Consider the following 288,358-nt stretch of genomic DNA (forward strand, 5'->3'; position numbering starts at 1 on the left):
GCTCATTATTACTCAAACAAACTGTAACAGCTGCATGCCTGTGTGTGCGTGAGCTTGTGTGGGTTTTCCTGTCGACATAGTCTTAATGAGCCAGTATAGTAATTATCAGTCATTCTGTCTGCACTTAATTAATGAAAGTGCAGTATTAAAACGTTTACAATACAGTTTGTACTCTTTTGTCAGTGTGTCTCCACAAACTGATGGTCAGTCATTTTAAAATAGATAGTCTATCTATCTATCTATCTATCTATCTATCTATCTATCTATCTATCTATCTATCTATCTATCTATCTATCTATCTATCTATCTATCTATCTATCTATCTATCTATCTATCTATCTATCTATCTATCTATCTATCGTTCTATCTATCGTTCTATCGTTCTATCAATCATTCTATCGTTCTTTATTTTTTTCTATCTATCATTCTATTGTCTATCTATCTATCTATCTATCTATCTATCTATCTATCTATCTATCTATCTATCTATCTATCTATCTATCTATCTATCTATCTATCTATCTATCTATCTGTCTATCTATCTATCTATCTATCTATCTATCTATCTATCTATCTATCTATCTTTTGTTCTATCTATATCTATCATTCTGTCATCTATCGTTCTATCGATCTATAGTTCTATCATTCAGTCTATCATTCTATCTATTGTTCTTTCCATTATATATATATATATATATATCACATGAGTAGCCTAGCGATATGGCTGTATATCAGCACGCTGTGATTCATCCGTAGGTAATCACAGATATTGCGTTTATACAACAGTTCGACGGCGCGAGTGTGTAAATAAATAAGAACAACAACGGAGTGTCTTTAAAACCCTCTTTTGTGCAGCACTACTTCCTACCGCCACGGATTCAAATCTCAAGTTGTCCGTTGGACCAAGCCTCCGTTACTAATTCTAAAATGTCACTTTAGAACTAGTAACAAAGGAACGTTGAGTCGCTTCATTGAAACACATTGAATTTTCTACAGTATTAGAGAGAGAGAGCAAGAGAGTAGGCTATTACCTGTGTCTAATATATTGCATTACATTCATTCTTCAAGTCGATCTCCATAATATTATATCCATTTGAATGTCCGCTGAGGAAAGCAGTCTTTGTATTTGTCCTTTTTTACAGCTTTGGGAATTTTCCATAGCATCCATTAGATTTCACCACAGCGCTAAAACAACTTCCTTTTGCAAAAGTTCCTTTCAATTTAAAAGTTTCTTGTGACTCACTGACTAATTCACTTGCCGTCATCTAATGGCGTATTAATGTAACTTTCACTCAATCCAACTTACATATTTATATAAATTTATATATATATTTATATATTTATATAATATATATATATATATATATATATATATATATATATATATATATATTATATATTTATATAAAATAATATTTATTGAACAACAAATAAGCACAATTGTACAGTTCAGTCAAACATAAAGCACTAGTTATTTAAAATAATAATGATAATAATAATAAAACGGTCACCATTCAAGCTTGTATGTGGGTTTTACAAATATTTAACGAATGAAAAGGATTTTAAAGAGCGCGTGACAAAACCTCCTAACTCCGTTGGATCCTAAAGCGTTTTCTTTACTCAAAAAAAACATATGTTTATAAAGTTTAATGTTTTACATATTTGAAGCGGAGAAGAGTCTGATATGTCCCGTCTAGTTGTAGCCAATATGCTATATAAGGATGTAACGTAAAGTTTATTATTATCAGATTTAACATAGCACAATTCGACTTGCTCTGGAACAAATAATAGATTAATAAGACCAAAGATTGCCCGTTCTATGTACTCAAATTGAATTATGTCTCATGTTTAACCACTATAAGAGCCAGCGGCAAATCCCTGAGGCACTGGCCGAGATGAAGCTGTTCTCGGCGGTTACAGAAGCACTGAATGGCCGCTGACGCCCTGGAGCTCACATCTCAGAAAACGTCAAAACAAATTGTAAAATAGGCGCTATTGTTAAATATGAGTCACATAATTCAGGTCTAAACAACTACATTCTCACCTAAAAAACTATTAAAACTACAGTTCGTGGTACAAGTAGTATTTGTAAAAATTACGGTTGATTTGATTTGCCGCCATGAATATATATATATATATATATATATATATATATATATATATATATATATATATATATATATATATATATATATTATAGTTCTATAATTCTATCTATTGTTCTATTGTTCTTTCATTTTTTCTATCATCATATCGTTCTTTTGTCTATCTATGCTTCTATCTGTCTATCAATCATTCTATTGTTACTTCTATCTATTGTTCTTTCGTTGTTTCTTTTTTTCTATCTATCGTTCTGTCTGTCTATCATTCTATCTATTTTTTCTATTTATCGTTCTATCTATCATTCTATTGTTCTTTCTATCTATCTATCAGCCATTATATCTATCTTTCATTCTATTGTTCTTTCTATTCTGTCGTTCTTTCTATTGTTCTGTCGTTCTTTTTATCTATCCATCTTCTACCCTTCTTTCTATCATTCTATCGTTCTATCATTCTGTCTATATTTTCTGTCATTCCATTGTCTCTCTTTCATTCTGTCTTTCCTCTATGTCTGTTCTCCTTTCATACATGTTCCAGTATGTGTGTAGATCCCAAAGCCCCTCTTCTCTAGTTGGGGAATCTCTTACAATCTTCTCTTTCTCTCTTGGGAAGGTGATTTCAGACATGAGATTGATGTGTAGTTGGGGAAACGACACCTTGAACAGGATTTGCCATTTTAAACCTCTCCAAACCCATGTGATCTCCCCTATTTGCCCTCTGAGGGATCAGTGTGGAATGCAGTTTCAAAAGCCGATGAAGAAAATTGAAAGAAAAGCCCTGTTCCCACCAGAGGAACAATGAATATCTTCACAAATGCTAAAACGCTAGGTAGGTGGAATATCATCTTGTATTTTGTTATTGAAAAAAAGTGTAGCCGAGCCACGCTTGCCTTGGGACATCTCGCAAGCGTTTTTTTGAAACAAAGTATCCTTGTTTCACTTAGAAATCGTTAACTACATCAAATCGTTTTCATGCCTTGTCAGTGCGTAGATTTGTTTTACAGAGATGGGCATCGTTTTGCTGAGACGGGGAAAGCAATTGCTTCACGGATCCTCGGTTCTTTTTATATCTACGGACTACAGATGGTACAAGCTGTACTCTTGTTCTGTTTGTTAACACGTCTTTCTCCTGTAGAGGGGCATCAGGCCTAACCTTCTGTCGCTTTAGGTCATGTCATAGCACTTCGCCATGGCTTATTCATCTAGCGAATGACACTGATGGTGTAATATGACTTTGCAGCTCTGGAACAAGATGTAAGGGAAAAATAAAACACCCTACTCTCATTCAGTCAGACCATTCTGTCCCCCTTTTTTTTGACAACTTTGGGTTTTATCTGATGCTTGTTCCTGTGAAAAAGGAGAAAGAGAGTGAGAGGCACCGAGCGAGAGAGGTACGTAACGGGTGTGAAAGGGCCACCTCTACATTCCTCATTGAGCACGGCTACTTAGGGAGCTGTGAGCCCTTGAGATGTGAAGTTCTTTTGAGTCCGCACCAGGAGCTGTGGGCTCCTAATTGTATCTAATAGATAGGGAGGTGTCGAAGCTTATTCTGCCAGCCTGGAAAGAGAGAAAGAGGGCGAGAGGGAGGAGAAGGGAGGGAGAATGAGGTATTAAGAGCATAAAAGAGGATGGGTGAGAGCGGTTGCAGGCCTTGATTTGTAATGACTCATTAAGTTTTCCTGGTTTTGTGCTGGCTGGCTCATTATAGCCCATAGAGTGGAGGGAAATAGAGGAGTGGAGGTGGGAGGTGAGTTTAAATAGCCTGAGCCCAACACTAGGCCACAAAGCATGGACAAATAGTTGAATAGAAGGATGAACAGATGCAATAAAGGTGGCAGATGCAACCTTGCCAGGCAAATTGCCAAGTGAATTCAGATATATGCCATTTCTTTATTCGGAAAGACTGAAAAGGCAGCACCTTATGGCAAGTTTAGTGCAATGACTCAGTACGAATATAAAAAGTACTTTTATAGAGGTTACTTGCATATAATGAGTGCTCAATAAATGATAATTGCAAATAGGATAAAAAAGGTAATAACATCCATTAAATGCATGACTGTAGATGGCCTACATTTTCTATACAGTCAGTTTTGAAAAATATCCAGCCTCAATTTTCCCTTGCTATTTCTTAAATATTCTGGGTTCAATACAAGTTAAGCTCAATCTACAGTATTTGTGGTACCTACAATGAAAGTAAATGGGGCATTTTTTTTTTTTTTTAGCAGAAATAAATTTTTGTGATAATCGGCGTTTTGCCACACACCCCGAACTGAACCCAGAATATTCCTTTTAAAGTGCGTAACTAAACTTATATTTAAGTATACATGATAGTCAAGCCCATTCTTGCCGTATCACACTTTTAATACCTCCAACTTGAATATCCACGACGGGAAAGTGAGTGAGAGAGAGAGAGAGAGAGAGAGAGAGAGAGAGAGAGAGAGAGAGAGAGAGAGAGAGAGTGAAAAATAGATGTGTAGAGAGAGGGGTACAATGGCCCTGGCTTGGCTGATCCATAACAGTCATTGGCTGTTACATACATTTCAAGATCCATTCAGGCTCTGGAGATAATCGAGCCAGTCGACAGTTTCCCCCCCGCAGCCCAATGGATTTATGATAGCACTGTCAAGAAAATGAGCCAGAATGACACAGTAGCTGACTTTAGCTGCAAATAATGTGATAGGCCGTACAGTGGCTGTGCAGCAGCTGCTGTCATCGCAGGTAATAGGCTATAAAGAAGCCTGATAGCAATACCTGTCATTGCTTAATGGCTGACTTCACTGAAGAGCTTTTGTGGCCTTTAACATGGAGATAATAGAAGATACAACAAATTTTATAGCTTCCCGCCTTGCATTCATAATTTATCGGAAGCAGGATACCGCACAACAAGGACAACAGTTCAGAAATGGGATGAGACTGAAGTTTGACGGGTTGGCTTAGACAGACAGGAACTGCTGGGTGGAGGACAAAACAGTTCTTCTCCACAACTTACTTGAAGGAATTGAATTGAAAGATGAGGAGCTAGACGCATATAAATCCAACCTTGCATGTGTAAATGTAACTCACAAAAGTAACAAAGTGTGAGTTAATGCTTTTAACTTTGTTCTAATGTTACAGTTAAGAGCACTTATGCATGTACTGCAGATATCCGATGCATTTGATCTGATATTTGATGCATTTGATGTTTTTTGTTGTTTACACGATGTACACTTTTTAGCTCCCAAAATGGTTTTCATTGGAAATCAAGCCTGGACTTTGTTATTTTATTATTAAGTTGATGAAGAATATTCAATTATGTGGTTGTGTATTAGTGTTTAGTTAGTTTATTTGATATAGTTAGGAGTCTTGTGAATCCAGTGGTGTACAGTATATACCTGGCTATGTGGTAGTGAACTGCGCATATTCTGTCATTTGAAATAACTGTACACCAAGTTTGTGGATAGCCCTCCTCTTTATCACTCACTGCGCTACTGTTACCTGTCCACCACACTGTGAGTAGAGAGTTGCCAACATTATTTTAAGTTGCCATGTTATTTTAAGGACAGTAGACCGTTGCTGAGACAACCATTAAGCGGCAATATCGACACTGACATTTTTTTTCCCCAGTAAAAAAACACACACCAGAGAATAGTGCTGAGACTGATGCAAAATAAAACTACAGTACCAGTCAAATTGTCCTAAAAAGAATGGGGAGACATAGAAAATGTTAAGAAATACTCATTCATTTGCTCATCAAACAAGTCATTATGCTACTATAAACCATAAAGGGGAACAAAAAAAATGGTATTAAATTGTAAAAAATGCTAAATATAAGCATTTTCATTAGTGGTCCCACATTGTTGGATGTAAAAAATAAAAAAATAAAAAAATAAAATCAGCAGAAAAATGGATGTCCAGGCAGAAGTTGACATTTCCATCAACCATAAAACACAACACAATGCAATACACAATTTCAAAATGGGTAAAACACCTGAGTAAAGTTAATACAGAAAGTTGTGTATTGATTTTTTATGGTCCATTAATGAATGAGTGATTCAGATACAGTATAATATAATATAATATAATATAATATAATATAATATAATATAATATAATATAATATAATATAATATAATATAATATAATATAATATAATATAATAATGTATTGATTCAAAGGATTAGTTCACTTTCAAATGAAAATTACCCCAAGCTTTACTCAAGAAAGTGCTTCCATCCACATCCATCCATCATAAAAGTACTCCACACGGGTCCAGGGGGTTAATAAATTATTTCTGAAGGGAAGCGATGCGTTTGTGTAAAATAAATAAATGAATAAATCTAACAAGTAATGAAGTAAAATATTTATCTTCCACCAGACCACCTTCCATATTCGAAGAAAGTGTAAAATGGTGTTGCGTCAGTTACACTTTTTCCGTAAGTTGAATAAGGAAGGTGTAGGATGTAGTGTAAACTTTTTGAACAGCAAGAGTTTTACACTTTCTTTGTACGCTGAATACGGAAGGCGGTCTGGTGGTCAAAGCTATATTTTATACCCTTGGGCTAATTTTCATTTGAAAGTAAACTAATCCTTTATTTAAGATACACTATTGATTGTTTGAATACATTTACACAAACTTTTTTTTTTTTTTTTGTCCACGTACATTAAACCTTGTTTGAAACTTAAGCACATTCACACACACTCTCAATGTGAGTGTAATCAGACAGCTCCATATGTCACCATCCTTCATTACGAGCCCTTACACCCACAGTGTGGCTACATAAACACTGAGGTCTAGGCCATGCTCTCTCTTTCACCTCTCACTAGAGGACTTCAAAGTCACTCCGGCACACCGGTTTCTGATGAATGCTTCCATCTGCCCATCTGACGTATGTCTCCATCCCCACCCCGGCTCCATTCCGCTCTGGAAAAAAGCCCCAACCTTTCCACAACCTCCTTTGAGTGTGGCCATTTGTTAGCACTTAGCGTTAGCCTGCATCTGGGAGACCCAGCTCTAATTTGGTTCGCTGGCCCATCAATCCTTTTAATACAACGCTCCAGCGAAGTCACTCAGGCTATGTAACTAATGCTGGCTATTACTATCCTTATTAAAAGTGTAATGTTGTATTAAGTAGACCAATAAAAGTGGATTGTTTGGTGCAGCGATTCTATTCAAATGGAGCATGAATTTATGATGGGGATCTTTCAGTGCCAAAATAATCCCTGTTTTAGTAGGGGAGAGCTAGGACAATTGTAATACTTCTTGGTTTTTGCTAAATTATTCTGGAAAACCTTTGGCTAAACCTTAGAAATTTTGCCCAAATATCTTTGACATATTAGCAGTCATTACATATGTTTCAATTAGATGTATAACTCAATCAGGTTGGCTACAATTAAACTAGAAGTAAACATAACACCTTGTTGTGAGTAGGCATAACTATATTTCATGTGTAGATTCTAATATTGCAAAGACTAAACAAACCATCAGATTTTACAATTACAATGATGTCCCATCACAACTGTGCACCTATACACACAGATGCACACTGATCATGCAACAGCAGTCGTCATCGGTTAACGGAAAGAACAACACAAGGGCAAGTCTAATCATCATCTGCTGGAGAGAAGGGTAGAATGTGGCAAGAAGAAAAGTGAAGATAAAATGAGTGAGAGAGAGAGAAACAGAGAGAGATAAATGATAAAAGAGAGCCAAGAGTCACTGAAGCAGGACACACGTAGAAATTAATTCCCTCCTTTCAGAACAAAAGAATATGTCTAATTCTGACAAGAAGGTATGAAGAGAGACTATTAAGGGCCCCTAGAAAAAATTGAGAGAAAAATACTCTTAAGGACGCAAAAGAGTAATGATGAATCAGTGAAGAGAATAAGATGTGCAAAAGAGAGGCAAAGGGGGAAAAAAGAACAAAAGGAGAGAGAGAGGCAAGATAAACAGTATTTATTTATATTGAGTCCAGCAGGTAGAAATGATAGTTAAAGGAATAGTTTCCTCAAAAAAATGAAGAATGTACTGGTTGATTTTTTACATGCATATTTTGGGTCTTTAATTTTGTAATGTATTTATTTATTTATTTATTTATGTTTAGATGCTCTCAAAGGTTGCATTTATTTGTTAAAAATACAGTAAAAAATAATGATACTGTGAAATATTATTAGATTTCAAAATAACTGTTTTCTATTTGAATGTCTTCTTAAAAGTAATTTATTCCTGTGAATGCAAAGCTGAATATTCAGCAGCCATTGCATTACAGTCTTCTGTGTCACATGAAATCATTCTAAAATGCTGATTTGGTTGAGAAACATTTGCTCAAGAAACATTTCTCATTAATATCAATATTGAAAACATTTGTATTGCTACCTAATATTTTTGTGAAAACCATGATACATTTTTTGACGAATTGAAATGTTCAAAACAACAGATTTAATGATTAATAAAAATTAATTTAATGAATCCTTGAAGACCCCCCCGTATATATGAAAAATGTTAACTTCATTTGGATCGGAATTAGAGACAAACCCAATAATCACATGTCCACTAAAAAAGTAATGCACCTTGGCTGTTGTCTTTGCCACATTTATTCATCCTACTTCACCCCCATACAGTCAGTCATAATTAACTCTGTCATCACAGCTGGTAGCTTAGCAGGCCATTACTTGGCCCTGTAGTTGCTTGTCCCGGCCCTTTGCTCTAATGCTTTATCAGGCTGAGGTACATCACCTCAGGATTGCTTTGTCAATAAGCTGACCGGGCCTGACCTGGCTTGGGCATCTCTAACCAGACAGCCTGAGTGACAGGTCGAAGATGGCTGATAATTCACAGAAATTGGAAGTGTGAAATCTTTAAGGGCCACTTCTCACGGCTGCCAAATGCCAGGGTATCTCTCCATCAGTGTACTGTTCTCACAATCCCAGGCATTGTTAATGGTGGCCTGTCTGTCCATCAAGACCCTGCTTCTGCTGGGATTTATCCCCTGTTTGCTTCCTTATCTCAGTTGGCTGGTTGCACTATCCTGGCCTAACGGGGCTGCTGCGTATGTTTGTGTATGTTTGTGTGTGTGTGTGTGTGTGTGTGCGGTTCTACTTAAAGGAAATAAGCTACAGCACAAGTGTGACCTCGCCTTCTTTTTCTCACTTTCCTACACAGTCGAGGTATAGTAGTTCTACTTTAAAGCCGAGGACACACTTAATGATTGTAAGGCCGATTATGAATGTATATTGATACTTATGACTGATCGCGCTCAAACGCGTCCAGTCAGAGCCAGTTGCGTTCAGTCAGCGATTACAGCCGGTGTTCAAATCCCGTGTGTAAGTATTTAAATCTGCTTCAGTCGCAGGAAACAATCGCTGTATGTTGAGCACAGTCTTAGAATGTTTTAGCTAGTTGTTAAATGTGTGTCTCTGGCTTAACACCTTCTCCCTTAAAGGGATAGTTCACCCAAAAAAGAAAACTTTTGTCATCATTTAAGCCAGAGACACACGTTTAACAACTAGCTAAAACATTCTAAGACTGTGCTTAACATACAGCGATTGTTTCCTGCGACTGAAGCAGATTTATATACTTACACATGGGATTTGAACACCGACTGTAATCGTCTGACTGTACGTGTTTGAGCGTGATCAGTCATAAGTATCAATTTACATTCATAACCGGCCTTATAATCATTAAGTGTGTGCGTGGCTTTACTCACCCTCATGTCATTTCAAGTGTGTATAAGAAGATATTTGGAAGAATATTTCACTTTTTTTTCCCCCTATACAGTGAAAAGCAATAAGGTCCAAAACAGCAAATTGTCATGAATTGATTTTTATTATTATTATTATTTATTTATTTTATGGGTTATGATGGTCTGCATGTTACGCTGGTATATGAATTGAAACCCATTTTGGCCTAAAAGTAATAATTAAAGCAAAAAAAGCAAAAAAAAAAAAAAAAAAAAAATTGTGAAATAAAGTTTAAGATAAGAAATATTCACATTGTATATAGATAGTTGTGAGACAGGATTATTTGTTAACTAAAGCAAAAACTATTAACTCTAAAAAATAATTTTCATTTAGTTGAACTTGGATGTACTAAAATAACTAAACTGAAATAAAAATTGAATTAAGAACTATAAAGTAATTTAAAGAAAATATAAAAAAAAAACTAAGGCAAATGACAAAAACACAATAAAGTCACTAAAATGAAAATGAAGAGTGCAAAAATAAAAATAGTTCAAAATATTAACACGGTAAAAACTACAATAGTATCTCAATAATACTAAAATAACATGAGAAATAGTGTCACAGGTGTAACATACTGTATAAAGTTTCAATGTCAGAAACAAAATCAGTTGAGATATGAAGTTGCAATTATGAGACAAAGTTTGCAAATGTGAGATATAAACTAACTCTGAAATATAAATTCACAAATACAAGAAGCAATGCTGCAATCACCTATTTTAAACTGAGACAGAAACATGCTTCTAGAAAGTATTTTAAACATTTTGCTTGACATTGCTAGGAATGAACTCCTTTCTATCTTCAATGAACTGTTCAGTACCAAATAAAGATCTAGGCCATATTATTACTTTTATAATTAGATTCAGACAAATTTAAACAGCCTAAAAATTAAACCAAATTTGCGGTTAATTATTAGGATGATAATTAGCTTTATGATTAAGAAGATAAGAAAAGAAACAATATTTTACTTTTTAGATTGTGCCTTTTTGTATTCTGACCAATCTCCTGTGGTTCCAGGCTGGAATGGAATCAAACATTTATGTCAGTTTGATATACTACTGTTAATATCATAGTCAGTTTGACTGGCAGCACCAATTAACATGAATTTATCTCTATACAAGTGAACATGCTAGTGTGTTAATTAGCATGATTAGCACATACAATTAGTTTTTAACATCACTATCTATTGTGATGAAGATAGAAATGCTTCTTTAAAAGTTTCACCAGCTCTTTGTCGTGCTTGCGTCATGGATGGTGGACAATTTGAATATTTTATAGGATGAGGTATAACAAAAGTATATTGTGCAGTCTGTATGTAAAATATATATAACTGCAAAGCTCTGTCCTAATTATAATGCGGAACGAGATCACTTCATAGTATGTTTGGAACCAGAAATTTTACAACAAGATCCGTTTTGTTTTTGAACATGCGTTTTGTTTGTATAACAAATGAAGCTGAACAATATGACTTGCTCCATACAGCAGAAATAATGAGCAGCACGCTGAAAAGCGACTGTCAGCTGCTTATAGCCGAGGAAGCGGCTCCCTCAATCTGACACGAGCACTCAGAGATGTGAACTGTATGTTGAATTGCAGTGAACAAACCCAGTCTCTTCCGAACCTCATGCTGTCACTCATTCTACTTAACCACATGCAAACCAGAGAGTTCCCACTCGCTCTCTCCAACGGAAACCAACTCTCTCCGCTGGAACTAAAGGAGGTGAGAGAGATGGAGCAAAAACAAATGGTAGAGAGGGAGTGGGTGATGGGAAGAAGAAACAGGAAGTGAGGGGGAGAGATTGAGAGAGAAAGACACTCCACATCTGTTAATCCAAAGAAGCTTAGTTAGGCTGAGAGTTTGTCCTGTATTTGTTTGTAGGAAGGAAAGCCATGGGAAGAGGGAGACGGAGAATTTGAGAGAGAGACACTTCCATATTTAGCTACAGAGAGGTTTAAAATCTCAGCCAGCCTTTACTGTCACAGGAAAGTGAGTTCCCAGGCCGACACATCTCAAGCTGTTCAAATACCCATTAGGATGTTTTGTTTCCCATGCGCACTGACAAAAACGAAAAGAAAAAAAAGAAACGTGAGCGAGGGGGAGTCGATGGAAATTTATCAACAAACTTATGTGATATTTAATGATCCTTGTATGCGGAGGGAAAGACCACAGCCTGATTCGCCTCTGCCAAATACCGATCCCCTAACTTAATTTCCTGCCCAATTGCTGTTTTATAGTGCATAGTACAGTGATACCAGCTAGTAATATAGAAAACAGATTGCCTGTGCAGCCATGTGGATCAGACTGTTACAGGGCTAGGGAGAACCTGTAGTCTCTAGGGGGGGTCTGTCGGTGGGCTTCACTAAACCAACAAACCCAGGCGCTTCCCTCATCCCTGACTGGCAGCAGCTGGCTGGATTGGGAAGAGATTGAGATTCCAGAGCTGGAACTGTGTCAGATCTTTACTTTGAGATTTAACTTAGTGCCGTGTAGACAGTTATGTTTATCATTAGAGAATATTCATATACATAATTGCTTCTTGAATGACGTATTTGGTCATTTTATTAGAACATTTATAATGGTTTGATAAGCGTGAGCTGCCACAGGTACAGTGTTGAAGAGTAACTAACTGAAGTAGCAACTTCACTGCATTTTTCAATAGTGTGATAGTTGTTGAGCTGTTTTAAAGTATAGCTTTACTGGTACATTTTTGTTGAAATGCTACATCACTTTATATTTATTTTATTAATTTATTATTATTAATTTTTGTAAGTCCTGTTTTAAGTTCATATGATGGATGGTTACTTCAAAAGAAAGTTGCATATGCTGTTGTGCAGTAATTTAACAAGAAAAATGTTATATTAATGTATATGAATTTAGTTGTTTAAATGCTGTTTGAAGGATTAGTCCACTTTTAAACAAACCGATTTGAAAATGACAGATCGTTCGCTAGATAAGACCCTTATTCCTCGTCTGGTATCATTTAAAGCCCTTTGAAGCTGCACTGAAACTGTAATTTTGACCTTCAACCATTTGAAGGCCATTGAAGTTCACTATAAGTAGAATAATCCTGGAATGTTTTCATCAAACACCTTCTTTTCGACTGACGAAATAAAGAGATGAACATCTTGGATGATATGGGGATGAGTAAATTATCAGGGAAAGTTTATTTAAAAGTAGACTAATCCTTTAATAACTAAAAAGCACCAATTAAACCTCTGCGTGTACTGAGGTTCCCTCTAGGTTCATGCATGGTGATCCGTATGAATGCTATGTACAAAGTTTATGCTGTAGAACAGTGGTATTCATTTAAAGAGGTCCTGTCTCTACATTTCCTTCCCAGCGGAGGTCCGGACAATACTTTTTTGGAGCAGTTAAACGAGCCATAGTACTTTTTAAAAGAAAGAAAAAAATCCTAAAGAATAAAAATAGCCAACAAAGATGAGAATCTTGGGCCCCGAGAGCCAAACCAGTGATTTTTTACCAATATTTACCCAAAAATGCAAATATTTTACCCAACTGGATATGAATATAAAATGTTTGGATCAGATGTTTTATTAGGCCATTATTTATTTATTTATTTATTTTACATTTAGACACCTACATGTATGCCACATAGAAGGCCTTGGGACTGAGGAAACATACTGAGGGTGCAGGGTTTACCTCTTAAGAAAAGTACAATGAATGTCTTTTATTTTAAATATATACAAATGCCATTTATATATTTTAGTTTTTCAAGAGATATAAAGCACCGTTTTTGAAGAGTGTGCATGTGTGTACATCAGAACAAGCATTTGATTGAATCTGGAAATAAAGCAAAATAACTGAGGAAAATGAGAACTAGTCCTCTAATGCCATGTCCGTAATTTATAGCATAAATTCTAGCATTTATTTGATCTCAAACGGGTTCATTTAAAGAAGTTATTACTCACCACCTGTGTGAAATCATTCACCAACGTGGATGAATGACAAGTTTGCGACAATACAGTTTCGGGAAACAGTCGTGACTAGCTAGTTGATTTGTTCAACAATGCATTGTACTATGGTAGTTTAGCAGTGAGTTACATCGTTGTTCGGGAAACGCACCCCAGTACAGTTATTTAAAGGTGCCATCGAATGGAAAATTGAATTTACCCTTGGCCTAAGCTTGGCCACCCCTTTGGCCACCCCGCTCACAGCTGCTGTTTCTGTCTACTTTTTTTGTTGACAAGAATTGCGTTTATTTAAACACAGAACCGTCTCTTTAAGACCAAAAAACGTGAGACTTTTCAAACGCGCACTCCAACTTCGCCTCAGCGCGTCAAACGTGCGCGGAAATGATACAGGTGCCGAATGAGCTTCAGCAGAACAAGTGAACGGCGAACATTATATATAGCTTACGTAAATGTTTCTCAACTGGTGGGTTGCAAGACTGCGCACTTTTCAATCACGCGCAAATACGGCGCGCTGTATAGGCCTATTACTCACTATAAATAAAGCACAAAAGAAACTACGAGCATGCAACGTAATAGTTCTGTCGTCTATTTAGTCATGATATAACCAAAAAGGCGATTAAAGCTGCGTTAAAACTTCATGCATGTAGGCCTGTTTGAGGTATACAGTATATAGGCCTATGCGTCACATGAAATATTCTAAGATTCTGCTATGTGAGATCACAGTATGGCACAAAATATGTAATTTTTTAATGCATAAATAAATGTGAGAACTGTGCATTTGTACTAGAATTGTCCTAGTTTTGCAAACAAACAAAAATGTATCACATTTACATTCTGGCATTCATGTGCTGTTGACTTCTGCATCAGCAATATGGGAATTCAAAAGAGAATATTTTTTCCCCCTTTGTACTGAGTTTAGGTATGACAGAACTGTTGCAATTATTTATTTTGACAATATAGAAAGTTAAACATTTAGTGTTTACTTTTTTGGTTAGTTTTTGAAACAGACAAACTCAGAATTGTTGAAGTTCATTGATTATTCATAAAATTCAATGACGGTTGAATAATCTTTGAACTACAGTATGTAGTTAGGCCTATCTGTCTCATCCATGAAGATGCAACAATGGAAAACAAGCTATTGGGGGTTTTGAGAACCTGAACTGACAGAACAAGGTAACATTTAGCTATAGTGTGAGCCCCTTTATTAACATGCCTGCAGGTGAGGAATGATTAAAAAAAAAAAAAAAAGGTCAAATTCACTCGGCATTCCATGATCTAATTCACTATCTCAATTACAATTAAGTACAAATTAACTGTATTCAATTGTGTAGGCACAGTCCAGTACATTATATTCAGACAAATTTTTATGTTGAAATAATGAAGATTTCTGTGCCACCCCGGACTCGTTGCTGGCCCCTGCCTGGCCACCCCTGTGAAAAAATCCTGGCTCCGCCACTGGTGTGTGGTTTCACTTTTGGTAACTTACAGTGATGGAGATATGAGCTGTGCGTCATCTGAAAGTTTTAGATCCAGTCACGGTTTTCCACCGGAGCAGCTCCCGTCAGTTTTGTGTTCTATGCGTGACTCAAATGCTGTGTCATGCGCGAGACACTGCAGGACTTGAGATGCGAGTGCAACAGTTAAATCCGTCCGGCTGGCACGTGTTACATCGAAGCTTCTGACGGTTAATGAAGATTTGACGGATGAACTCGTGGCCAAAGAATATACGCTGCGTCCCAATTCGCATACTATGCGTCCTAAATAGTATTCGAAAAAAGAATTAGTATGTCCCAAATCGTAGTATGTTGAAATGAGTATAGAGCTTGGCAAACTACGTCACTGCGCGTTGCATTCTGGGTAGTCGCCACCATGTTTTAGGTCACGCTCAGGAGCGTACAATGACAATAAATACAACTCACCAGATGAAAAAACGACTGTAATTACGTTAATTTTTTTTAAAGAGCTGCTTGTACTTGCTGAGAATAAAGGACTAATATTTGAATCCCTTGTGTTCATTCGATCGCTCAGTCGTGTGGCCAGGACACGATACACACACATAGAAATCTATCGGACCACACACAGGTGTTACAGATCCCTTGTTTCCCTGGACTCCATTTCCCAGAATCCTCCTGTTCTCCACACCTGCACTCACTTCCCTCGTCAGCTCCTCATCGTCACTCATCACCTGCACCTGGACTCTATTGTCAGCACTCCCTATATAATGCACTCACTCCCTGCACTCCTCGTCCGTTCTCTGTTTTGTTAAGGTGTCTGTCTGTTGTTCATTGCCATTGTTTGAAGTAAAGTCTCTATTATCGTGGAAATCCGTATCTGCCTCATCTCTCTACCAGCCACCCGTAACAGAAGAACGGACCTAAACCGACCGGATTTTCCACGAACAAAAAAATGGAGACTTTCCCCAGCTCCCTGGATCCAGCTCCTCCATCGCCTCTCACCCTAACAGCCAGCGAACGCATTATCGGGCTCCTGCAGGTAGGACGTTCGCTGGAGAGGTATGTGGAGGAGTTCGTTGAGCTTGCTTACTTGTCTAACTGGCCCGACGCTCAGTTGATCTCCCTGTTTTTGGATGGATTGGATGACGACACTATCCGTTTAGATGAACCTGTTTTTTGTTTCTCCTTAAGCGAAACTATCAATTTAATTTTGTGGTTGAATGGCTCCAAATTCTTAGTGAAAGAGGTTCAGGATCAGTGTTGTCGTCCGGTCCATCCAGAAACACGGTTGGCCGGGCCAGTCAGTCAACCTCCGGCTTCCTCCGCATACCGCTCCAGCGAACTCCCTGCCTGCCCCAGGCTGGACCCATATTCCGCTACTGGGCCCAGTAAGCGGAGGAGGAGGAAGAAAGCGGCCCCAATGTCTCCAGAGCCCGCTCCAGTATCTCCAGAGCCCGCTCCAGTATCTCCAGAGCCCGCTCCAGTATCTCCAGAGCCCGCTCCAGTATCTCCAGAGCCCGCTCCAGTATCTCCAGAGCTCGCTCCAGTATCTCCAGAGCCCGCTCCAGTGTCTCCAGAGCCCGCTCCAGTGTCTCCAGAGCCCGCTCCAGTATCTCCAGAGCCAGCTCCAGTATCTCCAGAGCCAGCTCCAGTATCTCCAGAGCCAGCTCCAGTATCTCCAGAGCCAGCTCCAGTATCTCCAGAGCCAGCTCCAGTCCCCACAGAGCCAGCTCCAGTGCCTGTGGGGATTTTAATTGTATTTGAGGGGATGAAATGGCCCTCAACCCCAGTCGCCGCCGAGCAAAGTTCTCCAGTCTCCGCCGCCGAGCAAAGTTCTCCAGTCTCCGCCGCCGAGCAAAGTTCTCCAGTCTCCGCCGCCGAGCAAAGTTCTCCAGTCTCCGCCTCCGAGCAAAGTTCTCCAGTCTCCGCCGCCGAGCAAAGTTCTCCAGTCTCCGCCGCCGAGCAAAGTTCTCCAGTCTCCGCCGCCGAGCAAAGTTCTCCAGTCTCCGCCGCCGAGCAAAGTTCTCCAGTCTCCGCCGCCGAGCAAAGTTCTCCAGTCTCCGCCGCCGAGCAAAGTTCTCCAGTCTCCGCCGCCGAGCAAAGTTCTCCAGTCTCCGCCGCCGAGCAAAGTTCTCCAGTCTCCGCCGCCGAGCAAAGTTCTCCAGTCTCCGCCGCCGAGCAAAGTTCTCCAGTCTCCGACGCCTACGAGCCCTCAGCTCCAGCCGCCGCCTACGAGCCCTCAGCTCCAGCCGCCGCCGCCGAGCCCTCAGCTCCAGCCGCCGCCGCCGAGCCCTCAGCTCCAGCCGCCGCCGCCGAGCCCTCAGCTCCAGCCGCCGCCGCCGAGCCTGCCGCTCCAGCCGCCGCCGCCGAGCCTGCCGCTCCTAGTATGGTCTCTGTGATTGAACTCTCCAACCCAAGGACTGTTTTCCCTCCCTGCCTCCCTCTCCCGCCTCCTCCAAGTCATGTCTATACTGCACCTCCACCTCAAGCCCCCTCGCCCAGATCTCCACCTCGGACCTCTGGGCGATTACCTTCACCCCGGCTCCAACCTCCCTCTGCTCCACCGTTGCCCATCAGTCCTCCAGCTTCACCAGTCTCCATCCTGCCTCCACTCACACCTTGGTCATTCATCAGCCTGCCCTCCCCTCTGGACTTCACTCCTCCGTCTCCGCTCCGTCACTCCGTCCCTCGGATTCAGTTGGCCTCCTCACTCCCCCCGGTGTTCGTTTTGTTGGCTGTCCTTCTGCTTTCACTGCGGCCTTCTGGAGCCCCGGCTGCGCTTCGGTCGGCGGAGCCTTCGGTTCCGCCATCACCCGCCAGTCCTTCAGCGACGCCTGGGCTCAACGCCTCGAAGGCTTCGGCTCCTGACCCGCCATGGCTGCCCGCTGCACCTGACCCGCCATGGCTGCCCGCTGCACCTGACCCGCCATGTATGCCCGCTGCATGTCTGCCCGCTGCACCTGACCCGCCATGGCTGCCCGCTGCACCTGACCTGCCATGGCTGCCTTCGGCTCCTGACCCGCCATGGCTGCCCACGGCTCCTGACCCGCCATGGTTTTTGGACCTGCCCTGGAGACCTCCACTCCAGTTTACTCCTTCCCCTGCTCCGGTTTGAGGTCTCCAGGGCGCCCGCCCCCCTCCCGGTTGTTACATCTACGGCGCGAGGACGCGCCTACCGGGAGGGGGAGGTACTGTTACAGATCCCTTGTTTCCCTGGACTCCATTTCCCAGAATCCTCCTGTTCTCCACACCTGCACTCACTTCCCTCGTCAGCTCCTCATCGTCACTCATCACCTGCACCTGGACTCTATTGTCAGCACTCCCTATATAATGCACTCACTCCCTGCACTCCTCGTCCGTTCTCTGTTTTGTTAAGGTGTCTGTCTGTTGTTCATTGCCATTGTTTGAAGTAAAGTCTCTATTATCGTGGAAATCCGTATCTGCCTCATCTCTCTACCAGCCACCCGTAACAACAGGACCAAAGTGATTTCTCTATTTCAGTTTTTAATAACTAAGTGGCACCGATATATCTGCCAGATAAAATAATAAACATAATATAGATTGATCTCAGCCAGCATATCATTATATCGCCCTGATTTCTTCATGTTAAAGCATTAGGGGATAACATAACAGCATGACCATCTGTATTGCAGCTCTGAAATGAATTATATTGTGGAGTCGCTACACCAAGTAAGTCTTACTGGACCTAAATGGAATAAATACATGATTTCTTACAGAGAGCTTAACCAAGCTTAACCATGAATCAAAGATGTGCTGCTTTATGAACACGGAGAGTGATCGCAATGAGCTATTTCACAAATAACATTTCTTAAACGTGTTTTCGTACATTATCAATGGCGTGAGCACGTACATATTCAAACAGATCAGAAGTTATGAATCTGTAATAAATACAAATTACAAAGCCACATTTTGGTCAAGTTTATTTTCATTGAGTTTCACTTTCACCATTGTGTCGTTTCTAAGCTGGAAGGCAGAAAATGAGGGACATTATAGCATGCTTAACGTGGCTTAATTTACCAAGACAAACAAAACTTAGTATGCTTTATTAGTTTGGTGTTTACTACAGAAAAGCAGATGAGCCCAAAATATGAATGCAGCACATTTAACACAAGCATTTTCCTCTCATAAAGAAAACACTTAATGGACAGTGACTTAACGTGTAATAAGACGGGTTCTGTTCACTCTGGGCTCATCTGCTTAGTTTCTAGGGGAGGAGAACGTTTAACGTGAAATTAAACGCGTTGCGTTCAAATTCTGGGCTATTAGTATGATGTTTACTTACATTACGCCAGCATTACGCCACGTTAAGCTTTTTATAATGTCCCGAAAATGGGACAAAATGGCGCTTCATTTCACATCCGTTTTCCACGCTGGTCAGTATATGCAGATAGTTAATAACACAGCCAGCGTTCACCATTCTAATATGTTTTTAACTGTATAATATAAATTTTAACATCTCCCTCCACTATTTCCCAGTCTTTACTGTACTGTCCGTGACCTAAAGTCCCAGAATGCAATGCGTTGCTGACGTCACGTTCCCAGACTCTATTCCAAAGATACCCGGATGGTGTACTTTTTCCGGTTAGAATTCGAAGTGCAGATCCGTGCACACTTCTAACGGCTAATATTGCCCATAACACATTGCGCTGTGGACGAGGATTCGATTAGAACTACAAATACGAATAAAAAGTGTTATAAAACTACAAACATGACGGACGTGTGAGATACGACGGTTAAGATAAAGGGGCTTGAATGATTAATAAGCAGTGTCTAACCTGACAAAAAGATATTTATTAAATGTTATCCACATTATATTTCATCTGCAACAGCATTGTGAACTTTTATAACGATGTGTTTGGTCATTAACTTTTAAATGCATCATTATGCAAAGATGAGGAGAGTTCTCTGCATGAAAGACCCATGACTGGCAGATCAACGTGCGACTACATTTCTCTCCGACACAGTAGGAAAATAAATTTTATTCAATGTGGAGGATTTTAACTGTGACAAGATGATTGACAGGGTAGTTTAAACAGTTACAGGTTGAGTAACTAAGCAACAGAACTTCCGTTAAAGACGCAGTTATGACGAGGTAGTATGTCCCAAAACTTGCATACTCTTCTACTACACACTCAAAAGTATGTACTTTTTCTTTACAAAAACAGTACATACTTTTAGGACGTAGTATAAGTAGGCGAATTGGGACGCAGCAATAGACTAACAAGAAGCTAAACTCAACGTTCCATTGCAACACCGGCGCCCTGCGTTTCTGCCATTTTGGCGTGAAAGCGACTCGTCGGTCCACTAGTTTCTATGGCAATATCAGCTGCTTTGTTTTTTAAAAAAAAAAGTACATTAAAGCTAAAATCCAACCTGAATGATGACAACACAGAATAAAATACTGTCACTAGTTATCATCAAGTCCTTTTAACAGTTTATTTTACACACTTTGTATTTAAGTCTTCCACTTTTTTCACAAAATCTTTGATCTAGAAACCCAGTCAGTTTGGGTTAAAATTCTTTGAAGTTCAAGTATTAACATTATAAACACTGAATTAATACCAACATATGAAATTAAATTAAGGACATGCATCAGAAAAATTGTGAATGTTGGACAATACATACACTGTGTTCCAAATTATTATGCAATTGACATATCAGTAAGATTTCAGTACAATAAACATTCAGATTTTAGTTTTTCTAAGAAAATGTTTGTTTGTTTATTTATCCATGTCTTTTAGATAACTGGTATCAATCTCAGACAAAATAATTTGCCAGATCTATGGAAATCCTACTTAGAGGTTGTTCCACATTATTAAGCAAGTCACAGTTCTCATGCAATATGGGGAGGAAGAAAGATCTTTCTGAAGATGAAAAGCATGAAATGGTGTAATGTTGTGCAAAAGGCATGAAAACAACTAATACTGTGTGAAACTGAATGGAGATTATCGAATTATGATAAGCTTTGTGAGTGATTTAGAGCACAGCAGAACTCAGTTAGATAAAGGCTTATTATTGAAAGTTCCTGTCAAAAAAATGTATTGTATTAAAAGGGCAGCTATAAAAAAAGCCAGTGTTGAGCATCAAACAGGCATTTGAAGCTTCTGGTGTCTCTGGATTCTTGAGAACCTCACCATGCAGGCTGGCAGTTGTGTGTAAAGATGCATTTCAGCCACTCCAAACCAAACCTCACAAAGAGAAACATTTACAGTGGGTGTAGAAATACATTTTCAAACAGTTTTATTGCTGTGGTGTTTTTTTTGCAGCATGCGATAGTTCATAGTGCATTGTACTATGCACTATCTTCCTTTTTATACTACAGCTGTTAATGGCCAGTTATGAACTCCACATATCTTGCAAAAGTCATTTTAATACCCTCCATCTCACTTCCCAATAATCCAGCACAAATCATCACCCGCCAGCTCCTTGCTGACGTCACAGTCTTGTTGGAATGTGGTGGCCATTCACCAACCATCCAGAAATCCATCCATTTAGACCATCCATTGTAGTACGGCATTAGTCAGTGAATAATGTATTTAGTCAGTCTTCTTGTATTTCTAAACCCACTGTAAATGTTTCTCTTTGTGAGGTTTGGTTTGGAGTGGCTAAAGTGCATCTTTACAAACAACTGCCAGCCTGCATGGAGAGCTTCTTGAGACTCCAGAGACACCAGCAGCTTCAAATACCTGTTTGCTGCTCAACACTGACTTTTTTTATAGCTGCCCTTTTAATACAATAATTTTTTCTTGACAGGAACTTTCATTAATAAGCCTTTATCTGACCGAGTTCTGCTGTGCTCTAATCACTCACAAATCTTATGATAATTCGATAATCTCCAGGGTTCTAAAGGTTCTATACTCTTTGTGGTGGCTCAATTGGACTCTTGCTGCATCAAAAAGTGATAAGACTTTTCAGTTTTATAACTGACATGATCCATGATATCATGATATTTTTAGTGATATTTTTGAATTGTCTTTCTAAATGTTTTGTTACTGTTAAATGTGGTTAAAGTTACCATTGTTTCTTACTGTATTCACGGAGACAAGAGAGACGTTGCTATTTTCATTATTAAACACTTAATAATTCATAAACACAACTTAATTTTTTATAAATCTCACCAACAGTGTGTAATGTTAACTTTAGCCCAGCCTCAAACTCATTCAGAATCAAATGTAAACATCCAAATAAATACAATACTCACAGGAATCGATGCATGCATGCAGCATGAATGACGATCTTTGTAAAGATCCATTTTGAGGGTTATATTAGCTGTGTGAACTTTGTTTATGCTGTTTAAGGCAGTCGAGAGCTTGGGAGGCGGGGGAGCCACGCACTGAATAGGTGCATATATAATTATGGCTCAAAATAAGAGGTTAAAAAAATGTATAAAAAAAAAAAAAAATTGAGCTGAAACTTCACAGACACGTTCAGGGGACACCTTAGACTTATATTACATCTAGTTAAAACTGGTTCTAGGGTACCTTTAACAGCAGGAAACAATAAGTTTATACAACAAATTGCATGTTTATGTTTGCTAGTCAGTAATATATCTTGGATCAAAGATAGAAATGGATGAAAAAGGTACATTTGTGTAATAGTGAGAAAGAGGAAATGGTCTGTCCCTACGGGCAGAGCTAGGATGTAAAACGATCTCCCTTCAAACCACATCGCAAGGGCTTCTGCCAAGAGCTGCCAGAACTGACCCTTGAGGCACTGCCAGTGTTTCTCATAACCATTCCACAGAATTAATCTTCCAATCTTTGCATTATCACCTCTTCCTTTATAAATTTTCTTGGATTTTTTCCTCTACTCCCCCTCACAGGGCAGTGGGAATTATCTTTTGCTTCCTACATTCCTCAGATGTTTGATGATATTTATATCTATTTTGGCAAGAGCTGGGCTTAGTTCACTAGTTTGTTTCATTTTTATATATTCCACCTAAAATTCCTAAAATGAAATATTCATCTCTTTTTTTATGATCAGTACAGTATTTTAAGCTGAATTACATTTTGAACTGCTCTCTGCTTCTTTAAGAGTTCTTCACTCTGTTTACTGCGCAGACATACAGCGTGTGCTATATTTCCCCATCACCTTTTGCTGGTTTATCACTCTGGCATGAAATGGAGGCCAATATATCATATTTGTTCTCTCAGAGGTACATAAATTGACATATGAGCTCATAAATTGTGGATTTACTGCTTAAGATAAGTGGGGAAAATTGGTTGTGTGTTTTGAGCCAATCACTGAGCCATTTTATTTGATTTTCCAGGTCCTTAAAAACATTGCCTCTCTTACAGCCATAATTTGATATTGCTGTATAACTCCAGGCCATCATTTAAGAGGTCCATTTGTAAATGTTTAAAATGAAAACACTAGTGCTGTCCATGTTTGCACGTCCATATCCACAGACAGAACCCTGCTATGCTGTGCTAACTTCTTTTGCAGCACCCCGCTCCTCTTTAAACACGTTTTTTTTTTCTCTCTCTCTCCTCATATTCTACTTTTTCCCCTCGCTGGATTTGAGCACAGAGGGCGATTCGAAAATCAGTCCTGAACTTCAAGCAAAGGTTAATGCTATTCACTGTTTTTCTTTTTCTCCTCCTCTCTTTCTGTCCGTATTTTCTTGTGGGCCGAACCACCCACTTAGCTTAAGGTCACAAGCTGAGGCAAATACTGCATGGAAGGGGCTGCCCGCAAAGTTGGTATGCCTATGATTAGATGTCCTTCTGGCTTACAACACACCAGCTCACTTGCCAATTCAAATAACACATTGAGTGAATTGGAAATAAGATTTAAGTGGCCCGGGACAATGCTGCCAACCCTCTCATATTTTTTTTTTTTTTTTTTTTTTTTTTTTTTGCTGCTGCTCTTGTTCACAGTTATGAGTTAATCTTCTTTTCTTTTCTTTTTTTTTCTCTCTCTCTCTCTTGATTATTTGGAAACAGGTGAATTGAGAGAGGGCTAAAAAACCCTTTTGACTAAAAGGAGAGAAAAGGTGCAGTTATGCACTACATTACTTTTGTTTCTTCCATCTGCCCCCTTTCTTTACTCACACTTTTGTCTTTCTTTGGCTCTTTCACTTTCTCTCTTTTTATTTGTGAATAAGAACCACCTGAGGAATTCTCTGGCCAAGTATGAGCCCCTGAAATGTGGATATTTGATTCAGAGACCCCTATTTTCTTCTTCCTCTTTCTTTCCATTAGTTTGAATAAAACAGCACATATACTTGATATACATATACTATATCAAAAATTTAGTGAATTACAAATATTTAAAAAAAAAAAAAAAAAGTTTTGAAATCTTTTATGCTCACAGCTGTTACAGATCCCTTGTTTCCCTGGACTCCATTTCCCAGAATCCTCCTGTTCTCCACACCTGCACTCACTTCCCTCGTCAGTTCCTCATCATCACTCATCACCTGCACCTGGACTCTATTGTTAGCACTCCCTTTATATTGCACTCACTCCCTTCACTCCTTGTCCGTTCTCTGTTGTGTTAAGCGTATGTTTGATGTCTCCTTGCCTATGTTCATTAAAGTATTGTCTATTTGTGGAAATCCGTGATCTGCCTCATCTCTACACCAGCATACCGTAACAGAAGAACGGACCTAAAAAAACGTTGGATTTTCACAGAAAAAAAAAAAATGGAGACTTTCCCCAGCTCCCTGGATCCAGCTCCTCCAACGCCTCTCACCCTGACAGCCAGCGATCGCCTTATCGGGCTCCTGCAGGTAGGACGTTCGCTGGAGAGGTATGTGGAGGAGTTCGTTGAGCTTGCTTATTTGTCTGACTGGCCTGAAGCAGTTTTGATCTCCCTGTTTTTGGATGGATTGGATGACGACACTATCCGTTTTGATGAACCTGTTTTTTGTTTCTCCTTAAGCGAAACTATCAATTTAATTTTGTGGTTAAATGGCTCCAAATTCTTTGTGGAAGAGGTTCAGGATCAGTGTTGTCGTCCGGTCCATCCAGAAACACGGTTGGCCGGGCCAGTCAGTCAACCTCCGGCTTCCTCCGCACACCTTTCCAGCGAACTCCCTGCCTGCCCCAGGCTGGACCCTTATTCCTCTACTGGGCCCAGTAAGCGGAGGAGGAGGAAGAAAGTGGCCCCAGTATCTCCAGAGCCCGCTCCAGTATCTCCAGAGCCCGCTCCAGTATCTCCAGAGCCCGCTCCAGTATCTCCAGAGCCCGCTCCAGTATCTCCAGAGCCCGCTCCAGTATCTCCAGAGCCCGCTCCAGTATCTCCAGAGCCCGCTCCAGTATCTCCAGAGCCCGCTCCAGTATCTCCAGAGCCCGCTCCAGTATCTCCAGAGCCCGCTCCAGTATCTCCAGAGCCCGCTCCAGTATCTCCAGAGCCCGCTCCAGTATCTCCAGAGCCAGCTCCAGTCCCCACAGAGCCAGCTCCAGTGCCTGTGGGGATTTTAATTGTATTTGAGGGGATGAAATGGCCCTCAACCCCAGTCTCCTCCGAGCCAAGTTCTCCAGTCTCCGCCGAGCCAAGTTCTCCAGTCTCCGCCGAGCCAAGTTCTCCAGTCTCCGCCGAGCCAAGTTCTCCAGTCTCCGCCGAGCCAAGTTCTCCAGTCTCCGCCGAGCCAAGTTCTCCAGTCTCCTCCGAGCAAGCAGCGCCAGTCTCCGCCTCCGAGCAAGCAGCGCCAGTCTCCGCCTCCGAGCAAGCAGCGCCAGTCTCCGCCTCCGAGCAAGCAGCGCCAGTCTCCGCCGCCTCCGAGCAAGCAGCAGCGCCAGTCTCCGCCGCCTCCGAGCAAGCAGCAGCGCCAGTCTCCGCCGCCTCCGAGCAAGCAGCAGCGCCAGTCTCCGCCGCCTCCGAGCAAGCAGCAGCGCCAGTCTCCGCCGCCTCCGAGCAAGCAGCAGCGCCAGTCTCCGCCGCCTCCGAGCAAGCAGCAGCGCCAGTCTCCGCCGCCTCCGAGCAAGCAGCAGCGCCAGTCTCCGCCGCCTCCGAGCAAGCAGCAGCGCCAGTCTCAGCCGCCTCCGAGCAAGCAGCAGCGCCAGTCTCAGCCGCCTCCGAGCAAGCAGCAGCGCCAGTCTCAGCCGCCTCCGAGCAAGCAGCAGCGCCAGTCTCAGCCGCCTCCGAGCAAGCAGCAGCGCCAGTCTCAGCCGCCTCCGAGCAAGCAGCAGCGCCAGTCTCAGCCGCCTCCGAGCAAGCAGCAGCGCCAGTCTCAGCCGCCTCCGAGCAAGCAGCAGCGCCAGTCTCAGCCGCCTCCGAGCAAGCAGCAGCGCCAGTCTCAGCCGCCTCCGAGCAAGCAGCAGCGCCAGTCTCAGCCGCCTCCGAGCAAGCAGCAGCGCCAGTCTCAGCCGCCTCCGAGCAAGCAGCAGCGCCAGTCTCAGCCGCCTCCGAGCAAGCAGCAGCGCCAGTCTCAGCCGCCTCCGAGCAAGCAGCAGCGCCAGTCTCAGCCGCCTCCGAGCAAGCAGCAGCGCCAGTCTCAGCCGCCTCCGAGCAAGCAGCAGCGCCAGTCTCAGCCGCCTCCGAGCAAGCAGCAGCGCCAGTCTCAGCCGCCTCCGAGCAAGCAGCAGCGCCAGTCTCAGCCGCCTCCGAGCAAGCAGCAGCGCCAGTCTCAGCCGCCTCCGAGCAAGCAGCAGCGCCAGTCTCAGCCGCCTCCGAGCAAGCAGCAGCGCCAGTCTCAGCCGCCTCCGAGCAAGCAGCAGCGCCAGTCTCAGCCGCCTCCGAGCAAGCAGCAGCGCCAGTCTCAGCCGCCTCCGAGCAAGCAGCAGCGCCAGTCTCAGCCGCCTCCGAGCAAGCAGCAGCGCCAGTCTCAGCCGCCTCCGAGCAAGCAGCAGCGCCAGTCTCAGCCGCCTCCGAGCAAGCAGCAGCGCCAGTCTCAGCCGCCTCCGAGCAAGCAGCAGCGCCAGTCTCAGCCGCCTCCGAGCAAGCAGCAGCGCCAGTCTCAGCCGCCTCCGAGCAAGCAGCAGCGCCAGTCTCAGCCGCCTCCGAGCAAGCAGCAGCGCCAGTCTCAGCCGCCTCCGAGCAAGCAGCAGCGCCAGTCTCAGCCGCCTCCGAGCAAGCAGCAGCGCCAGTCTCAGCCGCCGAGCCAGCCCCTATTATGAACTTTGTGGTTGAAACAACATACAGCCCTAAGACTGTTTACCCTCCCTGCCTCCCTCTCCCACCTCCATCCATTTATGTATGTACTGCACCTCCTCCTCAAGCCCCCTCGCCCAGATCTCCACCTCGGACCTCTGGGCGATTACCTACACCCTGGCTCCAACCTCCCTCTGCTCCACCGTTGCCCATCAGTCCTCCAGCCTCACAAGTCTCCATCCTGCCCCCGTTCACACCTTGGTCCCTCGTCAGCCTGCCCTCCCCTCTGGACTGCACTCCTCCGTCTCCGCTCCGTCCCTCCATCCCTCGTTTCCAGTTGGCTTCCTCACTCCCCCTGGTGTTCACTTTGTTGTCTGTCGTCTGTGTTCAACTGCGGCCTTCTGGAGCCCCGGCTGCGCTTCGGTCGGCGGAGCCATGGATTCCGCCATCTCCCGCCGGTCCTTCTGCGCCGACTGGGCTTGACGGCGTGAGGACGTCAGCTCCTGACCCGCCATGGCGGCCCGCTGCACCTGACCCGCCATGTCTGCCCGCTGCACCTGACCCGCCATGTCTGCCCGCTGCATGTCTGCCCGCTGCACCTGACCCGCCATGTCTGCCCGCTGCACCTGACCCGCCATGTCTGCCCGCTGCATGTCTGCCCGCTGCACCTGACCCGCCATGGCTGCCCACGGCTCCTGACCCTCCATGGCTGCCCACGGCTCCTGACCCGCCATGGTCACCTTCGGTCCCTGAACCGTCATGGCCGCCTTCGGCTCCTGATCCACCATGGCTGCCCACGGCTCCTGACCCGCCATGGTTTTTGGACCTGCCCTGGAGACCTCCACTCCAGTCTACTCCTCCCCCTGCTCCGGTTTGAGGTCTCCAGGGCGCCCGCCCCCCTCCCGGTTGTTACATCTACGGCGCGAGGACGCGCCTACCGGGAGGGGGAGGTACTGTTACAGATCCCTTGTTTCCCTGGACTCCATTTCCCAGAATCCTCCTGTTCTCCACACCTGCACTCACTTCCCTCGTCAGTTCCTCATCATCACTCATCACCTGCACCTGGACTCTATTGTTAGCACTCCCTTTATATTGCACTCACTCCCTTCACTCCTTGTCCGTTCTCTGTTGTGTTAAGCGTATGTTTGATGTCTCCTTGCCTATGTTCATTAAAGTATTGTCTATTTGTGGAAATCCGTGATCTGCCTCATCTCTACACCAGCATACCGTAACAACAGCAGCTCCATTTATTTTAAACAAAATGCAGTGATGACAGTTATATTGTGAAATATTATTAGAATTTAAAATAACTTTTCTTTTCTTAATATATCTTAATGTAATTTATTCATGTGATGCTAGAGCTGAATTTTCAGAATCGTTACTGCAGTCTTTATTGTCACATGATCCTTCAGAAATCATTTTAGAGAAATATTTGAAATATTATCAATAATGAATCAGTTTTTTAAGGATTTTTTGTTAAATAAAGTGTCACCTTTGATTTAATACATCCTAAATATTATTATAATAATAATTATTATTATTAATTTGGAAAAATACAGAAATATTAGTTGAGTGCACTACCCGTAAATGGATTACGCATTTAATCTTCCTTAGCTCTCATTTGATCGATGTACTAAAAATAGTAGTTCTGTCCTTTGAAACAATGCTTTGGAGGCCGTGCTAAAATTATGCTTGCTGCTTCAGTGCAATCAGCACAGTGCTACGTGTTTGCTAAGCATTATGTAAGAGACATCAGCAGCACCCGTGCACTATGTGACGGGCATCTAATGAGAGTCTAATTAATCTTCGTGCTTTTGATGACATAAGCATGTCTGGATCAGGAGTGTTTGGTGAGCAGCTTGTTTTTGCACTTACCTCAGTGACAAGTGCCTAATGAATCAGCTTTGGCAGGTTTGTTATATATTACAGATACTGTATGTATGTGTACGTAAAGTGGCAATGATAAGATACATGCTAATAGAATATAAATGTAATTCTGATGACACTGATAAATTGAATAAAATATCATACAGTATTTGTCGTACAGTATCAGGTAGAAAATTAAGTTACACTGTAAATATGAATTTTTGAAGTTGTTAAAAAAAATCATTGATTACTGGAGTATGTTTTACACTGAAATACTATTTCAAAATTTCACATTTAATTCACTGTTCCTTGCTGTGAAATTTACTAGCAAATTTTGAGTGAAAATTCTACACTTTTTTTTCCTTCAGTATAGAAATGTATCAGCTCTTTTTATTTATTTATTTATTTATTTAAAAAAAAAATTGGGTTACCTGGTAATACTGACTTACTTTTACAATACAGGACAATGCTTTTTAATTTTGCATTGGAAAAAAAAAGGTGATAATTAGAGAGAAAAGCGTATTGTTTCTGTGCCACTAGTATCACACAAATATTGATTGTTGCAAAGCAAAAATATATTTTCCTGACCCAATCTCACACCATTGGTTGAGGCAAAGTTGCAAAGTTTAAGTGGGTCAGATACTCAAAATAATATTTTGATATCAACGCAAGGTCACAGTATTACACCTTTCCTGGGGTGGAAAATCAAACCCCAAATGGCTTAGTTAGCTCTGTATATTAAACTGGGAGAGTTTTTTTTTTTAACAAAAACACTTCGTCAATACAGTGTGTCATTCATCAAAAACAAGAAAATATAAAACAGACTACTACTGAAGCACCAAAATAGCAAATTATGATGAAAGTGCATTATGTTAAGGCAAGAGATTGGCCTCCATTTCCATATAAAATTCATGTGATATTATTCTGAAAGTGTTCTGAGCCTGGAGGAAGTATAGAAACCCCTGTAAAAATCTTTTTGAACTAGCAGTTGAAAATGAAGCCATTGGAGCAGGAAGTTCCTGCCGCCAGTAAGCTGCATGAAGTGGGGTCAAAACTATGCTGGAAGAACCACAAGCTAACTTTCGTCTGGAGTCCCCATAGCGCTGTACTGTGGCATCAGTTCAACAGCTAATTTGTGGTGCACTTGCAAGAGTGAAGCTGAGAGAGTGGCTGTGTGTTGGCTGGCGGTTAGAGGCAGCTCAGATCAGGGTGCTGCTTGCAGGGACCAGCTGGTTTGGAGCACCCTGGACAGGGTCCAGGCCACCCTCCACCTCCCTCCCCTCCCCTCCCTCACTCTGCATTTGATCTAGCTTTGATTTTGTTATGTTTCTGAGGGCTAGAGAAGACAGGGAGGGTCAGAAGAAGGGGAAAAAAAGTTTGTTTAGGGAAGTTAAGATGAGTAGAATGGATGTAGCATAGAGGACATGAAAGGAATTATCCTTTAGTAAAGATTTTTGAGTAATGTACACATGAAGTGTATACATTCTATTTTTTTTTTGGGGGGGGGGGATCTTACTGCATTTAATTGCTTTACATTTTTACAGTCTTTTATACATTTTGATATTTTGACATGAGGTTTTGCAGACTACACCCACTTCAATGACATGAAGTGGAATAAAACTAATACTTCATTATTAATTTGTTTGCACCACAAGTCTGTTCTTACTACTTCCCACAATAGTGCATCAAAAATTGTAATGAGAAAATTGACAGATTAAGCTGTGATCATTATCAAGAGCATTGTATAGGCCCTAATATAATTGAAGGCCGTTGTTAGGCACGACGTGAAGCAGTTACCACACAATACAAATATTAAAGCCAAAAATATGTATCCGTGCAACTTTTATGAAGTAAAATTTCCATAAAAGCCTTCCTTCCACCGGAAAAAAATAGTGCCTGACTGTGAACAGCAACAGAAGTTACATTATCACGGCATTAGGTGGCGGTAAAGACTGTCTTTATGAGTGTGTCAGTCAGTAGCGAATGCTGACAAATGCTTTGACTAGTGCTGTCAGTCACAGGAAAACCCCTTAACTGCCAAAAGGACAGGATCCTCAGGATCCTTTATTACCTTTTCCTAAGAACTATTATTTCATTGCAAAATAGAGTAAATACTGACAGTACTGTGTTTAAAATGTACATTTTATTTTTTGACCTGTTGTATAAGGTCACGTTTGCAGTCATGTGGATATTTGGGAACAATTGCATTCTTGCTCGTTATTATCATTAAGAACTCATACAAGAACTCACACAAGGTATGTTTTGTATCGGAGAAAGTTTGAATCTTAAATCGAAATTAATCCATTATCTGTATCTATATTTATCTTCATGCGACTAAGTGCTAAATCCCCACTTTTACAAAGGTGCATTGTCGAGAACGTCAAGACATTTTGGCAGTTAGAAATACATGCTCGATTTTAATATATTTTAAGCTAGAATTAAATGAACTACTCAGCATTTGTTCGTATAACCCCTTTTGTCACCTCATGTACCCCCAGGGGTACGTTTACCCCAGTTTGGGAACCACTGGTTTAGGGCAATAAACTAAGCCTTATCAGATGGTTAGTCTTCCCGGGGGATGAGTCTACAGACCCCAGAGTGAGTTTTAAACATTATTTGTTAAATCCTTATTTGTTAAATATAACAAATAATTGTGTCTGATTTGTCTCAGTCGTTACAATCATCAGGAACCCTTTAGTCTCCAGCGCCACCATTTTCCATAACCGCAACCTACCGGGAGTGTCCAGAAGTGCAAGTTGTCAGAATCTCAGAGACTAAAGAATCCTAAAAAATGAGCCCCACTTAATAAGAATCACAAGCTGAAGTGTTGAAATACCTGAATAATGTTTTTTATAAGCTTTATAGACAGACAGATTGACAGTTACTCTTGAAGGACCAGCACCACATCCTTTTGTACCACCAGAATCTGGCAGTAGGTTTTGGAAGATATTTTTTTATTCCATATCTAAAAGACAGACTTTCAGGATGGACTAAAAATGAGCTCCCAAAACTTTTGAACAAGAATTGCACAAACACTGTAGACAAAGTAACTTAGCATGGAATAGCCTTCCCCAACTTGCAGACAGGTTTTTACATGAAGAAGTGTCAATGTTGTTCCACTCAGGGTTAATGGCTTCAAACAGTAGTTGAAAAATGCCTCCCAGCTAGTTTGAGTTTAATGTGAGACCAAATATTCACTATAGGTTTAAAATCTGGACTCTGGCCAATGCCAAAACATGAGCCTGATGGACTTGTTCTCAAGCCACTTCTTGATTCTCTTTGCGGTTTGGACAGGAGCATTGACTTGTTGAAAAATATCATCTGATCATTCCTCTTTAGAAAACAACTTTTCATTTGTGGGAAGTAAGCCATTCTGCAATATTCTCCTGTGCTCCAAAGCAGTAAATGACTTTTAACAGTGAAGTAGCTCACCAATACCAGCAGCTACAAAAGCTCCCCACACAATGACACCTCTTCCTCCATGCGTCACTGTGGTAGAGATGCATTTATTTTTATATTTCCAGGAGCATCACCATGCAACTCGTGTTTCATTGTGATTCATCACTCCACACAACTTCCCATATTCTGCCAAAAACTTGCAATGGTTTTTAAAGTAGAGAATTTGCTTAAATTTTGCTAATTTCATGACCAATAATATGTGTATAAGACCATTAAAAGCGTAGAGTTTTGCCTTTATCTTTTTTTTTTTTTTTTTGCTCAGGAGTGTGTGTGTGTGTGTGTGTGTGTGTGTGTGTGTACATTACATTGATGAAAAAACATTTGTCAAAAATATAAACATAAAATATAGATTTGCATACATGGATACATCATGGGTAAAGAATATTTTGGTTCTTTATGTTAACAGCAGCATGCATGCATGCATTCCCGTGACATCGCATAAGCTAATGAGATTACATTTTGCTAATTAACTGTTAACAAAAAAGTCAGCAAATCATTGTGACACAAGCATATAACATCTTCGGTTGCCTGTAAGATGGCAGATTAGGAAACTATAGGAAAACCTTTGTCCAGTTAATGGTTGTTGCTATCTTGCGTCATGTATTAATTAAGCTGTCCATTATGCTTATATACAAGCAAATATTTGAAGAGCATCACAGTAAATCACCATATATTTTTTTTTTTTTTTTTTTTTTTTTTGCTGATGCAATAAATAAATACATATATCTTTTTTAATTCAGCACTGACAGAATGAGGTGATAACTGATCTGTAAACGGCTGAATTTAAAACGATTAATTCTGCTAAACATGGAATAAACATGACAAGGAAACACTGGTAAGCTGGGCTACTTTCACATCAAATTTATTTTAAACCTGTAAAGCAATGACAGATACTGCTACACTCTGTCTGAATTACAGCTGAAGAGCTGTTCGCTACGGTTATATAGTGAATATAGACACATTGTTTTCTGTTTATAGTTGTTCTCTCAGTTCTGAAACCAAGTTGGTGCCATTCGTTTGCCATTATAATAATGCCCATAATAAACCTTGATCTCCTTCTGTTGGCCTTTTCAGCTTGAGAGATAATTTTTTCGCAGCCCATTAACAGAGCATGGCCAGCATGGCTGGTGTTAATAGTTGTTCAGTGACCGTGGCACTCAGCTTTATAACTGTCTGTTTATCAAGAGAGAGGTTACACCCCAATCCATAATGGCCTGCATTCAGTGACTGCTGCCACATTAATTGAATTCATGCCAGTGCAAAAGTTATTTTGCATGAGCGCGTAAAGTTGGCACATTTATGGAACAATATTTATTTATTTATTCAGGAATTCCTCCTGTTGTTATATGGATATTTTTTTTTTTTTTTTTTTTTTTTTTTTTCCCAAACAGAAAAATGTTCTCAGTCACAGCTCTAAATATTGTTATGTAGCTTGAGGCTTGTATTTAAAACCACTGAATAATTTCAATCAAATTATTTTAATTGAGTGCTGGATCGGTAATTACAGGTTGGAGCTATTTAAACTGCCCTGGAAGTCATGTGATCGTGGGCATATTAAAAGTTTATGTCCAAGATAAAATTAATGAAGAGGATTGTAATCTTTGGACTGCCTGAAAGAATATAGCAATGCAACTTGAGCTACGTCTAGAATGCATCATATCCGATAGTCAAATGTGCGGATAGAAATAAAAAATGGGATCGTAGCCGTTCACCAGAACCTCCGGCTGATGCCCTCATTTGCACCTGGGTCTGTGCCGTATGCCAAGGCAAATGGTAGGTAACTTTAAATGCCACCAAGCCTGTCAGGAACGCATGCGAATTATGAGATGTGTGTGACAGCAGAACCGTAGCTATAATCCTGTTTACCCACATCCACATCTTCTTGTCACGAAACAAACGCAGGAAGAGCGGTTCGAGGGGCGTTCGGGGAGGAAATAAACTCGCACGTGTGCGCGAGTCGAATGCGGGGACATCTTCGCAACGCATAATTCAATATGACTAATCATGGTGGCCGCTGCCAACTCAGGAGCTCCTCTGACAATCTCAACCCAGCGGTGTTTCGATAAAGCCAAAAAACTGTGAGAGGGGGAAACGGGGCCAGATGTAGTTGGGGCACGTACCTGGGAAGCGCTGCATCTCGGCTGGGCACCTGTCCATGCTCGGCTCCCTGAGCTTAATCCTCCATTCACAGCTCTGGAGAAAGCTGGCTCCCAGGCCCGGCTCCTCTCTCTCCTCATCACGCGGCTCTCGCCCTGCTAATCGGCATGCCAGGAAGCAGCCTACAAAAGGCAGCAGGAATTTACAGTAATAATCGGCCAGGAAATAAGCAGCACCTATGCGTTATTGAACACACAGGGGCTTACGAAAATTGATCGTAATGGCTTTCATCACCATTACTGATGCTTCATGCCTCACTTGCAGGTATTGTGAGAAAAGCAGGTCATGTCTTAATCTCTTTGCCGTACCCGTATAAGGGCATAATCCCATATGCACTGGTATTGAGGTGAATTTGCATATCTTGGGAGGATTGGAGTGTGTGATATATCATTGAACAGGCATATTTTCAACTACTTAGCATTACTTAGCATGGTTGCGTGTTTTTTTTTTTTTTTTTTCCTCAGTCTAACGCCCAGTAAATTGCTATTAAGAATAATATATTCAAGTTTGTGGCAGTCTTCCCGCTCACATTTTATATGTACAATTTTAACTTGGCTTAATTGCTCCTCTTTGATTTGCAGTATAGCCTAACCTGAAATGATTTTTAATGCAGTATGGTATAGATTACAGAACATTTGTTTTGATTGCTTTAACAAAAACTACCAATTATATATTTAAAGGATTAGTTCACTTTCAAATTAAAATTTCCTGATAATTTACTCACCCCCATGCCATCCAAGATGTTCATGTCTTTCTTTCTGCAGTCGAAAATAAATTAATGTTTTTGATGTAAACATTCTAGGATTTTTCTCCTTATAGTGGACTTCAGTGGAGCACAAACGGTTGAAGGTCAAAATTACAGTTTCAAAGCATTTTACGCGAACCCAGACAAGAAATAAGGGTCTTATCTAGAGAAACCATCACTCATTTCCTAAAAAACCATAAATGCTCATCTCGAACTAGCTCTCTTCTTTATTTGAATTCCAGCAGTGTAGACACTGCTAAGTGTATTACTGCCCTCCACAGTTCAAAGTTTGAACTAAATTGTCATATACAATATTCTAGTGCAAGTATATAACAATTAGTTCAAACTTTGACCTTTGGAGGGCAATAATACGCTTAGCAGTGTCTACACTGCGGGAATTCTAATAGAGAAGAAGAAGAGAGCTAATTCAAGATGAGCATTCATGGTTAAAACGTATATAATTTTTATTTTTATTTTTTTTTAGAAAATGAGTGATGGTTTCTCTAGATAAGACCCTTATTCTTCGTCTGGGATTGTGTAGAATGCTTTGAAGCTGCAGTGAAACTAATTTTGACCTTCAAATTTGGATGCCATTGAAGTCCACTATATGGAGAAAAATCCTGGAATGTTTTCATCAAAAACCTTAATTTCTTTTGGACTGAACAGAGAAGGACATTGACATCTTGGATGACATGGGGGTGAGTAAATTATCAGGAAATTTTAATTTGAAAGTGAACTATTCCTTTAAGAATCATTTAACCCTTTAGAAAAAGTAGCTTGTTATGCTCCAAATAGCAACAACTTGTTGATACAAAGTTAAAATTGTTCAAAAATCCTCTACATCGCTGACAAATGAATGGGTGCAGTTTAATTTGATTTGATTGTAAGTGAATATTTCACTTCATTCAACACTCTGTATGTTGTGTCTTCTAAAGTGTCCTGTTACTGTTTTATGGAGTGAGAAAACACTCCAAATGACTCCAAATAAAGTTAGGCTAGTAAAATGGTTTGAATTCTTCAGTGATTCATTCTTCATTCAACTGTTTGACAAATTTATTAAAAAGACCCAACTCAAAACAGTGTTATACTCAAATCAGACTTTACTAGTTACAAGGACAGTTCACTCAAACATTTTTTCATCGTTTATTCACCTTCATGACATTACAAACCTGTATTGATTTTCTTTTTTTCTGTGGAACACAAAAGAAGATTCTTTGAGAAATGTCTCAGTGTTTTTTGTCCGTTCAGTGGAAGCCAGTGGTTACCAAAACCATTCTTAAAATATCTTCTTTTGTGTGAGGGTGACAGACTTTTCATTTTGGAGGGAACTAGAGAGAAAATACAAGGCACATGATGATGTGAAATATTGTCAGGGAAAATGGAACGTAGCATGAAATTGTGCCAAATGGTTTATGTTACCCTGTAGTAAGATGGTAACAGCATTATTTTTAATAGTCAACTGGCTAGTACTGATATTAATATGGTATAAAAATTTGGTTATTAGCAGCCCTCCTGTCAGCACAAAATTATTGTGTAGACTCTGTCGTAATGCTCTTTTAGTACGTCACATGACCTTAGGTGAGTGCTCGGCATAGTAATCTCTCTCTAATATTAAACATCACCAAGTTTCAGGCTGTGGATAAAGTTCCTAAAATGTTAATCATCCCAAACTTAATCGTTGGCCATTGTCAGAGAGGTCAACAGAAGCGCATTAGCTAATTGGAGATTGGCATTTTCTAATTAGTTTTAAGGATGACAAGAACAAAGAACACAGGTTTTCTGCACTCTATTCATTGCCTACTGCTTTGTGTGCTTGGACTGAGGGAAAGTGTGCTTTGAATGTAATTACTTCTTATAAAGAAATCCACCTTAATGCATCTTTGCGGAAATAACTAAAGAATTTCCGTCAGGACATTGTGCCCTATCTGCACTATATCCTCACTTTCTAAAAGGGAGGATAATGGTGTATCCTCAGAGTCATTAAGACTTTATCTTTGCTGTTGCTTAGGAGCTGAAGTCAGTAAACTTGATCAGTGGTTAGTATAGAAACAGGTTATCATTATTTAATAATTCACTGTGTTCTGACAATAAGAAGCTATGTATAATACAAAATATTTTACTTGTCGTTAATAAAGGAGGATTTTTTTTTATTCCATAATTTGTTCTGCATATACACTTATGCTCATCAAAGCTGCATTTTTTTTTAATCAAAAATACAGTAAAACATCAATATTGTGAACTATTACTACAGTAAAACAACTGTTTTATTTGACTTTATTTTCAAATGTAATTTATTCCTGTGATGGCAAAGCTGAATTTTCAGCATCACTACTCCAGTCTTAAACATCACATGATCCTTCACAAATCATTCTAATATGCTGATTTGCTGCTCAAGAAACATTTCTTGCTTAATATTTTCATGGAAACCATGATTTTCAGTATTATTTGATAAATAGAAAATTTAAAAAAGCAATAAATAAATTAATCTCAAATAGAAATGTAACATTATAAATGTCTTTACTGTCACTTTTGATTAATTGTTTGCAAATACCATATATATATATATATATATATATATATATATATATATATATATATATATATATATATATATATATATATATATATATATATATATATATATATATATCATATTTTATGAAAATACACTACTGTTCAAAGGTTTGGGGTCATTACTTTTTTTTTTTTTTTTTTTAAAAATGGCACAGGATAGCATGGCCAACTAGTAGTTGTAATCTAGAACTGGCCAATAGTCTCTCAACTTGTCAAAAAAGGAAAGACATCCTTGAAAGAAAAAGATGGGTCTTTGAAACTTGTAAGGCTTTGAGATAAAGCTGGCAGGTTATTACACTTTTCAATTCCAGAGTCAAATATAAAAATTTCTATTATATGGACAATTAATTACCTTGCAAAATGGCAAATGTGCATCCTTGTCAGGTGGAGTGTACTCTGATGGCCTTTCCTCAAACAGTGGACGGGCAGATTTGATCTCTGCTAATGGTTCTTCTGGAAAGGGTAATTACGCCATGGTCAAAGCTAATTTGCTCTCTGCCAGATGAACTGTTGTATTTTATTGTAGGCTGACATTTGAAAGTAATTATGGTACTGTTGACCCTGGACCATTCCGGTTTGTAGCACTGTCTTTGGTGGCCTGACTCTCTCTTTCTCTCTGTCTCTCTCTCACTCTAGTTCCTTGGCTGGTAGTCAGAATTGTAACAAGCCAATGACACGGACCAGGAACACCATATGGGGCTCCGGTGAGCAGCCCAAATGCACTTGCTCCGGCTTCATCAACACCCGCCATTGAACACGGAGCAAGTGGCGCGTGATTTCCGTCCATGTCTCATCTCTCTATTCGCTATTCTGTGTAGATCCATGTATCGGTAAGTGTGCCATTATGTGCATCAGTGATCACCTCCATGTGGCCTTATTGCTGGGGAATTAAAATAAGCAAAAGGTCACAACGGGCTTCCCTCCCAGTATTGCTCGCTCCAAATGAAGTGCCGATGAGAGCAATTATGGATATTTTCCATCAGCTCTCACTTTTCACTCGGTGAATACAGCAACAAATAGAAATCAATGTGCATGGCTTTACTGTAAGCAATATATATTTATACAAAAACAGAAGTCTTTTCCACATACTGTAGTGCTGGTATTCCAAGTTTACTTGCACTGAAAGTAGCAGTCAAACAGTCGTTGATCTCTTCTACTGGAAAATTACTATGCATAATGTAATATTGCTTTCTTAAAGGGATAGTTCACCCTGAAATAAAAATTCTCTCAACATTTACAACCCCTCCATTTCATGTATTTCCTAGAACACACAAAAAAAGCTATTTTGAAAAATGTCTTTGTTTGTCCATACCTTGAAAGTCAGTGGGGTCCAATGCTGTTTTGGATGTAAATTTAAAAATAACTGTAAATGTATTCCTGTGATGAAAAAAATGAATTTTCAGCATAATTTCTCCAGTCTTCGGTGTCACATGATCCTTCAGAAATCATTCTAATATGATGATTTGTTGCTCAAGAAAATGGTTATGCTTATTAATATTTTTGGTAACACTTTACAAAAAGGTTCATTAGTTAAACATTAGTTGCATTAACTAACATGAACTAACCATGATAAATACATTTGTTCCTGTATTTACTAATCTACGCTAACGTTAGTTAATGACAATACAGTTGTTCATTGTTTGTTCATGTTAGTTCAGAGTGCATTAACTAATGTTAACAAGATTTTAATAATGTATTAGTAAATGTTGAAATTAACATAAACTAAGATTAATAAATGCTGTATAAGTTCAGTTCATTATTAGTTCATGTTAACTAATGAACCTTATTGTAAAGTGTTACCATATTTTTTTTCTGGAAATTTCTTTCTAAATTATTTGATGAATAGAAAGTTCAATAGAACATTTATTTGAAATGCAAATTGTGTGTAACATTATAAATGTCATTACTGACAATTTAATCAATTTAATGGGGTTCTTGCTGCTTAAAAGTATTATTATTATATATAATATGGTGTGGTCAGAGCTACAGTGCACTGTTTCTTGTCTACACATATTAATATCCCAGCTCTGTTAGTTGGTGGATTAATCCATCCTGTGTCATTGTTAAATTACAAGACATTTTAATCAGCGGCAGGAATTATGTTAGTCCATTGGTAATGATCGCTGACAAATGGTGCCACAATTGAGCCTCAAAGTCGGCATTAGCTAGCGTGACAACCTCCAGCACTGAAATCGCCGGAACATCACAATCCCAGGTAGCCTTGCCAAGTTTTCTTAATTCGTGACACATTAGGTTCCTTAGGCTGGAGCGGGGCTATTATTATTTGCCTTTATTTCTCTCATGCTCCGTAATTCTCGCTATCTCTCATTGGCCATCCTCACACCAAATGTAATAAAGACTGACACTTGTGACACTTCAAACATGTAGCCACCAACAGCTCTGTGACAACAAAAGGAGTTCTCGGAGCAACACAAATTAATAGTGGGGGAGAAAGAGGGCTTGCTTGGGCCAGCTCAGCAGGTGTGCTCCCACATCTTTGCACCTCTTAACACCCCCTCTCATTCTGCCTGACACGTCAGACAATGGCACAAAAAGTCCTTTACTGACGTCCGCACAATGAGCCAGGCACAGAGACAGACCAATCTTTTTTTGTGCCGCTGCTGTTTGCGGGAATACGTCGGGGTAAACACTCTCCATTGTGAGCCAGCTGCACTCGAGAACATGATGAAAGTAGAATTTTGAAAGGCCTGGGATTGAGACCATAGCTGGATTTGACAGTTCTTACCTGAGAGACCGATAACCACTTTAGCGTGCGCTGATCTCTGTTTGGATTTTGCATTTTGAATGCGTTTCTCTAATCAAGATCATTAGCATAATTTATTTTGTTAGAGTTGTCCTAGCATGCATTTGTAATTGATAACATGTACGCCCACATTTTTCCTCCCAAAATGAAGTCTTGTTTGAGCTTATTCAGATAAACAATCCACTAGCCACTTATTTGATTTGTGCAACACTAAACAATTAGATTTGGGGATCAAAGCCCCGTTCAATTCTATAAGCAATGGGGGGTGTAAGTGAATACGAAGGCCCACTGAGCATTGAATAGCTCTCAATTCCCCCTGTGTTTGTCCTTCCATACAGCCACATGCTAACAGAGCCAGGACAGAGCTCATCATATGGTATGGAGCGACACCAACAATGCAGCCACGTGATCCCGAGGTGTGCTGTATGTTGCGCTTTAGATCCCTCTTAATCGCGACAGTTAATTCGTATGCAATGCATGCAATTAATGCATCTAAAATCCACAATGGAGCGCTCAGGCATTCCATTATGCTACTCATATGTGGCTTAGCCTCATCCATTAAAGCCAATATTAAGTTAAAAAGAGCGTATTTGTAATTGGTTACGTTAATACTATGAAGTATTTGCTAGTGCCTGTGTGCCTTCAAGTAAATGTGTAAGTGCGCTTCTCTAAATCCACCTAAACGGATGACTAATTTTACCAAAATGATTTTCTGGTGAGCTCCACACTTCTTAATCACCTTATGATATTTAAAAATACCCCTTTTATGACTGGATTTTCCTTTTTTGGAAATCAGCTAACAAAGACTGTCCCCCAGTGTACTACAAATCTGCATTAAATTCAATTAAAACTATGCCAGTCTTGTGCTACAGAGTATCACTTGTCCACAAGATATCCTCGATAGATTGCGAGTGGATCTGTTGAGCATCTACACGTTCTCAATTTTTTTATTTTTTTGTTAATGACTGCTGCTTAACCTTTATATGGACTTGCTCTATGACTCCGGTAAGATGCATCTCTTTCCTTACGGCTTTCTCTGTTTCGAGGTCTAATCCATATTTGGCTTGGATGAGGCTCGTCGAAAAACGGTTCTCTAATTCATCTCGCAATCAACCAACCATATAATTTAAACACTTCTTTGGGAATTAGTGTAATGTTATGATAATTATGCTATGATTTGGTGTAATAATTTCGCTCTGCTTAAAAAAAAAAAAAGACTGCATAAAAGAGTGCGTAATAGGAGAATTTTAATTGCTTAATAAATTGTTGGAAAATAAAATGAAGAGGGATCGGAAATGGTGCTCGGAGCTGCCGCTTCATTTGACCTGCTACATCTAGCGTCAATCATAAAATGAGTAAACAGACAGTTGTTCTTTTTCCTTTTTATTTTTATGTCCTAGCGGATTGAGGAGAGGAGATGGGGTGAATAGGGACTAGGGGAACAGTGTACAGCAGAAGAATAGAATAGCTTGCTGAGTCAATGGAAGAGGCCAAGGCAAGTCAAAGGTTGGAGGGATTAAGCTTTCATTTCCTGTTCTCCACGCTGGGTCTGTTTTGCATCCAGGGAACCTCCCTGGCGTCCTGCTGCTGTTTGAGTTTGTACAGTAGACCTTGCAAGGGCCTTGGTCCGTTTTTTGATGTCGACTGCAAATGCAGTGCTACAAACATAAACAGCTCTTATTTGAAGTCAGTCTCAGAGGTCTGTCTTAGTAAAACTGATAAGTTATTAAATAAAGTCGAAGATTTATCTTCACATTTTTTTATGTTTTTGAAATGGAAGGCTGCTTTTTTTTATAAAATACAGTAAAATATAATATAAATATTATTACATTTTAAAATAACTGTTTTCTATTGAAATATATTTTAAAATGTAATTTATGCCTGTGATTGCAAAGCTGAATTTTTTGCAGGTTTTTTGCATATCCAGATTTTATCCAGATGGGTTTTTAAAAGTCTGGATGGCAAAAAAAAAAAAAAAGAAAAAAAAAAAGTGCAATTCCTTCCAATTAGATTTTTACAGATGCATTTCAGTCAAATTATTGTTTGCATCACTCTTAAAGGGTTAGTTCACCCAAAAATGAAAATTCTGTCTTTAATTACTCACCCTCATGTCGTTCCACACTCTACCTTCGTTAATATTTGTAACACAAGTTAAGATATGTTTGATGAAATCCGAGTTGTATTTGACTCGTCCATAGACAGCAATATACAGGTGCTGGTCATATAATTAAAATATCATCAAAAAGTTGATTTATTTCACTATTTCCATTCAAAAAGTGAAACTTGTATATTATATTCATTCATTACACACAGACCGATATATTTCAAATCTTTATTTCTTTTAATTTTGATGATTATAACTGACAACTAAGGAAAATCACAAATTCAGTATCTCAGAAAATTAGAATATTACTTAAGACAAATACAAAGAAAGGATTTTTAGAAATCTTAGCTAACTGAAAAGTATGTACAGCATTCAATACTTAGTTGGGGCTCCTTTTGCCTGAATTACTGCATCAATGCGGCGTGGCATGGAGACGATCAGTCTGTGGCACTGCTCAGGTGTTATGAGAGCCCAGGTTGCTCTGATAGTGGCCTTCAGCTCTTCTGCATTGTTGGGTCTGGCATATCGTATCATCCTCTTCACAATACCCCATATATTTTCTATGGGGTTAAGGTCAGGCGAGTTTGCTGGCCAATTAAGAACAGGGATACCATGGTCCTTAAACCAGGTACTGGTAGCTTTGGCAATGTGTGCAGGTGCCAAGTCCTGTTGGAAAAGGAAATCTGCATCTCCATAAAGTTTGTCAGCAGCAAGAAGCTTGAAGTGCTCTAAAACTTCCTGGTATACGGCTGCATTGACCTTGGACCTCAGAAAACACAGTGGACCAACACCAGCAGATGACATGGCACCCCAAACCATCAGTGACTGTGGAAACTTTACACTGGACCTCAAACAACGTGGACTGTGTGCCTCTCCTCTCTTCCTCCAGACTCTGGGACCCTGATTTCCAAAGGAAATGCAAAATTTACTTTCATCAGAGAACATAACTTTGGACCACTCAGCAGCAGTCCAGTCCTTTTTGTCTTAGACCCTTCTGACGCTGTCTGTTGTTCAAGAGTGGCTTGACACAAGGAAGGCGACAGACGAAACCCATGTCTTGTATACGTCTGTGCGTAGTGGTTCTTGAAGCACTGACTCCAGCTGCAGTCCACTCTTTGTGAATCTCCCCCACGTTTTTGAATGGGTTTTGTTTCACAATCCTCTCCAGGGTGTGGTTATCCCTATTGTTTGTACACTTTTTTCTACCACATCTTTTCCTTCCCTTCGCCTCTCTATTAATGTGCTTGGACACAGCTCTGTGAACAGCCAGCCTCTTTTGCAATGACCTTTTGTGTCTTGCCCTCCTTGTGCAAGGTGTCAATGGTCGTCTTTTGGACAACTGTCAAGTCAGCAGTCTTCCCCATGATTGTGTAGCCTACAGAACTAGACTGAGAGACCATTTAAAGGCCTTTGCAGGTGTTTTGAGTTAATTAGCTGATTAGAGTGTGACACCAGGTGTCTTCAATATTGAACCTTTTCACAATACTGAGATACTGAATTTGGGATTTTATAATCATCAAAATTAAAATAAATAAACATTTGAAATATATCAGTCTGTGTGTAATAAACGGATATAATATACAAGTTTCACTTTTTGAATGGAATTAGGGAAATAAATCAACTTTTTGATGATATTCTAATTATATGACCAGCACCTGTAATCAACACTTTCAAGATCCAGATAGGTACTAACGTCATCGTTAAAACAGTTAACGTGACTGCAGTGGTTCAACTTTTATTTTATGAAGTGACGAGAATACTTTTTGTGCATAAAAAAATAAATCAATAAATAAATTATTGATTTATTTTTTTTTGCGCACAAAAAGTATCCTCGTCACTACAGAAAATTTAGGTTTAACCACTATAGTCACGTCAACTGTTTTAATGATGTCTTTAGTCCATTTCTGGACCTTGGAATTGTTGATTATATTGCTGTCTATGGGAGAGTCATATACTCGGACTTCATCAAAAATATCTTAATTTATGTTCTGAAGATGAACGAAGGTCTTACAGGTTTGAAACAACATGAGAGTGAGTAATTAAAGACAGGATTTTCATTTTTGGGTGAACTAACCCTTTAATGCGACACACAACAATAATGTCAAAACCGTAGACGGAAATGCCGAAAGTATTCATACGGTATTCAAATGGTATGTCCAAAGATTTTGGCCATGACTACAGCACGGAGCATCACAATATATACCATTCTCCTCCGTTGTTGAGCTTTTCTTGTGCGATGGAGGAGTTCTGCACCGCAACTCGGCAAGGCATTTGTTTGGAGAATGAGATGATGTACCTCCATTTTTCCTGCATCCGTTTTGAAAGCCTCGTCACATACGTAGGTACGCTACGCTGTTACCAAATCATCCCATGCGGATTACTGTATGTCTGGACACACAAATCTTATTTTATCACTTGCAAATAATAGTGCAGACAGTCTGCCTGAAAATATTTGAGAAAAAAAAAAAAAACAAAAAAAAAAGATTTGCCTGCAGTCTGAACATAGCCTAATATGCTGCTTTTGTGCACAAGAAAGATTTCTTATTATTGTCACAGTGTGTACTGTGGTTAGTACACACAGTACGTTATGGAGTGATAATGCCTGTTAAGTTTTGTGCTAACCACCCAGGACACTGTCCATGTTTCACCGCATAATCCATCAGATCTGAGTGAAGGTGGTTAGAAATGGCAGACGATTTGTACTGACACTATAGTGTAAATTAAAAACACACGAACGCACACACTTTCTGGCTTCAAACTATAGTCAGTCCTGCCAAGCTATAGCAGTGCATGTTGGTCTAACTGTAACTTCAAGTATTCATGTTGCAGTTCAAGTATTCAGTACACTGACAACGTCTTTATTTTCAGCATTGTCAATATGTCTGAATGAAGTTTGGTTCAAGGTTGTTGAGCCCTACTTGTTCATCACAAGGGGTGAGTGCGTTTAATGCGAGCATGTTCTACGGCTCGCATATGACTTTAATTTCCAGTCTGGGATCACAAAAGAAGATGTGGAAATTGCATTTCTGTACACATACTACACACTACCATATTTCCTTGTCTCGTCTGCTCAACTACTAACCCCTTGGAGACAGAAAATCCATTACAAAGGAGCGACACTCATGGTAAAATGCTCCCAAAGCTTGGGATGTGTTGTTGAGGTCTCTATCCTGCTATCAGCAGGAACACTGGCAGACTTTTTCACCTGCCTAAATCCCATTGCATTACACCCTCAACATCCGGGTCCCTCTGCCGCTGACCTGAATAGACAATGCAGTGTGCTTAGAAAGAGAATCACAGAAACTACACCTCCTGCTTACCTATGCACAAAGTACTAGTTTTGCTCAAATTATGTCTGGACGTCAACATTTAATGAGAATTTCAGGTGTTCTGGAATATTATATTATATTATATTATATTATATTATATTATATTATATTATATTAGATTAGATTAGATTAGATTAGATTATTATTCATTGATTAGCCTCAATAGACCTTAAAAATGGTGGAAAATGAAACTGACAATTAAGTCATTGCCCTTATTTTCAGAACAAACACACCTCTTTTCTTGTAAATAAGGCTTATTATTGATTGTGATTTATTCACAAGGTTAATTATATATTGCAATATTAATTATTAGTGAATTTGTTTGTCAGGTGTGTGCATACAAGAAAAAAATAATAATAATAATAAATAAATAAATACATATAAATTATATATATATATATATATATATATATATATATATATATATATATATATATATATATATATATATATAAGACTTTTATATAGTTTAAAAACATTTATATTTCAATTATAAACTTCAAAGAATCTTAAAAAATGTATCACGGTTATGACAGAAATATTAAACAGCACAACTGTTTTCAACTGTGACAATAAGGAATGCTTCTTAAGCCCCAAATCAGCATATTAGAATGATTTCTGAAGGATCATGTGACACTGAAAATGGAAGTAATGGCTGTTTTTTCATCACATGAATAAATTACATTTTATCATATATATCAAAATAGAAACATCCAGTTTTATAGCTTAAAAAATTCCCCTTCTTATAAAAAAAAAAAAAAAAAAAAAAAAAAACATTATAAAAAATGCAAATGACATTTTAAGCTATGAAACTGGATGAAACTTTTCTATTTTGATATATATATATATATATATATATATATATATATATATATATATATATATATATATATATATATATATATATATATATATATAATGTAATTTATGTAATCAAGCTCCAAAAATGACTTGTCTTGATATTGTCTGTAATGTCACATTGGCAAATATATTTGCATATGACTGCCTCTAGAGCAAGACATCGATGAATGGTTTTACATCATCACGGTAGGCCCTGCCCACTGGCTCTCAGTTGCTTAACGGCTGACACTTATGTACACCAGATCCGAATGTTGCATTGCAGACAGGGGGTCTGAATGAGGGTTGAAAAAATACACACACACACAATATATTGCCAAAAGTTTTGGGATGCCTGCCTTTCACAAGTTTCCACAAGGTTTAGAAATGTGTTTATGGGAAGTTTTGACCATTCTTCTAGAAGTGCATTTGTGAGATCAGGCAGTGATGTTGGCGAGAAGGCCTGGCTCACAGTCTCCACTCTAATTCATCCCAAAGGTGTTCTATCAGGTTGAGGTCAGGACTCTGTGCATGCCAGTCAAGTTCCTCCACACCAAACTCGCTCATCCATGTCTTTATGGACCTTGCTTTGTGCACTGGTGCGCAGTCATGTTGGAACAGGAAGGGGCCATCTCCAAACTGTTCCCACAAAGTTGGGAGCATGAAATTGTCCAAAATGGCTTGGAATGCTGAAGCATTAAGAGTTCCTTTCACTGGAACTAAGGGGCCAAGCCCAAATCCTGAAAAACAACCCCACACCATAATCCCCCTCCACCAAACTTTACACTTGGCACAATGCATTAAGGCAAGTACTGTTCTCCTGGCAACCGCCAAACCCAGACTCCTCCATCGGATTGCCAGACAGAGGAGTGTGATTCATCACTCCACTGCTCTAGAGTCCAGTGGCGGCATACTTTACACCACTGCATCCGACGCTTTGCATTGCACTTCGTGATGTAAGGCTTTGATGCCGCTGCTCGGCCATGGAAACCCCTTACATGAAGCTCTCTATGCACTGTTCTTGAGCTAATCTGAAGGCCACATGAAGTTTGGAGGTCTGTAGCTATTGACTCTGCAGAAAGTTGACAACTTCAGTGCACTGTGTGCGTCAGCATGCGCTGACCCCGCTCTGTGATTATACATGGCCTACCACTTCAAATTGCTGTTGTTCCCAATTGCTCTCACTTTGTTATGATGCAGTTGACCATGGAATATTTAGTAGTGAGGAAATTTCACGAATGGACTTATTGCACAGGTGGCAACCTAACACTGTATCACGCTTGAATTCACTGAGCTCCTGAGAGCGACCCATTCTTTCTCAAATGTTTGTAGAAGCAGTCTGCATGCCTAGGTGCATGATTGTATACACCTGTGGCCATGGAAGTGATTGGAACACTTGAATTCAATGATTTGGAGGGGTGTCCCAATACTTTAGGCAATATAGTGTGCATGCATATCTTTGAAAGAAAGATAATAATGCCGAAGCCATATTTGGCATGGTTCTTGCATCCATCGTTAAACATAAAATATTTTGGGGAAACACATTTTCTGAGTATACTTATCAATTCACTCTAAAATACGATAAATGTGGGCTGCATGGCTGAATGGTGACGGGGGTTACATTTTAAGGCTTGATTGACAAGTGTTTTATACAAGTACAATGTTCTCATTGAAGCACCCAACATCGAGTGGCCAGGCTGAGTAGAGTATGAAGTGACTGAAGGTACACAGCTCAATTTTAAACTGATTAATCGGCTCCCCTCTGAGACAGAGCCACACAAAGGTAAGGAAAGCCAAACCTGACCGCAAGCTATTTTTTAGAATCCCTTGATTTAAAAAAGAGAAAATATTTAAAATCTATAGGTTATATGATTATTAGTGACATGATTAATGGCCTGCTTACTTTCTAACGCAAGTTATAGCGTAAAAAGACTCATATCAAACTAACCATCCTACCAGACCAATAAAAGCCAAACATTTACGCAGTACTAAAGAGACGTACATTTTCACGGATGACTTAATTTGGTGTGAGAAAGCTGGCGACTCCTCTGAAGTGCTGCCTCTCCCCCTGCTCCTCTGAGCTGCGGTGTGACCTTCATCGCCACTCCACCTGCAGGAAGCCATGTTTGATTCTCTGTCCACCGAGACGCCTGCTTGACAGCAGAATGGTATCATAGGACCCGAGTGGAGGAATTTCTCTTTCTCTGTCATCATTAAGGGGCGTCCCCCCACAGTGAGGGGAATGAAAAGTACGATTTAATGTTCTCACGAGAGTGGCAGGAGAAGAAAGGCTCAAAGCCTCGCACGCTGCTTTCTGAGTGGGTCACTCTAGCCCTTGCAGCGAATGGGATGTCCCTGTGGAATTTGCCATAGACTTGCCTGAAAAGAAAGGGATTAAGGCCCTTTTAAGGATGGAAATGTAACAAAAGAGCACTTTTATGATGTAGCAGCATAAAATGAGGGCCTCCATTGTGGCGCTGATTGCAAAAGATCTTTGAAATGAGGCGGCCCGTGATGTGTTCCCCGTCCCCCGCGGGCGTTAGTGGTTTCTACAAAATGACTTGTCTACATTAGAGGCACTGTGGCTCGCCTTCAAGAGGCAAAGTACAAGATTATTGGTTTGTTTCTGTTTTCCAGCTTTGCCGTTCTCTCTCGCGCTCTTCATCTCACCTCTCCGCCCTTTCTCCGAGCACGTCGGATGGAGGCTGGGTCCCAGTGAAAGTTGGTTAATTTAGAGAGAGTGCATAATTAGCTTCCCCCGCAGGCAAGCGCCCCTCTCTCCCTCTGCTTGTGTCCATCACTTTAAAGCACTCTACCACTACAGCTGTAAGAAAGGACATTGGAAGCTGTCAGATTATCATTTTTAATGATCGCTTGAATATGAATATTGAATTGAATAGAGGATTGAAATGATCATTCAGGAATAATTCTAATATGCTGATTTGGTGCTCAAGAATTCTTATTATTATTATCATGGTTGTGCTGCTTAATATTTTTGTGGAAACTGTGAAACATTTCTTTCTGGATTCTTTGATGAATAGAGGGTTGAAAAGAACAGTATTTATTTATTCTATATGTACATTTTTGTAGATATTTTTACATTATTTACTTAAAGCCACAATTCTACTGTCTAAATCACTAAGACATTATGTGAAAAATCAGGTCACTTAAAGGTACAGGTTGTAGGACCTGCCACTAGAGGGCGCACTACCAGAACAATAACAATCGCGTGGTTTGATGGCGCTAAGAAGGTGCGTGGGATGGGATTTGTTGTCTTATGATGTAAAATTATGATAACTACCCTGTAGCTGCTACAGTAACTAACAAAATACTGGATTTCGTAAGTGTCTGAAAAAGACAATTTTTACATGCCACCATTACATATTGCGTCATGCTATATTGCAATACAATACAGCAAATATAGTTTGACAGTAAATTATCAAATTAATTGATTACTGTTTAGTCAGATGTGAAAACGATTACCACTTGTTCAACAAATATATACACTCGTGTACATTCAAACACAATAATTGGGCATACATAGCAAATGCGAGTTCAACGATTTGTGCGAGTAGATTACATACAAAGTCAATGCAAAGACGCGATCAGACTATGGATCAGACGCGTCCTCGCGCAGGTCTAGAGACGCGATGCCCCGCGTTTGGCGTGTATGCCCCATAATACTAATCATGTTAATCGTTATAATGGCATACGTTTTCTGTAAAGATACGAATCAAAACAACTCACCTGTCGAGTAAAACACAAGCGAGATCGGCATCTCTTTCTAGGTGAAGTTTGTCGCGAAGCTCTCTCCATATAGAAAATGCAATGCCGATACTGATCCTCGCTCTTTCTCTCCTCTTGTCCCACACTCTTCTTGGGTCGTTTGGTTGGCCCGTACGCTTACGTTTACGGGAGCTGTCCTTGTCGACAGAACCAGCGGCAGATGGTAAACAGTAATTATGTTCCATAAATAAGTAACACAATCCACCATAAAACGTGCAAGAAGAAAATAAGGAACTGCTTGAAGCAAGCTAGTGGTTTGCTGGACGCTAGACACTACTTCCGCATTTGTCCACGACACTGTTGTCATGTGGTTTCTACGTCAGTAAAGGCGGTAACAAAGGGTAACTGACATCATTGACAGGCGACTGCACTGCCCCATGTCACTGTTTAGAATGGGAATTTTCTCATGATTTACAAGTAGTTGAAAACATTAGAGATATTGTAAGTAATCAGCTGGACAAAATATATAACACTAGCCTAGTGGTTTTTGGATATTTTACTGCGAATATCTTACAAATTGTACCTTTAAGGCACTGGAAGAATTGGCTAATGTAGAAAAATGCTAAAATAATGTTAAAATCTGCAAAAATGCTGTTCTGTGTTGCATTCAACATGAAACCAACATGAAAACTCAGGTCAGAAATTTACAGGCTGCTGCTTTTGTTGCTTAGAGGAATACAGACATGTGAACACTAGAGGGGGAGCTTAGCCATGGTGGAAGCAGAAACACTCAGGGGTCTTCCTTCTAGTCTCCCATCTACTCGACCCCGAGCAGGAGTGACTGAGGGGGTCAAAGGTCACAAGAGCATGAGGAGCACAGGGCCGGTTTTATTGTTGTTCGCTCTGAGACCGGTGAATGATGCGTTTGCTGAGATTGTGTGGGCTGGTGAACTTTTTTTCATTAATTCTAGAATGACTTTCTAGTATCGGAGTAGAAATGAGAGTGTGTGCACATTTGTGTGTGTGAGGGCCCCTCGTATTGAGCAGTAGAGAGAGTAGGGAGGGATTTACGCTGTTTTGTGAGAAGGAGTGAAGTTTTAGTCCTTTCCACACAGAGATACAGAGCTTTTAAAACCCCTCTGGAGGCTCGCTAATATCAGGAGAGGGATTATTGCTATGGCCCTCCCCTTCGCTCACTCCACACTTGTCTATTCCTCTGCTATCATTTAAATGTCTGAGGAATAATTGAATGAATTATCATAAAATTTTGACAAATTCATTGACTAGGCCCTTGCCGCGAGTGAGCGAGAGCATTTTCTTTCATTTTAGCCGTGCAAGACATGACATTTGAAATTCGTTTATATGCGGCCAAGACCTTTCGCTGTTTCGCCAGTGGTCTGAAGAACAAAAAGAGGTAAGGGCAGAGAAGTAACCTTGTGGGGAGATCTGAATATGGCAAACCAAACTGGATATTTAGTGGTGTTTGTGTTAAAATATGCAGGCTTTCTGTGGAACATGGGTTCAGAAAGCAGGGCAGAACTTAAAAGAGAGGAACTGATGTGGGGGGAGGAATTGCCTGCTGCACCGAGTGCTCTCTCTGACCTCAGCGTTCCCACATTAAAATGCTTCCCTTGCCCATTTCTCACATTGAGCTTGTATAGATTCTTTTCTGTTTTAATTAAGTAAATTAAGTTGACATTTAAGTGGGTTTATATTTTAGAACTCTAAATTATGCAAGTACACAGCGATTTTTAATGAGACTAGTTTGTGTGTGATTTTTGTTTGTGAATGTAGAAGTGAAGCACTTTTAAATCTGTATCGAATAAAGCTGTCCCTTCTGTCTAAATTTGGCTGACTCCACCTCTTCCCCCATAAACCTCATTGTCCCTTCAAAATACTTTTCTTTTTTTTTTTCTTTCATAGCCCACTACTGATGCTTCCAGTTTCCACTGGTACAGAAGTTCATACGCTGCTTTTATTTACAGAAATCACTGTGTTTAGCTTACCGGTCACAGCTGCTCCTCTGCAGGCTTTGATCATGATGACCAACGTTAAGTCGACAAAGTGGCAAGGGTCACATGTGCGGAGGGCCAGCTGTCGCCTCGCTCTCCCTAGGACACCATAATGATTCTTGTTAGGGGCGCTCGGCTCCCCTGGAGGAATGTTGTTTGTTGGTAACTCAGGCTTAGGGTTCAGGCTCAAGGAGGAAAGGGTGGTGGAAAAGGAGGTAGTGGTTGAGATGAAACAGGTCACTTTTGTCCTTTACTTTCTCTACTTTTGCTATGATATACTCTCAAAACCTAAAAAATAGGATGCACAAATTCTGATATCCGATTTTTCAGAATCACATTTGTCGATGCCAATACCAGATTAGTGGGAAAGTCTCAAGCTTTTTGTTTCTCAGTCGAATGCATGCCTAGACGGTACGTTAAAAGTTTCTGAAAATATCACCGTATATAATATTACAAAATTCGATTCAAATTTAATTAATGTTCAATATTTGAGCTTGGTGTTAACCTTTATTTAAACATACATAAATAATTAACAGTAAACAAGTTCATCTCTAGTGTTTTTATCGCTTAATTATACTGATGTCTTTCCTTGACTGAAACACTGACTGGGTGATTACATGAGAGATGATATATTTTAGTAAGTTATACTGTATCTTTTAACATACCTTCTGCTGTTCATGTTTATTTCATGCTATAACTTGTAGTAAATTGAAAGAGATGTCTCACGTTCTGTGCTAAAGCAATCTGTCAAAACACATTCGGAGGTACACTTTAGGCACTTTAGCAGTTAAAAATACAAAACTGCATGCATTTTTTCGGGAAAAATATTGCTTTGGTTGTGCTTCGGCTCTGCGTTACTGTGCAGATGAATACATCATTGCATTTATGCTGTGAAGATGGAAGAAGGTAATCCAGCATTCAGTACCGAGTATGACAAACAAATATGTCTAGTTTAATTAAAAATGATTATTTTGGCTAATATTTGTGTGTGCTGTGTATGTAAATGCTTGTACAGTATCACAACACACTAAATACTATATTTGCTAGTTAGAGTGCATCAAATATGTCACAATTGTATATTTCATTTCAGTTAGGATGCTGCCAGAAGACAGCAGCCAACTATTAATTTGTGCTCTAAATGTAATCTTGAATAAAACAATCACTAACCATCTGCGTAGTATGATTAGCATTATCTTTTCAATTGCATTTATATTGTTTTACAACTAAGTTCCTTTATTAGACCTTCACCAGCTGTTATCAGTCACCTGTCACACTTCTAGCACTTACTGTAGTAGTATAGTTAATATAGTTAATGTCTGAGAACAATTACGGTCTAACAAGAAGTTTTCTCATGCTGGAAGAATACAGAAAATACAATACTGAGTGAGACAAATCTGCTTGGATGCAGACCATATTTATAGATTCATTTGTATAGGTCCAATTAGTTTCATATTTGTTCATATTTATAGTGCCACATCTCCATTTTTCTGGCATTAATATTCAGGAACTACTTAAATGATAGAGCAGCTAAACAGATGCAGACCAAGTGCAGCTTCAAAGCATTTATCTTTTTGTTCTTCGATTTTAATAAATTCTCTCAATCTATTGCTGTGTAGCTCTATCATCAGTCTAGTAATGTATAGCCTAATCAGTCATCTTCTTGTTACATTATTGGATAAAAGACTTTTGCTGAATGAGCTCCAAGGAGCATTGTAACATTCATGATCTCCTAATACTGATTACAAAATAAAATGGGATTTAAAAGTCTTTTAATGGTAAATCCAAACACATGAGATAACTTGGCAACAACATAGCACAACCACTTCAACAAAAACGATACAGAACAAAAAACTAAGGAGAACTCAGGGCTTGTAAGGTAATCAATGTAGAAACAGAAAAGTTGTGGGGAACTAAACCACAGGAGAAAAAAAAAAAAAGCAATGGTGGGAAAATGAGAACAAAGGAAGCAGGAACTAGTTTGTGCTAACATTTGTAATTAAGACTAAAGTATAAATATTACATATGTCTTTTCTGAAATGAAGAGAATTTTATCTCATATACACTGCAGACAGCAGTCAGACTGCATCAAGAGACTAATTTCTTTCTCTCCCTAAGCAGATGATCATATTTACTTGGTTGATGCCCCAAAATAAGTTTAATAAACAAATTTGTTAATAATATGAAGGGAACCATGAACACTGGGGTTCATCAATCAGCAGGATTAGTTAGGCAAACAGTATATAATCCATGCAGAGGCGTTTACATGCTGCCGATTATTCCACCTTTTTAAAAAGCTTCCATTTTGATGAAATTCAGAGCAATAATGCAAGATGCTTGTTTCCCTGACAAACACTTTGCACCTGAAGGCACCAAAGTGTCAGAGTTTGACTGGTTAGTTAGCCCCTGCTGGTAGATTCCATAACTGCAACATTCTGTGGGCAGAAGCAACCAGGAGAGACAAATACATGTTTATTTGTATTGAAATCAGGTTTATGGAATAAAATTTGGATATTTGAAGTCACAGCAATAAGGTTTGGAAAAGTGCTTTGAATTTTCTCTCACATACAGTGGATGGCTTAAGTCACTATTGTCTCTTGTGGCACACACACTGCGTTCTGTCTCTCCTCACATTCCATAGCTCGTAATCTGCTAATAGAACCTCTGGATTATAAAAGAGAAACGCATATTAAGCAGATCTCTCTTTTTACCTCCCATCTTGCAACTGGCATGTCCCTTTTAAACACTTTTCAAAGCCTGTGGCTGTCACAAGAAAGAAATGTGTGGAAATAGAGGGAAGGGGGAAAATGTGTAGAAATAGAGGTATTCCATTTCTTTGACAGGTATATTCCAAACTATTTATTTTATTTTATTTTATTTTATTTTATTTTATTTTATTTTATTTTATTTTATTTTATTTTATTTTATTTTATTTTATTTTATTTTATTTTATTTTATTTTATTTTATTTTATTTATCACTTTATTCACATCCTAGATGTAAGAATATTTCATATGTATTTTTCTAGGTTGCACTATTTTTCTTTAAACATTTTGTAAGATTTTTTTTTTTTTTTAAGTTAAATGAATATGGTTCTAGTCATGTGGTGTATTGATGCTGTATTGATACTGTAGAGCTCCAGGTGGGATGTATACTTTTGTGTACATGTTCTTTCACATGCAGCAGCTTTATACAGTTTATGAAGTAAAATGTTGTACTTTCTTATATTGAGCAAGCAAGTTGGAAAAACATTGCTACTAAAAGCCATTGTCTCATGTTGCATGATGGTTCCATGTGCTACTAGCCCTGTTAAAGTTTATTACATATAATTTCCTATCTTATTCAGCGGAGTAATCCAAAGCTTCCACCAGAAATCTTCAATGTTCTATTTCAATTAGTCTGATTGAGTAAAACCTTATAGATCTTGGGTATTATATCTGGCATTTTAGCTGATTCCTCCAAATCCCATATGTCATGGACTAATTCTCTAATTTGAAAGTATTCTGCATTGGGGAAGTCTGGACCCATCACTGTTATGAGCAGTAATAACGTAAGACAGATGACGCACCACAATGCCAAACCATTCATGATCCATTCAAGTTTTATCAATTTCATCGGTTTTAAAAGATGTTTCTGGTTTTCTGTTAAATATATGGAGCTCTTAGTGTAATCATGGGACTCATATATGTCACAATTACTCATGAAACACAGTACATTTACAGGTCTGTTCTTCCTGTGCTCAAGACCTTGTTAGGAAATTATCTCTGTAGTACTCTCAGTGTAATGACTTTGTTCTAAGTTTCTGCTTTATTCTGTTCATTTTGGCCTTTGCTACTAGATGAACACTACAAAAATAATCCCTTTCATATTAGCATTTACCCGTGCGACCACAAAAAAAAAAAAAAATCTGCGTAAGGCTTACAAAACAAACTACAGGCAAAAAGTACCAAAACATGCTTTTTGGTGGTGTAAAATTGATTGCATTCTAAATTTTTCCATCCATCTCTTACAGTCATAACCAGCACTCACACTGAGATTGTTATTTACAGATCGTAGCAGAGACAAATATAGATAGTAACCTCTTGAAGATCATTTCATAATCCTGCATATACCCACGCTTCCTCTCCACTAGCCATCATTCCCATTTACAGAAAGCCCATCCCACCATAGTTGTCGCTAAATTAATATTCAAGGGTTAAGAGGTCTGTGCCTAGCATGTAATGAGGAAACAGACTAGTTAGTTAGAGCAGGTTCATTGAGCTCTTTCATTGCACATGGATAATTTATGATTTTCATTGTCCCTCCTTCTGCAGGAATAAATTTTGAATTATTTATGCCCTCTTCATGCTTGTGGAAACGGAACATTTTAGTCTGTGTCGGCCATTCACTCATAATCAAGCACTGAAACATTCGTTGTAGCTGGGGGAATAATGTTCATCTCTAGTTATTAAGTTCCACCATCTATTTCTCAATGCCTCCAGGGACCCAATACCCCAGCTGGAAAAAAACGAATGGTGGGTTAAAAAAAAGAGTTGTGAACTTGTCGCCACTGTGAACCAGAATTTATTGCATGCAGTGGTTATTTATATGTATTGCTATTTGTTTTGTTATTTTTTAGACCTCTTAGTGTTGGTGTGGTTGTCCTAAATGGGACAGCATGTGCTGTGTTTTGATGTATCACCGTGAGAACCAGGGAGCTGACCCTCGTCTATTAGACACGGAAAGCAAAGTGGTTTTATTTGTGAAATCTGTGTCAAATGTCAAATCTTTTAATCATGTTTTTGTTTTTGCACAAATGAAAATGGATGGACGTTGTGAACCTGGCAAACGAAAGGTGCTGCAGGTTAATAGCGGCTTCTATTTTGCACAATTTGTACAGTTACTCTTTTCTAATATCATTAGGGAAATTAGCTGTGAGGTGATTTATTCACTTATTTATTAAATAAATCATTTAAACACATACTGAATCTTAAGTATGCGAGAGGAAGACAAATTGGCAAGACAACTCTGCCCCTCTTAAGTAGAACAAAGATAAATCAAGTAATACACGTAAGGCCGTGTTTTGCATAGCATTAATTAGAGCTGCTTTAATTTGCCTAGAACATGCATGGATCCGTTTAAATGTGTCTTACATATTTAAAGGGTGGAGATAAATTATGATAGAAGGGAAATTAGCTCTCTGTTGTGTTCATTTCATAATCTTGGTGTATACCTGACCGCTTGTTTGTTACCTTATTTCTCCTGTGTTTTCATAGAAACTCCAGTTTGCAAAGTTTACCAGAAATTATACTGTCAAAATTACACTAACCAAAATTACCAAACTTAACTTCTTTAGAAAACTAATATGTATTGTGCCAGGGGGTAAAGGGTTGGTTAACAGTGGTGGTTAGCCCCTGCTGATAGAAGCCATATGCATCATTATGTGTGCAAAATCAAAGACTGCAGGGACTGCATGCATATTGACTTTACCAACCGATATACACTTTACCGACCTTTATAATTCTCAATTATAAAGATGACTAGCTAATATTACCATGTCGTTCTCGACATATTATATGATGTCGTTCTCGCTCACATGCAAAAAATGGGGTTGAGACTGAATGCCAGGAAGAGTGTGCTTTCTCCATTACAGAGGACCACCTTTCTTGGTGCGGTGTGAGATTCAGTGACGATGTGAGCTGTATTTTCGCCTGCTCATGTTGCTATTATTCTCACAACCATAAAAAGATAAAGCTGGGCATGTCACTCACTGTGAAATGGTTTAAGAGTCTGTTTGGTCTGATGGCATCTGTGTCCAACGTGATATCTTTTGGCCTGCTGTACATGAGACGATTGCTGTGGTGGCTCAGGACCAAGGGGCAACCCACGATGACGATCACTCTGCGGTCTCTCCGCACCTTGATTATATGATTAAACCTTTGTTCCTGTCCCAGGGTCCTGTGTTAGGATCTCAGTGTCATCAAGTTACTCTCACGACAGATGCCTCTCTCACAGACTGGGGAGCAGTAATGGAAGGCTGCTCAGCTCAAGGTCTGTGGAGAAGTCATCATCTTTCTTGGCACATAAAATGCCTGGAGATGATGGCAGTCTTCAGGAGTTCTGGAGAAGGTCCACTTGGATGGAAGTCTACTGCTACTGTAGTAGCGCTGTACTGGCCAAACTGAATATGGTTCTCGGACCTAGTGTCCCTCTTCGACGGCTCTCCCTTGGAGAATACAATCAGCAGGGACCTTCTGTCTCAGGTAGGAGGCACCATCTTTCACCCTCGCCCAGAGATATGAAATCTGTGGGTTTGGCCTCTGAGGGGGCCCAACTTATAGACTCTGGTCTCTCAACTGAGGTTCACTCCAGAGCTCCATCCACAAGGAAACTTTATGCCCTGAAGTGTAGGTTTTCAATTCTTGGTGCAACATGCAACAGTTGGATCCAGTAAACTGCCCAGTTGGTTCAGTACTGGAGTTCCATCTTTCAGCAGGGATATTCCCTTCTACGTTGAAGGTCTATGTGGTGGCCATTGCAGCTTACCATGTCACTTTGTGTGGTGTATCTTTTGGGGAGGAACCCTCTAATAACTTGTTTCCTACATGGCACTCTGAGGCTGAGGCCTGAAACTCGTACTAAAGTCCCTGCATGAGACCTGGCTACCATTCTAGAAGGCTTATCTATGGCTCCCTTCGAGCCCATTGAATCAGTTAAAAGCAGTCTACATTCTAACTATTTCTTCTCTAAAGAGAGTAGGAGATCTTCAGGCCCTTTTGGTATCACCTGCGTGCCTTGAATTTGCACCAGGGATGATTAAGGCAATCCTTTACCCTAAGCCGGGTAGGGTCCCGAAGGTGCCGACCAATGTACAGAGGCCTATCATATTGCAAGCCTTCTATCCTCCTCCCTTCAAGGATCAGGGCCAGGAAAAGTTGAATCTTCTCTGTCCAGTTAGAGTGCTGGATACATATGTCCACAGACCTGCCATGTGGAGAAGATACGATCAACTGTTTGTCTGTTATGGATCGCCTAAGAAAGGTCTTTCTTCTTCTAAGCAGACTGTTAGCAAGTGGATAGTCAAGGCTATCTCTGTTGCTTATGAGGTCTCTGGTCAGCCTTCACCTTTGGCTGTCAGAGCTCATTCTACCAGGAGGATGGTGGCATCCAAGGCCTTAATTTCGGGTGTATCACTTCAAGAGGTTTGTGATGTGGCGGGCTGGTATTCTCCGCTCACATTTGTACGCTTTTATAGCCTGGACCTGGACACTTCACTTCTCAGCTATTGTCTTAGTTGTGCCACAGTTTCACAAAGACAGTGTAACGATCACCGTCTGTTCCTGTTACTCCCCGGACTACGCTTCCCACAATTCTCTCTGTCAGTCACATGTTCACTCCACACCAATCACCTGTCGCCACATACAGCCATGCACACACTCCTCACTAATCACCACACCCAGCTGCAGCTTGTTAACAGGACTATAAAGGACTTTCACTCACACCACCTCACCGCGAAGTCTTGTTTTCACTCGTGTTACAATTCTGAGCATTACCTTGTATCCTGTTTGTCTATCTGTGATTGATCTTGCCTGATTCCTGTTTTACGACCCATTGCTGCCTGCCTCGATCCTTGCCTGTACCCTGACTACGACTCTGCCTGTTCCTTATTGCTCCTGTTTGTTCCTGTTTGACCCTGCCAGTACGACAACGCTCACTTCTAATAAAACGCTGCATTTGGATCCCCTGCCTGAGTCTCCCATTCGTAACAGACAGGCACTTGTAAGTATGGAGTTTGGGATTTTCACTCCTAAAGCGTCATTGATATAGCGCAAGTTCCTAGTTCCCTGAGAAGAGAAGGAGACACTGCGTCGCCCTGCCATACTTCCTTCATCCATGTGATTGACTTGCTTTGGCTAACTGAAGCTAACGCAGGTCATTCTGGATGTGCTATTATGCTTTTCTGGTCATGAAATCACCCATTACGTTCCATCTCACCATTGGACTAGTATCAACAAGTGCTTCAGACGCATTCACGCGGGAGGGTTCCCAAAGTGTCATTAACACAGCATCGCGTTCCCTTTCTCAGGGAACTGTGGTTACAGTAGTAACCTGCCAAGGGCCCTATAGGTCTACACTACATGACTTCACCAAAGTGTGGACTCTGAGGAAGTCCACAAGTCCGGAGTGTGCCATTTGGGACAGGTCCTTCCTTGAAACTTACTCAAAAAATAAATAAATAAATTATTGTAGTCTTGTATTCTCATAAAATAGATGTTTCTGCAAGCAACATATATCATAACATAAATCACAACATTTTAATTATAATAGATATATTACAATTTTTTAATTCTAGATTGGCTAAAAAAAATAAAATAAAAAAAAAATTACATGTAGCCTGGTGTGTAGTGCATGTGCTTTGACATATTGCAAGCAACGCAAGTTTGATTCCTCCTCAGGTCATTTCCCACCCCTCCTCTCTTGTCCCCATTATTTCCTGTTGTTGCTTCACTGTCCTGTATGATTAAAGGCCAAAAACATAGAAACAACTTCTTTGAAAAGCTTGAAACAGAGAAAAATCTTTTCCTAACAGCACCCAGCTATTTGCTCAGTGCAGTGATGCGATAGTTTTTGTTGTGTGGCTGAATTAGCTATTAGATCAATGTGACTTTTGTGCATAAATGGTCTCTTCCCTCCTGCCCAACAATGTCTAATAAATCTGAGGGGCGAATATTGATGCCGCCAGTGACGGTGACACAAAAGGGGGGTATTTAGAACAAGGCTGCGAGGGTCATGAACAGTATTTTAAGCTGGCAGTTTAACCCTGCATCCTGTCAGCACTGACCTTTCGCCAACCCCAACGAGTGGCTCGTTTCTCTCTGCTCGAGTTCTCTTCTTTACATGGAGAGAGAGAGAAAGAGAGAGTGTGAGGGAAGCAGAAAAAAGGGATGTATGAGAGGTGTCAGACAGAGCTGTTTACATGAAAAGGAGTTAGGACTTGAAAGCTAGTGCTATTTTGCAGTCAACCCATACGTTTTTTTTTTTGTTTGTTTTTTTTTATTCAATTCATCTCCGGTACACCTGCTTTTTTCTTTTATTACTGTTTCACAAGCTGGCAAAGTGATGTGTGGCCTAGGCACCGCCCGTGTGCGGATGCTGATCCGGGGGCGTTATTGACCCGCCTAGAAGCTTGAACGACCTCCGTTTGACCCGGTGTTCACCTGCAGTTGACCTTGAATGGAGCCCTCTCACTCTCAGACACACACACTCGCTTGCTCTCTCTCTCTCTCTCTCTCTCTCTCACACACAGCCACACACATGCACAAAGGGTAAATTATGGGTAAGAACCTCTCACCTCTCTGTGAGCTCTTGATTATTAGCGCTGACGTGAATGGGGCTGAGAATGAAGGTGGGTAGTGATAACATTGAGCAATGTTTTCTTTACATTTAAAAATGATTAATATCAATCTCACATTGAAAAAAAAAAAAAAAAAAAAATCTTTTTACCATAGTTTTATAGTTATGACAGTTGGAAATGTCAAAACGAGTAAAGTGTATGTGTGCAATGTTGAAAAGTCAAAGACATGCTATGATGTATTGTATTGTATTGTATTGTATTGTATTGTATTGTATTGTATTGTATTGTATTGTATTGTATTGTATTGTATTGTATTGTATTGTATTATATTATATTATATTATATTATATTATATTATATTATATTATATTATATTATATTATATTATATTATATTATATTATATTATATTATATTAATTATATTATATTATAAAAAAAAGGATTTGGATTTAAGTTTGGATTTAAATAGGCAAATACTTAGGAGTGTATGACTGGATCATGATTGCTGTGATTATTATGTTTCTAGCATGTTATATGTTTGGATACAGTTCTTTTAGCCCTAATTGAAGGAGTGTGTAGCTTTTCATTTCTTAAATAACCATGTAGGAAGACACATCATGGCCATATTCCAAGATGACAAAGCCAAGATTCACCAGGCTCAAATTGTGAAAGAATGGTTGGAAGGAAACATGAAGAATCATTTTCACACATGAATTGGCACCTCTGAGTCCAGACCTTAAATTCATTGAAAGTCTTTGGGATGTGCTGGAGGAGACTTTACAGAGTGCTTGAGTCTTACATTGTCCATACAAGATCTTGAGCAAAAATTGACGCACCTCTTGATGGAAAATCATCACAACATTTATTTCCATAAAGCGGTGCATCCTGGAATATGGCCATGATATGTCTTCCTACATGGTTGTTGGGGGGAAATAATATTTTTATTCACCATTTTAAATTGATCAAAAATTACAGTAAATTTATAATCTTACAAAATACTTATATTTCAAATAAATGCTGTTCCACAAAAATGCTCAGCAGCACAACTGCTTTCAACATTGAAAAGAATAAGAAATGTCTTGAACAGCAAATCAGCATATTCTAATGATTTCTGAAGGATCATGTGACACTGAAGACTGGAGTAATGGCTGCTGAAAATTCAGCTTTACCATCACTGGAATAAATTATGTTTTAAAATATATTAAATAGAAAATTATTCAAATCATTATGCTGATAATATAATTTTAAATAAAAAAACAATGTTTTAAATTGCAAAAAAAAAAAAAGAAAAAAAAAAAATATATATATATATATATATATATATATATATATATATATATATATAGAGAGAGAGAGAGAGAGAGAGAGAGAGAGAGAAACATTCACTTGCGGTCTCTGGATTTTGGACCCCACTTTATGCATGTCTGTATGTGTGTGTGGTGGGGGAATGGATTGGAGAGATGGGAGGGACCATGCTTTAAACCAGTTTGAAAGCTTTCTGTAATTATACATGAATTATCCATGAAGGCCTTGATGTTAAAGCTGTCTCTGTCGACGTGAGGTTTGTCTGTTAGAGGTGACAGACAGACTGTGGTTAAGCCTCTCACATCACTCACAGGTATTTTGAGGGCTTATGCCACTAAAGGTGCACTTAAGTCTCGACACAAGTTCTTTTCATAGTTACTGTCACTAGAAAATTGTAGACAGAGCAATTAGTCTAATGTATACAAGATTCTAGTTAGTTTGTTGGTAATTGCTCCTGGTTTCATATCCTGTGGGCTGCAGTTCCTCTGGCCAATGGAGCAAAGCACTTAACCCCTCTATTCTAGGGGTGCCGGGGTCGACCCTTTGCTCTGACCTTACTGTGTTTTCAATATCACAAAACCAAAGTAAATAATCCCAAGTTGAATAAACCAGTTGCGTTTGATGAAGTAGTGCCTGAAATTCCAAATATAACATGTCATAAATGCATGACTTAATTATGTTCTTCTCATTTGTTTCGTTACAGGTTCAAAGCCTCATATTTGAATCATTCGTTTTGGACTCTTCCAAATAGCTTGGTTCTTCTGGGATATGTGTGATCTCTTGAGAAGACCTAGATACAAGAAACAAAGAACTCCTCTGCCTGAAGGATCCAAGTCAAACCAATCTGTTACAAGTAACATTTCATTATCTCTTCAGATACAAACCACAAGGTCCCGCAAATAGAGGCCTATTTTTCCGGCTCTGCTAATAGAATTGAATTTCACAGAGTGTAACTTAAATTAGACATTCCATAGCAGCCCTGAATGGCAGAAATAATCGGCATGGGTGACTAATTTGGCAGAGCGTGCACTAAGTACACAAATCCCCTTTTTTCCACCCCTCGCCCGAGGTTTGCGAAGAGCAGCACACAACCCACAGACAAAGGCAACACACGGCTCATAAAAATTAACATAGTAAATGACCTGGAGAGGAAGGCACAATAAATAATCTGATCTTATCACCTCAGAGTATGCGTGGCATGGAACGGAGGCGTCCAATGAAAATATCCTCGTTAATCTTGCATACCCTTGGATAAACTTCTTCACAGGAAGCCATTTCTCTGCAGAGTCTCTGGGGGTCGAGACAAGGTTGTCTACTTCTACAAATAAAATTGTTCTGTTCTGTTCTGTTTTTTTTTTTTTTTGAGTACATTAAGCAAAAACTGACCATGGCAAATTCATTTAGGTTGCACGACTTGTCAGTACATTTAACATGTAAAAACTTTTTAAAGACTTCTGGCCTGACCACTACTTGACAGTAGGCTACTGTATGATATACTGTATGATATTTTACTTGAGCAGGGTACATTTTTACAGTTTTTTTTTTTCTTCAGTCAATTAAAAGTTCAGTTGTTTATTGTCTATTGAAGGAAATATTCTTAAAATGTAGTTAATAGTTAATTTACTTAATATTATTGTAATTTTATGTTTGTGTTGTGTCTATACATGATCTTCTGTATAGGATGTGTTTGGATGAGTTAATTAACCCACAAAGCTCTTCAGTTTACCAGTGTTCATTCACTCTTCAGCTTCAACTTCCTTGAGTATAAGGCTGTTTACACAGTCTTTAATCCTGGGTTATTATTTTTTAAACCCTGCTTTTTAAACTTGTACAGTGTGAAACCATGCAATATTATGTTGCGGTTAACTGCTCTTAACTGCTTATATTAATATGCATTGGACAAAGAAAAGACCATTTCATTCTTACCTTTATAATCTGAAAAGCCCAATTGGGATAAACTTGATACAGTACAGTCGGCAATATACAATATGAGGATGCGCAATGCTAGAGCCTTTATCTAAATAAATTGTGTGTGCTGATCGTCCAATCAGTGACACTGACACCGCAAATATGAAAATAAGGACATTAACCCAGGATATAGGAATGTACAGTGTGAAACGACAGCTTATGAATACCCAGGATTAATTATTAATTGTTATGAGCAGTGTGAAACATGAAGCGAGATAACCCAGGATTGTTTACCCAGGGTTAACTATTTCAAGTGTGAAAAGTCCTTATGATGGCATTAGTTTGACAATAATTGGATTTTTTTTCTTCTTTTTTTTTTTTTTTCACAAAGCATTGTTAGTGCATGGTTAATATCTTGTGATGTTGTTTTCTCTTATATTTTTGTCAACACTAAATTTTAATTAAAATCATTGGTAACACTTGTCATGTATAATTCATTACAAAAGGTATTTATAATGTACGTTATAATGCATTATATATTACAATTATTTATGAGATCATACATTGCATTATAAGATCCATTACAAGGCATAATTAATGCATTAAAATATTTTTGATGCATTATACATAAAGACTTTAAGTGTTACCAAATCATTTAATTATAATAATTTAATCACACTTTTTTTAGTTATTCTCTCTCTCTTCTCTCACTCTCACACACACACACACACTAATAACAAACACTTTTGTCATCAATTCTTTTGATGAGATTAAGAATGCACTTAAACAAGTTATCCAGTATATTTTGTGGTAAATTGTGGGACTTGATGAAAACACATGCAGATGGATGTTAGGTCTATTGTACTAACATTATGTGTGAGTTACTGCACCTCTGGGGATGACACGTTTATGCAAAATCCTTTGCAAAAGCTTTACAGTGCTAAATATGTAATAGAAACCACCTGAGGATGAATGTCACAGATCTCTATCTCTATCCTTCACTTCTGTGTCCCGATGCCCTCTGAGGAACTTCAAAATAGAGAGGGCCGAGATGGTTGTCCCCATTGAGCAGGTCATATTCAGTACAGTATTCATGTCAGCCAGGAATATATGTCATTTGTCAGTGTTACAGAGGTGCTTTGAATCAGAGCTGTAGCCTCATAGCGGTGAAGGCCAGCAAATAAATCATTCAGGATACACAGCGACTCTCTCTCTTTCTTACAGACACACAGAATAGCACATAAACAGAGTGATTTAGCTATTTGAGCGCCCCACTTTTGGTTTGCTGAAGGAGGAAGACATGAGAAAGTTGTCAAAGCAGCACCTTGCTCACTTTGGCCAAGTCATGGCCTTGAGACTTTAGAGAATTACATTTCGTTGACTGAACGTTTGCTACAGATAATTTGATTGATAATAGCTTTAAATTTTAAAAGGTGTTCTCTATTTTTTTTTTTTTTTTCCCGAGATGAAAACAAGGTCTTGTTTTATCTAGCATTTGGATTGAGTTCAAAAACATATGATTCATTTCTAAGGTTCATGGATCTTTAATGGCATCAATGGTTCCATGAAGAACCTTTAACATCCATGGTGTCACGTCTGTTTTGGTTCACCTTTACATTCAGATTTTAGTTTTTCAAGAAAATGTTTGTTCGTTTATTTATCCATGTCTTTTTAGATAACTGGTATCAATCTCAGACAAAATAATTTGCCAGATCTATGGAAACCCTACTTAGAGGTTGTTCCACATTATTAAGCAAGTCACAGTTCTCATGCAATATGGGGAGGAAGAAAGATCTTTCTGAAGATGAAAAGCATGAAATGGTGTAATGTTGTGCAAAAGGCATGAAAACAACTAATATTGTGTGAAACTGAATGGAGATTATTGAATTATCATAAGATTTGTGAGTGATTTAGAGCACACCAGAACTTAGTCAGATAAAGGCTCATTAATGAAAGTTCCTGTCAAAAAAAATTAATTGTATTAAAAGGGCAGCTACAAAAAAAGCCAGTGTTGAGCAGCAAACAGGTATTTGAAGCTGATGGTGTCTCTGGAGTCTTGAGAACCTCACCATGCAGGCTGGCAGTTTTGCGTAAAGATGCATTTTAGACACCACTAACCAAACCTAACAAAGAGAAGTGTATAGTTTCCCACAGCCATTCTTCCTGTTTGTCATGTGCTTCCCTTGCTCCTTATAGGCAGTGCGTGCCAGTTTGAAATTTTGTCTGACTTGAGAAAGTGCAACGGCTGTAACGGACTGTGGCATCAAAGTACCATGAGAGCGATTCGAGAGCAGTCGGCTGAGTCAGCCAGCGGCTGCGCTGGCTCTGATGACGACACAGCTGTTCCTCGATTGGTCTGTCAATCACGTGTGTTTCGTGTTTATTCTGAAACCTTCAGTTCCACTAATGCTCACAAATCTGTATAACAGTAAAAGCTCTTTTCACGTAGTCACGATGTTATATTTTGTCATGTTTATCAGAATAAAACTGATAAAAAAAATGTATACCCCACTTTTTTGGTATTTAAAGTATATGCTTATGTTGAACATTATTCTTGTTTAAACAGATGCTGTTAGCAGTAAATAGTGTATTGAATTAAAAATATCTCTGAAATATTTGTGTATTTGACAAATATTGCATTGATTTCAATTAAGCTGTGATAAAGTATGCAAACGCAGTGTGAGCATCACTGCAGGAAGCAGAAAGTGTCTGACTTTACGTCTCCGTTTTCAGGTCCTCCTCGACTGCAAGTGCCAACTCTCGCCAATCCGTTGAATCCAGCCGCAGCTGATGTCGAACACACCTTGGCTGCGTTCAGCCCTGACAAAACGTTTTTTCAAACGGAAATGATGGTGCGTTGAACACCCTGTTCTGATGACGCACGAGTTGCAACTATGGCAGCTGAGAAGGCCACTCTTTCAGTGCCTGAGTAAATCGGTATAAATACGTGTTTAATACTACAAAATACACTCGATGTTACAGTCACTGCCTTTGCCGTCCAGAATAACAGAGAACATCCCAATCGAGTGAAGGGATTTGTGAAAACTTCTAATTATTGTGATACAACACTTGCCTTGCATTTCAGGATGAAAGACAAACATTTCATGTGAAGGATAATCCACTTCTTACCTCCGAGAATGTGTTATGATCTATATTATTTTTATTGTTTGTATTAGGCTTATCATTATAGCTGATCACTGTTGTTGTGCTATGATATTGTAATATTTACCATTATATAATCAGGGGAGTATAGAAAAGTGTACTAAAGTGTCACTTCACAATACAATAGCAAAATATATAAGTATAGTATTTTTGTTACATTAATACCCATTGTGCGAGCTGTCTCTTTAATACTGCATGGTTTGTATACATCTTGCCGCTGATTGGGCTGACATTTCTGACACACCCACCAAACAAGAGAAAACGTATCTCAAACCCGTTGCACACTGTTTCCAGGAACGATGTCCTTCAACCCGGAAAACGTAGCAAAATGTTGTGCACCGATTTGAACTTGAACGTGCCCCCTATGTCATCCTGCCATGTGCTCCCCTTTTCCATGTGTCTTGTTCTCATTGTTTAATTATGCACAGTTATGTTCCTATGTTCCTTGTTAGTCATTAGTCTCTCTATATAAATAGCCCTCATGGTCTTGTGTTCATGTGTCTAGTAGTTTTCTGTGTAACCCTCTGGTGAGTTTATTTCATAGTTATGTCAAGTCTTTGTTTATCTTGCATCTGTATATGCTTTTGGATTAAAATAAACTGCACATGGGTTCACTCACTTCAATGGTTTCCATTCCTCAAAAGATTCTTTACATTGGAAAATGGTAGCGATGGGCAGATCGAGGCTTCGCGAAACACTGAAGCAGCTGAAGCAAATGTGCCGTAATGTGTCGAGGCTTTGAAACAATCTATAAATGCAATAAATGCAACCAAACTCAGGCCAAACATGCATAAAAACACGTTTTACAAATGTATTGCAAATGTTTTATTAAAAGTAAAATCTATCAAATGCAATTAACTAATCATCTAAGAAGATTAAATATAGAGTGTCTGTATAATATGTTCTTTTATCAATTTTCAGGCAAATAAGAGATTAATAACTACCATTATTAATTTTAATTATTCTAATGTCTAATTAAAACATCTACAAATGTATAAAACTGATTAGTTCTCAGTGAATCTGCATGATTCATGGATTCACTTTATCATCGCCCTCTACCGGTAAACCATTGAAATTTCAAACTGTTTTGAAACGTTTCAAAACAGTGATGTAATGAAGCCTCGTTTACTGAAATCACGTGACTTTGGCAGTTTGATACACACTCCGAATCACTGGTTCTAAAACAAAAGATTCATAAAGCTTCGGAGCTTCATGAAACGATGTTTCGAAATCGGCCATCACTAGAAAATGGTTCTTTAGATTATTAAAATGTTCTTCACACTTTAAAAGAACCTTTTTTTTTTTTTTTTTTTTAAAGAACTGTTCACTGAAATGTGCTCTGGTAGAAGTAATAACCAAAAATGGTTATTCTATGATATCACTGCGAAAACCACCTTTTGAATCTTTGATTTTAAAGTGTATAACCAAATTTACTCTTGAAAAAAATGCAGATAGCGTTAGTCACATTAACATAAAATCCATGTGAACTGAACAACTAGTTTTTAATGTAGTGATGTTATTTAGTGACTCATGAACTCATTGTTCAGATGTTTTCATTGAATCCATTAAACCATTTCACAAAACCGTTCTGAACAATTTGTCCATGAGTTGAACTGAAATTATCCTAGCGGTGCTCAAGTTAACAACTCAATGAATGAGAATCATCCTTTTTGAGCTGATACTACAGTAAGTGCATTAGTGTGTACTGAACATTTGGGTGATTTTTTAGCACAAATATTGAATACTATTCCACTTTTGGTTACACTTTATGTCCCCTTTAGACATTTTGTTGACTAATGTTGCACCTAAATGTCAACTAACGCTCAATAGAGTAGCCTATTAGTAGAATGTTAGGGGTAGAGTTAGTAGTAGAAGTTGACATAAGTTGACATACTTGCAAAGTTACTTGTATTCAGAAGAATGTCTGTTTGGGGAACATCAAAATAAAAAAGTATTAGCAGGTATTAAGCAGACAGTCTACTGATACTCTAATACATATACTTTGTTTAGCATTTATGCACATAATTCTTTACATTGTGTATTTTCTATGTTTTTATTACTGTATTGTATTTTATTATATTTAATTTTATTATTTAAATGTATTTATATATATATATATATATATATATATATATATATATATATATATATATATATATATATATATATATATATATATATATATATATATATATATATATATATATATATATATATATATATATATATATATATATATATATATATATTTATATTTATATTTTTTTTTTATTATTATTACTGTGTTATATTTCTTTCTGTTACTTTTATTCCTATGTATGCCTGTACTACTACTACTCTTTTTTTTTTTTTTTTTTCTTCTTCCCTGCACTGGAAGCTCCTGTCACTGATTAAAACATGCAAAAACGTATTGTTTTCAGCACAGTAAAATCTGAATTAGTTTTTTTTTTTTTTTTTTTTTTAAACAGGGTTATTGAAATGAACTCTTAAAAAGTTCATTTCATTACTAATGTAAATTAAAGTGTAAATTGAAGTGTCTTGGTTTTCTGAGAGAAGTCGCTTACTTCAGCCAGTGCAGGGATGAATTTAATTGAGTAATTAAGTTAAACTCACATGGATTAAAGAAAAACCCTTATGCATAAAATATATATGCTTAAATTTGAAATACTAATTAGAGACATTTAATTTGTATTTTGACATGAAACTGATTAGTAATTTGCTTTCAACAGGCAGAGTGTTTGCTTTATCACTCACAACCATGATATCAATGATATTTTTGTTATTTAATATGCACCACAGTCATTTGCCAATAAGCCTTCAGTCCTCCTTAACGTCACCAAAGGAATCTTAAAATCATGTAATGACACAGGTCTCGCATTCTGGTCCCCACAAAAAACTTCACGTCTCCTAATGCTCCACTAATGACGGAGCTAATTATTGACTGTATTTGCTTTAGATAGTCTGAGCCTGTCTGGTGTGTGTGTGTGTGTGTGTGTGTGTGTGTGTGTGTGTGTGTGTGTGTGTGTGTGTGTGTGTGCGTGTGAAAGAAACAGGTCTTTGTCATAACCATTAGTGAGCGATTAGGGAGCAGGTTCCTCTGCTGTTTTTATCACCTCTTGTCTGTGTGGATTACAGAATTAAAGCTCTGCCTGTCAAGAGGGGGAGAGAGAGAATAACAGCGATAATTCCCATTGTCACTAGTCTTCTTCCTCTGCTCCTTTTGTATATTACGATTGCTTTACTTCCTGTAATGACATGTTGTCCTTTGAGCAGATAGGGCGTCATGTTAAATCAGGTCAAGGTTCATCTCTTTAAAATTCAGGTGAGTTTCAAAGACTCTGAATGGCATAGATGGAAATTATTTAAGTCCAATTAAACTTCTGAATCTTCTATATATATATACACTACCATTCAAAACTTTGGGGTCAGTATGATTTGTTTTTAAGAAATTAATAATTTTATTCAGCAAGGATGCATTCAATTTGAGTAAAAGTGACATTTAAGGCATTTCGAATTCGAAGAAAAAAAGTTTTCCACACGAAAAAGCACAATATACATTGATAATGATACGTGTTTCTTAAGCACCAAATCAGCATATTATAATGATTTTTGAAGGATCGTGTGACACTGAAGACTGGAACAATAGATGCAGAAAGTTCAGCTTTGCCATCACAAGAAATAAATTACATTTTTTAAACACAATAAAATTGGGGGGGAAAAAAAGTTATTTTGAATTGTATTTACCAATATTATGTTTTTACTGTATTTTGGATCAAAGCATAAGAGACTTCTTTCAAAAAACCTATTTTTACCTTTAAAGATGGTCTTAATGGTGCTCATCATGACTCTGCTTGTTTGAGGTATTCAGTGTTTTCCCCAGATCAGACCGCACACGTCTTGTTGTCAGGATTAGTTACCCTCTCTTATTCAGAAGACACAAGACATCTATTCCTCCTGAAGTGCATGAATATTAATGCATTTACTTTTTAAATATTTTTCTTTTCTTCAAATGAAAGCAATCCATCTAGCTGTCAGAAGTCAAAGGAACATATGACCTATACACTGTCACCCGTCTTGGTTGGTATTCCGTTTGATTTGGTTTGTCTCGTTCTCCTTCTCTTTCGTAGTCTGTCAATGTTTCCCCCACAGACACTCACACAGTGTAAACTAAACCCAGTTGATGTGAAGTTTAGGGTACATGCGCTGCGAGCAGCAGAAGGTGCTGATGTTCGATGAAGAATTGGCACACTTTTGACTTCAAGATGTTGCTATAAACAGCACGTGATGTCAGCTGATGTCAGTTTTGTGACAATAGACCTGGATGAGGCTATCGCTGTCCCAAACAGATACACACACACGCACAAGCTTTTTTTTTTTTTTTTATCTGGAGTGACTTACTTTGCAGTGATTCAGGGACAGCAACCTTGAGCGCTTTCCTCAAGGGCAGTGTGGTGATAGAGCAGGAATGTGATCTTGGTAACGGTCCAGATCCTGGGTCAACACTTGTGTTCATTTAACCACTGAAGGGCCTTTGACCAAAAAGCTTTTGTACTGATTTCCCACTCTCTTCCAGACTCCGGCCACCCTCAGTTATTGAATATCATGATTTCTGGTCTCAAGGCTGAAATGACCACTGTTATTGAGCGTTTAGTATAGTTTTGTTAGGGACAGGTAACTTCTACCTCAACTATGAATTAGTATGAATTATAGGCTTCATCTAGGAAACTTTGGCCTAAATAAACTTAAAGAACAATTTTCACATTCTCACAAGTTTATTTAATCAACAAGGTCCAACAGTGGACATACTTATCACTGGAGAATTATCTTTTTCTGTGTGTGTTGATATTTCTACCACAGTGTAATTTTCATCACATCTCAAATGTATTGTTTTTAATAACATTACATTGCATACCTTTTCATAATTTTGGATTCAAATGACTGATTCACATTTTATATACAGGTGCTGGTCATATAATTAGAATATCATCAAAAAGTTGATTTCTTTCACTATTTCCATTCAAAAAGTGAAACTTGTATATTATATTCATTCATTACACACAGACTGATATATTTCAAATCTTTATTTCTTTTAATTTTGATGATTATAACTGACAACTAAGGAAAGTCCCAAATTCAGTATCTCAGAAAATTAGAATATTACTTAAGACTAATACAAAGAAAGGATTTTTAGAAATCTTGGCCAACTGAAAAGTATGAACATGAAAAGTATGAGCATGTACAGCACTCAATACTTAGTTGGGGCTCCTTTTGCCTGAATTACTGCATCAATGCGGCGTGGCATGGAGACGATCAGTCTGTGGCACTGTTCAGGTGTTATGAGAGCCCAGGTCGCTCTGATAGTGGCCTTCAGCTCTTCTGCATTGTTGGGTCTGGCATATCGCATCTTCCTCTTCACAATACCCCATAGATTTTCTATGGGGTTAAGGTCAGGCGAGTTTGCTGGCCAATTAAGAACAGGGATACCATGGTCCTTAAACCAGGTACTGGTAGCTTTGGCACTGTGTGCAGGTGCCAAGTCCTGTTGGAAAATGAAATCTGCATCTCCATAAAGTTGGTCAGCAGCAGGAAGCATGAAGTGCTCTAAAACTTCCCGGTATATGGCTGTTGACCTTGGACCTCAGAAAACACAGTGGACCAACACCAGCAGATGACATGGCACCCCAAACCATCACTGACTGTGGAAACTTTACACTGGACCTCAAGCAACATTTCCTCCAGACTCTGGAACCCTGATTTCCAAAGGAAATGCAAAATTTACTTTCATCAGACAACATAACTTTGGACCACTCAGCAGCAGTCCAGTCCTTTTTGTCTTTAGCCCAGGCGAGATGCTTCTGACGCTGTCTGTTGCTCAAGAGTGGTTTGACACAAGGAATGCGACAGCTGAAACCCATGTCTTGCATATGTCTGTGCGTAGTGGTTCTTGAAGCACTGACTCCAGCTGCAGTCCACTCTTTGTGAATCTCCCCCACATTTTTGAATGGGTTTTGTTTCACAATCCTCTCCAGGGTGTGGTTATCCCCATTGCTTGTACACTTTTTTCTACCTCATCTTTTTCTTCCCTTCGCCTGTCTATTAATGTGCTTGGACACAGAGCTCTGTGAACAGCCAGCCTCTTTTGCAATGACCTTTTGTGTCTTGCCCTAATTGTGCAAGGTGTCAATGGTCGTCTTTTGGACAACGGTCAAGTCAGCAGTCTTCCCCATGATTGTGTAGCCTACATAACAAGACTGAGAGACAATTTAAAGGCCTTTGCAGGTGTTTTGAGTTAATTAGCTGATTAGAGTGTGGCACCAGGTGTCTTCAATATTGAATCTTTTCACAATATTCTAATTTTCTGAGATACTGAATTTGGGATTTTCCTTAGTTGTCACAGTTATAATCATCAAAATGAAAAGAAATAAAGATTTGAAATATATCAGTCTGTGTGTAATGAATGGATATAATATACAAGTTTCACTTTTTGAATGGAATTAGTGAAATAAATCAACTTTTTGATGATATTCTGATTATATAACCAGCACCTGTATAGCTAATAAACATATTCAATACATATAAAACACAGGAAATGATAGACAATTAAAAAAAAAAAAAAAAAGTAAAAAAAAAAATAGTTAATAAGTTAATAAAACGCATATTTCCGGTCCTGGCTTTAATTGGTCAGGTTGAAGAAACACACACCAACATAATTTAGGTATAAATAGCACTATACAATCTTAAAAATAAAGGAACATTTAACATCCATGGAACCTTTCTATTATACAAAAGGTTCTTTAAATTATTAAAATGTTCTTCACACTATATATGACAAAATGAAAGAAACATTTAAGATAGGTTTTTTGAAGAACCCAAAATGCTGCTTCTGTTGCATCACTGCAAAAATAAATAAATAAATAAATAAATAAATTAAACATGACCGTCAAGGCCAATCTTGCACCACATCCACTCATATATATATATATATATATATATATATATATATATATATATATATATATATATATATATATATATATATATATATATATATATATATATATATATATATATATATATATATATATATATATATATATTTTTTATTTTTTTATTTTTTTAAGAGTGGATGTGGTGCAAGATTGGCCTTGGCGGTCAATTGCAATACCTGTAGCATTACTAACCTACCAGGTGTTACAGTACCTCCTCCCCACCTCCCAAGGTTTCTGTCATGGTCACCGTCTGCTCCTGTCAGTTTCCCGGACTACACTTCCCACAATCCTCTAACTACTATGTACTTACATAAAAAAGTACAATGTACTGATTGTGTACATACTGTAGTGCAAAAAACTTTTGCTGCTACTGAGGTGGGATACAGGTAAGGTTAAGGACAGATTTGATTTAAGGTTGGATTCAGGTGTAAGGGAAGGGTCAACAATGTAATTATAGATGTAATTACAGAAATTAATTACAGCTGCAAAATAAATACAGGTGCTAAGTAAAAACATATGTACACAATAAGTGCATTGTATCAAATTATTAATTTAAAAGTTAGTACATAGCAGTTAAAAACATCTATTATAAAGTGGGACCCAACATTTTTAACCAATCAGCACAGACCTCCTACCAGGATATCGTTATTCTGGCTTTCAGAATATTGATATTTTGGTTAATATCTCCATTTATTGTGGTGTATTAAGGTGTTATTATGCATTGTTAATAAAATCTCTATTTATTGTACACATACACAGCTCTATGTACATACTCTTAACCAAAAGGTAATACATTTACATTTAATTTGAAGCAACAATATTACTAGTAATTCTAGTAAAACTAATAGAATCTTATTAAAAGTCCTACTAGTGACAGTTTTGTAACACATTGCCTAAGCCTAAATATGCCTCAAAATTATACACTTATGCTTTGGTACCAGTCAACTGACTTGCAGCTATGTTGATAAATCCTGTTTCTGTAGTTTTCGTAACCAGAAGGAAAAGACCTTTTGATCTGAAGCTGTTTGTATTCTCTTAATTATAATATTCTCTTTTAATTATGAGCTTTGGAAGGCAGTTGAGGGATTTATTCATCAAGCTCTTTTCCTTGGGATTTCTATGAAATAATTTTGTATCTTGCGCTGCTCTGAATTATACATGAAACCAAATGTCGTGAACTCCAGTGTGACACACTTTGAGTTCTGACACTTGTTTTTGTAACGAGGTCACCTTGTCATGCTCCTTTCATATCTGACATCTTAAGACACACGTTAGATGTTTAAGAGACTGAGCACATTAAATATGAAGCTTTGTATCAGGTGTTTTGTTTATAACGGTAGGTTCTGTCTGGAGTTTGAGTGTCATATGTTCTGATTGACTCTGAACACTTTACAGTGGGATTTGAATTAATCGCTTCAGTTTTTTTCCCCCTCTTTTAAGTGTTAGTTTGTTTTTATTCACATATTTTTGTTGTTTTTTTGCCTACACACTTTCTCTCTCTCTCAGTGCTTTTATTTTGCATGCTGACTGATCCATTCTGCCTCTCTCATGACTGTCAAAATATTTAAAATATTTGAGCTCACTGGATGTTTAAGAGAGACTCAGAGGGCCACCCAGTCAAATGTGTATATATTATACATACATACATACATACACACACACACACACACACACACACACACAATTTTTTAATAATATTATATATATATATGTCTATAAAATGTCAATCCTTTGTTAAAGAACAAAAGTGAATATATAATATATAATATATTATATATATATATATATATATATATATATATATATATATATATATATATATATATATATATATATATATATATTATATAATCACTTTTGTTCTTTAACAAAGGATTGACATTTTATAGTTATTTAGTTGTCTGACACCAGATATTTTATTTATCCTTTAGATATGTAATAGTATATAAATGTTTTGTCATTTTAAATTGCTTGCCTTAGTCCATATTTACTTTTTCCTTCTTCCCCTACTTTTGGGACAATATGTTTTACTCTTGACCTCTGGCCGATATATAATGTTGTATGTCTCAGCCCCTGAGTGGATGTCCAGAGTGGCTTTAGTAATAACAGTGGAAGATTGCTTACATTAACAGGAAGTCTCTTGCCCTTAGATCAAACTTTATAAGCACACTGAAGTGTCCCGCTTTTCCCATAGACTCTGGTGTCCTCCCAGTCCCCCCTCATTAGGACAGATGCTTGTATTAAACCTCTGTAAACTCTGACAGTATTGCATTCTCAGCACTTCTTTTTAGGATTCCCAGCATGTAACATTTCTCAGGAAGTCAAGGGGAGCAATTGCGCCTGTTTACGTGAGTGTGTTAATATTTTCACCTCCATGTACTTATAGTCTATTTATTATTCTCTGCATGAAGAGAGGTATAATGAAGATATGAGAAATTAATGACACAGAGCCCTCGTTAGATTGTTCAATGTAGAACAAGGAAAGTCATGTTTCTTGTGCCCTCTCTTCTTGTTAGAGAAGAGCTCTTGTTGATAGCCCAATTAACAAAAGGTGTATTAAGGCACATTACGTGATATATAAAACTTAGGACATGGAAACTGAAATTTATAATGTGCTTCCAAACTTTTAAAGCTTTCAAATAATCTGTAATACATCTGTAATACATCTGTAATACTGAATATGTTCTGTAAAAAATCTCTGGTTACACTTTGTTTCGATAGTCCACTTTAGATATTCTACTAACTATAACTTCGTAACTACATGGCAACTAACTCTCATTAATTTGCAACAACTTGTCAACTAACTCTCATTAGAGTATTAGTAGACTCTTAGGTTAGGGCAGGCCCAATGCCAAGGGGGCGGCATTAGAGGGCAGTGCTAACTGGTCATTCAGCAAACTTACTATTGAGAGCAAAAAAAAAAAAAAAAAAATTCACAGTCCATAATTAAATGTCTTTAGCAGAATTTAACTCACAAGAATACTTATCTCTACAATAGTAACTTTAAACAACACATCTTTATCTTCAGAAACTTGGCTGGGCTAGGCTAGGCTTATAGACTTCTCCTGGCCACAGACTTGAGACTAGCAAACAATTTTCTCTCTCAAACCACTGCCTGCTGCTGCTTCTGGTTTCTTTTGGAGGGAAAAAGCTGCCCATAACTGCTGGTCTAGAATCAGTTTTCTCTGTAATTTTCTTTTGGCAGTATTTGCCAAACGATCCAGTGCATATCTGTGTTTGCGCTCTGGAGAACGTCAAAGGTTTCTATTTACAATGTGTTTTTGCAGCGTTAAGCAATGTAGCCAATCACAAACATATCTGTTGATATCTTGAACGCAACAGCCAATCAAAGGTGTTTAAGTTAGCATGTACAAAAACTCTTGTGTTTTGAGCGGTGAGTGGATTCTGAGTTCTGCACTCTCGCAAATTCTCTCATTATAATAAACAATAATGTAAATAAGAGATTCACTGTGCAATCAGCTTCGTTGATTATAACAGAGATTTGTAAGATTGCAATGAACTTAAGATGAGTGACAGGTTTTTAGTGATTATAAAGTGAGCATGCTTTGTGTGCTTTCGGTCATGCCAAATCCTACATTGCTTTTCTGTTAAAATTAACAGTGGTTTGTGAACGTAGACGCTTTGATAACAAATAATTTATCAGGAGCATTTATGCTGGAATGTGTAGGTCAAACATAACTTGAAAGTATTCCAAGGAATTATATTTAAATGTGTTTTTAAAAGGGAAGTGCCCTGAAATTTCATATTTAACAAATTATTACACAAAACAGAACTTGAAACATAATTGTATTTATAAATCACTAGCACTTGGAGACCCACTGCCTTCAACTATGTTAATGGTGAGTACAGTCTTTGGTACACTTCAATATGTTACAGATCTAGGTTACTTATTTTTTCACTCTTTGGTAAGTATTATTATTATTATTATTATTATTATTATTATTATTATTTATTATTATTATTATTATTATTATTATTATTATTATTATGTTGAGTTGATGAGCGTTTATGACTCATGTTTATGAAGTGTAGCTAGGCATAATGCAAATGGGTTTTGGTTGTAGGATGGACTATCTTGTGTTTTGGTGTTGTTTTAATATAGAACCTGGTGTATTTCAGTTATAATAAATGCTGGTTGTTTGGTGAATTTCTGCTTCTTAAATCATAAAAAAGTGTGCTATTAAAAAAAAATAATCTTAACCATTTTAATCACAAATCACTGGTCAGGAAATTAGCAAGAACTGCACAAATGCTATAAATAAAATAACTTATTGTGGAATAACCTTCCCCTTTGTTTTCTGTAAATGCTCATGCCCTGTGGGTAACCTTGCAGACAGCTTTTTACAGGAAGAAGAGTCAGTTCCAGTTGTTCCATTCAATGTTAATGGCTTTAAACAGTTCATGAGTAACTGAAAATGTCTCCCAGTTAGTTTGAGTTCAATGTGAGACCAAATATTCACTATGTAGTTCAAATCTGGTCAAATTCAAATCTTCTGATGATTTGAAGCCTGTTGGACTTGTTCTCAAGCCACTTCTTGGTTGTCTTTGCGGTTTGGACAGGAGCATTGACTTGTTTAAAAATAACATCTGATCATTCCTCTTTAGAAAACAACTTTTCATTTGTGGGAACCAAGCCATTCTGCAATATTCTCCTGTGCTCCAAAGCAGTAAATTACTTTTCACAGTGAAGTAGCTCACCAATACCAGCAGATAAAAAGACTCCCCACACAATGACACCTCTTCCTCCATGCGTCACTGTGGTAGAGATGCATTTATTTTTAAATATCTCACCAGATTTTAAAAGATACTGCTCTGGAGAAACTTCCCATATTTCTGCCAAAAACGTAATTCTGTCTTTGATGTTTTCTGAGACAGCAATGGCTTTTTTAAGTAGTGCATTTGCATAGATTTTGCTCATTTCCTGACCAGTGATTTGTGGCTTAGACAATTAAAAGATAATTGTTTAGCATATTAGGCTTGGCCCTTTACTTTCAACTGTTAGCATTTTTAAACTTGGGCATCATATTTCAGTTGGTTTGGCATGGGCTACGTGCTGACTGACCACATAAGCCGAGCGTTATATCTCTGTTAGCACAAGCTCCTTGCTGCTTCCATCCCGGAAGAGTGGAGTGGACAGACGAGGGAGGATCAACATCGAGAGTGATGAATGTCTTTAGACAGAAGAGTCATGCAGGATGTCCTTGACATTAATCAAAACTTTCTCTCTCTCTCTCTCTGTTTGTTTGTTTGTATGGTGAGCTGGGCTGTTGTGGCATCTCTTCACTCATGTCCACTGATAGCTTGACTTTAACGACATTATTCATCAGGGAAAGTGGGCTGTGCTGTTTCAGGGCTGTGCTACATTTTGAAGTGATTTTCTGTTTGTTAGAAATATTTTTGGGATTTTCCAAATATGCTACATCCAGACACTTAGTAATGCAGATTTTTTGTCTTAAAATTTTAATTTAGTAGATGCTAAAAAGAAACAGAAGCAACTTAACAAGAAGTTTGTTTCTTAATTGATTTGTTAATTGATTGAATGATTTTTTTTTCAGATGTAATTTCTATCCCTTTATTCCTCCTGCAGTGTTTTTTATTGATTGATTGATTTTATTCTTGGTACTTTAAAAGACATGTTCTATCATTATGGAATGTTCTGTCATCACTTGCTAACACTGGGAGAAAAAAGTGGTGTAGGATTTACAATTTACACTCACAAATTTATTGTAAATGTCACAAATATTTACAATGAAACAGCACATTGAATCAAATGTGGAATTTTGAATTAGAAAGACTGAAACCGTATTTTCCTGTAATATACTATAATAATCCTCTTTTTTTTCCTCCTTTGTACAGTGCACCCTACCTTTTTAAACATGTTCATATTTTATTCTGCTGTGAAACTCAAAAGATGAGAGGATGATGGTTGAAACTGTCAAGCATCCAAAAGCACATAAAAGTATCATAAATATGGTCCATACAATTAATGCGCTACAGTCCAGATGTTCTGATGCCATATCTTTGTGTCATAAACAAACAGTATAAATCCAATACTCTGAGATAAAGAAGTGTGATCCTTTAATAATGTAAATGAAATTGTAACTTTTTTTGCTGTAAAAAAGAAAAACATTCTAATTCATCACACTCTTGATTTATTCTTAAAATAATGTAATGTAATGAATGAAAGCATGTCTCAGTCTATGAAGATTATGACCTTATGCGATTTGTTGAACTTGATGAACACATTGTATCTGCTTTCAGTCAGACACAGCACATTAGAAACGGATATCAGCTTTTTAAAAGAAATTGGAATATTGTTCCACGAGTATGATGCATCCTTCAATCATCTCAGAGGTACACAGTTTACTTCAATGAACTGCCCAAATGCACAGTGTCTAAATAGAGCAAGGATGATTTATGTGGCCTACAGTCTTGAGATAACTGTTTATCAGTACAAAAATATGGGAGGACTGTTATATACAAGCCAAAAACTCAGCGCTCATCTATTTTTTATATTCGGCCCCAGAGTTTCCACAGACAGGAAAGCACCACAAGTTGAGAAATTCCCACGTTCATCAAACTTGAACCTCTACAGGGTGCATTTTTTGAGCCATAGTGATTGGTCTAATGTCAATTATCTCCCCTGTGAGTTTCATTTGGCTGTTTTCATGAAAGAATCAGTGCTCTTTTAGAAACGAACAAAGTTCATTTTTAATGTCAATCTACAAGACTCATTGAAATAAAATTGCAGTTCATCATCCAGTATTTATGTAATGCCATACAAGATTAGATCCCTAAACTTACATTTTGATATTACATATACTGTCGTTCAAACATTTGGGGTCTGTAAGATTTATTTATTTTTATTTTTGAAAGATCTCGTACGCTCATCAATTGTGCATGTATTTAATCAAAAATACAGTAAAATAGTGACAATATTATTTTGAAATATTATTACAATTAAAATAACACTATTTCAATGCATTTAAAATATTATATATATATATATATATATATATATATATATATATATATATATACACATATATATATTTATATTAATATTGAATGAAGATTGAACAGTTGTGCTCCTTCAGGATTATTTAATGAGCAGAAAATGTACCAGAACAGTATCTGAAATAATAATGTTGTAGCATTATAAAAGTATTTTCGGCCAGTTATAAATTTAATGTATCATTGATGAATAAAAGTATTAATTTCTTTCAAAAAAATATGTATTTGATATGATAATGATTTGTTAGCAATGTAATTCTGGTATTTTGTTATACATAAAAGTATAATATATGTACCACTTTCATATTTTGTTAATTTGGAGCCTGATTTGGAACTATTTTCATTTAATTTTGTGTTCATTTAGAAGAAAAGCATATGTGTTTGTAATGGCATGAAATAACTGTATTGTAGTTTAAAAGCATTTTACTGTGAACATTATCCCTACAGAATAAGCACATTATCACAATATTTTTTCAGCAGCACATGTATTTTCTAATCCCTTTTACTTTCAGCAGCAAATCTACATACTGTCAAAGAGTGTCAAGACCATATCAAGCAGAGAAAATCCAACCCGGAGGAGGGCAGGTGAAAAAAAGAAGAAAAAAGTATGCCACTGTGCATTCCCTAGAACAAACACTTGTGGTGAAGAGGTCGGCGTGCCAGGGCTTGACAAACAAATGACAGGAAATGACAGACTTTGAGGAAACACCTCAGCGCGACCTGATGCTAATCGGAGCAAGACTGTGGATGTGGCAGCCCTGCTATCACCTATCAGCACTGAAGGCAACTCATATGGAGAGAACGCTTTACATCCCTGTCATTTTGAACAAACAACACCTCCAAACACCAGATAGGACACTATTGTCAGCTCTGTCTGATCTGATCTGTCCATCAATCTGTGGTGTGTGTATGTGTGTGAAGGGAATTAAGGGAAGGAAGCTGGCAATGGTGAATAATAAGAAAAGCACAGATGCTAGACATGCCCACCTGTTCATAAACTAATTAATCACAAGACTTATGATAATATTCTGTCTGTAAAAGGAAGGGTGATAATTCTTATCTTTTCAGTCCCAAACCACATACTATCAAGGTCATTTTCACTGCATTGATACCAATTGACTAAATGGAACATTTGTGCAAGCATTACATTTGTACCTAGCCAGTTAGTAAGATATTCAGCTTTTGTTTATCGTTTGAGACCAATTACAGAAATTGAACTTTTTTTTTTTTAAATTCCAATTTTTATTTAAAAAAATAAACAACTAAATATCACATTTGTCATTGTTTCATGTGAAATAACTCCAGAACTAGTTTCTCTTTCATGACCTCTGGTAGGAGCCATGCAGTCTTTGTGTTTATGAATTCCTGACATTTTCTGTTTGTGTTCAGGTGAGCCCAAGAGGAAGTAGTTCCTATCCTACACAATTGTTTGTTAACATTCATTTTTCCATTTCAAACATTCTTCTCATGTGACCCTGGACCACAAAACCAGTCATAAGGGTCAATTTAAAGATCATCTGAAAGCTGAATAAATACGCTTTCAATTTATGTATGATTTGTTAGGATAGGACAATATTTGTCAGAGATAGAACTATTTGAAAATCTGGCATCTGAGGGTGCAAAAAAAAATTTGAGAAAAAAAAATGAGAAAAATCGCCTTTAAAGTTGGCTAAATTAAGTCCTTAGCAATGCATATCCACTCACAAAAATAATTTTTTTAATATATTTACCGTATAAAATTTACAAAATATCTTAATAGAACATGATCTTTACATAATATCCTAATGATTTTTGGCATAAAAGAAAAATCGATAATTTTGACCCATACAATGTATTGTTGGCTATTGCTAATATACCCGTGCAACTTATAACTGGTTTTGTGGTCCACATGCTTTAACCATAATGCTAAATAAACCTACAGTATATACGGTCTATTTATTATTACTCCTTATGACTATTTATAACTCTAGTAAAACCCTAAACAGTGTTTCTGGTGTTTCTTGCATGTCTATATTCCTATCTTGACTTTGTTGTGCTGTATATTCCTTCAAAGATATATTTTAAGATTAGAACAAACATTGTGTAATGTTGAATATTTCGACTGCTTACATTGCATCCATAGATATAAATGGTCTAAAGACTTATTAGCCATTAACCATAAACACATGTGACTATATATTCACTTCAGTGTGAAAAGGTCTCATAATTTACATGCAGTGTTCATTTTGGGGCGTTGGTGGTTTAGGGTTGGGCCCTGCTTGCAACGTGCAGCGTAACGTGCAAGTGTGTGTGGGTGGCCCAAGTGCCTCTCCTAATTCAATCATCGCCTCCTCTCAGCTTGCTTTTTTATTCCAATTTGATTAGCAGAGCTAAAGCCATCACGATCTCGCCCAGACAAAATGAATGCTTGTATTAATCCTGCAATTTCCATTTAAAATGCGGAGCATTGACTTGATTAATAAGTGGGCCGATACTGAATAATTACGCTGCAAACATCGGCTATGGGCGAGAGCGCAGCTGGGGTTGCTTACAGATGCCCTATGGGATCTCAGAGGGGTCAAACTAAAGCATTGGCCATGACTGAGGTGATGAATCAGTTAGCCAATCTTTTCGACAATTAACAATCTGTGGCCCCTGTATTAATTTGCCGCCCCTGGAGTGGAGCCTGGTCAGATGTGTCAGGGTCAAGGGTTAGAGGTCGAGAGCACAGGTCAAGCCCACTGATTTGCCCTGGCAAAATCAAAAGAAGAAAATAAGCACATTACATCGAAATGCATTACCCAACCGGAGCTTACCGTATCAGATGGTTTGCAAATTAACATTCAGATATGAAGGGGCGAGCAGAGAAACATGAAAGGGAACGTTCTGAGAACGTTTAATTAGTGGTGATCAATCTAGGTGCACTGTGTTTGAGAATTCAATAAAGTGGAATCGATGGCTGCGAGGACAAACAAAGCAGGTGTTCTTAGCAGAGGGATTATAGGTTAACATTTATTCGGAAGAGATATTGTAATGCTCGACCTGCTAGATGTAATATTAAACCGCGCAATCCATCGCCATCCATTACAAGTGTCCCATTGATCCTCCGCCCATCGACATTTTGCTTTTCCGAGGTGTGTTTCATTCCATCTTGCCTGCTTTATCGAATGCTTCCTGGCTTGTTTTGATAGGCATGTTGTAGATGGGCTGCTCTTTTGCACACCACGTGTCCTCCTTGTGCGTTCACTGCATTGAACTCTTCGGGAACCCCTTGTCGTACACTATAGCCACTGCGGCTCTGAGATTGTAATGATTACAATGTACACACTGCTGTAATGTCACCATTCTTTCTCCACTTAATGACCGAGGTTCAAGTAGAGTTCAAATCCCTTCACACTTTGTGGCAATCACCTCACCAGGGTCAAAATTCGAGCTCACGTCCATTTTTCAATAATGCTGCCGTGATCGTCAGCATTATTGGCCTCGACCAGGTTTTCTCCTCACATCAGAGCCCAAGCATCAAAGATGCAGGGTTGTCTCAAGGTTAATTCTGGACAAAACAGTGCAGAGAGTTGTCAAAACGAACATTATTTGATGGTAGCTAGGCTTCCCGCTTGGGAATAGGTCAGCTTTTATGTCAGAACGAAAGCATTCCCACATGTTTGAAAATATGCTTAATGCTCCTGGGATCGTGTTTCGTGGCAGCCTCCTAAAACCTGCTGCATCGCTCATTGTTAAATGCTGTCTGTGGGGGAAATTAGCCCTGACACTGTTTTTATAATAAAAACACAGTTTAGATGGGCCCAGCTTCCCAACTTTACAGCTTTTAAATTGCACTTCTCTGTAAAACTATCCCAGTGTCTCTGTGCCCCCTTTTCACTCCCTCTCTCTCATTCTCTCTCTCTCTTTCCCTGTGAGTGGCTCTTGCCAAATAGGGGCACATATGTTTCTCTGTAATTAAAGCTCTTGTTATACAGTGCTGCTTCCTTCAAGTAGAAATGATTAACTAATGGAGCGATTGAGGGGAAATTAATAGTTATCTCTTCCCATCATTCCCCCTCCCTTGTTTTCTGTCCAACTCTCCCTCTGCACAAAAGTGCCAGTGTTTCAACAGAGTAATCGATAAGCAGTTTGTTATGGATACAATACACACAGGTGTGACAACATACAATTAAACATACAATGATCCTAAAAAAGTATTTGAACACTTAAGAATGGCATTGCATTTGACTGTGGCATCTGCATGCAAATGCTGCAAAAGCTTTTCTCATACTAACTTGATAACTTATTTTTAATCATCTGGTCCCAAGGTCATTCTGCAGTGGAATTTAAGTCATTTCTTCAAGCTGTCATTACATCACATTAACTACAAACATGAGCAACTAATGTTTGATAACCAGAAATAATGACATTTTTATCTACATTTGTACATGTATGGGTTATTGATGAATAAGATTTTTAAAAGTGTAAAAAACATAATGGAGATATAATTCATTTTAAAGTTTTATTAAGTTTTAACAGTGAGATTATGTGTTTTTTATAAATCAATTAACTCTGCTTTTGTCATTTTTTTTGCAAGATGGACAAAATTTGTCACCAAAAAAGTATATTGGTTTAACCAAAATGTCAGTTTTACCAAATGACACTTTTGGTTGTACCAAATGACGATATTTTCAAACAATGCTAACAGGCTGATATCTAGCTAGCAAGCAAAAGGACAATCAAACAGTTTTTTAAAATATTGCAACATTTTCCATGTTTTATAGCGGTTGTACCGAATGATCTGATGTTTCGGGAGATGCGTATGAGCAAGTTAAAACATTACTTTTTCAAATTAAGACAGAGATAGTTACTTTGCTTCATGACCATGTGGTCCTTTGCAGGTGTCTGAATGATGTCACATCCTGTCACATGATAATGACTGCATGACTTTATCCAAAATGATCTCTTTTTTTTGGTTACTCCGAATGACATCAATGAAATTATGTTTTCCGGACATTCTTTCTCATAACGACTTCTACACATAATTTTAATACCATTTTGCACTATGTTGATATATGATGTTATAAATTCATGCCAGAATAAAAAATATATATATACGGTACATTTATTACATTTTAAGATATTTTAATCACAAATGAAATGGCTGTATTGGCCTTTTGACGGTTAAACCGAATGACCCTTTAAACACTTCAAAATCTTTAAAATAACTTTATATGTAACAAAATATAATTAAATAAAATAGATCTAGTTGTTCTACCTTACAAACTCTGGATGTCATATATTTATTTTTTTATTATTTTTAAGGCCTTTGTAAAAAAAAAAAAAAAAAAAAAAAAAAAAAATGCCCCATCACGTTTTTGGTCCGTATATCATTTAATATTAATTTAAAACCCAACAAACATGTTTTTATGATAAAATAAAATTCATACATTTTTGGCTGTGGCTTAAGTGTCTAAATACTTTCTGGGACCACAGTATCTGGATTCAACAGATCTTTCGATCTTAAAGGGTTAGTTCACCCAAAAATGAAAATAATGTCATTTATTACTCACCATCATGTTGTTCTACACCCGTAAGGCGTTCGTTCATCTTCAAAACACAAATTAAAATATTTTTGATTAAATCTGATGGCTCAGTGAGGCCTGCATTCAAAGCAATGACATTTCCTCTCTCAAGATCCATAAATGTACTAAAAACATATTTAAAACAGTTCATGCGAACACGGCTAAACTGCTGGAATCACGTGACTGTGGCGCTCTGAGTCACTGATTCGATTCGCAAAGCTCCGAAGCAGTGTTGAATGAAGGCGTTACGGGATTGGAACGACATGAGGGTGAGTAACAAATGACATTATTTTAATTTTTGGGTGAACTAATCCTTTAAACTGAATCAGAGTAAATAAATCACAACATTTCAGTATGATCTTTGAATGAGATGAAGGTAACTATGTTGCTTACCTAGAAGAGCCATATTCTCTCTTTGTACTACTTAATTAATAAAGAATATATACATAAATGGGGGAAATACAGAATTATGTTTATTCATTTTTAAGTGGTTGTTTATACACTGCCATTCAAAGTTTAAAAGAAAGAAATTAATACTTTTATTCACCAGGGATCTATTAAACTGATCAGAAGTGACACTGAAGACAATATTACAAAAGTTTTCTGGTTCAAGTACTGTAAATTAGGGCTGGGCGATATATCGCATGCGATTGTCACGCGCATTTCGTCAGTAAAGCCGGTTCCCTGATTACCGCTAAATCGTCATCACCTGCTTTCAAATGAAGCGGCATTTAATAGACAGAGCCGTAGATCACTGACAAGCCACGCAATATCGCGTTCATATCACAGATGAATCGCCTTCGATAATGAACGCGATACTGCGTGGCTTGTCAGTGATCTACGGCTCTGTCTATTAAATGCCGCTTCATTTGAAAGCAGGTGATGACGATTTAGCGGTAATCAGGGAACCGGCTTTACTGACGAAATGCGCGTGACAATCGCATGCGATATATATCACCCAGCCTTACTGTAAATGTTGTTCTTTTGATCTGTCAATTCATCAAAGTATACTTAAAATGTACAGCATGATTGCCACCAAATTATTTAGCAGCACAACTGTTTTCAACATAATAAGAAATGTAAAAAGCAGCAAATCAGCATATTTAAAATGATTTCTGGATGATCATGTGACACTGAAGACTGGAGTAATGATGCTGAAAATTCAGCTTTGACATCACAGGAATAAATTATATTTTAAAATACATTAAAACAGAAAGTATTTAATATTAATATTTATTTTAATATTAATATTTAATATTTCACATTAATACTGTTAAACGCAGCTTTGGTGAGAATAAAATCTAACTGACCCCAAACTTTTAAATGATAATGTATGTCCTTGTGTTGATTGACAGGATTAGATTTACATGCTCCTCCCAAACTTTCATCTAGAGCTATAACAAATAATGTGGAAAGTGATAGACAAATAGCTTTGCTTTCTGACTGATAGTTTTGATACAGCAGCACATCACTTTACAGCTCTTTTAGCAATTTTTAACGTTTCGTCTCCAATTCTGATTTCTTTTTCCCATAAATTTACCCAGATTAAACATCTTTGACTGAGCCAGCTGTTGAAGACCCGCCACATCACAGCAAGTTCACAAATAAAACAGGCAGAAAAAAAATCCAGCCAGAAGCAAACAAAGTAGCACAAACAACATATGCTTATACTCTCATGATTTAAGGAGCGGTTCCTCTCTAATACATCTTATCACAGCTGAGTGACACGCTCTGCAACGGTGGCATTTCTCCCATCTGCCAGTGTTGAGCCTACACACTCATTACGAGGCGGAGTGAGACAGCACTGTTGCACCCTGGGTGTGTTCGCGTGTGTGTTCAAGATGAGCGAGATGGGTTGCTGGTATCGATCACTTGCATACACAAACTCACTTCCACACCAAATTCTCTCATTGGGATGTGGAGCGATCCTTCAATGTTTCCCTCATTTCACCAGACCCCCTCCTCTCTCCGACACGGTGCTCCACAGCTTTCAGACTCTTTCTCTGAGGGGTTGGAGGGTGTAGGGATATCTGGAGGATCTGCAGAGGAGAATGGGGGTCAGTCTTGTACCGGCGATCCTGAAAAGGCTTTAAGCCTGGCTCAAGGGGGGCTTATGCTGATACCTTGACCTTTCTACCAGGGACTACATTTCACAACGAAATTACCATTACCATGTGGCTCTCCCCTGAGGTCTGCCGTCAAGTTCCCTCCACTGGGGTTAAAAGTCATCATGGCATGATACCCGCCACGCATGCTAAATGACCGAGACACATGTTAACCACGAAGTGGACCCCATTTCCGATGAAATCCCCATTCATTGCTGCATGGACTCACCTAAGAGAGCTGATGCTGAATGGTTTGATATTTGACCTAGCTAGGGATGGACTTGCCATAGGGAGCACTGGGACTCCAAGATGGCCGGTCAACATGTGGGTCAGAGGTTCTTAACCCTTTCAGACCGGATGGAGCGTCAGCGCTCCCATTTGCGTGTCTCTCTTTAAGAGCCAATAAAAACTGAACCCATATAGGTAGCACAAAAATTATTTTTGCATACAAAACCAGAGACTTTACGCGTTCAGATCATGCTTCTGTTGCATTGTTTTCACCTTGTAATGAGTCTGAGTAATATGCGTTTACAACAAAAACAGCACAGCCACTAACTGAATACAAATATGTAGATTTCACGTGCTCATAACTTCATGAAAAATGCACAAATCATAGAAAATGGTGCATCATTATTTAAAGCAGATTCTCACTATTAATATGAACCCCAAATCAAATATTACTCATGGAATGATTTAACATACTTGTCTAAAAACATGTCTCTCGTCTTTCTGGGAATGCAGTGTGTATCCAATGTTCCCGGACTCATCCATGTTTGTTTTCCAACATGGAATAACACAAAAATATGCATCATATTAAAGCTTAGAATCTCATCTTTTTTATGCATCTAACCATTTTGAAAAAAACTCCTAACGAGTGCTGAGAAGTGCCTCTAAACTGGAGTTAATTTCCCGTGGGTGCCACCTGGCTGCGAAAAAGTTAATAACAATTTATTCAACTATACTTTATGCTATCACTACAAAATTTTAATCAGATGCAGCTGACATGTAGGAGAGTATCACCAAAAATTCTGTCCAATCGTATTGCCTTCCTGAGTTATTCCATGTCAAATTAAAAAAAAATATATATATATATGAAAGAATATATATAATGATAAAAATATATATATATTTTTATCTTTTATCAGCAGTTTCTCAGCATGAAAATGTCCAAATGTAATGCAATTTATATTTTCTAAAAATTTAAAAAGTGTTCAAATGATCAAATGATACCTACCCTTTGACTCTCCTTGCTACAGTTTTGAAGTTATGAGTCTTTACTTTTGTGTGTTGCTCAGAAAACAAATAGAAAGAAAAAACTCTAAAAAGCCTTCAGGTCTTAAAGGGTTAATAATACTATATGTATATGCTAAGAAAATATTACAAAGATTTAAAAAGGGAAAAAGATAATAACCGTCAGACTATCTTGCGATGCAAGGATGGATATGAATAAAATATACACCGTAGTTACATAAACGGCACCTTATTACCACATCTTATTTATCCCAGAAAAACCATAACTCATTATATTCAGTTAAAAACCTAACGTGATCTCATGAGAATTCATGTGTATTTTTACTTAAAGTGTGGTTCTACCACATGTACATTTACTTACGTTTGCATACACACAACAATTTACAATATTGACGCATTTATAGCACTAAAATGTAAAATACTTATGTATTGACAGCATTAAAATGTAAATTATTAAGTGTGAATGTGTATGAATTCCCATGTAATATTCAAATCATGGCATTGTTTTGATTTTATTGTATTCAACTGGCATGTCATGTTTTTAGTCGCATTTAGTAAATGCAGTTTATTCATCTACTTAATATGAAACAACATTTCTGTCCGTGACTTGTGCTGCAAACTCGTTTCGGAAGATTACATAATGTTAAACACGAGTACACTTTAAAACCTTAAAATGAATAACATTTCTGTAATTGTTAAACCATTATGTAATATTTAGTTTGTTTGCTGCGCAACACTGAAGATGTTTTCTCCTATGCAACGACTGACAATACAACCATAAGATATACCAAAGCACAACATAAATTCACAAATCACATCAAATTTATTTGTTCGCTGTACTCCAATTTTTTAGAATCCATATGTTTGCAAGAAACAAGACTGCGACTCCTCATCATTTGAACTACTTTTGATACCGCTTTTGACATTTTTACATTAAATAAATTATTGTGATTACGCTTGTCTGTCTGCTATTCTTTCATTTATAACAGTACGTAGTTTTAATTAATGGTTATGGGTAGGTTTAGAGCAGTGGTCTTCATTATTATTTTTTTTTCATTAGAGCCACGCTGACAATCGGATACGCAAAGTATCAAAAGCTACATTCTAGTACTTGAAAAAAAAAAAATACTATAATAATTTATATAGTATATACTATAGTGTTTTTGAACTATACTATAGTAAATTGTAGTATATTGGATAGTATTTACAGCACTTTGTTAATGAATGCTGCAGCATACTGTTGTATTAACTATAGTGAACTGATAAACTGTAATAAATACTGTAGTGTACTTTAGTTTTTACTTAAACTATAGTGTATTGTGGTATAATATACCCTATAGTTGTAAAAAAACTTTGTACAGTATTGGGTAAAGTATACTATAGTTGTCATATTACCACAGCAACTATAGAATTACCATAACAAATTAATTCAAGTACTTTACTATGGTTCAAAAACACTTTGGTATTTACTATAAATTACTGTAGTATTTTGTCATGTTCATAAATATCTGCTTATCAATCGTTCATCCCTGAACACACAATATGCGATGCAATATATGCAATGCAATAAATAAAAAAGGCGGGGGATTACCTTAATGCTGGGATGAGCGGAAGCATGTTTTTCCTTGACTTTCTTCATGTTGTATTTGTAGCTTGTTGTTTGCAATCCTTGTGAGGCATACAAGATGTTCATTGGTGAGGCAGTTTCCTCTTTATAGTGTTCATGGTTGAGATTTTTTCGGATATTCTAGACAATTTTAAGTCGCAAAGTGAGCAGGATATGTTAAAATGTAGCGCATGGATTCGACAGGCATGTACTCGGGCAGACGGTCTCTCGCAGGGTGTGTGGAGCCCTCCCAAGCTCTACAGCGCCCCACAAATTTCCAACGTAAATCTGTGATGAAAAATGGAACTGCAGCGCGCTCTCATAGAAAGCCATTGGGGCAGATTTCTGTCTGACCCGCTCATTTTCAAGTTAGATCCTATGAGTTAGATCATATCACCGTATTATTTACTGCCATGCGAGCCACAAATGATGCTTGGCAAGTCGCGCAATGGTATGTGTAGGATTAGCAGCTCAAAATATCGTTTTAATGGTATATTGTTACTAAAATTGTCATTTTCCTACGCATTTCTGCCCATTTAGTTTTATTATTTTAATATTCTGTATTAAAATGGGTATGTTTAGATTCGGAGTGGGATTTACAGATCTTACATTTACCTATGACATGAAAGATAAGTAAATATTTTACTTTTTTATTTTTTTTTTTTTTTAGCTGTAAAAAAGTATTTATGCTAGATTTAAATGCTGACAATACGTCCATGTTGTACGTTTCAGCACCGATCCAAACATACAAAAACGTAGCCTATATGTTTTGTGTCTTTGAAAGTTACGTATTAATACGTATTGACAATGAGACCAGGCTAAAAAAAAAACAGACTTGTATTATGAAGTAATGAGCCACAAAAGTATCTAATCATTTAGATTTTTCTGAGTCACAAAGGTCTCACACATTTGATCCACATCTCTGTCTGCAGCCATTTTCTGGAATTGCACCCATTCTAAAAATGGACCCTTCTACTTAATTTAAAAACAAAATATATGTATCTTTGATGTCATTGCATGTCTTTTATTTCTTTTACCATTTTAAAATTCTGAAGTGATGTTTTTGTGTGTGTTAGTTAAATTCTGTTGAGAGACTTAACTGCAAATTCCAAAGAAAACTTCAATAATCTATTTTGGCTTTACAATGACAAATAAAAGTTAAGTAAAAAAAAAAAAAAAATTAAATAAAATGAAAATTAGATAATACAATATTTTTTCTTGCATATGATTTTGCCTGAGAACTGAACCTTAATGTTGCTGGCACCATCCTCTACTAGTTGAGCTACAGCAAAATTATTTTGTGGGATACGATGGTTTGGCGCATATATAATATATTTATTTATTTATTTATTTATTCACACACTTCAAAAGCTATTCAGGACTGTTGTTGTTGATGCTATTTTGTCTTATAAAATGGTTTGCCATTTGTTTTATAAAATGTTCAGTGTGAATTTATCTTTCGAGATAATCTGTAAATATATTGGCTTTAACTTTAAAATGGTTGGTTTGTTAGCTAAGGCTGATGTTGAGATTCAGGTAATAACATTATTACCTTCCTCTGGTGCTGTACAGTCAGCTGGGATGCCTCCACTGTGTTGGAAAGATGGCTGTTTCCATCATCGTGGCTGTTGGGTAGCCACGTCAAACACAAACACGCACACACCATTTACCGCTGGTTTATTTGTCTTTAATTCTCTCCCAGGTGGGGGTAATCAGAAAGCAGTGACAGCTGTCATTCTGAGATGACCTCCAATGAGCACTGAGTGGTTGTGGCATGATAATTGTGATGGGTGAGTTTGAGTGAGAGAGTGAGTGAGAGAAACTATTACACCCCTGAGGGCATTGTGCCAGTGTGCATTGGTGCCACTTGCCAGCAATTCAAAGTGACAGAGTGCCAAACAAACAAGCATATGAACCCAGGTGGATGTGACAAGCAGCTATTAACACTTACTGTAAGCCGTCTGAGCAGAGTGCACTATATAATTCTGTATATGAGATCTGTGCTGTATTGTCACATTAGAACAGTCAACGCTCACGGGAAAACAGATATTAAACAAATTAATCAATGTTCATTTTATCACCTCATGACAAATTTTCACATAATTATACATTTTGTTAGCAAAAGCTCAGAGAAAGTGATGTGACAAAACTGTCACCATATCTTATTTGCACAAACATTGAATCACACAATTATGACACAAATCAATGTTCATTCATTTGACAGATTAAAGCATATGAAACAGCCAATGATCTTTCTAGCACATGCACAGGAGCGAGTTAAAATATATACATATGTATATATATATATATATATATATATATATATATATATATATATATATATATATATATATATATATATATATATATATATATATATATATATATATATATATATATATATATATATATATATATATATATATATATATATATATATATATATATGTATATATATATGTATATATATATATATGTATATATATATATATATATATATATATATATATATATATATATATATATATATATATATAGGTATATGTATATATATATATATATATATAGGTATATGTATATATATATATATATATATATATATATATATATATATATATATATATATATATATAGGTATATGTATATATGTATATATATATATATATATATATATGTATATATGTATATGTATATATGTATATATATATATATATATGTATATGTATATATGTATATATATATATATATATATATATATATGTATATGTATATATGTATATATATATATATATATATATATATGTATATGTATATATATATATATATATATATATATATATATATATATATATATATATATATATATATATATATATATATATATATATATATATATATATATATGTATATTATATATGTGTATATATATATATATATATATATATATGTATATACACATATATATATACACATACATATGTTTTTTTCTAGGATTCAATGACAAATTGAAGTTCAAAAGAACGTTTATTTTAAATAGATTTTTTTTGTAACATTATGATTTTTTCTCACTTTTAAACAATTAATTTGCATTTTGTATGAATTAGTATATATATATATATATATATATATATATATATATATATATATATATATATATATATATATACACATACATATGTTTTTTTCTAGGATTCAATGACAAATTGAATTTCAAAAGAACGTTTATTTTAAATAGATTTTTTTGTAACATTATGATTTTTTCTCAGTTTTAAACAATTAATTTGCATTTTGCATGAATTAGTATATATATATATATATATATATATATATATATATATATATATATATATATATATATATATATATATACACATACATATGTTTTTTTCTAGGATTCAATGACAAATTGAAGTTCAAAAGAACGTTTATTTTAAATAGATTTTTTTTGTAACATTATGATTTTTTCTCACTTTTAAACAATTAATTTGCATTTTGCATGAATTAGTATATATATATATATATATATATATATATATATATATATATATATATATATATATATATATATATATATATATATATATATATATATATATATATATATATATATATATGTGTATATATATGTGTATATACACATATATATACACATACATATGTTTTTTTCTAGGATTCAATGACAAATTGAAGTTCAAAAGAACGTTTATTTTAAATAGATTTTTTTGTAACATTATGATTTTTTCTCACTTTTAAACAATTAATTTGCATTTTGTATGAATTAGTATATATATATATATATATATATATATATATATATATATATATATATATATATATATATATATATATATATATATATATATATATATATATATATACACATACATATGTTTTTTTCTAGGATTCAATGACAAATTGAAGTTCAAAAGAACGTTTATTTTAAATAGATTTTTTTTGTAACATTATGATTTTTTCTCACTTTTAAACAATTAATTTGCATTTTGTATGAATTAGTATATATATATATATATATATATATATATATATATATATATATATATATATATATATATATATATATATATATATATATATATATACACATACATATGTTTTTTTCTAGGATTCAATGACAAATTGAAGTTCAAAAGAACGTTTATTTTAAATAGATTTTTTTTGTAACATTATGATTTTTTCTCACTTTTAAACAATTAATTTGCATTTTGCATGAATTAGTATATATATATATATATATATATATATATATATATATATATATATATATATATATATATATATATATATATATATATATATATATATATATATGTATATACACATATATATACACATACATATGTTTTTTTCTAGGATTCAATGACAAATTGAAGTTCAAAAGAACGTTTATTTTAAATAGATTTTTTTTGTAACATTATGATTTTTTCTCACTTTTAAACAATTAATTTGCATTTTGTATGAATTAGTATATATATATATATATATATATATATATATATATATATATATATATATATATATATATATATATATATACACATACATATGTTTTTTTCTAGGATTCAATGACAAATTGAAGTTCAAAAGAACGTTTATTTTAAATAGATTTTTTTTGTAACATTATGATTTTTCTCACTTTTAAACAATTAATTTGCATTTTGCATGAATTAGTATATATATATATATATATATATATATATATATATATATATATATATATATATATATATATCTAATTCATGCAAAATGCAAATTAATTGTCATTTTGTCAATTTGTCATTGAATCCTAGAAAAAAACTAAAATGTATCACCGATTGCTCAAACATATTAAGCAGTACAACACTGATAATGATAAGAAATATTTCTTGAGTACCAAATCAGCATATTACAATGATTTCTGAAGGATGATATGGCACTCAAGACTTGAGTAATATCTGGTCTCTCTGGGCTGGAAAGATGAGGCTTCAGGTCTGAAGCGGGCAGGGAGATGGTTGCCTGTGATTGTACGGGCTCTGGGGAGTTGGAGTTGTTGGTGTCTTCCTCGACGACTCCCACTGTGAAGGAGGATCCACACACCCACAGGGCATAGCTGATGAAGTCCTCCTCAGATTCTTCTCCACAAGCAGCATCAAGCCTAAAATATCGTTCATCCCACTCTAAAAGATGAACTTAAGAGCCTCATCATCCCAGCACGCCTCAGGGTATAAATCCAGGATCTCCACTGTGAACTTCTCCAAAGTTCAGTCTTTCTGCGAAGGGCAGTTCATTTCTTTAGTCAGTTTGAGGGACAACTAACAGAGAGTAAATAAGATCAAACTGAAATTAAACACAAGAACGAAAAAAAAAACAAAAAAAACATACATAACCCTAACAATGACCGTAATCAGAATTGCTTTTAAAGTATCAATTAATAAATTATACATTTAATTGTATATTTAATTAAATTAATATTTTGTTTTTAAGTTATGAATTAATCAATTATATATGGTATTATATAATGAATTATGTCTGACAGACAAAAGACAGACAAAAGCAGTGAGGTGATGAAACTTTGTATCAGGAGGAGAGAGAGCGTATGTCCACAAATCAGCCCAGACTGGGTCTGATGACTGGGGTCATCTCTCAGTTCAGCACTTCCACTGGGAGAGGTTGTTGGTGGGCCGCGGATGTGTTAAACCACAAGAAAAGGTGATGTGATTTAAAAAAAACAAAAAACAAAAAAACACTTTCATCTGTTCATATTCCACTGATTTTGTAGTTGGAAAGGAGAGATATGAATGTGTAATTGGGATTGTGTATGGTGCATACAAGCACACACCCGCACCCACACACATATAGCCTGCTGCTACAGGAGATGAACCCTGGGTGAGGTGAGCATTGAAAACGGGAAGCTAAGCCCGGCCTCTGTTATTGACCTCCTTCTGTCTACCCTCCGTCATTCACTCCGTGTGCTTGTGCGCTTGCCTACGCTACAGAATCCATACCAAGCCTCTCGCCCTCCTAAAACGATTATATGTCAGCAATCCCCCCCAATTTGGTGCTTGCAAAAGCGGACTGTGAACTCATCGCTCCCATCTGGAGAATTATGCAAGAAAAAACGCATCTCTCACCTGACAGCGTGTCTCAGCCCACCGCTGCAAACGGCTGCCGGTCATGTGATAAGTCGACCCTGACCAGTTCAAAGCTGATTCGGCGACAGGCTGATTGCTGGCAGCTAATCATTTTAGCAACACCTATGAGCGGGGGGCATGGCTCGAGCGAGGGGAAAGAGAAAAGTTTTCCCTGTTTTGCCTTCTCTTTTCCTGCTCTCCTGTCTTACTGCTGGCCTTCCTCTGCTGAACTTAGAGTGAACCTGGCTATGTTATTTATATATTTCATGTCTTCTTCCATGCTTTTTTTTTTTTTTTTTGAGAAATTTGTTATTCAGCTGAGCTCCGCATTGTTCTGCAGGCCTTGCTGCAATAGGTGATGTGCACAAGGTTACCTTTTGAACCGGTCTAGCATTATAAGCCTGACTTCTTTCAAAGCATTTCCAGAAGTGGATGGGGATTTGAAATCTTTATTAGCGCATCAGGGCTAAAAGTGATTAAGCTGGAGTTTTTCGAAGTTCCCCATCCATCTAAGATCCATTTATGAAGTCATTAGTGGCTCCGTCTATAAAAGCTGATCTGCAATCAGATCTTTGGATTAATGACTAGTCTCTACAAGTCGCAAGTAAGCAAAATCCCAAAACTGATATGGAATAGTTGGGAAGCTGGCAATCAATAGAGTGTCTGTAACTGCCTGTAATGAGAGAATGGCAGTGTAGCTTACAGCTGTACAGAAATCCCACAATTCTCACTCACTTGTTCCTCCTGAGTTCTGCATACTCTATAATGAGCTCTCTAATGGCACGGATAGAGAAAAGAAAAAAGGGGAAAAGGAAACAAGGGATGCTCTCTCTTCTGTCATTCCAGCTGCATTAGGATGGGCTCCCCGGCCAGCTTCCCATCTTATGTGTACATCTAGCATGCAGACCTCCTCCATAAGAGTTCACCTGAGGGTTTTCTTCTCTCCAACTTATGCTTTTAACATTTTATCTTAACATATTCACTAATTCAGTCATATAACATGATGTGTAAATATGTTTTATCTCTCTTTAAGAAGCGTTCAGCGGTCTCATGTATATGTAAGATATCGCTGTGCATTTCACATAACAAAAGAGTAATGTTTGCTCTCCAGCAGCAAATTAAAGAGACATGAAGCTGGATGTGGCACAGCAGGTTTCATAGAAAAACAGCCTGGTGAATCTTATGTCTTTAAATGAGCATCTCGCACCCCACTATTGTGATGAAAATTGTGTCGCTAACATCTTTTCATAACATATTCACTCAAAACACACTGTGAAACTCCATCTTGTAGCAGTGTGTCGATATGCTTTCGTGCAGGGGAGTTATTGCGCAACGGTGCTGGTTTTTCGCCCAGAGCACAAACCACAAGTGCACAGAGACTACAAAGTTACTTTCTCATCTTTTATTTATTTATTTATGTCTTAAGCAGGCTGTTTTTTTTTAAAAGGGAGTTGAAACATGAGAGTATTGTTCATTTAACGTGCCAGCTTCTGCATCTCCTTTGCATTTTTAGGACCAGAAGCGGTGCAGATTTCTTCAGGCAATTTGTTTCAGGTAACGGGAGCTTTCAGGTGCAGCAAAAGGTAACCTGGGAACTCTTAGAAAAAAGAGAAAAAGAGAGAATGAAAAAGGGATTGGTAGAGCTTTTTAGATCCTTCATAGATTCTGCTTTGCGAACAAGGAGAATATGGTGTGCTCTGTACTTGATACTGAAGGCAAGTCTTTTAACAGCATTTACTCAACTGCTGTCTCTCTTGGTAAAGCTTGCCATTTGGTTTTAATTATCGTAATGGAAAATTATTTTACCGTTAGTTAAAACGGTATCAACCTAGCTATGCCTTAAGAACAAATGGTCCAATGGAACAGAGTTAGTTACAAATTAGCTAGTAGTTACTAAGCCTCTAGCGTGGACTTTACATTCCAATTTAAGTAAAAACTTACAAATGGCTGGTGCCATTTGTAATAAAAGACTATGGCCACGTACACACTGTAAGTTTCAGGAGTGACAACCGCATTTAAAAGCGGGAGTGAATCCCCTAAATTATCGCAATGTGTGTATGGAACACGGCTCACTCTCGAAAATGCGATGACTGACAGCTTGGAAACCATAGCGACGTTCTGGCGTCTCTCCTGTTTGGTATCCGTTATTGTGACCAAAGTAATGTTACAGTGACAAAGATAATGAAAGCACTCGTTATTTTCAGCAATTTAACTAAACACACTAACACAGTCGATGGAGGTGTTTTGTTTATGCGGTAGACCAGGTACAGTTGGTACACTTTTTGCTTTCACCGTTAACACACCAAAACTATGGGACTGAAAAGAAGTGAAAATAAGTGATTTTTCATATGAGATGTCCTTTACTTGTCTACTAAAATATTATTAATTATTAACATCCATAAGTAGGTCATATTTTTCACAATGAGCTCATAAACACAAAAAGCTACCCATGTCGGATACAGTTGAGAAACCCATCCGGAATGCTGTAAAGCTACCTAACCAATTCACTTCAAATGTAAAATACCTTTAAAAATGAGAATTTAACCGTTTTTATTTCCATTTAGTATTTTATTTGATTATTTTGTTTAGTTAAAAGTAGTCAATTTGTAAAACATTGTACAGTAATGGCAAACAGCGATACAATATTTAATTTCAGTTCATAAGCTAATTTTAATATTAACAGTTGAAAAGTTGAGTAACAGTAAAAAACATTGAACAATTGCAAACAGCAATAATAAAATGAAGATGAAATCTATTAATTTTAATAGATTAATAGATCTTAATAGATCTTACATCGTGCAACTAAACTGCATGTGCCGCAATAGGATTCTAATTTGATACACTGTCTCAACTGTACCCCGCTGACCACCTCAAACATTTCTCTAGATTTTACGATGACTTTGTGTGACACAAAGTCATGCAATATGTCAGTGTTTAGAGCACAGAATAAGGTTTACGCAAATGTAAGTTAACTTTAACAGTCATGTAAGGATAAGAAGCTATTCAATGTGGAAGCGACGTGGTGAAGTGAAAAAATTACCTTAGAAAAAAAACAACTTTCGCCGATATCTTCGGACTGGAGAAGCACATGTACTTCAAATTTCACATGATCGAAGAGGGCGCTAATACGCATGTGCTAAGCAAATTTCACAGATCAGACTTGTTGCTTACGCAAGTTATTTAAGGTGTTTCAACTGTACCCCTGAACCAACTGTACCTGGTCTACCCTACAGCCTGTTTCACACAGCCCGTTCTTTGCCGTGAGCACTCATTATAAGCGTTTTTCAGCTTGTTGTTTATGCTCGTCTCATAAAGTGAACGGGTTTATTGAGTTATTAAAGTGAGCAGTCATGAATCGTGATATTATGGTCTTATTTTCAGCATAAAACATTTGGATATATGTCGGTATATAATGGGCTTATTCTTGTTCGCTGATTTTTCTAGCAAGATCTGGCAACTCGAATAAGTCAAGGCTCGTGGTTTCCATGTGATTCACCGCGCATACAGAAGAGAGGTACGTCTCCGATGAAGGTTAAAAAACGTCATTAACAACTAGTTGTTCAGTTTGGTCCCGTGCACACACTGCATAGAATTTCTGTAAATGCGGTTGTCTACCTGTATTTTTCGGGAGTTCATTCATTTGTAGAATGCGGTTGTCACTCCCGTATTTTACTGAACTGTGTGTGTACAGAACACGATTAAGCACTAAAAGGTGAACTGACAACCAAATTTAGCTGCAGTGTGTATGTGGCCTACATGTAACCCCTCATTCTGGTTCTATTTGCCCCGCTCTGTGCGGGCCTCGAACCTGGTTCTCCGGCATGGGAGTCAGACGCTTTAACAAGGAGAATAAAGGCTGCAACCTAGTGTCAGTCGCATCTCTTGAGATCAGGGGAGTGAAGTTTACTCACACAACAACTACTAGCTGGCCTCCATGACATATATGTAGCACCAGAAGACACTGTTTCTTCTGTGTGTGCAACATAAAGTATATACTTCTTTTTCCTCAAGCTTCACAGTGTCTCAAATTTTACATAAATGCAACACGGTCATAGCTCTATTTCTCTGCTTTTCCTCAATTGGAACAAACTTTTCTCATTCAGTTCTCTGATAGCATTTTCCCCAACAGCAAAAAGGAGCAGCTTAGGTCTAAGCTGAGTCTTTTATGTAGGCCACAGAATCCTCTGAGGCTGAGAGTTTAAGGAGTGGGAACATTTAGCCCTGTGCATTGAAATGTCATGCTAATGGAGTGGAGAATACTCTTATGGTGCCAGGCTAGTACGGAAAGCTCGGCTTGACCTGTGAGGCACACAGGAGTAATTAGGACATTTGAAGCCTAAGGAAGGGGGCATCTCAACGGCTTTGACTATATGCGTAGATCCTGCAGCATGTAGATAGGTCACCATAACCTTAAAGAAAAGAATGTTAGCCGATACATGGACACCAGAATTTTTTTTTGTTTTGTTTGACAGCTGTTTGCAAATGTTGAGAAGTGAACGAGCCAAGGAGTCATTCCCTGTGTACTTAAAGAAAAGTTTGGCATTTCACAGAGTGCAAGCAACTTTTGTAAGACAATGTTGGAAACCGTGTGCCCCTAAACCACATTTGCTTGTTCTCATTTCAACTTTGACAGCGACACTAGCCTCAAGAACAGCTAAATGAGTTCTCGCTACATGGGATTTCTCATTTGGAGATACAGCAATATGTGCCATTCAATATATATTTCAGTATATGAAAATAGTTTTTGGAGGTCACACAGCACCTCTAGCAAGCTGACAGACACACAGTATATGTGTCTCCTTTATAAAATGGCTAAGAACTTTGTATGACCCCCATTTTGCATATCTGTCATTGGCAATTTGCAGCTGTAGCAGTGTCCTGGGCAATGCAGGAAAGAGAGAAAAAAGCCAATCTACAAAGATGTCAAGGGCACGCTTTGAAATGAGACAGGCACATTCTGTACCCTCCTTTTTTCCACCTTATGTTTCAACAATATCCAGGGCTATATTACTGAAATTGACTACACAATGCAACCGAGCCGTGGCTTCCATGACAACATACTTGAGTTTGGTCTTCGTGGCTTCATAGTGTATGTTTTTGTTTTAGAGTGGTCGAACTAGGCAAAGTGTCACAAAGTGAAGGTGTCATTACTGACATCTTGTCTGGACTAAAATGAGTCTTGTTGCGATAGATAATGGTCTTGGGCCAGTTGTCTGACCCTCAGGCGAGCGAGTTGCCCTTTCAACACAACTTATCTGCAATTCACTCCACAAACCACACCATCCGACCTGGCAGGTGAATATATCAGGAACGCTCCTGGACCTCAGGCATTGAGATGTACACTAGTGACAGCTCTCAATAAAACTCTTGGCGGATTGCTGTTTCTTTAATCTCTGTAGGCAGATGATGGCACGAAGCCGGCAGACATTAAAATCCCTTCATCAGCAGAATGTGCTGGCTGATATTTAGGCGGCAGCCCTGCCCGTGCTGAACGTTTCTGCGTTCGCTCACCCAGCCGGTAATTATTACCACAGCCTTCTCGGCTTTGATCTCCACGGATGATCGTATGCAAAACCATCTGAGAGTGAGACTGGTCGCCCAAGTGCTGGGCGCAAGAAATGATTTTGATTCTCTTTCAGGTCTCTCTCTTTCTCCCATTCATCCTGTCTTTCAGAATAAGTTAATTTCTCTGTATGCCACCTTCAACGAGGTGAAGGAGGAAAAAAAAGCGAAACTTTTGAAGATTTGCACAAGCCTCTCAGACATACAAAAAAGGAGAGAAAGAGAAAGAACAAGAGCTCGTTGCTAAAGAGCCATTTCATCAAATCCCACCTGCAAGTGTAAAATGTCTTCATTAGGGCCGGCACTACTAAAGAAAATACCAGCCCTTGCACAATGCCGAAGGTCTGCTCGTGACCTTTCCTTGGTTTTAATCATTGCAACTCTTGACAGCTTAATAAGTTGAAGGTGCTGGATTGCAGCCTAACTTAATAAGGCCTCACAGCCCGAGCCTTGGCCACCTATGATTGCTCCCATAAGTCTTTGCACATCTGGTGCCATGTCCTTGGGAGAGAAATATTTTCCATAACTTTGCCTCTGCTCCGAAGCCCTACTGCCGGCCATGCCTTTATTAACGGAGGAATGATACAGTGCGTTGTGTGACATCGTGGCAGGACCCATACGCTGGATGTCAGATATTCTTTGTGACCCGCCGCTGCCGGATAAAGACTTCAGCATCGCCCCGACTCGAATATTCAACCTATTAGATATTCCGGTAATTTATAGGTGAACTTTGTAAATCATATTGTCATGTTTAATCTATCCCAGCTAGGTGTATTGTTACACAGGATATATGCTCTCCTTATTCTGGAGTTTATTACTTTATAGATGAATTACTCTCCTTTTATGATACACATAAGCTAGATAATGCTATAAGCAGTAAAGGCAAGGTTTTATGGAGGCTTTTCTTTTTTTTCACTTCCAAGCGTAGATCCGCTCTCTCTGAAATAAGGATGTGTTTTCAAGCGGCATTTCCTACTACCAGACTCTTAGTCATTCAAAATAGACCTTTACAAGTGGCATCATCTTTTTTGCATTGATGAAATGGGTATCCCTGCATCAAAGGCAAATGCTTATTTTCAGTGTGAAGATAAATGCTTTTATTTCTAGAGCTGGTACAGTTTTTGATTATATGGTAAGGATTGTGTTTTTCTTTCTACCTGAAGTGCTCAATCAAAAAAAAAAAAAAGAAAAAAAAAGTAACAATTGTATTTTTCACTTTTTTTTTTTTTTTTTTTCCTTCTCTTAAAAGTTCTGATCTTCTAATATGACTTGCAATTGGCGTGAAAGTTTGGCCTCTTTTGGAACTTTTTCGACAAAATATAAGAGCAACCTGGCCAGTGTTGTATAAAAGTAAAATCACAGTCATGTGATTCTATTGGATATTAGCACAACACTCTTGTACATGCAGTATTGATTGATAACATTTCCCTGTGCATTATTTTAATAAACAAGAATGAATGATAGATAAAAACAGACTAAAGATAAACCTCTCTGGAATTGATACTACCCACCTTGTTTTGCTTGAGACATAATTGGATTGACACTGGGACATAAAAAAGGCAGCATCTCTGGCCTTTTTTTTTTTTTACTGTAGTTTTGTGCATAGCTGTAGGCTGACATCTGACCCTGTGTTTAGAGTTGAAGGCACAGGAGGGATTTCAGCAACCACAGCCTCGATTTTCTGTCATCCTGGCCGGAGAGTCTTGTGTCTTGGCAGACAAGAGAGAAAACAGGGGAGGGGCATGTAGAGTGAGAGAAGGAAAAAGAAAAAAACATTAGGCCTGGAAGGGGGGATCATCATTTTCCCCCTCATTTCCTCCGTGTGGAGGAGCTCTCACCTGAGCGAGAGACAGACTGAGAGAGGATACAGTTTATGATACAATTTATTGCCATATGAGCAGAGAAAAACATAATTATTTTACCTTTCATTATCTAGGGCAGGCTTTGTCAACCCTTTTTGAACCAGGGACCCCTACTCAGACTCTCAGCCAACAAAGGGACCCCTAAAAAAATGGAAATAATGATCTCTGCCAATAACATTAAAATAACATTAATAACTTGACAGTAACTAGTTCACAAACTCAAAGGGATTTTGTTTAGTTCCTTTTTTAATAAATAATACTTTTTTTCAGCAAGGATTTATTAAATTGATCAAAAGTATTATGTTATTATGCTATGTTTTCAAGATCTGTATGTATATGTTCAACGCTATCTCATGACCAATTCGTACGTATTTTACAAGGTGGCTAATTCGTACGAATTCGTATGACGCCAAACCCCAGTGACATGTAGGTTTAGGGGCGGGGTTAGGGGTAGGTCATTCATTTGAATTCATTTGAATTTGGCAACTCGTAAAATATGTATGATTTAGCAAAAAGTGTACAAATTCGTACGAGTGAGGTCATACGAATTTGTACGAATTAGCCTCCTCATTTGCTGTGAGATCGGGTTGGTATGTTTGACTTCCTGACATATATGTACACTACCGTTCAAAAGTTTGGGGTCAGTATGTTTTTTTTTTGTTTGTTTGTTTTTTTAACACATTATTACTTTAATTCAGCAAGGATGCATTAAGCTGATTAAAAGTAACATTAAATACACTGGCCTACTGTTCTTTTCAACTTTCTAATTTGTTGTTGTAGTTGTTAAAAACAAACAAGAAAGCCCAGCCCAGGTCAGAAAAATGAACACAAAAGTAACGTAACACATTACTTTCTTTCCATAAAAAGTAACTTAACTAATGCAATTAGTTACATTTTAGGGAGTAACACAATATTGTAATGCATTGCTTTTAAAAGTTACGTTTCCCAACACTGCGTAGAATGTTATTTCCCTTTGAAGAAAATCTCCATGTATAGGAAGTGATCAAATTATAAAAGAAAACTAGAACAAAGGATCTTTGCTCGCCTTTGTGACCCGGACATCTTCAAAGGCTGGACCTAGAGGCTCTTTCACTCTCTGTCTATCTGTCTGTCTCTCGTTCTTCCTTTCCATCATAACCGCCCTATTGGTCTGTCTGTCTGTCTGATGTTCATTAGCTGCTTGACCCATTATAGCTGTCTCTGTATGAGAGGTGTCTCTGTGTGTTTTACCCTCTACCAGAGTAATGAACCTGCCTCTTTTTTTGCACTACCTTTCCATTTGATCTCTATTAACATCACTGAGCACCTCAGCCAAGCTTTTTTCTCCACAATACAGCTGGAGATGTTTTAATGAGGGCTTCCATTTGCTCTCCACTCTTCCCTCTGCACCATTATAACTTGTTCCTTTTCCAGTTACAAACAGGAGGTTATGTGGGACACATGTGGGTTTTCATTTTGTCACAGTTCTTTTTTACATCAGGCATCTTTAATGACACAGATATTTAAATGGAAACTGAATTTTTCTAATTGGTCAGCGTCTGTACTTATGATATTATAATGAAAATCCCACATTCTTATTTGCGTAACACCAAGACATTGAAAATGACCTCATATTTCAGCCCTGCAAACCTTTTGTTTTGTTTTTTTCAGTTTTAATATGAATTTTAATTAATGGCATATTTCTGCATACCAATTTGATGTCCAAGAATTTCTTTTAGTGTAGCCATTAACAAATTCCATAATTTCTGCTTCCATTCTGAATTCATTTAGGTTTTTTTGAGGGGGAGGTAAAATTCCATTCCCATTAAAACTTTTTTTTTTTTTTTTTTTTCCTCTGTTGAGGAACAAATTAAAATTGAAACTGAGGCTAGGTGCTGGTCCCTGCCTCTAGGGCTTTTTACATCACTGCTGACAGAGGCCTCTGTGAATCATGGGAAATATTTCATCAGTCACAAGGCATTATGGGGTGAACTGAAAGCCACATTAAACTTTTCAGTTACTCCTTCAATGCCTCACTTTTATTGTTCGGCCCTTATTCACTGACATATCCACCACAGTGCCTATCTGTGCAAACGTTTCTTTCCATTTTCCTGGTTCTGACTATGACAGCAAATCACATACATGGTGCTTGTGAATATTAGTTTATGTTAATAGAAGAAAGAATAAACTGCCAAAAATGTAGCTGACTGTAAATCTCCACATATTTGCTACATATTATATATTTCCATAATGAGCTATGTGTTGATATGATGATTAATATCACAGAAGAGTGTTGTAGACATGGCTGAATTCCTGCTGATGTGAGAGAAAAGACACATTGTGAACATTTACAGTAAGCACATACTGTACTGTAAAACTACACTCTAAAAAGTTGGGTTGAAAATGGACAAACCCAGCGATGGGGTAGTTTTATCCCAGCAGTTGGGTTAAATGTTTGCCCAACATGCTGGGCAGTTTTATTTAACCTAACTATTGTTTAAGTAAGCAATAAGGTACGAGAGGTTGTGCTGTATCGTGAATTGGCACAGCACAGAGTAGAGTGCCTGCAACACCTTCAGCCGTGACTTATTCACGATACAGCAATAGCCTCGAGTACCTTATTGCTTTTATAAAACAGTTACCACACAATACAAATATTAAAGCCAAAAATATGTAACAATGCAACTTTCATGAAGTAAACACTTACTAAAAGCTTTCCTTCCACTGGAAAAAAATAGTCCCTAACCATGAACAGCAACAGAAGTTACATTATTATGCCATTAGATGGCAGCAAAGACTGTCTTTATGAGTGTGTCAGTCAGTAGCGAAGACTTTTACATTGAAAAGACTGAATTGGTGTGAACACAGAAAAAGACGCTACTGACAAATGCTTTGACTAGCGCTGTCAGTCATGGAAAAAACCCTTAACTGTTAAAAGGACAAGACGATACATCGGACATTTAAACAGATTTTGTATTATGAACATAGGACTGACATGAAGGAAAATGCTAAATCTGAATGCAGGTAATAAACTCGCTTCCCGATCTCTTTCTCACAGTACTCTTTTACATAATACAGCAAGCTTCAATGAACAATGTCAATACAGTTTACGTTGCTAAGAGTGTTTGCTAAGGGTGTTGTGTAGTGATACTCAGAACTGTTGGGTGAAGTGGTCATAGCCGTGTTTTATTGTGAATAAAACACAGCTATTGACCAAACAGAATCAGGGACAGGAACTAACTTTTTATAAAAATTACTATATAGCTGGCCAAAAATGAACCCAAAATAGGTTAGAAATTAAAAGTCAAACACATCATTACTACAGGGAACAATAATAATCAAATAGTGAAAAATTATTAATAAGCAATTAAATGTTTTTTGTTTAATTATTATTCATTAAACGTATGAATAAATATTCATTTATTAAATATATTAATACATTTAAATGTCTAACATATTTTAGGTTCATTTTAAGCAAGCAATACAGTACTTTTTAAACAATAGTTGAGCAAACGTTTAACCCAACTGCTGGGTTTGTCCATTTTCAGCCCAACTTGGGTTGTTTTCAACCCAGCATTTTTTAGATGTTAAACTGTCACGTTTGAGTGCCTACAAAAATGACTTTTCTTCCATACCAGAGACTGTGATTGGCTAATGGTTCATTTATTGTCCACAGTGTGTGCTTCTTCAGGATCTCTCCATCATCCTGTGAGGAGCTTAGTAAACCGTTCTCTTCCTCAGCATGTAAAGAAGATTCTAGATCCTGTGTAAATACATGTCTTCACTTCACTCAAGGCCCATACATTCACATTCATTAGACTCCATGAAGAGCTCTGAGCTTGGAAAAATACTCTATTTGCGTCCTTTCTCAGTGGGATGATAGGTAAGTGAGCACGTCTGTGGCCATCTGAAGAGTTTGGAATTGATTCATTTGGATTTGGCTGTGGAACTGATTGGTTTATGGGTTTGGAGGACTGGGTTTGGATTGGCGCTTATGGTCCGAACCATAAACCATTACTGGGGCATGTATGACAAGGATTTCCATTAGGATTACGTGTTTGTGGGGCCTTCATCGCCTATGCAGACATCAAGGCAGACATCCGGACGATCTAGTTAAAGGATGAAATATATCTTTCCCCCCCCCTTTTAGAAATGAGTTACAGTAAGCTCTTATGAAAAACTCCCATCATGCACTGCTTCTATGTGAGTATGCTGTGTACACAAATCACTTTTAATGCTTAATGTTTATGTAGAACTTTGAAAAGTATGACTCTTTGAGCCTCACAAAAAAACATTTTCTGCAACTATTTGGCCTGTACCGTCGTAGTCATAAAATATCAGAAAGGTCAAGTATTGATAGCATTTCACAGAATGACACTGTAAACATTCCCATCCGGCTCTCTCCGGTTTGGCATGAGCCTGCCCTCAGTTCAAGAAGATGGCTGACGCAGTCATTCAAGCTAAACAGCCCTTGATCACACCATCAGGAAGCTTGTTATGAAACCCGCAATGACCATTATATTTGGTATCAATCTGAATTTCTCTCAGCTCAGAGAGGAGAGTACGTGGGCCGGGGTCAGCCAAGGGACAAGAGGAGAGAGAGGGGAGGCCAGAGCAGGAGATTATGAGGAAAATAAATGTAACATGGACAAGAGCTGTATTAATAGGATTATAGGCTCATGGATTTCAATACATCATCTGCACAAATAAGGGAGAGACCAAATTTGAGAAGGCAAAAGTGGGAAAGGAGGGAAAAATCATGTTAATGGCTATTTGTCAGGACTGTGGGACATTTTGGTGGAATGTGATTGCTGTGAATAACAAGGCTGAATGTGCAGGGATGGGATGGGAGGGGGGTTAAAATAGTCACTGAAAAGTAATAAGTATGAGGTAAATGTATTGCTCCTCTGTAAGATATGATGTTATCTTATTATTCAATTATTGATCAAACAAGACCGCAGCTAACTTATTCCATAATTAGTTTGGATAATTAATACCATTGAAAGACCTTGTGTAGAACAGAAAAGAGGCTGTTTATTTACAGTTATTTCTGGTCTTTTTATTTGATTGGCATCTCAGTACACTGTAAAAAGTAATACGCTATATCTACTCCATACAATTTTGGCAACAGATTACAAGCAAATTTATTAATTAAATTCAACAAATAGAATTTTCAAATCAGATTAATTCCTTAGATGTCAACCATTTAAAACAAGTAAAATTTAAGTAAAATTTAAACAAAAATATCGGAATAACAGACAGACGTCAAATATGAATTAAAAACTCTTTATTTTTTATTGTGAACTTTGAAGACACCTGATGATAACAAGCAGAATCCCTGAAGCAAAGAGAAACACAAGAATTAACAGAGGTTTAGATGTTGATTTTATTGAAAATGTTTGGTCACCTTTATGGTGATCAGTGTTCCATTTAGTTGTCAGTTTGTGGGTTTTTGTAATGGTGTTTGCTGATTTTAAATGGTTGATTTTTAAGGAATTAATTTGATTAATTCAAACTCAATTTTTATATGTTGAATTTAATTAATAATATTGCTTATAATCTGTTGCTTCAAGTAGATAGAGCGTATTACTTTTTACAGTGTATGCCAATTTGAGTTTGAGTTTGGGGAAACTGTTAAGAGCGAACTAAACATTTATGTCTTTTATTATATTGCTATTTCCACTATTAGTCGTCTGCTTGTGCCTAAGAACACCCCTTGGTAAAGTCACTGTAACGCATGGCCTATTGCTTTACTATTGTATACAGTAGACAGAACAGTTGCCAGCATTATAATAGCAGCTTTTACTGCAAAAATATTATGCAGTGCTTATGTTAATAGGGTACAACTGATATGAGTTATAATCACAGTATCACCCTTAGCAACGACACTTGTAAACACTGCATTATGCAGTCTCTTTAAACAGTTCAAGTGATGTTCATATTTACCCCATTTATGGTCTGCATAAGGGGAATCGTTTTGTTTTTTAGCTGTTTTATTGCATATTCAACACTGTCTTATAAACAATGCTTTTTGGTGCTGCCAGTGAAAAGCAGTCATCCTAAGAGAGAGACCATAAAGGCGCTGCCACCCTTATTAGATGGGGCCGCGTTCTGGGTTGTCAAGAAACACAGCAGTTAACCTCCTTAGCATGCATTAGCCGGACCTGTGTAAATCTTATTTCTATTACTCCGAGCATGCTTTATGATAGCAATATTGCCTTCAAAAGATGGAGATAGCTGTTTCATGTGGAGCTGTTTTTGCTTCATTAAGCATACATGGTTTTGCGGTTCAGGGGACAAGAGCCATTATGACATGACGGAGTGCATCCACAACATAATCAAAAGCGCACTTCTGCACTGTTTCAATTACTTCCCACTTTATTTTGCAAGGTAAATCCTTCTCTTTCTGGTGCTATGTGCTCTTTTATGCTTTAGGCCAGGTGCCTTTTGCTGCACTTTGCTGAGCGCATGGCGTGCCATAAATTACTTGGATGTAAGGGGTGGTATTGTAAACTCATCCCTTTTGTTGAGTCTGCCACAGAGGTGCTGGAAAACACACAGACATTTAAATCAATCTGTTGTAACGCTGGTTTATTTCGTGGGAGAATGCCTCTGTAAGGAAGAAGGGAGGAGCGCAAGCTGTTAGCGCTGATCTGCTTGATTGTCTTTATTTCACTGGCCTCCTGGTGGATTCAAACTGCTGCCTTTCAAGGAATCAAAACTATTGACTTTGATGATTGTTACCATGAGAATCACAGTTGAAGACCTAATGAAATCAACATTTGACTTGTCTGTTAGCTACGACTGTTAGCTTTGAAGCTAATCCATAAGCTAAAACAAATGTTGATTAAATAAACCTTTGGCATTTCAAATGTGCACTCTCTGTAAAAGTACTGTAATGTTAGGGATGTAATGTAACAAAGGCCCACTGGCAATTTTTTATGTCAGTGTCCTACCCAAAAGTCCTGTTTCAATACATCAACACAGGAATGAAGACAAAAACATTCCCTCACCAAAGAATTTTATGGGGTTGTTAAAGGAATAGTTAAACTGAAATTGAAAAAAATAAAAATAAAAATAAGAAAATAATTATTTTGAAGAATGTTTTTATCCATACAATTAAAACAGTGACTCTTCACCTTTATGACTCCGAGGCCCCCCATTGTCTACAACCTAATGACTTTTATTTATTTTTATTTTTTTCAAAACATGAACTAGGAGAGTCCATGGATTAAAAAAAAAAAAAAATTATATATATATATATATATATATATTATAAATAAATAATATAAATATTATAAATATTATAAATATTTATAAATAAAATAATAACATTTTAGGATTCTAGAAGTTTGAATGTTCTTCAAGGTTCCTAGCCTTTTTAACCAATGAATTTACATAATTGTTCCAGTTGTTCAATTCACTCCCTCCCTCCCTTATTCACTCATTTTACTCACAATTTCTACCTGGTTTGGCATGCCTATAAAACATGCATTTATTATAAAATGCCTATTGTGTTTTACATTTTTGTTAAATTACATGACTTTTCTAAGTCTATAATTCATACTTTTAAAAGTCATCCATAAAGGTTTATAAGATAAAAACTAAGGCCCGGTCTCACAGACTGAGCTTAGTCTAAACCAGGATTAGGCCCTAGTTCAATTAGGATATTTAAGTAGAGTTTATAAACGTACACAAAAAAAAAAAAATTACTTATGTGCATCTTAAGACAAAATAATGGCAACAATGACATATTTTAAGATATGTCAGTACAAATTGCTTTCAGTTAAAACAGCTCAAACATGCATTTTAGTCTAGGATTAGCTTAATCCATAACCACTGAATTAAAGGGATAGTTCACCCAAAAATGAAATTTCTGTCATTAATTACTCACCCTCATGTCATTCCAAACCTGACCTTTGTTTATCTTCGGAGATAGAGGGTTTTTTTATTTTATTTTATTTTTATCCTCAATAGAAAGCATTAAAATTACCACTTTCAAGGTCCAGAAATGTAGTAAAAACATCATTAAAATAGTTAACGTGACTATGTTAATGGTGGTTCAACGTTAATGTTAAGAAGTGACAAGCATAGGTTTTGCATAAAAACAAAACAAAAATAATGACTTTATTCAACAAATTTGTCTCTCTCCTGTCTCTTCTACACAGTTGACGCAGTGAACGCAGTTCAGCACTACCGTGTTTACATCCAAACGCTGACTCATTATTGGCTGGCTCCAGCATCAGCATCACATGCATGTGTTGTGCTGCTCACATGAACAGGCATAAGCCAATACGACTTCACGACGAACATAACATTAACATTCATAACATTAAGGTTGAACCACTGTAGTCACGTTGACTATGTTAACAATGTTTTTACTACTTTCTGGACCTTGAAAGTGGTAATTTTAATGCTTTCTATTGAGGATATAAAAATAACCTCTTGGATTTCATCAAAAATATCTTAATTTGTGTTCCAAAGATGAACAAAGGTCTTAAAGGTTTGGAACGACATGAGGGTGAGTACTTAATGACAGAAATTTCATTTTTGAGTGAACTTACCCTCAAGTCAGTGGGATCTAAACCAACATTAGACCACATAGACCAGGGGTGTCCAGTCCTGCTCCTGAAGGGCCACTGTCCTGCAGAATTTAGGTCCAACCACAATTAAACACACCTGATCCAGCTAATCAAGGTCTTAGTAGGGATACTAGAAACTTCCAGGCAGGTGTGTTGAGGCAAGTTGGAGCTATACTCTGCAGGACAGTGGCCCTCCAGGACCATGGGCCTCGTTTATAAAGCATGCATATGCACAAATTTGATCTTAAAGTGTGAATACTCATAAATCCATGCTAACGCTCATATTTATAAAACCGATCTTTGACGTGGAAAATGTCAGGGTCTGAGCAGACGTACACACTTTTCCTTGTCAGATTACTGCAGGTTTTTCGGAAATGAAAGCTATTTTTGCAGCTCTCCATTCTAAATTAAAGGATTTGGACAATAACTGGTGATCTTTTATACGTAAATGACATTAATTAGGTGTCATTTACAGAACTGAACTGAGAACTGAAACCATTCAGCTGCACGCAAGTTCAAGATCATTTGCAATGTATAGATAAATCAGAAAGAGAGGCGTATGCTCGTTTTCTATGAATCACATGTACGCACATCTGAGAAATGATCGTAAGATCAAATTTATGAGGGTTTCTGCGCAACATTTTATAAATGAGGCCCTGAGTTTGGACACCCCTGCCATAGACTTTTTATTATAGAAACAAAATATATTGAAAACATCTTATTTGTTGTTACATAGTCATACCTTTATGTCCAGGTTTGAAATGATATAAGGGTAAATGATGAACATGTAATTTTGGGGTAAACTGTCCTTTTAAGCAATTACTAGAGAATCAGTCTATTCGCTGCTAGCCCTCAGACAACCAAAGCTTGATATTTTACTGCAACCCACTCGAAACTTGAATCGAACATTAGATAGTAGAAATCCTATTCATTCTTCACCCTTGTGCCTCCCTTGCTTCCCTAAAGCATACACTTCATGTGTGAACTGTGTGATGTGGAGACTATCCAAACATACTGTACTGTTGGATATCGTTTACAATGTCTGCGGTGAGACAGATATGTGGCTAAATCTCTAATAACTGGAGAAATCAATGCTGACTGAAAGACATGTAGGGCTGTATCTGACATAAGTGCTTGCAGGAAGTGATTTTTTTTTTCTTTTTCACACCAAGATACTACAGAGAGCCGCAACACGGCTCATGTTCACTGAAGTCTGGCTGTGCCTCAGCGTTGTGAGGGATAACTGTCTACTGCACTTTTAATGATTTTTGACACTAATGCAGCCACAGAGTGGAACACAAAGATTTCTATGGCACAAATGTGTGTGTTTATGTTTGTTTTTCATCATTACAAGTGACTTACAAAGAAAACAAAGGGAATTTACTGGCTCTTTGCTAATGTTTACCTAGCAATAAAAAGATAAGTGAGGTTAGCAAGATCGTGCTCAGGTATTTATTCCAGAACCTGAAGGCACGTGATCAACAGACTATATTTTATTGTCATTGTATTCACAATAGGAAAATAGCGCTATTAGTCCCTTTGTTCCTTAACCTCTGAAAAAGCTTGCTTGTTAGCCGGCACTGTTTGTTTTCTTTCATCTGTCTTTTTCTCTCTCTTTTTTATTCTTGTGTTAAGCCCAGCTTAGAAGTTGTGTGATGAATGAGTGGAAGTTGAATCATTATTAAAGGTGGGAGATGATTAATAACGACCATGTGTGTTTTCCTCTGTAGTGTAAATAAAATATATCATTCACGGAATACATGGGACGGCTAGGAGAATGATTTATGGTGTGTTAAAATGCACAGAGAGCCAAAGGCTGAAGCCCTTTTCACACAGCACTCTACCCACGGCCTAAGAGTGGCTTAGGCTTCCTTTCTCTTTCTGTTTACGTCTTTCTTCACCCTTATGTGTCTGTCTCATTTTTGCGCCAACGATAAATGAGCTTTCACTGAAAAGCCACTTTACCCTGTAAATCAAAATATTACTTCAGTAACATTGGTATCCAAATGATAATCATGAAATGACAAAAAGCGATATAACGTCACGATTCAGCAACGGTAATACGGTAGCTCAGTCTGATAGTGGAAAAATGCAGCCCCACAGAATCCCTTTTTGTAGACCATTAATATCTTTTAAATTATATGTAACACATCATATTACATATGAAAGTTATAAATGGTCAAATTAAATGCTATCCTATATCTTTCTCCTGGAGAACCAACGTCCTGCAGAGCTTAGCTCCAAATTGCCCCAACACACCTGCCTGGTGGTTTTCAGTCATTCTGAAGACCTCAACTAGCTGGCTTTTTAATTAAAGCTGAGCTCTGGAGGACAGTGGCCCTCCAATGGCAGAACTGGACACCCTTGTTCTATATTTTTCAGTTAGCCAATAGCTTCCCTTAATTTTATCGTATGTGCACTTGTAGTGTACAAATCTTAGGTATATTAAAAAATCTGTAATTGCAGATAATATAATATTAATTAAATTAAGGCAGCGGCTATTTGCACTAAGTGCAAATAGGGATTGATGCCAATTTTACTAAGTGCAAATAGCATATTTCCTTAACGATAGATGCTATTTACACTAAGTGAAAATAGCGATAGATTCTATTTACAACATGTAATAGTATCAGTTTTTTGCATTAGGAGTAAACAGTAATTAGATGCTATCTATACTTTATATTGGCAGATACTATTTGCACCTCAGTTTTTTTTTTTTTTTTTTTTTTTTTGGTATATTAACAGGATGCAATAATATCATAAAGTGTAAATGATTATATGTATGAAAATTATTAAATGGATGCTGCCTTGTTGGGATAATAAAAACCCTCCCTACACCTTCCCCTATAACCCTACCCACTAAACACTTTTAATATTATTAAACACTCGCTCGCAATTTATTTCCACTTTTAGAACATTATTTTCATTTTTCCTTTTGAAAACAAAGGCGAGCTCAGCAAAAGGTGGATTTGAACCACATTAGTCACGTTAAAAGCCAGGTCTGCAAACTTTACTTGCTACTGCTGCACCACTAAAGAGATTGAATTTAATGTGTCTTTTTTAAAACTTGAGCAGCCCAACCAGACATTGGTGGGCGGAGCTAGTGTAAATAGCATTTGCCAACAAAGGTGTAAATAGACACTCCGTTAAATAAAAGGCACCTTACGTTTTCTTTCCTTGTCTGTTTCTTCAACACACTTAAGTACTTTTAAAAAAGTACCATTAAACCTGCTCTTTGTAAATTAAAAGTTTTGCTTTAAAGTGTTGACATACTAAACTACAGTAATGTCCTTGATTATAATTTTAACTTCAGTGTGTTATTCGATGTTGCATTTTATTACATTTTAAATGAACTAAATTGAAAAAAAACTAAATATATTTAAATACATAAAACAATTTTCAATTGAAATGACATTATAGTATTTTTATCTTATCATAAATTATTATCACATTCAGCAGGACACTTTAACCATATTTCAAAAACAATGTACAAAGTAATTATGAAATGACTTGAACTTCAGTCCTACTTAAGTGGGTCAAAAGTTTAGCTAATTGTATTAAATATAAATTTAAACTACCATCCATTTTCATTTAATTGCAACTAACATGCAATTAAGTGTCCGAAAACATTCAGTTATCATTTAAGTATATTCTTTAAAAGTATATTATTTATGTAGTAAGTTACTATTATTAATAAGGTATTTTTTAAAATATGATAAAGTATACTTCATTTCCACAAAGGTTTGCATACTGATAGGAAATTAGCCTGCTATTATACATACTGTAAGCCATTAGCCATATTGAAACAACCAAAGCCACTCTGTGAACACTCAAGCGCACTTGACTGTGCACCTGCAACTGTTGTATAAATACCTATATCTGCAATAGACTTCAGCAGATGAAAGACAAGACGAAGGTGTTAGCTAACACAACATTAAAAAGTTAGCATAGTTTAAAAACCTGTAATATTTAGTTAATACATATAAAACACAAACATTCTCACCTGTGAAAAAGTTATATTATTTCTTCAGGAATTTAAATCTTGGCAGTCCAAAGGGGATGAATTCTTGCAGGAATCTTGCATAACACAGAACTTTTGTATAATTGTCTATAATGTAAACATTAGAAACAAAATCATATCACTGAGTTTATACAGTGCGCCCCTGTGTGGTTTATCATTGAACTGTAGGCTTGCTAACCAATGTGGACAGTCCCAAGGGGTCGAAGCACACCTCCTAAAAAGGACAATTTGTCTCTTCTCTCTCTCTGTAGTGCCTGAATAAGACACATTGTATGTGCCAATTCACTTGGCAGCATGTCTCACTTCCATGGCCAAGATATTGATTAAATTCTGTGGTCTTCTAATTCTTCAACATCAGACCTCAACACATCCCAAGTGTTTACAAATGGTACATATAGTACCAGACAACTACTTGAAATGTCTTCGTTGGTTTATTTGTTTTGAATCAGGGGAATATGCCAGTATGGTATGTGTTGAGTTGATATCAGAGCTCTGTTTAGAGTATGTGTCTACAACCTTGGCCTTACGACTTCAGAATAAATTTTACAAATCAGCAAGGCCAGTTCTGTTTAAACCTTCAAGCTACATCTCAGGGTCTGACCCTCAGATTTTTCCCTCTGCCAACAAATGTCATCAATCACAAATTCTGATGTCTTTATTTTACTGCTCAGGATCAAAGATCTCCCTTTCTCTCGGTAGTGCTTTTGCCAGAACTGAAAGAATACCAATGCTTGTTTATGCTGCCTAGATCTGAGGGAAACTCAATGTCACTGTCTTAGTTGAAAATGCATCCAAACATTTGCCCAATGCCAAAGTGTGTCATACTGCTTTAAGCAATGTCTTTTACCCACTGGTGGAAGAGTGTTTAGATGCAATGGAAAGATTTAATGTGAATTCTTAGTGTGTTGGTTTTAACATGGGGATTGTATTGAAGACCCTGTGCCCCCTCAATTCACATGGAGATTACTCTGTCATATTTTCCATGTTGTATTTTTATTTATTTACTTATTTATTTATTTATTTTTATCATTCGGTATTGTTGAATTGCTCGATTTGAGAATGCAGTACTGCGTGCACAAATGAATTGAGGAATAGCTAATGCTACATTAACAATTAAATGGCTATGTGGAAAGTTTTCAGGTTGTGAGCCATAAGGTTCTTCAAGCACATCAATTGGATGTCAGTAGGTCACCGAGTTATGAAACAAAGCCATCTGGTATCTCTTGGTTCTGGTCTATGAAATGCTGCTTTTGTCATCATAGTCCCAGTCTGATGCTATTTTTGCAGTTTTATGGCATTTATGCTTTAAAATTGTTCCTTTATTCATGTTAAATCATTCCTTCTTTATTTAAAAAAGAAAAGAACAATGACTGCCTTGGTAAAAAAAAAAAAAAAAAAAAAAAAAAAAAGATCAGGAACTTGTTTACAACATCAGTGTTTGCTTAAACTTTCTGTTCCCTCTCATTTGTATATTTCCAATCCACTCCGTTTCACTTTCCTCTCTCCTTCTCATGATGGTTGCTTTTTTTGTTGTTCACTAGAGGCTTGCCCTGGTTTCAGGACTGAGGTTCTGGCGCAAACAGGAGAGTGGGCCATCCTGCCGAGCAGCATGGCCCCACCACAGTTACAGTGACACACTTAGCCTCCATCGCCTTTCAGCCATTCCTGCTCCCCTTGACAAGTTCACAAATCAGTATTTCACCTCAAGACTGCAGCTCTGGGATCACAAACCTGTAGGAAACCAGACTGAAATCGTTCCACTTTCTCTTTAGCCATCTCCCACAAGTGCATTCGTCAGGAGGAAACCTGAACTAAATATGAATGAAAATGCTGGCCCCTCGCTGAGCTGAGCTTTTGGAAACCTGTGGACTTCATATCCTTTGTTTACGTTGCACGAGGAGTGGACCGCCTTACCTGGGCTGTTAAGTCTTACAAAAAAAAAAAAAAGCATAAGTGAGCATAAGGAGCTTAGCCTAGGGTAGGCAATTCAAGCTATTACCCCTCCTATTGAAATGACAAATTAGAAATGTAAAACAGTCTGTCTCGGCATTAGCGCAGGAAAAGCTGCTTTGCAAGTGAGTTAATCATAAGGAGAAAATACCACATTACAGCAAGTAGGCTTTTATACAGAGTTCTTTAGCCCAGGATGCATGATGTTATGTGAGCAAGTTGCAGTTAGTAATAGAGTATACTGATAAGTACCTGATAAGTACACTTGGAGAGCTTTCCATGTCATTCATCTGTTTGGGTTTATTGGTTATGTCTGTTAACAGAATGTATATGTAGTGGAACTTAACATGTGGAACATTTTAGAAGAGAAATCAAACAAAGAAAACTTTAAAAAGAATAAGAATGAGAACTGGGTTGATCTTAGTGTGTGCAAGAGCACTGTATATTTTAAGTCAATCTATTTGCATGATGTGCTGCTGAAATAAGCTCACATTTATTAATTTGGTAAATATCTACACTTACCGTCATGGTTCAAAAAGAGATTACACCTCTAATGTTTTACATTTACATAGAGTAGGAGTAAGTCATATCAATATTTTTATGGTGATTTGCATAGATTAAGTCATTATGCACACAATTAATAATGCTTTATTGCAATAAAATTGCCTAATTTTGCTACTAAAAGTATTAGGATTAGGATTTATATATATATATATATATATATATATATTTATATATATATATATATATATATATATATATATATATATATATATATATATATATATATATAATTTGCTTGCAATATGTTATTTGAAATTGGGTTTATGTTGCATTTTTGTATTTTTTTCTTTACCTTTATTTTGCCAAGCAACTAACAGCATGCTGTTATTTACATAAACAGCCTGGTATAACGCAGAGTAACAATTAAACTAGGCTATTCTAATTGCAAATACTGCACTACAATATTCACATACTTGAGATATATTTTTCTCATATAACCCTGATAAGGTCTTAAAATAACTTTGCCTCTGAAATGCCATGCTCTGTAGTTAGGTTTCTCTTCCTGTTTACACGTAGTTGAATCCCCTAGTGCCAGAAAAGGAGAAGAATCTTTGTTTAGACTGTCGAGCACAAAGGAACCAGAGCACCCGGGAGCTGTAGAGGTGGGCCAGCCATTGGCTGCTGCATGACAGCCTGGGAAAGTTAGAGGTGCCATCTGGTGAGAGGGGGCCAAAGGATAGCAAGAGTGACCTTTGACCCAGATTCCGCTTTTAGCAAACATCTCCATGCGGATTTATGGGCTGTTAAGGAACAATAACGGCTGCGCTGGGCTGCAGGCAAGCAAGCCTCACATCTTCAGGTGATGGGGGCGAATTATGTGACAAGCATGAATTCATGAGGGGGTTTAGAAAGGAAAATGAAAATGACCGTGCTAGTCAATTATGGAGATAATTTCACATTTGCTCTCGTTTAAGATGGCACTTTAGGGTTTATTTTGAAAAAAATGCAGATATCTCAGCATGTTATTTGTGATTTATGATTTATCGAACAACCAAAAGTGTGAAGTCGCAAGTTTACAAGAGGGGCAAAAGTTCAGTCTGGTTTCTTTTTAAATGGAACAAACTGACACAAGACCTTAACTTATAATGTTTTACGCAAGCAATATGGAATGCAAAAGATCACATATGCTGTGTATATGGTGGAAAGGGCAAGTAAACAGAGGATAAATTGCTGGACGTCAATAATGAAAAGGACCGAACTTCACCGACAGTCAGTGATCAGGCACTCTTCATTACTTAATGGCTGTAGGCCTTTTATACAGACCTTTTACACTTCTCTTTCTCCTCTCCTCCTTCATATTCTTTCTTTTCTCTCTTTTTTCATTTTAAGAGGGGGGATGGGTGAGTCTATAAGAGGATTTGGCCTTGAATAGACTTTTGTTTTGCCCTTTCTGTTGCCTCCTGACTGTGTCAATTACAGGGTGCCCCTTCGTGAAGGCTCTGGCTCTTCTAAGACAGGACCCTGACCAGCTAGTTAACATTCACAGGCAAACATGGGAAAGCGGCGCTATGAAGCAAACACCAACGTCTTAGAGATCCACCATCGAAGGCATGTCAAGGAAGGTCATACGAATCACGCTAACCAGATGAGCATTATTTGACACTTTGCAGAATCATCTTTATTCTCACCCCGGTTTACTAAACGCCAATAGAATGTTGAAATGTGGAAAAACTCTCCCCAAAACATTAGCATCGGTTTTAGCACCCAGACCACGTATTACTTTGTCCTGCCATGATAAATACATGGCCTCCGGACAGCGCTCAGAGAACATCACTGGAACGTATAATGAACCGTCCGGCAGTTCCAATCCCTTACGTGGTGCAGTGACATCACACATGCAAATGGCTCTGACCAGGGTGGCATCCCGCAGTGGGAGTTGAAGAATGACAGCTATGTGTTGGTGCGCTCTGTAATTCTGGCTATGCGCGTGATCTTGAGAAACAGCAGATAGACTCTGCCGTCACATAATAATGCTGTGTTTTCTCATACATCTCAATCCTCTCAATGGTCAATGGTCTCTTTGTTCTTTTCTCTTTTTTCTCTTTGACAGTCTTTAAAATCATCAGGGTCTGTCACATTCCTGGTCCCCATAAGAGGAAGAGATTCTATTGAAGTGTAGATCACACATGTGGCGTAGATGCATTCCGCACCCCGAGAAATGCCTGGGCAGAAATTCCAAGGACTTCTGCTGCATCATCGGAATAGTAGCTATGCCAGTGAGACGTCACTGCCGTAACGAGAACAGAGAAAGAGAATAGAGAAAGCATCGCACATGCACGCGCGTTTGCATTCCGGTATTATTGGTGAAGAGTGATGAAATCTGCCTTGTTTTGCGTTGGTATTTCTTAACAAGTAGATTCTGTGGGGTCTGTAAAATGTCTTTTCTTCATGTTGGGCCATTTCCCATGCATATGCACATTCCTAGAGAGACATCAGCTCTTGTAATTCTCATCTGGGCTTTATCTCATTGAAGTCTACAAACATTTACCACATATTCAGAATTCTATTTACAGTAAGAGTGAAAAAGAAATCAAATCAAAAGAGAGCCGTTTCCCCATTTCTCATTGATTTGAAGGTTTTTGTGTGTGACAATGTATTGAGGTATCCCGTACAGCTCCGTCAGTAATTAGGTCAAAATGGCCTGTCCTTGTCGTATCTGTCCAGCGGCTGTGAATGAAACCACTTCACCCCCTTTCCGCTCTCACTGCTCCACTCCTCTGAGAGGAAGAGTGTGAGGGGGGAGCTCAGAAAAGCAATATTGTCCTGTAGGGCTCTGACACTCATGAAATTAATCTATTATCTTCCTGTGCAGCTGCCATGTACTGATACAAGGTGGCTGACAAGTCCTCTCCCGCCATTGTACTGCCGTGACATTTGGCCATTCAGTTCAGTGTGCTGACATGGGCAAGAACCGTGAGTCGCTAAATTAACGTAACGAACGGCGAGATGAGAGCAAAGGAGCATTCGGAAGCCAAGTGGGACAGTAGGATAAATTTCTGCTTGCTATTTAAAGGCCTGACCTCAGCACCTTGCTGCAAGAGCTGGCTTTATTACAGGAGAAGGTTAAAAACACCTTTAACTGGTCCAGACTGTGGATTTTGATACTGTCAATGATAATACGGCTAAGCTGCATACAAATAGAGCAAAAAACATAAATAGTCAAACAAAAATGTTGAGAATATCAAGAAAACACGTACAATAATCGAAAAAGGTATAATCAATAGTATTATACAATAAATGTAGAGATGACGTATTTAAACCCTAAGTTCTACTTAGTTAATTTGTCTGTTATTGTGTATGTACACTGTACACTCTTGTGAGTTTTATAAAAAGTATGTTTTCCTTCTGCTCCTTTGTCATGCACTTCATTCAGCCACCTGCATAGTACATAACAACAGACCCTGTAACAATGGACTCACGAGGAGTGTGCCTCCTCCTCCTCCTCCCCAAACAGAGGAATTTGCTGGAGTATTTGGGCTGGGTACTCCAGCAAGGAGGGTTTTACATCACAGCCTGCGACCCAGAGCTCAGCCACCTTGTTGCACGGAGTGCAAGCCAGTACCCACTGCAGATGGAGGGATTAAGCCTGTTGCGAGACATTAGCCAGGGCCAGACAAGAGGACTGAGCCATCCATCGCCCTGGAGCCCAAGCCCTACTGTCCGTCTGACCAGGTTTTTGAGCTGGCTACATCGTCTGGCAGCGTGGGAGATCTCTGGGAGATTGAGGGGATGGAAATGAGCCCCGTCCACACTCCGGCCACTGAAGGTGAGCAGCCGCCAGCCTCTGCTCTGTTGAATTGTTTGGAAGAGCATAATTCCCTGTTTCTCCGGAAGTCTCTTGTGTTTCCTAAATTCCTGCCCAGTCTCCCTTTCCCTCCTCCTCTTCCAAACTCAGCCAGTCTGTCAGCCCTGCCTCCACAGGTTCCCTTCAGCCCCTCGGCTGATGCCACTCCATTGTGTGGCCCAGGCACGAGCATCCCCTGGCTAAGCCTCCAGCCGCTAATCCCGTCACTCCACCTCGATCCATGACCTGTCGGCTTTGCCTTGTCTCCTCCCTCTCTCGGCACCACCAGATACCTTCCATCTGGCTTGGTTAGACATCACCCTGTCTGCGGCACAGACTTATGAGCCATTTGCTGCGCTCCATCTCTCCACCCCTTCGGCTCCGTCTGGCTCTGCCTTCCCTCCGGCTCCACCCCAGTCCTTAGTCCCACCAGCTCCACCTCAGTCTTTAAGCACCCTGGCTCCACCACAGCGCTGTGGCTCCACCTTGGCCTCCAGAACCATCGGTCTCACACAGTTCCATCTGCTCTCCGTCTGCACCCTGGGATCCATTACCTTTGACTTTGTCTCTGTCAGGCATCCCCCGGGTGTCGTCAGCCAAGTCTCCACCATGGCTCCTCTCTCCATCGACTCTGCTGTGAACTATTGTCCTGGCTGCTCTCTGGGTCCCTACCTGGCTCCTCCTGCTCCTGGCTCCACCCACCGTCATCACCAACCTGTTCTTCATCTGATCCACGTACTCCTCCAGAGCCCCCACCCTCCTTACTCAGCTGAACTGTTACGGCACGAGGATGTGCCTTCCGGGAGGGGGGTGTAATGTTGTGTGTAGTTCTGTTTTGGTTTCGTTTCGTTCTCTGTGTTCTGTTCCTGTTTTTCCAGTGTTCCCTTTGCTAGTTTGTTTCCATGGTTATTTATTGACTGTGCACGTGTCTCTAAGTTCTAATCATCGCCCATGTATTTAAGTCTCCTAGAGTTCTCCTTAGTTAATTTGTCTGTTATTGTGTATGTATACACTCTTGTGGATTCTATTAAAAGTCTTTTTTTCCTTCGATTCCTTCATAGTGCGCCTCATTCAGCCACCTGCACATTATATTAATAAGGAAGAGAAACAAAAACATTAGAGATTCAAAATCCTCTCTGTCTCATGTAGCTATTCATTTTAGTGAAAATCTTTTACTTTTTCACAATTTGTGAATTGCTTGATTTTCATCTGAGCAAACCGATTCACTAAGATGACTCTTCACACTGAGCATCACTTGATGTGTTTTCTAGTTTTACTAGTTGTATTGAGTGTAAATGTATGGATCTAAATGAGTTCCTCTTTATTTTTGCTTTGATTGTAATATATAATCTGATTGGTTATGTATTTTAAACATATATTCCCTCTTAAATAACTTTAGTGTAGTTACTTTTCTTTAGTAGCTTGTAGCTAAATACATTTTCAAAAAGGCAGCTTTGCCGTAATTTAACTCTAATTACAATAATTTTACTTTTAATTATAGCTTGCAGCTTAAGTTCAGCTTGTGTGTGTGTATATATATATATATATATATATATATATATATATATATATATATATATATATTATACACACATATACTCTAATTCTTATCACCACAAGAGTCCATGGTGGAGTTTACAGAGACACAGTACAGAGGGCGAGAGCAAGGAGGGACAAAATGGATACATTTGAGGGGGAGACTAGGGCGGGATATGGCAGGCTGTGATGAATGACCTGAACACTCACAAACACTCCAAACAAAGAGAGTGTGTGAGCGAGCATGTGTGTGTGTGTGTGTGTGTGTGCGCAAGCTATGGACAGCTCCTGTCAAAAGAGGTCATTTTATTTATTTATGGTTGCTGTGCTTAAGAGATGGTCAAGGTCAGGCTATGTGTCTGCTCTCCTGGTTTTGTTTTGTGAGCTGGATCAATTTACGAAATATGTCTGTTAACAATTCTACTGACACGCGCCTCTCTAACCTGGCAGTGTTTCACCATGGTAACCCATCTTCCACTGCTGTTGCTTTGACACTAGATAGAGAGGTCTTTTCGAAACGTTCAGACATTTACACATCATTTACGAACTCGTTGTTTATTGGCTGCACCCAAAAGGTTCCTTCACGTTTCCTTGTACTGGTCTTGGTAAAGTATGTCCTTCCCCCATGTGGATTGTAGATGTAATCCCACGGAAGATTGAACTCCATCGATATGAATAGAGCAGGCTGAAGAGGCAGTTATATAGCTTTGGGAGACTCATTGTAAACATCATGTCAAGAGTGTGGCATGAACAGCAACGTTTTTCTTTAGCAGATCCTTAGTCTCCTCTCTGAACTTCACTGCATGCTGTGATTCTTATGTTTAAGGCCGCTTGCGTTTAATATAAATCTACTCATTCAGTATCTGAGACTGAGAACCATATTTACTAACAGGTTTGACTCAGATTGCCTAGTTCATATTACAGGAGCGGATTGGATAATGTCTGTATAATGAATAACCAAAGATATGTCTTGCACAAGAGCTGTTATTCTCTTCCCAATCAAAGTTCAAGACTGAAGTAAATATAAAATATGGAGACTTCTATAACTATAACTTAATAATACATAAGGTTTACTGAACCAACTTTCAAAGTGTGGATGTAAAACTTAAATGTTAAATACAGTTAATTTGTTTACAAAATGAGGTTGCCAATATTGTTCATATGTGTATTTTGAATCCTATCCAGTTCATTCTGTTAAATGGTTAAAATATGACTAGCTGTGAAACAATCAATATTCATTTTAAAATGTGTGCAACTGAAACAAATCGGATTTATTGATTATTAATATGTGATAAATATCTGAAGCCATGCACCACACAAGTTTATTAGTTTATGTTTAAACTGTGCAGTACACATGGATGGAAATTTTATATCAGTTACATAAATCTTAAATCTAAATATTTGTTTGAGTGATGACTCCTCTCTTGTGACTCTCTTGTGAAGTTTTGTGGAAAATACCAGAATTAGCCTTGCCTTTTGTCATTTTTTTTTCTTCTTTTCTTTAAAGTAGAGTAGAAAGAAAACAGGAAATGATGGGGAGAGGAAATGTCACAAACCAGATTTGAACTTGTCACCCTTGCATGCGCTAACCACTACACCACATCTCTGATCAGCCTGTGATCATTTTGGTTTCTTCATTTCATTTCATTTCATTTCAATTCTTTTTTTTTTTTTTTTTTTTTTTTTGGTGCTTTAAATCAGATGAATATACAATGGTGTAACCAAGATGGAATTGACACCATTCTTGATTCTAAGTCATTTAGTTTCATCTGCAGTGGGTTTAAGTGGTGATATATACATCACATGACTTCATAACCTCTTCCTCCCATAGTGTCTTTCATCGTTCATGCAGCCACTGTTAAATTAAAACCAGGGACTTGAATCCCCTTTCTCTTAGTCTATCTGAAAAACACCACAAATCTGTACCCAAAAAAACAAACTCACATCTGAGATTGATCAAGCTGGTGTCCTAGATGGGTCACTCTCAGTGTTCCCCTCACATGAGCAGTGAGAGGCAAGATGCTACACAGTAAATATGATGGTGTTGCTTCAACTATGGACACAATTTAGATATTGTGGACTTTCAGAAAATAAATCTTCACACTTTATCCAGTCTCAAAATAGTGTTTAATAGCATTCTGTGCTGGAAAAAAAAAAAAAAAAAAAAAAAAAAAAAAAACTTGTGTGACATTTATTTAAGGCTAATTTTATAGCTAGCATTTTATGTATCTGAAATAAACAAAATTAATATTTCAAAAATTAATACAAAATTAAAATAAGTATTATTTGACACTTTTAGCATAATTTGACAAAATTGCTGTTTGACAGTAAAAATATAACAATAGAAAAAGTGATATTTACTTTTTTTTCTTTAGTTTTCCTCAAACATATTTCATCTCTAATTCTTTTGATCAGATTATAATACTTTTAAACATTTTTACTCATATCATATGACGATTTGCATATTTTAAGATGGTATGTCTGAGTCTGAGACAAGGCCATTAAGATGGTAATACCATGGTATTTTGATACAGTGTCCCCAAAAATTATTTGAGCTATTAAATCATATATGTCTTATCTATAAACCCAAGTGGTATTTACTGTAAATAAATATTATTATGATACTTTTCATGGTGTTATCTTAACTATCCTAAATTATATGTCAGCTTTGTCCATACAGTTCACCATGTCCATACAGTTCACCACCAGTATATTTGATATAATACAAGATTTGATTTGTGTTCATATTCTTTCTTGGCTCTGTTCACACGTTGGTTCATTTAAACATCATTGAAGTGTCTCTCTCTGCTCTGCTTTGCCTCCTGCTAGGGTTCACAGGCTTGTACATCTTTAATTATGGATCAGATTCTTTTGCCCCTGTTTTAGAGTGACTCCAGACCGGCTTCGCTCAAGTCATCCACTTGAAAGTTTGAAAACCTCCAGTGACAGGAATATTAATGTGGCGGCAGTGTCGTATCTGTTTCAGCTCATGCATATTCAATGTCCCCCCAGCTCTCTAAGATTTATGTCAGACTGTGCAGGCGTGTGCTTCTCCACCATTTTAGATAATAGCATGCTAAATTGATGTTATCAGGAGGAGTCTCTCTCTCTTTCTTTCTATCTCTCTCTCTTTCAGTGTTCCTACCTTTATCTTTCATTCCTCTGTCCTTCCTTTTCTCTTTCTCTCTCTTTCTTCATCTCCTCCACCCCCAATCTCCATGTTGGACAGAAGTTATTAAGGAAGCTTAGGTCAGTTCCTGGCGGACTTCCTTGAAAACACCTTACAAGCTCACTAGTGACACCCCAACAGAGGGGGAAAATGTATATTTTGGGAGCAGATTGGGGGCAATCCTTTGGATTATCTTTTAATTAAGGACGCTTGAGTTGTGCCCATTCTGTTGAACCAAACGCCCAGCTGCTAATGAAGTTTAAACAGACATACTTTGTTTAATTATGGCTAATCGCAGGGGCCCAGAGTCCAGCCCTCTTTGATCTACCACTGGCAGGGTAATCTTTCTGGCAGATAGCATCTTGCATTCGTCCCTGGCTCCTTTTTAGATGTTGCAATGGGAGGTCCGAGATTAAGCATGGGTTAATTGAGCCAGGGTAACTGTGTAGCGCAATGTCTTTCTCTGTGTGCATGTTTGTGTATTAAACAAATAAAAAAGACAAATGGCTTTAAATATAAACTAAGATTGTTAGATTGTAAATACAAGTTGTAAGTTAACCAAACTCAAACTATACTGTGCTTCTGAAGTGAATTTGTACTTTAAAAATGGTGTAAAAATGTATTTAGAAGACAAAAACTTTTAAGTTAAGAAAGTAAAAGTGTATGTGAATATTAATTATTATTAATTACATTTATAAGTTTGGGGGCAGTTTTTATGTTTTTAAAAGAAGACTCTTATGCTTACCAAAAGGCTGCAATTAAGTGATTAAAAATACAATAAAACTAGCAATATTGTGGAATATTATTACAATTTAAAACAACTATTTTCTATTTTAATATATTTTAAAAATGTCATGTATTCCTGTAATGGAAAAGATGATTTGTTTTTTAGTAGCCATTACTCCAGTCTTCAGTGTCACATGAAATAATTTCTATATTTAATTATTTTCAGTATTAAGTGCAGCATACAGTATAAATATAAGTAAAATAAAAATGAGTTGAGAATTGGTAAATGCTTTCTAACTCTTCCCAGTAGTGTTTTAGGTATTCATTTCAATGGCTCAAAATAATATTTTTATTACATATTTGAGCATCCCAAGCATTCTGACACAGCAACATGGACCTGACCAATGCAAGGACAGGTGTTCATTTCTTTACAGTACAGTTAAAATTGATTCCATACATTGTTAAAGTGCAAAATTGTGATATTGCATTAGTTCCATGAATCTGTGCATAAAAGTCCCGTTCACATTTCCAGGCATTGTTAATATACTTTCACAGTTAAAACATGATATGGTTTGAAAATTGTTGCTGAAGTGATCCATGGGGTTGGAAAGTCCATATATCATCGCAGCTCAGTCCAGAGGAAATGGTGTCCAACAGGGGAGAACAAACACGTTAAAAGGAAAACAAAACAAGAGAAAAGTTTCAGCTCTTTAGCTGCAATCTAACCCTCTCTCCGGTGTCTTTCATCTGTAGTAAGTATGCAGTGTAGAGAGGTTTCCCACTGATACAGTACAAGCGATACCCCCAAATCACTAACTAAGCATGGGAAAAGGCCGGAGGAAATGCTCCTCTTGTCTCTTTCATTCTGTCTCTTTCTCTCTGTGTCCCCCTTTTCCTTTTTCTCTCCCAGACACACATTGTTTTTCTTTCATTTTAAGGTCTTTATTAAATTCTCATAGTTTCTTGTGCTTCTTGCATTTTTAGTTACAAGTTCTGTTTATTCTATCCTCCCGCTTTTCTATTTTCACTCTTTTCTTTTTCTTTTATTATTTCAAATGGTTAGCTTGTGTTGTGTGAACGGAACAGCTAGTTGTCTGTCACATGCGTCACAGTGAGTTACTCCACATTGAACGTGTGTTTGTGTGAGTGGTTCAGGTATACCCTACGTTATGGGGACAAAATGTCCCCACAAAGATGGCAATATCTGAAATCCTTGTCCTTGTGGGGAAATATTTTGGTCCACATGAGGAAAACAGGTTATAAAACATCCGAAGTCATGCTTTTTGAAAATCTAAATATGCAGAAAATTCCCTTTCAATAGGAACACAACACTGCATCATGGCATTGATGCTATGGGAACACTTCGCATGAGCTGGTGTCTGAAGCACGTCATGTCGATTTCTGATTTTCTGAACACGATGACATAGCCAGGTAGCACAGTACATCTCCAAAATCATAGATAGATGCCAGGCCAGCACATAATCAGCTTCTTTGTATGCAGAAGCCGCATATTTGAGCGTGTTTTTGCTGATCTGAATGTTTGACTTGTCTATCTTCAGTCAGTTAGACTTGTCAGACTTGTCAGGCTCAAAGTTTAGGAGATGTGTGATGCCATGCCCGCGTTATATTATGGGTGACGCCTCACATGAGATGTGTGTGTTTTGGATGGGAGGGAAGCATGAGTCCTTGAGGGGGCTGACTACATTCATTGCAAGAGATTCAACATCTACAATTACAGATCCCGCTTTGTTCTCCCGAGGTGTCGAGGTCTTGGAGCAATCCACACCTTAACATACTCCACGGTGGTCAATATGCTTGAATATGGGGCAAAGCCAAGGGTGGAAGAGACGCTTGCAGGCTATCACTCCCTCTCAATCATGGAGAAAATCTGCATTACCTACCAAGCCTTGAAGGGCAACATCTTCCCTTGTGGGAAAGACATATGCAGCAGCAAGTTAGGCTGGTCCCTGCACACCATGATGTTCTTGCAGGCCTAAGAAGCTGACCTGCATAAAGATTTGGATTATGGTGAGGGATTAGCTCCTGAGGCAGTAAAAGAAATTTGTAGGGCCACAGATTTTGCCATCCATGTGACCAAGCAGGCGGCCCATGCCATTTACCGTTCAATGGCTGCTATGATCGTAATGGAGGGGCACCTGTTGCTCAACCTCATGGGCATAAAGGAAAGAGACTTTTGCCTTCTGGCCTGTTCATTGATGCTGTCAACATCATCATCAACAGGTAGCAGAAGGCCAAGAACAGCCTGCGGCTTTCAGAGAACTGATCCCTTCGCCAGATCTAGGAGCTGGCACTGTCCACCACTGTTCAACCAAGAACTACAGTTTCTCTTGGCGGAAGGGGCCATAGAAAAATGTATCCTTCCTAGAGATACAGAGTTCTACAGCCGATACTTTATTGTGTCCAAAAAGGGCAGGGAGTTGATTCCGATTTTAGATCTGAGGGACCTGAATCATACTCTGGACATACAGGTTCAAAAAGCTGACCCTTAAACTAATCATGTCACAAGAGATTTAGGAATGGTTTGTGACAATAGAGCTAAAGGACACCTACTTTCGCATTGAGATTCTGCCAGAACACAGGAAGTTTCACAGGTTCACTTTGGGGGCGAAGAATATCAATATTAAGTTCTTCCTTTTGGGCTAGATTTCCCCCCATGCACATTCACCAAGTGCAAGGATGCTTCTCTGGCTCCTTTGTGACTTTAGGGTATTTGTGTGCTAAAGTGCATAGACAACTGGCTAATATTTGCTCAATCTGAGGAGTTGGGTGCAAAACATCGAGATGTTGCCCACATGAAGAAGTTGGGGCTGAGATTGAACTCCAAGATGAGTGTACTTTCTCTAGTCCAGAGAAATATTTTTTTCTGGGGGTGGTGTGGGATTTGACCACAATGCGGGCATGTCTGTCTCCTTCACGTGTAGAATTGATCCTGACCACTATGAAAGATATTAGGCTAGGTTAGGAGCTTTCAGTCTTACAGGTTCAGAGACTGTTAGGTCTCATGGCGGCAGGGGCCAATAATCATTTCCAGTAGGCCTACTGCACATGAGACCATTCCAGTTCTGGCTCAAAAGGAGAGTACAGATGCACTTGGAGTGTTGCATCTTCCAAAGATCTTACCAGGGGTGCATCCTTACAAGATGTTTGTGCTGAGACAGGATGGTCCTCTCTGCTCACATTCATCAGGTTTTATAATCTGGACATCGGGACAAACCCCAGGGTCTAAGTCCTTCAGGGTTGATCCGGACTCAGCCTGTGCTCAACAACTGTCTGTACAGATACACAGCCTTGTGGGGCAGGCACTATCCTGCCTTTTGGCAGCGTTGTTCCCATAGCATCAACGTCATGACGTGGTGTTGAGTTCCACTAGAAAGGGAACGTCTCAAGAAACGCATGTAACCAGGTTCCTTGAGATGCAGCGTCATGTTGCCACGACCCGGTCATGCCTGTGCGTCTTCTTCAGACAATTTGAATCTGACAATGTACTGGTCTTGCACTTATTTATGATTTTGATGATGTACTGTGCTACATCACTACGTCATCATGTTCAGCCAATCAGAAATTGCTATGTGAACGTTAGAGATTTATTGCTACTACAATAATAGAAAGGGACTTGACTTCTGCTATCTGTTCATACGGAATTTGAGCCCAAATATCAATCCAAAACATTTAGTTTATATAGTCATATAAAGTGCTGTTGAGTAATGTTTACCACACCGGTACTGAAAGCCTATTTCCTGCCATGTGTAAGTTGGTCAGCCCTGTCTCACAATTAGTCTCATAATTAGATTTAGAGCTTCAATTACTCAAAAATAAAATCTCAAAATGATTCACAAGCCACTTAAGACAAAGTCAATGAAATTATGCATCACTTTTTGTGAATAATTGAATATTTCCTTGGCCGATTATGACAGAATGGCTAATTTATTAATAGACAGACACAAAGTCGAAAACGTCTATCCTCAGGGTGGATCTGCTTTCAGAAGAACAAGCCCTTGTTAAATAAGTTAAATGAGGAGGTCTCCACGGCAGTTCTTGCAAGTTTACCAGCAAACACCAAAGAAGGAGGATTACACAAACTCGGTTCACTAGAGCTCACTGGCGTCGCAATCTCGGAGGCCTCTGCCGCGCCTCCTCGTGAGATGAAATATTTAACTCCCCGTGTTTATTAGCGGCATGATAGACAAAGGCCTTTTTCCCTTTGACTTGTGCATACTGACATTGCACACATAACAAACAAACAAACAGAAAAATCTCTTGATCCATAATGGATGACATCCCTCAGTTTTGCAAAAGAGCATTATTAAAGAAATGGGGCCAATGGGGCGAGCTCTTATTTGTCAACATCAACATTTCTTCAGTAAACACAAGAATAGGAAGTCACATTTATGCTACTCTCTTGGATATTGGCTTGAAAAAAAATGTATCAGTCATCAAAATGCCAATTAGCATAACAAAATATACTGTATATATGAGCAAAATCAAATTGTGCAACATTATTAGACATCCTTCTGGAGCACATTTAAACTTTTTGGTTGTAGAAAAGAATCTATAACCAGCTGAGACATTTGTACAAAGCCATGTACCATATTGCCACATTTTAGAAACATTAATTATGATAGCATGTTTAAATCCTAATCTGCCAATTGCAAAACAAAATATTTTTGTCTTCAAAATCTAATCCCTGTGTTGTCTCTAAATGCATTCTCTCAGAATACTGTGGCCTAATTGGCAATAGAGGAAGTTAGCAGAGAAACTCCAGACATAATATTCATCTTCATGAGAAACACCCTTCCAAGATCTTTTGGCAGTGCACTTTGACTTTCCCATGTCTGGAGATGTCTCCTAAAAGACAGAGCCCCTCCTCCCAGTCTGCTCCAAAAGTTTCTTCAAGGGATCACTGTTTGGCAGAAATGACCCTACTTTCATAATGTCTTTTCCAAGGGTTGTTAGAGAGCAAAACTTTCTCAAGTATTCAAGTTGAAGATGACCACAAGGATATTAAAGATGTCAGGACATCATTCAGATAGTCCAGAAGAAGCAATGTCCTTTTAAAAAAAAAAAAAAAAAAAAATAGCAATGGTTAGGTTAAAACACCAAGCAAAGTCAAAAACACTTGTTAAAGGGATAGTTCACCCAAGATTGAAAATTTGATTATTTTTTATCTGCTTACCCCCAGGACATCCAAGATGTAGGTGTCTTTGTTTCTTCAGTAGAACACAAATGATGATTTTTAACTCCAACTGTTGCGGTCTGTCAGTCGTATAATGCATGTCAATGGGAACACAATCAATAAGAGTCAAAAAAACATGCACAGACAAATCCAAATTAAACCCTGCACGTACACACCTCACGCACCAGATGCCGTGCGTAAGGCTGTTGGACATAGTGCTGTATTAGAAGTAAAAAAAATTATATAAATACTGTTCGGTTTCTCGCACAAACCGATCTTTTCATGTATTAGGACATCAATGTGCCGTCACGAGCTGCACTGCAGGATTTAATTTGGATTTGTCTGTGCATGTTTGACTCTTATGGATTGTGTTCCCATTGACATGCATTATACAACTGACAGTCTGCAACAGTTGGAGTTAAAAATCATCATTTGTGTTCTACTGAAGAAACATAGTCACCTACATCTTGGATGCCCTGAGGGTAAGCAGATAAACATCAAATTTTCATTTTTGGGTGAACTATCGCTTTAAGTTGAGTTTTTTGGTATTATAATTGGGACTTCAGCAATTGTTTCTTGCCCAAAGCTGTTATTCTTTTTCCAATCAAAGTTAAGATTTCTCACCTGATGTCTTTAACATCTGGGTTTTTATGTCTCCTTTGGGACACTAAGGCCTTGCTAGAGTTGTGACCCGATAACATCTGCAAATAAACGATGGCTTTGCCCACATGCTCCAGAACCGACAGACCTCTCTGCCGCCCCTCTGTCCTCTCAACGCTTTCAACACCTCTTCAACACCCCCTTAATAAACATTCTTTCAAAGTTCTGCTGAGAAAATCCACACACTCGCTTGCTGTGTTTTATTAAATACTGTAGCATGCCTCCTCCACTCACTCTTATAATCTTTTGAAGAATTTGGACATGTAATGTTCTTCTTGCAAAAGGGGTGAAAATACATTATTTCCAATCGCAGCTCTGGACAAGGCAAAGGGAAGACATCTGCCTCAGCTAGAGGCATCAAAGAAATCCAAAGGGGAGTTTTAATACTACATGTGTGGTGGAGGTGTGGTGAACTCTCCACTTTCATTTTGCCTTCCTCTATAAAAGCTTGAAAAACACTTTTAATAGAGCCAGATTTATGAGATGCCGTAGGATACAGCTGCTCCGTTCAAAGTAGTGGACAACTGGTGATTCTGTCTTTATTTTGAAATACTCAGTTGTCCATTTTAAAATTAGTTTACTAGCTTAAAGGGTTAGTTCTCCTAAAAATGAAAATCCTGTCAAAACATTACTCATGATTACTCAACCTCATGTCGTTCCAAAGCTGTAAGACCTTTGTTCATCTTCGGAACACAAATTAAGATATTTTTGATGAAATCCGATGGCTCAGTGAGGCCTGCATTGCCAGCAAGACAACTAACACTTTAAATGCCCAGAAAGCTAAATACATATTTAAAACAGTTCATGTGACTACAGTGGTTCAATCTTAATGTTATGAAGAGACGAGAATACTTTTTGTATGGCAAAAAACAAAATAACAACTTTATTCAACAATATCTAGTGAGCGATTTCAAAACACAGATTCATGAAGCTTCAAAGCTTTAACACCAAACACCAACTTTTAAACACCAAAGACGCTTTAATATATTACATGTTTTATCAGACAAGGGAAAACTGTTTGATTACATTTATAGACAGAAAACAATTTATTGTTATATAGCTAAACATATAGTAGTATAGTAACATATATAGTTTAGTCTTATTATTTAAATCTAGTTTTCTTGATTTTCCGAGAGTACCATGCTTTTACCATGCCTAAGTAGCTAAGTAGTACCGCATTTGTTCCATCATACTATATGGTTTAAAAATAATTGCATGCCATTTATCAACACAAGCCACCCAGCATTTATTAATATGATATTCTAAAATTGATCTAGCTTACTGCAGTGTGCAACAAGTATCTCACAGCAGCCGCAGAGTTAACGCACAGAGTAACATTATAACATAATTTTCAACAGTCAAATGTATCTAATATCTAATATCAACAGCACTATGTTAGCTCATACGCTTGACCGGAAGAAGCGGCGCTGGCGACTGCAGCATAATAAAAGTCCCGCTACTCGCAAGGCGTGTCGAGTTCAACATTCATTAGCAATATCTCCAGCATCCTCGTTCAGCTCCAACATCACTCGGCCCTGCTGTGCTTCATACTACAGTAACGTTAATAATCGAATCAATGAACATGATTTCTGCTCGAGTCCTGTCCCGATTCTTTTCCAGTGGCTCTGAGGTGAAGACTACATTTCCCAAGATTCCGCTCTCAAACTTGGCGTCATCAAGTGGCGAAAAATGTACATACTGTAGCTTTAAAATAAATAAATTAATTAATTAATTAATTACATAAAATGGTTTTGCAAACATTTTGTAATTAAGGTCACCCCCAAATACCACATTTTGCTTTAATATGTGAATGCGTGAAGATTTGGATGTTGAGATTATAAGAGGCTTCCCATCTCTGGAAAGATACAAGGATGGATCCGCTGACTATATCATTTGCCTTAGTCACTCTGTCTAGATGTCTCTCTCACTCTTCCTGTCTCTCTCAGTCTCTCCTTTCGGGGAACTCCAGTGTCTGCTTTTTTTCACTGCATTCCTGTTGATATATGCTGCTTGTCATGAAAATTCTCACAGAACCAAATATGAGAAAATAAGAGAGGGTGGGTTAAAAAAAAAATCACATCACATCCAGCTAAGAGATTTTCTTGTACATTCTAGAGTAAGGGAAAATAAACAAATAGCTGAAGATGAGGGGGGAGAAAAGAAAAGTGTTTCCATCACCACTCCAGCTGTTTTCCCAGGGAGGAGCTGGACTTAATGCAGCCTTATGCAAGTGACTAAGAATTGACAAATCCTGTGCTTACAGAGGTTTTATTAATGATCCTCATTATCTAGGCCAATTTATGAGTAGCCATTAAACAATGAGATTAGCATATGGAACAGAAACCTGTTTGCTTTACATCTGAGAGACAATTGGAAGGTTCTCGCTATCCTTGACAATACAGGCCCGTAATGGTCTCTGATTAATCAGAAAACAAGACACGTAGAGCTACTGAGCAAGCAAAGGCCTCTGACTTTGAACTGATTAGCTGCTTGATATTATTTCGACAAAGCACAAGATTTTTTCTTCATGGATGTGGACAGTTTATTAAAGTATGTCTTAAAGGAATAGTTCACCCAAAATTAGCTCACCTTCTCATTCCAAGCCTGCATGACTTTCTTTCATATTTTGAAATCTACATTTGTACATAAGATGAAGGCCAAAGGGATCAAAACAACAGTGGACTGTATTAACTTACTATTTCCCCCCCCCCCAAATATCTTCTTTTAAATTTGCAGAAGAAAGTTCATTTTGGGTGAACTGTCCCTGTAGGCCTTCAGGATGTATGCAAGTGTGTATTGTACGATTTGGATGTGCTATCCATTCGGTCTTGAATAGCAGGTGTTTGCAGTTCGGCCTTGACTTTTTCTGAAGAACTCGGGGAATAAATTGTTTGAGTGTTTGAGAAACAGAAAAAGCCTGGCATGAACTGTGCTTGAACCCAAAGCCTGTGAAGACTACGTCAAGAGGTGCTTCGATTTTTCCCTCCCTCACTCTCTCTCTTCAACCATGATCAAAAGTTCAGAACCCTGTATGTTTTGTATTCACGAAGGAGAGAACCTTTGAAACCCTTTGGATTAGAGAGTGTTGTCAGCCCACGTTAACAGAGAGAGGAGGAAGGACAGCTCACAGTTGGTGTGTGAGAGGTGTGTGAGTGAGTGAGTATGCAGCAGTATGCGTTTATCCACCTTGTAGTCCGGACTGGGAAAATGTCATAATGAAGGTGTTAGAAAGTCGACGCTGTAGAGGTTAAGACCAAATTAGTCTGGGTCGTAAGTCTTCCACTTCCTCGGTAGCAACACCTAATCTTATTTTAAGGGCTGCTAGATAGAATAGCCATACTTTACGGGTGGTGCTATTTTCTATGGGATCATCCAGCTGAATTAGAGTGTGATTGAGCTAAACATGTGTCCCAGTGGTCTCCAGCTTGGACGGCTGCCCACCTCTGCTTCATTTGTCCCACACTAAATGTTTTTTGACAACCCTCAAGTGGTTACTGACAGCTTTCCAGCCATTAAGACATGGGGAATGAACACACAAGCTATAACTGATAATTATCATTCTGTATAATCTAGAATTAGCATTGTAATTGTGTCATCACTCTTGTGCTAACCTGGACAACAGTGTACACAACATGTTGATAGGCAAATATATGTGTGTAGATATAAATATATGCAAAATGTGTGTAAATAGACAAATAATGCAAAGAAATGTTAACATTTATAATTGTGTTATATTGTGTTGTATAGTGGCTTTTAGGGCCACTATAAACATATGTACAAACTTGCTCAAATGTTTGGACACTTAATATTTTTTATTTTATTATTTTTTAAATAAAAATGCTCTGCTGATTCCATAGCTGAAGAGTTCCAAACTTCTACTAGCATTAACATCAGCATTAAAACTACGCAGGAACTTCATGGAATGGGTTTCTATGGCAGATCAGCTGCATATAAGCCTCACATCACCAAGTACATGCCATTGGACTCTAGAGCAGTAGAAACGTGTACTGTGGAGTGGCGAATCACGCTTTGGCAGACTGATGGGTGAGTCTGAGTTTGGTGAATACCAGGAGAAATTACTGACTGCACTGTGCCAACTGTAAAGTTTGGTGGATGAGGTATAATGGTATGGGGTTGTTTGTCAGTGACTGGGCTCGGTCCCTAACTGTACTTCCTTCCAGTAAATGAAAATCCTAATGCTTCAACATACCAAGACATTTTGGACAATGCTATGCTTTAAACTTTGTGGGAATAGTTTGGGAAAGGCCTTTTGTATTCCAGCATGACTGTCCCAGTGAACAAATCAAGGTCCATAAGACATGGTTGGCTGAGTTTGGTGTGGAAGAACTTGACTAGCCCATATAGGGCCCTGACCTCAATCCTATCGAACACCTCTGGGATGAACTGGAATGGGGATTGCGAGCCAGGCCTTGACGTCCAACATCATTGCCTGATGAATTGGCAAAAATTCTCACAGAAACACAAATCTTGTGGAAAACCTACCCAGAAGAGTGGAAATTTTTATAGCTGCAAAGGGGGGACACACTCCACATTAATGTCTATGTATTTAGAGTGCAATGTATTTAAATGGCTTGAAGAACACAGATAAAATATATCTGTGCAATCACATGTTTATTGTTTTCATGTTTCATCAGTCAAAACTTCTCTGGGTGCTTTCACACTGGCAGTTTAGTTTGAAACAGGGCACAGTTTGCATGAAAAATTGGTTATGTGAAAGCTGTCTTGCGGACCTGGGGTAACGAAAGCCGAGACTACCTGTAGTATGTGGTCTGGGTTTGGTTGAACAATTTGTGTAAATGTGAAAGCAACTTGGACTTGGGTGCACACTTGTTCAGAAAGCAACGTAACCTGCACATGCACTAGCCGATGACAACGTCTTAGTTCACCAAAACACATGTAAGGGATGACAGTGGAGATGATTTACCTTGAATACGAGCGAGAGGGAGCGTGCAGTGTAATTGCGCATAGTTAAAGGTGCTAAAGAGGATGTTTTGTTTTATACATTTTTGCAATATTACTTGAAACTATCTTTACTAACTGATAAAATATGTAAATGTATTAATATACATCATCTGTGCATGAGGGGCCTTAAAAACATCAGCCAATCGATTGGCCCTCTGGCTTGTCAATCACTGCCGTGACGTTCCTTGTGAGAGACGAGCGTGGCTGCGTGCTCCAGTAACTTTCCACACTCCACAGGCGCCGCATGCGATGTTTTTGTCAGGAGACAGGAGTAACAACTGCAGATTATGAGTTACCTGCGGTGAGTCCAACATAATGAATCCAAAAAACATGACACAGCGAATGCCGGTAGTAAACACTCATGTTCCAATACTCGTGCATGAGTTTTGGGAGGCGTTCCTTTGAAATGGAAGGAGGGGGGCTGTTCTTACGCATGCGCTCATTTCAAAAACTCAGTAACAGTCTTTGGATTCTCAGTCGATGAAAAAATCCTCTCTATCACCTTAAATGCAATCAGAGCAGCAAATGAATGGCTCGCAACCTGCTGTCTCCTCAAAAGAGTTTGTTTGCAAGCAGCAGCAAGTTTCCTTCACACAACGCACATACAGCAAACCCAAGTTTTATTCACTCTGCTGCGTATATAAAATTAATAAAAAAACGTACTCTGTTACGTACGTAACCTCAGTTCCCTGAGATACGGGAACGAGTATTGCGTATGGGGAAAAGCGCTCTAACACAACAAGGTTGGCCATGGATCTCCCGATGGCTTGAGCTGTGGCTTTCGTGGTGCGCAGGGCCAGGTCGGTGGCGCTGCGGTGATCACGGAAAGCTGGTACATCAATCCCAGACTCATCCAGGGAGTGGAAAAGTTTGGCCTGGAACACCTGGAGAATGGCCATGGTGTGAAGCGCCGATGCAGCTTGCCCAGCTGAAGAGTACGCTCGGCCGGCGATGGCGGAGGTTGTACAGCAGGGCTTGGAAGGAAGGGCCCTCTTGCTTTTCCAGCCCACAGCTGCGGGAGGACATAGGTGAGCAGCCACGGCTTCGTCCAGCGGTGACATCTGCTCATAACCCTTCTCACGTGAGCCGAGTTGAGAGCCGCAGGTGAAGAAGTTCGCAGGTGGGCTGAGTACAGAGCGCGTCATGACTTTGTGAGCTCAAGAAGACAGGAGGGCGCGAGGGGCGGGACTGCTTTCATTGAAGAAAGCGATCCGCGGGCTCAGAGAGGCGAGACTCATACCCTTGCAGTGCGGGCATGAAGTCTCGGTGAGCGCGGCTTCTGAGTGGGGTTTGCCCAGACATCCGACGCACTCACCGTGGCCGTCGTCATCCTGCAGAGGGGCTCTGCAGGTGCCACAGCTGTGGTGCAGCATTTTTATCAACACCGCCGCCTTGAAAACGGCGTTTGTGTTGGCTCTTTTAGAGTGGTTAGACTGCTGGAAATAGGCTCTTAAAGCAGCGGCGTATAAACTGCTGAAATTCGCTGCTTATGGCTCGCTGGATGGCGGCAGGAGAGTCGCTGAGAAGCAACCGGAAGCTTTGAAGCGGGTGGGTCGAGAGCGATGCTCGAGGCGGCAGTCTGCGAAGTCGCCAGCACTGAAGCAGGCGGCGGTCTCAGCTGGTCCTCTGCGATGCTTCTTCAACAGTGGAGAGAGCTCGTTTCAGTGGCAAAGGCGTTCAGCGGCATACAGCGAACTGCAGTCGTCGTTCAGTGAGGAGGAAAAAAGGAGCTTTTCCCCATACGCAGTATGAGCGAAAGTATCGAAAGGGAAACACAATATATTGACCCACGTTCTGTTTTCCATCATGCGCAGTGCACATTTGTGGTCACCTAAAATGAACACAAATACACTAGGTTTCAATAGAATCAATTTGAGTGTAAAACCAGACCAATGCTGTGGGGGGCACCGGGAAATATCACATTCAGACTCGGACCTCAGCAACCTTACCCAGTGTAAAGGAACCCTCTATCCACCTGTTATTCAGCTGCAGTGATATCTGGATGTCTTTGTCCATATAAGGGAATTCCTGGAATGTCATAAGATTTATGACTTTATGACTCTCACTTGTGGACTTTCTGTGTGAGGGCGCCCTCCGGCTTCCAGTATGAATGCAACAGACATTACATGAGAGTGTTTAACAATCCGTAATGCTCACATTGCTCAATTTTGGGTAAAAATGGAATAAATATTACTAATATCTATAGAAATTTGAAGTAAACATATGAGAATCCATCATTATTATTCCAAACATGCATGCATTTGAACTAAAAGCCGCGTTGTTTAGTCAAGAGTTTTCATGGCTACTATACAAATTTTGTTTTATTTTGTTTTGTTTTTTTCTCAATGGATGTGGCTGAGGCTCATTTTTCACTTTAAAGGTATCAACTACATTTTTCATTTTCATAACTCCTAACAATATATAAGAAATTACTTTCATTTTTTGAGTAAAATTACAATTTTTTTAGAGTAAAACAGGAAGAGAAAGAGAAAGTAAGTAGACGAGGAAGACCCCTACAAACTATCCCTGCATCTCAAACAGCTCCCTAGCTTCCTAGGTGGTGTATCAGTATACCGTGTAAATGAATGTGGCCGACTCCCTGATCAGTGCCCTGACTAGTGAACTAGGGAGCTGACTGAGACGCACGCAAATGGGTGCTCTGCCACTTCTTGGCCACACCAATAGATGTGTATTATTTCTGTATTTTTACAGTTTTTTTTTGTTTGTTTGTTTTTCTTTACATTCAAGAAATATAGTTGAGAATATCTATTTCATAAATATGTTTATTTGCACTACCGTTTCTGACTACCATCTCTCATATGTCATATATATGCCATTTAATATCTGCATTTTTATCTTCTTTAACTTTATTAATATCATAAATATGTTTATTTGCACTACCGTTTCTGACTACCATCTCTCATATGTCATATATATACCATTTCATATCTGCATTTTTATCTTCTTTAACTTTATTAATATCATAAATATGTTTATTTGCACTACCGTTAAGCACAAGCGCCACATACTGTCAGGGAGTGAACTTGCACGTTCACTCTGCGCATCGCTAGTAAAAATCATTTGGGTATGAACACAAAAAACGTCTGAAAAACACTGGTTATAAACACGTGCGATATTTGTCCCAATGTGTACAGGCCTTTAGACCTTTTTAATGATGTATAGTTTGTCACAATTATTTATTTATTTTTTAGCATTTAATCTAACAGTAACTTTGAACTAATGTAAACAAAGAACACTTCAGTTCAGGATGCTAACATCCTTCCACGGGTTAACAGGTTAAAGTCCCTGTTGGTGTAATGGTTAGGTGTCCTAATACTTTTGTCCATATATTACATAAGAAACAAAAAGTTTATTAGGTTTATAAAACAATGGATATACTGTAAGACTTTTTAATGGAAACTCTGCAGGTTACTCCATTAGAACACTGATGTGAACTTAGGAGGAAAAAAGTTATAATTTGTTTGCAGATGCCACATGTTTTGATATTTTAAATCTGACACAACATTCTTTTTTTAGAATGAGTGTTCAAAAGTGTCCTGATGTGTTTGGAGGCCACTATGTATGCATATCAGCCTTTTTCCCTGCTTCAGTGCATGACTGTCTCTTGTCATAGTAGTTAAACATTCCTCTATTGTAGCAAGAGTTATAAATATACATATAAAACTCTGTTCCTCCAAAAGCAAGAGCTTTTCTCATTCTGTTGCCCCCCTTCTTCTCCATCACTTCACCCACTCCTTCTCCAGTGAGCTGGAATCACTTCAATGTCCCACCCAAGCACTCTCTGGCCCTGGAGAGGACAGCTCAGAGTCGCCCATCTCCCCAGCAATCCACTCTTCTCAAGCGCCTCTCTACTCAATGAGCCCAGCTCCCAGCTGGGAGGCCCATTGATGCCCCGCTTTGGGTCGATTGTTCCCTTTTGGAGAGGGGAGGAGAGGGGTGGAGTGAGTGGGGCCGCCCTAACCCCACCCCTGGGCATTGAGCTTGGCCTAGCAGGTGTAAACATCCAGCACTTCTCTCCCCATGAGTGGGCAGTTAAGAACCCCAGGTAGTCATGGAGAGTGCCTCAGAGGAATTAAGAAATTAGAGAGAAGAGAGAAAAAAGTAGATGAATGGAGGGATTTGGGGTGGCGGAAGGTCGAGGGAGGAGGAAGAGGAGAGAATGAGGATATGGAGAGCGGGCCCAGGTGTTCAGGCTTATTATATGACCCAATACGTCGCGAGTGAGATAACCTTTCGCATTCAGCGGACCCCACGTAACCCACCGAGGCCTTTTTCATGGTCAGGGAGTCATCGTAATAAAAGCAGGGAGCTCTCCTTTCATTGCTGGCACATGCCTGTGTACTAGGCCTGGTTTTGTGACATTGCACAGATACACCTTAACCTCCCCAGACCTGAGATGGGAAACTTGACAGTTGTGAAAATTTTAATTGCTGCAAATTAAATAACAATTTTTCCTTTTCCTCAAAAAACCCAAAACAAAACAAAAACAACAACAAAACTTTGCATGTACACTTTCACCATGCCTTTCACCTAGGCTGAAAGGCATGTATTTGAACAAAAACAGTAAAAAAAAGTAATATTGTGAAATGTTATTACAATTTAAAATAACTGTTGTCTATTTTCTTTCAAAATATACTTTATTCCTGTGATGGCAAATATGAATTTTCAGAATCATTACTCTTGTCTTCAGTGTCACATGATACTTCAGAAATCATTCTGATTTGCTGCTCAAGAAACACTTATTAGTGTTGAAAACAGTTGTGATTCTTAATGTTTTCATGGAAACTCTTTTTAGGATTCTTTGATAAATAGAAAGTACAATAGAATATCAATTATATGAGATATTTTCTAACATGTTTGTAACATTATAAATGTATTTACTGTAATTTTTGATAAATTTAATGCTTCCTTGAATAAAAGTAAAACTGACCGCAGACTTTAGTAACTATAGTTTATATAGACATTTGGAAACATGACATATGATATTGTTTATATATATTTATTATTCTACACACACACACACAGTAATATGACACTCCACACACTTCCCCTTAAAACCTTCTCATTGTCTTGCCATATGATAATAATATGTTGTCAGGTCAATTTGTGAGCTCATACATATTGATTGGTCACTTTTGGATTTTAATCAGCTTAAAAATGAAATCAGAAATGGCAGCATGTGAGAATGATGCTCCAGACCTCTGACACTATATGAGAAGAAATTATCCCATATTTTTACCTGAAATAGTATTTGTCGTTATAGAATGTTAATGTTATGAAATGTGTGAGTTTACAGCTGTTTCTTTAAACACTGTCAGGGATTCTGGACAGCAGAATATTTGGCTTACAGTTGGTGAATATAAGACACTACTATTATATATAAATAATGACTAATTAGCATATTAACATGCGTAATGACTTTTTTTCATTAATATTTCACCCGATAAATCTGTTAGTTTAAGAATTTGCATGCAGTAAATGTGCTATGCTTGGTTTATAGCAACACTAGTAAAAAGTGATCGGCGGTTTTCATCGACGGTACTGCTGTGGAGAGTGAATGTTTATGGGTAAACAAAAATATGTGTGAAGAGCCTAGAAAAAAAAAAGACAGCCGTTTAGCATGTACTGGATTAATGACATGAAAAAAAAAAAGAAAAAAAGAAAAACCATGAACATCTATCTGAAATGCATTTATCTTCTCTAGCACGCTATGGAAATGAAGCCCCATTAAATGCTTTCATTTGCAGGCAACTTAACACCTGTGTTTTATTCATATATTTATTTTTGCCTTTCAGCGAGGACAGGATGAAGCCTCAAAGTGTGAGTGCCGTTATTTAGTTTGTCTCTCTCCCTCTTTCTCTCTCACTCCTCACGAAGTGTTATTTACTAGCGAGATATCATCCTCTCTTTAATCCTCTTAGCATTGGATTTCAGTTGTACTTACAGCGTCCTGCACCTGCTAAACTGCTGCCTGCTAAAGCTGCATAAACACACATAAAGGTGCATCATAGGCTATACTGAATCTCTACAATTGAGCATGCAGAGAGAGAGAGGAGAGAGAGGCTTGGCTTTCTAAGATACTTATTTAGCTGGGACTTGGACTGTTCAATTCTGAGGTCTTGTTGGGAGTATAGCTCAGGATTGGACAGTCGAGTTTCTGCATAAATCTGTTACAAAATTAAACTATTGCAACTTTGTAGTCTGGAGGTAGCCAACATCAAAAGCTCCTTTAACTGTACGATGCAGTGCTTAGGCATTAGGTATCAACTCCTTTGTGGATTTAAAATTTCCCTGAGCAAGTATCTGTTTGGTGGATGCAAAAATATTTAGGCTTTTTGCATTTGCATAAATGTTTTTGAGATTGTAGCTAAAATGTTCCAATCACTTACATGTTTTAAAACTTCTAAGTTAAAGTAAGTCATTTTTAATGTTACAAACTATTTCTATTTCAAATTAATTCAGTTCTTTTGAACTTCCTATTCATCAAAGAATCCTGAAGAAAAGTATTAGTCTCCACAAAAATATGAAGCAGTATTGATAATAAGAAGAACTATTATTAATAATTGAGCACCAGTAATAACTGATAATAATCGAGCACCAAATCAGAATATTAGAATGCGTTGTGAAGGATCTAGTGACAAAAGCCTGGAGTAATGGCTGCTGAAAATTCAGCTTTAGCATCACAAGAATAAATTACATTTTTAATATATATTCAAATAGAAAAATATGTCATTTTAAATTCTAATAATATTCACAATATTATTGTTTTTACTGTATTTTCTTATCAAATAAAGTGAGCATAAGATTCTTATTTCAAAAACATTTAAAAAAAAAACTTAATTATTCCAAATTTTTGACTGGAATTTGTTAATGTGACCTTGAACTTGTTAAACACGAAACAACACCAAACATCTTTCCTGTTAGAGACCTCAGACAGTGTTTGTCTAACACTGAGCTCAGACATCAGTCTCACTGGGTGACAGTGGCACTGTGAGGTTCTTAATGTTCACTCTGTCCCTCGAAAGCTCTGTCAGACCCAGAGAAGCCCTCCCTTGCCTCTGTGACTACTCCAGTGTGTGTGTGTGTGTGTGTGTGTTGTGCACATGTATGTGTGTGAGGTATCTCCGGCTGGAGGCGAACAATATGGAATTTGAAATATTAGCCGCCGTTGTGATTGAGCATGGCTCCCTTATCACCAGGTTGCCAGGTAGGTGCACCATAACGATGACTTATCGCCCGGGTGAGTAACAGCAAGTATATAACAAGATTCCCCGATGTGACAAACGCCACCCCCAGGACACACTGTACCCGACCTCTTACAGAAAGGGCAACAGATGTGCCCAGGTACCTTTAGTTTAAGCATATACACACACATGCCCATACAGCTAAATATGGCCTTTGCTAAATTGAGGTGAGAGGGTATAGTCAACTTAATTTACTACCCTGTCATCATTTGTTTTATGTTATGTACTATGCATGTACAGTATAGTCCGTCTATCTATCTATCTATCTATCTATCTATCTATCTATCTATCTATCTATCTATCTATCTATCTATCTATCTATCTATCTATCTATCTATCTATCTATCTATCTATCTATCTATCTATCTATCTATCTATCTATCTATCTATCTATCTATCTATCTATCTATCTATCTATCTATCTATCTATCTAATTATGTTGTTATGAGTTGTATTAGGCAAATTTAGATGGTCTTCTATATAGGCTACTGTATTAAACTTACATTTAGAGCTAATTATCACAGTGTCTAGGACATATCAGATGATCTAGCCTTCCTCCCACCTAAGGAAAACTTTTTGGGGATGCTTTTGATACTTAAAATGTCTCTTTTTGTTATAGTGATATTTTTATTTTGAGTAACCAGAAGCTTTTTCATTTTTAGAAACAAGTAAATGCTTTGCTTCTGGGTTTATTTTGTATTTTTTTTCTTTTTAAATTGTGCACTTTCATGAAGAAAGGAATTGCTGTTCTGAAACTGCATGATAATGGAGCTAAATTATTCATAATGATTGATAGTGCTACTGTGAAGGGAATTACAATGCCCTATGATTGTTCCATAATACTACAATGTTTTGTGTGTGTGAATGTTTGCTTTTTCTTATCTTGCTTGTGTCATTTGATATAAAAAAAAAAATATATATATAATAAAAAAAAACAAAAAAAAACATATATGTTCGCAAGAACTCAAGTTTCCTGCATCACTGGGGTGAAATGTCCCTCATGAGGGAAAACTCATGGATCTAGTGTCGGACAAGGTCAGAGGTACAGTCACAGGGTGCAAGCCTGAGTTGTCGCTGTCCTAAGCGGTCGACTTTTGCTATTTGACTTCCCTTGTATATGAATGTATGTGTGTGGGGGGTGGGGGCATGTGGAGTCAGGGGAGTCACTCTGAAGTATTTGGAGGCTTATCATGTTGCATGTCAGAAGAACTGACCAACCTTGCTTCAAGCCAAGGACTGCTGACCTCTGACCTAAGTGTTCAACCAAAAACAGATGCCTCTGAACTGACTCATATCCGGCCCTTAAATAAGCTGGTGAGGAATTTTTCACCACCTTCAGACTGTTATTTTTATAAATTCATATGAGTAGCTTTAGTAAAACTGCATTTAGATATTACTTTTAAGTGCCATCTGTTATTCTAGCTTCTATTTTGAAATTCTTTCACCTTGTAGTCTTATATTGTCTTATATTTCCTTGTTCCTTCTCTGATTGTATCCAAGTGTTCCATGTTAGTTAAATAGATCCCCATGCATCTACAGCCCTCGTGTTCTCTTGCATTGTTTGATGTAGCATGTTTTCAATTCTGCTTATATTTCTGTGTAATTCTATTTTCTTGTCATGTCCAAATGACAATTCTACCTAAATAATGACTAAATTTAGGATCCGAACCTAAATTCGCAAAAGCTTTCTTAAAGTAGTGCACTCTAGTAAAATGCAGATTTTGATTTAAAGGATTCATTGATTACTTCTGTTAAATTCCTGTTTTGGTGTTCTGATATCAGTAAAGGTTTGGTTGTCGTCCTGAGTTGAAACAGAATGGTTTGTCAACAGCACAGCTCTTTTGGCAAGGTCACTATGATTCTGTTTACTTTTCAGAAGAATATTTACCCTCTGGGCTTTTTGAAAGCATCCTGTGAAAGTTCAGCCAAGAAAAGCAGAAGGAAAGAAAATATACACTCTCACATCTCAGATCACGGACGGCCTTATAAAGTTGGGCTCCAGGATGCCAGAGCTCATTATAAGAGGAGGAATTAGATCTGCATAGTTTTAAGCAATCAGGCCATGCTCCGTGATCGTCGGTATAATTCACAAGACCATTTAACCACTCTGTTTAGTTCTTAATTTTTTATCACCTGCAAAATGCTTAATTGTCTGGTCTTTATTACAAATCAAATTACTTGCAAGGGACTTTTGCTTCCTGTTCATTTTCATGTATTTACTGCCAGATCATGACTTGTCCATTATGGTAGACACACAGACACATTGCGCTAATTGCTTTATAATGTTATGAAGTGAAAATGGCAATTTAATATAATGATTTTAACCAACACTGGCCTAACATTGTTGAATACTGAATGCTAGTTGTAATGAAAGTCTTTTGTGTTCTTTTTTTTTTTTAGTTCTTAGTGATATTCAGAGACAGTTTAGGCAATAATAACATTTGGGACAGATTCCTGAATGCAAACTTGCGTGGGGCGGATTAAACCATCAATAAGCACTATCAGTAGTGTTAGGCTCCAGACTAATGATTTATACTCCCTAACATGGGACTGATCTCTATCAGATTGATGAATGCACCAACCAATCATGTTCCTGCAAACCCACAGCATGTACATACACCAATAAGTGATGATAAACGGCTCCCGTCAGAGTTATTTATGCATTGAAGGGGGCCTAGCATTGGCCTGCTGTGGGGTGGAGTTTCCATAGTCATTCTCCCAGTCGGTAGGTGGTCTCCTTTTTTCCCTCACTTGCCTGGTCTCATCCTCCCCTGATCTAAAGGTTCTGCTTAACCTCCCTCGCAGATGGCTGAGGGATGCGTCCCAGCTAGGGAGAAGCCTGTGGCCCGTGGTTCATCCCACACAATCTTACAACAGAACCCCCCCCCCCCCCTCACACACACACACACACAGTTTATGTTCTTTAGATGCCTGTGGTGGACATGGAGGGATGCACATGGGGCCATAAATGGGCTTGTCATGAAGGAACATGGATCTTTCTACATCCTGTCTCTGTTTAACACGTTTAATGTGTGGGTGTTATTTTGTGTCCACTGTGTTCTGAGCAGAAGTAATTACAAGTTCCATCTATCTGTATGTCTATCTTCATTTTTGTTTGTTAGCCAAATAATGTATGTGCATTTTAATGTATTTTCATCTCATGTCTGAGTCTATGAACCATATTTTATTGGACTGTGGTGGTTTAAATTAATTGAGAAAATTATTTTATTCAGCTGACACTTTTGATCAGATTTTGAAAAAATCCTGTGTTGGATTTAATCTTTATTTATTTTATTATTTATCTGGTTTTCACCATGAAAACAGCCATGGAAGCTTAGGCATTAAAAAAAAAATAAAAAAATAATAAAATAAATAAATAAATTATATATATATATATATATATATATATATATATATATATATATATATATATATATATATATATATATATATATATATATATATATATATATATATATATATATATATATATATATTGTTTTTTTTTATGCCTAAGCTTCCATGGCTGTTTTCATGGGGAAAACCAGATAAATAATAACATAAATAAAGATTAAATCCAACACAGGATATATATACAGTATATAGGATATATATACAGTATATATATATATATATATATATATATATATATATATATATATATATATATATTGTAGTTACATTTGATACAATGCACTTATTGTGTATACATGTTTTTACATTGTACTCTGCACCTGCATGCAATTAATTCATTTCTGTCATTAGTTAAGACACCTAATAGAAAGTGTGACCATTTGCTGCATAACAAAGCACTAAGTATGTGTGTAATTAATACACATAGTTTGTATGCTGTATTGTTACTATAATTTGTATATTGTATAATTTTGAGTTAAAGAAGTAAACAGATTTTTTTCAGTGATGTATATACATCTGTGTTTTTGGGGCAACATTAAAAAATGTAGTGTACTGTGAGATTATTATTATTATTATTATTACTTTTGTTATTACTATTACTTGCCGTTTTAATGTTTGGCCACCTTCAGTTGTCTTATGAACAAAGATTCTCATAGTTTACAGTCTTCCTGAGCTGATGAGGTTTAGTTTTTATTTTGCAGGTGAGCTGTGTGTACTGCTGACCTCAGAGCAGTGGCTTTATGAGCTTTCTCCTCTCATCCTCTTGTTTGTTTTCCTCTGTGTCTCCTCTTCTTCTCTACTGTAAGTTAAGTCTGAAAATATATACGTTTTATGGATGAAGAGAGAATACAAGGAGTGGTGTGTTGGAGAAGGACAGTTCATGTGTATGTGTATATGTGTGTTGGGTCACTTGCATTGCACAATGCAGCAATGCAGAGAGGACTTGCCTGTAAATGTCATGTTTCTTCAGCCAGCGAGGACAGATGAGGTGCAGATTGCGGTACGACTTAAAACCACACACACTTAAATGCACAGGTGTCCTAATATGCTTCCAGGCAGAGCAAGGGTCTGGGAAGTGCATCTCCATGTGCACATGGACTCTTTAATTGCAGAAGTTTCCAACCCAAACTGTTAAACAGACATTGGACCACTGTGCTCGAGCCATCTAAACTAAAGTGACAGTTATTGGCCCCTCTCGCCCAGGAAAAAACATGGAGCTATTTCCTGTTGTGTCCCATTTCACAGTAGGAGTGTATTCCCATGCATTTGATATGGCCATATTAACCATGCACTCGTGAGCTCAGTCCATAACTCATGACTCAGGTTGAAATTTACAGCTCTTCACTACATTATAGCATTCTCTGCATGTCTTTTTCCCTATTGACCATATTCCCATCATTTATTTTTTCATAAAGCGTGCCACATAAAAATGTTTGTGTACTGTCTGTCAGGCATTTAGGCTTGAATAGTGCTCTTGATTACAAAGTACACTACTGTTTACTGCTAAATTCTTAAAGTCTTGGTTTCTTCCCGATGTTATTCCTCATCAACTTAAACATCTTAGGTAATTTCTCCTTGATATTTCATTGTACTTTACTTTACTTTACTTTACTTTACTTTACTTTACTTTACTTTACTTTACTTTACTTTACTGAGATGCACTGATAATAAATCTGGCTGATTCTAATAATTATAGTATAGTAGTATAGTATAGTATAGTATAGTATAGTATAGTATAGTATAGTATAGTATAGTATAGTATATAATAATAGTAAATTATGCATAATAACTAACCCTAAACCTAACCCTAACCCTAATTGTAACTCTATAGTAAGTACATGTAGTTAATTAATAGTACTCAGTACTTATTTGAGTAATTACATTGTAACTACGGCACTGTAAAATAAAGTGTTACCAATATTTTATGATATGGCTAATATTAAAATTCAGTGCTTTTAAAATATATACATACATACTTATATAAATACATACATACATTAATGCTACAAATGAATGTAGGCAACATCACAACATTATAATGCACAGTATGAAAAAAATGATTAGATTAAATGATTTTGTGTAACTTCTTTAAAGATTAATACATGAGCATTACATGACAGCACAATAATCTAAATTTAAAAAGAGAAGAAATGAACATGTACAATAAAATCACCAATTACAATATGTCAGTACTGATAAACATAAAAAACATTTTTTTATTATTTTACTGGATGGTGAGTAGAAGGACAGGGAATTGTTAGGGAGAGAAAAAGGGGGGACAGGATTGGAGCACAACACAGGTTGGAACTGATCCTGAATGTCCCACCTGAGCACTGCAGCTCAACATATCTTGGACACATGAACTTACCACTAGGCCACAACTCTAGCTGGTGAGTTTGAGCTTTATCATGGTGAATCAAATGTTTGTGTATTTGTGTACACAAAATAATCATTTGCAATTTTACATGGACCTGATCATGTTGATTTCAGTGTCTGGTTGTGTTCTCTGGACTCTGGTTCAGTTATTGGAATGATAAGTGCACAGCATGCAGAGTCAGGCCTGTCAGATGTTGCTGGAATAGTCATCAGTGTTGAATGTTAAAACCTCTGCACAGTCTCTTCTCTCACTGTGTAGAAAAGACATGCCCTCTAACATTACTTTGTACACTCTTTAATGTGAAATCACACACCTATCTTAATTTGTATGCGTGTGTAATTTGTATTCTTATTATAAGTCTTTAATAGCATGGGGTTTAGGAAACATAATATTATCACTAGTATTTCCTTGAAATCTATTTTACTATTTATTAATTTTTTTTATTTGTACAGAAGCTCTTACACTGTAAAAAGCTTAGTACTCTGTTTTATACTCTATTTAGTACTCTATTTTTCTTAATTTACCAGTATTTGCATTCAGTTAGCAAATGATTCCTGTTACGGGTGGCTGGTAGAGAGATGAGGCAGATACGGATTTCCACGATAATAGAGACTTTACTTCAAACAATGGCAATGAACAACAGACAGACACCTTAACAAAACAGAGAACGGACCAGGAGTGAAGGGAGTGAGTGCAATATATGGGGAGTGCTGACAATAGAGTCCAGGTGCAGGTGATGAGTGACGATGAGGAGCAGACGAGGGAAGTGAGTGCAGGTGTGGAGAACAGGAGGATTCTGGGAAATGGAGTCCAGGGAAACAAGGGATCTGTAACAGTACCTCCCCCTCCCGGTAGGCGCGTCCTCGCGCCGTAGATGTAACAACCGGGAGGGGGGCGGGCGCCCTGGAGACCTCAAACCGGAGCAGGGGAAGGAGTAAACTGGAGTGGAGGTCTCCAGGGCAGGTCCAAAAACCATGGCGGGTCAGGAGCCGTGGGCAGCCATGGGGGGTCAGGAGCCGTGGGCAGCCATGGCGGGTCAGGAGCCGTGGGCAGCCATGGGGGTTCAGGAGCCGTGGGCAGCCATGGCGGGTCAGGTGCAGCGGGCAGCCATGGCGGGTCAGGTGCAGCGGGCAGACATGCAGCGGGCATACATGGCGGGTCAGGTGCAGCGGGCAGCCATGGCGGGTCAGGTGCAGCGGGCAGCCATGGCGGGTCAGGAGCCGAAGCCTTCGAGGCGTTGAGCCCAGGCGTCGCTGAAGGACTGGCGGGTGATGGCGGAACCGAAGGCTCCGCCGACCGAAGCGCAGCCGGGGCTCCAGAAGGCCGCAGTGCAAGCAGAAGGACAGCCAACAAAACGAACACCGGGGGGAGTGAGGAGGCCAACTGAATCCGAGGGACGGAGTGACGGAGCGGAGACGGAGGAGTGAAGTCCCGAGGGGAGGGCAGGCTGATGAATGACCAAGGTGTGAGTGGAGGCAGGATGGAGACTGGTGAAGCTGGAGGACTGATGGGCAACGGTGGAGCAGAGGGAGGTTGGAGCCGGGGTGAAGGTAATCGCCCAGAGGTCCGAGGTGGAGATCTGGGCGAGGGGGCTTGAGGTGGAGGTGCAGTATAGACATGACTAGGAGGAGGCGGGAGAGGGAGGCAGGGAGGGAAAACAGTCTTTGGGCTGGAGAGTTCAATCACAGAGACCATACTTGGAGCGGCTGGCTCGGCGGCGGCGGCTGGAGCGGCTGGCTCGGCGGCGGCGGCTGGAGCGGCTGGCTCGGCGGCGGCGGCTGGAGCTGAGGGCTCGTAGGCGTCGGAGACTGGAGAACTTTGCTCGGCGGCGGAGACTGGAGAATTTTGCTCGGCGGCGGAGACTGGAGAACTTTGCTCGGCGGCGGAGACTGGAGAACTTTGCTCGGCGGCGGAGACTGGAGAACTTTGCTCGGCGGCGGAGACTGGAGAACTTTGCTCGGCGGCGGAGACTGGAGATCTTTGCTCGGCGGCGGAGACTGGAGAACTTTGCTCGGCGGCGGAGACTGGAGAACTTTGCTCGGCGGCGGAGACTGGAGAACTTTGCTCGGCGGCGGAGACTGGAGAACTTGGCTCGGAGGAGATTGGGGTTGAGGGCCATTTCATCCCCTCAAATACAATTAAAATCCCCACAGGCACTGGAGCTGGCTCTGTGGGGACTGGAGCTGGCTCTGGAGATACTGGAGCGGGCTCTGGAGATACTGGAGCGGGCTCTGGAGCTACTGGAGCGGGCTCTGGAGATACTGGAGCGGGCTCTGGAGATACTGGAGCGGGCTCTGGAGATACTGGAGCGGGCTCTGGAGATACTGGAGCGGGCTCTGGAGATACTGGAGCGGGCTCTGGAGATACTGGAGCGGGCTCTGGAGATACTGGAGCGGGCTCTGGAGATACTGGAGCGGGCTCTGGAGATACTGGAGCGGGCTCTGGAGATACTGGAGCGGGCTCTGGAGATACTGGAGCGGGCTCTGGAGATACTGGAGCGGGCTCTGGAGATACTGGAGCGGGCTCTGGAGATACTGGAGCCGCTTTCTTCCTCCTCCTCCGCTTACTGGGCCCAGTAGCGGAATATGGGTCCAGCCTGGGGCAGGCAGGGAGTTCGCTGGAGCGGTGTGCGGAGGAAGCCGGAGGTTGACTAACTGGCCCGGCCAACCGTGTTTCTGGATGGACCGGACGACAACACTGATCCTGAACCTCTTTCACTAAGAATTTGGAGCCATTCAACCACAAAATTAAATTGATAGTTTCGCTTAAGGAGAAACAAAAAACAGGTTCATCAAAACGGATAGTGTCGTCATCCAATCCATCCAAAAACAGGGAGATCAACTGAGCGTCGGGCCAGTTAGACAAGTAAGCAAGCTCAACGAACTCCTCCACATACCTCTCCAGCGAACGTCCTACCTGCAGGAGCCCGATAATGCGTTCGCTGGCTGTTAGGGTGAGAGGCGATGGAGGAGCTGGATCCAGGGAGCTGGGGAAAGTCTCCATTTTTTTTTTTTTTTTTTCGTGGAAAATCCGGTCGGTTTAGGTCCGTTCTTCTGTTACGGGTGGCTGGTAGAGAGATGAGGCAGATACGGATTTCCACGATAATAGAGACTTTACTTCAAACAATGGCAATGAACAACAGACAGACACCTTAACAAAACAGAGAACGGACCAGGAGTGAAGGGAGTGAGTGCAATATATGGGGAGTGCTGACAATAGAGTCCAGGTGCAGGTGATGAGTGACGATGAGGAGCAGACGAGGGAAGTGAGTGCAGGTGTGGAGAACAGGAGGATTCTGGGAAATGGAGTCCAGGGAAACAAGGGATCTGTAACAATTCCTGTCCTAATTTTATTTCTTAATACACAATTCTTATGCTTAGAATTGTTTTAATGTGCACCCTACATGTTAATTCAACATGCCTTGCATCTCCGATCCTGTCCAGAAGGAAGTGAAATTTCTCTCTTTAACAGTCACAATTAAGAACATTTAATAAACTACTATGTTGTCATCAGCTGGGGTCATTAAGTTAGTGATTTTCTAAATAAAAAACATGAACTTACCATTTATTTTACTGGAAATTATTATTGAGACACTAAGTGCCTGTTTTCGACATATTAGACATGATTCTTTAATAGGCTTAAAGGGGACATATCATGAAAATCTGACTTTTTTCATGTTTAAGTGCTATAATTGGGTGCTTGGTGCATCTACCAACACAGAAATCTTGAAAAAGGACAACCCAGTAACTTAGTTTTGGCAAGCCTTTCTCTACAAGCATTTGGAAAAAGGAGCGGCTCAGATTTTCCTCCCCTTTTGAAGAAGGGAATCTTTCTGTAATATTACCACCCTTTAATATCCACATTACGGTGTACCAGTTCTAATGCTATGGTAAAAGTTGGAGCAAAGCATGCTAACTGTTCTGTCATTGGCTGCACAGACGAGCACAGAATACTATTTAGAGTCTCATTAGCTTGAATAGCCTCCAAGTTGACCCTGGAAGCTCAATTACTAAAAAAGGAGCGTTTTTGTCTGAGTGATATTTTGGAAAAAATATTAGACCATTCACAGCATTTGATAGCAATCATAAATGTTAGCCTGGTGTGTATGGCTCTGTTTGGCAAACAGGTACACTATGAATAGTGGCGTCCATACAGGTTTTGCACAAAAGATTAATGTGACGGCATATGCTAGTCGAATAGTTGAATCAACTAAATTTCTCCACTAACCATTCAGAAACATCCAGTTGCATTCCAAAAGTTGTAACTTCTTCCTGAGTCTCTCCATCAGTGTCAAACTCTGGTTTGAACGATGTAACGCTGAACACCGTTACTGACAATCGTCATTTTGGCTGCGTGAGATTCGCAACCAAAGTGTGAGCTGTTAAAGCTCCACCCTCTTTTGAAAAGCGGGCCGGGAGCAACAGCTCATTTGCATTTAATGGGACACACACAAAAAAATGGGATGTTTTTGCTCACACCCAAATAGGGAAATATTTAACAAGCTATAATAAATGATCTGTGGGGTATTTTTAACTGAAACTTCACAGGCACATTCTGGGGATACCAGAGACTTATATTGTTTCTTGTGAAAAGCGGCAAAATATGTCCTCTTTACAGGTTTGTATGATGCTAACATACTATCTCCTGAATCAACTTAATATAGAGACAATTGTAATAATGTAATACCAAGGTTGATTCCTACAAAAAATGTAATCACTGCGACTTTGAGCATTCAAACCAGCCTAACACAGCATTAGCTAATATTAGTTTATTATTTCAAACAACGGTGTGATTTTGGAATTTTTTATATGTTTTTTGACCAAAGAGTGAGATTTATATACTTTGCCATTAATGTGTGTTAGAGAAAAGTGACAGAATGTAGTTTTATAAGAAGTTTTGGATGAGGACACACATTTATTGACAGCAGCAGCAGGTCTAGTGTGGTTGTCCACAGGGTGGGGGTCTTACTTTGTCATCACATCTGTGAACTGCTTTGATTTACTTTTCTTTGCTTATCTCTCTCTCTTTATCCTCTTCTTCTTTTTTTTCTTTTCTTTTTTTCTCTCTTGCCAATCTGGCAATTTCAGCATGCAGAATGCTATTACCATATGTACTATTTTCAATAAAAAGAGGCTTGAAATTCAACAAGTGACCATGAGGTGATTAAGAAAATGCTGAAAATTAACTACAGGAGGCCTAAATATTAAAGAGTAAATAAAAATATTATATATGAGTTTTTGTATTTCAATTTCATTAGGGTTAGCAAAGTTTGCAAACCTGTTACCAAAATGTAGAACATCTAACATCAAATAAACATTTATAAAATAAAATTAAAAATAAAATAAAATAAAAAACAGGGTTGCAAATTTTGCCCAAATTCTTGCAAATGTACACTATACATGCCTTCATCAGTTGTAGGATTAACTACTGTAATGCTCTCTACACTGGACTAAATCAGTCACTTTTCAATAGGCTCCAAATGGTACAGAACGCTGCAGCACGACTTCTCTCTAATACCTCCAAACGCTCACACATCACCCCTGTACTCCAGTCACTTCACTGGCTTCCGGTGCGGTTTAGGGTGGAGTATAAGGTCCTTCTTTTTGTGTTTAAGGCCATCAACGGTCTGGCCCCAGCCTACCTTGCCGAATTAATAAAGGTCTACCAACCAGCCAGAGCTCGCCGCTCCTCTGGACATACCTCTCTGGTCATTCCCAAATACAATTACAAGAAGTTCGGAGGCCGGTCATTTTCCATCCAGGGACCAATGCTGTGGAACGCACTTCCAGCACACTTACGTTCCATCACTGTGCTGAGTGTTTTTAAAGCGAAAGTGAAAACTTATTTATTCATACAAGCTTTTAATACATAGTCCCTATTTCAATTCCTATTTGATGTTCATATTGTTCTTATATTTTATTTATTTATTTCTTTATTTATTGTCGTCTTATATTTTTTATTGTCTTGTTTTACTGGAAAGCACCTAGTGCTCCTTATGGCTGTTGTAAGGTGCTCTATACATTAAAATTGATTGATTGATTGAAATTCAGCTGTCATTGTTTAGCTAGTTTGTGATCAAATAGCTTGTTCAGTTTGCAGTTATTGGGTCCCCTTGGAATTATAAGGTTCTATCTGACATTTTTTTGTCAAAATTGAGTTATTCACATATTCATATTCTGTGACAACTTATTTACTGTAATGTTTGTAGACACGGGAAGAAGGAGGCGGGAACAGGTGAATGTTCAAACCATACCTTTAATATAAAATAAACAAAGAACAAAACGAAAGTAATTCCGGCAGACCCTCATGGACGTCTGCTGGCCACACAAACATAATAAAACATAAAGTAAAGTCCAGGCCTGGTGCTCTCTCGTCCTTCACTGTCGTTGCTCCTCCTTTTATGCTCCCGGAGCTCCTCCGTGAGAGATTCGAGACGCGCAGCTGATGCTTGTTATCACTCATGTCACTGGCCTTGTGCCGCTCCCTCACGGCTCTCACCCGCCCTGCTCATCACATTTACTTTATGTGATGTTTCTTTTTTTAAGTTGTGTACATTTTGGTACTTTTTTTTTTTTTTTTTTTTTTTTTTTTTTATAAAACAAAAAGGTTCTATCTACAAAGTTGAACTGTAACTTGGCTCTATAAGGTTCTATCTTTGTGAGCCAATCCGCACTTCAAATGCACACACGAGGACCAATCAGGATCAGCGTTCTTTGTCATGTCACCATGATAGCGGAAGAGATCGCATAAAAACATTAAATTCAGTGAAGAGAAGACTCAATTTCACACAACACAATGTTTATTAGAAATCTCATGATGGACTATTTTATTTATGATCTTGTCAATGACAGCAGCCCAAATTCCATGGAATTAGTCTTTTTGTGTTTGTTTTACTATATCTGATTGCTGAGGAGTTATTTTCAGTTCGACACCACGCTAGCCAGCAGCGCTCTTAGAAGGATAGGTTCGGTTTTTGTAGTCTATTTGCTTTACTCCAGTCATGTCATTGTCATACTGTACGAGGGAAAGTTATGTATATATTAGTTTATGTTTTAACCTTGATCCATCCTGTGTACTTGTACTGAGCTGTATGTACTATGTAGCTATAAAGCTATACGCAATGGCATGCTGGATTAAAGTTAAATTAAAGTTAATTAAATTTTACATTGTTGTTGATTGTTACATTGTTTTTACATTGAGTTGTTGCATAGTTGAAGTAATTTAAATATTTTAAATGTGAAATATTTTTTAATTTTATATATATATATATATATATATATATATATATATATATATATATATATATATATATATTTGTCTTAAATTTTACAATATTAAGGTTTAAAGGTCAAATACTCAACAATTTAATTGATGGTGTCTTACTTACAACAATAAACGTTAGCATGTTAGTTCAGCCATACCGATGTCTAGAGAAAGCCATTTCACCTGTCCCACTTTCTGTTGAATAAAGTCCTGCTCAGATGCATTACAGTAGCTACTTTCTGTCTAAACAAAAGGAAACTTAAACTTAAATGGTTCCTGCAATAATGTGTTAAATTACCCATCATATTCCTACTTAAATTTAACATCTGCACTGGACAAAATATTTAGCACTGCCTTTTATGCTTAACTTGAACAAGAAAAATATATTCATTTAAAATATGAAATAAATGTCATAAAAAACGTTAAATTTAACTTTCTCATGCATGTCAACACATTGTTACAACACTAATTTTGTGTTTTTAAACAAATTATAAGTACATTTTTTGTGTTTCTTGAAAATTATAGCTTCATTTTTTTTTTTTTTTTTTTTTTTTTTGCCAGATAGAACTTTATAATTCCAAACGAAGTGTTTTTTTTTTGTTTTTTTTTAGAATTAGAAGGTTCTATCTGCGTTTGGCATTTACAAATTTGAGAAGAGTTTGATATTGTATATTTAGAATACATTTCGGGTCCTGTCATTTTCATGTTTGAACGAAACTTGTTCCCCATGTAATTTTTGCTATATTGAATGCAAAAATATTGAAGCTCAATATCTCAAAACTGCTCAGAACGCAGACAGAACCTTATAATTCCAAGGGGACGATTGGTACATTTTTGAAAAATTATAATTCTGTTAAAGGTGCCCTTGAATGAAAAACTGAATTTACCTCGGCATAGTTAAATAACAAGAGTTCAGTACATGGAAATGACATACAGTGAGTCTCAAACACCATTGTGTCCTTCTTCTTATATAAATCTCATTTGTTTAAAAGACCTCCGAAGAACAGGCGAATCTCAACATAACACCGACTGTTACGTAACAGTCGGGGTGTACGCCCCCAATATTTGCATATGCCAGCCCATGTTCCCAACATTATGAAAGCCATTAGACAAGGGCAGAACGTCTGGATCTGTGCAGAGCTGAATCAACAGACTAGGTAAGCAAGCAAGTACAATAGCGAAAAATGGCAGATGGAGCAATAATAACTGACATGATTCATGATATCATGATATTTTTAGTGATATTTGTAAACTGTCTTTCTAAATGTTTTGTTAGCATGTTGCTAATGTACTGTTAAATGTGGTTAAAGTTACCATCGTTTCTTACTGTATCCACAGAGACAAGACCTGTCGCTATTTTCATTTTTAAACACTTGCAGTCTGTATAATTCATAAACACAACTTCATTCTTTATAAATCTCTCCAACAGTGTAGCATTAGCCGTTAGCCACAGAGCATAGCCTCAAATCCATTCAGAATCAAATGTAAACATCCAAATAAACACTGTACTTATGTGATTAGACATGCTGCATGACGAACACTTTGTAAAGATCCATTTTGAGGGTTATATTAGCTGTTTGAACTTTTTTTTTATGTTGTTTAAGGCAAGTGCGAACTCTTGGGGCATGGAGCACGAGAATTAAAGGGCCACACACCCTGAATCGGCTCATTTCTAATTATGCCTCAAAATAGGCAGTTAAAACAATGAATTAAAAAAAAAAATCTATGGGGTATTTTGAGCTGAAACTTCACAGACACATCCAGGGGACACCTTAGACTTATATTACATCTTTTTTTAAAAGGTTCTAGGGCACCTTTAAATTATTGCATTTTTTTTTTTCTGCTGTATTAAAGCAGATAAACAGTGGATCCTCATATGAATGATTTATGATTGTTCATATAATAAAATTACTCAATGTATCTCTTATTATCTTTGTTTACAGAACAGTTGCATTTATACCATATTAGCATGTATTTTTTTTTTTAGGTAACATTAACAGTAAGTAAAGCTATCACTAAAGATATCAAGTTCCTCACTGCTTTGTGGTCAAGTTATTCAAGCCAGAGAAATCTCTAACTACAGTAAATAAGATCCCATCCCAATCCTGGCAAAGAGTTGAAACTTTTTTTTTCTTTCTTTCTTTTTTCTTTCTTTTTTTTTTTCAGAATGGGAGATGATCCCGGGGCTCAGGTCTGCATAAGAAGTAATGAGAGACTACATTTATCTAATAGAGAGCGTTCTTGAAGTTTGTAATATTGCATTTATTTATTTATTTTATTTTTCTGAGTGGGACTATGTGTTATATAACTTTTAATAAATGGTACAAAATAGATTTATGTATTTGGTTGTACATGTGCAGTTTTCAACCAGATGATCCACTTTAAAACATATTTATGTGCATGTAAGTACTGTATGTGTGTATATATGTGTGTTTTTATATGAGCTATTAATCATACATACATCCCAGTTTTTTGGGCTAAAAGTTGTGATGAAGTGAATAACCACCCTCACTATCACCACTACTGCACACTGTTCCTGCATCAACTCACTTCATCAGCAAACACAAACTCTCACAGCACTGAAATGTCACGTTTCACCTCTCTGTCTGTATTTTCTTGTTGACTCTGTGTAATATTTTGTCAGAGGATTTGCCTGCCACTATCTGGATTGTTTAATCCCCTGCACTGTTTCTGGCACCAGAACATGTAAACGACAGTCTCGGTTTACTTGTCACTCTTTGAGTACTTGGCTAATTTTGTTTAGTTTCACACCGAGTCACTTAGCTCTATTTGTTTTGATAATTACAACCATAGTTCCTGGAGGCTATACTTGCCCCGAAAGACAACTCACAGAAACAGAAAGACCTGGGCCTCAAGACCTCCTGACACCTCTAAACCTACCAAGGTCACATCTTATTATCACGTTCTTGATAGTTCAGCACCTAGTCTTTGACTTGCAGCATAAATTATAGTCCATGCTGTAGCTTATTCTGGCCAAAAACCACCCACTTAGACCAGAAGATACTATGGCGCTCATTTATCAAGCGATCGTACGCCAGAAAACTGTGCGTACGCTCGTTTCCTTGCAAAATTTGGCATTTATCAATATGACCGTGAGTGGTGGCTATCTCGCGTCAGGTCTCAGCTCATGTACGCACATTTTTGAGTCAGCGGAACTTGCGTGCAGCAGTAAATCTGGTAGAGAATTGTTACGAGGACATTTAGTTTATTTTCCTGACCGACAATCACTCAACTAACCGATCGTTAACCATTAAACGATTAAAATGTCAAATTAAAATTAAATTAGAATAGATGCGTGTCTTAAAATACCACAATTTATCAGTTTCTAGCGTTGCTAACTTTACATTTCAGCCATTTATCAGCAAACTAAAATGCAGACAAAGTTAACACTGCTCAATTTAATGGTCTGAGTAGTATATCTGTACCAGTCGGTGCGTGCAACGCCCATCCAAACACATTTTTGAGCATGTGAAGGATGAAATAGAAAGCCTTAGTTTAAAGTATTTTTAGTCGAGTGAAGTACTGAAATAACCAAGTTTATATATTAATAATGTTTGTAAGTATTTAGTTTTGTTTACCGGTAATATTATTATTTGTTAATTTTATTGTTTGAAATTACGAGGTTGAGGGGTGTTTTTAGAGTGAGATAAGTTTATTTGTCATGCGATTACTACCTCTTCATGGCTGCATTATGTGACGTAAACTAGGGCGAGGCTTCTAAAATTCGGGGCGACAAAAATTTCAGCTGTCACATTTATCAACACCCGTTCATTCGTGCGACGGAATTGAGCGCTGTACACTGTTCAGATGTACACTGGTTTCAACCTTAGTTTGATGAATGAAGGCCTATATGACTGACAATAATAGTAACCAATTACAGTTTACCAACCTTTTTTTTTTTTTTTTTTTTTTGCATGAAAATAGCATATTTTCTTAGTGATAACTGCTATTTACACCAAGCATAAATATCTGTATATGCTATTTACACTAAGTGAAAATAGCAATAAATTCTATTTACACCATGTAAAAGTATCACTTCTTTGCAATAAGAGTAAATAGCAAGAGTAACCGGTTTATATCCACTTTTAGAACATTATTTTCATTTTTACTGCAAAAGGCGGATTTGCCCAACCAGACATTAGTGGGCAGAGCTAGTGTAAATAGTGTTTGCCAACAAGGGAAGCTATTTGCACTTAGTGTAAATAGACACTCAGTTTTTGATGTGCTTTCAAAGATTTGATGCTAAAAGTCCACTTTGGCTAAAAGTTCTTCCCAAAGCCCACATTGTATATCGGCCTTGTGCCAGAGGTGTAAAAAGTAATGCAAAATTAAAGGAATAGTTCACTCAAAAATGTTCTAACCCTGAAGCAGTTCCAAAACATGCACTTTATGACTTTCTTTGGTATGAGGAACACATATTGACTATTAACTATGACTTTTGCTTCAATAAATCTTAATTTACTGTTTATTTAATAGTTAGTAAGGTAGTTGTTGTAGCATTTAAGTTTAGGTATGTGGTAGGATTTAGGGATATGGTCATGCAGAATACAGTATTTATGTGCTTTATATGTACTAATAAGCAAGCAATATGCAAGCTAATAAACAACTAGTTAAAAGGATTGTTCCCCATACTGTTACCAACTTTATTATTTTATTTATTTTTTTTTCCAGATCAGTAATCTGGTTATAGGACTCACTCTCCAACACACTCTCACACTCACCAGTATACTGCAGCTTGTTAACAGTTTGTTTGGACTCCTTCTTAAGATCCATGCTGAGAGGTCATTTACATGACACGACACTAAAAACTGAAAACGTTTTATCCGTTTTGGCCATTCATTTACATGACAATGGCATTTTGGGGGGCCGGAAAACACTAACTTTTTTGAAAACAATACCATTATCGTCTCTGTGTAAATAACAAAAAAACGCAAATTTGTGAAAATGGTGACTTCACGCATCTGCGTATTATGCGTTCAGTCTGTAGGCACAAAATATTTCTTTACAAAGTGACATCGCCATCTACTGGCCTAGCATGAATAATACAGCTTTATAAGTCGTTTTCGTGGATCCATGTGACCGGGGATTGTTTTGACAATGTTGTCGTCTGTACGCAGAGAAAACTTTTTTCAGTTTTTAGTACATTGTTGTTGTGTAAATGTACCTAGTTTTTATGTTGAGCTGGTTTTGTTGTTATGCAAAAGGTTTCTGGACTGACCTCTTAAGGTACTCGCTAAAAGTGGACTTTACCTGTATTTGACCGTTTGATGAGTTGAAGGCCTTTCGTAATCCTGTGTTTACCCATGGAAGATAAGTTACTGTGTTTCTCTGAGATATCTTGATCCTATTGAATCTGTGTACCTGTATCTCCTGTTCATTGCCACCATGCCCATTTACCTTCTTAAAGAGAAGTTAAGTTATTGTTGGGTAAAGGAAATAACTATACCTGTCTGTTATACGTGCCTGTAAATCCTGCACCTTCTATGATTGTTCTTAGCTCAGTTACTCTGTATGGTTTGGAAAGACTGAATATTCAGCATACATCGTTACCTGTGTACTCTACCTGTGATACTTATCTCATCTCTAACCTGCAATAAACTCCCTGTGATTGGGTTCATCCTCATCTGCTGTCTCAGTGTGTGCTGTTACAGTCACATGATCCTTCAGAAATCATTCTAATAGTTTGATTTGTTGCTCAAGAAACCTTTTTATCAATGCTTGAAAGAATATTTTTGTGGAAACTTTTTTTTCAGGATTCTTTGTAACATTTGTTCTTGTACCATTGTACATGTTTTTACTATTGATCAATGTAATGCATCCTTGTGGAATAATTGTGGAAATAAGAATAAAAAGACTAGCACCAGATTGAGCAGAATAACACAATGCTAACGATATGATCAGATGATCATATACTTTTACTTTTGACAAAGAAGAAAGACATTATTTTGAGACATTTTTATTTTTTTTTTCAAAAGGAGGCATCATCTTTAGTCAACTCTCCCACCCATTTCTTTCTTTTTCTGCCTCTCTCTTTTCTTTCTCTCATTTTCCCCCTCACTTCCTGAGGGGAACAAAGCGTGATCGTAGCCCTGGCTTGATCCCTGCGCTCTGAGCAGATAGTTCAGCCAGGATTAATATTCTCTGCCACTTTGATGTCAAAACCACATATCACAAAAATGAAAAGGATGGGGGGGGTGAGCAGGCTAAAGAAAGACAGTAAAGAACGAAAGCAAAGGACAACGAAAGAGGGATAGAGCGAGATAGAAGAAGCACTAGGAATGTGATAGATTCCCTCTTGGCAAGTAGGGACCAGATGTATAATCTGGTCGCTGCTTGCCAAGGAAGCAGATGCCCCCCCAAACCCTTCATCCCCCCTTGGCAAGGCATGTGACACGCCATACCAGGGGCCGTGTTTGTACAAGTGTATCACCTCGGCTACCATAAGTGGGGGGTCAATGTGGGGGTGGTGGCCTACGCAGGTTTGCTCTATTGGCTCTCTTTGCCTGTGTCGCTGGCCCCAAACATCAGTCCCCCACCCACAAACCCTCCAGTATGACTGGTTCAGTAGAAAGGGGGCGGAGGGAAAACAAACAAATGGAGTGAGATATTACTGGATGAGGGTGCTTAGGCTGGTTTTAGAGGAAGGTGCCAAAGGTGAGTGCATCTTGTGGGCGAGAGAGCGCCCATAATCTTCTCTAGATGAGGGCATGGAGAGCTTTGCCCCTCTGCAGTAATTACATTAGAGTCAAATGAATCCTACGTATCTGACAGAAACACATTTTTGCCCTCGAGGAGAATCCCTGGCTAATTGAGATCTGCCAGGAGAGGAGTCGAGCAGGCACGAGAAGGGCCTACCTTTGCCATGAAGAGCTTTAAAGGGTTATGTGGGAGAGTGTGTGTTTTGTTTAAGGATCAGTGTTGGGGAATGTTCATTTTAAAAAGAAATGTGTTACAATATTGCATTTTGTGATACAAAAAGTAACTAATCACAGTATGTTGCATTGGTACATTTTTATGTAAAGTAATGCATTAAAGTTGATTTTCCATTACTTTTTTCTTACCATTAATGGACTCTCATCCAGAGTAAAAGAGTTCTGCATAGCAGTTCTTCCCTGACTTTTCAAGAGTCCTCTGAGTTTTTGTGCAGTGATATATAAGCTATGTCATGAACAGGTGTATTTACTGTACACAGAAATCTCAATTAGAATTGTCAGAAAAATGGACATTCTCTGCCTATATGTATTTTTCCCATTCAAGTGGTGTTTGTAGGTTTTATAGTAAAGATATACAAGTCACATTGAGTTCATTTGTGTAGGGTTTTTGTGTGTGTGTGTGTGTGTGTGTGTGTATGGATAGTAGGCATAAACACGTGTTCTGTATGTCCTTACTTCTACACAGAAATGCTGGATCAGGATGGTTAGCCTAACCTCCCACTTCCCTTAGCCTCTAACAGTGATGCGGATAACAGCCTCTATACGTTTTGCGTCCGTCTCCTGCCAGCTTTTCAGTGGTCATTAAAAGCCAGCTGTTATCAGTCTGCACAGGATGGATTCTCTGACGATGCAGGTTGAGAATCCCACTTCAGGTAACAGGTCCTTATCTGCCTCCTGATTGCCTCCGCACTGGCAATCCGGCTGACGTTGGCGTCTCAATCAGTCTTTAAATAATCTGCCTGGCTCTCGGGGAGGAGGACTCTCTCTGCGGTGCACAGAGACGGGAGGAATAGGCGACTTTTAATACCTGCTTCAGCTCTCAGATGGGAAGCAACAAAAACAAAATCTGAGAGGACGTGGTGTGTTAATGCAAGGGTGCTTCAACACTAGAGCTTATGTTGTGGACCCACGTCTGTTTGAGTTTAGTTCATCTGGTTGGTGTGACATCTGGATGCCTGCAAGGGAGCTAGAATATTAGGTTAAGAGTGTAAAAACAGTTCTTGAGCACTGGAAGAGATTTAAAAGTCAGAATAATAGAGAATATAAGGTTACAATTTATTCCAATGGTCCACTTTAGACATATCTGCTAACTCTCATTAGAGCTACTGCAGAACACTGTAGTAGACTGTTAGGTTAGGGTTCGGGTTAGTAGAATTAGTTGACATGAAGTTGCAAAGTTACTGGTTACACTTTATTTTACAGTTAAAGTGTATTTACAGTGTACTTACCCTGAAAGTACACTGGTAACATAAGGTAACTACATGGGTTAAGATTAGGTTTAGGGGTAGGTTCAGAGTTAGTACCTAGTTATAATCTAGTTATTGTAATTGCTATAATAAGTACATAGTATGTACATGTGAAACAGGACTTACAGTCAGTAGATTTTCTGTTGGAGGATCATCAAAATAAAGTGTTAGCAGATATTAAACACACAGTCCACTAATAATCTAATGACTGCTAGTTGACATGTAGTTGCAAACTTGTTTTAAGTAGAATGTCTAAAGTGGACCATTGAAATAAAGTGTTACTGAATATATATATATATATATATATATATATATATATATATATATATATATATATATATATATATATATATATATATATATATATATATATAAAAAACAAATGTATTTGCAAAATCAGTGTTTTTGTTGTCCAGTGGCTCAGATGATATTTGTTATCAGCACAAATGAATTTGTCATTATGCTTAATATTGTTAAATAACTTTTTCTTTCTGATTTCAATATGAATAATTTACAAATGAGCAGCTCCAGGTGGAAACTGCATTTAAAGATACTTTGTTTTTGGCACATATTGCATATGTCCTTCACAGAAAAGAAAATACCATAATACATAATTAGCTTAGCAAGAGCTGTATTTAAACCGCACATAATTCCTGGTGTTGAGTTTTCCGAATCAGTGACTTATTCGGTTCCTTGACAGTTATAATGTGGCCTACTGTATGTAGGGAGTAGGCAGTGAGGAAACTCACTAGAGTGTTTCTCTGTGCACGATGCATCAGTTTCAGTGAAAGGAAGGAGCCCTGTGTTCATGTTAGTGTGTGAAAGTCTCATTCTGCCATATTGATATTCCATCATTCCTAGAGTGCTCTCTTGGGCTCTTCTTTTTCCATCTTTCTTTCCATCTCTCTCTCTCTCTCTCTCTCCCTCAGTTTCTGGTGATTATGGATACTGTTAGAGGTGAGTCTAGGCTGGAGCTGTCACCCAGAGCAGGATTTGTCTGTATAAAAATAGAACAAGGCTTCATATCTCCGAAAAGGTCAAGAGCAGGTGGTGTGAACTCATTGTCAGCTCTGCGCTTCTACCTGGAATGGATCATGTTAAACATGTCAAGCTCCTGCTAAAATGATGCTGAAAGGAACAAAAACTGATTTTCCCCCCAGTGCCTGGAAGAACTAAAGCTTCCATCATTGGGTTTTGGCTTTTGTAAGCTCTATAATGCCAATTGGGGGTATCAAATCTCCAACTTATATTTGTTTCTCCCTTCCTCTGTGGCCTGGCTGTGTATTGACACATCCTGAGCAGGGGGAGAGTGATGGTTGACTCCCACCGCTTTTTCATGATCCCTCATCAGTTTTCCTGACTCCACCAACAGAACATCACGTACGTCGACAGTGCTTCCTCAATGTCACCAGAGCAGCTGCTCTGTCTTCAACTGCCATCGTGACCCAGTATCACCCTTCCCCTCCAAACGATTTTCCAAATGCTCAACAAGAAAAATTTTGGAGGATTATTTTTGGTTTCTATTCAGTGAAGAGTCTATTGAACATGAGTACCCTAACAGATTAAGCTAACATACGGAGTAGCTCCCTCTCTTTTACCTTTGACACTTCTGATTTGACTTCATGTCAAGCTCTCCCTGAACTCCAAACAAGCCCACTTGAGGCACAACGGGGTCCATTTTAACAGTTTGATACAGATTTCATTTTTCTACTTGACTGGGTTATTAATCATTAAACACTGCTGATTGTTTAAGTTCCGTGAACTTGCCTGCTGATTTCCATTATACGTGCTCTCATTCATGGCTCTTCTTGGAAGAAATGCACAGAATGCCCCGGCTGATGAATCTCTGTTGTGGCACTGTTAGTGTGTTTTTCCAAGCTTTCAGATGACACATTATGACATTATTGACTGTGATAAATGCACTTCCTCGCTGCTTTTTTTTTTTTCTTCTTCTTTTCTCTCTCTCTTTCCCAAATCTAGATCCTTGGTTTGTCTCTAATTCATAATAGTACACTATATGGATCAGTAACATTATTTTAATAATACATATTTTTAGAAAATTGTGTTTTCATGTTGGTTTTATATGGTTTTGAAAAAAAAAAAAAAAAAAAAATATAAATATATATATATATATATATATATATATATATATATATATATATATATATATATATATATATATATACAGTACTATTTACAAGAAAAGTTTCAATTTAATGAGTTTAATGTTTGAATTGAAATGTCATATTATGGTGCAATCAAAAAAAAATACTAATAAAGTACAAGTAAAAATAAACCTTTTATACGTAAATCCTTATTTTCAAAACATTTTTTTTTTCAAAATATTTTTACAAATATAAATTTAATTGAATAAAAAATAACATAGTTAATATAAAAATATATATATATATAAATATAAAAATATATATATATATAAATATATATATATATATATATATATATAGATCTATATTTTTTTTTTTTTTTTTTTTTTTTTTTGGGGGGGGGGGGTTGCATCAAATTACATTGTACATACAAACAAACAAATAAATAAATGCATTCTTAATTGAAACATTTAAACATGCTCATCATGGGACATATTAAAGTAATTATATGGATAAAATGCATTTTTAAAATAAATGAATACACCCAGACAAAAAATAAATGTCATGTCATGTCATGGACCCATAATTTATTGAATATACAACTGAAATTTTTTTGCCAGTAATAGCCACAAATGAGCTCTCTGAATAAGTCACATTGAATATCCCACAATCCCACAAATATGATTATTTCTGCCCTTCTCTTTGCCTGCTCCAATCATCTTAGTCTTGAGGGATTTTGAGGTACATGGTTTGTTATTTCTATGTTCTCTCTTGGCTCCTAATTTTGAGTCAATCATTGTTTTCCGTAAATTTCCACCACAACACCAGATTTAGTTGTAGTTAGTGACCCTCCACTCTAACCGCTGGATGGCATTAATATGGCTCTCTATAAGTCAAGATATTGAGAGAAACTTCACATTAGCACGGAAATGGACATGATAGTAAAGCACTTAGTGAGTGAGATGGGACATCAATGGCCAAAGTGGGATGTCAATAGCCACTTTACGTTAACACCCCTGATGTATGCTGGCTGTGTCAATAACAATGAGGAACTGTCAATACCTCTATCAGTATTGCAGCCGTTGCACTGACTGACTCCATCCAACGTTTTCCAAAAAGAGCTCTGAACTTCGGATTTGTTATTCTCTGCATTATGAATAATATCAACAAGTAATAGAACAAACAGACATATGCTTTTAAAGTTATTGACTATTATGATATCAGGAGATGGAAAATAAAGTTGAAGTTCTTTGTGGGGTGATATCTGATAAATAAGATAAGTAAAGTTTCCATGCACCTAAATAAAGGCTTCACACTAGGAGGCTGCCCACAAATATGCTGGGGTTTGCCGGCTCCCATGAAGGATACCCCCGGGGTGGCTGAGAGAACAAGATGAACCGAGAGAGACTATTTGTGTTTGTGTGTGAAACTTGATGCATTGAGGGGAAAGAGAGGTCTCTCAGGCTGTTATTCTCCTTGGTGTCATTGATAATGCTACAAACGGATGTTGTTTTGGTCTTGTGTATGTCCTGTGCGCACACAAAATCACAGTCTCATGCACAGAGATGACACTAATGAATGATACAATGACACTATAAGAATAGGCCAATGGATCTGGAAATTATTCCTCATTTACTCAGTCAAACATGGTGTCGCAGGAAACTATTGTTGAGCATTGTAAAAAAAAAAAAAATTTCTTTTTGTTTTTAGTGCTAAATGTTTTGGGAATCATGCATTCATACTGAAATATGCATCTGTGAAGTTATTCTTGCATACATCCTGTTTGTACGTTTCTTACTTTGTTGTCATTTGTATGTCTAATCTTCTGAGTGCTGTGCTGCATGGTGGCTGCCTCTCTTGTTCTCCCAGCTGTCCTAACATGGTGCTGTGTTGACTATAAACACAGCTGTAGGTCAGAGTACCAGACTGGTCAGACACTGGGTCAGTGTGGAGAGAGAGAGAAGGAGAGATGGTAGCCTCAGTTTAGAGAACACAACTACAGCTATCTTCAGCTTGAGCTGAAAAAGTAGAACGTCACAGTTTGTCTTGAACAGTACTTTAGTTAAATGTTTGAAAAATACATAGGCCCCCTAAAAGTATATGGGCGCTTTTGGAGAATTAAGTGACATTTAAAAATGTATAGCAATACATCAAACAAAGTGGTTTCTGCAATGAAATTATGTTGGTCATTTCTCAAAACTACTGTAACACTTTTTGCAATTAAATTTATCCATTTGGTCTCAAGGTGATTCTTAGTGGATATATTAAGTAAATTCTCTTGAAGTTCAGAGCGGTGTCCTAGGAGAGTAACCAAAGATGTTGGTCATCACATTAAAGGGCTAGTTCACCCAAAAATGAAATTTCTGTCCCTCACCCTCACGTCGTTCCAAACCCGTAAGACCTTTGTTCATACTTGGAAGACAAATTAAAGGGATAGTTCACCCAAAAATGAAAATTTGATGTTTATCTGCTTACCCCGAGGGCATCCAAGATGTAGGTGACTTTGTTTCTTCAGTAGAACACAAATGATGATTTTTAACTCCAACCGCGATCAGACCTTACCAACCGGATGTGCATGGCAGTTGGACATAGTGGTGTTTTAGAGGTAAAAAAAAAATTATATAAATACTGTTCGGTTCTTGCACAAACCGATCGTTTCATGTCTTAGGACATCAGTGTGTCGTCACGAGCCGCAGGGTTTAATTTGGATTTGTCTGTGCATGTTTTTTTTTTATTACTCTTATAGATTGTGTTACCATTGCCACACATTATACGACTGACAGACAGCAACGGTTGGAGTTAAAAATCATAATTTGTGTTCTACTGAAGAAACAAAGTCACCTACATCTTGGATGCCCTGGGGGTAAGCAGATAAACATCAAATTTTCATTTTTGGGTGAACTATCCCTTTAATTTGTGTTCTAAGTATGAACAAAGGTCTTACGGTTTGGAACGACGTGAGGGTGAGAGACAGAAATTTCATTTTTGGGTGAACTAGCCCTTTAATGTGATGATCAAACATCTTTGGTTACTCTCCTAGGACACCTCTATGAACTTTGTTTTGTTTTTGCACACATAAAGTATGCTTGTTGCTTCATAACATTAAGGTTGAACCACTGTAATCACATGGACTATTTTAACGATGTCTTTACTACCTATCTGGGCCTTGAAAGTGGCAGTGACATTGCTGCCTATGGGTGGTTCAGAAACCTTTTGGATTTCATCAAAAAATATCTTAATTTGTGTTCCGAAGATGAACAAAGATCTTACGGGTTTGGAATGACATGAGGGTGAGTAATTAATAACAGAAACTCTTTAACTATGAACACGATCCACTAATAATTGACGTTTGAACAATATATTGTTTTATCATTTGAAACAAACTTTGTTATGAAATGTTTTGCTTGAACAATGTGTTTGTGCACTCTTTCCTTAAAATAAAAGCCACTTGCTTTGATAATTTGTTACATAAAGAAAAGCATGAATTTTTAATTGTCCACATTATTATTAGGTCCACTATACGTCATAAGGAGATACAATCTGGAGTTTTAATTAAATATAGATCAGGCGTGCATTAAAAGGTCACTGTCCGGAACAGATGGCGGATGGACAACGTGCTGAACTCTTCATTTTGTCCAGTATACCTCTGTTAGGAGAATGCTGTATTGTCGTTATTGTTCTGTATATTTATAGTGTTCCTCTACATCAGATGTCAAACTTAGAGCTTGGTGCTGCTGGTCCGGTATCCCAGAGGAGTAATCAGAATCAGCTGAGTCCATAGAGGTCAGGCCAAGCCCAGGGGTCAGCTGTGGATGCTGCAGGGTCACCAGGCAGCTCCATGGTGCATCTATGGTGTGAAAGGCTAGGTGTGACCCTGACACCCTGGATCGCTGGGAGAGTGCGCTTATCAAACCCTCTGGACTTATGGATATTGATACTGGACCTTGTGTCCTCATAACCTTTCATTGACTCATTGAGTTCATTTATGTATGCAGCAGCTAAAACAGGAAGAAATTATATATTCGATAGCCTCAGAGACCAGGAAAGGCGAGAGAGGTCATATTTGTTACTAAACAAGCCCCCATTCCTAGCAACGAGACCTTTTGACGTCAGATTCCGAACAGACATGAAAAAGGTCACCGGGGTCATCCCAGGGGAATGTCAAGAGTTGGTGTGTGTTTGTGTGTGTATGTTAGTGTTTGTGTATGTACGCCAGGAAAAAGGCACGCAGTTCCGAAGAGAGGAACAGATGGAGACGGAGAGAGAGAGAGAGTGGGATGGTGAGCGAGAGAGAATGAAAAAAAAGGCAAAAGGAAATAATCAAATTAGCTTTTTTGAACTGAACTAGCAATACAACGCCACACAATATCCTGCCGCGCGCCAGTTTCCCGTGAGAACGGGAGTCGGGTACACACTGCTCACTCAGACAGTTCAAACATATTTACCCCTCATTTGAAGGTACAAATTAAATTAGCCCCTCCACAAAGAGGGGATGTTTGCCCCTTCTGTTCTGATGTCATGGTAGTGGGCTACATGGAGCGGGAGGCCACTGCAGAGTAACCCACATGCATTTATCTTCGAGACCATTCATCTTCCTGTTCATACACATGCATACACACAGAGACTCTTGCCTCCAAACGTAGAGGATGAAAGCGCCGCCCTGCCTCTTTCTTTGCCTGGATGCATCCGCTCCATACCCCAAATGAGAGCAGAAGACACAAGTGTCAAGTGTCTGACACCTTTTTGTACACGACACCATAGCGACACCACAACACCATGTTCTTACTTACTCTCTCACTCTCTCTCTCTCTCTCTTATATTTTCATAAAAAATGATTTCAGTAAATGGACTGGAGCTTTAAAACCTCAAAAGGATGCAAAAAGCACTATTAAAGGGTCATGAAAGAAGTCTATATGAGTTACCTGAAGCTATAGAGTGCTGCTAACAAGTGGCTAAATGAGACTACAGAGGTTGTCTCGAACAGGAAAACTCACTACTACTCACTAGTTGGCATTTACAGCCTCATATTGTTTATAATCACACTCTTGCAAACTATTTTAATGCAAACTTTCAGGGAAAATGTTTTTAAATAAAGACTAAAAGAGCTGTCAGAAACTGGTGACGCTAAAATCACGCGAAGATGGTGTAGTTCGTTTATAGCCTATGCTTTACTTTTGCCGATTGTATTTAGGCTTCAAAATGCACACAAGTATTTATTTATTATTTAATTTGTTAAGATTATCATAATGAACAAAACCTGTAAGAATCATAAACTTTTGTTGGTCACAGAGCTTATTTTCTGCACTAATTTGAAAGCAAATGGAAAATCCTGTTTGGTTTTTCTTGACGGAATCAGGTTGATGCTAACTTCTGGGTTGGCCTTCAAAAGTATGGCATCACTGCATTATACAATTGATGTGTGAGAAACAAACTGAACTATATGTTAATTTTAAGTATTCACTGATAATCTTTCTCTCATTGCAAGTCAGTGAGAATGATCCAAAAGCTAAGAACCACCAGTCTGATTGTGAATGAATCAGTGTAGACCAGTTTAAGGATCTGGATCAACCAATTCATTCAAAGGATCTGAGTCAAAAGAACGATTAATTCAGACATTCAGAAGAAATTCCGTAAATGATGCATTAAATTAAATGTTTGTCACAAATAAATTAAAAAATATACTATAATATGAATTTTCAATACTTGCATTATATTCCATGAGTCATATGGACCACTTTTATGATACTATTATGGTGTTTTTGCATCCTTTATGAAGCATGAAAGCCTTCGTTCCATCTCACTGTAATTGTGTGGAAAAGAGAAACCAGCACAATTCTTCAAAGTTCTCCTTTTATGTTCCATTGGATAAATAAAGTCATGAACAGTTCTAAGGAAGCTGTGTTTTAATCATGGACATTATGGATTTTGGTCATTCTTAAGCATTGTAAGGTCTATAATGCCCTTTAATATGTGAGTGTTTTCAGCCTGGAGATGATTCAACATTTCCCCTCCTTGTTCCTCTCTTTTCCTCCCTTCCTTTTTTCTTTTGACAATAAGAAGCCTCTGTGGATCATAAATGCTTCCAGACATCGCACAAGGACGCCATGCTGAAAGATCTTCCCTCTGTCTTACTAAAATGCTCCATCTGCTTCCAATGACAACTGCTTTACTCCCATAGTCTTTATAATCATGTCACTCAGGCCCAGAATGGATCCAACGCTGCTGTATCTGCGCCAGCAGCCCTGTTCACTGATTATGTGATTATTTGATTGCTTTTGATTGTGCCGATTAGGCAAGGTGATGGCTCAAGGATTGCAGGACTCGATTTGTTACACATCAAGGTTATTAACGATATCATGCTGTCTAAATTAAACTACAAAAAGGTTTTTTTTTTTTTTTTTCTTTTTGTCCAGACAGAATGTAAGAAAACCCCTAAAGAAAAAAAAAAAAAAAAATGTCTACAAACTTGGTGTATTCTAGTTTTACACTGCATGACTTGAAACAGTCCAGACCTTACATCCTTTGTTCAATCTTCTCAGATGTATTTTTACCCTTCTGTAATTCCTCCCACAGAAACTTTTGTTTTGGTTTTCTTGAACAGGTGAAATGTTCCCTAAAGACATATTGGTGTGGTTTTCGAAATGATCATAAATAGACAACTTTATTACTATTATTATTTTTTATTGAGAAACTTCAAACATATTGTTATATTTACAAGTACAGCTAAGTACAGCTCGTACAGCTCAGGCACAGCCCGGTTTGCCTGGCTCGGTTTGCTTTTCCACTAAAGTTTAGTACCGCTTCAAAGTGGGTGGGATCATAGACTGCATCGTTATAGTTGCGCCGCCACCTCATCTAGTGACCATGATACAGCCATTTTTTTTTTTTTTTTTTTAAGTTGTGTGTGAAGGTCGTTTAAAGCAAGTCTTTTAAAAAAAGTTGTGCGAACAAATGATACTATAGTGGCTGTTGCTGACTATTTAACTCTAGCGGGTTTGGTTGTCTTGTGTCACAAATCCAATGACATTGGTAGTGATGATTTTCTCTGACCAATTAGTGATCTGCAGTGTTTACACATCACATTTAATATCGGTACGGCTCACATGGAACCTCAACTTAGGTGGTATTATTTAAAGAGCCATACTGAGCCTTACCATGCACCTATTTTAATGATCTAAGCACATGGTCTAAAGTGCACGGCGCAAGTGCACTCAGGGCGTGTCCGAATCCACTTTTGCTAGTTTGACAACGGGAAAAATGGTCAGCGCATGGTCTAAAAGGGTTTAAATGGGTGTGTTTTGGGTGTAACGTGCAATAAACCAATCAGAGTCTCATCTCCCATTCTCTTTAAAAAACAGTGGCTATGGCGGAATTTGCAAGAGGAAAAACTGAACACTTCTCTAGCGAGAAATCAGATCTGCTTGTGTTAAAGCACATGAGCAGACCATCAACGGGACAAGCTGGATTCCACCAAAGTATTTTTAATAATCTTTTGAATAATAATCTTTTACATTGTAATTCTTTTATTTTTACTATTTGGCATGTTTGTGTGTTTGAGTTTACACGCGTTGTGCACCCCCCTATAGCCGCATATTACTAACGCATTCTTTAAATAAAAGTTGACTTTAGACCAGGTTTTTGTTGGTCAATGGCACAGTATATTTTAGTTGCCTCAAAATAGTAATTTGTAACGCTGCACTGTAAGCGTTCACAACCACTCCTCCTTGCTATGAAAATGTGTCTCTTTATGAATTTGTTTGCCATGCACAATTAACGTTGCACTATTATCATCCATTGAAAGCAGGTGGGTAAAGTATAGGCAATAAAATATATGTGTGTGCATTTTCTATTGATCATGTGAGCAGTAATTAATTAAATGATGGAGAAAAGCATTATAATTGGCATATATCCAGTGTGTTGCAATTGAGTACACTTTTTTGCAGATTCAAGTACCTGGATAAGTGGAGTCATGTATTTCCCAGTAAAGTAAGTCACATTGTTGTAGTCTGCTGCATCCTCCGCAACGAGCATTCGGAACTACCTCATAAAATGGTATAAAATTCGGTTTTTGTGAGCGTGTTTGTGCCGTTACCTGATTTGCATAATTCCTTCAGTGACTCGGGCACTAAAACTATGCAGATAGCATATGCAAATAAATGGTGCGGAATTGCCCCATTCGACTAACCCTCCATGAGAGAGAGAGGCTTACGTTACTGTCTCCTTCTGCCCCAAGAAAGGTGGGAACAAGCAAACAAACAATTCGGTGGAGGAATGCGTTTCTCTGTCGTCTTTTAGGAGTGGATGAAAAGGGAACAAAATGGGGTGAGAACTAACAGGCAGACCAGCATGTCAGTTGTCACAGTTCTCTCTATTTGTCTCACACTGCCTCACTCTCTCTCTCTCTCGCTCTCTGATGGCCTCTGCCCTGACACTTCATTCTGCCGTTGAGCGGTCACAAAAGACTAGTAACTGCACTGCCTGTTGGATGTGTAAACAATGGCATTGTTTACTGTTTTGTTTATTATGCTGGGAGAGATTAGCTGTTATTGGTTTCCTTCAAGACTGGTGGAGGAAAAGCTGCTTTTAGACACCACCCTCCCACACACACACACACACACACACTCAGTCCACCATTGAGGCTGTCACACCCCTGTCAGTTCCAATAAAAGTGCCCTACCTGAAGTATGCAGATGAGCCGCTTTGTGGCGTTCGGGCACTGGACAGGCGGCCATTCTCTGGGCCCCTTTCTATTATATCAGAAGCTTGGGGGCCAGGCACTCCTGGGGTCAGGGCCTTTCACCCTCTAGGTCTTGACTTCTGCCACCGTCGCCTGACAAATCACCCCCACACACACAAAGGGCTGCTTGATCCACAGCGTGAGAGAACTGGCCCAACTGCAGCCGGGCTGAGCGAGCTAACGGCCCTCTTTTTTTCTTTCCCTCCTCTTTGCCAGCCAGACTGTTACGATCAGACAAAAGGGGAAAGACGGGATGTTGAAAGAGGAAAAGAGAGAGCAGAAGAAAGAGGGAAGGGGGGAAAGCCGAAAGAGAGACGTTTGGGTCTTTTCATTTGGGGTGACTGTGATAAATGGTTGCCCTTTTGCTTGGCTGTGCACTCCCGCTGTTTGGTTGGAGCCCTGGGTGACAAGAGGGTCTTTGAGAGAGAAAGAAAGACAGACAGATAGACAGACGAAGAACGACAGACACCTTGCTATATATATTCTCTTAGCAGCTCTACGAGCTTTGAGAACAGGAGCCGAGGGCGGTATGTCGTAGACGAGGTGAATTGGATTTTTTATCCCTTATCCACTCATTACTGCACAGTCCTGGGCATTGAATCAACCAAACATATTCATTTAAACAACAGTAAAACAAAAAAAAGTAACTTTTTCTTTATAATTCATTTACATTACCTTCATTTTATCATAATTACATACTTTACATGGCACTCACACTCCCTTTCGATTCGACCTTCTTAAGTCCTTTCCCAATCCCATCCCCTTGTCTTCTCCTTTATTCTATTATCTCGCCACTGTCCTTGCAATGCAAAGTGTGAAAAAATAAAAATATATAACAGGAGCATTAGTGCTAAATTTATCAAACAGACATGTTTAGTGTCTCTCTTCATTGCTGTTTGTTTGTGATGCTAGGCCAATTACTCCTTGCAGACTGTATCAGAAGGATCACCCAGAGCCCAACAAAGGCAAATTATCCAATTGAGAGCGTTACAATCTACTTAATTGGCTTCTAAAGGCTGATTAACAAGTTTGAATTAAAAGAGAAAAGGATGAGGAAAAAGGAGAAGGTTGAAAGGCTCTACTGAACGATATGAAATTCATGGTTGATTTAATTGTTTGTGATGAGCCCCTTTAAGAGGCAAGGGGGTGAGGGGGCTAGGATTACACGCCGCTAAAAGTCACTGCTCTGCCACAATAGTGGAGAAATTGGTTGGCTATCGCTATTCAGCGCACCTCGCGCCTCCTACCTTTAGCTGGAATGGCTGGGCTGTGCTGTAGTGTGAAGCTATGGGGGTGGAAATCAGAGGTTATGCTCCTTTTTTTCTCCATAATCTCACCCTAGAGGTTTGAAGAAACAAGTGTTGAGAAAACTGAACAACTTTGGTTGGACTTCTGGATGGCTAACCGGATAACTCGGATACATGTGCACACACACTTACTGTATGTCTCAGACCCATGCAAGCTCTAACAAAAAAAAAAAGAAAGAAAGAAAGAAAGAAAAAGATGTGCCACCATGCCATAATCTCCGCCTTTGCCCAGTGGCCCAAATTTAATCCAGCCTTTGATCCGCCCCCTAATCTGTGATTACAGGCCCAGTGCAGAGGGTGGGGTGGTGGGTGCACTGCCTGGTAGAGAATCCTCTCTCTCTCTCTCTCTCTCTCTCTCTCATCCCACAGGGAGCCTGTCAATTGACATGGGCTTTAGCGCCTGTTCTTCCATGGGCGGGCAGAATTAGACCCTAATGCCTGTTTAGGGAAAATACTGAATACAGTGAGCATTGAGAAGCCCTTGGTGGCCATGATGGAAATAATCATGCCTCCTTTTATAGCATTTTTTGTTTTTTTTCGGGGGGTGGGGGGTGCTTTAAAAGAGAAACTAGGACTGTGGCGTAGCTGTCATAGCACATAGCACACCCTAAAGTACATTGTTATTGTGTTGGACGAGTAAACCATTGAATAGATAAAGTCAGTTGGCTCATTGTAAAAAACGTGCCTGTGCCAACATTTCTGCAAAATGACTTTACATTGATTCTTGTACGTTTCGCAACATGTTCAAAGTGAAATGTCCGGTGTGTGACACTAAAAACATGTTCAGTTTTAGAGATGAATCCGGCAAAGTTGTATTAGGTTGGTTGTTGTATATATTGCATCAGTTCAGAAATGAAATGTCCTTAAAGCTCTCTTTGAAAATAACGTACCACCAACCCTAAACCTAACCGAAACGTGAGAAGAAAAAAAAAACACCACATTTTCTGAAGCAATCGTGCCATTTTAGCTTGCTTCTACCAGTCTTTGAGCTCTTTTATCATGACTTGTGCTTGACAGGACTTGTACCTGAGCACTCTGCAACACAAGTGCAATTCTTTAGCAGGTGAGCAAGCAATTTTACTACTTAAGAAAAGTCGTGTGATGCAAATGTCAAGTTCTATTAGTTTACAAATTGTGCACTATGGGACATTTTTTTTTTTTTTTTTTTTTGAGGTGATAACATAGCATTGTGCAAGGAACTGCATGGAAATAAGTCTGTGATAATCTGCCCTGTAATCATTATGTCAAAAGGAACAAAATCTGTTAGTGTTTTACAAGTGTTCATTTCTTTGCTTTGGAAAAATGTAGGTAGAGGCATATTTTTCCAAGGAGCCATGTGTTGGGCGTATATTTCCATATCCATTTCACAAAACCGTAATTGGTATACAAGCTGTTGTGTTTCATCGTGACATGATTACTTATTAATAAAAAATATTCATCTTTTTCGTATTTGTTTCAAGGCAGTAGAATGTGTTTCTACTGAAATTCTTTGATTTTAATTGAAAACAAAACTCTGAGCTTTGCTGTGAGAGTAGAAAATACTGATTTATTACCCATCCTGCGCTATCCAAATCATGTTGCTGATGAACCACCCCACATGAATGAGGCACTTCAGCTGTGTTGTCATCAACTAATTTACTAGAGCATACTGAAACATTACTGCTGAGGTTGGCTAAGAATAATAGTTTACTCTACGGCACATTACAAATAATTGGGCCAAACCGGAGAAGGCCAAAGGACTGTTGCCTCAGACACCCAGAGGAGGGCTCTTCTTAGGAGACCGCTTTCTGTAGCATCATCAACTAGCTATGAGAGAATTTCAAAATAAACCACTTGAAGAGTTGAGGGAACATAAAAACCCTTTCCCAGCCTAGTGTTATGAAAGTCGCTTTGCTTTTGGTTTGAAAGTAACCAAGCCACTATGACAGATGTTACATTTTCGGGAAGCCTTTTTTTCTGTAGAAAAATAATGATCACCTCTGCTCATGACATTGTTTTCTGTAATGAATCACTCTTAGACGAGTGAGCCCTTGTTCTGTGCTTCCATTATGTGGTCTGACAGTGTAATAGTGATCTTGGCCCAGCAGGTCAAGAGGTGGCTGAAGCAGCCACAAAGGCAAGCAGTCAATAATATCGGGATCTTCCAAATCAATGGCATGACATTTAAAAATTGACCTTAGACCAGATGTAGACTTGGGTTATGGACAACATATGTGCAGCATGACAGTATTTACATGTGTGTTATAAGGAACGGATAATTGCATATTGTGCTGAGAAACAGATCTTGATGCTTTATGTTTGTACAACTGCCAGTGGGCTTACATTGATTTGTGTATCATCAGACCTCACTGACTGAAATGCAGTTCTGTAACATAAGATACACCATGTCTGTCTATATAAATCTGTTGGAAGATTAGTTATAGGCTCTACTGGCAGCAAAATTTAGTCATAAGTCTGTGAACCTTTTCACACGTAAGTTCAAAATGTTCGGACTGATTCCCCCGCCGTGCGTTTTTAATGCGGTATCATAGAATGTCTCACCTTCCGAATTCCATTGTACTGCAAAGAGCTTGTCACATGACACTGAATGCAGCATTCATGCTGGAGGACTGGAGTATTTTATGAGTAGTTTAGATGTTTAGTTTTATTTTTGTTTGAATCTTCCAAAAATCATTTGCAAACATATTGTGGACTAAACTTAGATTTGTGACTACGGAAATTAATACATTTTAATACATCAAAATCTTTAGTTAAACTAATTATTGATTGTTCACCTGATTAATATATTTTTATAAACATGTCATTTTTATGAGTGTATCATAATTATGTTATCATAAATAAGCTATTATAGCTATGAGTGCAGCCAGTTTCAACACATTTTCAGGAAAAGTCATTACATGCCATATGAGATGATGAAATTGTATAATTCAGGATGTAAAAAAAAAATGTATAATGTTTTTTTTTTGCACTGCTGAGTCGCAGAACCTGATTTTACCAAGTGCAACATTCCAATCAACCAATCAGATCTGACATACAAGTTTACAGTTTATGTCAAGTTTAGGCTTACAACCAGGGTTAGGTGTTTCTACATTATTAGCCGCGTTTCCACTGCCGGGGCTTGATCGTGCCTCTTCGGAGCTTCCTCGATGCCAAAGGCATGGGTTTTTCAGCACGCCAAAAACCTTGGTCCAAAGCGGGCCAGCTTGGGCTTGAGGCGCGGTCGAGGTGAAAGGCGGAGCTAATTGTAGTCAGGTGATGGTCTACACGCTGAAATGGATTGGGTTGTGTGACATTTGATCAAGGGAGGTGTGTTTAAGTGCGGTTTTTAGATCAGCGCTGTGGAGCTAGCGGACCGACAGTGGAAATGCAACTTGATTTTGGCCTCGGTGCCTAAGGTCTGTGGCCTTAGGCCCAGCCCGGCACACTGTAAGCCCTGGCTCGCACTGGCCCGACAGTGGAAAAGCGGCTATTGTTATTCACTTATCATTTCCCTCTGATTTTAGAGATCACTTAGGTTTAGGGGTAGGAATATGGTTAGGATCAAACTTTCAGAAATGTTGTTCCAGAATCAACAAAATATGTTGACCCTGGAACACGTCTAATTTGGCCAAATTAGGACATGCTAGTCTGTCAGAGCATCCACTTGTTGGCCCAGAAAGAATGAAAATAAATGACTGGGAAACTGAAGAAGGCACAAGTGGAATACCTATATATGTAATACAACCGTTGTAAAACATTGTTGCATCAAAACAGATTACTGTCATACCCATATCACAACAAACATAACTGTCTTACAAGCTGTTGTGTTACTTTCGAAAGGTGAATTCTTCTATTTTTGGTCACTACTGCAGGCATCAGTGTGTAGTTATGAATTATATAACTTTTATTTGACCTTTGCATATTATTACCACTCTCTGCATCCTGTGTAAGAATGACATGCTCACACAGTCATTCATGATCTCACACTTACACAAATTACCTACTGTCACACACACTTCACCACGTTAATTTACTTGCAAAAGAAAAAAAAAAAACACACACAAAGTCGTACTTCTCCTTACAGTCATCCTCCAATCCTGATGCCAGGCAGCAGTGGAGGAGTAGGGCATATTTCTTTCCTTCAACTCAATGAAATGGAGCCAAACGCTCCTAATTAACATGGCGGTGCTCTGAATGGAGCTATGGCTCTCAGAGTGGCAGCAAAGTGTGAAATGCGCCATAAATCCATCTCACAGAGAAATGTGAAGACAGCACCGAGACTGAATCATCCTCACAGCATTGCACCAACTGACCTGGTGCCACCCTTCACTGTCCTATAATACTTACTGTAATGGGGTAACATAATAAGTATGGCTGTCAATCGTTTGAAATTTTAAACTGAATTCATAACGTATTGCATTATTGTGCTGAGAAATGCATTAAATTGACAAAAGTGGCTTTCAAAGTTAATATATTGTTTTTAAAAAAACATTTAATATAGCTTTATACAAATGCTTTTAAAAATCAATAATTTAAAGGGGTGGTTCATTGTGATTTCACTTTTTTAACTTTAGTTAGTGTGTAATGTTGCTGCTTGAGCATAAACAGTATCTGCAAAGTTACAGCACTGAAAGTTAAATTCAAACGGAGATATTGTCTTTTAAAGAATTCGCTGTTTAAGGACTACAACAAATGGCTGTTTAAGGACTACAACGAGCTTCTTCCCGGGTTGGTGACATCACTAACCCTAGAATTTGCATAAACCCTGCCCCCGAGTGAGGCCATGTTACTGCATTACAGTATGTAACACAGATGCAATTGCATGTCATAAAAGCAAGATGACAAAATGACAAGTTATAACCGTAATTAAACTAAACTGTACCTGTTCTGTCTTCATGTAGCATATATTCTCTGGCTCTGTAGGCATCTTAGAACAGTTCCCACACGAGTGATTTATAGATTGTCATGACAGAATATGCTAATCAATGACTTTAAGATAGTTATCAGCTACATAAATTCATCAACTAACCGTTCAGAAGCGTCCTGTTGCATTTAAAATGTTGTCACTTCTTCTTGAGTGTCTCCATCATTGTCCCACTCCAGTTTGAACATAAAAGGCTGAAAAGTTTCTGGCATTTCAGTGAGTCTGCTTCTGCATGAGGTAATGTGAGGCGCTGCTAAGTGCTAACATGAGCTCTTGAAACTCCACCCCCTTTTGCAGCAGCTCATTTGCATTTAAAGGGACACACAAAAACTCAAAAAGTGACAAATTTAACATGCTATAAAAATTATCTGTATGGTATGTTGTGCTAAAACTTCACATACACACTCTGGGGACATCACAGACTTATTTTTACATCTTGTAAAAGTGGCATTATACCACTCCTTTAAATAAAATTCTATACTTAGTTATATTATTTTTAGTTATGTGGATCAATTAATCAAGTTATGTTGCAATGTAGACAGCATGTCATTCACACTGCATAGGCCTACAGTGACTGCATTTTGGGAAAAAGTTCCTGTTAATCAGTTATTCCTCTTTAGTTACCTAGTTCTGTAAGACTGCACATTCCACAAGCAGGAGTTCCACGCTGGGTTGGATGTGTTATGAATGTGTCACTTATTAAGGTCTCTTCAGTAAATGTTTTTCCTGAAATGTCTTGTCCATTGGTTTGAAACTTTTATGTTCACATGTGTGTGTATAAGCTCACAACTATCCTGCATATACACACACAAATAGCCACAACTTTGACTGACAAGACAGGTGTTGACCCTTGACCTCACCTTGGTTTAACTGGACACAGACCATTGATTGTTTATTACACACAGAGAGAGAGTTTTAACTTTATACTTCACTCATCCAAAGACACTACTTTTGACTCTGCGAACATGACTCTTAAGCTAATTCTGTCAACTAGCTGGGAGGAGGGCTATCAGAGCCATGGCCTGTAATGTAGATAGCACCTCCGTGTAAGCTATTACTCTAAACTAGGCCTGTTAAGCCTTTGGGGGGACTCAGCACAATATCGGGTCAGAATAAGAATGGAGTCTAAATGACTTGGCATGGCAGTAATGTAAATGAAGCCAGAGCTTTGCTCCAACAGCAGGAAGGTCACGGTCCAGCTGTCAACTCACGTTTGGGACTAATCGTTTATATGCCAACCTCCTTCTCCCTCACTTTCTCTTATGCTCATTTACCTTCTCACTTCATTCTCCCTGTGTCTGTCGCACAGCTCTTCCTCCATCCTCCATCCTCATCTGTCTCATTCGATCCTTTTTTGCTCTTCTTCATTGTCATGTCTACCTACATGCATCGCAGTGGGGTTTGGGACAAAAAAAAGTGTTGCTTTTTAAGTGACGCATTTCAGTGGATAGTTCACACAAAAATGAAAATTCTACCTTACTGTATGTTGAATCTGTATCTGTATGTGTTACATAAAAGCAGATATTTTGAAGAATGTTGGTAAGCAAACAGTTTTGGTAACCATTGACCTCCATTGTATGGACAAAAAACACTCAGACAGAAAGTCACAGGTTTGGAATGAGAAGAGGGTGTTTAAATTATGACAGAATTTTCATTTTGGGGGGAACTAACCCTTTCATTTTTGGAAAATAGTATTTGAATTTACTTATACAGTGGAAGTCAATGATCACTAAAATTTTTGGATTGCCAACATTCTTCAAAATATCTTCTTCCAATATGGTTTTAAGCCCCATTGACCTTCATTGTATGGACAAAAACAGTTAAAAATATATATGTTGTGTTTTGTGGAGGGGAAAAAAATCATGTTAGAACAACATGGTGGTGAGTGAATGATGACAGAATATTCTTTTTTCGGACAAAAACAGTTACAATATTCATACAGGGTTTGGAATGACATGAGGATGAGTAAATGATGACACAATTTCCATTTTCACACAAATTATCCCTTTAACACAAATGTATAGTTGTGTCACTCACACATACACATGTCAAATGCAATCAACACTGCCGTTAGCTTCACCTATCACTGATACTCATTACTCCTTCTCGCTGCCCGAGCCGTCCATGTCACACCGCAGGTTGAGTTCAAGTCCTCCGGCTGGGTGAGTGGAAACAGCTGGTGCTCTTCAGGGCACAGAGCTCCAGGGCTCGGGGCTTTGCGGCCCTCTCAGTTTCAGGCCCTCATCTGCTTGGAATCCTGAATTTCCTGCAAGCTGATCAAATGACAGCCCTCTTCACTGCATCCTTTGATATATGGACACCCATCTCACTGGCCCCTCAGCGTTGGGATTTACGCTTGACAACACAGTCAGTGTCACCTCCGCCCGATGCACTCACAACACACACGTGCACACATAAACACACCCTGGCCTGGGGCCCCTGGAAACATTGGAGTCCTTTCACAGCCCTCCCAGAAGTTATTTATTAAATTTGTTGCATGGTGATATTGTTTCATGGAGACCCACTTAGTTTTGGATTGCACACTGGATTTTTCAATTATGTGGTTCATTTCACCCTGCTGGTGAGGGTTTACCCTCTTCAGGTTGGATCAAGGGCAGAGGATAGCTCTTTAATAACTTTTTAACAAGGGCACATTTCCTTCATTTGTTCATGTTTTTTATTACTTCTCTTATGTGCCTGATTGGAATGTAATGTGGAATTTAAGCGTAAACACTCAGAATTAAAAATATTTCAAATTACATGCACATTTTCATTGGCCAACCCACATGGCTTGTGTTAGTCAGCAGTTGATTGACGGCTGCTGCTGTTGGTTGCCAAGAGACCTGGAAGGATTTTGATTGGATTATTTTACAGGTCATAAGCAGATTCTTACAGGTGTAGCCCGTGAGATGTTGTTAGAATTGAGATTTAGTGAGTTTTGCTTTTGTTAAATGTTTAAAGGGGTAGTTCACCCAAAAATGTACTCACCCTCAAGCCATCCTAGGTGTATATGACTATCTTCTTTCAGACAAACAGAATCAGAGATATATTTAAAAATCCAAGGTTTATAATGGTTGTGAATGGGCGTTTTGAAGACAAAATTATGCATCCATCCATAAAAAAAAGTAATCCATATAACACCAGGGGCCTAATAAAGGCCTGAAGCAAAGCAATGTGTTTAAAAAAAAAAAAAAAAAAAAAAAATCCATATTTACAAAATTCAAATAACTAGCTTCCGGCAGATGACTGTACGCAGAATGCATAAGTCGTCTTGCGACAAATAAGTAATCCTCTGACGCGATGTATGACGCAGGATGTAGGAGTATTGTAAGCTTTGACCTCTCTTGCGGTTCAAAAAAATAGGGCTGTGCAACAAATTTAAGCTCCTCTTCTCTTATATCAAAATCCTCTGAAATTTCTCTTTAAAAATGATAATTTTAGACTTATAATCCGTGACCGGTGATTTGTTTTGCTCTATCCTCTGCGCCTCCATGTTCGTCATTACGTTGTCCGTCCGGTCAAAAGATATCCAGGTGAAAAAAAGTACATTTCTATAATGTACTTAAAGTGCTCTATTTTCGTGCACTAATTTTGTACTTAATATACTAAAAACTATTCTTTTGTAAATCTTAAGATAATCTTTGTGAGACACCATGAAATATGAACTAAAATGTGCTTTTAATATACTATCTCTGTATTTAAAAAAAAAAAAATCGATTTAGTTACCACTTATAGGCCCGGTTTCACAGACAGGGCTTAGCCTAAGCCAGGATTAAGCTTTAGTTCAATTAGGATTTTTATGTAGCTTTCATAAAAGTACACTAGATAAAAACATTGCTGGTGTGCATCTTGAGACAAAGCAATGACACTGACATATTTTAAGATATGCCAATACAAGTTGCTTTCAGTTAAAACAGCTCAAACATGCATTTTAGTCTAGGACTAGCTTAAGCCTTGTCTGTCAAACTGGGGGATAATAGACTTGAACCCATAGTGCACTGGTAACAATTTTAATTTATAAAGTTGGAATATGGATATTTTTCTTACAAAAACGCATCGCTTCGCTTCGCTTCGTTTATTTTTGTCTTCAAAATGCGGGGCACCATTCACAACCATTATAAACTTTGCAGAAAGGATATTCCTCCAAGGATACTAAGGATATTTCTTAAATATATCTTTCATTGTGTTCGTCTGAAAGAAGTAAAATACACCTAGGATGGCTTGAAGGTGAGTAAATCACAGGATAATTCATTTTTAGGTGAATTATCCCTTTAAATGGCCAATTAGAAGTATGTAAACCATGGATTCACCCAGTACAAAGTCTAAACAGAGTGGCTTGGATTGACCAGATCACCAAACATTAAATAGCATTTGCAACTGACATGAGAGTGAGAGTATTGTATCAGTTTATTGAGTATTTTGCTAAAATTTCTTCATTTGTTGTATAGTTACCAGTTAAGTATTGCAAAATATCCCTGATTATGAAAAAGTAAGTTCAGGCTCTACATTCTGATTGGATGAGCTGTGTTTGAAATCACTGTAAAATGCTGGCAAAAGCACACCAGAGACAGCATATTCTTTATTATAAGGCAGCAAGTTGCCATGTTTAGTAGCAGTCGGTTTAAATAACTGCTCATTTGAAGAAAGTTGAGCTCTTCAACCCTGCTGCATTTTTAGTGGTCTCTATCAGTAGTGTCACTGGAATTTTCCAATTCTCGTTGAAAATGAATGATGTCTGCTTGCTTTGCCATTGAAAATCGTTGATCTATAGTACTTGGTGGAAGATATCTTCAAAATATCTTCTTTTGTGTTCTGCAGAAGAAGAAAAGAGTTATACAGGTTTGGAACAACATGGTGGTAAGTAAATGATGACATAATTTTCATTTTTGGAAGAACTGTCCTTTTAAGATATGTCCATGTATCTATATACATATACAGAGAACAAGAATAGAGAGTTATGGAATCATTCTGGTCTTCTTCTTTTTTTAAACTGAAAGACTAATTTTCTCTTTCATCATCGTTCATGGTCCGAATGCTAAAGGGAATGGGGAAAGAAAATGACCTCCACAAAAGCCCCAAGTCACTGCGTGATTTAAGAGCTTTGTTTTTGTAAGAGTCGCCTGTCATTAATATAATTCATTACTCATGAAAGCGTTCTGCCTTGACAATTCATCAGCTGGCTTTTCTTTTTGATTCTGAAACAGGGGAACATTTGGCCTGTCTGTATTGTTTGAATAAACGGAGGAGAGGGGGGGTAAGCCTAACCTTGGCCCGGCTGGGGTCGAGTGTGAGAAATGAATCGTTTCTCTCTTTTCGTTTTTCTCTCGAACACACACTCTCTCTTTTTTATATGACTCCCTAACTGGAGTAGGAAGGGGGGTTTGTCAGACATCTGAAATTTATATCCGAGAACGTATTGTGAATGTGTGGCAAGGCTGAGGGGAGTGGAGAACAAGAGGCTGCCTACCATCTCTTGCTTGCTTGCTTTTTTTTTTTTCTTCCTTTCGTTCTCTCCCAACTGTCTCTGTTAATTGTGTAAATCACTGCAATAAAGTGGCCTTTGCATTCAGGCAGGACAACATGACCACAATGTGACCTTTCTGCACAGGACCTCTCTGACCCACACTCCTGGGTTCAAACAGTCAACTGCAGGTCACAATCCAAGAGCCTATGTGTGTGTGAGAGAGACAGACTGATGTGGAAGTATCAGAACAGTCTGGTTGAATCTTATCTAAATAGCATTATGAACGGATGACCTACAGCCGCACAGTCACAAACACTCACTTTCATTCTGCTGTTAATGTAACATGCGCGACTTCCTGCAGTGATGTTTTGTTATGACATCCAAATAAGAGAGATGTCTCCTTTCTGCCATCCTTTTCAAGCTTTATTCATTCTTGTCTTCCGTTCCCTTCTTCCCATCTCTCTCACTGTGCACTCCTCCAACAGGTCCACCATCTATCTGTCTAATGGCTTTACAGAGAGTGTAAAACAGTTGTCAGGCCTTCTGCACTCACCCATCACTTTTATTCCCACACTTTCTACCTTTCCTACACTGTAGTGCATCCCGAGGAGAGAGAAAGAAAATAATACAGACTATCAGGAGAAGGATGCAGGTTAGACACAGTATTATTATACTGTGTTATGTTTTAAATACAATATCTTTACTTGAATTTGTATATGCACTATTGTTCAATGTTATTTGTTTTTCAGTCACAACTAAGCAATAACTTAAATGTTGTTTCCCCCAAATGAACACAACTGGTTGAGCCAGAAGTTGGCATTTTATTTCAAACAATGTTTTTAAATGTGCAACAGTCTCTCTGGGGAAGAGATTACGAAGGGCTTCCTAATAGGCTATGTCTCAGTTAAGTATGAGAAGAGAAAATACCCTAACATCGGAAAAATTACATACTTCACCTTTAAGTGAGTCTCATACTCTCTCCACTTATCTCACCTCTTCTCTCAGCCCATCACAGGTAGCCTTCCTTCCCTCAGGCCCACATCTGTGGGTCACAGGGCTGCCGACATCATCACACAGCTGTCAGAGCTCCAGGGTGGGAGTTAGAACAACAGCGCTAGCTTTATTTACGCTAGCTTGAAGTGCGGAGGATCTGTCACAGCGTTGCAGCGGTCTCAGAGCTTGGCTCACCTCCACAGATGGCCCCAGTGCTCTGGAATTCCCCTCTTTGCCTCTTCCCCCTCCTCTGTCTCACTCTTTAGCCTTTTACAGTTCGTTTGTTTAGCAAGATGTCAGGCCCCAGAGGGCATGTGTCTTAGATATGGGAACAGTGTTCTGTTAAGAGCTTCAGCCTGCAGTGCCACTCTGGATGACCCCACACTTTCACATTGATAAGAGGCAATTCTCCGCCAGCGAGCGCTGAGGCGGAGAGGGAAAGATGATGTTGTTTTAGTATCAGGTAATATGGGTTGATAATTCATAATAAAATAACAAAATAATAATAATAACAACAAAAAGCCTGATTAATTTCACTTTCTGGGTTAATTTCTCTCAGGGGTAGTTACAGGTAAATTGATAAGCATGGAAAAGTTTTAGGGGCGTGGCATTATATATGGGATGTGGCATATACATGATCTTTACTTAATATCCTAATGATTTTTGGCATATTGCTACAAATATACCCGTGCGACTTAAGACTGGTTTTGTGTGTATATATATATATATATATATATATATATATATATATATATATATATATATATATATATATATATATATATATACACAATATATATAATTTTAATTTTTTTGGTAATTTACTCACACACACATACATATCTATATTTAAAATGCTACGACATCACAACATAATGTACAGTATTAAAAGTAGATTTTTTTATGTGCTAAAGATGATATTTACATTTAACAGGGTTATTAAATATTAACTCATACTCTTTGATCCGGCTCACTGCTACAATAAAGCTTGGATGTGTCAGATATTTATTAATATATCTCTGATTGTGTTCAACAGAAAGAAGAAAGGCACAAGTATTCTAGACTACAATACTATACTAGATATACAGATACTATATGTTAAAAATCTCAAATATTGTCTGGTAACTGTTATGTTAACCACTAAAGTTTACTGTCATATGCTTTCTTTGTCTTGGTATTTCCTAGACAGTAATCTAAAAGTAAAAATAGGGCAAATATATGAACTGATATGTTAAAAAATCCCTAATATTGTCCAGTAACCAATATGGTACCAATATATTGTGCATTTCTAAAAAAGTTTATTTTCATGTGCTTTCTTTGTCAGGGTATTTTCTAGACAAGGATGAGACTTGCAGAGAGTTTAGGAGCAGTTAGTTAAGTTAGTTTATGAGCTGTAAGTGGGGCTGAATAGCTTTAGTTCAACAGGCAGGCTGTGAAAGATACCTTTCAGTCAGTTCTCCTCACAAATCCTTGATCCTAGGCAGTAAACACTGAGTATAGCATGCCAGTCTAATTTTAGTAAACCTCTCTTGACCCCAGGGCACCACCTTTTCCTAAAAAGATAACCCAAATCTCACTCTCTCTCTTCCTCATTCACTCTCACTTTTCTTTCTCGCTCTCCGCCCCTCACTTTTGACCCAAAAACTACAGCGCCCCTAGGGTGACAGCCAAATCTTGGATGCGCGTATCTCAGAGTGAGTGTCTGCGTACATGTGTAGGACAGCTCGTCTGTATCGCTCAAGTATCTGATGACACTCACTTGTCGCTGATGGCATCTGGCTCATCTCCAAAACGGCAGATAAACCGAAGATGCCTGATGGAGAGAATGAGGGGAAAGAAGAGGAAGAGAAGGAGCGGAGGAGTGGCTCTGTCCTGGCAGGTCTCCGGCTCCTATTCCACTGATACAAGTTTAATCAGGCCTAATCTGCTTATCGGCCCCCTGCGGCTCCCATCAGGCTAAAGTACTTAACGGAGAGCATGCACCCCTAACACGCTGCCATTGGGAAACAGAAGGAATGTAGATGATGAGGGGTTTGTCTCAATCTGATTTATTAAAATAAACTTCACTGTTTTTATATCAAAGGAGTCAAATTTGTTCTCTCGCAGCTTAGTGTCTATATCTATATTATTCTCAATAATCTGGGATTTATGTTTAGATAGTTAATAGAGAAAGTATAGAAATTACAAACCCGATTCCAAAAAAGTTGGGACACTGTACAAATTGTGAATAAAAACAGAATGCAATGATGTGGAAGTTTCAAAATTCAATATTTTATTCAGAATACAACATAGATGACATATCAAAGGTTTAAACTGAGAAAATTTATAATTTTAAGGGAAAAATAAGTTGATTTTAAATTTCATGGCATCAACACAACTCAAAAAGTTGGAACAAGGCCATGTTTACCACTGTGTGGCATCCCCTCTTCTTTTTATAACAGTCTGCAAACATCTGGGGACTGAGGAGACAAGTTGCTCAAGTTTAGGAATAGGAATGTTGTCCCATTCTTGTCTAATACAGGCTTCTAGTTGCTCAACTGTCTTAGGTCTTCTTTGTCACATGTTCTGCTTTATGATGCGCCAAATGTTTTCTATGGGTGAAAGATCTGGACTGCAGGCTGGCCATTTCAGTACCCGGATCCTTCTTCTACGCAGCCATGATGTTGTAGTTGATGCAGTATGTGTTCTGGCATTGTCATGTTGGAAAATGCAAGGTCTTCCCTGAAAGAGACAACGTCTGGATGGGAGCATATGTTGTTCTAGAACTTGGATATACCTTTCAGCATTGATGGTGCCTTTCCAGATGTGTAAGCTGCCCATGCCACACGCACTCATGCAACCCCATACCATCAGAGATGCAGGCTTCTGAACTGAGATAACAACTTGGGTTGTCCTTGTCCTCTTTAGTCCGGATGACATAGCATCCCAGTTTTCCAAAAAGAACTTCACATTTTGATTCGTCTGACCGCAGAACAGTTTTCCACTTTGCCACAGTCCATTTTAAATGAGCCTTGGCCCAGAGAAAACGCCTGCGCTTCTGGATCATGTTTAGATATGGCATCTTTTTTGACCTATAGAGTTTTAGCCGGCACGGTGGATTGTGTTCACCAACAATGTTTTCTGGAAGTATTCTTGAGCCCATGTTGTGATTTCCATTACAGTAGCATTCATGTATGTGATGCAGTGCCGTCTAAGGGCCCGAAGATCCCGGGCATCCAGTATGGTTTTCCGGCCTTGATCCTTACACACAGATTCTCTGAATCTTTGGATGATATTATGCACTGTAGATGATGATAACTTCAAACTCTTTGCAATTTTTCTCTGAGAAACTCCTTTCTGATATTGCTCCACTATTTTTTGCCGTAGCATTGGGGGAATTGGTGATCCTCTGCCCATCTTGTCTTCTGAGAGACACTGCCACTCTGAGAGGCTCTTTTTATACCCAATCATGTTGCCAATTGACCTAATAAGTTGCAAATTGGTCCTCCAGCTGTTCCTTATATGTACATTTAACTTTTCTCGCCTCTTATTGCTACCTGTCCCAACTTTTTTGGAACGGGTAGCTCTCATGAAATCCAAAATGAGCCAATATTTGGCATGACATTTTAAAATGTCTCAATTTCAACATTTGATATGTTATCTATAATATATTGTGAATAAAATATAAGTTTATGAGATTTGTAAATTATTGCATTCTTTTTTTATTCACAATTTGTACAGTCCCAACTTTTTTGGAATCAGGTTTGTACACTAGAAGCACATTTCTAGTTTTCTTGGATAGACATGAGAAAAAGCAGCAGTCGAAAGTTTTTTTTTTTTTTGTTTTTTTTTTTTCTCCATTTTGATAATCCGATTTTTGTGCATATTTGATTGAAATCTGATCAGATTTACAAGTGTGAATGGCCAACAATCATTTTGCGCGGTTTATATGATTTTTTCACGTCACGTAAAATGTAATCATCAGACGCTGTTATAGGAAACAAGCTGAAAGTCACTGTAAAACAAGGTTGTGTTCTTGCAAATTGTTGTACGAGCATAAAATGACAATAGGCTATAACGGACAGTAGCTCCTCATTGCAGAACACAACATCCAGGATCCAGATCCAGGGGTTGAAGACGGGTAGGTTTAGGGATATGTAAAATGGGAGGAGTTGGTTCTGGATCCAGGGGGTGGAGATGGGTAGGTTTAGGGATATGTAAAATGGGAGGAGTTTTAAAGGTATGGTTTAGAGATCAAAGTGCCATATAGAGCTCATCTATCATCATCTATCATCTTAATTATATATATAGCAGGATAACTGCATTAAATTGTCTGATTTTTGGAGTTAAAGGGTTAGTTCACCCAAAAATTAAAATCCTGTCATTAATTACTCACCTTCATGTCGTTCCACACTTGTAAGACCTTCATTCATCTTCAGAACACAAATTAAGATATTAAATCTGAGAACTCTCTGACTCCTCAATAAACAACAATTTAACCACCACTGTCAAGGTCCAGAAAGGTTCTAAAGACATTGTTAAAATAGTCCATGTGACTGCAGTGGTTCAACCTTAATTTCATGAAGCACAAAAAACAAAACAAAAATAATCACTTTATCCAACAATATCCTATCTTCTGTGTCATTGTCTCACTTTGTTTACATTCAACGCTTCCGTGTTTACGTCTAAACTGATGTCTGATACTGTTTTTTAATCAGGATTCTTTGTATAAAAAGTTCAAAACAACATATATATATATATAATATATATATAATATAATATATTATAAATGTATTTAATGTCACTTGTGATCAATTTAATGCATCCTTGCTGAATAAAAGTATTAATCTGTTTGATCTGAGTTCAATGCATGTTCTCCAAGTGTATTGAATTCTCCTTTAGGTGGCTCTAATGTGTTAGGCCTAATGGAGGAGCACCTAGTGCTCATCAGCGAAACTAATCAATATGCAAGCCATTGATCAACACACACACAACTCTCTCTCTCTCTCTCTACTGGAAAGAGCAGGATTAAACCTTAAACATGTCTGTGTGGTTTTATGTGTGCACATGCACATAAGTAGGTAAAAGTGTAAATATATCGCGTATGGTGAATCTGTGAATCTCTGGTGAATTCTAGGGGTTCATGACCTTTGTCTGAGTGTCAGGGAAAGAGGTCTGCAGAGAGCAGACAGGAAAACGGCTCCGTCTGAACATTGCCCCCACATCTCTCCTCACTGATAAACCAACATACCAGCGAAAAAGTGAAAGAAACAGGCGCCTGATTAGCTGTTTAAATGTCAATAGTAGCTCTTTTACAGGTGTCACCCAAAATGTTGGATGATCTCTTTGACATTAGCTCTGTACTCATAATCTCTTTGAAGACAACTAGAAATACAGCCTGGGTTCAATAGGGTTGAGCCCCTCCTTAGCCAGAGTTCAAAGGTTCAACCTCACCAAGACCATGTTTATCTCAATTTATCGCTCTATCTCTCCCCGCCCTCTCTATATAATGCGTATGTTTGTGTATATATGGATCTCTGAGGGGAAAGTGCATCTTTCCTTTAAAACCCTATCCTTCTCTCTTTCATCTCCACCTCTCTTTCTTTGATTGTCTGGGCACCTGCGGTCCAGCACTCAGGGGATTAGGGGTTACCACATTGTCCTTGCCCCTTCTGTCTAATCCAGCCAGAGGGCTATGTGTTTACCTTTCACACCAGCTCCAATTTATAGCCCTCTTGACCCAAGCCAAAGAAATCAACAAGGTTTGGCCTGTCTGTGCCTGATCCCTCAAGCACCCCATGGCTTGGGTTCAAAATCCAGCTGGCTGTGAGAGTGTAAATGGCATAAATGTCATGTTTTTTGAGTTAAAAAGGTGTCTCATTTAGTAAATGTGGCCAAGCTGCACTTTAATTCTAGTAGCTTTAGAGGAGGTTAGGTCAATGCTGTAATACTCAAAATCCTATTCATACATGAAATGACTTGAATATGCTATTATAAAAAATGTTACTATTTAAAAGTTTAAGGGTTGTATATCAAGGTATACATTGATAAATATAGTCTTTTTTTTGGGGGGGGGGGGGTGTACTCACAAGTATTTAGGATTTAACGAAAAAATGATTGTGATTTTCTTGATGGTTACATTCCTTGAGTTGTTTTTTAAAACTGAATCTTTTCTTGAAAATATGTTTTTTGTTTGTTTGTTGTTATAATACTATATGAAACCCAACATGAATATAAAGATTACATTTGGCATGTGTTTTGAAGATTTGATTTAAAGATTTGAAGATTTCCCTTAATTTTCTTCTTTGTTGAACAGTCATTTTCAATCATGTTCAATGTGCAGTCTGAAACTGTACAGTGATAATTGATATGTAGTAAGAACTAATAGGCCACAACCTCTCAAAGTTTAAAACAACGAGTTTATCTGATATTTGGACAGTAGTGTGAAAGTCATTCTTGCAACCCCTTTTCCCCTCAAGGAGAGTGTATGCTAAGTTTCACCCTCAGCCCAAGACAAGTACCTTCTGCTCCTCTTATCAGCGAGCAGCAAAGCCAGCCACAGGGATTCTTTTTAACATAACAACACCAAGACTCATCACAGCTCCAGCCACAGGGGGTCTGCCACACTTCTTACCCTTTATGAGGTGTGCTCTCCTCTGGCAGGCTGGACCACGGTCACCTGTCCCTACTGCCAGAAACTCATGTCAGGTCTCTGTTTCACTTCTGACCTGACACTAATACCTGCTGTCCCTCACTTTGGTAAACTAGCCAGGGGAAAAAAAATGAGGATCCGGGCAAATCACTTGGTACCTCAACCAGAGATATCTTGGATGGAATGTGTGTGAGTATGGAGCTGGAAGTGAAAGCAATGATAACTGTAAATTGAATATGTTTGCCAGGCCAGATCTGTGAGAACTCTAGGGAAGTGTTGGTGGAGAGAAAGGCTAGTCTTTTCCATATTTTATAACACCACAAAATGCATAATGGAGGAGGGTGTAAAGATAAAAGGAATATGTAATGGAAATCTACTGCTGACTATTTTTTGTTGCCTTTTTCACCTCAAGAAGTTTTTAGGAGAATAAGAAGGGCCGACCAATGGGATCTATAGGATGTTTAAAGGTGCCCTCGAATGAAAAACTGAATTTATCATGGCATAGTCAAATAACAAGAGTTCAGTACATGGAAATGACATACAGTGAGTCTCAAACTCCATTGTTTCCTCCTTCTTGTATAAATCTCATTTCTTTAAAAGACCTCCGAAGAACAGGCGAATCTCAACATAACACCGACTGTTACGTAACAGTCAGGGTGTACGCCCCCAATATTTGCATATGCCAGCCCATGATTGAGGAATTACACAACGGCAGACAGTATTAACGTCTGGATCTGTGCACAGCTGAATCATCAGACTAGGTAAGCAAGCAAGAACAATAGCGAAAAATGGCAGATGGAGCAATAATAACTGACATGATTCATGATAACATGATATTTTTAGTGATATTTGTAAATTGTCTTTCTAAATGTTTCATTAGCATGTTGCTAATGTACTGTTAAATGTGGTTAAAGTTACCATCGTTTCTTATTGTATTCACGGAGACAAGAGCCGTCGCTATTTTCATTTTTAAACACTTGCAGTCTGTATAATTCATAAACACAACTTCATTCTTTATAAATCTCTCCAACAGTGTAGCATTTAGCCGTAAGCCACAGAGCACAGCCTCAAATCCATTCAGAATCAATGTAAACAATATAACAGTATACAGTACTCACATAATCCGAAGCATGCATGCCGCATGTATGACGAACACTTTGTAAAGATCCATTTGAGGGTTAAATTAGCTGTGTAAACTTTGTTTATGCACTGTTCAAGGCAAGCACGAGCTCTTGGGGTGTGGAGCAGGAGAATTAAAGGGCCAGTAGCCCTGATTCGGCTCATTTATAATGATGCCCCAAAATAGGCAGTTAAAAAAATTAATTAAAAAAATCTATGGGGTATTTTGAGCTGAAACTTCACAGACACATTCAGGGGACACCTTAGACTTATATTACATCTTTTTTTTTAAATGTTCTAGGGCACCTTTAAAATAAATTTCAGTTTAAGACCTTATCATATCCTTAACTTTCATCTTCAAAATGTCTGAATAATATAAAACACCTTTTTGTGATTAATAAATGTGCTTCACTGTTTATTTGTAAAACTTTTGTCCACCACTTATTCAGCAAGGATGCATTAACTATCAAACTCAAAACCATACACATAAAGCATAAGATACTTACCCACTCACACTTAAAGGATTAGTTCACTTTCAAATGAAAATTAGCCCAAGCTTTACTCACCCTCAAGCCATCCTAGGTGAATATGACTTTTTTTTTTCTTTCTGATAAACACAATTGGAGATATATTAATAAATATCCTGACACATCCAAGCTTTTTATTGGCAGTGAGGAATACCAATGAGTATGAGCTGAAGAAAATGCATGCATCCACAACCATCCATCATAAACGTACTCCACACAGCTCTGGGGGGTTAATAAAGGCCTTCTGAAGCAAAATGATGTGTTTGTGTGTAAAATAAATAAATAAATAATAAAAAAAAAAAGATAAAAATATCTAGCTTCCGCCAGACCACCTTCCCTATTCAACTTGCGGAAAAAGCTTAACTGACACAATGCCAATTTACACTTTCTTCGTAAGTTGATTACGGAAGGTGATCTGGCGGAAGCTAGATATTTTACTTCATAACTTGTTAAATATGTATATTTTTTATATACAAACACATCGCTTTGCTTCAGAAGGCCTTTATTAACCCCCCGGAGTGGTGTGGATTACATTTATGATGGATAGATGTGCATGGATGCACTTTCTTCAGCTCATACCCATTGGTATCGCTCACTGCCATTATAAAGCTCGGATGCGTCAGGATATTTATTAATATATCTCCGGTTGTGTTCATCAGAAAGAAGAAAGTCATATACACCTAGGATGGTTTGAGGGTGAGTAAAGCTTGGGGCAATTTTCATTTGAAAGTCAACTAATCCTTTAACATAAATTACACATATCCTAAAATAACATTTAACACATACATTCCAAACTTACAATACATACATACATACAAAACAATCTTACCCACCCCCACGGAAATTTATAATGTTATAAAATATTTGTCTTTCAAATAAATTTTAAATCCTGAAAAAAAAAAAAAAGTATCACGATTTCCACAAAAATATTGTGCAGCACAAATGCTTTCAACATTGATAATAATAAGAAATGTTTCTTAAGCTCCAAATCTCATATTAGAATGATTTCTGAAGGATCATGTGACACTGAAGATTGGAGTAGTAATCACAGGAATAAACTACATTTAAAATGTATTAAAATAGAAACAATACACAATATTACACAATATTATTGTTTTACTGTAATTTCAATCAAATACCAGATTTTTTTCTTTCTTTCTTTCTTTTTTTAATTGAAAAAGATTTGAACATTCACATGTATTGACTCTGTAAGGAAATAATGTTATTATTTGCTTGATGGATACACTACATGACATTTTTAGAGTCATAACATTTGTACTTTTGAAAATGGTATAAAGATTATTATTTTTTATTTTCTTATTTTTCATGACTATATGTGAAAATGAGTTTAAAATGTTGTTGTTGTTTTGTTTTTTTTTTTGTTTTTTTTTCCATTATGGACCATGGGAAGTATATCAACGCTTCCAATGTATTCCTGATCATTCTGCGTTAACCTGAGATACTGGTTGCCTAGACAGATGCCCATATTGCAAGCATTCTCCAACAATTTCTCTGGCCTGTTATCCACAGGGTCAATAGAAATGTTCCACTGAGGTTAAACAAAGCTCCTCACTCACGTCAAGCTGAGGGAAACCAACAGACTCTGGAGCTATCAGGAGATAATCAGCACTAATAGGTACATAATGGCTAACAGTGAAGCCATATTTGTGCGGATGCATCACTGCAGACCGAGCGCAGACAGCATGACCTCTTCTTTCCACCATGTAGCAGTCACATAGTCTAGGAGTGGGGAAAGATGCCAGGAACCAACCCCCCCCCCCCACTCTTGCTTTCTCCAGCCTGTCTGCCTGAGGCCCTCCCCTGACTCTAGGCTTGGTATTAGCCTCATGGTTTTTCTGCCATTGACTTCGAAGTCCGACGCTCCTGGGACGAGGATGCTCTTTGCTTCAAGACAATGAGAGTTCTATGAAGTGAGTTCCCGGGCCGGGGTCAGGCAGGGGATATGAAAGAAGGAAGAGATGACGGCTGATTATGAGTGTTGTGGAATGGTTTGGCAGAGATTACAGGCATTGTCAGACGCAGTGAACTGCCGGAGCACAAATAAATCACTCCGCACCTCATGTGTTTTCATTTTGCCTGATTCCAGAACAACAAACAATGCAGAAACATAAAAGTCCATGTCAAACCATAATGGGACCCAAAAACACAAGCTACATTGTATGCAGATGATGTAAGTCCATCATGTCGTACCAGGCCAAGAAAACAAGAGCCACTGAGAAGTGCTGATCCCAAGTAGCAAGAATATTCCCCAAGGGGATTTGTATTTCTCTCTTTTCTTTTATTGCACAAATAAAGCATATACTTACGCTTCACTTTGCAGACTATTTCTCATGTCGGTCTTTGATATAAAAAAAAACACATCCACCGTGATGCATAAACATTCTCTCACACACAGAACCCCCTCCTTTAGTGGTGAAATCGCAGTGAGTGGGTCATGGGATCGTGTGTTAACATACCCACACATGCAAGCACTCGGAGCTCTGCAGAGCATTCACATCTTCTGACAGCATTTGGCTGCTTTCAAACTCTTCATGGTCACTCCATGTAAACAAAGCCATTTTTTGTTGGGGCCAAATGCATTGAAGCCACCCGCTCTGAGGGGGGGTCAGCTAAGGGGAGATCGAGAAAGAAATAAAGGGAAAGAGAGAAAGGGCTTGGAGGGGTTTTAGGTCTGGGTAATTGCAGCTCAGTTGAGATTGCTTTTGATCTCTGAGGTGTCCAGTCTTGGGCTGAACATGCCATGTTACAGAACACTCGCAGTTGATCAAGAGGTCAGAATCAGGTGAATAGAGAGAGAGAGAGAGGGAGAGAGAGAGAAAGTGCTAAATAGGATGCTTCTGAAAGAATAGGACTTGGAAATTTGTGAATTTTTACCATGCCACACGTTTTCAGCCCAGTTTGTAGGAAGAGAGTGGAGTGTGTACTGCGCTGCGGTGCAATAACCCCAGATGGAGTTTAACCGAGTGAGCCTGCTCTGGGCTCACAGCTCTTTGAACTCAGCCTGTGCAGAACTTCAACTGGGTTAATCGTTATTAATTTTTAATGCAACATAAAAAAATGTTCCAGCACAGAGCAAAATCAAAGCCAGAGCAACACCCCTCAGCCCTCATGCCCTCTGAAATATGAAGAGAAAAAAAAAACAGTGATGACCATATTATGTTGCTGCACAGTTTGTGTGTCTGTGTGTGTTTGTTGACAGTGATTATATGAGGATGGTTGTCCATTTTAGACCGACGGATCTGTCCTTTCGGCTGCTTAAAGTGAATCTTTTTCAATTCATACTGTATAGTTTTTAGGAGGGATAGTCGGTAACTCACAGTAACCTATTGTGTAGTTTATCATTGTGAACTTTGTAAGGGACGTTTTGAAATGACTTGTTCATTGTGCAGGTCAAAGAGTTTATGGGTAATGCGATGGCCAATCATATCAACTGGTGAAGTGAATAATTTCATCACAGAGAAGGGCTGAATTGCTTTGCCAGGCTGCCATGTTCTGTGCTCCGGGCGTTAGAGCTCAAACAGCATGGCTAAATACCCGGCCAAACATGTCGTTCTTCAAACAGACTCAGGTAGTAGAGCTGCTGGATCCGAGCCAGGCCTCAGAATTAAGAGTTATTGTGCTCCAGTGGCGGCACTTCACTAGGACCTCGGTAAAGGACTCATAAGCAGGCCCACCTGGGCCCAGAGCTTGACCGCAAGCCACTTGAAATAGGACCCTGAAGTCCTCGGTCCTATTTTAATACCACTCTGAGACAACTTTATTTCAGTCTATAAATCACGATAGCGACAAGTTCAGCGGTTTGATTGGCCTGAAGCGCTTCTTCATCTTGTATTCCATTTTTAGTTTAGTACAGTTTCACGCTTGAGCGTAATCGCCTTGAAACGCATCTGAGCGTGCCCCTCCTGTTTTCCCTTTCGCAAAGTAAACCGCTCTGTGACTCGGAGCACATTTAATTGAGGTGAATTGTCTTTGATTACTTACGGTTCTGAAAATGAGCACTTGTTTGTAGCTACAAGTCTATGCTGATAAAATATTAAACCAGGAGGCTGAAGGAGCCACTTGTGGGGAGGGGGAAGGCTGGAAACAATTTGCGATGCTACCAAATGAAAGTTATTCAGCACCAAGGGTAATTTAATTACCATTCTTTAAATGTTTGAATGACTTTGACCTCTGTGGGGCTCCGGGGTCATGCAGGTGTATTTACTTACGCTAATTTAGAATCAGTAACATGAAACAAGCCCTCAAATCAAACAGGCCTCTTCTGTCCCATATCTTGTTTCCATGTCCTGAAATTGACTCTCAGTGTTTGGATGAAAAATTCAATTATTATTTCCTTTCATATCATTAGCCGCCGTGTTCTAATGAATAAATCTGTTCGAGTTTCTTATTAGCCCCAAGAGTAAACACTTTGGAGATGAGTTTGACAGATAGAAAAAATAAAGAGAGAGGGAGGGGGCCAAAAACGGAGAAAGAAAGAGAAAAGAGACATGTGGTGAGTGCTGACGGCCGTGCAGGGCTCCCAGGCCAGAGTGTGAATGGAAACAGGTGTGTCGCTGATTGTGTGGTGGGTCTGTGTGATGCCTATGTGGCATGTCTACTGGCTGGGTGTTTTGGGTCAATGGAGCACATCTGGTACTAGTCACAACAGAGTGCACACGTTCCCGGGCCCTGATCCGCCCCGTGAGGCTCACATCTGGGTTAGCTCTCGGGCTGCATGGGAGATGGATGGATGGGGCTAGTGGGGATTTTGGGAGATGCTCCAGGTGCATCTGGGGGAGGGGTTGGGGAGGGGAGGGGGGTACTTTTTTGACGGACGTGTCTAGTCTGCCCCCGAGGGTTGCCCCGTGCCGGGTGAGTGACTTCTTCTCCCATCATGCCAGGGCTGGGATGCAGCTGGTGGGAGCACTGACGGCACTCGTTCTTCTTAAGGAACATCTTATAGCAAAAATAGTAATGTCATTGTACCTTATATGTGATATTTTTTAGCTTTAGCCACACTGGCATATCAGTTTTGTTTTATTAGTTTCTTTGAAGACATGCTTTTGTAAACATCAAAAAAATCTGGCCTTCACATTTACTCTTGCTCTGCGTATTTCAACGGCAAAATCTAGTCATTTCAATAGAAATGTATGCAATCTGGAATTTCACATGAGGGATGAAAGATTCACCATGAAGACTTTGCAACAGGTTCAGTTGATCACGCAAATGTTCTACCTTGACTAACAGGAAGCTGCTTGGTCCATTGTCTATTGTCAGTGGTGTCGTGATATGTGAAGCACAGCTCACACAGAAGTTCAACACAGTGTTAGCTATTAGTCAACACATCAAATTCATTAAATTCCGCTAACTTGAACCCATTGACAAATCTTTAGACCTGACACAAAATTCTCAGTCACATGAATTCCTATTTAAACAACTGGATTCCGTCTGCAAAATTTTGCTGAATAACAGTAAATGTGATCGTAATTTGCTAATGTAACACAATCCCTCAAGATTCTCCATTTCTATAGAATGATGTATCTTCTAAGTTAAAATGCAAATTGATATTAATGGGAAACAATGAAGTCAGCACACATGCCCACCTGCAAGGTAATTGTATGACCACTGTGTTCATCGGGCCATTCAAACTTGCTGACCTTTAACCCTGTTCTAACTAATCTAACTTTTAAACCCTTTGTTTTCATGTTCTGTAATCCTCAAGTTTAATTATGTGATGTGACTGACCACACACTCACTGGAAACAATGGACATCAACTAGTTGTGCTCTGCACTTTGATCCATCCGGTTTTTTTTATGTCAAGTTTTGCCTATAGAGAACAGCCAATAATTCCCATGATGAACAGCTCCATAAATAAAGTAAATAGTGTCTTCGAGAAAACCTAAAACAAAAAACAAGAAATCAAAAAAAGGTTTCTGTAATGGTTTGAAAATTAGGTTTTGAAAATCTTACCAGCTCAGTATTTAAAAAAAAGAAAAAAAGAAAAGAAAAACACCAGAAGTCAATGAAAAGGTGTGTAGGCTAGTTAGGGCCAAATTTCAAAACCAAAAATGAAGAAAACAGACCTTTCAAGACATTTAAAGTGTTCCGCACCATTTTAAGACTTTTTTTTAATAAATGTTTTAACCTTCATGAGGACGGCGACAAGATTCTGTAAGGGTTAGATTTATAGGTAGGGAACAATATAACTCTTAGTATGTGTTTATCAGAGGTCTTCCAATAATGTCAGTATTAGCACTCCCTTGACTGTTAGACAAATATTTTGGATTTTTAATGTGACATGAGATAACGCTTTTTATCAGGACAAACCTTTTTATATATATATATATATATATATACATATATATATATATATATATATATATACATATATATATATATATATATATATATATATGGTCTGTTCATTGTTGCAGTTTTAGTATATGCCATTTATTCTAGACAGTAGATGGAATTACAAGCAAAAAACAGCTGATTTTACTTTGAAATTAATGCTTTAATTTTTTTCAATTCCCCCCCTTTGTTTTTTATTCCACACTCTATTAATCTCAGTAGTGCAATAGGAGATGTTCCCTCAGCATTGAAACATCACTCATATAGCACCTACTTCTACATCTCTGCACTGACAAATTCAGAATGCTGTTGAATGAGGGCTGTTTTTCAATAGCCAAAATGCCCTGCACGCAAGTGCAGAAACTGAGAATCAGCCAATCAGAAATATGTCTGTGGGGAGTGCGGTTATGGCTGAGGGTCTTTGAAAACTGTTTCCTACTCTCTCTGGAATGACATGAGTTTAGCTCATAAGTGAAGTTGCTGAGGCACCTTATTTATGCATGTTCTGCTTTCAGCAGCCGACACAAATCCAAAGCATGAGTGAGCAACCCTCTCCGCTTACAAAGGAAGCCAAACAAATTACCACACGTGTTATGGTGACAATTACAAAGCGCTACAGAAAGTTCAGTCATTTCCTTCTCTACCTCCCTCCCTCATTCTGTTTTGCTTTCTCCCTCTCTCATTACCTCATCTTGTACTTTGATTGTGTAAGGAATGTAAATGAGAGCTTTGACTCTGCCAAATGTAACATTGCGAGCACTGTTGCACAAAACAGTGCCATCTATCCAATTAAGATGATGAACGCAATCACAAGTAGTGAAGGGAATAGCTTTTGAAAATGAGCACAAACACACCCAGATGCAGTATGTGAAAACCCTAACAAGAGACTTTTTCAAGAATCTGCCACTCATAGAAAGCATGAGGCTTTTTGGTCCTTTGGAGTTACTCCATGGAATTTGAGTTACATGAGTTGCTCTATGTTAAAAATGAAAGCACTGGCAATTTAGTTGGGTGAGGAACTAAATTCTTTCTTTTTAAGAAACACATGAGTCGTTTTCTGAGCTCTTATGGGTCATTTATGGGCCTTGCTTTTGCTTGCTTTGTTATTGAAGGAGAAATATTTGTACTTGAGATTGTACCGTATCTGAAGAAGAACTTACTTCTTCGTTGTTGATGAAATGTGTTCTATGCAGGTTCTTCTGTAAAACCAGTGCAGTTTACTAAACAAACAATTTAATTTCACTCAAATATGAATGAAACTTCACGTAATAGCAAAAAAAATCTATATAGTTGAGTTATATATAGATAACTCAACTGATTTTATTAAGCAGAACTCACTCTGGCTACAGCAGATTTCTTGTTCTCAGAATGCTTTGCTTCAGAATATATAAAAGAGTAAATGCCATTTTAGTAGTAGCCACTCATGTAGAAATAACATCTCTGAGCCACTTTTTTTTTTTTTTTTTTTTTTTTAACTCATTCCATTGTTTGTGGATCCAGAATTTTGATTTCACATGGCATTGGCTTTTTTGATGTACAGTCCTTGCAGACATGAGATCTCAAAACCTAAATGTGTTTTCAAATATCGCTCTTGGGTCTGGTTATATGGTTAGGGTTTTTTTAAATACTAGCAAAATTGGAAAAAAGATTTAACACAAATGCAATTCTATGTATTAGATTACTTATGTTAATTAATAAGGGCAGAACAAAAGATTCATGACCTTTTTGTGTGGAGAAGCCAAAGGCTCTATAATTTGGGAGCATTATTAAACTCTTTTCTTATACTTTGCGTGTTGGGAATGTAGAATATTAATGTTTTGCATGTTCGCATGTTTGAGTGTCACAGCTCTCTCTGATTTCAGTAGCTAGGTCAGTTCACAGTGTTGCAGTAATTTTGGGTCAAACTACAGCAGACTAATCCCACTGCTCTAAGCGTTCAAAGCCCAGCACCCAGGAATGAATTTTTGGCAAAAAGAAGATCATTGAACTAATCTAGACGGCACTATTTTCATTGGCCACCAGGGTTCAGTGAGCAAGACCTGGATGTGAACTTTAGAACCCTCTGCACAATTGCAGTAATACCACTTCACTTTAATGCTGTTCAGTGTTACCTTTAAGCCTCCAGTAAGCAGGATTTAAAAAATAATATCCTTACATAGACTGTTTATCCAGGATACTCTATATCCCTCCACCCCATGCTAACACACACAGTCATACCCATTCAGTTACACACACAAATTACAGCACTCACATACATTGACCCATAGACACTTGCAGCCCAGCTAATAGGTAAGTTTGAAATAGTGCCAGGATAAGCATACACCCGCTTTACCCTTGGTTGACTTTAATGGGGTTAAAAATATTTTCCCTTCACCAGTGTACACATTAATCATGTGTCCAGCGGATTTGGACAATTGGGGGAGACGGGCCTGAGCAAAAAGTCCAATTAATTGGGCCTACCCCAGCGTTTCCTTGGGTCACCTTGGGTTAGCTGTCCTATGTTTTCCAGGTCAGGTGTTCAGAGGTATGTGTGTGTTTGGGTATGCACCTTGTGGCCGTGTGTGAGTGTGTTTGTATTACGACTCTATGGTGGTCAGCAATGAAAGTGTGTTTCAGCATGTTCTAGGACATTGGAAAACCCACTGTGTGAACAGTCCGGCAAGCTTGTACAACAGCTGTTTGCCGCTGGCCTACCTACAGTAATTGGCACTGGACTCAATAGAATATATATGCAGTAAATATATATACACTAAGGTTCAAACATTTTAGATCTGTAAGATTGTTTTTATGTTTTTTTAAACAAAGTTTCTTCTGCTCGCAAGGGCTGCATTTATTTGATCTAAATACAGAAAAAAAACCCAGTAAAATACGAAATATTTTTACAATTTAAAGTACCTGTTTTCTAATTGAATATATTTTAAAATGTAATTTATTACTATGATAGCAAAGCTGAATTTTCAGTATCATTACTCCTGTCTTTAGTGTCACATGATCCTTCAGAAATCATTCTAATATGCTGATTTGCTGCTCAAGAAACATGTATTATTATTAATGTTCTGTTCTTTGATGAATAGAAAGTTAAAAAAAAAAGAGCATTTTACCATTCAAAAGTTTGGGGTCAGTACATTTTTATTTATTTTTTTTTTCATCACATTAGTTCACCATATCAACATATTTGACTTTTTTTTTTTTTTTTGTAGAAGAACACTTCTTTCCTAGAATGCATTACCTGTGTTGAATTTCTTCATACACTTATACTATATATATATATATATATATATATATATATATATATATATATATATATATATATATATATATATATATATATATATATATATATTATTTTTTTTATTTTTTATTTTTTTGCTTTTTGTACCTGCTATAATTGAAATATTTAAATATAAAATATTTCTTTTTTCTTCTTCTTCTTCTTCTTCTTCTTTTTTTCGAGTTTAGATTGGATTTGGATGGATTAAAATGTTCAACGCTGCTTTTAATGCGGTTGTTAAACAATGCCAGTCCAGTTTTCTTCTAAACTCAACACAGACTTAATGTCATTTAAAGTTATTGTTGTTTTCGACACAGATTTCTTCATCTTGACAGATAATGGGGGCTAAACCATATTCTACATCCCTTAATCCTACCAAATTCCCATCCAATACCCAAACTTAACATCTACCTTAACTATTAATAAGTAGTAGGAGTTTATTCAGGCAAAAGTCATTGTTAATAGTTAGTTAATAGTGCGATTTGTGCCCTAATCTAAAGTATGACCGTAATATGAAATAAAACTGTAGGAAGATCATTATTTATGTATTATTTATTCAACTTTTATTTAAAACAAACACAGCAAAACTACCTTGTAAATAGTTCCTCTGCTGACAAATATTTTTAAACTAGGGTCAAAATGTATTCCTTTGCTTAAAAAAAAGATGTTAGGGACAATGGAAAGCATATCAGTTGGCACTGGGGAGCAAAGTACAGTCAAAGAGCTGCTGTGTTGTTTTCCCCCTAGCTCTGGAGAGAATTCCTGCTTTCATGTGTGTTTAGCTCCAGGCAACTTTGTTTAGATATGGGCACTGCTGATGCCATTGCAACTAGAAGCAGCCAGGGGTCAACTGCTCTGTTTTCAAACTTGTGTTATAGCTTTCACTCTTTCCTTTTTGCTTTTGAGCTTTACCACCTGCGCCCATAACGGGAAACATACTGCAGGTCTCCCTAACACAAGCCTCCCGTTATTCTTTTACGTAGTATGATGCATTGTCAAGCTGACAGATATCACTGGAATTGACAAGATTATGTTGGTTTGTCCAAATAATTTTTTTTTGTTTTTGGTTGGTCTCAGTTTCGGTTCTTTCATTGTTTCCTACTCCTGATCTGTTTGTGTGGACACAAGAGCAAAATGTCTCCTTGAGTTTTGTTCGATGCTGCATGCTGACAGTTGATCGAAGAACTCTGGGACTGACATCTGTCAGTAAGATGGATGAATAACTCCTCGCCTGTAGGCAGGTTTTCATGACTCCTCATTTCTTATCAAGTTTCAGGTGATGGAGTGAACTATGTGCATTGTGAAGTTTGGTTTGTGTCGAAGGTTGATAAAGAAAAATGCCCTGAGGCTGGAAATAAGATCAGGTTTACCGCAGCTGTCTCTCGTACCAACTGCGGTCAGAGGTCACTGAGCAACATATAAAGATTCTTTTGTAATTGGCAGAGAAACCAAAACAAGGTTAAGAAAGCAAGCTATTTGTTTCCACTTATTGGCTATAGCATGGCAATGAGTGAGGTATTCAAAGCCCCACTGACCTTGTCAAATGAAAATTGAACAGAGCTGGTTTGGAACAAAAATGTCTTTTGGAAATTCTCGAGGAGGAAGGTAACAAAAAAATTCCAGAATTTAGACATTTACCAATAAATTTCCACTACATGCACTACCAATCAAAGTGTACAAATATTTTCTTTACAATACAGCCTTGGTGAGCATAAAATCATTAAAACATTTTACCAACCCCAAACTTTTGAACGGCAGAGCAACAAAATATTTTACTTAATTTATTAATTTGCTGAATATAGCCTCATATGAGTTGCCATGTATCAAGAATCTCAATGTTTGATGGTGAGGAATTCAGAACTTTGTAAATCCCACCTCATATCCAACTACAAATCTCCACTTGTAATGCTAAACCCTGTTACTGAGTGGTTTATGCTAACTCTAGCCCAGAATAGCGAATCATCGTGTTGCCGGCAGCCATAATAATTAAAAAATAAATATGCATTCAAAAGAGATAAAAATGGAGAGCAGCAAATTGGCCATGAGATGATGTGGGAATGAAATTCAGGTTTTTTTGGGGGGTGGATATGTGTTTGCATTGCCATACTGTTTAAGCTTCCCATCTTGCTGATATCTCTATATAGATGTGTTTATTAACAGGAGCAAATTATAGGTAGTATACGTTCTTGGTAACACTTATTTTAGGGTATTTTAACTAGTAGCTTATTAGCATGCATATTACTAGAATATTGGTTATTTATTAGTACATATTAATGCCTTATTCTGCACACCCTTATTCTACATTTTTAATCCTACCCAATAACTAAACTTAACTACCTTACTAAATATTAATAAGCAGTAAATTAGGAGTTTATTGAGAAAAGTTGTAGTTAATAGTTTATATGTGTTCCCTATACTAAAGAGTTATTTTAAAAGTTTTTCTAGTGACTCATTTTCATTATCTGAAAAATCTCACCTATTACCTAATGTCGCCTATCTTTCACCTATTAGATCTAACAGTGTTTTATACCTAGATACCTACCGCAGAACCTGAAGTGCAACATTTGTGTTGATGTATGTCAAGTTTAGGCTTACAGCCAGGGTTAGGTGCTTCTACATCAGTGTTATTCACCTATCATTTCCCTCTGATTTTAGGGATAAGTTATGGTTAGGGGTTAGGTTTAAGGGTAGCGATATGGTTAGGACTAAATTTTCAGACAGGAATGTTGTTCCTGGATCAACAAAGTGACCCAGGAATGTGTCTAACTCGGGACGTGTCTAGATACCAGCTCTTAGTGCATTAGTACTGCTCTTTGATCTACCAATGCTATTAGTACTATTAATAGTAGTAAATAAAATCCTTTACATATCCCAACGAACGTCAAGGAATATTTCTAGCTTTGAATTTTCAGTTTTGTGATGCCTTACGATAGCAGTTTATAAAGATCAGTTTATAAAATCAGTCTTAATTTCCCTCATCTGCCATCATTTTTCAAATCATAATTGCCAATAGATGACACTGTGACTGGATCAAGATCAACTTTTGTTTTTGTTTTTTTTAATTTCAAAATGATTTATGCAACTTCTTCATCATCTTCTTACTCTTTGTGAGAGTCTGCCCATGGTAAGGAGTGTGGTTAGAAGTTCTGAATGTTTTGACATATTAATAGCTTCTGTCTTACTATGGAAGCTGTGAACCATGAAGCGCAGATGACTAAACCCGCCAGGAGGCTTTGTATGGAAGACTCCTTTCCCTTGTGCCGTGCTGGTGGACTTCCTGGGAAGTTTTGATGCTGTATAGCCTGGGGAAAAGCGACGGGTGTCTGTGATTCTTGATGAACAACTACATTTATGATTTATGACTTTTTTCAGTGAATGATTCAAATGGCAGATTTATTGTGTGGAGCTGTAGAACCTATACGAATACAACAAAGATTATGTTCATTACCAACTTCGGTCCTAATGGAGACTTGTGGGGGGTTGTGGTTGTTTTCGGGGTTTTTTTTGAGTGAGAAAACAACACATCAGCAAGAGTTTATAGCTCACTTTTCAGTGAGCATAATGTTGCATATCAATAAGTAATCTCGTTGGTCAGCCTTTTCTCATCGTCCTGCATGGTGGCATCGTCTCACCAGGGTTACATTAACCCCCCTCACTTCTGCTCCTCCAAACAAGCCCTGAGCCTAATATAGGAACTGATTAAGACATCAAAAGCACATCAAACCCGGGCTGCCTGATCAGGACTCTTCAGTTCCTGTGTTGGAAACGCCTGCTCCATCCCCACAGTGAGGGCTTTATGACTCCCAGCAGCAGCTCTGTAACCGTTCAGTGCTAGAATCTCCACCCCGATCGAAAGGCTCCCTGGGGCCCTTCGAGTGTGCACACAAGGAGCTAGTGATGAGTCAGTGTTGTGCCATGGAAAGTGCTGTACAGACGCTCGCAGTAGTGTAGCTCTGGGCCTTTTCTTTTACCCCATTGTCTTATCAGCCCAGTACCCAGCGCTTTCTTGCACCGCTCTGCGCCTCCCCACAGGGCTTGGTGGAAGAGAACGCAAGCACATATGCCAAACTTTGCCTCTCTGAAAAGTTTTCTGAGCTTTGCATCAGTGTAATGTAAGGATAATAGAGATGCAGAGATACAGACGGGCACATTCATTATTCATGTAAAGATGGAGAACTAAGTGGTACAGTCAGATACAGTATTTAAACCTGTGCACTATACAGATCAGTGATCGAAAGTGGATTATGAAGAGATTTTTGATGCATTTTTGAATATTACCAATGTTTTTTTGGGGTTTTTTTTTGCTATTGTAATTATTTATCACTCATTTCTATCTGATTACAGTGATTGCAATGTAATTTTTAGGTTATCATTTCTGCATACCATAAAGCAAGAGATTATTTTTAATCTCTCAGCCTATAGCTCTCTGTTTCATAAAGTCACTTTTTATATTTGATCAAAAAATGAGCAACCATTTGAATTCATCAAAGACTAATTCTGGCATAATTTCACAAATAAATACAAAAGAACAAACAGCTTTTGAACATTTCAACATTTTCCCCGCTGCTGTTTTCATTTGCTATGGAAATCTAAGTACACAGACTTTGTTTTATTTAATTGTTTCATCAAGCTTAAGGCTTTTACAGAAATCCTTCAGGATATGAAGGCTTTGTTTTGTTTTGTTTTTTTTCTTTGTAGATGTAAAGCAGATAAAATATATGGAGCCTTGAGCAGACATGTTGCTAGTGTTTACTGAAACATGGTTGTGGACAGTGACGTCAAGACTAGTTTAGTGCACAAGGTGATACCTGTTCACAGCATCGACCGAATATTGTATTATAATGAGAGAAGAAGTGAGAGAAAAAGTGTGAAACCTTGAGGGGCAGAGAGAGAGAGAGATATTCAAGGAATAACTGAGCATGCACCCTGTCAAGGGGGCACAGCCCCAGTCAAGCCCTGCGGGCACAATCATTTGAGCAGGCGAACCTCTCTCTCTCTTTCTATCTTTTTCTCTCTCTACCTGCGGGGCAGCAGCAGTGCTGTCAGCTTGAGGCTTCTAATTGAGTTCTCATTGCCTCATCATTATCCCTCCCTCCATCCCCCCATCCTCTTTTTCTTATTTCAGATAGTAAGCACTTTCTCCATATTAAGATGTGAAATTCATTTTGACAGGAGGGCTGAAAATAGAGTGGAACTCGTAGTGTATTCTACTTGGTTTTCTCTTCCCCTCTTCTTCTTTCTTCACTTTTTCTCTTCTGTCTGTTTCAGTCTTTCTAGAATCTGCTTGTCTTGTTTTGCTGAGGGCAGAAAACCCCTTTGGGTCGGCCCAGTCTCAGTAATATTGTCATTAAACGAGTGTGTGTGTGTCAGAGAGAGAAAGAAAAAGAGAGGGGGAGAACGAGGGTGGCCACAGACTGCCTGCTCAGCCAAACAAATCCAACCACTCGTGAAATCTTTGTGAATCAACTCCTAATGTAACTTAATGCTGTAACAGGGGGTTAGAGCAAACAGGGAAAATGCAGATATGTATTCATGCCTGACATAAGGGAGAAATACAAGAGAGAGTTATTTTCTTTATATCTGGACAGGTTGAAGATGCTTGTTACGGATATAATTATGATGTCCTGGTGTGTATGCATGGCTGAATTTAGCCCCAGTGTGCTATGTTTGGATAGCAGCCATACTAGGGATATGCTAACTCGAACAAACAGCTCTGACCTGAATGCACAATCTTTTAGCCTATAATTAGTGGTGATTGGGTGAACATCATATTGCATTTCTAAACCCCCAACACTAGTAGAGCATTACACTACTAAAACTGAGGGGAGTCACCACACTTTCTATTTTCATCCTGGCTTAAAGATTAAAGAGAAGTTAAAAGATAAAAAAGAAAGATAAAAGGTTATTATATATATATATATGGCTGCTTTTAGCTGTATTTCCACTCTATTTTCAGCCCTCCTGTCAAAATGAATTTCATATCTTAATATGGAGAAAGTGCTTACTATCTGAAATATATATGTATACAAAACCAGTCATAAGTAGTACAGGTATATTTGTAGCAATAGTCAAAATTATCGATTTTTCTTTTATGCCAAAAATCATTAGGATATTAAATAAAGATCATGTTCCATGAAGATATTTTGTAAATTTCCATAAATGTATCAAAAATGTATTTTTGTGAGTGGATATGCATTACTAAGGACTTCATTTGGACAATTTAAAGGTGATTTTCTCAATATTTTGATTTTTTTTGCACCCTCCGATTGCATATTTTTAAATGGTTATATCTCAGTCAAATATTGTCCTATCCTAACAAACCATACATCAATTGAAAGATTATTTATTCATGATGTATAAATCTCAATTTCAAAAAAGTGACCCTTATGACTGGTTTTGTGGTCCAGGGTCTGGCTAGTTGATCTTAAAGGGTTAGTTCACCCAAAATCTCTGTCATTTCATCGCTTCATAATATTAAGGTTGAACCACTGTACTCACGTTGACTGTTTTAACAATGTCTTTACCACTTTTCCGGACCTTGAATGACTATATTATGTTGCTTTGTATGGGGGATAAAAAACACATTGGATTTCATCAAAAATTTGGAACGACATGAAGGTGAGTACTTATTGACAGAAATTTAATTACTGGGTGAACTAACCCTTTAAGAGTATAGTGTAACCTTTGAATTATCAATAAAAAAAAAAAATAAAAATAAAAAAACATCTGCATTGAAGACTCTGTTCCTGGTTTCATCCTCCCACTAGTGTGTGTCATTGAAACCCACCCCAGAGCGACCGCGGTCAATTTTAAATGCATTCATGTGACTACTTAATAACCTAGGGCTCCTGACAAATGACATACAACATGATATAAATTAATTTCCTTTATCAGACCTTTCTGATAAGCAGATAATCTACCAATGAAAAGGAAACAGGAAGAGTTGATTGTGATCTGTAGTCTAGTCTAGACTCTTTTATAGACCGTGATGCTGATGATGCACTAAAATGACACTTATTTAAAAAAAAAAAAAAAAAGGCCAAATGACTGGCTGTATTTGACCAAAGTGAGTCAATGTGGGTCAGTCTCATAGTGATCCTTGGTCAGAACTCTGGAATACATTTGCTACTAAACAGAGAGAGTTATCAACTCTAATTAGCAAAGTGATAAGCTGAGATCAGCCGCGGCCAGTGGCAATTTTAGTATGGCAGATGCTCACACAGGTCAGAGAGGGATAATAGTGTGATGTCAATGAGGGTCCAGTGGCTGGAGTGAAAAATAAGATTAGGGTACTGGAGCTGATGGCAGCCTCTTTGCTCAAAATATTTCATGTTTGTGTGTGTGTGTGTGTGTGTGTGTGTGTGTGTGTGTGTGTGTGTGTGTGTGTGTGTGTGTGTGTGTGTGTGTGTGTGTGTGTGTGTGTGTGTGTGTGTGTGTGTGTGTGTGTGTGTGTGTGTGTGCTTTTGTTTATATTACATTGTGGGGACCAAATGTCCCCATGATGTAATATAAACCTGAGTTCACCTACATCGTGGGGACCAGCCAGCGGTCCCCACAATGTAAATGGGTTTATAAATCATATAGAATGAGTTTTTGTGAAAAAGTAAAAGTTTGCACAGTTTCCTGTGAGGGTTAGGTTTAGGGGTAGGGGCAGGGTAGGGGGATAGAATGTACAGTTTGTTCAGTGTAAAATGCATTGAAGTCTATGGAAAGTCCCCACAATTCACAAAAACAAACGTGTGTGTGTGTGTGTGTGTGTGTGTGTGTGTGTGTGTGTGTGTGTGTGTGTGTGTGTGTGTGTGTTTATAGCAAGTTTGTCTATGTGTGTGAGAGTAAAGGAGAAGAAAAAGACAGAAATAAATTACAAGCGAGGGTGGTATGAGGTAGATAATTGCTGCTGACAGTCCAGCATGTTCATTTAAAACTGAGCCCAAGACATCAAGATACAGACGTGTAGAAAGCAAGATGTAATCATTGAAGTGAGGAAATATAGACACCCTGTTTGTCAGCACAATCACTCATTTGTCATGTTTACAAGAATAGTTCATGCAAAAAAAAGAAAGAAAATTCTGTCATTATTTATTCACTCTCATATCTTTCCAAACCTGTATAACTTCTATGGAACAGAAAAGTAAAACTTTTTAAGAATAAAAAGTCTGCTTGTTTCCATAAAATGAAAGTAAATGAGGACTGCTTCACTAAAACATTTGTAAAATATTGTAAAAATGTCTCAATCTCAGATGATTTATAATAATATCACCTAATCTCCACTATATCATTTATTTCAGATGTGGTGTCTTTTTGTGCATTCTTTGGCATTATAATGATATATTAATCTATCATTTTTGCATGCTACAGTAAGCTATGTGTGCGTGCTTCCATGCTTCACTTCCTAATTTCAGTTCTTGAGGGCACCCGGCTCGCACATAAGATTGAGTTTGCCCATTGGCTTCTGTGCGTTACTGTACAGATGGCATTCGCTCACCCCTGCCCATATTGCCCACAAACCACTTGACATTTTAATCGACATTTCCTTCAGAGCTCCCACATTAAAGGCCGTGACATTTCATTTGCACATGATGTTGATTAAAACATGGTTACATACTTCAAAATAGGGAGAGAACCAAACCTGAGAAAAATGAAGGGAACCAAAGAATCTCTAAGTGCCTGTGCAAGCCTAACAAGATGCTCTTTAATACATATGCAGAATATCATATAGAATACAGCACCAAGAATATTATAATATGTGCTATTGTATAGAATATGTAATATATGCTAATTTTGCTCTTTGCTTGATTTCAGTCGACGCCGACAATTGCTTGATTTCAGATGATGGCAACTTTCTATCAACATACAAAACTGTCAAATATTATCCTTATATTGTTAGATTATCAACACTTTACAATAAGGTTTCATTAGTTAAAATTAGTTAACTACTTTAGTTAACATGAACTAAGTTACTTCTACAGCATTTATTTATCTTAGTTCATGTTTATTTCAACATTTACTAATATTAAAATCAAATGTTGATTTGTTAAAAATTAGTTAATGCACTGTGAACTAACATAAACAATGATCAGCTGGATTTTTTATTAACTAGCATTAACAAAGATTAATAAATACTGTAACAAATGTATTGCTCATTGTTAGTTCATGTTAGTTAATTAACTAATGTTAATAAATGAGACCTTATTGTAAAGTATTACCGATTATCCGAATATTGTAATCTTTACGAACACAAGTTGTTCTGCCCAATGTGTTCGTTGTATCTGCATAACTGAATACACAGTGTTAGCTTATATATAATATAGCTGTGTATTACTTCCATATGGACATTACTTTGACACACTCATATCTGACTGTTAATATAAAACATCCAAAAGTGTAACACTGAAACAAGCATTTTCTGTAAAGCTGCTTTGAAACAATATTGTGAAAAGTGCTATACAAATTAACTTATTAATAATAATATTACCACTAAGTCAAACTGGTAAAATAAAGCACATTCACAACATTTATAATCACCCCCTGGAGCAATAAAGTCTTAATAATTATATTTGTTAAATATTCATAATGATATTTATTACTAGTTATTGAAATAATAGCTATTCTTATTTTTAGCATCTCATCAAATGTAAAAATGCATTTGCTTCCAAGTGGATATGTGTTCTGTTCAACAGTGAAAGTTCGAAGTGAAGTTTTCAGTGAAATCCAGAGCATATCTGACATTTCTTCATGTAACTTTGGACAAGGCTGACCACCATCTGGAAGAATGTGAGTGAAGAGGCTTCATCTCCATCATGTCACCTGGCTTTGGATCGGTAGCCCCAGCTGTGTATCAGTCTTTTCCTCAGGCTGTGTCCTACCTGCCATATCTTATATCTCCTACCCCTCATGTTCTCTGCCCTAGAGGAACCAGGTCTGGTGTCGACTCCGCACAAACTAAACGTCCACATACTGTCAACTCAGCTGATCTGGTGTCAGTGCTGAAATAGCAACTGACATGCTATTGTTCTCCATTAAGACACCCAAACATCTTTGAATAAAAAGTTAATGCAGATTAAAGTTAATGTTTAAAGCCGTTAGCTGTTACATGCAGAGTTATGCATAAATTGAATGAATATTACATGGAGCTTTTATCTCATAGATAACTTCAGGTGATAGACACTGTCCTATTTTTACTTTATAATACTTCCCGTGAACTTTGCTTCGACTATTGTTCATGATGTCTTAGTTGCCTTGCAGGAAAATGCAATGGAACTCAGCCAAGCAGAGAGCCACGTTTCTTGCCATAACATCCACTGGAATTAACCAATCACAGTACATATTACATATAGTATTTTAGCTAAAGCTAACATAGTGACCTAATTAAAAATAGATTTATATCATATCCATTGACCGCTTGGATTTAAGAGAGGTGAAGAGGTTAATCATAGCCTGTGAGAAGTAGACTGTAATTGATAGCGATTCATTAATTAGCTCAGTTTTAGTCAAAGTTATCTGTGTCAATAAAAATATAGTGCACACATGTATGTTATAGGATTGACAGTAAAGATACTTTTTTTAAATTCTCATCTGTAACCTTGACTTTTTTTTTCTTTTTCTTTTTTTTTTTTTTTTTTTTTGATTGACACTTTTTGTTCCATTTCAAAATGTTCTTCAGGTTTAGTTGAGTGGATATTTAGTGGATTTTTTTTCTTTTTCTTTTGTATCATTTGATTATTATTCAAATTTTATTAATGCTTAGACATGTCACATTACTGTAAAATTGGATAAAATGGAACAAAACAGACTGTAATTAATTAATTAATTAACAGTGAAACTTGTATATACAAATAGCATGCAAAAAGAGTTTAAAGCTGTCTTGACTAAAACATTCAGATTTACAGTAAATCTATCTCAAATTAATGGTGAATGTCGATGCCAAGAATGCTGGTAAGGTTAATACTAGTGTCAAAAATGTCAATAAGAAAAATCAGGAACATAAATATGCATGTAAACGGTAATATAATCCAAATCTATCTGGAGTTGCTGTGCCATATGAAGAGAAACAGAGAAAAGGAGAGACATGAAACCGTAATTTGGGAATCTATTACAGATCCTCCGCACAGCTCTCCTCTCCCTCACCCATAAACACAGAGAAATGTGTTCAAGCGCCAGGATCCTTTATAAGTTTCCCTTCTCCAGGAGTAATGCGCTCTGAATGGCTGCTAAAATGGGCCAGGAGATTTCATTCCCTTCGCTCTCTCTCGACGCCTCACCTTTGGCCCTTCGATGATATGAGTCCTCTTGCTTTTCTCCCCACGCCGGTGATGGGAGGCTGAAATAAGCCAGAGCCAGCAGGGAGAGAAGGGAATAAAGCTTATTTACAAAAGCTCTAGCATGGCAGGTGTGCTGTCCACCACCCAAATTAGCCAATCAGCTAACCATCAGTCCAAGAATTCCCCACAGCACAGCCAAAGTTGGACTGAATAATGCAAAGGGCTTTGGAATGTTGCTTCAGTGCTGTAGACTAGAGGAAACTTTGACAGGTTTCGTATAAACCCTCAAAAAAGGTAACAGTTCTAATTACAGACAATTACAACCGTCATATAAAAAAGAAAATTGCATTAAAAATTATGCATACAGTGAGACATGCTTGCTTCTGATTTATTTGAGAAATATAGTTTAAGCCAATAAGCTTATACTGTGTTTATTGTTTATAATATATATATATATATATATATATATATATATATATATATATATATATATATATATATATATATATATATATATATTTAAGCTGCTCTCCTCTTTAAAAGGCAGATCACTTGAAACCCTTCAAGACCTGGTGTCACCATTTCACTGTTAGTGCTTTTCAATGTGACACACAGCTTAATCCATATAAACAAAATCCCCTAAATGTTAAATAAACATCCTGGTAAAGCAAATCTTTTTCTCTTTTGATAAATTTTGACTTTTGGCATTGATCCTAAAATGACATCATCCAGACGAGGGTGTCGAGCATTTTTCTTTTCTTTTATTTCCTTTTTTTTTTTTATTATTTTCCGCTGGCATCCTTATGAGTGTGTCTGATCTTTCGACACTCATGCAGAAAAGAGTGAATAAATAATGAGCGAAATAACCTCCAGGCATGAATCTTACAGATATATGAAATATTCATATGATTCTTAACACAAAACGTTTGCTGAAAGCCAAGCAGTCTGCAGATGTCATCCAAAGGATGTATGTATGTAAGGTCTTATGAGAAATCTTGTACTTCGTTGAAATGTTGATCTCATTTGATTTATTAAAGTGTATTCCATAATTTGACCTATGGCCTTTCAGCTTGTAAGCTAAATCTGGAGTCGTATTTTGTGCGAAGGCTTCAGTGTATTCATTTTTTTATTTACTATTTAATCTACCAGATAAGTGAAGCAGAACGATTCAGTCTTGAATTTCCTAATTGAAACACTTCTGTACAAAATACACTTGATCAAGCAGGCAGTAAAAGCAAGTATGCAGGTTTTCTTGTCATCCGATGGCAGATATTATCTAATGCTGTGCGCTCAGCACCAAAAATGGCAGTCGAGTGTGTTCTGCATAAGTTTTGAGACATCAATATTTATAAGTGTCTGTACTTGTGCGAACACAAATGTTTACCCCATAGCTCTTGAGCGTAAAACTCAAACAAACCGGAGTAAGCAATCACTCTTAGATGCAGGATACAGACTATGAACTTGTTCACAACATGTTGTCTTGTTCCAACAGAGAAACAGGTGCACAAATGCTCAGAACAATATGAGGACTTGTATTATGTTTAGAAAGACTCCTCTGTGGCCTCCATTACCATAACAGCGGTTCATTACAAGACTTCTGGTCTTTCTGTCTAGATCCATAATAGTCGTCGCTTTGACCCCGTCCCTTGTGGGAGCCAATGGTGTGAAGTGGAAAATCCTCTTGATTGGAGCACGAGCTGGTTTTTACACACTTGTACACACACACACACACAGTAACGGGTGTGAGAGTGTCGGAGGCTGTAAGTGTGTCTCTCACCTTCCTGTCCCTTCTCCGGTCCCTTTTTCAGGTCAGTAAACCATCAGGTGGCTACCAACCATTTCTGCAAGGCTAAAGAGAGACAAAGAGAAAGAAACAGGAAAACGGGGAGCGAGAGCAACCAGACACCTCTGTGGAGGGCACCAGACAGCCAGGGTGTTGAAAGTTAATGGAGCACTCTTTCACAAACACTCTTCTCTCTGGGGGCCTCTTTCTGTTCTCCTCCCACCGCTGAGACTGCCTTTATTTTATTTACGAAAGGCTCCTTTATGTGCTTTCATCAGCGCTGCAAATTATATAGCCTGAGTTAATGCTGGATGTGACCAAGGGATTCCCTCCCGGTAAGAAGATGCAACGGAAGATTGTTTGCAGAATTGGCTCCTAACATTGAGCATGCCATGTATGCCACTTTGTGCTAGACAGAAACGTGCTCGTGGCCTCTTTAAGCGATCCTCTGGGCTATGCCCCTGTAATCCCCCCTCCTTTAGATGACCCTGCTGGGTAATGCTGCCCCCCTCCTCCTCCCTTTTTCTCTAAAGAGCTGTAGGATAAAGCCAAGGGGCTGTGGTCAAGTGTGAATGTTTGGGAAAACTGTGCACTGCATAAGCAACAAGCTTGAGAGGCCCCCTTAAGAGTGTGTCTGTGTGAAGGTGTGTGTATGTTTAGGTGCATTACACATGCCAAATGTGACAACTGTAGTATTTAGGAAAGAGATTTGATATTAAATAAATGTGCTGTTTCCTTTGGGCATCGGTTTAATATAGTGTAATACTTAAATAGAGAGAGGAAGAGGGAGATGAATAATTGTAGTGGGGAATAACTACATCCCTCATGAAAAAAAAATAAAATAAATAAATTAACCAGCCTAAGACGATTGCTGGTCTTAGCTGGTGTAAGCTGGTCTCGCATGCTCACCAAGCCAGCGAAGGTCAGCAAAATATCCATATGCTAAGATGCATTTTTATACTAAATACAGCTAATAAAAGTAAAAGTTTTGAAAACATGGTAAAATGATTGTGATTTTAACGGTAAAAGACTTTAAAAATATTAAATATTAAACAGAAAGTTTCCATATACAGGGAATAACTGTAATAGATCTAAGCATACATTTAATGTAATTTTACAGTAAAATACCATTAAATTTACAGTTTTTCAGATGTGAAAAAAGAACAAGTACTTGTATAATTTACAGTAAACACTTCATATTTGATGTATTTTTGTTGAAATAACTTTTTTTTTTTTTTTTTTTTGTAATCAGTTATGTAAATTAGGGTTTCAGTTATATCTTATGTTGTTAAATTAATGTTTATTGCATTTTTTTTAATATTTTTTTTTTATTTCATGTGTGTTACCACAATGGTGTTTAGTGTTTTCGTGAATGAAACTGTGCACCTTCTGTATATTAGTATTAGCCTTCTCAGCTGATGGCTGCTTGTGATGATCAGTTAATGAAATACAGTATTTTACTGTAAATCTATTAAAAAAAATTATTTTATTTTATTTTTTTACAGAGAATGAAAAGCAAAATTTTCCTCCAAAAAAATGAAAATTCTGTCATTATTTATTCATGTCATTCCAAACCTGACTTTCTTTCTTCTGTAGTTGTTTGTTTGTTTTTTGTTTATGTAGTGAATGGACTAGTTCACCAAAGCATTGAATAAAAATAAAACATAAAAGAAGACAAAGTAGAATTTCTAAATCTCAGTTGGTTTATGATAACATCACCCTTTATCATTTATGACAGATATACTGTCTTTTTGTGTGCATTCTTTGATGGTGTTATAATGATATATTAATTTTCTTGCATGCTTTGTGTGTTTGTGATTCCATGCTTCACTTCCATTCCAAGAATTTAAAGGAATAGTTCACCCAAATTTGAAAATTCTGTCATCATTTACTCACCCTCATGTTGTTGACTTTCTAAATGATGACATAATTTTCATTTTTGGGTGAACCATTCCTTTAATTATATATTTAAAAAAAAAAAAAAAAAAAAAAAAAACGGAACATAAAATGTTGCATAGTAACATTTACTTAATCTTTGTTTGAACTGGTTCGTTGAAATGAACTGTTTGAATGATTCACTAAATTAAATCAGACTTCCTACTACATAAATAAGAGAGGAAAAAAATTAGTAACATATATTATATTATTAACAATATTGAAATTAGCTACTAGTTGCTTCTGAACACTTGCAAACACGCATGCAAATGTCACTTTCTAAGAGAAAACCGAAAGCATTGGTGAGCAGGCTAGTATGCAGGCCACATTTTAAAGTGAATGTGTGGTTACTTCATTCGCTCAGTGGCCATGCCCTCCCTCCCCTCCTCCTCTCCTGTTATTCTTCTCCTCATGCTGCTCTGTTATTGGAACTGATGGGTTTATTGAGAGTTTCACACTTTGCAAAAAAGGGGGGAGGGGGGCTGCTGATTTCGTTTGTTTTTTCTCTCCCTTTCCCTTCTCCTCTGCTCTTTCTCCTTCCCACTCTCTTGAGATCACTTTGGCATCCACCACAGTTCTCCCATGCATGACTATTTACATGTTAACGCTTACCATAAATTACAACTGAATGTAACAAATGAGTAAAATCTCTGCGAATTAACTAAAAGAAAGACGCGGGAGGCAGGAGCTAGTTGTCACTCAGGAAGTATATAATTCAGTAACTAAAAGGTTTTGAGTCCAATTAAACAAACATGTGTTTTGTCTAGCAGTGCTTTAGCATTTTGGCCTCCAAAACACAGTTTAAATTTCCTCATAAGTTAAAGTGTCCTTTATTTATGAAGATTTATTTCGAGCAGAGTGTGAAGTTTGAAGGTTGATTTAGCAGAGTTGAACATCTCGCACAGTCACCAGATCTAAATGTTTTTGAGCCACTTTGGGGTATTTTGGAGGAGCAGGTCAAAAAATGTTGTTCTGGAAGAGGAATGGCTCACAATCCCTCTGGCCACAGTGTGAATGACTTGTATCTGTCATTCCCAAGATGAATTGATGCTGTATTGGCAGCAAAAGGAGGCCCTTGTGGTCTAAAACCAGGTGTTTCAGTTTTATTGTCCAACCCCTGTATACATATATAGGCTATTCAGTGTCATAAATGTCAGTTCGAGAAAAGTTGACACAGGTTTTAAACAAAATAAGTATAATAATATTACAGTGTGCTTGACAAAACAATGGTTTGATACCTCTGGATAACACTTTATAATAATTTTTGTTAACTTTAGTTATTAAAAATACATCTGTTCTATCAGAATTGTTATGTTTCAATGTTTTTGTTCATGTTCCTGCATGTGTTTCCTGTGCAGTATTAGTTATTAAATTATCCTTGTTTGTCACCTTGATTACTCATTTCTTTCTTTTCTGTTTTGTTTATTCCTTTGTCATTGACTAAGGTCCATTAACTAATATGAACAGATACAACTTTTGATTTTAATAATGCACTCTATTACCACTATTGGGGCATGTTGTCACAAAAGAAAAACAAACTTCATCATCAACTTGCAGTATTTCAGGCTTAAAAACAAAACTAAGGTTAGTCAGAGCAGACAGATGAAACATAACACTCGTTGCTTTTTGTTGTCTCTGTCCTCACAGGACAGAAAGAGGTAGTCAATGTCAGGATGGGAGAGATAAATGAAAGAGTGATTAAATGGAGGGAGCAGGACGGTAAATGAGGCATACAAGAGAGGCCCCCACTGTGAGCTCACGGCTGTACATTTAGACAGGTTCAGCACTCTAGATCACAGCACAGGACTCTAGATGTAGCTCCAGAAGAGGGCAGGGCATCTTGATATGTGCCTTTAAAGGGTGTAAAAATGATGCATTGATTATAATAATAAAAAATTAAGGTTGCACTTGATTTCCATGGTCTACTTTTGACATTCTACAAACTATATGCAACTATGCAAGGACATGTTAACTAACTCTAATTCATTTTCAACTTCATGTCAATTAACCCTCTGGAGTCTGAGGCTGATTTTGGGCCCTGGAGAAGTTTTGACATGCCCTGACATTTGTGCTTTTATCAGTTGGTTATAAACATATTAATGACAAAAGTGTCATTACACTGTATTCAGCACAAACTAGGCTACCATAATATGTGAGGAACATGTATGTACATGTTTGTGTTTTTAAAGGAATAATGTTTATGCGTGGTTATTGAAAAAACAAAAAAAAAAAAGTAACTGAAACAATACCTAAAAATGCATACTAAATGTTTTTTCACAAGACTTTTGAGAATTGTATATTTTAGTGTAGAGTTTTTGCTTCAAAATGATGTGGAAATGATCCTCCCTACTCTGACACATAAAACATTGTATTGATTTTAAATTTCTAAGACACTTTTTGTTTAGGTAGGCCATATGCGAAGAGGTGTGACTCTTCATGAATAATGAAGTGATTTACACCTGGGGAGATTAAGACCCTGCCCCTAATGAGCCGCATAATGAGCCATTCAGTCAGGAATGTGACTGAGTCAACTAAGAAAATGCAAAGACAAGACATATCATTGTTTTTTTTTCTTTTTATTTAAAATAAAGTTAACAATATAATCCACATATAAACTAGGGTCAAAGGCACATTTTTTGTGTATACAGGCAAATAAAGGTAAGGTTTATAAAAAAAAGCCCACTTTTACACCCTATACATAACCTGCTTGATCACATATAGATAATCTTTGCAGCCCAATGGTCAGTGAGAGGTGGTGAACAGAGAATCTGAACAGTCACACATCTGTGTGCCATTTTTGAAAACAGTTCAACTGAAGACACAAGTAAATGTCACATGCCTGGCATTTCCAAGGTGTGTCTTGCCTTTTACCAAGCTGTACTTTGCAAAGCATGCAGTTCCGATGACCAGCGGTGGCATTATTCCTTGCATCTGATGTCAGCTCTGCTCCTGGAACCGGTACATGGTCACTTTTGGTCCGTTTTGGAGCTGCTTTCTGTGACGACACACCACAGAGCTCTGCAAATATATTATCATCAAATATGAATCTTATTAATATTATCATCAAATATTATCATCAAATATGATGATTTGCTACTTATGAAACATTTCTGAACAATTGTAAACAATAAATGTTTCTTGAGCTGCAAATCATCATATTAGAATGATTTCTGAAGGATCATGCGACACTGAAGACTGGAGTAATGATGCTGGACATCACAAGAATAAACGACTTTGTGAAATATATTCAAATAGAAAACAGTTATTTTAAATTGTAATAATATTTCACAATATTACTGTTTTTACTGTATTTTTAATTGAATAAATGCAGCCTTGGTGAGCAGACGAAACTTATTTTAAAACATGAAAAATCTTACAGATTTCAATATAGGCCTACCATATAGTGGGTAAAAGTGTACTTACTCAACTGTGTTGCTGCGTGCCCTCCTAGTGGGAATTGCAGGTGAATGTGAGAGTGATGGATCCACATTCCTAAAAAAAAATGTAAAAAAAAACCCTGTTATTATTAGCATATAAGATAATACTCTCATACCATTAGCTATGCATAACTGACAGGAAAGTAACAGGTATACAAGCATGCTGTATATGTCTGTCAATTGGCCATTACCGGACAAAGTGTGCGAATGTGTAAACGTTTACAGTCTGCTATATCAGTTAGCACATTTAGCAAATAGCAACATGTTCGCGCATTTCACAACCAAGCATATTTTAGCACATTCACGCCTATCATATACGGTACTTAGATACGCTATATATATATTTATAGATAGATGTAAATATAAGGCAAATATAGATGTACGCTTGTATATAAAAAAAAAACACGTCAAATAATTTGAGTATATCAACAGAAAAGCATTCTATTTATAAGCATTTTTATGAGATAAAGTTATATATATATATATATATATATATATATATATATATATATATATATATATATATATATATAGATAGATAGATAGATAGATAGATAGATAGATAGATAGAAGTAAATATAAGGCAAATATAGATGTACGCTTATATAAATAATTTAAGTAGGCCCTATATCAACAGAAAAGCATTCTATTTATAAGCGTTTTTATGAGATAAAGTTATATATATAGTTATATAGATAGATGTAAATATAAGGCAAATATATGTACGCTTATATAGAAAAAAAAAACACGTCAAATAATTTAAGTAAAACTAAATCACTTACTCATCAGAAACTGTATCTTCAGCTGGATCAAGTCGCTCTTCAAAATGCAGACGTTCATCGTCAGAGTCGTGTTCTTCTTCCGAGGAAAGAGTGAACTTCCTCACTGTCCAGGACCATCTGAAGAGCCTGCTCACCTGTGTAGTGTGCCATCTTCCAAACGCGAAGGACAGCGAATGAATCTGATGAAACTTGATGCTTTTTAAGACGCTGTTAGGGGCGTTTACAGTTTGCATAAATCGCCTCAGCACATTATCTTATGAATAGAGCGCTCTGCGCGTGGGCGGGCACACATTAAAGATAATTAGGTCAGACAGGAGAAACAGTACCTCTCTTTACTTTTATACTGATTACATAAAGGGAGAATATTTGTTTTAGAATTTATTTGTTTTGTTTAAAAGTAGACACTTAAAGCTTTCCAAAGACATATCTCTCATGTCCATGTAGCATGTATAAGCCATCTATTTTAGTTACTTTTAGTGACGTTTTAGAACGATGTTTGCAGAGACGGAGACGGCAGGACAGCACACCCTGTATATTTTATTTATTTTTAAAAAGCACAAAGTTTTATTTTGATTGTGAGTGTACACAAAAAAAAGAAGACATTCTATAGTTTCAATTGATATATTACTTATGTCTCTATGACAAAAAATGACGGAGTATTTTAAGTCTGTTTTGCTGCAATGTGAAAAAAAAACTGCAAAACGCGCCGGCGCGTTTTTAGACCTCAGAGTGTTAACTCTATTTAGAGTTTTAGTAGACTCTTAGGTTTGGGTTAGTAGAATAAGTTGACATGAACTTCCAAACTTAGCAGACTGTCTGTTGGGCGACCATCAGAATAAAGTGTTAGCAGATATTAAACAGACAGTCTAATAATAATCTAATGATTGGTAGTTGACATAGTTAAAAGGTTACTTATAGTCAATAGAATGTCTAAAGTGGACTATCGAAAATTGGTCCCACTTTATATTAGCTGTCTTTAACAACTATGTACTAACATTTATATTAATCATTTGATACAATGCATTTATTGTGTACAAACGTGTTTTTACATTGTACATAAAAAAAAAATACCTGTATGCAATTAAAGCTGTAGTTAATTTCTGTAATTACATCTATAATTACACTATTGTCCCTTCCCTTACACCTTAACCCAACCTTGAAACCTAACCATACCACCAAAACCTGCCCTTGACCCATTTCCCACCTCAACAGTAGCCAAAGTGTTTTGCAATACAATATGAACAATACACATTTAATAAGTACATTGTACTTAGTGTTGTATCTCTGTACATAGTAGTTAAAGACACCTAACCCCAAAGTTAATAATAATAATATAATTGATAATAATAATAATGTATTAGACTTCTTATCCAGAATATGACTCTTTACCTATTTTTGGTAGCAAAACTATGAATTATACCAAAAATAATCAAATCAAACTGAATTGTGAACAAATATAAGATCATATATTTTTGTATTTTTATTTTAAAAGATTATAGAATACATAGAATATTGCTATTAATATATGTATTTTTTTATAATGCATATTTTTTTTCAAGATCAATGTTTATTCCCTTTATAATTCTGTTTAATGTTTCTGAAATCAGCTGTAACTCCAGAAGGGTGAAAAACTAACTAAGCAAAAGTTTTCATAGTCTTGCTGTCTATTTTGTTGGTGAGTTTGGGACGACAAGGTGAAGTGTAATTGGATTTGAGCATTATTGGTTGGATTTCTGTTGCAGTGTCCTCGTCTGCCCTGGTGAGACAGCATCTGTCGCAGGGACGTGGCCACATAAGGACTAGGGTGGCATCGGTCCATCCAGATTGAGAGCTTGTCTTGTTTTTATAAGACACAGAAAATTTATATTACTGTGGGAACATTGCTGGGTTATTGGTGGTGTATTCTACTATATTTTATTAAAGTAGAATATATATAGGTATCATTTGCCTGGCTAATAGTATTCCTCAAAACAGTATATGCAGTATAAGTTTGACAGACAAACCATTATTACCACTTATTTAAGGACACAGATGCAATATCAAATGATACATGACATAAAGTAGAAACAAAGATGAGTGCACGTTTAAAACATGCCGGAAACAGTAAAACGGTGCATATTAGGTTGTCTGAAATTATAAAAATGTATAAAAAAGATTCTAAGGAAAGTGATACACTTCAAAATATTTAGAATGAAATTACAGAAATAGACATCCACCCATTTCCTCACCTTGTAATAATAGAGTGACATACATAGAAATCAAGCACGCATTTGGTTGAACATGCTTACTGGCACACACACCATCCACACAGACTCCAATGCTCACACATTCACTTTCACACCCACATACACACAGACCACCCTCTCTACCGACTCCTGCTAACATTAGACAGCAAGTGTGCTCCTCCCAACACCACTACTGGTGTTTACAGTAAAGGAGATTATTTCCTCCTCTTACTGGATAGTTTTACCATTTGCTACCCAAACCTTGTCCCTCAGAGCTCAGAGAGTGGCCATACAAAACAGCTATGGACAATATAGTGGTCTTGAAACTGTGCCAACATAATCATATTCATTATGGCATAAATGACCTCTAAACTAGGAAGAAATGCTTTTTGTTTGACTCATTTATAATGAATTATACTGTAAACACTTTCACACATGGCATTGTGTTATGTCTGCATCTGTCAATCTTTTCCCACACCGTCATGTGATAAATCTCGCTTCACTATTTTGTAGCCTATAGTGTGACGATCCACTTCAGCTGTCTTAGCCCCTGCTCCAATGCCCAGGGGAGGCTGACCCAGTCAGTCCCTTTTCAGCCCCTCAAGTGACTATTAAGGTGGTAAGACAACAGCCAGCCCTTCGCCCACTCTTACAAAGCCGCCCCCCACTGGGTCCATAAGACCAGCAGAATCAGCTGGGCGTGTATGTCTGCTATAACCCTGTGAGCCTCCTTTATAGACTTGAAACCCTTCTTGATTTCTTTCTTTTGTTTATCTTTTGATCTTTCTTTCTGAAGTTGGCACCCCACACACCAAATAAATTGTCCAAACATCTTGGTCCACTTGTGCTCTCATGATTAAGAATAGAATAGAATAGAATAGAATAGAATAGAATAGAATAGAATAGAATAGAATAGAATAGAATAGAATAGAATAGAATAGAATAGAATAGAAAATTGCATTATATTATATTTAATATATTCATATGGTCACAAATTACTGGATCAGCATGATCAACATCACAAATTATAAATGAGAAGAGAAGAGGAGAAGAGAAGAGAAGAGAAGAGAAGAGAAGAGAAGAGAAGAGAAGAGAAGAGAAGAGAAGAGAAGAGAAGAGAAGAGAAGAGAAGAGAAGAGAAGAGAAGAGAAGAGAAGAGAAGAGAAGAGGAGTTGCAATCAGTGTTGGGGAAAGTTACTTTTAAAAGTAATGCATTACAATATTGCGTTACTCCCTATAAAAAGTAATTGCGTTACTTAGGTACATTATATGGAAAGTAATGCGTTGCATTACTTTTGCGTTACTTTCTCTCACCTGGGCTGGGCTTACTTGTTTTTGTTTTTTTTTAATAACAACAAAAACTTTATGTTTTTGGCGAATGTAAAGGCCTTTTTACACCAAAAATGCGCCTGAAGGAAATGCAAATTCACTCCTGTACAGTAGAGGGCGCAGCTTAAACAAGCCTTTCAGCTGTGCTGCATCATTCTGGACTGCAGAAGAATTGGATGCAGGAGAAGAAAGTTCAACACTCTTACTTAAGCAATAAAGTGAGATTAAATGCATAAAGTATATTTGTTTAATTTAATATATTTAAAGGTTTGTGCAAAATTCTGAGATTGCATTTCACTGTTTTATTGAGGAATACTGACGCAGTGAGATGAGTAAATGCCTGCTCACATTTAGTCTAGAACTACAATAACCATCATGTTTAGACAGCACACTCAACACCTCTGCACTTACTCAAGATTTCTCTCAACATGGGGACAGTCAATACATGGGAAAACAAAGTAACTTGTGTTACTTATTTGAAAAAGTAACTTAGATATTTTGTTGTAAATTTAAAAGTTACATTACTTTACTAGTTACTTGAAAAAAGTAATCTGATTACGTAACTCAAGTTACTTGTAATGCATTACCACCAACACTAGTTATAATCAGACACAAATGTAAATATTCTATAATCCACAAACAGAAATATACAGGAGACTCTCAGGAGAACATAGACGCAAATCACACTAAATAGTGACAAAACACAAAACCAAACCAAAGCACATGTGCAAATCATAAGTAACCATAGAAACAAACAAGGACATAATCAGAAACCAACAAAAAACAAAGCTAAACAGAGTAGGGAAACAGGAACTAACTACAAAGGAGCAGAACGTTAAAATAAGAGCAAACAGAACATAACTGTATGAATAGAATAGAATTTTATATGTAACATAATATAATTTATACAAATCATTTTATATTACTGCATCAGCATGGCCATTGTCACAAATTTCATTTTGATTAGTCAGGTACAAGTATAGCGCAGACTTCTAAACATTTCTTATCCATATTTCTTATTTATTTATTTAATTTTATGTTTACATTTTCATTCATTCATTAATGTATTTATAAAAATAGCCTACAGCTTTTTAATTACAGGTTTAAATGCAAAACAAACATGTTGACACATGGCTAATTAGAGTACATGTTTTTGTGTGTGTGTTTTTGCTGTTCGTTAAGCGAAAAAATTTGTTTTGTAAAAAGAATCCCAAACCATGATCAGCTTTGAAGGACAACCAGTGTCCAGAATATTAGAGTCAGCAGTGCATAGTGAACAGCTGAGTGAAAGGCCTGCGTGTGCGTCTGGGCTGCATTTCCAGACCTGGAAATAGAAGCGTGAAGCTGAAGTGAATGTTTGCTCTGTAAGGTGGGTTTAGGAAAAAAGGCACCTGTACCACAGCCCAGCCTAGTTTAATTCTTCTCCTAAGCCAGACACTTCCTGCTCTGGGGGAGGCCTAATTAAGATTATGTTATTGGATGGAAGAGGGAATGGGACATTTAGAAGAAGTGTGGAGGGGATTTGGGGGTATAGAGTGGCAGAGAGGAACCAGAGGAAGAGATAAAACATACATAAGTGAGCGTGCAAACATGGACACAAACACTTGCTTTTGCAGTAATGCATTATGTAGAGTATAATCAACAGCTGTCAGGTTGCTGCACGATTGCTAAGATTTACATAAAAGCGATGCATGGAGTTCATTGGTAGGTTGTTTGTTCATGTTTTCCTTAATGCATATTCAGCAGGAAACAATATAATGTCAGGTGTAAACACAATTTTACTTCCAAATGATGACTATGAGATTGCGTGTCAGGTGTTTAGATATGTGTGAATGGAAACTGAGTTACAAACGCTTGTTGAGAACAAACTAGTGGCCTTAGCCTTGTTTGATGTCGCTTTTCTGACCTTGTGAGAAACCAAAACCCCCACTAGACACACAGTTGTGATGAAGCAGAGAGTTTGAACATACACCATGGCATTTGACAAGTATGATAGTCATTTCACTGTCACCCACACAGGTCAATATACACAAACCAGAAAAGACATTTCTCACTTTCTCTTACATGCATGCTTACACATGTAGACATACACAATACATAAATATGCAGATGCAACACTGTTACAAATTCGTAAATTGTAATTTTACATAATATGGCCTATATATAGTTAGTACATTATTATTTTAGGTCTTTTAAGAAGCTCAATTTTGTTGTGAACCCCTAATTTTAATCTATGCATGTAAAATTCTCCTAGAACTCCTAGAAGAATTTGACATTTTGCTATGGCATGTCACAGGCTTGAAACAACACCTGATTTACTTTTAACACACAGTACACTGCAGATCAAAGTGCACATTTAACTAGATGTGTCATCACGGACAAAGACAGTCCATTTGTACAACATAAGCGCCAGTTACATACGCATACAAACACATATTCTATCATTCACATGGGGTTTTCCTGAAGATCATGGAAGTCCCAGTAATCTAGGGATTGAAATCCTTTATGACAGGAACATCTCCTCTCACCTTTATACATCTGGTCATGCATGTTTCTCCCAACATCAGCTGGTTTCTTCCTCATCCACTACTCTAAATATCTGTCTTGGACTCTCTCCCAGAGTCCTGACTGGTACATATTCCACTACTCCATTCATTCTGGGAGCTTTTCCAGGGGAATTTTTCAAATCACAGGATATTTTTCTCTGTTATTCACAGGCTTTTACTTGGACCATGTATTCTGAAACTAGAAATATCCTTCTACCCTTTATTCTCTTTCTCTCCCTCTCTTTCTCTCTCCCACACTTTCTGTGTGAAAAACAGAGCTGGGTTTTGAATCCCAGCATTTTTCTTGCTCCTGTGGGGATGGTCCAAGCTAGTCCAAGCTCCTTAAAATAGAAAGAGAGAGGGGATTTGACACTGTTCTTTTCCACATTTTGTTGTGTGTGTGGTTTGATGTAAAGCCATGCTGAGTCAAAGGTGCAACGTTGCCAGGAATGCATGCTCACTTCTGAGTTAATATGTATGTATGTGTGTGTGTGTGTGTGTGTGTGTGTGTGTGTGTGTACATACTGCCATGTGGTTTTAACTTTCTTACAACTGTAATACTGTAATACAAGTTACGGCCATGGCGCTCAGATAGACTAAAAGTGGCTATGTATGAGGAGATAGAAGTTTCATAACTGTTCCAATGACTGTTGCATAGTATGTTACTAATACACTCAGTATGTACTTTATGAACGAAACACACATCAAGCTATAACCATAAACTTCCCAGCCAATCAATATTAATACACAACAATCTTTGTGTCCTGATAAATCGCAGGTGTTCTGTGTATCCAGCAAACATGTCTAGCTAATTTTAACATTTAAGTTATAACTCTGTGCAGATATCTGGTGTCAATGCAATGTGAATAGACACACATGCTGAAATGCTGTCTGTTATTTACTGAGTGTGATCTGTAGTCAACTAAGAGCTCAACTGGTGGAGCACTGGTGACACTAAGGTTAAGGGTTCAATTCTCATTAAATATATAATTATATAACCCATTCTATCATTTTTTTTAGGATTGTGCGTTTATTTATCATCCAAAATGAGAAGAGGTTCTCAAAGGTGTGGCAATATGAGATTTCCATGACACATATGAACGAGAGATTGCCTTGTAGAGTATGCAGTCAGTAAACATGCTCTTCACTAATTATTAGATATGGATAGGGGAATTTTGTATTGGTGTTTGAACCCTTGGTGCTAAGAAGTGTGTACTGGCTGTAATAGGTGGCTTAGCTTTAAATGTCACAGAAGGGTCTCAGGTCCCAAAGAAGGGAGGGGGAAGGGCACGATGAAAGGTCACACAGGCACTGATGTTATACCACAGATCACTTTTGTGGATGACTGGCCCTGTAGACACTGCGCAGAGGCACTGTCCTTAAAGATCACCTGAGGCGAAGACCCCCACTTGACTTGCCTCCAATCTTCACAAGATGATATATAGTGCGCAAATTATATTTTATGATGCCTAGTTTTAATCTGGCAAAGGTAGAAAGTGAAAGGAATGAAAATGCATTACTATACTATATATAAATGCATTATTTATATACTGTACATAACATGTGAACTAGACATTATACGCCAGTAGCATGGCTTCAGTGGTCAAGAGTATAAGAAGTAAAATAGGAAATAAACACAAACAAACAGTTCCGTCAAACGTACAAAAGCAGCGCTCTGGTTAGTACAGGATTTCATTTCATTGTAAACTTAATATAGCCATCTCGCTCATGGGGAGTGGTTTCCGCGTTTTCAACCCAAGCCGTCAAACTGATGTCATTAGAGAAGGGGCACCGTTGCAGAGGGGAGTAGCATTGTCAGATTTTGATTAAATATTACAAAGCCAAACATTTTTTTTTTTGTGTGTGTGGATTGACTTGCACGGATGAATTGTTCACCTCAAAACTAGGCTAGCAATTTGAGCTAACAAAATAAGTAAGCTCAAATTTGATTTCATGTGTACTTTAAGCCAAGTCTGTTAGCTCTGGAACAAGTAATAAATTAATAAGACCAAAGATTGCCTTTGATATTCTCAAAATGAATACCTCATTTTTACACACGATCTATATAAGAGCAAGCGGCAAATTCCCAAAGGACTGCCCGAGATTAAGCTGTTCTCAGGGGGTACATGAACGGTTGCTGACAGCCTGGAGCTCGCATCTCAGAAAGCGTCTAAACAAATTTTCAAACAGGCGCTATGTTTACATAAATCGCATAACTGAGGTCTCACCTACAAACTCTTAAAATCAACGTTCAGTTACAAAATAATAGTAGTATCTATAAAAATGGTTTTGCTCATCCGCCATGACACTCGCTGTGAGAATGCTGACAGCGGAGTGATTCAAACAGTGAAACAGATACCAGAATAATGCGATATTATATTATATTATATTATATTATATTATATTATATTATATTATATTATATTATATTATATTATATTATATTATATTATATTATATTATATTATATTATATTATATTATATTATATTATAGTTAACATTATATATATATTATAATATATATTGAAATACTAATAATCTGTGTTTCTCATAATTTATCTTTGGCTGCATTATAATGATTTCCTAATAATGAACTTGAATAAAAATTTGCCTAACATTTTAATTTAGGGTCAAATTATCACTATTAACTATATTAGCATGTGTATTACTAGGATATTGGCTATTTATTAGTATGTCTTTACCAAAATGTAAAGATGTGGATGTAAAACAGATAATAAAAAAAAAAAAAAAAATCTACAATTAGAGAGATAGTGAAGTAGGAAGATAGAAGATACATAACGAAGAAACGCACATAATTAGATGGATACAGGGGTCTTCCCTCCTCTGTGACTGTAGATTTATGAGTTGAACGGAGCCAGGAAGCCCTCAGTGAGACGGGCTCAGGGCAGCTGTGTTGTTTCAGGACCTGTATTTTACTGTTGGCCAGCAGTTGGCTCTTCAACCATTTGGAATGCTCCGCATTCCTCAGGGTTAATAATACTCAGAAGGGGCCGTGGGCGGTTTGACGGGGGAAGGGCTCCGGTGTCCGATGGTGGTCACCCGCCATTTGTCATTAAACACAGCGGCCCTGCTCCTCTTCAATTACTGTTTACTCTGATGAAACATTAGCCTTTGAACTTTGGGTTCTCTGAGTCCCGTTGTCTCTCAAACTCTCTTAAACGCTCTTTTGATTTTTTTCAAAATCTACAGATATACACTTTGTACTATGTAGTCTCATAGTTTTAAATTTCATGATGAGTTTGAACCCGCTCTTTGATGAGTAGATGAATGTTTGCTTTTGTGAGTTTGTGTGCACAGTGGGTAAGTGTACATAAGCATGCGTGTGTTTGTGTTTGTGTGTGTTCGTCCACTGTTATCACAGATTCCCGTCTATCTCTGTCTCTCTCTCGCTTGCTGGTGTTGTCAGGGTGTTTGATGTTTGTCTCAGATAGCTGATGAGTATCAGTGCTCGTTAAGAAGATTAGAGAACTGGCTCATTTGCATGTGTTCGTTATCTCATTAGATTGATATCGGGGAGAAAAAGGGCTTGACCGCAGTGCCTTCGCACTCTGCTCTTGCTTCAGGCAAACTGATGTATGCTCTGCACTGTAAAGTATTACTCACAATCAGCTCTGTTCTGGGCCTCCACGGAGATGAACACATAATTAGCAAGTTTTTCGCATGCTCCTTTGCTTAAGAGGGTCAACATTTTAACCTTATTCTGCCCTACATGAATTCACGGGAAGTTTCAAAGGGGGTTTGGTTGTATCTTAATGAGAGAGAAATGTGTCTTACAGCAAAATTTTACTGTTAAATGTTTATGTTTTTATTGTTTCCTTTTCGAGAATCACAGCGCAGGTCTTGTAACATTTAGGCTTGCTCATTAGCATCACAGAAAGCAAGTCACAAGGACAATCTCTTATTCTAAAAATGGCTCTGAAAAGATTTTGCCTGTTTTGCCTGGACATAAAAATGCAAAAGATAATTTCAGCAAACATTTATTTTCAGTATCAGCTCAATAATGGGAAAACGATGTTTAATGAATGTTTGGATATTTTTTTTTTATGAATGTTTTGATAGATTTAAAGACAATTTTGTGGCCTAAAGGGGAAACATACTATGATGCTAAATGATTTAGTAATAATTACATTTTACTTTATGTGTCTGACATGTGAGAATGTAGAGTTTATGACAATTTTCACTTTCCTCCAATGGCCTATAAGTTGATAGTAAAAATTTTACTTTTCATCTCTAGCTTTCTTCAAGTTGCTGCAGATATTTACATATTGCAGTTACAAATTTCAATGTGTTTTTTTATTTTTTTATTTTTTTTTTTAGGACTAGTAGTGAAGTTATTGTCAAATTCTATTTTTGATTTGACCTAATTTTTCAATTTCACCACAATTATGAGCAAACAAATGCATACCTGTTAATTATTTGCAAGTTAATGACAAAATGTAATTGTGTAAGTTAAAGTGTTAACTTCACCCATTTCCAGCCCACTTTGTATTGTCATAATGTCAGTAGAATATGTAGATAAACAATGTTTACTTGTTCTCATTTGAGAAATTGATGTTTATTTGTAAGCAAAAGTCTGCCAGATGATGCAAAATGTGTTATCTGGCAGATTTTTGATAGCTCCAGGGCTTTTGTGAAAACTACAGTTTGTACTTCTGCATTTATGGATCCCTGGCCACGGACAGTCGGATCGACAGAGTGGGTTATTAACAGAACATTTATTGTAAATGTACTGAACATTACATCATACTTTGTCAACTCTTTATGGTGAAAATGGACCACTATATGGCAACAGCTGTACGTGACAGTGTTTTGCTTCAGGCAAAACTGACAGAATGGCTGTTTTTCCATTTGGCCTAAAACACTATGTTTGTTGTCCTCCAGTTTGAAATTTTGACTACAAACACTTAGGTTTTTCAATCACAGCGCTCCACATTTACAATTCTTTGCAGCCTTTAGCCACTGCCTACAATGCACTGGATGCTTCACTGGAAACTGAGAGTAACTCATAGTTACTCTCTGTATCCATAGCAGACTGGGAGTGGCCGTCAACCACATGCCTAGTGCATTATGGGTGTTGATGTTTTCCTATTCATTTAGCAAAGGGGAAGACAACAGGCTTTTATCTCTGTTTTTTTTTTTTTCTAGTTAAAAAAAAAAAGGCTTTCTAATGCATAGGCAGCCAAGTTTTATTGAAAGCCCATTTTGTGCAGTGAAGTACACTGGCAGATACTCTTTATATAAACCTATTTTCATGAGAATGCATATCAATAGTACACGTGTGTAATCTCGTATAATATATATATATATATATATATATCTCGTGCTTGAGATGGACATTAATCTAAAAGTCCAAACAAACCATTACTATGGAGCAGGCTAATACAAGTTGTACTGAAATAAATAGTGTTGGATCTTTCGAGCAACTGCTCTTTAAATAATCTTTAAATGTATAATCTATTCATAAATGTATCTTTTATAGTTTGGTTGTGTAGGTATGTTGTATCACACATATTGACCTGGCAGCCAATGAACATAAAGAGTTTAATATCTATCATGCAACTCTTATTTAACTGAAGGTCAGATGATTCCTCAGAGAGCGTTCAACTGCTCTGTCTGGCAGTTTGATCAACATGTTTATGTAATATGATCATGGTATTGTCTGGGTCTGATCTGACATATACTTGCAAGGTAGAGAAATAATGGTACTGTAACACTATTTTGAGGGTCGACTTTAGACATTCTACTAACAATAAGTAACTTTGCAACCACTGTCAACTACTAATCATTACACTAGAGTATTAGTAAACAGACTGCTTAAAATCTGCTAACACTTTATTTTGATGGTCCCCCAACAGATATTCTACAGATTGTAAATGACTTTGCAACTATATGTCAATGTTAACTTATTCTACTTAGACCTTACCCTGATGCAACAGTCTACTACAGTGTGCAAATACTCTAATGACTGGTTGTTGACTTGCAGTTGCAAAGTGTCTTATAGTTAGTAGAATGTCTAAAGTGGCCATCGAAATAAAGTTAAAGGGTTAGTTCACTCAAAAATGTAAATAATGTAATTTATTACTCACCCTCATGTCGTTCTACACCCGTAAGACATTCGTTCATCTTTGGAACACAAATTAAGATATTGTTGATGAAATCCGATGGCTCAGTGAGGCCTGCATTCACAGCAAAGCCATTCAAACTCTCAAGGTCCATAAAGGTACTAAAACATATTTAAAACGGTTCATGTGGGTTCAGTGGTTCTGTCTTAATATTATAAAGCGATAAGAATACTTTGTGTGCGCCAAAAAAAATAAAAAAATAACGACTTTTCAACAATATCTATGTGGGCCGATTTCAAAACACTGCTTCTTGAAGCTCCTGAGCTTTATGAATCTTTTGTTTCGAATCAGCTTTTCAGATCTCCTATCCAATGCCTAAACTGCTGAAATCACGTGACTTTTGCGCTCCGATTCACTGATTCAATTCGTAAAGCTCTGAAGCAGTGTTTTAAAATCGGTCCATATAGATATTGTGGAAAAGTCTTTATTTATTATTTTTTTTAATGGGTAATACAAAAAGTATTCTTGTCGCTTTATAATTTATTAAGATAGAACCACTGAACTCACATGAATGTTTGGAGGCCTCACTGAGCCATCGGATTAAAAAATATCTTAATTTGTGTTCTGAAGATGAACGAAGGTCTTACAACTGTAGAATGACATGAGCGTCAGTAATAAATGACATTATTTTCATTTTTGGGTGAAGTAACCCTTTAAACCATTTCTTTCCTGGGTAACTAATTCCAATGTCTTAAAGGTCAACTATGAAAACAGGATATAGGATATAGCTCTATCCCTACATACATGTTACATTGACCCTCACATGAACAGGACACGCTGCATTAACTCTTAGCGACTTCACTACAATTTATAGCATGGCCCCTCTGCGGTCGACATGTCTCTTATTCAACAGTCGGCAGAATTTAAGCCTGTTCCATTGACCTCTACGTTGTGGAGTGGCTGACAGTGACTATAGTTTCATGCTGCTAATCAAATTCTAGCTGAGCGGCGATGTTTCCCTGAAAAGTCCTCTGCATTGCCCCCAGCTTTGAATTGAAGTGTGGAGGTTCTGTTTCATTACAGCTCATAGGGAATTGTGTAGTCTTCTTACCTGGAGGGCAGAGGATAATGGCAATGACAATGGAACGTACGCATCGAGGGGGGGTGCGTATACCCACACGGCAGCATGTCGTGATATGCACCTGACTCTCCTCTCGTGTTCCATTGTAAAAATCCCACCATATCAAGGTATTAAGGCAAAGCATGAAAGTTTTTTGTGTATGTGCGTGCGTGTGATCCCTTAGGTGAGTAGTTAGACTGGGAAGGGAGAAACTTGACATCTTTTTACATCTTTATTTGCTTCCTCAGGCTGATTTCTTATTTATCAGACTCCCTATAGGTGGAGTCTTCAGGTCCCAGCGCAGCCCTCTCCGCAGGTACCACCACTGATAAAAACACATCCTCCCCACCATCTTCCACTTCTTCTCAATTTGGGTTCAGGCAAAAACACTGCTCTGCCAAACTCGGTGGAGTCTGCCTGCCACTCCTTCCTTGACATCTCTCGTTGGATTCACGCACAGATGTGACTGTCCGACAACTGTAAACGCTTGGAAATGCAGTCTTTTCCTGCTCTCTCTCCTCCCAACCTGCATTTCTGGGTCACGGAAGACATTTAAACTCCACTTATAATTAACAGCTATTTTTAAACGGAGTGAGAGAGAGCGGAAATAGAGCAGTGGTGAGGTAAAAAAGCATTAAAATTGCCCCAGATTCGCTATTGAATGGGACACATCACAGCAATGTGCTTGCTGATCAAAGTGAAAGGGGAAGAGTGGAGACGGGGCCGATCAGTGGGGATAAATGGATCCCTTTATAATAGTGTAAGAATAGGGCCCCTTTTTTACAGCTGAAACAATTTAATAACCGCATTCATTACAGGCCACTGGCTGTCCACTCGCTATCTCTCGCTACTTCCTCCCCCTTTTTTGCCTATGAAAGGAAAGGCTGGTTACTGCAGCCCAAGTTGAATTAAGGCTGTTTGAGGGCTGAAATGAAGATGTGCTTGCTTCCTCTGACACTCCTAAATGAAAACCTTATACAAGAGCAAGCAGTTATCACAGAAGCTCCCCAAGGACACGCTACACTCCTCAGCCTGCTAATTATATCCAATGCAAATGCACTGTCTGCATAGTTAGCGCTTGCGCTCAGCACTTATTTATATATTTCGGTATTATTTCATTCATTCATTCAGACCTTCCTGTGTCAGGGGGAATAAAAGAGGCAGCTAATAGCATGAACTGAGTGAACTATTATAAGCCCCTTCGCTTTTGTCTGTCTCACTCGCTCATTTGCTCAATCTTCTCTCCTTCCACTTTCTCTCCTGTTGATCTGGTAAGAACGCATGCGGTCCTCCGAGGGGAAGTCCTATAAACACGTTCCGGTGGCATTCATAAGGATATGGTTTGGAAGGACATCTTTATTAAAAGCGTTTTGTCTTGCAGCCTGTGTGTGCATGTTTGCCATCTTATCTGTCCATTAGCCTGCAGTGACCTGCCCACTGCTCTGTTCCTCTTCCTGCCGGCTTTAATGGGTAATTTAGTGATGCTGGCCTGACATATACTCCTTGTTTGTTGCTATGGTTACAGGATCTTATATTCTCTCTCTTTCTTACCTGTGGAGAGTTTGGTCAGTAAAAATACATTCATTTTCCTGGAGAACTGGGGTCAGATGCTAGCAGGTTGTCGACCTGTCCGTAAACAATTTTGGTAAATTTTTTAATAAATCTTGAATGAAAAGAGAGGTTTGTTACTGAGAAATTATATTTTATAATAAATATAGACTAAAATCAGTATGACTAAAATCTTGTTGTTGTTGTGGTTATTCTTGATGTTTTTGTTGTTGTTTTGATTGTCACTCTAAGCAGAGGTGCATTTGTTACTTGTTACTTGTTATGCATAATGAAGTAAAAGTACAGTTTTTTATTAGAAATGTTAAAGTAAAAGTACCCACATTTAGATCTACTCTTAAAATAAAGTAAAAAAATTCCAAAAAATTACTCACGTAAATGTAAAGGAGTAAATGCACTTCATTAATACCCATGCACCTCTTATAGTAAGGCCTATTTTTTGATATTATAACATAACAATAAATGACAAGTCTGGCACTTAAACACAACACTTATACATTGATTTTAAAAATGACCTGCTAAAAGTGAGAGTAGAGACATTTATAATGTTACAAAATATTTCTATTTTAAAGGGTTAGACTCAAAAATGAAATTTCTGTCATTAATTACTCACCCTCATGTTGTTCCAAACCTGTAAGATCTTAAGATCTTTTTTGATGAAATCAGAGTTTTTATATATATATATATATATATATATATATATATATATATATATATATATATATATATATATATATATATACCCCATAGAAAGCAACATCCAGAAAAACAGTAAAAACATTGTTAAAATAGTGTATAGGCTTCTGGTTCCTACGGTCAATAATGAGTCAGCGTTCTGACGTAGTACACGGAAACCTGCACTGTCTATACAACTTAAACAGCAACGAAATTGTTGAATAAAGTTGTTATTTTTGTTTTGTTTGCGCACAAAAAGTATTCTTGTCGTTTTATAACATTAAGGTTGAACCACAATTTTAAAGATGTCTTTACTATTTTTCTGGACCTTGAATGTGGTAATTACATTGCTTTCTATGGGGGATAAAAAAAAAAAAAAAAACCTCTCATGTTTCATCAAAAATATCTTAATTTTTGTTCCAAAGATGAACGACAGATGTGGAACGATGTGAACTAACTCTTTAAACAAAGACTCTTTTTAACTTTCTATTCATCAAAGAATCCTGAAAAACGTATCACAGTTTCTTCAAAAAATACAGCCCAACCGTTTTCAACATTGATAATAATAAGAAATGTGTCTTGAGCACCAAATCAGCATATTACAATGATTTTGAAACAATCATGAGACACTTAAGACAGGAGTAATGATGCTGAAAATTCAGCTTCACAATTACAGTAATAAAATAAAATTAAAGTATTTTAAAATATTTTACTCTTTTTACAGTATTTTTGATCAAATAAATGCAGCCCGGTGTTGCAGTCTGTACGTGACATCAATTACCTCACATGTCATGCCTCCTATACCAGGTGACTTTGCAGTTCCGACTGTGAGTCTTATTTCTCTTATTTCTAGCACACACTTTCACAAGGTCATCCTTCTGAACTGCTGTCAGCAGGAGAGGTATGAATTAAAAAAGCTGTTTCATCTGCTGCTCTATCTGTTTTGGTTTTGTTTTATTGTCCATGGATAGGGAAATAATAACTTGCTGTGGTCCAATGTACGTGTTATATTTTTCAGCAGGTTTTATGGCCTCCGTCTGTATGTTATGACAGAGCTGAGGCTGGGTGCGGGCCTGCGCGTATGATAAATAGCTTGCTTTGTACTCCCCCCCCCCCAAAAAAAAAGAAATCATAATTCCACTTCCTCTCCGAAGCCTGTGCTGTGGCAAGCATGATGGGTGGTGCCATAGGACCCGATATATATATGTCTGCCTGCTGCTGGGAGATGTCATAATACAACGGCTGTGTGTTCAGAATATTTGATATTTGATAACGTGATGCTCATAGTATTGGGCCCCCTTTGACAACTTACTTAAGAAATACAAAACAAGGATGGACTTCATACTGCTGAAAAACTTAGGATGGTTGTTGTCCCTGGTCAAGCCCCTTAAAGTGCCCCCTGCTCTTCGTGGCCCTCTTCCTCCCGGGGGTTAAAACGCACCTTCTCTCTAAAGGTTACAGAGGTCGCACATCTGCATGTGAAATGTGAACCCTTTGACATTCCACGGCTGGTCTGAACCCACTCGAGCCCTTTTTGTTAGCTTAAACACTAAAGTCGTGCCTAACAAGCTCACCGCAGAACTAAACATGGTAACACAAGCTCTCTCCAGTGACCATTTAAGTGAACATAAAAAAAGAGTGATTAATGAGATGGTCGCACTTAAATGCAAGGAAATGTGGATAGAGTATCATAGCATGCAATACCACAAAAAAAACTTCACAAGCTCGAGTTTTTGATGTTTTTTATAAAGATATTTGGATATGTTTAAGCCGTATGTAATTAAAATTATTTTGTAGGATCAAAATAAACTATAGAATGCATAAAATAGCAGACTGTTCTCCAACAAACTTATATTTATCGTATCCTGCCCATGCATTTCCCAGACCCATAATCAGTATATACTATATATTAGACAATATGCATAAAAATAAGAATAATGTTGATATTTGTATGATTTCTGTTAAAGAAAGTCAAATTTAAATGCAGACAAAAGGGCATTCAAACTTTATTCGCAACTTTCAGATATCATTCACACATCCCTTGGTCAATAATCATAAGTAAATCCATTCGTCCACACAGCTTTCCCGGCACTGTCCATTTTAGCTTTCATAATATCCATAAAATGGAAGAGTGCAGCTTTACTTGAACTAATAAAAAGAGAGCTTACAGCCGGTGATTGATGATCTTCATAGAGAGGTGGATCGCTCTCATCTTTCTTGAGATTTTTAGCATTGCCTTGTTTGCAGTCATGTGCAATCAGAGGATCCAGGGGGGGTAATAAATGTTTGATGTATGATACTCACACTTCTTTTGTCATAGATGCATCTCCTGCTTTGGATCTTCCGTCCCATCCCTGGCTCAACACATTTGATACTTTGACTGTGAATCCTGTGAACAATCTGTTTATTTTTGTACTTTTTTTTTCAAGTGGTGGGAATGTCTGCACTTGGGGGATGGGCCAAGAGGTGCACATTTGTCCAGTTTACGCATTGCCAAGAAGACATAGTAAAAATAACAGTGAACCACAGCATTACCCCCAAATGAATGCATACAAACACACATACACTGACGCACATACACAAGCTAACTCTTTTAACATCCTCCTATCAAAGATTAAAAGGTTTTTCAGATGAGGTATGGGCCCTTTCCCTCCCTTTGAGGACTTAATATCCTTCATAGTGTGCCAAGAACGCACAACTTTTTAAATAATATAAATCACATTTATGGGATCGGCTGTTTGCCTACTTTAACTCTTCTGCTGCATATCAACGCCAGAGGAAATCCTCCTGGTGATGGTTGGGATTTGCTCTTGTAGTGCGTTAAGGATAGAGGGAGGGACATGGGCAGGCAGCTTTCTCATGTGGCCTCTGTTCTGTTTGATAAGAAGCATCATCCAATGTGGAAAGCACCTTGGCTTATCACATTTGACTTTAAAAGCCTTTTCCCTCAAAAAAGCCACACAATTTCTCGGCCTTTAAGGGAACCCTGCAAGCATTTATGAGATTTGTTTGTAGCCACTGCTACCATTCCCGAGTCGCACTCTTCGACTTTAAATGTGGGGCGCTTTTACAACGTGACAAAATGACCCTGTCTTAGGCTGTCTGATAAAATGAATACAGGGTCGAGGTGATGGAGTCCAATTACAGACATAAATTGACGTAAATTGTAACCCGGGTCGACGTGGCCTTGCTTGCTCGTGTCCTTTCTTAAACTTGGACTTCTAACAAGAGTCATCTCATATTCATAGCCTATACGCTGCTCGTCCTCAAACTCACCGTCCTCTCTCTCTCTCTTCCTCCTGTGGAGCAGAGGTACCTCCTCCAGTTGTCAGAGGATCCCGAAATGATTGATTGTTTCTCAGTGTGTCCTGACAGGAAATGTAGTAGCGTGGGGCCCCTAGGGTCCGGGAAGCCAGCGCCTCCTGATTAAGACCCCCACAGTAATCATTCCCACTGAGCCAACCCTACACAACACCCGTCAACAGCACAAAAAAAGGAAGAGAGTGAAACAGTGCTTTTCTTTTTTCTTTCGAGATAACACCGCCATCGCTAAGAGGCTGCTGAAAGTTTTCAACGCAGCCATCTCATTCTCGCCAGGGTTAAAGAGTAGTTTATATCAGTTGCAACTCAAAAAAAGAGGAAAAGCAAAGGTCCTACACCCAATAAACTCTCGCTCTCCCTTGCCAATGTAAACCAGACAAGCTTTAAACCTATTACAGGCGCGTAATAGCATTAAAGATAAAAATCTCATTGTTCCAGAGAGAGGAGGAGAGCAAAAAGAATGAGCCCCACTCAGTATCACATGAGTGAGGTGAGAAAGAATTCAAATTATGCTGGAGTTGGGAGTTACATCTCCGTTGTGCTGACGATTTGACTCCTGGGGTCACCGCACCATCTAAAACAGGAAATAAGGATGAGTTAACCCTTTCAAGCACCAATCACCTTTCATCTATCACATTTGAGCAACAACAACTAAAGTGAGTGATTTTGTTGGCTGTGTTTATCTTATTTTCAAAGAACCCTTGCACTATATATATTTTATATTCTGGGTTCAATACAAGTTATTCTTAATAAATAGCATTTGTTGGAATTGTTGATTACCAAAAAAAAAAAAAAAATTTTTTTTAATTTTTCACAATGGGACCAATTTTTGGAGGTCATTTTTTCAGCGTTTAGTCATGTTGTCTTGTCAACAGAGTTATAAAATTGGGTCTAGATTTACACAGAAAAGATAAGCACTAACATCACTCTAAAATCCTGTTAACATGCATATTGTTTATGTCTTGTGGCTACACCTCTGAAGCATACTTTAGTGTATTTCCCCCACATTCACTTCCATTGTTAATGCTTCATTGTAACCTAACATTTTTGTGGTAATCAACAGCCACAAATGTTGTCGACTTAGCTTAACTTGATTTGAACCTGGAATATTCCTGTAATGTAGTCTAACACTGTATTGATAGGCAAACAAACCATATTTGTGTTGAAATGTACAAAACCATGTCTTAATCCTAATCTCTTTACAGATCCTATATCCTGTATAAGATTTGAACAAATACCAGTAAACCCCAATGCTATTTGTATAATGATTTGTGTAAGGCACTGACTTACTTCACAAGCAGAGATAAAACATGTGACATTTGGTTTTCTTAAACAGCTAATGTTGACTAAGGCGCACTGCCGCTAACTGTTTTTCTAGTGGGGCACTTCAGAAAGACAACCTTTGCTTCTCTGAATAGGTATTGTATGTAAAACACAAAGTGGATTCTTAGTATATTTTGGAAATAAATATTGTTCTTGTGAAAGTTGTACATAAATGTAGTTAAGGCATATTAAATGGATAGTTCGCCCAAGAATGAAAATTATCCTGTGATTTACTCACCCTCAAGCCCAAGCCATCCTAGGTGTATAAGACTTTATCTTCTTTCAGATGAGCACAATCAGAGATATATCTAAAAATATCATGGCTCTCCTAAGTATTATAATGGTAGAACACGGGGCATGTTTTGAAGCCCAAAATAAATGCATCCATTTGTCATAAATATAATTAATACGGAACAAGGGGGTTAATAAAGGCCTTTGAAGCAAAGCGATGGGATTTTGTAAGAAAAATATCCATATTTGAACATTTTATGAAGAAAAATAACTAGCTTCCGCCAGACGACCGTATACAAACGGCGCAAGTTGACTTGCTCCAAATGAGTAACCCCTAATTTAGGATGTAGGAGTAGCGTAAGATTAGACACTAGCTTTCTCGCCTCTAGTTCAAACAAATATAGATAGGGGAACAAATTCAAGCTGTCCTTTTCTTTTATCAAAGTCCTCCAACATTTTTCTTTAAAATTTCTCGTTTTCGACTTCTAATTCATGACGGGTGTTTTGTTTTGCTCTATTCTCAGAGCTTCCGCGTTCGTCATTACGTCATACGTCGGGTCAGAGGTTAGTCTTCTGCCGCAAAACGATGCGTATGGCCGTAAGTTGGAAGCTAGTTATTTTACTTTATAAAGTTTTAAATATGGATATTTGTCTTACAAAAACCCATTGCTTCATTTCAGAAGGCCATTATTAACACCCTGGAGCTGCATGGATTATTTTTTATGATGGATGGATGCATTTTTTGGGGGCTTCAAAAAACCCCCCCTGTTCTCTACCATTATAAAGCTTGGGAGAGCCAGGATATTTTTAAATATATCTCTGATTGTGTTCGTCTGAAAGAAGATAGTCATATACACCTAGACTGGCTTGAGTGTAAATCATGGGATAATTTTCATTTTTGGGTGAACTTTTCCTTAGCGTTTGTATGTAAGTCCTCTTGGTACCCATAGTTGTGTTCAATAAGTCAATTTTAGTTTCATTCAGCAGTAGTGGAATTCATTAAAGTAAATGGGAGGTAGTGATTGCAGTTGGATACTGGGCCCAGCTCCAGAATAGAGGTGTACAAGGTGGAGGAATCCTAATCAAAGTTTGGGCCCATTCCAGCTTCACACATTTCCAATCCTGGGCTCTGCTGAAAGATGGATCATCACACACTTAAGTTCCACAAGTGGAATCACTTGTCCCTCATTTTGCTGAGGTCATAGTAATTCAGTCTTTGACTGATAATATTCTTAGGCACAGTTCCATATGCTTCCATGTCACCCCTAATGCATTTCTTGTTTATTAATTAACTTTCTGACATATATGCTGAGTGGCACATATAGATTTTGTTGCTTAGCTTTAATTGATCCTGCACTGTCCTGCAGAGTTGTGTGAGAACTGTATACACATACCTTGAGCCAAAACATGCACTGATATCTGGAAGCCTTGCCATGATTTAGCCCAAGTGCTACATTTTAGCCTGATGTTTTTTTAGCGAGGGTTAATGTATGCTGTGCTGCTTGTCTCTGTGGCTGTTGCGCAGTTCAGCTTGGACAGCCACTGCATCTGTGGCTGGGAGAGCTGTGTTGTCTGGAGGAGCACCATTCCGGTCTCATCCCTCCCTCAGAGTCCCAACACAGATGGTTCCATCTGCAGCAGCCACAGCGTGGTGCAACATCTGACAACTCTACACATACACACTGATATAACCATAGAGAGAACACTTTCTGTTCAATAAAAGTGATAGCAATAGTAAGGATGTTCAATGTCTAAACATGTCCATTTGCACAATCTACATTTCATAACCATCAATGTAATACACACACACACACACACACACACACACACACACACACACACACACACACATATATATATATATATATATATGTTTTTTTGTAATATATATATATATATATATATATATATATATATATATATATATATATATATATATATATATATATATATATATTTATTTATTTATTTATTTATTTATTTATTTATTTATTTATTTATTATTATTATTATTATTATTATTTTTTTTTTTTTTTTTTTTTTTTACATACCTTCATTTGAGAGTTTTTCTCAGCAAATATTCATATATGCCAATACCATTATTTAGTTTAGGGTCCAATTCTCAATATTAACTAGTAGCTTATTAGCATTCATATTACTAGGGTATTGGCAGTTTATTAGCACTTATAAAGCACATATTAATGCCTTAGTCTGCATTACCATATTCTACATCCCTTAATGCTATCCAATACCTAAACTTAACAACTACCTTACTAACTATTAATAAGCAATAATCAGGAGTTTACTGCGGCAGAAGTCATAGTTAATAGTTAGTTAATAGTGAGAACTGGACCCTAATCTCTAAAAGTGTGACCATATTGTATTCATATTTATCTTCATTATTTTACATAAGAGATGAGATAGTGTCGCTTGCCATAGCTTATGAATATCTATTTGTATACAGCATCTATATCTCTTTAAAAAGAGAGAGAGAGAGAGAGAGAGGGAGAGATAACAATGGGATTTTAACAATGGGATTTTCCTAAGCTCTCATTGACAAATTACTCGTGGAAAAGATCTAAATGTATCTGCTTGCTCCTGAAGAGGTGGAATCCTTACTGGAGCTAATGGAGCTCTTCCTTTCATACAGATTTATGATGTATGCACATTATTTATACTGTCTGCAGGTACGGGGATGATGAGACATGGTGTTGTCAGCCACGCTGCTTTGATTGTGGTAAAACAGGGAAACATTGACTTTGTCTTGTTAGTAAAATTTATTTCCCCCCAAATGACAATTCTTTAAGTAGGAGCCAGGCAGCCGGCCAGGGCTGTGTGTCATACATTGCCATTTGCAAGCACAGTGCATATTTTAAACTGTTTTCTAAGGATTGTATAGGCATAGATCTTCCCTTTGCATCCCTTCTATAATGAACAGGCCTGTCTGAACTAATTCAAATTTGGCATATTGCATTGAGAGAAAGAGAGACAGAGGCAGGGAAGAGAGAGACTTCATCAGAGCCTGCTGGTCAGAGGGCTGTTTGTGATTATTGTCAAACCTGCATAGCTCTACCCGGCTGGTCCCCGCAGGCCAATCAATAGAAATGCATCTCTATGTTCAGAGGAGATGGAGAGGGGTTGTTATGCCCACCATAAACAGGGTGGAGTTTTGAGCCTGCCTGAAATATGATGCTTTGTGCAAAAGGCATTCATCAGCTCCATGCAGAAATCAATCGGAAGATGTGGAAGAATTATTGCTTTGACATGCAACAGCAGTCGTGCATATGTCTGGCTCACAAGCCGCGATGAGGGCAATTTCACACTGTGTCAGTGACTTTCTGCAAGTTGTGCATCTATCTGTCATCTATCTATCTATCTATCTATCTATCTATCTATCTATCTATCTATCTATCTATCTATCTATCTATCTATCTATCTATCTATCTATCTATCTATCTATCTATCTATCTAAATTAACATTTAAAAATTAAATATATAAAATAAAATAAAAGCAACCAAAGCAGGGAACCAGATTTGTGACTCAATCTGTTTGTTTTAATTCAAGAAAATAGGAAGCACAGAGGATAAGCGCATTACAGGTTGAGTGTGTGTGTGTGTGTGTGTGTGTGTGTGTGTGTGTGTGTGTGTGTGTGTGTGTGTGTGTGTGTGTGTGTGTGTGTGTGTGTGTGTGTGTGTGTGTGTGTGTGTGTGTGTGTGTGTGTGTGTGTGTGTGTGTGTGTGTGTGTGTGTGTGTGTGTTCTATACAAAATGTCAGTACTTCATTACCTCAAACACACTCACATATTGGATTTGCACATTTCAATTCTCTGGACATCAGATCTTTTCATTGTATGGCAGTAATGTGTTTAGGTGATCTATAAAACATTATTATTTAAAACAAGGCTCTTTATGGATTGCTTATGAGGCATGCTTATCACTAGATTGATTTGACCTTTCCATGATGGCTGTTCATGAGAAGAAGAAAAAAAAAAAACATAATCCTTGCCCTTTTTGTCTATGTTTTCAAAATTCTCTGATAAATATTATGGGATTAGAGTTTTTGTTGTTGTTGTTGTTTTTGTTCTACAACTCTCCCTATAACAGTTGTCACAAGTTTTACAGTAATTACTTCTATTTTCCAATTTTTTTTTTTTTTAACATATAACATATGCCCTGAGATACATTATGTAGAAACACTGTATTGGAGAAAGCCTAAATTATTACACTGTTAGCTAAATGCATTATTACATATGTACATTTCTGAAATTGCAAACATTTGACAGTCACCTCCGATAACAGATTACTCTAAATTGTAATGTTGACATGCATTCTCTGTAAAGCTGCTTTGAAACGATATCTATTGTGAAAAGTGCTACACAAATAAATGTAAATGTTGAACTGAATTGAAAGTTGTCACAATGGAACAGTGCAGTATGGTGCCAGAATATGTTATTACAATAAAATTAACCAGATTCCTACTTCAGAAAACCTTTTTTTTTTTTTTTTTTGTGGTCATCAGATGTAGTTTAAGCCCTCAATTTATATTAAGTAGCAACTGGAGCACGCACAGAGAGAGTGACTTCACCAGACCACACAGCTTTTTAATTTCCCCTTTGTCATTATTTACCAGCCAGATCTCAATCCTAGTCATGAGGCTTATGCATTAATCAAAGTCTGGCATATCTATGTGCAGTGATCCTGCATGCAAGTGCCTGTGCATTTAGTGTGTAGGTGAATGTGTGTGTTTGTGTTTAGAGACAGACATACTATGGATTGCTGTGGCCTCGGCACTGAAGGGTCCGCTCCGTTATCTCATGATAATTAAAATCAACCTCATAAACATTATTGACTCCAGTGCTGCATCTGCGCAGCAACTCCTGCGACTTTACCGGTTTGTAAAAATGCTTCTTAAAACATGAAATACTGCATATTAAGGCCCACATATTTTCTCTTTAAGTCGAACATTTAGATGTGGTTAAGTTATCATAATGTGCAATAAAACCTGCATGAGAAATCTGTAATCCACTTTGGAAAATTGCTTATGATACAGTGTTTAACATCACTGCTGAAAAGAGCTTTCAGAAGCAGATGCCAGGTTTATTGTGCCATAATTTAACCATACCTCAATGCAAAGGCAGTAAATATAAATTTATTAGTGGTACACTTAAACGGGCGGACCCCTGCGAGACAGGGGTCTAATAAGAGCTTTGACTGGAGCATGTTGCTTTCTTGGCCGGCTCTGAAAGCAGAGATGTCTCCGCTATGAGGGATGTCTGGTCTACATTAGGCCTACTTTGACACTGTAATTGACAGTTCCGGGTAAACGGTTTTAATCAGAGTTCAGTGTGTCTCAGGCTAATTCCACAGGAAAGCATCAATAAAGAGATCTGAGTGAGGGTGTAATCTGGTATGGATTACGTTTCAAACGGTGGGCTGTCACTCTTTCATTCTAAACGAGTGTTGACTGTACAGCCCCGGTGCTATTACTTAAGCAGGTTACTGTTGTGCACGCTCAGAGAATGAGTTGTGAACTGTAAACTTGAAAGCCAGAATGTGGTCTTTAGTGTCAGCGCTAGCTGTAATAGGTGCTGAGGTGAGTGTATAGCAGGTATACAACACAAATCTTTTTAAAGCATATTATTATGTTTAGGCCTAACTGTTTTGACTGTGGATTTTTCACACAAAAAAATAAATAAAAATTGTAATATGCCAAAAGACAAATGAGAATGCGCTGTCTGTGAATGTTGTGACACACACAAACGACTCATGTGCACAGAAACACACACAGTATCCAGTTCTCTTTTGCTTGAACAAACAATAACACATAAATATAGCTGCAAGCAGCGATGATGGGCCCAAGCCCTGGCTTAAGGAAACCTGTACATGGTGGGCAACATGCAATCATAATTTAATTTAAAGGTGCCATCAAACGTTTTTTTTACAAGATGTAATATAAGTCTAAGATGTCCCCTGAATGTGTCTGTGAAGTTGCAGCACAAAATAGACCCCATAGATTTTTTTTTTTTTTTTAATTTTTTATTAACTGCCTATTTTGAGGCATAATTAGAAATGCGCCGATTCAGGCTGCTGCCCCTTTAATTGCTCGCGCTCTCCGCCCCCTCCCGAGCTCTCGACTCTATCACTGCATAAACAAAGTTCACACAGTTAATATAACCCTCAACATGGATCTTTGCAAAGTGTTTTTCATGCAGCATGTCTAATCTCGTAAGTATGGTATTTATTTGGATGTTTACATTTGATTCTGAATGAGTTTGATAGTGCTCCATGGCTAACGGCTAATGCTACACTCTTGGAGAGATTTATAAAGAATGAAGTTGTGTTTATGCATTATACAGACTGCAAGTGTTTAAAAATGAAAATAGCGACGGCTCTAGTCTCCGTGAATACAGTAAGAAACGATGGTAACTTTAACCACATTTAACAGTACATTAGCAACATGCTAACGAAACATTTAGAAAGACAATTTACAAATATCACTAAGAATATCATGTTATCATGGATCATGTCAGTTATTATTGCTCCATCTGCCATTTTTCGCTGTTGTCCTTGCTTGCTTACCTAGTCTGATGATTCAGCTGTGCACAGATCCAGACGTTAATACTGGCTGCCCTTGTGTAATGCTTTGAACATGGGCTGGTATATGCAAATATTGGGGTGTACACCCCGACTGTTACGTAACAGAGTTATGTTGAAATTCGCCTGTTTTTCTGAGGTCTTTAAAAAAAAAGAGATTTATATAAGAAGGAGGAAACAATGGAGTTTGAGACTCACTGTATGTCATTTCCATGTACTGAACTCTTGTTTTTCAACTATGCCGAGGTAAATTCAATTTTCAATTTGATGGCACTTTTAAATCAAACAATTATTTTACACAATATGAGACACTTCCTGTCTCCTTTTTTTGTCATTACTTTAATTCCTCACTATAGCAACACTGTTCGAAATATCCTATAATTGTTCGCTATTTAGCATCTTCAGTGTCTTTGTTTCATGTTGACCGAGTGGTGGTGATTGCATGAACCTCCTACGAAGAGTAGTTAAAAACTCAGAGGCTGATTATTAAAAAAATCCACATTCAAACCAAAATATTGGACTTCCTGTTGGTCAGAGCTAATGACTGTAAATTAGTAAGTTGTCAGGCTTGATGAGAACAATATATTTACCGAGTTTGTTGACTGTAGATAAGACTAATCAACTTTTGTCAAAAGGTGGCGTTATAGAGCCCCACCTCCTGTTGGGCTGGCATATGACTTAGTGTGTGTAAGTTGTTCGGCCTGATGAGATCTATAACTCTATGAAGTTTGGTTACTGTAGGTGACAAGGGGTGTGCTACAGAGCCCCTCAAATACAACCAAATAAAAAGGTTTACCACAGAGCAGTGAAGACTGTAAAGTGTTTGATATCTTTATTCAATTTCTTTATATTCCCTACCTGTTAGAAATGTAGGTAGGCCACAGGTAAAAATGACATTTATCATAATGAGTTTATGTGAAGATTTAAATTTACTTAAATTAAAAGTTTTTTTTATAGCTTTCAGTTATACAGTAATGTTGAATGTCTATTTCTATGTCATTTTTTTTTTTCCTCATTAATGTAGACACAGCACCCCATATTGACAGAAAAACACAGAATTGTTGACATTTTTGCAGATTTATTAAAAAAGAAAAACTGAAATATCACATGGTCCTAAGTATTCAGACCCTTTGCTCAGTATTTAGTAGGCGCACCCTTTTGATCTAATACAGCCATGAGTCTTTTTGGGAAAGATGCAACAAGTTTTTCACAGCTGGATTTGGGGATCCTCTGCCATTCCTCCTTGCAGATCCTCTCCAGTTCTGTCAGGTTGGATGGTAAACGTTGGTGGACAGTCATTTTTAGGTCTCTCCAGAGATGCTCAATTGGGTTTAAGTCAGGGCTCTGGCTGGGCCATTCAAGAACAGAGTTGTTGTGAAGCCACTCCTTCGTTATTTTAGCTGTGTGCTTAGTGTCATTGTCTTGTTGGAAGGTAAACCTTCAGCCCAGTCTGAGGTCCTGAGCACTCTGGAGAAGGTTTTTGTCCAGGATATCCCTGTACTTGGTCGCATTCTTCTTTCCCTTGATTGCAACCAGTCGTCCTGTCCCTGCAGCTGAAAAACACCCCCACAGCATGATGCTGCCACCACCATGCTTCACTGATGGGACTGTATTGAACAGGTGATGAGCAGTGCCTGGTTTTCTCCACACATACCGCTTAGAATTAAGGCCAAAAAGTTCTATCTTGGTCTCATCAGACCAGAGAATCTTATTTTTCACCATCTTGGAGTCCTTCAGGTGTTTTTTTTAGCAAACTCCATGTGGGATTTCATGTGTCTTGCACTGAGGAGAGGCTTCCGTCGGGCCACTCTGCCATAAAGCCCCGACTGGTGGAGGGCTGCAGTGATGGTTGACTTTCTACAACTTTCTCCCATCTCCCGACTGCATCTCTGGAGCTCAGCCACAGTGGTCTTTGGGTTCTTCTTTACCTCTCTCACCAAGGCTCTTTTCCCCCCGATAGCTCAGTTTGGCCGGACGGAGAGCTCTGGGAAGGGTTCTGGTCATCCCATACGTCTTCCATTTAAGGATTATGAATGCCACTGTGCTCTTAGGAACCTTAAGTGCAGCAGAAACTTTTTGTAACCTTGGCCAGATCTGTGCCTTGCCACAATTCTGTCTCTGAGCTCTTCAGGCAGTTCCTTTGACCTCATGATTCTCATTTGCTCTGACATGCACTGTGAGCTGTAAGGTCTTATATAGACAGGTGTGTGGCTTTCCTAATCAAGTCCGAATCAGTATAATCAAACACAGCTGGACTCAAATGAAGGTGTAGAACAATCTCAAGGATGATCAGAAGAAATGGACAGCACCTGAGTTAAATATATGAGTGTCACAGCAAAGGGTCTGAATACTTAAGACCATGTGATATTTCAGTTTTTCTTTTTTAATAAATCTGCAAAAATGTCAACAATTCTGTGTTTTTCTGTCAATATGGGGTGCTGTGTGTACATTAATGAGGAACCCACTGTATATCAGTGGCGTGCGGTCCATATAAGCTGCAAATGCTCTGCATACCCAAGCCATTCGTGGACTCGGCAACTAATATTAACATGATAAATTACTATTAAATCCCTTGTTTGATGTGTACCATAAAGCCTACATGATTGGTAATGCGTATGTAACTGTCCGTAATTTATTTATTTGCCAAACTATGGTAATTTTCTTTAAATCTGCCGGTTACAGAGACTTCCGGGTAAGCTGATCTACAGCAGCTTTTGCGCCTTCGCGCTTTTGTTATGGAACGTCATCATTGTCGCACGTTCTCATTGGTTTGTTGGTCTATGCGAGTTTACATGGGCAGGATAAGCTATGAGCGGACCGCTCGCCCAAGAGGAAAAAATAGCTGCTGCCAGATCTCAATCACTGAAAATCACTTGTATTTGATACAAAACTAACTAGACTAAGCCAAATGGGGGAAAACAATCATAACTAAAACTATTTTCATAGTATTTAATTTTATTTATGAAAACTTATAAATAGTTTAAGGATGTTAATCGATATCATTTTTGTGTTTGCATAATTTCAACTTTTTTTTTTTTAAAGAATAGCCTACTGATATTTTTATTTATTATAGCCTACTTATATGTATTATTTAATTATTAATTTAAAAGGTACTTCTGGCATACATTTAAATTGACGCCATGGTGTTTTTTATTTGTCGTGTCTGATTTAGATCTGTGTCCTAAACTGATACGTTGAAGTATGTCATTTCTGTGACACTAGCAGCACCTAGCGGATTACAAAAATACAGCATATTTTGCAAACACCTTTCGCATGTTGCGCCTCCGTCGACTCAAACGTCACAAAAGCTACAGGTGCTTGTGAAGTTACGTCTCAACAGGTAAATATGGACTACTCTCAATAAAAGTTCCAACATATTATAAATACTTTTCGCTGTGTTGCTATTTGTCATGAGCAAGCAAATGAGTTAACTAACAATGTCTAGAGAGAACGTGAGCGTCTCGCATATTAGCTATAAACCCATTTAACGTAACTCTATTGGCCACATTTATTTACATGAAGCACCACACAGCAAACCCGGTTAAAAAAGTCACCGCTATATATATTCATAGAGACATCAGTAGTATTAGTACCAGTAATACTGGCCTTCATTCATAAAAGTATGCCATTAACAATATTTAAAATATACTTTAAATCTTCAAGTTGTTTCTACATTAATTCTGTGAAATTATTACAATATAAAAATATTAAAAACAATGTATTTAATCGCGATTAATCACACATGGATTAGAAATGAAAAGAATGATAAATAATAGATACCATCCAAAACGAATGAACGAATGTAATTAATGACTGAAATGTTGTATTACATCTTGTGACCTTCCAATTGCTGTAATTCTAGATTAAAAGAGGAAAAAAAAGATCTATATATCTTTAAACAAAGACACTCTCTCTAGCTCTGTCATCTGGGAAACATTCTTAAAGATCTGTGCTAAGTTTTCCTGAGCATGTCCAAATCTTTTCCCATCTGCTTTGTGTATGTGAGGAAAAAAAACAGAGATGCTCAAAGAAATGCCAGGTCCTTGTCTTATTCAAGCTTTCCAGGAAAATAGTTGTCACAGACTCTTGAACCTCTGAGAACAAGTGTCTGAATGCATATGTTTCCAGAACAATTATTGTTTTGTAGAAGAGGCTTTGGAGATCGTCCACATTCCTGCAGTGTATGGGCTCCGCTACAGGGAGAGGACTTGTGTGCGCTGTGGCCTGTGAAACTTGTCATGCAGCAGTTATCACTGGAGGCACAGGTGGGTTTCATACACACTAACACACTCACACACACACACTCTGTCATACACAAGCTATTAGCCATATATCATTCCCAAAACAATTTGAAAACAATTAACGCTGAGCCAGGCTGTCACTGACTAAGGCAAACTCAGTCACCGTGCAGAGCACACAATGTAATTACTGTGTATCTAACTATTGAGTCTTGTCATGCATTAAATTTGCCTCACTTTCATTGTGTGTGTGTGTGTGTGTGTGTGTGTGTGTGTGTGTGTGTGTGTGTGTGTGTGTGTGTGTGTGTGTGTGTGTGTGTGTGTGTGTGTGTGTGTGTGTGTGTGTGTGTGTGTGTGTGTGTGTGTGTGTGTGTGTGTGTGTGTGTGTGAAAAATTTGAAGAAAAAAACTGCTTTTATTAGACCAACTGGACATAAGCATTGACAGTGAAGAAGAAGTTGCCCAAAACTTTCCTGCTATCAAATTCTTTAGCAAGACACTTTTTAATTTCTGTAACTTTTTAACATGTCTCTTATACTATTCTATGTGTACAAAAACTAAATTATTTTAAGTAATTTGCTTTATGGAATAGATCATTTGGTTTTACCAATTTTTGAAAAGGTGCGAGAGGTGAAATGTGAACAGCTTGTCCTGGGCCAACCATTTTATAAATCTCTCAACAAAACATCAGCCTCTACAGTGACTCTGCCAGTCTGCTGTAGGTCTTATGCAAGACCTGCTCTTTGAAGCTGCTTGGCTGCAGACAATCCTGTTGTTTTGGCCCAAACAGGAACTGAGGTCAGGCCTGGCATCGGTAGACCCCGCTTATGTAATGAGAGGGAGCCCTTTGGGTAAGCTCTTTATGCATCTCCTGGACCAAAACTCATAAAACACACCTATATAAACCAAGCTGTGCACTCACAAAGACTGCTGGCATTCAGTGAATGCAGCTTGTATTGTGAATCTCTTATTTTTTATAATCTTTCTCTCTTATTTTTATTTTAAATATAAAATTCTTGAAACAGAAAACGTATTACATAGTCATAACACTTTAATAAAACTGATTCATTGCCTGTTAGTTTAATAGATTCATATTTGAAATATTTGAAAAGTTAGCATAAAACAAACATCCTAAATGTGTGTGTGTGTGTGCGTGTACACGTGCATGAGTGTGTTTGTGTTTCAGGTATTCCCTACAATACAAGAAATATTTGCACTTATGGGGACATTTTTTGGTCCCCATGAAGAAAAAAAGCTTATAAATCATACTAAATTATGTTTTGTGAGCATCTAAAAATGCAGAATCCCAGTCCCATTGAATTATATTGAAGTGGGGAGTGCTGACTTGGGCCTATAAGCAATCACTTAGTAACACCATAGCAACTGCATAACAACAAGATACCAACCACCCGTATACCTTAGTAACCATACCCAACACCTTAGCAACCACTCACTGTGTTTTCCTGAGTATGATGCTTCTCTAAATGAATACTTGAATAATAACTTGGAGCTAGGAAAAGTTACCTGTCTGGCTTACAACTTCAGATTTCCTCCCTGGGTCTCTGTATGTCAGCGTGCACGTTAACAGTTGGCTAATCGGTAGCTCTCAAAGAGCACCCTCAGCTCACCTGGGGGCTCCCAATCCTATTAGCCTAACTGTCCTGATGGCACGCATCAGGAGACTGTGGCGTTTGATCACTGGTGCTTAGCCGAGAGAGTTGTTTTTCCGGCTGATAAGTGCAGAGGGAAGAGAGGGCTTTAAAACTACAGACTTGGCAACCTGATCTCCTTAACTCTCGTCAGAAATAGGGAGAGTTCAGCACCCCACCTCTAGTTTTGACACCCCTGTGCGGTTGGAGGTCTTTAAAGTGCTGATAGTGGCTGAGAGGCGTGACGCCGCACATTACTCTTTAGCCGTGTTTGTTGAGTGTGTGTGGAGTGTGGGGCTGAGAGTTGTATGTGTGCTGTATCATCTGCTTCATCACACGTATGAGTAATTTAGTCATCTGGGTCATTAAAGATGGAAATCATATTAGTTAGTTTTATTATATTGGTTATTTTTTTTCACATTATGACAATCAATTAATCAACGTAAGGATTGCTTTAAAATATTTTCAATACTTTGATTTCATTGTAAGTTTTCACCCCACAAGATGTTATGCACTAATAAGAAAAACTGATTATTGTTGTTGTTGTTGTGTCCTTACTCTAATCAAAATGTTTTAAACAAAACATGTTTTCCTGGTAATTTACATTGGTAATTATTTCACAGAATAGAGTCTTCAATTTCACTTTCTATGCTTTAGTCTTTTAGTGAAATCCATTTAGCAAACAAGCCATATGTCTTTAACGACATCATCCTCCAGAAGGTGACATCATTTCTAGCAAGAAAAACAACAGTACAAAGATTAGACTATTAGCGATGGATTTAATGAATTCCAAATGAAAACATTCCATCCTGATAGAACTATTCATAATATATATTGCACCAATGTATCTAAGTATGTATATATATATATATATATATATATATATATATATATATATATATATATATATATAAAGTATGGTCAAAAAGAAAATTAAGCCTCATTTCCACTGAAATTACCTGGAACAATTTGTCCCATGATCTTTTTTTCCAGGAACTTTATTTAGACCCTGGTCTCTGCAGTCGAAACACACCGAGTACCACCCCAAAGTTTCTAGTTCCTGGGGAAAGTTCCTGCAGTGGAAAAGTGACTTTTTGTTGACACCATAATATAAGATGCCTTTTGTTTCCAACTAATTAACATCTATCATTTTAATATTCTTAACATTTTTAACTAATTAAGCTATAATTAATCAAGTTTGTAAAGTGCCTGAGTGTAACTTATGTTGTTTTTGTTTAGTTTTCACTCTGTTTGCTCTGTTCCCGTTCTCCTTAGTTCCTAGTTTTTTCCCCTGTTTGTTCATTGGTTTCCATAGTTCCTGATTTCATGCACCTGTTCTGTTTCTCTTTTGATTATATTCTCAGAGTATATAGTCCCAGAGTTTCCCTAGTTCATTTGTCCAATATTGTTTGTGCCAAGTGGTTGTTACTCTAATTCTCCTGCGTGTTCTCCTTGATTATTAAAAGACTGTTTTGACTACTCCTTCGTTGTGCACTTTCTTGATACATCACCCACACATGACACTGAGCTTGATTAGACCATATTTCTAACAGTCTGCTAACCTTTTAAAAGAATACTTTCTTAAATTACAACACAAGCATATTTTGTGCACATTTTTTTATGAGTAACAGAGTTAAAACGATAATTTGAGCCTTTAGGTATTATCTTTGGTGAAAAGTTATGAGTGTATCTGTGTATTTAGAAAGGATGTCCTGTTTTTATGTCAAGCTCTCCCTTGTTTCTTTCTCTCTTTCTGTTTTGTCTGAATAGGGAGTTGAAGTAAGGGTGGTCAGTAATGTTTTGTGCAGGCATTACTCTATTGGTAAGCACCAGGCTCCTCCGCCCTGCTCGCTGGCTCAGAGACCCATGTGTTTCCAAATGCCTCTGGATGGAAAATCGAAGCACCGCTTCTCTGTTTATCAAGGAGCCATTCCGTCACCTCGCCTGGCCAAAACTCTCTACAAATTGGTGACAGCACCAACGCACACATACACACACTCACACATACACATCTACGGAGTTGACTGAAAGCAGTTTGGGCTGTGTTCATTTTTATTACTAATGTCAGGAGAAAGGTGAGAGGTGGCTAATGCGCACACACACACAGGCACACTCACACTGAAAACCTTGTTGTGTGGCCCAGCCAAAAGCCTTGAACACTGTCAAAACCACACAACACTGCTTGGTTAACTGATTTCCCACTGGGAAACAGGTAGAGTAAGAGAAATCAACGCTCAATGAAGAAACTACGAAATTAAGAACAGTTAGCTTGGTCACAAAGCAGAACCAGTTTGCTATAAAGGTAACCATATACCCAAATCCATTAAATGCAATGAATATCATATGTAGAGACTTTTTGGCTGGTACTGTATAGAGACACACTCCTGGCAGTTTATTTTTCTGCAGTGTGTTTTTGCTGGGGTCAAATTGGTCCCAGACATAAAACAAACAATGTTACTATAAGAGGAAACAATCACATTTCTGGAAAGCAAATTTCCTTTGTGAGTCTTGTATTATTTACTTAATGTGTTTTGATTAAGTCAGAAGAACATACAATATAGTTCACTTTTATTTAACAAGGATACATTAAATTAATCAAAAGTGGCAGTAAAGATTTTTCAGTTTGTTACAAAAAAATCAAATAAATGCTGTTCGTGTTCATTAAATAACTCTGGAAAAAAAAAAAAAAAAAAAAAACATGTCATGTTTGCCACAAATATATTAAGCAGCGCAACTGTTCTCAACATTGATAATAATAAGAAATGCTTTTTGGGCACCAAAAATGTCTGATTTCTTAATGATAATGTGACACTAAAGACTGGAGAAATTGCTGCTGAAAATTCAGCTGTCACGGTCACCATCTGTCTCACCTTCCATGAACTCCATTTCCCATCATCCTCCCTGGCTCTCACCTGCACACACTTCGCCATCACCTCTCCTGATTGGCAATCACTGCACCAGCTTAAGCACACACCTTGCTTCACTCACTTGTCCAGTCTCATTTGTAAGTAGAGGTCTTTCTCCAGCAACTTCCAAGTGATATTATCCAAGTGTTTATCTCCTATGTCTCCTGCTACTTATCTACGATCCTCCAGTGTGTTGTCCTCGTCTTTGTGCTCCAGTGTTTTTGTGTGACTACTTACCTCCAGTTGAGTGTGTGTGTGCATCCCTTCGTCATCCATCCATCCATCCATCCACGATCTTCTACATCTTTAAGACAAAGACTGTTTCAGTATTATCACCATTGCATCTGCATTAACTGTCATCAAGTTTACCCACCTGTATTGTTGTTATATTTCTGCTGTTGTCAATAAACATCATTTGGATGATGCGACCATCAAGGCGTTGTACAGGATTGGGGCCGACTATGTCGACCCCCGGGAACTCCCCGATCAAGATGGGCTGGACTAGAGAGAGGAGATCACCATATGTTGGGAGAGCTTTATCCCTTCATATGTTTTCCAGGGAGCACAACATAGTAATCCTCAGATGTCCACCATTCAGAACTCCTGTTCCAAGATGGCTGCCATTCCTGTATCCTCAGCTAAGATGGTTTCAGCCTCTTGGTCTACTCAAAAGTCTTCTCTAACCCCTGAGTTCGCTTCAGTGTCTGCTTCAACCCCTGACCAGAGTCCAGAGGTGGCTCCAGCTCCTGACCAGAGCCCCGAGGTGGCTCCCTGCATCGTCCCGAGCCCAGAGGCGGCTCCCTGCCTCATCCCGAGTCCAGAGGCGGCTCCAGTTCCTGTGTTCGTCTCAGTTCCTGAGCCTGTTCCAGCCCACAAGCATGCTCAAGCTTCCACTCCTGTCCAGAAACCCATAGCTCCGCCATGGCACCCTGTACTGTCTGATCCGCCATGGCGTCCTGAACTGCCGCGCTGCCATGGTGCCTTGAACGGCCAGACCCGCCCTGGTTGCCTGAGTCCCCATTTCCACCCTTGCCTCCTGATCTCTCAGCTCTGCCCTGGAGGCCTTTTACCTTTCTGCACCTCCACTATCACCAGCCTGTAAGGTCTCCAGGGTGCTCACCCACCCTCCCCGGTTTTTCTATCTACGGCACGAGGAGGCACCCACCGGGAGGGGGGAGTACTGTCACGTCACCACCTGTTTCACCTTCCATGAACTCCATTACCCATCATCCTCCTACCCATTACCCATCATCCTCTGGCTCTCACCTGCACACATTTCACCATCACCTCTCCTGATTGGCAATCACATGCTCCTGCACCTCATCTGCACCATCACTGCACCTACTTAAGCACACACCTCGTTTCACTAACTTGTCCATTCGCGTTTGTATGTAGAGGACCTTCTCCAGCAACTTCCAAGTGATATTCTCCAAATGTTTATCTCGTACATCTCCTGTTACTTACCTCCTACAATCCTCCAGCGTGTTCTCCTCGTCTTCATGCTCCAGTGTCTTTATGTGACTACTTACCTCCAGTTGAGTATGTGTGTGCATCCCTCCATCATCCATCCATCCATCCATCCATGACCTCCTACATCTGTAAAACAAAGACTGTTTCAGTATCATCACGATTGCATCTGCATTAACTATCATTCAGTTTACCCACCTGCATCATTGTTATCATTCTGCTGTTGCCAATACACATCATCCTTTGACTTGATCTGTTCTCCGAATATATGTCTGTAACATCAGCTTTGCGATCACAAGAATAAATTACCTTTAAAAATATAGTAAAATATAAAACAGCTGCTTTAAATTTTAATCACATTTCACTTTTTTTTTTTTTACTGTATTTTTGAATAAATAAATGCAGCCTTGGTGAGCAAAGGGGACTTAAATAAGTAAATCAATAAACAAAAATCTTACTGACCCTAATTTTTAAATGTTAGTTTGTTGAAAATTAAATTGTATATATAACTTTTATTGCAGCATTTTATTTTTTTGATAAGCATCATATTTACAACTTTGCAATTGTAGATTATTTGAATAAAACGCGTACCCTTATAAAGCCGAGTTCTCTTGGACTGATTATCTTCAGCCTTACTTTGATGTTACACTTTTGAGGTCAAGGTTGTTTCTTTTCATACCACTTTTTCTTTCAAAAGCATGTTCAAATGATATCTGAATTTTCATTATTCCAACTACATCACCTTTTATGTGTGTTTTTGGCCAAGGGGTGGGAAGTATTTTTGTGCATCTGCAGCCTTGTTAATCATTCAAAATGTGAGTAAATTACAGTGGTTATTTAATGGGCCTGTGTTCCATGCATCCCTTTTTGGTTTATATGTAAGCTTCCATAAAGTCATTTTTTTCTGGTCTTGTTGTTTCCTGTGTAATTTAGCATCTTGCTCAGACAGCTTGCACAAAAAGGACAGAGGTTAAACAACAAAATGCTGAACTCTTCACCGGTGTGACTCACCTCAGAATGATGGCATGTAATAGAGCATTGATCTGAAGGAAACCAGGTCAATTTTGTGAAAATCAATGCAGTGCCGGGTGCTGAATGACAGAGCGAAAGCCGATTGAGGTAATTTTGAGCTAAATTTGTGGCAAGCCTATAAAAATGTAAAGGTGTGCATAGTTATAAGGTTATTTTTAAATAATACCCTGGCACCTTATGAATCTTGTGAGGCATATGAACTAAAAGTTACAGCACTGAATCAAAAAACTCATCTTTAGCCTAGTTTTGAATCAAAATGTTCAGCACTCCAGTTCAGATATGAAGTCTCCAAAAAACATGCATAACTTAAAGTATGGCACTCCTTCATTAATTTATCATTACAGGGCATACATACACTGTTTATAAAAAAGTCTAAATTCAGAGTAGAGCTGTTAAGAAAGAAAAAAAAAAAACCTTCCGCACAACACACCGACATCAGGTGTTTTCCAGTTTGCGCCTCTAAGTTATTGTTGCACATTTTAAAAAATAAATAGAAAAATAGAATTATATATATATATATATATATATATATATATATATATATTTATCTAGATATATATATATATATATAGATATATATGCAGACATATAAAATTACATCACACAGCTGCCACATACTCACACTGAGACTCTTAGAGGTCGCAGTGCATGACAGAAGATTCATTTAATATTCCTTAAGAGTGATCAATTGTGGCCCGCAAAGATTTTCTGAGCTCCCATATTTGTAAATAGACCCTTTGTAAATACTGCCTTTCTTGCCTGTCAGACGGCTGCTCTGTGCACAGTTGCATTAAAAATTGATCTACGGCAGTGGCAGGATAGGAAAGGCTTAGCACATTGCCAAATGACTGATTAAAAAGGAAGAGCTTTAATCTTTGCTTAAAAGTGTCGACCAGCTTGGCATGCCCTCCGCCCTGTGCCCTACCTCTCGCTGGAGGAGAGGGAGGGTGCAAAAGTGGGCAAAAGGGGGAGGGGCTACTGTATAGCTGCATAAAGCAGGTCAAGTGTGGGGTGAATACTACATTAAACCCCTGGTTCTAAGAGAATTATGGAGAACTATTGTGCTTGGGCTTTTCTGCCTACTTTGGCTTGGTGGATGGTTACAATTTCAAAAATTAAAATGAGTGTTTACCCTAAAATTTACATTCTGTCATCATTTACTCACCCTTATGTCATTCCAAACCTGTTTGACCCCACTGAATTTCACATATAATACAAAAAAGAAAGTTATACTCACTGGCCACTTTATTAGATACACCTGTTCAACTGCCCGTAAATGCAAATATCTTATCAGCTAATCACATGGCAGCACTGCATTTAGACATTTAGACATGGATCTGCTGAAGTTCAAATTTGAGCATGCATGGTTATTGGTGCCAGACGGGCTGGTTTAAGTATTTCAAATACTGCTAATCTACTAGGACTCTAGGGTTCATAGAGAACGGCCTGAAAAAGAGATCATATCCAGTGAGCGACATATCTGTTGTTGAAAATGCCTTGTTGATGTCCAAAGTCAGAGGAGAATGGCCAGATTGGTTCAAACTGATAGAAAGGCAACAGTAACTCAAATAACCACTTGTTACAACCGAGGTCTGCAGAAGAGCATCTCTAAACACACAACACATCGAACCTTGAAGCACATGGGCTGCAGTAGCAGAAGACACACCGGGTGCCACTCCTGCTAGATAATAACAGGAAACTAAGGCTACATTTTGCACAGGCTCACCAAAACTGGACAATAGAAGATTGAAAAATGTTGCCTGTCTGATGAGTCTCAATTTCTGCTATGACATCCAGATGTTAGGGTCAGAATTTGGTGTAAACAACATGAAAGCATGTATCTATTCTTCCTTGTATCAATGGCTCAGACTGCTGCTGGTGGTGTAGTGGTGTGGGGGGTATTTTTTTGGCACACTTTGGGCCCCTTAGTACCAATTGAGCATTGTTTAAACCACAGCCTACCTAGCATTGTTGCTGACTATGTCCAGTGGACCCATCTTCAGATGGCTACTTCCAAGAGCTCAAATCATTTCAAATTGGTTTCTTGAACATGACAATGAGTTCACTATACTCATAAATGGCCTCCACAGTTACCAGATCTTAATCCAATAGAGCACCTTTGGGATGTGGTGGAAGGTCCTTCAAACCTGGTACTTGCAAGGTGTACCTAATAGTGGCCAGTTTGGAAGGACATGAGGGTGAAAAAATGAACACAGAATTACCATTTTTGGGTGAACTAATCTTTAAAAGTGAAGTGTGAGATATTTTTCTTTGTTCTTATGTGTTAAAGGTGCCCTCGAATGAAAAATGTAATTTAATTTTGGCATAGTCAAATAACAAGAGTTCAGTACATGGAAATGACATACAGTGAGTCTCAAACTCCATTGTTTCCTCCTTCTTATATAAATCTAATTTGTTTAAAAGACCACAGAAGAATAGGCGAATCTCAACATAACACCGACTGTTACGTAACAGTCAGGGTGTACGCCCCAATATTTGCATATGCCAGCCCATGTTCCCAACATTATGAAAGGCAATAGACAAAGGCAGCCAGTAACGTCTGGATCTGCACAGCTGAATCATCAGACTAGGTAAGCAAGCAAGAACAATAGCAAAAAATGTCAGATGGAGCAATAATAACTGACATGATCCATGATAACATAATATTTTTAGTGATATTTGTAAATTGTCTTTCTAAATGTTTCGTTAGCATGTTGCTAATGTACTGTTAAATGTGGTTAAAATTGCCATCATTTCTTACTGTATTCACGGAGACAAGAGCCTTTGCTATTTTCATTTTTAAACAATTGGTCTGTATAATGCATAAACACAACTTTATTCTTTATAAATCTCTCCAACAGTGTAGCATTAGCCGTTAGCCACGGAGCACAGCCTCAAATTCATTCAGAATCAAATGTAAAAAATATAACAGTATACAATACTCACATAATCCGACGCATGCATGCCACATGCATGACAAACACTTTGTAAAGATCCATTTGAGGGTTATATTAGCTGTGTGAACTTTGTTTATGCACTGTTCAAGGCAAGCGCGAACTCCGTGGGCGTGGAGCAGGAGAATTAAAGGGCCAGTAGCCTTGAATCGGCTCATTTATAATGATGCCCCAAAATAGGCAGTTAAAAAACTTGATTAAAAAAAAATCTATGGGGTATTTTGAGCTGAAACTTCCCAGACAGATTCAGGGGACACCTTAGACTTATATTACATCTTTTTTTTTTATTTTTTAAGTTCTAGGGCAGCTTTAAAGTGACAACTATAAGTAAGCCAGAGCAGATTGACTCCCCCAAAAATGTAAACAATCTGTGGTGCTTTCAAAGCATTGATCTGTTTGGTTCAGCATCCCAACCTGCCTAATGTCCGTTTGTCTGACCAATGGAAGACATGAGTGTTTTGCAGTTCATAAAACATAAAACAATGATGCTAGTGACAGAAATTGCACACTTCAATTACAATGAAGTCATTTTTCACTTTGTTTGTAATGAATTTGATTACTACATATAATAGTTTATAAAAATGGCACTACTGTATTATGTAATGAACAAATTTGTAATCATGATACTATGATATTAAAATAACGAGAAGTGTCTCAAGGAGTGAAATAAAAGAAGCAGGATGAAAATGTAGATAGGCATGCTCTTCAGTGTTTGTAAAAGCCAAGCCTTATAGATGGGGTGTGTGTGCCTGTATGTGTTTTCACTGGCATTGCAGAGAGGAGCAAGGGGAATAGAGAATCTGATTTCACAGAAACTGGAGCTCGCTTCAAAGAAGACAGCAACTATCCCCCACTGATAGTGCTCAAGCAAAAGAAAACAGCAACCAAGTATGTAACTCAGACAAACACGCATACACACATTAACACAAGCGCATATGCTCATGCTTAAGACTCGAGCACTCAAACACAGGTTATCTTTCTCTTCAGTCCTGCACAACACAAGTCCCACTCTCATAAATAAAATCCAGCTTCTGCACCCATTTTTATGCCTACTTAACTTTTGATTGATTATTACTAATGGTGTATTTTAATTCTTCATATATTGATATCAAAGTTAGAGTACTTCAATAAATAAAAATAATGTAACCATAGAAATCTTTCCACAGCATCAGTAGTATTGAGTACCAGCGCAGTACCTGTGGGTTGTCTATACTTATTTATGCAGTAATGCAACTGTGAACACTAACCGTCAAAAGCACTTCTTAGTGAAAAAGTTTGTTTTGGTAAAAAGTTTAGATTGGTACCTAGTGAGGTATATATAAAATGTATATATAAAAATGGCTCTGTCTATTAATACTGTTTACCTGATAATTAAAACTTTAGGCAATTAAAAAAAAAAAAAAAACTGAAGTAATGTTCACCCTATTGCAGAAATACTTGAAAGCATTTTTATTTTAAAAATGTAAAAAAAAAAATTCTTATTGGAGTACATTTTACAAGAAGTTCAGTTTTTCTACCTCAAAATTTTACATTTAATTCAATGTTTTACTTGCCGTTTCTTTGTAGAATGTATTGATATTGTTTGTAATTTACTGAAAACTGTTTCTACACCAATTTGTTTTCCAGGGTTATCAGAATTGATTTCAAAAAATGATAAAAATTTCACTGATACTGGTAGTGACCACTGAAAGTAAGGTATCATAACAACCCGGTCTTGATCTGGTCTTTCCATTCAAGTGAGACCTGAACATCAAGATGTCCTAGAAATGCTGCCCTGAGTCTCACACTTTCTCTGTCACTGTCTTTCTTTCTCACTTTGTTCATTGGTCTTCCATCATTCTGCAAGAATTATGAGCTAAACCAATCAGTTAGAAGATGATGGGCCAAAGTATATAGAATAATTTACCACAATATAAATATCAAGTTTAGAAATGAATCACTTAGAGAAGCTGATAAAAATGGGCCATAGTCAGCCTGTCTGCTCCACTTTCACCCAAGTGAGCGCTTCATTAGCCAGTCTCTTTCCACTGTGAGAGTGCAGTGTGAGATTGAGGGAGAGAAAGAGAGAGAGGGAGAGAGATACAACCTGCTAAATTATTTATGGGTAAAATCCTACTTAATTGGTATCAAGTTTTTAAATGGGGTCAAATGTTGTTGTGCAGCATCACACAGGCTGTTCTTTTACCCAGTGCAGGGGCATCGCATCAGATGATCACACATCAAAGCCCTTGATGGGCACGGCCCACTTTGCCAAGTCAGGACAGAAAAGAGGGGAGGGAAGTTAATGAAAAAAAAACAAGTGAAGGATATTGTATCACTATTGTATTCATTAGCTTTTTATAAAATTCTAGTAGTTTAATACTGAAGGCCTTGTTAGCCACCTAGCATGTGCTAAAACAATGCACTTCATTGAAGTCTATTATTAGTCCAGAGTAACTGACGTGATGAGCAAAGGGGAAATCCTGGCATAATAATATGTGTTACATCACTTTGATATGTGGGTAAACTACTTTGAGAGACTTTATATTTTAGTGCTGTGCTGCTCTGCTTTGCTCTGTCTCTGTTTGTCTTACTTTATATTGTGTGTCTAAATGGTTTGTTTTATTTGTTCATTCCATCTGTATTTTGTAAGTCTTTGAGTGTTTAGCACTGTGTTCCTCTAATCGCTCAGATGTTGCTCTTTCATAGCTCATGAAACTTAATGGAGTTCTCATTCTTAAAGGGATAGTTCACACAAAAAACTTTTACTCACTCTCATATCTTTCCAAGCCTGTATGACTTGTTTTCTTCTTCAGTGGAACACAAAATAAGTTATTTAAAAAAAAATTCTCCAAGTTCTATGTCAAAATGCCGACTCATCATTGGCCGGTTCCTGCGTCAGCAACACACGCATGCGTCGTGCTGCTCGTGTGTAGAGCGTCGGCCAATACTGAGTCAGTGTTCTGACGTAGAACCCGGAAGCGCTGCACAGTCGTAAACAGTGTAGGAGAATGACGAAGAAGCAAAGAAATTCTTATTTTTGTTTTGTTTTTGTGCACAAAAAGTATTCCCATTGCTTCATAAATTTAAGGTTGAACCACTGTAGTCATATATTAATGTATTTTAACGTATGTCTTTACTACCTTTCTGGGCCTTGAAAGTGGTAATTAAATTGCTGTCTATGGAGGGGTCATAGAGCTCTCAGATTTCATCAAAATATCTTAATTTGTGTTCTGAAGATGAAAGAATGTCTTACGTGCTTGGAACGACATGAGGGTGAGTAATTAATGACAGAATTTTCATTTTTGGATGAACTAACCCTTTAAATAAATTTTGATACACATTTCAGAGGAGACACATGTGAAATTACTGGGGTCTTTTTCATGAGTAACATCTGACGGTCAGTAGTCTATAATTCATTGCTGAGAAAAAAAAAAAAAAAAAATATATATATATATATATATATATATATATATATATATATTAAAGAGATTTCATTGGTAAATTTTCTTTCCACTGGGTTTCCCTGAGTCATTGCCTACATATCTGTCTCTCATTCTGCGTGACCACTATACATCCAAGCTAGACAAACCTTGTCTTGTGGAGCACTGGAGACTGCCTAATGCTTATAGCACACACCTTTTCTTCCCCTTTCTTCTTTCCCATCCTCACACAGGTTGGCTAGACCAGTCTTCACTCAACCACACCACCGTCACCGGCTTTAGTCTGGTCCACTGCTGCGGCTGCAGCCGGCCCGGCACAACTTCCAGCGCATGGACGCTTCATTTGATGGCTTGAAGAGAAACCCATCCCTCCGAGAGAAGTCTTCACATGGTACATCAGTGGAGAAGAGCCGGGTGCTGTCTGCGAGGGAGAAGTACGGAAATGGCTTCTCATCAATCACCTTCCGAGAGAGGCATGGCAGGAGAGGAGGTCCCAGGGGGAGCCGAGGGGAGAAGCGAGCAGTCAGGCAGCTGTCTACACTGGCTGCAGAAAGTAGACCCAGACTCGAATGACGTGTCTCCTGTGTGTATATACGGTACGCAGATGTAGGGGTAGATGCTCTTCTGTGCCTTCGGGAGGAGACGGAAGATGGAAATGGACAGGTGAGCAATAGAAGAGGGAAAGCACATGTTATGCATTGTTGTGTCTGTCTGTTGGGAGATACTTATGGTTATGTTGTTGTGTGTTTCCATCTTTAAACTGTATTTCTCATTACAGTATTCCAGAACAGTTAAGGTATCCCTGAGTCATAAAAGCCCTCTGTCCCAGCCTATACACGGCAAATCCTCTCAAACTGTCCACAACAACCTCCATCTTGGCTCAGTTTCCAAGACTCTCATGCAAACTTGCCTAGAGCTACGTGAAACAGGCAGTGTATTCCTCTGGCTCAGACTAAAGAGATGTATCCACGTCAGCTGGTCCAATTCTGTCTTGCAGACGTCTAAAAACCACCCCCAGTGAACTGCTCTGCCAGGACCACCACATATAACCGGGGGTAATGCACAGCTTTGAAAGAAGGGAGCTTAAAAGGTCCATATAAGTTAAAAACACATTTTTAAGAATTTGCAGTATTTTACTTGCTGCTACAAGAGCTTCTGACCAGATCCTTGCTTTCTACCGTTGAACAGAAGCTTCCACATGTTAGCAGTGGATGTGCACAGCTGCTGCTCTGAGATGTTTTGTGGTGAGAAATTTTCATGTTTGAAAAACCACTCCAGGGTCTGTGCTTTAATAAATATGTGTGAAAAACGGATTTGTCATATAGACTACTCTGAATGGATTTGCACAACAATACAGATATAAAAACAGCTCCTTATTGTCATTTAATGTTTTCTTTTGGTTTGATTTATACGGTTTGATCCACCCACAACACTAGCAACAAGTTAGAGGGCATCCCAGCTAACAGGGAACATTCTGGCAAGGTTTTCTCAAATTTATGAACAAACATTCTTCCAGTAATGTTAGCAGAACATTCTTTCAAAGCTATCTGGTTTTTAATAATGTTCTCAAAACATTAGCACAAAAACATCATTGTACTTTGTTCACGGAACATTTTAGTTGGATGTTTATCTATTTTTCTAATGTTATAGCTAGTTGTTACTTTTGAATTGTCTCTGTACATTTTGAAACATTTCTATAATGTTTGCAAAATGATAAAAAGGAATGCTCACGTAACGTTTGCATAACCAAGAAAAAAAGTTTATAAAACGTTCAGAGAACATTCAATAATACATCTAAACTTGACTTAACTTAAAGGGATAGTTCACCCAAAAATGAAAATTCTGCCATCATTTACTAACACTGTTGTTCCAAACCTGTGTCAGCTTGTTTCTTCTGTTCAGCACAAAAGAAGATATTTTGAAGAATGTTGGCAACCAAACCAACCAAACAGTTTTCCTACTACGGTAGGCAAAGCCCCTTTCACACATACAGTCTTTACCGTTAAGAGATCATGTGTGAACAGGACCTTTTCAAAAATACCGGTAAATTGGTTATGGCAATACCAGTAAGGGAAGTTGTACCATTATCAGTGAATTACCGGAAATGTGCTCGGTGTGAAAGCAGAATGACGAATACCGGTATGAATACGTTTAAATTAAGGACGTGCTGACGCAAGAAGTCTGCTTTGGGCCAATTCATAAAATTACTATGTAGTTGACGTGATTACTCCACGCTCTTTACATAAGCTTTTTAATAGTTTTTCTATGTAAATATACGCAGATTTTCTGTGTCGAGACCCAGCTTTCTTTTCCATTTATCAGCGCTGCAGCTCTGCAGTCGGATACTATTATGTGCATCTCGTGTTTTTTTAAGAGCAAAAATGCGCTCCATGTCAAAAAATGTCAAATTGAACAGATAGTGAAACTAAAGTGCTTCTCCTCATGCAGGAGGATGAAGAAAACAGCACAGCATTTAAAGATCAGCATATTTGTGTATTTAAAAAGTCATAAAGTCATTCTGGTAATTTTACGGGAATTCACCGGGATTGCTGTGTGAAAGGGGCTAATGGCTACCGTCAACTGTTACCAACATTCTTCAAAATATCTTCATGTGTTCAACAGAAGAAAGAAACTCATACAAGTTTGGAACGACATGAAGTTGAGTAATTGATGACAGAATCTTCATTTGTGGGTGAACTATCCCTTTAATGGAAACATTAGTAAAACATATTTTTGTTAGCTGGGATATTAGTCACTTATTTCATAACTGTATGTTTGGTGTTATGTTTAATTTCCACAGTCATTTATTAAATTTACAAACAAATTGTTTTTATTAACTAGTCCTATGTAATGAGTGTCAAAAACTTGCTTGTAAGTTTTGAATCAGACACAGTTACACTGTAGATCACCACAATGACAGTATTAAATGGGAGCTAAATCTCTTCTGAACAACCATCTGTATAGGTTTGATTCCCATTCAAATGCACACATACTGGCAAAATATAGCCTACCAATGCATGTGAATGCACTCTAAGTTGCCTTGGGTAATAGTGTCTGCCAAATGCATATGTAAATGATTGTAATGATGACAGAATTATGAGAATGACAACAATTGATATTATGTGAGTGGTAATCAGTGAATGCTAATGTGATAGTGTTTTCCTATGTTAACTTCTGGAGCTCATCTGGCATAGCATGAAGTAGGGAGCACACAAACCAATGAAAATGTTACTTAGATGTTACTTTGCTAAAAGTGTCTGATCAATGTATAAAATATAAAGCCAAAACCATATCAAAACTTGTTGTTGTTGTTGTTGTTGTAAGTTATAAAATCTCTCTTTTGGAGATGAAGTCACTTTACATGAAATCCTGATAAGGTTCTCGTCACCCATGGATGGAAGTTCTCTCCACTCTGTCTGACTTCATTGATTCCAGTGCAAGTGGTCGATCAACCTACCTGTGCTCTCGGTTTCTCTCTCTCTTGCACTATATCAATACTCTCATCTACTTTCCTATCGATCAACTCTCCATCCTCTTTCTCTCCATCGTGAAGTGGCCTCACCATAATGCTAATTTTGTGACAGATTTACAATAAATCTGAGGTTATTATTTAACTGTTCCATCTTTGGCGTTTTCTGTGATTTACTGTTGAAGTGGGAAGGAAGAGTTATTGTCGACGCAGATGTCTCACGTCGAACTAGAAGGTAAGCCTGGTCGTAACTCACTAGCCGAGTGTCTAGTTAGTCAATCACTTGTTCTGTAATCACAAATGCTGCCAGATATTACATGAATGATGAGTGGCAATAAAAGATCTTGCGTTTTTCTGTACCGGGGTCTTAAGTGTTATTGGCTGAGGCCACTTTGTCCCAGGAGAGCTAGAGTGTGAAACACAATCCACTGATACTGCCTCATTGGTTCTGACGCTCCTGCCACTGTAATATGTTGGTATGGTAGTTGTATTTCTATGTGTTTGAGTGTGAATGTAGCAGACTGTAGCGACATCAATTTGTGACAAACAGGACCATGAACATTATCCATCCATCCAACCAACCATTTGCAGAAATCGCAACGTTAAATATTTCGTTTCATAACTCTAAGCAGCATTCAAAAAGTGCTGATAAACAACCTCATAGCATCTTATATTCCTTTATTTGGACTGGACAAACATAAAACTGAAACTAACCTCGAGTAGGAACTCAAACGTGTCGTATACGAGCGCTGCTGAGCCATATGACGAAAGTTGTACTCAGGGCTAAAAGGCTCAAAAATGAGGAAAGATTGTAATAGTCGTGTTGATCGTTCAGTGATTCTTTCTGCATGTTACATATTTACGCCAAAAGGAGGCGACAGGTGACTGTATTTATTAGTGAATCATCGAGTCATTTAGTCAATGATTTGTTCAAAATTACTGATTCATTCGTTCGAAATTACTGATTCATTCGGAAAAGAAATGAAGCTTGTGTTGCTAGGAGACCAGTGACGGTTAAACGCTTTAAACTAATTTCGTTGAAGGAGCAAAGCACACGAACTAACCTCCGATATTGTATCCAAAATGTAAGTAACTCAATATAAACTTATTGTTTATGGAAATTTTGTATAAAAAATACCACACGCAAGCATGGTATTTGTCTTAAAGGGTTAATTCACCCAAAAATGAAAACCCTCATGCCGTTCCACAACCGTAAGACCTTCGTTAATCTTCACAACACAAATTAAGATATTTTTGTTGAAATTCAGCAATGGCATTTCCTCTCTCAAGATCCATTAATCTACTAAAAACATATTTAAATCAGTTCATGTGAGTACAGTGGTTCAATATTAATATTATAAAGCCACGAGAATATTTTTGGTGCGCCAAAAAACAAAACACAACAACGACTTATATAGTGATGGCCGATTTCAAAACACTGCTTCATGAAGCTTCCGAGCGTTATGAATCTTTTGTGTGAATCAGCGTTTCAGAGCGCCAAAGTCACGTGATTTCAGCAGTTTGGTGGTTTGACACGCGATCCAAATCATGATTCGACACAAAAGATTCACAACACTCTGAAGCTTCCTGAAGCAGTGTTGTGAAATCGGCCATCACTAAATACGTCATTATTTTGTTTTTTTGGTGCACCAAAAATATTCTCGTTGCTTTATAATATTAATATTGAACCACTGTACTCACATGAACTGATTTAAATGTTTTTAGTGCATTAATGTATCTTGAGAGAGGAAATGTCATTGCTGCTAACAAAATATCTTAATTTGTGTTCTGAAGATGAAAGAAGGTCTTACGGGTATGGAACGACATGAGGGTGAGTAATAAATGACATTATTTTCATTTTTGGGTGAACTAACCCTTTAACATTGCTCGTGTGGTATCACATAAGATGTAATATTAGCCTTAGTTTCTTATCCTTGACAACTTTTGATGCCATTAAAATGCTCAGTGTCTTGATGCTTTCTTCCATTAATAGACAAAATGCAATGTGCAGGTTTATTGGCTTTGCATTGATGGCCATACACTTGAATGATGTTAGGATTTTCTTTAGTGATAGAGATAAGGATAGATAAAGTGCTGTTTGTCAAAGTTTGAAAAGTTTTTCGACTGCTTTCAGCATGTTCACAACCAAGAGATCAAGCATGACAGCTTTATTGCTGCTTCATTGATATATGAGGCCAGAATAATTACACAATAGCAGGCTGACACTATTGATCACACTATTGATAAAATCATATTTTAATGTAAAGCTCTGTTCCCTGAACACACAAACAAACAGCCAGGTGGGAAGTCTTTAGAGAGTAGCTGATCTGTTTTAATAAGAGACAAAACATCACACATGCTCATATACAAAATTCATACAAATCATTTAGGCTAGATGTATCAAACAATATGCTGATATGAAATGCTGCAGAAAAGAAAAGAAAAAAAGAAAAAGAAAAACCCCTTCCAAAGAACTAGAAGAGAGATGAACAGCACTTTATATCATATAGGAGGACAGTGATGATGACTCTGTCTGGTCTGATGATGATTTGTACTCTTACTACTGGCAGAATGCAGGGCCCTTACAGAAGATGACGTTCTTTAAATGTCCCGTATGACATAATATGACGAGAGGAAATAGCATTAATAACAGTCACCCAGAAGGTGTGTGAAAAAGGGGGAAGAGTGTACTTAGACTTAAGTTACATCCACCCTGTGTCCTATTTCAAATGTCAGTCATCAAACCAATATTTGGGTTTGTTGTATTAACTTTTTGTTTGACTTTTCCCACAGTGCTTCATATATTTTCATTCTTTCACCACTGAATTTGGTTGCTGAAGTCCAAGTGCAACATATAGTAAAAATTAAACAGGATTTGTGTGTGACATTGAAAGGCATGAGGTAAAATGTATTGATGCGTATGGTTTTCCGAATTATCACCCTTTGATCCACACCTAGAAAAACATTAAGCTTACATAAAAAGGAAAGACCAAATTTATTACTGTATGAGGGAACAAAAATAGTTCTTACGACTCGTTAAAATGAGCAGCACTAGACCGTGTTTCCGTTTTGGCAAAGAGTTCAAAGCACATCTCTCATTCTTTTTTTTTTCCATTTCAGCCAGACCCTGAGCCACTGGGGTGCAGTTTCACAAAGATCATACCACTGAGTGGTTTTCATATTTAAGGGCCAAAGATCCACAAATGTTCTTGGCTGTGGTATTCAGTGACAAAACATCCCAGTTTTAGCTGTGAATATGTGGCTTCTCTGATAGCAGATCAAATGTACCTTTTGGACACATTATGGAATGCCAAAAATCCAGTGTGTTTTAATCAAAATGAATTTACCTAATTAAACCAGACCAAGTATGCAATAACTTTAACTAGTTATGGGGGCAGGTAGAAATGATGAGACATGCAGTCGCTTCTGAATCAGATGCCAAGTAAAATAGAGTTTTGCTTTTATATGACCAATTGAATGAACAGAGTCTGCTTTAGGAGACTATCCACCCTTTTAACTTTGCCGTCTGCTTGCGTAGTACTGCTGTTACGATGGATTACACAGAGAATTAAATGAGTGATTACTTTTAAATATGCTGTGATATGGTATGCTTAGAATGATGTAATTGCATAGGCTAATATATTAGGGAACTTGGAAAGTGAGCTTCATACACACACACACACACACACACACATACAAAATGAAAAAACAACTGTTCTTCAAAAGCACAGTTGTTGGTACCCAGACAAAAGCTGTTATTTCACCTAAGCAAAGGAGCGGCGATTCCCTGTGACAGCGTGATGGATATAAGTAAGCTACGTATTTACAGAAGCTGATTGCATTTGAAAAAGAAAGAGTTTTCCACCCATCCTTCCTCTTATCTCTAGTCATAAATCACCCCTGCTGGCCTGCATAAATGGGGCTCTTCATAAACTTGGCACAAGCAATTCCATTTTAACCTTTACATGTGGCACTGGTCATACACTCTAAATGCAGACTGTGACCCTCATGACCTTGGCCATTCATATTTAATAGTCATTAAAAGCCGGTGGCAATCTAGACAACAAAAACAACATCTACTGCATGACAACTAAAATGATCATTAATGTGTTTTCCATGAGACATGTTCATAGTTAAGATATGCATAAAGATGAGCAGTTCAGCATGTGCGCTGCCCGCATCTTTCCATTTCATCGAATGCTCCATAATCAGTCTTATGGCCATGCTAACCTTTGACTTGAGTCCCCACTGTAAAGGCTTTGCTCTTTGCCCCTAGTCCATTAGACCTGGCTGAAGTATACCTTTATAATTGCCACAGCGACCATCAAATGAACATATGAAAGCATAGTGGGGATGGGTAGAGGAGTCTGGCTGCTAACCTTTTGGCCTCTGGGTCAACATGTGTACCAGATGCTTTTGTCGAGACAGTTCATTCTGCCTCTGTATGGGTCCGCATGTCAGGATTATTGATGGACCCCCGACAAATATTTTATAGTTTGTGTTCGACCTTTGACGTCGTTGGAGCAAAATGACAGCAGACTATGTGTCACCACTGCAAACTACATCAGAATAAATGCTGCAGTGGTTGAATGAACTCGGTGTACAGTTTTAGCGTTTCTATGATCAGAGATCTGTGCTTGTTTTGTATATTTTAATTTGGCTTCGAAGTATTGAGTTAATAGATGTTTGGTTGCATTTTCTGACCCTTGTAAAAGGTCTTCTTAGTTGTTGTTATTTTGTTTAATGTTACCAAAGGACCCTGTATAGCGTTATGGATCATGAATACAGTTTTCTATAACCTGTCCCCTTAAAGAGTGACTCAGTGCCAACATCAAAGGCTTCACAAATGCTCAAGTTTCTGCACTTTACAGATATACATAACAAACCATGACAAATGGATTGTGCCTTGACTTGCTTGTTTGGTTCTACACGGCTCAAAGGTGTTGCTGTGTTTCCGTTCCATTTGTTCTTTTTGTTTTTCTTCTGCATGAAATATTGTTGTGTGTATCAACAGTAGTCCAACACTTTGTCCACATTATGTGTTGTAGCTTGACGCTAACTTGCTATACTTTGCTCTGGCTATCTCAGAACACCAGGCATTCACAAAAGAGAAAAAGAACAACAAAATCCCCCAGCTAGCCACCCCTTTAGCACCGTTAGCCTCTTCATAACACAGACTCAGGCTTATGTTGAAGCACTGTGATTAAGATAAGCCAAACCGCAGCTGGACAATTACCTGACAACTAACCTTTTCTGGAGCCACTTAAGGATGTAAGGACCCCTGAGAACTGTTGTTTTTCTGAGAGGAACACAGCTCTTGACAGCAAGGAGCCTGGGAAGAGGCTAGCAAAGAGTTAGTATCATAGCTGAGATTACCTAATTCCACCCACAGCATCAGTGTTGAAGGACTTTGTTTCTAGACAGAGCTGAAAGGGCATTAGGATTGATTTGGTCTGTGGGAAAAAAAAGTCTGTTGAGTGTTTACACTGCAGTGCCTTCAGTGGACAGTAAATGATTCTGCTCATACAAACAGAGATGGGGAACTCAAAACTGAAAGAGTATATCTTTAAAAAAAAATGGTAAATGGGAAAGGATGAGTGTATTCATAACAAAATTTTATGAAATCTGGTATAACTGAAATGTACTTTTTTCTCTTTTAAAACTAGATCGCGTTACGATCACATTGTGCGTGCAAGGTGTCGAATTGGTCATTCAAGACTTGATGGGAAAAGAACCACCGTAATTTAATCTGTGTAAGACTTTATTGTCTTCTAAACATAAATTACTGGACTACACTGCATTTAAAGGTGCCCTAGATTCAAAAATTGAATTTACCTTGGCATAGTTGAATAACAAGAGTTCAGTACTTACATATATTGAGTCTCAAACTCCATTGTTTCCTCCTCCTTATATAAATCTAATTTGTTTAAACGACCTCCGAAGAGCAGGCAAATCACAACATAACACCGACTGTTACATAACAGTCGGGGTGTACGCCCCCAATATTTGCATATGCCAGCCCATGTTCAATGCATTACACAAGGGCAGCCAGTATTAACGTCTGGATCTGTGCACAGCTGAATCATCAGACTAGGTAAGCAAGCAAGGACAATAGCGAAAAATGGCAGATGGAGCAATAATAACTGACATGATATCATGATATTTTTAGTGATGTTTGTAAATTGTCTTTATAAATGTTTCGTTAGCATGTTGCTAATGTACTGTTAAATGTGGTTAAAGTTACCATCGTTTCTATCTGTATTCACAGAGACAAGACTGTAGTTATTTTCATTTTTTAAACACTTGCAGTCTGTATAATTCATAAACACAACTTCATTCTTTATAAATCTCTCCAACAATGTGTAATGTTAGCTTTAGCCACGGAGCACTATCAAACTCATTCAGAATCAAATGTATACATCAAAATAAACACTGTACTTACACGATTAGACATGTTGCATGACGAACGCTTTGTAAAGATCCATTTTAAGGGTTATATTAGCTGTGTGAACTTTGTTTATGGTGTTTAAGGCAAGCGCGCGCTCTTGGGGCGTGGAGCACGAGATTTAAAGGGGCCGCATACCCTGAATCGGCGCATTTATAATGATAGGCAGTTAAAAATTAATTTAAAAAAAAACTATGGGGTATTTTGAGCTGAAATTTCACAGACACATTCAGGGGACACTTAAGACTTATATTACATCTTTTGAAAACATGTTCTTCGACACCTTTAATATCACTAGTCAAAGGTTTTATTTTAAAAAAAAAAGAATGGATGCTTTTAAAAAAAATGTTTTAGAATTTGTCAAATATCAAATTGAAATATTTTTATTTTGTTCTTAAATGACTCTATTGTTTGCTTTATAAACTATTCTGTCCTTACCATGGTATAAGAAAGAAGAAGAAAAAAAGAAAGCGAGACAAAGAGAAACTAGTCTGTAATATCACAGGCTTATTTTTATGTAGCTCACAATGGTCATGGGTTTGGTTCTCAGGGAAAGCAAAAACTGATAAAAATGTAAATGTGTACCTTGAAGGCAATGTTAGTCGTTTTGGATAAAAGTGTTTGCCAAATGCATACATATAAATGTTACAAAGCAATGCATTTTCACTTGAAAATATTCAAACACAGGCCATTTTAGCTGGGGTGATGTAATATCAGTTACCTGTTTTATAAAGAGAATTACGGCACTCATGATCATGTGAGCCAAACCTAAAGTGACCATTTCAATCTGTAATTGCCTACTGTTAATGTGAAGTATTGCACTCAGACAGAACATTTCTAAACTAATGATTTGGAATCACCTCTTGACTGAGGATGCACATCAGCTCTGACTGTACATTTTGTTTAATATTTGTGTGTGTGTGTGTGTGTGTGTGTGTGTGTGTGTGTGTGTGTGTGTGTGTGTGTGTGTGTGTGTGTGTGTGTGTGTGTGTTTCTTATGTATTATGTGTTCCAGGCCCTTCAGAGTCCACATATAGGGTCCTGGCCAGAGCTCCACACACTCTCTCATCCTCTGCCCAGGCCTGCAACATCACAACAACAGCCCCTGAGCTAGCAAACAGTCAGGGGTGAGTGTTTATAGGCTACATTTGTTAGGCTTCTCACTGTGGTGCTTAAATATGATATCCATGTGTTCAACTAATGCACAGAAACTGTTGCTTGGCAGGATGGTGTTGTAAACATCTCTGAGGTCACTCGTTCCTGTGATTGGCCGAGGCAAAGCGCATATAACCTGCACAGCCAGACAGTCGGTCATTACCAATCCATTCTGAGCTGTGAGTGGGGGATGTAAGTATTCAAGACTTATGGCTTTGTTCAAGTGGAGCGCGAGCTTTCTCCTGGGGTTAATGCCCGCTGTGAATGTGGCTGTCAGAATCGAGCTTCTCTCTGGTTTACGCTCGTGAGGCAAAGTCAGGGGTTATTTGCTGCTATTTTTACAAGAAACGGGTTGATTTGTCTTAGGCCATTACCGTCTATTATGGCCGGGAGTCTCCGGGAAGGAGGTGGGAAGCAGCAAACGCTGGCATTCTGCCTAAAGAGAAATCAATGAAACAAATTAATCCTTCGCAGGCCGCACTGACACAGTAATCCATCATTCAGGGGTGCTTTTACACACCGAATCAGGGAGCCAGGGCTGAGGGAGAGAGCCCCAAGGGATCGCTCGCTCGCACACACAGGCACACACATACACACAAGGCAAGACATGAACAGTGTGGTGGCACCCGCCACACAGCTGCAATCCCGCAGCCCAATGTCTAAAGGGAAAGAGATGAAAGACGTAGCATTTTATAATGGTCATTGCACGGAACATGTTCCAAGGTCACGTCATAGTCGACTGTCTGTGGTGTTTACCATTTCTTGATTATCGGCGACACCACCTAAATGCCAGTAAAGAAGGCACTGACAGACATGGTACATGAAGGAGAACTGAAAAGTAGAGAAAGAATACGACAGAGGGGCATTGAGATTTCTTTTCCACCCACCACATCATGTGGTGTCGCTTTGTTCAGAAAGCTAAACATTCACTCACATTGTTCCAGCTATCAGGCACTGTGATGCAGGAGTGCATTTCTTTGGAGACCTGCTTCCTGAAGCAGAGCAAGTGTCATCATCAACAAAATAAGGAAAATGATAGAGGAAAAATAAACACTGTTATAACCACATGTAAAGATTAACATTATGTATAACCTCATCTTCCAGCCCCAAATCTCTAAATCAGCCCAAAAAATATCTAAAACTAAAAATACTGTGATATGTGCATATGTGGCATTGTGGAGTAACTAACCAATAAGAGAGCAACTTCTATGATAGCACATGATAGGGTCATGTGATCTGCTCTGGGAAACATCTCTGTCCTTTGAGAGCTGTACACAGTAATACTCCAGATAAAGCATATGATTTCAGACAAAGAGAAACACAGGCAATGAGAAACAGAAGAAAAGATGTTAATATGCACATATGCAAAGTAATTTATTTGGAGGCATTCAAATATATCAAACTTCAACATCATATACATTCTGCATATAAAAAAATACATAGAGAATTACTGCTCTGCATTTAGTCTTTACATTATAGGATGGCATCTCTAAATGTATCAGTTGTTGTGTACTTGTGGTGCTGCTACACAAGTAAACCCCAGGGAGTGGGGAACATAAATAAGGCAGAACAAGCTCTTCAAAGTAATGAGGGGATGACACTTACCTTTAAACTTTTTCTTATAGATGATTAGCAATATGGGGATATTTCAGGATAAGAGGAAGGAGGTAAAAAAAAAAAAACAACAACAACAAAAAAAAAACTGAATATATAGCAAA

The 288,358-nt window shown here is 38.0% G+C and overlaps 2 long non-coding RNA genes across 2 annotated transcripts in view; both read right to left on the minus strand.

The window, feature by feature from the left end:
* Positions 1 to 229,280: 229,280 nt before the first annotated feature.
* LOC137034837 (uncharacterized) lies at positions 229,281 to 231,604 on the minus strand. Its single transcript, XR_010896995.1, has 3 exons — positions 230,891 to 231,604; positions 230,095 to 230,163; positions 229,281 to 229,689 (listed from the first exon to the last, which is right to left on the minus strand). It is a non-coding gene; the product is annotated as an uncharacterized lncRNA (long non-coding RNA).
* Positions 231,605 to 286,382: 54,778 nt separating this feature from the next.
* The window catches only part of LOC137034364 (uncharacterized), a 2,709-nt gene continuing 733 nt past the window's right edge, over positions 286,383 to 288,358 (minus strand). The window contains exons 1-5 of the long non-coding RNA XR_010896930.1: positions 287,830 to 288,358; positions 287,575 to 287,632; positions 287,397 to 287,471; positions 287,161 to 287,299; positions 286,383 to 287,076 (exon numbers count right to left, since the gene is read on the minus strand). The exon at positions 287,830 to 288,358 is cut by the window's right edge and continues 733 nt beyond it. This is a non-coding gene — a long non-coding RNA (uncharacterized lncRNA). The remainder of the gene's footprint in view (positions 287,077 to 287,160; positions 287,300 to 287,396; positions 287,472 to 287,574; positions 287,633 to 287,829) is intronic.

Source organism: Chanodichthys erythropterus, chromosome 13 (genome assembly GCF_024489055.1).
Source record: "Chanodichthys erythropterus isolate Z2021 chromosome 13, ASM2448905v1, whole genome shotgun sequence".
NCBI lineage: Eukaryota > Metazoa > Chordata > Actinopteri > Cypriniformes > Xenocyprididae > Chanodichthys > Chanodichthys erythropterus.